General features: G+C 45.8%; 4 protein-coding genes and 3 long non-coding RNA genes across 26 annotated transcripts in view; 2 read left to right on the forward strand and 5 right to left on the reverse strand.

Annotated features, from left to right (window-relative positions):
- Nucleotides 1-17029: 17029 nt before the first annotated feature.
- TWIST2 (twist family bHLH transcription factor 2) lies at nt 17030-52745 on the reverse strand. Its single transcript, XM_061378979.1, has 2 exons — nt 51936-52745; nt 17030-17775 (listed from the first exon to the last, which is right to left on the reverse strand). Exon 1 carries the CDS (start codon nt 52453-52455, stop codon nt 51973-51975), a length of 483 nt encoding a protein of 160 aa, XP_061234963.1. The 5' UTR covers nt 52456-52745; the 3' UTR covers nt 17030-17775; nt 51936-51972.
- On the forward strand, nt 31936-85144 carry LOC133225977 (uncharacterized). The gene is made up of 3 exons (XR_009729338.1): nt 31936-32005; nt 83534-83721; nt 85009-85144. It is a non-coding gene; the product is annotated as an uncharacterized LOC133225977 (long non-coding RNA).
- LOC133225975 (helix-loop-helix protein 13-like) lies at nt 83718-85484 on the reverse strand. Its single transcript, XM_061378978.1, has 2 exons — nt 84995-85484; nt 83718-83804 (listed from the first exon to the last, which is right to left on the reverse strand). The coding sequence occupies exons 1-2, from the start codon at nt 85482-85484 to the stop codon at nt 83767-83769; spliced, it is 528 nt and encodes a 175-aa protein (XP_061234962.1). The 3' UTR covers nt 83718-83766.
- Nucleotides 85485-94968: 9484 nt separating this feature from the next.
- LOC133225978 (uncharacterized) lies at nt 94969-117438 on the forward strand. Its single transcript, XR_009729339.1, has 3 exons — nt 94969-95169; nt 95724-95801; nt 117311-117438. It is a non-coding gene; the product is annotated as an uncharacterized LOC133225978 (long non-coding RNA).
- A 66946-nt stretch (nt 117439-184384) lies between these two features.
- Nucleotides 184385-192987, reverse strand: ASB1 (ankyrin repeat and SOCS box containing 1). Its single transcript, XM_061378867.1, is given in 7 exon segments — nt 184385-184708; nt 184710-184822; nt 184825-184848; nt 185944-186329; nt 190241-190543; nt 192662-192808; nt 192913-192987. Coding segments are annotated over 7 exon segments (1155 nt in total). The 5' UTR covers nt 192966-192987; the 3' UTR covers nt 184385-184579.
- Nucleotides 192988-193891: 904 nt separating this feature from the next.
- Nucleotides 193892-208980, reverse strand: LOC133226066 (uncharacterized). 14 transcript variants are annotated; one of them, XR_009729380.1, is made up of 7 exons: nt 208388-208974; nt 205918-206315; nt 204188-205463; nt 198746-201225; nt 196809-197637; nt 196625-196702; nt 193892-194542 (listed from the first exon to the last, which is right to left on the reverse strand). It is a non-coding gene; the product is annotated as an uncharacterized LOC133226066 (long non-coding RNA). The 14 variants fall into 14 exon arrangements; XR_009729390.1 differs by lacking the exons at nt 196625-196702; nt 196809-197637 and having other exon boundaries at nt 208388-208529; nt 208891-208980; XR_009729391.1 differs by lacking the exons at nt 196625-196702; nt 196809-197637 and having other exon boundaries at nt 208388-208529; nt 208664-208974.
- Nucleotides 208981-211925: 2945 nt separating this feature from the next.
- Nucleotides 211926-287672, reverse strand: part of TRAF3IP1 (TRAF3 interacting protein 1) — a 76158-nt gene continuing 411 nt past the window's right edge. Inside the window, exons 2-34 of one of the 7 annotated variants that reach the window (XM_061379180.1) lie at nt 285020-285236; nt 284598-284665; nt 283327-283440; nt 281924-282088; nt 281360-281506; nt 278013-278156; nt 276957-277085; nt 275969-276070; nt 275520-275627; nt 274365-274686; nt 273719-273800; nt 272805-272976; nt 272244-272328; nt 271034-271104; nt 269126-269445; nt 268379-268505; nt 267067-267124; nt 266416-266469; nt 264747-264835; nt 264036-264122; nt 262880-262916; nt 261410-261474; nt 260797-260871; nt 259293-259419; nt 258124-258218; nt 256915-257033; nt 256336-256401; nt 255888-256098; nt 255659-255754; nt 254832-254926; nt 243089-243160; nt 236498-236573; nt 232782-232872 (exon numbers count right to left, since the gene is read on the reverse strand). In XM_061379180.1, the coding sequence (XP_061235164.1) occupies nt 232858-232872; nt 236498-236573; nt 243089-243160; nt 254832-254926; nt 255659-255754; nt 255888-256098; nt 256336-256401; nt 256915-257033; nt 258124-258218; nt 259293-259419; nt 260797-260871; nt 261410-261474; nt 262880-262916; nt 264036-264122; nt 264747-264835; nt 266416-266469; nt 267067-267124; nt 268379-268505; nt 269126-269445; nt 271034-271104; nt 272244-272328; nt 272805-272976; nt 273719-273800; nt 274365-274686; nt 275520-275627; nt 275969-276070; nt 276957-277085; nt 278013-278156; nt 281360-281506; nt 281924-282088; nt 283327-283440; nt 284598-284665; nt 285020-285218 (3792 nt within the window). In that variant the 5' untranslated portion in view covers nt 285219-285236 and the 3' untranslated portion in view covers nt 232782-232857. Of the gene's footprint in view, nt 212926-215910; nt 216135-227334; nt 227412-228234; nt 228272-228416; nt 228538-229241; nt 229326-230222; nt 230305-232779; nt 232873-236497; nt 236574-243088; nt 243161-244454; nt 244926-245073; nt 245215-246918; nt 247081-250026; nt 250096-250698; nt 250849-252670; nt 254105-254831; nt 254927-255658; nt 255755-255887; nt 256099-256335; nt 256402-256914; nt 257034-257987; nt 258029-258123; nt 258219-259292; nt 259420-260796; nt 260872-261409; nt 261475-262870; nt 262917-264035; nt 264123-264746; nt 264836-266415; nt 266470-267066; nt 267125-268378; nt 268506-269125; nt 269446-271033; nt 271105-272243; nt 272329-272804; nt 272977-273718; nt 273801-274364; nt 274687-275519; nt 275628-275968; nt 276071-276956; nt 277086-278012; nt 278157-281359; nt 281507-281923; nt 282089-283326; nt 283441-284597; nt 284666-285019; nt 285237-287672 lie in introns of those variants that run through there. The other 6 variants (XR_009729377.1, XM_061379177.1, XM_061379176.1 and 3 more) reach the window with 6 other exon arrangements.

The raw sequence follows: 287672 nt of genomic DNA on the forward strand, positions 1-287672 counted from the left end.
CCCCAGCATCTCGTGTGAGCAGTGAGGGATGGGCCCTTTCTCTAGAGGGGAGGAGGTAAAAGAAGCGCTTCCCCCAGGGCCCGCTGTGATTTCTTGTGAGTGTTTACAGGATTCATCCTGGCAGGAAGCAAACAGGCAGGGGCTGTGCCAAGGGATGATATCACTGGGTTGATGGACTCCAGAGCAGCTTGGACAGATCAGGGGGAGATAAAAGGGGGAAACTATCTGATTAGACCAGAGCCCAGGCCGGTCACCTTGAGAAGATATATGGAGTAATGGTTTTTTTTTAGGGGGGAGAGGGTAATAAATGCTGCAGTGTGGAAAGGCAGTGCTTTGAGCTACCATAGCCAAGCTGGACCTCTTCAGAGCCTGCCAAATTGCACTACAGGGCATATGTTTCAGTGACCCAAGGGGGGGGATGCACGCACATGAGCAAAAATATTGACCCCTTTGCTAGTGATGAAGCCAAGCATCCTGCTGCTCAGCTGCAGAGCTCCCTGCTTCCTGTTGGGCAAAGCTTTCTCCCATGGGGGGGGACTTGTCAAGGAGAGGAGCATAGCAGGGCTTGCGTGCAAAAGCCAAGCATGGAATCTTGCTTTCCTTGCAGCTGCCTTTCCCAGGGGGTTGCCACTGGTTCCTCAGATCCTGTGTTAGCAAATGGAGTGTGATGCAGGGGAGAGGAGCAGGAACAGGGATGTGCAAACACAGTGCTTTTTGGGGGGGAAATACACTGAAAAGTTGTTTCAGTGATTGCCCTTCCTCCAGCTTGCATGGCTTTGCTTCTGCTGTGCTCCTAAGGAGAAATACCATACTAACTGGATAGCTCTCCCTGCCCAACATGGCTCTGAGCTTGAACTATTAATCTTGTTTGATATCTCAATATCATAGAGCATTAATAATTGCTTCATTGTGGGCTGGGGACTTAAGTCAATAAAATGTAGCTTCCCAATAGCAAAACCAGAAATGTTTTTCATGTCACAGGCCTGGCACTCTATTTCCTGTATATAATGTACATCTCCACTCAATGGCTTGTGTGTTGTGCTCCAGGAGGAATGCCTGGTCTGGTTGCTAATAGGAAAAGGAGAAGCCCTAGTGCCCAAGATCGGTGAATATACAGGACAAGATCTCACTTGCCAAGTCCCACAATGAGGGGAGTACTTGGATGACCTCGTGGTGTTACCTCTGATGAGGGGCCACAGTGACCTAGAACCCTGGTGAAACCAAGGCTGTCTGCAGTGAACTAAGCAACATGTATGTTATAGCCCATGCCTCTGGCCAGGAAGTGTTTCAACCAACCACCCCTGATACACTTGCAGCACTGTTTTGGACCCCATACCATTGGAACAAGGTAAGTCCAGTCTGGGTTTCATCATAGAATCACAGACAGGCACCCTCATCACCTTCACAGTAAAGAACTTCCTTATATCTAACCTGAAATTCCCCTGTTTCAGGTTAAACCCATCATTCCTTGTCCTATCACCCAGCTTTGTTTACCACCATTCCCCAAATGCTGCTCCAGGACATTGCTGGTGGCCTATGAGGTGCAATAGCCTCTTAGTCTCTTACATGATGGGCTTTTGTGTTGGGTTTGGATTTATTTGCTGCCACAGAAGATTTCTCACACGAGCATCCCATCTGAGAGCACAGCAGAGAGTTTGTAACCTCTCTGGAAGGGGGCCGAAGGTGGGTGATCCCGTAGATCTTGAGTTAGGACACTGCCTTTAACTCCTCCTCACGCTGCCTGTGCTGCCCCATCTCTGCATTTCATACCTGTTTCTGCAGCTCTCCAGCTTGTGGTTTTGTTCATTTTCCCTTCTCCAAAGGGAGAACTCCAAAGGGCTTCATTCCACAACTGGCATCACAGCAACCCCACTCTGGAGAGCAAGTTTGACATCCCACGTGGTTCCTCCATTCAGAAGGTTGCTTCAGCAGCATGCTGGTGTTGTGGATGATGGGGAAAACCTTCTCATGTGGATGCTGTGAACTCAGAGTGTGGTGGACGTCCATATCCTACCCAGGACTGCAGAACTCCCCAATCCCCCTGATGTCTATGTTTCTCAGGAGGACACATTAGGAGGAAACCATCTTCTCCACTAGTTACCTTCCACCCCCCTCTAGTGGCTATGGAGCCAGCTGGGTCTGGGGTGGAGCCAGGGAGCACAGTGCTGCAGGCTTGTTAATGCCTCGTTTCCTCCTTAATGCCATCTGAAGGACGCAAGATGGGTTCCTGCTCAGATCTAGAATGATGCGCACCCATGCAACACACCCCTGTGGTCTAAGCCACGAACCAGGGTGATGGAGATGGTGGGGGTGTCACATCCTGCAGGTTCTTTTCTTGCTTTCCTTTAAATATATATACATAAATAATTATTGAAAGTAATCTTTTTTTCTTAAATAACTGAAACTATAATTGGATACAAGGCATTAAATCTGTCATCCCCACCTCCCGCCTCTGTCTCAAGCCTATAAGATTATAAGGGTTTCAGTTTTATTCATGGGCTGAACCAACTCAAACATGTGGCCAAAAGCCTGGAGAAGAAAGATGTCGTTAATCTGATGCTCTGGCTTCAGTTTCTGATGCTGTCAGCTTCTCAGTGAGTTAAAAATGAGTAGATGAGAATGGAGCTGAGGTGGGATAATAAATATCAGGCAAGGACCCCCCTTAGTTTCTCTGCTATCGCCCCCAGAGATGTTTCAGAGCTGGTGGTAATCACTGCTGAGCAAACATCTGTGTGTGTGCATCTCCTTCGTGCTAAATGCTGATATGAGGGAGCTCCTTCCCATGCAGGAGCAGAGTGGAACACCTGAGGCTTGGGGTCTGTGGTTTTCCCTCTGTGACCTGTCAGACCTTATCTTCATGCAATTTGGAGTTGGTGGGCTCCATCCATGTCTCTGCAAGTCCATGGCTCCAGTACTTCAGCTTTGCAAGGCTTGGTTGACAGGGTGGTGGTACATTGCTCCTGCCCTCTGTCACCACCTGGTTTTTGGATGCCATGGAGGAGAAATGCCCTACCTAGAGCAGACCTCAATGATGTTTTCCCAAGGGCTTCTCTGATGTGAGATGGCAACATCCCTGACTCCAACTGATGGGATTAGCACTGAGGGAAACAGCTGCCCTGCCTGAATAGATGGGGAGATGCTGAGGCAAACCCAGCACCAGGAAGGAACCCCACAGCCAGGTACCTCCACCTCTCCCCTTCGTCCCCATCCTCCTGGTGGCTTCCCTGCCAGCCTTCCTTGGGAACAGTCTTGACCTTTCTCCCAGCATGGGTCCAGGGACTGTCGTGGTTGCCTGAGCACTGAGATTCCTGGTTCCCCCCATCTTTTTGGAAGTTGGGAAGCTTCCAGCATGAGTCACTGTCCGCCTCTTCTCCATAATTAGCATGCTGGGAGTTGCAAGTATGGCTTTGGTGTAGTCTACTAGAATTAATCAAAGTATATCTTACACATTTAAATACAGTAAAACCATCATCCGGCCAAATCCCTCCTGACTGGCACAGCCTTAGCCCCAGTCCTCTCCCTCTGCTCTTTCCTCCTCTTTCTCTCTGGTCTCTTTTATCTTTCCCTTTCAGCACTGTTTCCCACCAATGCTCCTAACCTCTTTAACTTTGGCAGAGCCCTTCTCAAGGAGGTTTATTTTTAGCATGCAAGTCTTGCAGTCTTGTCTGCATGAATGTCCACGAGCCTTGTGTCTCATTGAGGTAGGTGTCGGGAAGTTTGTGCTTTGAGCTTGGTTTGTTTGCTTCACAGGCATTTGACATCTTAAAGGAGAGAACAACTTTACCATTTAACAATAGGAATGAAACCAAGTGACCTTCCTAACTGCTTCTTTCACCTCTCCATTTTAAAGCCTCTTCATTTTGCACTGATTTGGAAGTTCAGGTTGGATATAAGGAAGAAGTTCTTTACTGTGAGGGTGGTGAGGCACTGGAACAGGCTGCCCAAGCAAGTGGTGGCTGCTCCATCCCTGGCAGTGTTCAAAGCCAGGATTGATAGGCCTTGGGTGACGTGGTCTAGTGTGTGGTGTCCCTGTCTGTGAATGAGGGATGGAACCGGATGATCTTCAGGTCCTTTCAAACCCAAACCATTCTGTGATTCTCTGATTCCACGAGTGATCAAACTTTCTGAGGATCAAAAAATGTGATTTGGGCATTTTTCCCCTTTCTGTTTGCCATCGTATTCTATGGTAGCCCTAGGAGTGGAAGAGCTTTGGTTGCTTTGCTGATGTAAGCTGTGTGCATGGGGAAGACCATCTCCAAAGCACTGGCTGGGGATGCATATTGGTGAAGAAGCACCCTCTCCAGCCTGCTCAGGGTAGGTTTAGAGGTGGGATGCTCACTGAATGCAGTGTTGGTGTCTTTTAGATCAGTCTTGAGGCTCTGTGCTTGGACTGGTCTGGGCAGGAGAGGAGCCACCAGAAGCAGCTTCTCCTGAGTTGCCGTCATTGCTCTGCTCAGTGCACTGCACCATGCTTCCGCAACAGGGGACAGTGCTTCCAACTGCGTGTTCCTGCATCTTCCATCACAACAGCCTTTCCTAAGGTCTTTGTGGTGGGGCAAATCACACATTGTCATTAATCAAGACACTTCTCTGCCTGCTCTCTGCAGCTAGAAAGGACAAGCTAAGTTCTGCTAGGATTGTCCAAGGTCTTGAACTGAAGACCTCGCTTCCAAAAGGCAAGGACTGCTCACAAGAGGGAAGCTGCAGTCACCCATTCCCCATCTCAAACATCTCCTCTGATAACCGTGCTTTGCAGGTTAATGGCATTACTATGTTAGAAGTGTGTTGAAACAGAATATGAGCTCTCCTTCATGAGGAGAGTTGTGCTGCTGAGATAAAAGGCATGTTGCAGGAGTGGCTTGATTTGGGGGTTTAACAGTGCAGGTAGGAATGCTGAAGGGTTGAGGCAGTGGGGAGAGGCTGGTCTCCATCTGGTATTTTAACTTGTAATGGTGAAATGTTTCTTTCCTGAAATTAGGATACAGATTTCCTTGTCTTTCGATCCCCACAGTGTGGTAAGTTCTTAAAGACAAATTTTAACACTGGCCTTTTGCATTCCCTCTTCTTTTGCCCAGCTCTGTTTTCAGTCCTCAGGATATAAGCAGATTTCAAAAACTGGGGAAAAAACATCTCAGAAAGTTGGAATACTGATTTGGGACAAATGTAAAAATGAAACATTGGATATTTCAGGCAAAATACATAAAGAAACAAATAGAAAGAGATATTTGAGCCAGCCTGAAGTGAGATATTTTACTTGGATGCTGACTGCTTTATATTGTAAAACTTAGAAAGAAGAAGAGATTTCAAATCACGGTCTCTTTGGAATTTCCTTTAGGAACATCAGAAATATGCCTTCCGGAGAGTTTGCCAGATTTTGGTGTTAAAAGCAGAAACTCCCTGAAATTGCTGCAAATGGTTGTATGTTTAAAAAAAGAAAACAACATTGAAGAATATCACCCACCTCGACTTACTTTGGCTTTTTACGGCTTCTGTAAGCCCTGGTTAGCAATCCTCGCATGTTAACTGTGCTTTGTGTTGTAGGAGCTGCACATCTGCAACCAAATTTCACCTGGAGGTGACTGTCAGTAAACTGAGGACAGAATCTGAGAGTCTCTGAGTTAATGAAGAGGGAGATGGGTTTTTGCACCAATTTGCAAAGCCATCACAACAGCACAGGCCTGTAGCGTGTGCTTAGATGCAAGTGTGCGTTCAAGTCCTATTTGGCACGCGTTTGAAGTGTTTTCCTGAGTTAAGGCCTTCAGTCTCAACCTCCTAAAAAGTTCTGGCAAAGCATGAAATGTGCTTAAAGACGAGAAATGAAAACACGTCGTAGTTGGCAATAACCTTTCAGTTTTGGGAGATGTTCATTTTATAGGTCAAAGACATATGGGAAAGGACCGTGCATTTCCCAAACAACAATGCATAGTGTTGGGAACAATTTAATCTGAAACAGCAACATGGGGTTGGGTCATTAATGAATCTTGGATGCAGTCAGCCACATGCTGCAAAACCTGGCTGGAATGGGATGCCAGCCATCTAAGGATGGATGAGCCCTGATGGATTGCTGAATGAGACCCTCCTGCACCTACAGGCTGGTGGTCCAGCTGATGACAACCACTCAAGCATGGGGTGTCCAAGCCCATAGGGTTAGAATCATAGAATCATAGAATAGTTAGGGTTGGAAAGGACCTTAAGATCATCTAGTTCCAACCCCCCTGCTACAGGCAGGGACACCTCACACTAAACCATCTCACCCAAGGCTTCATCCAACCTGGCCTCAAACACTGCCAGAGATGGAGCATAGGGTTGAGCACTGGCCACCTGTATGCCCCTTACACCTCATCCAAAGAGGTCCTCAGTGGCAGATTGTTCCAGAGGTAAGATGCAGAGCTCCTCCAGAGCCATCCTGGCAGAGACAGTGCGCCTGTGAGTGGGAAGTCACTTGACTCCAATGCTACAAGCAGTTTGCAAAGACCTTGGCAGTGTGAACTCAGGGGGAGCCAAAAACATGACAAGGGTGGACAGGCATAGTGTATGTGTGTGGGGGACAGAGGTCAGTACAGAGACATAAGGCCTCATCCAAAGAGAGGGAGGCTCAGCAGTGCCTGCACAGCATCCTTCACAGACTTCCTCCCCTTGTGGGAACCAAGCTAGTCTCCCCTCCTCATCCCACGAGGAGTGAAGCATTGAGTTGAGGCAGGTTGCTCTCCATCCCAGAGGATGGGGGTTTGGAAGGAGCCCATGAGAGTTCAGCGCTCCACTCGGCAAGATAATGGGAACATCCCAGCCAGCAGGACTTGGCTTGGGATTTTGACTGTACAAAGGAAACCCCAGGCTCATGAGGGGATTCTGCTCGTCACTTGGCTTCGTTTCAGATCCAGCCTATAAAAGGCATTGGAAAAAATAGATGAAGGAGCTTGATTGCACGTCCACTGCATCAGTTGACCCCAGAGTGACAGGGCCCCATGGACCCTTTATTTTTATCCTGAGCTGGGATTGCTTTTCAGTTTTGCAAGAGAGTTGGAGGCTGGGGACTGTGTGACTTCCAGGACAGGATGCAAGTCCAGAGCAAAGAACCCACCCTCTGCCACTAGCCAAAATCCACAGCCTGATTTTCCTGCAGGTTCATGTTTGTGTTGGTAGACCAGACGGTCCTGGAGGGGACAATAGATGCATGAGTGTGTTCCAGCCTCATTTCCAAATGGGAAAGCTCAAGTAAGGTAGACAGAGTATCACTCACAGCTTCATTTCAACTTCTGAGACTTTCAAGCACTGCAGAGATCAATCTCTGCTGCTGCTGCTTTCATTAGGGCATCATCTGGGAGAACTCCCCCCTGAAGATCTGCTGTTGGTATCAGCAGTTGTCTTAGGGTAGATAAGATGCAAGTGGTGCATGCCTTTGCTGTTCTATTTACTTAACCTGCTGGAGGAAACATCGTGGTCCCACTGAAGACCACAAGGAGGGAACTCGGCTTAGACCCAGACTTGAACAACGCCAGATTTGTCCTTTTCCCAGCGTTCTTCCTCCCACCTTTCCTCCTCCTCCTCTTCATTGCAGCTATATCCACACGATGGCACCAACCCACAGGCACTGTCCTTTGAGCTGAGCTAGTGGGGAGGTGAGGATGACCTAAGCAGGGGAAATTGTCCTTAACAGCCTTCAGTGGGGTGGAAAAGCAGAGCTGTGTGGAAAATGCATACATTTACCCCTGGCTCAGGGGGATGTATAGGTACTGTTTGTAGCAAGTTCACTGTTGGTTGTGATGGGTTGTTTGTGTTATGTCTCACCAGGGTATAAATAACAACACTGGGCTATGTGGAGACTGCAGCAACTGCTGAGCATCACCCACAATAGTCTGGTCCTCTGAAATCACCCACTGGTTTTGAACTGTCCCTTTTCAGTGTGGTCGATGGGAGCTGAGACCCAGCTGCAATCATCAGTGTTTTTAACAGTGACTCTCATGTGGGATGTGAACCTGCAGCTCCAGGGCAGAAAGTGCATTCAGCTCCGGGAAGGTTCACGTTATCCCAGTGGGCTTTCCACATGCAGCTGTGAAAAGCAGCTCTTTGCTTCTCCTTGAGCACCTAAATCCTTTAACGTCCTTTGAAACTGGCTGTCTAAATCACTCCCTTCGGTTTGCTTTTTGGACACTGAGCTTTAGTTGGACTCTGGGAGTAAAAGCAGCAAACCTGAAAGCCAGATGCATTTTTTGTCCTTGTTTTCTCTTCCAAGTGAAGCGAGCACATGAATTCCTGACCGTAGGGTTTGGTTTTCCAGCCCCCCAGCACGTCAAATGGGTCACTGATGCTGTGGGAGCACGGGTGGCAGAACCATTAAAACCAGGCAGCTGGAGTGCCAATCTGGCGTTTCTGTCCCCTTTATCTTTCTAGTAGTCCTGACTACATCAATGGAAGCACAAGGCAGGATACCAGCCAAAGCTTGGGACACTGGGTAATAAGGAACTGCCCTCTGGTTTTGGGAAATGAAATATCCCTCCTACTAAAGAGAATGTGATGAGGGTAAAAGAGTCATCTTGGCGGTATTCAATGAAAATTTATGAGCCAAGCTCTTTGAGGAGGGAGGTAGGAGGCGATGGTTTAGTTTAGAAGTGAAATCGTCTGCTTCGAGGCTGACCTTTGCCTTCTCCTGACCCCAATACTAATGAAGGGGAAAGGGTCTGGTCATATAAACATGTCACAGCATGAGGTTCAGTTGATTAAGATCTGATTACAGCCCAGCAGAGCTGCACCAGAGGTAGCTACTCCCAGTCCACACTGTGCTGTGGTGCTGGGGATGGACTCCCCATATCCTGCCTCGAGCAGATGTGTGTGCTGCAGCCGCCTCTCGGAAAGCTTCTGCCTTCATGTGCAGTGCTCTTTCCCACTCTAATATCCTAATGCACTGTGGGGAGGGATTGGATGTAGACAGAGGAGACCCCGTGCACCACATGTCTCAGGATGGAAGCTGTTTCTTTAGCAGAAATACATTGCTCCTGCAGCATTTGCAACAAAACCACTGGCACTGTTGATTTAATTCTATTGTAATGCAGCATTAATGCATTTATCTCCAGAAGGGATAAATCTCGCCCCACCTCAGCCCACTGCCATAATATGAGAAGGTTGGGACTCAAGATTTGATGGATACTCACTCCTCTGCTGGCTTTTAGGTGGTGCAAGTTCCCTCAGTCACTCAGCTTGCCCTGGCACCCTGATGAGACAAGGATGCTCTGTGGTGGCAACCGGTGACTGCTGCACAAGCCTGAGCTGGCCACAGACAACACCCCCAGCTGTTTCAGTGTGCCAACGGTGATGGCACAAGGCATGATGCCTGGGTGTAGCTGATGGTGCTGATGTGAAGGTGTAGCTTTGTTGCTGTTGAGAGAGGGGTTAAAGGAAGACTGCATGGGGGAGAGCAAGCCAGGTGATAATAAATCATGTCAATATCTCTCCAGCCAAATCATGTATCCCAAGGAAAACAAAATAGGGGGAAAAAAAGGGAAATTGGCTTCCTTCTAGGCCAAGATGTTAAAAATTCAGTGCAGGCACAAGCACATCCACCTCTCCCTAATGTGGAGCTGCAAATGTCATTCCTGTGCTCACCTGTCCCCTATCCTGGGAGGAAGACCAGAACTCCACATCACCCCCACCAAATCACAAGGAGCTGTCTGAGGACAGATGTCCTCATGATCCCCAGGAGTATCAGTACCGACCAGGTAATACACTGTGGTGCCTTGTGTCTGCCAGAAGGAAGGTGGCATTGGTGGGGTAAGGTTGTGGCCATGGGGCTGAATAGACACTGGCTGTGATTGTCACTGTTGTGTAGAGGAAGCTCGGATGAAAGAGGCCAGTGGAGAGGGATGGAGGTGTCCAGGGGAAAGTGATGGAGAGAAAGGAGAGCAAATATAGAGGTCAGAGGCCTCATCTTGGATGGATGATGAAAGGTGGCCAAGTTTGGCCATGTGTAAGGCTCATGGCTGGTTCTGGCAGATGTGTGGCTGGCCCCATGGATGGCATGAGCCACACCAGTGTGATGCAAGGGGCTGTGCCCATGGATCTCCCTCCCCAGCGTTTTGGGTCCATCACCCTACTAGGGTTTGCCGTGACTGGATGGAAAGCCCGATGCAGCCTCCAGCTGAGCACCAAGAGGGGTGAGGAGGAAGAAGATGCTCAGCCAGCTCCTCTTGCTGTCCATAAGTAAGTGAAGGGCTTTTGGAAAGAGAGGGGTCAGGGTCAAAATCCATCAGTGTCAATGCCAGAGCTGAGCCTTGGATCCAGACCCAAGTGGGCCGGGGGATCATGGCACAATCCCCACCTCCCATGGTGCTCCCAAGCCGCTGTCTTGTGCATCACCAGGACCATTCCAACTGGTCCCTCGCCCAGCTCCTGCTGAGTTTCCACCAGATCACTAATTTGGGAAAGCAAGCTGCAGTCTGGCTTGTAAGAGGACTCTGAAATAGGGGATGTTAGGAAATTTCATCATGGATCCTGGTGCCATGTGCGAAGCAGAACTGTTTCTTTTCAAGTAAGTGAGCGGACAACTCAAAGACGCGATGAACTGCAAATGACCCGCAGAGCCCATTGTTTCCAGTAGCTGGTGAGAAAGCCACATTGACTGAGGCAGGCATGTCAGAGCCCAGCTGAAAACAATGCTGCTTGAAGTGGTGGCATGGAGCTGGGTGGGAGAGTCTCCTTCAGCCGCGTGACTTGGTGAGGCCTGGGGCACATAGAAGGAAAAACCCAGTGCAAGTCCCCCTGCTTCAAGCTACCTTTGCTGAGAGCAGCTTCGTGCTGCCGCATCGTGCTGTCGAGTGCAGCATGGCAAAGACTCAGCTGGAAGCACATGCTCTGGATGTGTTCATCATGCAGGCTGGATAAGGGAGCCTAACCCTTTTGTAAGCGTTGGTCAGAGGAAATATGATTTATCTGAAAGAAATGAATCATGTTTCAGCAAATGGGTCCTGCAGAAATATCTTTCTCACAGCCTTTGTTTCGGGTTTTGGCAGCTCTGGAGTTGCCAGCATTAGCAAAAGCTGTCGCTCCCGCCCACTGTTCTTGAATAGGAAGTAAGAAATAAAAGCAGAGGGGACGTGGAAGGCTAAATCCATCACCACTGCTGCTCTGTGCTGCACTGGATACGTAGCTTAAAGTCGAATAGCAAAGGGCATCCCTAGATGAAGGCAAGGGGAGCTGTGTGCTTGGCTGGTCTTCCAAGCATGCCTGTGCTGGGCAGGCGGCTTGGAAACCTGCCTTTAGTGTGGCCCTGTACAAATCCCAGTCAGGTGTTGAGGTTTGTTGGAAACCAGCCCTCAGTTCCTTCCTTCTTTCCTGGAAACTGGTATTTTGGGAAGGGGGGAAGGGGGATATCTCCTGTTGGCATTTCAGAAATGTGAGGTTAGAGGAAGGGGAAGGCAGGGGAAGGTAGGCAGGCAGGCAAGAAAGAAGGCAGGTAGGCAGGCAGGAAAGAAGGAAGGAAGGCAGGAAGGCAGGCAGGAGAGAAGGAAGAAAAAGGAAGGAAAAGGAAGCTACGTTTTGACTCGCAAATCAATCCTTAGCTCTTTGTTTCCTTCTGCAGAGGCTATCAATCCTTAGCTCTTTGTTTCCTTCTGCAGAGGCTCTAACAAAGTTTCTGCCTGCCTGCAGGGAGGCAGCACCATTTGCAAACACCATCCAGGGTCACAGCTCAGGAGGGGTGGGAGGAAAAAGTCCATCTTGATCCTGAAGAGCTTCAAATGTTATTCTTCCCAATGGTAGGGAATTTTTCATGGGAAGGCAGCTTCATTCCTCCGCCCGGTAGGCTCACTCATCGGTTTAAACTAGACCCCTGGGGGGAACATGGCCTTTAAAAGCTCCATTTGCTCCCAGTCATTTTATGCAGTAACCCAAGCTGAAGCCAAAGATCTTTATTTAAATATGAATTAAGCTCCAGCCTTACTCTTCCCTGTGTTATTTCCCTTTGAGGTTTACTTTGATATGATTTCAAAGTCTTGAAGCTAACAAAATGTTGGGAATATTTAAAGTGACAGGAGAGTTCTGGGGAAAGATTTAGGAGGCAACTAAAGTCTTTCAGTGCAGGGCTCTGAAACAAGGCAGGAAATCATAAAAGGGCTGAGTGCACTTTACCATGCTCAAACCAAATCCTGAGACTCCAAAGGCCATCAAAAGACATCAAAAAGACATCAAAAGCACAAAAAGCATCGCGATGCAGCTGAAACACATACATGCATTTGAGTTATCCCAGTAAAACATGCTTATTAGTGATGTTTGGGTGACCAGCTTATACCTACTGATTTAGTGCTAGAAGTAGGAAAAAGAGTTACAGATGAGACAAGAACTCATGGTTTCTCATGAGTAAATAACTCTCAATACTCATAAGGTATTGAAAAGGTGTGGAGATGTAGCACTTAAAAGCATGGGTTAGTGGTGAACACGGCAGTGCTGGGACTTAATGATCTTAAAGGTCTTTTCCAGCCTAAATGAATCTATGAATCTATGATTTCTGAATAATCCCATTAGATTATCCTATTAAATATGAATTTTTCCATTAAAACATGGGTGAAATGCTGGTAATGTATGGCATTTGCTTATTATTGAGGTTTGGTTGACCAGTTTATGGCTACTGATTTAGTGCTAGAAGTGGGAGAAAAGGTTAAAGATGAGACAGGAGCTCATGATTTTGAATGCATTATGAAGACAACATGTAAGTGATGAAGGGATGGGTTGTGAAAGGGGGTCTTCTGCTGGGCTTGACCTCTCCTTTTGTCCTTTGTGGCTGAAGCAGCACAGGAATAGGTTTTGTCTGCCTGAAGAAGATGAAGGAGGGCCCCAAAGGAAGGATCTTCTCCTCCCAAACCACTCTGCATGTCAGCCATACAAACGGCCCTCACCATGCTGTTCCAGGGCACCACTGATGAAGCTTTTTTGGGGTGGCAGGCATACCTTCTTGATATCTGTCATTGTAACCTCTCCTCTCGCTGAGTGCTTTGCAAGGGATCTCCAAAATCCAAGCATCCAGTAGTCGTCTATGGCTTTTGGGATCCATGTTTGGCTAAATCCAGCAATGAACAGAGCCCTCCTTCAAAATACCTCAGGGCATTTGTCACTCCCTAGTCGCTATCCCTAGAGCCTGGAGGTATTTAAAAGATGTGGAGATGTTGCACTTAAAAACACGGTTTAGTGGTGAACTTGGCAGTGCTGGGATAACAGTTGGACTCGATGATCTTAAAGGTCTTTTCCAACCTAAATGAATCTATGAATCCATGATTTCTGGCCAGTGCTGTGAGCAAAGCTGGGCAGAACAGATGGAGCCTACATCCATACTGGAACAAGTTGTGCCATATGGGGGACTACCATTTGCAATGCTTTGCTTCCTCAAGCCTGCCCAGATAATATACAATAATAGTTTGAGCAAAAGATCTCAGACAACAGCACTTTCACATCACTTGTGGTTTCTGGGGGCAATTTTTACATTTAACCCTGCTAAAGGCCACTTCGTCACTCTGCTTCATAACAGCAGTATATCATTGTCCTCATCATACAGCTGACTGCATCTGGGTGCCTCCAAAAGCTCATGGGCTCCCTCCTCTCCCAGGCTTGGGCAGGATGCAAGCTCCCATAGCTGAGATCTCAGTGCTGAGGTGATGCTAACCAACACAGACCTCTCTTTGCTGTCACCCTTCGGGGGGGGGGGGACTGAATTCAGCATCCCAGAAATGGTGCCTGGGTGGTCCCAGTTCACAAGCATCCCTGGGAAACATTGCCAGTGTTTCCCCTCCCTTCCCCAATCCCGCCTTGCTGTCAGCATTCCCTGCTTCCTTGAAAATGCGGTGGCCATGGAAAAAGCTAGGGAGAAAACAGTTCCCAAGGGATTCATTTGGTCCATATGTAGGACTCAATCCGAAAACATGAGTGGCAGCTGAAGGCTTTTTGCCCCCTTGTGAAAACAGGGTGGTTTGACGGTGCTAAATTGAGCTGGGATTGAGGAGAAGCATTTGAAAGACTATCAGTACACTTCACATCATCACCTCAGTGCTTGGCTTCATCCCAGTGACCATTTCACTTTGTTGTTTGCTGGATTACTGCACAAACCAGCATGTCCTGGGTGCTTTCTGTAGCCTCTTATGAACAGAGACCAGACAGTCCAGGACCAGTATTTAACCAGGCTCCACGTGTGCATGTGTGTTGCCATGGAGGAGCAACCTCATTGTCAGGAGCTGTATCAGGGGATTTTTTCGGTCTCATTCTGTTTTGCACAGGAGAGTCTGTCCCTGCTCTCTTCATCTCCTATGGGTTGTTGGACTTTCATGCAGGGGTGGGATTGGGAAAGGAAAACTCAGTCCCCTGAGGAATTAGGGTGAATGGTATGAGGAATACCACTGAAGAACCCCCTCCTACCATGTAAGAAAGAGAAGCAAATGTATCAGTGTTATGTCCTGCACATGACAACACAGCTGTGGATATAGGGTGTGAGTTTTACCTTTACTTCGGTTTCTTCTGAACTAACCCACACTGCTGGCTCATGCAAGAAGAACTCAGACAAGATGAAAAGTCTTTTCAGCAGCTGATTGAGATGCACGTCTCTCTCTTCATCAATCCCAATGTGTTTTCTGTTAGGAATCTGTTATCCGGACAGTTTACAGCTCTCAAATTGTCAGGACTTTGTGGAGCATTTGATAGGGTCAGTTCTCCCCCGGGGAACTGAAACCACTCACCCCAGTCCTATGGCATAGCTGTTTTCTGACTTGCTTCACCAGCTTATACAGTTACTGCTTTTTCTACCCCAAAACCCAAATCTTCAAGGCCAGGTTGGACACAAGGGCTTGGAGCAACCTGCTCTAGTGGAAGGTGTCCCTGCCTGTGGCAGGGGGTTGGAACTGGATGAGCTTTAAGGTCCCCTCTAATCCAAACCGTGCTATGATTCTACCCCTGGGCTCCAGATTTACCTCTCCAAGGCCATTCACCCAGAGGAGCCTTGGCTAACTCCCAAAACTGATGGAAGAGTTACCAATGTATGCTTGTGAGCATTAAGGAAGGCACATGGCAGCTATGGAGGCACTGCTGTGGCTGCACACATCCAGCTGTGCCTGGGGTAGGTCTGACCATCTCCTCCTGGTCCTGGTCATGTCCTGGGGGAGCAAAGCAGCGCAACAGGCTCTTCTGACAAGCCATTAATAAGGCTGAAGCTGGATTTGGGTTGAAAAAATGTCACTCCCTGTGGTGAAATCAGTTTGGTTAAAGAGGGGAAGTTCAGGTCCAACCCAAACCATTCTATATGTTTCTATGGTGCAAACTGGAGCACAATTAATGATTCACCAAGTGGCAGAAACCAAGACACAAACAAGCATCCCCTGGGGGACAAAAAGAAAAGAGGGAAAATTCTGTTTGCTGCGTTGCATGACATCTGTCAAACTCACCTTCTTAAATGGTATTTTTGGCTCTGCTGTTACCAAAAGCCCAGCCTGAGATGTCATTGACTTTTAAGCGAATAAGAGCTTCTAATGGATGTGATATATTTTACTCTATGCAACTGTGCTTGGTTTAAAATAAACATGTGACGTTCAAGCTCTGAAACCTATCAGGCAATTAATGCATCTGATACACACATGTATGTTCTTGATTTGGCATGTTAAAATGTTTTTCTCTGAAGCTGGTTTAGATGGAATGACATGATTTATTTTTGAATGGCTCTAGACACCACAGACTTGCCTTTTCCCCCCCCCCGGAGTCAATTATCCTTCACCATCTCTTCTTCCCCCCTCCCTCCCTGCTTCAAACATCACACCCTGCCAATTCCTGAGCAGATCTCTCTTACAAAGACCTGGTTTGCCTCTTGCTTTGCAAGAGTTGGGTTGATAATCCCAACAAGGAGCATGGCGGCTCCCAAGCTGCCTTTGCCAGGAACCTGCCCTTCCATAAATCTCGCTCCATCACCTCAGTGTCGCAGCCCAGATTCTAACCAGCACTGTTGTTAATCCATCAGGGAAAGGGTGTGAGAACAAAAGGTCTCTTGGATACTTCAGGCCCGTGCTTCCAGCTCCACCACAATTGTTCTTTAAAGGAATTTGTAATTTTATGGTTTGGTGTTGTTTTTTTTTTCCGGAATGATTTGTTTTCAAGCATGTTGTTTGTGACTTCGAAATGAAAACCCAGATTCAACATGTGTATGACCAAGGGTCTGATGGGGCTCTGCAAGGTGATGGAGGGTGGTTACTGAGCACTGGTAAAGTCCACCCCAGTGTTTGCTCACAGGGTGAGCAGAAGTAAGGTAAGTAGGAAGGAGGAACAGAACAGCATCTCTGGGTGACCGTTTCAATAGTGCAGCTGGCTTTTCATAGAATCAGAATGGTTTGTATTGGAAGGGACCTTAAAGCTCATCCAGCTCCAACCCCTACCACAGGCAGGGACACCTTCCACTAGAGCAGGTTGCTCCAAGCCCCTGTGTCCAACCTGGCCTTGAACACTGCCAGGGATGGGGCAGCCACAGCTTCTCTGGGCACCCTGTGCCAGCGCCTCAGCACCCTCACAGGGAAGAGCTTCTGCCTAAGAGCTCATCTCAGTCTCCCCTGTTCTGGCAGGTTAAAGCCATTCCCCTTGTCCAAAGCCCCTCTCCAGGTTTCCTGCAGCCCCTTTAGGCACTGGAGCTGCTCTGAGGTCTCCCCTTGGGGAGCCTTCTCTTCTCCAGGCTGAACCAGCCCAGCTCTCTCAGCCTGGCTCCAGAGCAGAGCTGCTCCAGCCCTGGCAGCATCTCCATAGCCTCCTATGGACTTGCTCCCACAGCTCCACGTCCCTTTAAGGGCAAAATCTCCTCTAAAAGTGACCCTCCTTATCCAGGGTGCAAGCAAACAACCAGCTACTCCTGGTACACACAGGCAGACATCAGCCTGGCCAAGTGACACTCACACCTTTTGCCCTCCATCACCTGAGAAGCAGCTTGTAGCCAAATCAGTGCAGGTCAGAACATGGTGAGGTGCAAGGAAGCAGTTCAGCTCCTGCTCAGAGTGGTGCAGTCAAGAATGTAAATCTCATACCCTCAGTAGCTGCATGACATCTTTATTTTTATTGGCAAGAGAAGCAGTATACACAGCAACATTGCAGTCTCTTAGCTCGTTAAAAATATCTCAATAAATAAAACAAATAAGCAACATATACACTGAAACGAAAAGGGGATGAGGGGGGTGAGCGGTAGCAAATCATGGAGCAATAAGGAAGAGGCAGTAGAGCTGGAGGGCAGTCTGTAATCCAGGCTGTACTTGAAACAAATCATGCAGGGAGCTGGGGACACAGTGGGGTTTCTTCTTCTCTTTTTCTTTTTTTGTTGTTTTTTTCTTACGAGAGCCTTGGTCCAGTTTTGCCATTAAGTACAAGAAATCAGGCATTGGATTTAAACAAACAGACAGCAAACAAACCCAGAAAAGAATGCAGGTCCAGGGGAGTAAAATCTGAACCCAACCATTTCTCATAAATGTATTCCTGAATTAAGGCTTTTCAGAAGAACAAAGAGCTAAAACCAAACACACAGACAGACAGACACAACGATGGACACCCAGGAATATCATTTCTCTTTTCTCTTTGGCCAGTCGCTTTAGGGAGAGATGTTGCAAAGTTTCAGACCATCAGCTTTGGTGCTGTTTTCTGCTCAGTCTAAGTGCTCCGCAAGAGTTCAGAGCGAGGGAGGTCAAGAGGGGTCTTTTGGACCAGTTTACTTGAGGTTGTTAAGGTTTCAGAAGCTACAAACTTGGATACATCCCAATTCCACTTCAGTCTGAGACATTGGACAGTCTGGAGAGAAGAGACAAAAAAAAGGAAGAAAACAGAAATAAATACACAGAATACAGGACATCTTTCCGAGGTATGTTGTCTGGTAAAGTTGTTTTCCCTACAGATTATGCCTGTGGCTCATGATCACCAGTAACCACGTGTTGAAACCTACCCCTGGTCCCAGCAGCATGGAAGCAAACAGCTAATCCAGCATCTGAGTGAGATCCAAGGCACCAGGAGCAGCCCCACACTGCCTTGAGCAAGGGAAGAGGGGAGATTGGATGCTTGGGTGTCTGAGCTGGGCGTTAGGAGCTCCACCTCCAGTGACTCCAGCCCAACATCAGGCAAGCTCTGTGGGAAACGAATCCGTTTTCTTTCCATCCCTGGGTAACACATTTATGCAATATCTAAGCACATCCAAACATCCAAACCCACCACTACCCACAGGAAAATCAACCTAAACTTTGCAGTTCATTTTGGCTTTTGGATGTACAACCTAAGTAAAGAGGTTGAAATGATAAATCCATAGGCAGGAGCAAAGCATTCATCATGGATGCCATCTGCTGCTAGCAGCATCTGGAACCCCAAGGAATGCTGTGCTAAACTCCAGTTCTCCGTGTGATTCCCAGTGACTCAACCATATCGTCTCTCTCCTCCCCCATGTATTGGGATGTGACAAGATGCAGCAGCATGTTGGCAGCCCTGCTACCTGCAGGGTTTGCTCTGCTCTGCAGCAACCTGCTGCTGCTCGGTTGTGGGCTGGTGGGACAAACTCTGTGACGCAGCAGTGCCCATGGGAGACCCCGTCTAACTTGGGGGAGGGATGGCTTTGAGGGCGAGATGCTGTTTCTGCCTTCAGAAAGCCACCTCAGCTCATATATCAAAAAGCAGATATAATTATTTCCTCCCACTAAGGAAAGCTCCCATTTAGCTTATTTCCTTTCCTTTCCTTCTCAAAGTTATTAATTATCTAATTACAACCACATTCTGCAGACGAGCTAAGGACTTGACAGGCTGCCCAGGACCACTTAGGAAAGCTTAACTACTTGGTGTGTGTGAGCAGCAGTGGTTTATGTATGTGTACATCTGACAGATGACAGGTTGGTCCTTTCCTAATGCTGGTGCTGGGGAGCGACTCAGGAAAGGAAAACAAAATACAGGGGGGAAGGAAGATACCATGGAGAGATTTTCTGATGGCCTTCTTTTAACATTGTTTTCTCCAGCAAGCAGAAGAAGGGATGGAGGATGCTTGCTGCCAGCCACACGAGGTATCACCATACCCTTGCTCTTCACTGAACCTGGCTGCCATGTAAAACAAGGTGAAAACAGGTAGGAGGCAATACTGAGCTGATCTGTTTGCACTGGTGTTTTAAATCCCACTCAGGACTGGAGAGGTCAGCACAAAGCCGCTCTTGGAGCAGAGCTGGTGATTTGCAAGCTGATGGGTTTAACCCCGGCTGAGACACCCTGCTCTGGCTTCTGCTGCAGTGCAGGATCCCGTTCCCACTGGTTCTTTCTGGTTTCCAACAGCTTTTTTGGCTCTGTCTGACTGGAAAAACCGGGAATTTCACAGCAGCTCAATGCTGATGTCTTCCCTGTTACTGCGAGGTGAGTCAGTCTAAGTCTACCCTGCGCACGGCACTGCGGCTGTGCCCCACAGCTCTTGTGTGGCTCTGCCAGGTCCCTTGCATGCTCCCAGGGCTTAACCCATCCTTTCTCATCCCACACAGGTCACCAGAATGAGGTGTTGTTGTGGATAGATGTGGCTGCTGCTCAGCCGCTGCTTGGCCAGTGCCTGGTTACCAGAGAATAGCTTGGGTTGGAAAGGACCTTCAAAAGTCATCTAGTCCTACACCCAGGTTATCAGCCTTGGCAGGATAATCTGGTAGGTTATTTCCACTGCACATTAAAGCAGCCTGTCTGAGCTGATTGAACCTTATTATGACCAGATACAGGGGTCACCAAAGGAAGCTGCTCTACCTGGCCATGAAGGGATTATTCTTCACATCTTGACATCAACTTGTGTTTCAGTTCATAGCCTGTAACATTTTGCTGGTTGTTCTTACCATGTATTCTGTATACAATCCACATCAAAGAGTAAAACCCACTCATTCACAAAACCAATCTATAAGCACAAGGAAAGCGCACGAGATGAGAACCCCTGCTGTGTGACCTGCTCCTTCCATTTCTTCTGTGGACTTTTGGGATGTTGGGTGCTGACTGCTTTTGAAAACCTGGCTCTAAGTACCAGTTTTGAAAACACGTAAACGGTAACAGAAGGACGGGGGTATCTGCTTGTGGCACCAAGGACACTTTGGTGGTGGGATGTGTGGCAACATGTCCACTGAAGGCAGAGAAATGATATGTGATGTCTGCTCCCAGCCTGTTCTTCTTCAGCTATCCCCTCCTTCCATGTCACTCAGCTAGAGGAGTACTGTGCTAAAAACCTGCTAGCATCCCACATGGAGCTTAGTAAGGTTGGGGGACTTCAGTGGCTTCTCAGTTTGCTTACGAGTGCTACGGGTATTGGAGAAATCATACTCTGAATCTGGCTTGTAATCCTCATGTCAGAAACCTGGTCCTTGCTTGTGGTGGTTTGAGTCTTGCAGGGGGAAGGAATATCAGCTCCTGGCTGAGAAAGAGGGATAATATCCCCCAAAACCTCCTCCCCTACCCAGTGCTGGCACACCACTGCAGCCAGACTGCCTCCTCCTGCCCCTTGTTTCTGGAGACCCCATCTTGAACTGCTCCAGTAAACCCAGTGCCTTGTGCCTGAGCGCCCAGAAGGGCTGGTTTCATCCCCCAGCTCATCACGCACCAAAAGGGGAAGCACAGCCCTGCTTTCCTTCAGGAGCTGTAAAATGAGGCAACAGGGCCCTTCAGGCTCCTTTCCCCCCTTAAATCATAGAGAGCTTTTCCATAATGATGTTGTGTCTTTAATGGACCCTCCCAAGATCGTGCTTTATGTTTATGATCCTTTAATCCCAGAGGGGCTCAGCAAGGAGCTCATCAAAGCCTGTCAAAGCACTCTGCTGGCAGCTGCTCCTGTGGAGCTTCTCTGCTCTGCTCCCATGACTGGGACCCATGGAAGCTTCCTAATGCGCTCCTGCAGGAATGGCTGCAGGTTTCCTATGGCAGCAGAATGATGAGATACAGACTTAAGGGAAGCAGGAAAGCACATAGCAGGCTTCACAGGGAATGCCTTCCTGGCACTAAGCAGCACAACACAGAGCTTAGTTTTAATCACGTACAGGCTTGCTGTGTAACTGTTCTCTTTGCATGTGCCTCAGTTTCCCTGATTGGGAAATGGCAGTACATCCCTTCCTCTCTTACAGTGCATGTAGGATTTAATCAGCTGGTGCCTATAAGGCACCTTGCGATTCCCCAAGTTATAGCTGAAAGGCATAACACTGCATTATAAGAAAACATGATTGTAGGATCGGGACTGGGAGCTGGTAGACAGTGAAACTCTCTGCTGAACACAGTTCTCAAGCATTCCTCTTACCCTGTAGCTTGGAACACAGAATGTAGTTCTTATGCATTACTTTAGTGCAGACCCAGTGCAGTTTCCTTTGCACAGTGAATTGAGGGCTTGCTGCTCTATTTTCTTTCTCTGCCTTTGGAGCATTCCCCAGCCCAAGAACACAGCATGGAAACCGTGAGAGCTGACAGCTGCTGGTTTGATGGAAGGTGCAGCAATAATACAGCTGGGGATTTTGGAACAGGACCCTGAGGCCTTTGCTCATATAGGACTAGGGTGGTTTTGGTTCCAAAGGGATTGAAATAACTTCCATAGCATAATTCAGAGTGCAAATGCAATAGGAAACGCAGTTGAACGGCTTGAGTTTGTTTGTTTGGTGGTGGTGTTCTGTTGTTTGTTTCTTTTAAAGAGTGCTTTTTCAACTTATTTTACTGCAAGAAAATGGTTCTTCCACCAGGTCCCAGCCTCTCTCTGCCCACATGGGTTCTGTCCATCCAAAATTCCTACCAGGAAAGTGCTGGCCCAACTTCTTGCCTTGTGTTTGGGGCTGCAAATGGGGTCAGGTAGCGAGTAGTCGACAAGAGGTGTGAGCAGTGCAACACACACCAGCTGCTCACCCTGCACCAGCTGGGACTGATTTCAGCAGTCACCGAGAAGTTTATAGACTGCTTCCTCCCCCCTTCAACCTGGGGAAGTAAAAACCAGCACAGGTCAAAGCCAAGACCCTGGCCTTGCTCGGTTGGGTCAGTGCAGGGCACGCTGCCTAAGGCTGATGCCGATGCTGATGCTGATGCTGATGCCTTCCAGCATCAGTGCAGTGAACGCAGTTTCTGACTGAGCTTCATTGCTGAAAGGAGTCTGAATTGGCACAAATCTGTTATAAGTGACACCAATGGGCATGTTCTTCACCCACCCCGTGTGTGGCTGCCTCGGTGGTCCCAGCCAGCTTCCCCTCCATCCTGTGTTGCACAGCTCTGCTGCCTTTGGCACCATCCCTGCCACAGTGTTTTGCCTGCTTTGAAGTCTCCCACCCCAGACTGTGCTTGTTTAAGGCATCCCCACAACATTCATTTTAATGGGATGTTAACTTGCAGGCTGTGGACGTTTGGACTGGGGAGCAGCACCTGCTGCAAGGCAGGCTGGTGTTAGGAGGCAGGATGGTAGCAGAGCAGGCAGCATTGATGGGCATGGGTGACAAGAAAGCTCTGGCATCTTCCTCCCTGGGAAACAAATATGCACTGAGGAAGCTAATGTTAAAGCAGCCCATGGAAAAGCACCGAGCAAACTCAGCTGGAGATCCCCATCACCACCATCCCAAAACTTGTCCTTTCCAAATGAGAATACCAAAAAGGATAAATATAGTGATACATACATCAAAAGCCTATTCAAGGTTATCATGGGTCCTTACCCATACTGGCTTTGTTGTGCTAGGTGCTGCACCATAAAGCTGGTTACAGGCATGTTACAGGGTGAATGGGGAAGGAGAAGCCCCCTGTTGAGCTGGATCTGATTGGAAGTAGGGTAGAGCAAATAACAGTCTACGGCCTCTCTGGTTGTTACCCAGGTGAGTACCTTCAGGGCTGGAGACCCTCCATGTAATCCTCAAGAGGAGGAAAACGTGATGTGGATGGGTTTTCCTGGACTAGTCCAAGCACCGGGTTCAAGCGACGCTGGGTTACAACACAAAATGGGACGCTCGTGCTTTAGAAAATCAATAAAATGCTTCAGTCGGCGCTAAGTAGCAGCTGCCCTTAATATTTTTCTTCAAAATAAATCAATATGCAGCTAGTTTGGTTATTGCATGATGTCATAGCCCCGGTACGCACGCCCGCCCGCCGCACCAGCGCCGCATGTGTCCTGCCCCGTGGGCACGGGGATGGAGAAAAACAACAGCAAACAATGCGAAACGTGACTCGGGGGCTCACGTGTTGGCCCCCGTGCCTTGGGAGAGAAAAGGTCAGCATGGGCTGGCGTGAAGTGCCAGCGAGGGAGTTTGTGAAATGCCGAAGCAAGTGGCTCCAGAAATGGGGTTGTTCCTTTTAAGATTAGGAAATGCCAAGTTGGAAGGGAGGACAAATCTCAGCATCTTGACTCTCATTCCAGGAAGTCTGAATCTGGATCACTTCTGGCCATGAGGGCTCTGTCTCGCCTATCCACTAGGACTCCTGGTGACCTGGACTCTTGCAAGCATCCTGTGCTCCTCTCTCCCTGCCACTGTGACACGACTCAATCCCAGATTTGCCAACAAGGGGACTGTCATCAAGACCTATGATGTGGCAGCTTGAAGTGCACATCTGAGATATGCTGGAGGAACTTGATGAGGACACAGAAATCCCCTAATATCATTGTCATCATAATGGGCAGGGTCCCTACATGAGGTGCTTACTGCCAAATGCCCCCAGTTCAGTCCTTAACCTTTCTCATTCCTGAGCCTGGTGAGCGAAGGACCATCGTTCCCAGCTGTCTTGGGAACAACAGCTTTAAGAAAGCATATGGCAAATATCAATGGTAATATCCACAGCCATGCCTGTGTGCTTTGCCCTCCAGCATCCCGTGGTTTTTTATCTGCTCAAAACCTCCTGAAACCAATGTTGTTTGGGCTGAAATTTTCCATGCCCAGCAGTGATTCCTCTTTCTTGCCATTGTTTTTGTTTTCTGGAGCCAGGGCAAAAATGGACCAGCTGTTCTGGAGCACAGGGAGAGCGGAAAACAGCAGCGCTCCAAAAATGCTGAAGGCTTCCCCTTGACTGTGTGTTGGAGGCTTGGACAGCAACGGGTGGAAAGCTGAAAGGCAGCATGCGTATCACCCGGCTTGTAAAGCAGCATCCCACCTGGGCCTGGAGGAAATTAAGTTTGTTTTGACCTAGTTCTGAGCCTCCCAAAATCGCCTTCCAACTATGCACGGGCTGAGTGTTTCTGTGAGCCATATGAAGCAGACCTAAGGCAGGAAGCATGGGTGAGTTATTTTGCCTTGGCTTTTATCACAGTGCCATTAAAAACATGAAGCCCCTGTGAAGCAGTAGAGATTCGCTAGGGTGGAGGCGAGATGGTGGGCTCATGACCATCAGGTTGGGACATGCACAGGCAAACCAGGTCTTTGCTACCTAGATTAGGTAGAGCAGAGTGTCTGGCCAAACTTTAGCAAACCCTGGGAGATGGGATGGGAGGTGGGATGCCTCTTACCTCCCTCCTAAGCTGAAGAAGTCCCTGGTGTCAAGCAGCAAGATGAAGTTCAGGTATATTCAAGCACAGGCTGTGCATGTCTGTTCTGTTTAAGGATGGGAAAACTCCATCTGCACACGTGTCCGTGTTTATGCACTGTTTAATATATGCTCAAATGTTTTTATGCAAAGTTGAAGGAAGAAGGGAGATGCTGCTCTGTGTATAGCTTACATAAAGCTACACTTGCTGCAGATGTTGGCTGGTTCTCTACCAAAGGGGTAATCCCAAATTGTCTTTGGGTGTTTTCTCCAGAGCCAAGATGGACAGTGGTATCTAGCTGAGATTAAAACATTTTTCTGATATGGATGGTGCAAAAATGCAACTTTCTAGGACCATTTTCTGAGCATGACAAGAGGCAAGCAGCAGAGGTAAGGGGAAACCGAGGCACGACGGAATAGCACCTTAAAATAGCAGAAATCCCTTGATTTTCAGGGCATTTCTCACCCAAAAAAAAAAAAAAAAAAAAGGCTAAAAAGATAGGGATGGGGAATAATTCCCCATCCTTGTGGTTGCTTTCTGCCCCAAGGGGAGTGCTGGTCCTTGTGGCTGTGGCACAGACCAGGAAAGGAGAGAGCCCGAATCTGCAGCCATCCCTCAAGCAACGGAAAAGGCAGGCAGGCCGGTCTGCGAGGCTTCAGAGGGGAGGAAACAGCGGAGAAAGGAATTCAGATAATTGTGTACATGCACTGGGGGGAGAGAAGGCCCAAATCAGATCTAATGCTGTGGGTACGGACAGACTGAAACCAGATACCCTGGCTTGTGTTTTTTCTGCCTTTGCTGGTATGAACCCTTATCGACCATCTGCTCTTGAAGTCTCCCAGATGAAGGAAAGCCACAATTATGTGCATCTTACAGCTGGGAAACCATTTAAAAACACATCCTTCCCAGTTGTTCATTCCTGAGCTGCACACACACACACCCCACTGGCTATCACCAAATGTACCCCTCGTCTAGAGGAAAGCCTCTAATCTAATTTACCGCAGGCTTTTCAGACCTCGGAGGATTTATCTGCCCATAGCTGGTTTGAGGGAAAACATCCTCCCTGTGTCCAGTGGACCCCTGGTTCATTATGGTGAGTGTAACTAGCTGTTTGATGGGGACGGGGCATAACAAAACAGAGATTTAAGCCTTTTCTTCTCCCTCCTTTCCAAGAAATGGCAATGGCTTAGTCACACCTCACTGTCCGGGAAGAGTCATCCTAAAGAGACAATGACAAAAGAAGAAACCAAGGGGACAGCCCTTGGTGTTTTCTTCGGTATTTTGGCATCTATCTTATTTCAACCCATTTGTTTTTAAAGGTGTGAAGTGAGCTTTCGCATTCTTCCAGCTCCAGGCGTGCCTCTGCAAGGCTAAACTCTCTGGAGTCAAAAAGGTGTCTCTGGCACGAGAAGAGGCTGAAACCCTCACAAACTGCTTGGACACTTCTGAGTGCTCTGATCTCAGTTTCTCCTTAGTTCCTCTTGACTGAGCTGTTGGGTTTTCCGTGGGGCTTCAGTTCCTTTCCACTTGGGGTGAAGAAAGAAGGAAGCTGATGGACTGATGCAGCCCCATCCTGGACCTGCAAGCTCAGAGCTCTGCTGGGCAATCAGCTCTGCTCAAAGCAAACCGGCATAGCTCACCCAAGAAAGCCAAGGTGGCCTCCATCACACTCAGAAACTTGCAGGCTCACCAACTTCCCATGGAAAAACTTGCCCTTTGGGGTCTTGAAACACACTCCTTTGGCATGATTTTGTCCTATGGCTGATCGCCCTAGCCCAGATAAAATCAGCCTCAGGGTAGGGAGTAGAAGCAAGAGCTCTGCAATCAAGTGGTTTGTTGCTGGGACACTCAGAGTTTCTGTGTTATGTCCTGCCTCTCGCAGCAATCTCAGGGCAGTTGTTAATAATATTAACTCCGAGGTGTCCCTCCCTCACCAGAAAATTAAGCCAACAAAACAAAGGCCTTAAAGAGAAAGGAGCCCCCTCAAAGAAACATTTCCCCCAGCCCTGCACTCCTCCACAGCCTGAGCATCAGCCTCTGCAGGGCAGTGGGGTTCATTGCAGTTGGAGGAGGAGGGAGGAGGAGGTAGGTTTGTGGGAGCCCCTTACAAAGTCTTGGCAGCACATCACTGGAAGCTCATTTAGAAGTTGCCGCAAGGCGGAAACTGCTAATGAGCGGTTGGAGCAGGAAAAAACAGGGTTGCTTCGGCATTTGAAAGGCCCATCTTAGCTCTGTCCTCAGCTCTGCCCAGCTGCCTGGTGGGTGGCACAGAGGGACAAGCGCCTGGGGACACCACCAGCATCTCCTGAGCATGAAAGCGAGGGCTGTGGGCAAAGAGGGACAGGAGGAGGTGGCTACCACCAGCCCTCCTACTAACAGAGCAGCAAAGAAAGCCCATCGCTGTTTCCTTGGGTTCAACTCCCCTCCCCAGAGGCACTCGCACACAAGCTTGGCTTTGCACAATGAGGTGCAGAAAAAAGGAGCAAGCAGAAGGAAAAAGGTAGGGAATGAGATATTCCTGTTGGAGAGCTCAAACGAAATATACGGGGTTGGGAAAAGTGGTTGCACAGATGCTGACGTGCATCTTAAAGAGTGGCTCTGAAGATGTTGAGGCTTACGCCAAAGAAGAGGACAGTTATTTCATATCTTCCTCTGTCTCATGAGCATCCCATCCTCTGGACTTCTCAAATCAACATGAATTCCAGGTGCCAGAACACAGGCAGCTTCAGGCAGGCACTTGGTTCTCCCTTCCTGAAATGCACACATCAAAGCAGTGCTAGAGATAGAAATATCATATGTAGACATCAGGTAAGGAGGGCAAAGTTCTTACGGATGTGCCATACACTTCTACTGAGATGCTCACACCAAAGACCATGTGCAAACCTTTGTCTGCACAATTACAGCTTGCAAGCTAAGGCTTAATGTATTTTAGGAGGCAGTTGCATGATGTGTTATAGCCCAATGACTTATGCCATTGGCTGGGCTACAATGGCTGACTGTGTACCTGTGCTAAGCAGTTTGGGAACTATAATGTATTTGTTTAAGGCAAACCTGTTCTTGTAGGCGGATTGAGACTATCTTGGAGGAAAATATCAGTAGGAACATGATTCTTCTTCCTCTTGGGAATATGTGAAGACAGTGCCTTAGGGCAGCTGGCACTATGCAGCTTGATGTGCGGCATGCTCTGATGATGCTGGCACTCAGTGTGAAATGTATCTCTGGTCCCTGTCTGTCTCTACAGGGATAAACACAACTGAGATATGAAATGGGCTGTAAAAATGCCCTTCTACCTCCTCCACCCCGTTTTAGAACAGCAGAGAGTATTGAACAGTCCTCCTCCTCTCTGCGTTCCTGCCCAAATTATACAAATCCTAGGAAAAATATCTTCACTAAATATAGATATATCTGCAGCTTTATTCTTTTTTTCCAAGGGAGTTCTTTTAGCCTGCCCTTCTCAGCCAGCAGCTTCCCTGTTCCCCTTATTTTTCCTGTGTGCAGCAAGTATGCAGCTGCAGTTTGCAAACCTCACGAGTGGCAGCATCAGTTTGGGAAGCAACGAGCATCGTTCTCTGGCTCTGAGAGTTGGCACTGCAGGTCCTACCCCATGGAAAAGACCTTTCCTACCCATTTCCCCACTTTACCTGCCCCTGCCCTGTTTAGATTAGATACTTTGAGAGCAAGAATTGCTGTATCTGTACGTAGCTGAGCACAAGGAGGAATAGCCTTAGCTTTTTTTTATCAGTGCAACACAAACACTGTAATAACACTGACTCCTAAATCAGTAAGGGGGCGATAGTTATGACTGACTCAATAGCATGGATTAATGCCAGTGGAATTAATAACAACAATAAACCCCCTGCTTCAAAAGCACCTATGGTTTAAACTTGTTACTTAAAAAAAAGTAGAATAAAACAAAATATGGAGCCACCCACTAAAAAGAGGAGGCAGTTTGCACAAAATCGATGGCGTTTCATGGGCTTCTGTTAGCAATCCACAGGACAGGGACGATTGCCTTATGAACTTGGGGTGCTTTTTAATGTTCAATACAGTCACTGACAAATAGCAGCTGAAACACCTGTAGGCCAGATGTGCACAGCTGTACGTGTGCTGCTGCTGATCAATCTTCAGATTACATCACGCTCCAGATGCCTGACTTCAGAAGCTCTTGGAAGGCAGAGCCGAAGCAAACGAACTGCAAGCTTAGGCATTGCTTTCTTCCCCACAGCAACACCATGCCCCTATGCATGCAATGACGAACCCTTCTTCTGTTGTCACCTTGAGTGCATAGTGCAGCCTCAAAGCAAACAGAGGGGAAACTCCACCCAGCCACCTGGGAAGAGACACTGGCATCCTATAGCCAGGAATGATGTCTCTGCATGATTAATGTGCTGGGGATGTGGGCTACGTACAGCCATAGAATTGTAGAAGCAGCCAGGTTGGAAAAGACCTGTAAGATCAAGTCCAACTGTTCCCCAACACTAACCAGTGTCACTGAGGGCCTTGTTTACACGCTGCATGAACACTTCCAGGGACGGTGAATACACCACCGCTCTGAGCAGCCTGTTCCAATGCCTGATCGAAGTATATCCCGGGACTTGTCCACTCTGTGTTTTTATCACTTTGAGACTCCAAAACCATCAGCATCTGCCTTTGAATTGGTTTATTTTGGTGTTTCTCCACACTGCAATGTACAGCACACCTTCATCATCTCTCCATGCCTGTGTGTGTGTATGAGTAAAGGGAAGTCAAGCGATTTTCATTTTCAATGGATTCATTACCTGCAAGAAGTATGGCCCTTGTGCCTGTAACACTGGGAAGCAAACCTTTGTCTGCCCTGAGAGAGAATGGGAGGTGACTGCTGAAAAAAGACCCTGGGTTATTTTTGCATCCGAAGTAGGGAAGAACGTTTTCCCTTTGGTTCAAGAGGCTGTGTTTGCTCTTTAAAACTGGCAAACAGATGCTGGGACAGATTCCCTGAAGCTCAGGAGATTAAATTCTTCCATTTTTACACTTATGGATCTTAAAAGAGCATCACAAAAAAAAAACCTGATGTGAAGAAGCAGGGTCCCCATCTACTTGCTCAATGTCACCATGCCCAGCTGTGGCAGAGCCGCATCTTGGGTGATGTTCCCAGATGTCTGCAGAGGAAAAGACCCTGATCTGAAACTTTCCCCCTCTCATGAGGCAGCATTTGAAGAATGTGCCCTCACTCACCACACCCTGATCCCTAAAAGCAGTGATTGCAATTGCTTGGCCCCAGCCTGGCAGCATTTCACACGCAGTAGGTACAGGGTCTTGATAACCACACAGGCTCTGAGTAACAGCCATGATTCAGCCTCTGTGTTACTGATATCCCAGGGCTTTTGGAGGGGATTGTACCAGGCCAAGTCTCCATCTGGGATTAACCAACATAGCTTCATTGAAGTCAAGGGGCCAAACTCTCACTTGGAATAAACTGGCGTAACTCCACTGCAGTCAATAAAGCTACTCTGATCTTTTATTTATGGCAAGAATGGTCCAACTATTTAAAATATGTGGGGCTGCCCTTACACAGAAGGTGTTACATTTCTATATGCCAAACAATCCCACCAGGGTAAGAAGTACTTGGCATCAAATAAGGCAATCTGGTGTGTGCCACTGACATTAACCATGCTTCAGAGAAGGCCACCGGCTGATGTGCAGGGCTGGGGTGAGCACAGCTCGGGACAGGAAACCCACTGCACAGCAGGTTGGCTGCATTTGCCTTTGGGCTTGGAGCAACCTGTTCTGGTGGAAGGTGTCCCTGCCCATGGCTGAGATTGGAACTGGATGAGCTTTAAGGTGCCTTCCAACCCAAATCAGGCTGGGATTCTATGACTGATTCTGGCAGCATGCCTCTGGGAATGACTAGAGTGACTTTGTCTAAGTGTGCTGATAGACCATGGCTTGCTTTGCATTAGTGATCCTCTAGTGCCTGGAGGCTCATTCTGTCTTCAATGGTCTGGCAGCTACATTAACACAGACACAGGCCTGGCAAGAGCCATCCTCAGTCCTGCACCATCCTCATCCTCTACTCTGCCCTGGTGAGACCTCATCCGGAATATTGTGTCCAGTTCTGGGCCCCTCAGTTTAAAAAGGACAGGGACCTGCTGGAGAGAGTCCAGCGCAGGGCAACTAAGATGATTAAGGGAGTGGAGCATCTCCCTTATGAGGAAAGACTGAGGGAGCTGGGTCTCTATAGTTTGGAGAAGAGGAGATTGAGGGGTGACCGTATTAGTGCATATAAATATATAAAGGGGGAGTGTTACGAGGATGGAGCCAGGCTCTTCTCAGTGGCAAACAATGATAGGACAGGGGGCAATGGGTACAAACTGGAACACAAGAGGTTCCACTTAAACTTGAGAAGAAACTTCTCAGTGAGGGTGACGGAACACTGGAACAGGCTGCCCAGGGAGGTTGTGGAATCTCCTTCTTGGAGACATTCAAGACCCGCCTGGACACGTTCCTGTGTAACCTTATCTAGGTGTTCCTGCTCCGGCAGGGGGATTGGACTAGATGATCTTTTGAGGTCCCTTCCAATCTCTAACCTACTGTGATACTGTGATACCTCTCCTGGACCATTTTTCCAGCCCTTACTACAAGTACTGCATTGTACAATACTTCTCACTAGCTTCACAGCTTTTGCCTTCCTTGCAGATGACATTGCCCACATCGCCCAGCCTCTAGATCCCAACCTGAATCCTTTCACCCAGCTGCTGCTCTTTAGGTTAATAAGTTCTTTCCTCTCCTGCCTTGGTGTTTATAAGGAGCTCTTCACTCTCCCAGGAGGGAAGGACTTTGGAGTGTTGGTTGGTGAGAAGCTGACTATGAGCTGGCTTTGGTGTGTGCTTGCAGCCCAGAAAGCCAACTGTATCCTGGGCTGCATCAAAAGGAGCATGACCAGCAGGTTGAAGGAGGTGATCCTGCCCCTCTAGTCTGCTCTTGTGAGACCTCACCTGGAGTATTGTGTGCAGTTCTGGTGTCCTCAACATAAAAAGGACATGGATCTGTTGGAACAAGTCCAGAGGAGGGCCATGAGGATGATCAGGGGACTGGAGCACCTCCCATATGAAGACAGGCTGAGAAAGTTGGGGCTGTTCAGCCTGGAGAAGAGAAGGCTGCGTGGAGATCTCATAGCAGCCTTCCAGTACCTGAAGGGGGCATATAGGGATGCTGGGGAGGGACTCTTCATTAAGGACTGTAGTGTTAGGACAAGGGGTAACAGGTTCAAACTTAAACAGGGGAAGTTTAGATTGGATATAAGGAAGGAGTTCTTTACTGTGAGGGTGGTGAGGCACTGGAATGGGTTACCCAGGGAAGCTGTGAATGCTCCATCCCTGGTGGTGGTGGTTGGATAGAGCCTTGGGTGGTATGGTTTAGTGTGAGGTGTCCCTGCCCATGGCAGGGCGGTTGAAACTAATCTTAAGGTCCTTTCCAGCCCTAACTATTCTATGATCTCCTTGTCAGCTACTTCCAAAGGTTGGCTTTGCTGTCTGAGGATGCCCAAACCAGCTTTGCATCAGTGGACCTTTGCAGGACAAGAAGTAGGAGGTAAGGTTACTTGTATTGCTAGAAAGGGTTTTGGAATATGCAGAGGTTTGGGGTTTTTGTTTGAATAAGCTATGCTTCAGCATGGTATTATTTACTTTTCTTCAAGCCTTTTAGCTGGCTGTGATTGAATAAATGCTTGAATGTCTGTGTTGCTTTTCAGCTCTGCTTGAGCACCTTGGGCTGTGGCAGCTACTGGAGGGACTCCTAGTTAAGATAATGATAAAGGGGAGCAGTAACCTAGTTAGTTTAGCAGTTTCTGATGTCGCCATCCTACCTCAGGAGTGTGACCTCTTGAGGAGATACATAGGCAGTAACCCCCTGGTCTGTGTCTGGGCTCTGAGCAGCCATGAATCACTCATTTTCCAAAACTCATAAGGCAGGTATCATCATTTGCAATTCAGCTTGAGGTTAGCTGGTTGCTTTACAGCCTTTCCTGAAACTGCTATGTGGGTGATGCCGGGCAAGCCAGTAATGGGAAGCAGGAGCAGGAACAATCTTAGTCACAACCTCTTTAGCAACATGCTTCCAGCCTGGATGGTGCTGTGAGCTGCCCAACCCACTGCTCTGCTCCAAGAGCCTGCACTCCCATAAACGAATATCCTGAGGGTTTTAATTTCCTCTGCAATGACTAACTAATAACTTCAAAACACGTTTTTTATAGGCATCAGCGGCCTCAGAGTGGACACATCAGTGTATTCGGCTTGCTGTCTGCTAAGCTTTCTACGTTGCTGCTTGGTTTCTTTCCTATAAATAAGCAATCCACTTCAGAGTTCTCGTGTCCATTTTTCATCACACGTCTGGAATTTATGGCTTCGCAAGAGGTAAACCAAAGTTGATTGCTCCCTCGCTGCTCTTTTTCAAAGGGGAACAAACAATCTCACTCCAGCAAGTTCAGACTTCTGGAGGAAGAAGCATGCAGAGATGAAATCTCTCTGCTAAAGGAGCAAAAAAGTCAGCGTGTCCTTAGCTTGTCCAGTTAGTGAACTACTTAATCACATGCCTGAATGTGTGCTGTTAGCCCTGCTGAGCTGACTTCAGTGCACATCCACTAAGGATGTACAGTCTGCTCTGCTGAATAGGAACAAATGACTCCCAAGAAGTTGATTTGTACGCAGCATGTACACAGAAGCTTGGAAAAAGCTCTGGAAAATTGGTTTATGTGGGTTTTCATTCTGCAAAAGGCAGATAGATGCTTTCTTGTCTGCAGTGTTCAGGGGTTTCTGGGTTTTGGTGATTGAATGGGTTAAGTCAACATTTTCAGCCTCGTTATTGTGGGTGACTCAGCTCAAGGCCAGCTGCCTGGTCTTGTTTAGGTTTGCCAGCTGCAAACTGGACTTGTTTGAACCTTTGAGCTTGAACTCTGCTAGGTTCCCACTGAGCAAATAACCTGTGTGGCTGTGGTACTGATGCAATCTTGTTTCGGGGAGGGGGGGAAGAAAAGCTCTCTGCATCTGTTCAAAACAAAGGCTCTGTGCTTTGACTTTGGCCCTGCTGCTCCTATCTGAATTTAACAAGCTGTCCTAGGCTGTGCAGACCTGAGCTAAGCTTGTGCTCCTGTGAATCAGGGTCTTGGCTCTGAGGTTGCTTCTCATCTGTCTGCTTGGGTTTGCAACTGATGCTGAACAGCTTTTATGCTCTGTTCAGCTGAGGTTTATATACATACACTGCTGCTGCCTGCGGTACAGCAAAATGTTTCCTCACGTTTCATATTCCCCGGGTTCAATCTGTGCCTGTGTGTTTGTGAAGCATGAGGGAGTCTGGATGTTACACTCACTGATTGAAATGGAAGATTTAAAGGCTCTTTAAGAAATCAAATTAAATGCAGGTAGGGTATAGGAAAGTACTGCTCTAACTGTCTAGAGAAGTGTATGCATGCTTCTATATGCAATACCCAGATCACCTCTGATACCATATTTAGGCTTTAAGTATACTGTAGGTGTGGAGGATGCCTGTAGGGACTTAAACTTTTCACTCCTCTGTGTTTTTTACGAGTTAAAGATGCTGTTTTGTCTTGCAACTTCTGGTAGCCATTCTTATTCAGGTGCAGATGTCTCATCTCTATATATATATGTACACTGCATAATTCCCCTACTCATGTGTGCACCTATAATACAGCGCTTGGCTGTGTCAGTAAATATTGTGGAGGGTGTACATACTTCCATCTAATACTTTAAAGTTGGTGTTCATCTATTAAGGAGCACGAGCACAAGCATAGGGATATCACTGACCACCAAAGGGATTCTGGTTTTAGGCACCACATCTTGTGGCGAGAGCTTCCTCTTCCATTTAATCCTTGGTTCCTAGCAAATGTGATTAGCTGTGTTTCTTACTACACCCTCACTTGAAAGGTAAAGAGGTTTCTAGGGATCAGCTGTTCCTTAGCAGCTTAAAGACTACATAAAACCAGCAATTATTTAATCAACATTCAAAATGAGTGGATGGGATGAAGCTTTAGGGCTCAGGGAGACTGGCTGGTTCTTGTGGCATGTGCTTTACCCTTGAAGGTGTCAGAAGAAATGCAAATGGAAAGGAACTCACGAGTTTCCCCTATCTAAGTGCTGCAGCTAAGGAAGGATAAGGCCCTTGCCCAGAGTAGTGTGCCTGGCTGGGACCTGGTCTTTGCAATGTGTCTGAAGCTGCAGCCCACTTGAACTGCAGCTGGAAACCTCACAGCAATGCAATGTGCTTGTGTCCCTGCGGGACTGGCAGGAAGTCTGGAAGTCAGGGCTCCCCATATGAAAGGAACACATTTGCTTGTGCCATGCCTGCCAGCTGGGGAGGTATCCTCAGGCTGGGGAGATACAACAGTGTGGTTGGGCCAGACTGATTTGCTGGAAGTTACATGGATGCACCCTACAAGAAACTTAACCTTACATCCCACAAACAAAGTGATCTCTGCCCTTTCCATACTTATTTATATTTAGTTGACTGCATAATCTGGCTCTCCAGAAAGTCCCTTCAGGAGGTCACGCAGCTGAAATAATAACTAATGAATTTCTTACAATGATTTGGGAGTTAGATACTTTCTTCTTCCCTCCCTTCAGTCCCTTTCTGGCAAACACTCCTGGGTTGTTCCATCGGAGAATGGAACAACCAGGGCAGAGCATGCTGCAAAAGCATCCTGATGTATATGAAGGAAGGACCTACACTCATCTCCAAGTGTTTGCATGCTGCCCCCAAGCTAATAGGGATGGGATAAGAAAGCTAGCTGATGTGTGGGGTATCATAGCAGCCCCAGAGACTAAGGAGAGCTGTTGGCATTGCTTTTCCTTCACCTCACTTGATTTCATCCCTGGCTGTGGCATCATCTCAAATCCAAGGGATGGGGCTCTTGGACTTCTCCAGTATTAAACCATCCAAACTGTTTCTGTCTATGTGCCATTAATGCTTACTCCTTTCAGTGGAGCTGTGCCTGGCTACACAAGCTAGGCTCTGACTGCATGAACTGATGGTTTGTATTTGTTCTGGGGGAATCTGCTCTTCTATTTCCTTGTCTACAAAGCTTCTCCCATGTACATGGGCTGTGGATATGATGCTTAGCTTTTGAGGACACATCGCTGTAGCAAGACATGTAAGAGCTGCACTGAAATAGCTTGTGTCTTCTGAAATTTCCACTGTATCTTCAAATGAATGAGAACATTGCTTTATCCCTTTTTACGTTAGTAATGTATGTTATGGATTTAAAAAGGGTATTGCTGGCTCCTGGGTGTCTTTCTGCCTCCTCCAGCCTGTCTCTTCTTGACCCTGCTGCCCATGGCAGGTCTGACTTCTCCCCTTCAAACTGGTCATCGTGCCCACGACATCCATGGGATGCAGTGCACTTTGCTGTGTAACCCACGAAGGAGATCCTGCTGTAAACAGGCTCCTTGCCTTAGCCTGGTCAGTCTCAGCCCCCCTTGGCGATAAACCCCAGCCTAAGCTGCTTGTTCTGCCTGTTGCTTCTTCCCCAGTCTCCAAGGCCCTTTGCTCCCTTTGTGCTTTGCTCTGTCACTTTCCTCCTCCCTGTCTGGCTGGCTCAACTCAATACCATCAAATGATAGGAAGCCCTGTGTGAGCACACATGCTCCTGGAAGCTCTCTAGGATATCACTGACCACACTTCTTAAGGCTCCTCCTCACAGAAGGCTTCAAAAGCAGCATGAAATTCTCCTCCCATGTAATCAATGTGGGTTTGTCCTGATTTGAAGGAAGCTGATGCTTTAATCTCCTCTACTTTCCTCCTACCACCAGGCATCATCTGTTATAGTTACACCGGGGAAAGGTGCAACTTTCTAGGGTCCTACCCCACTCCTCAGGAGGAGAATCCTGGGGTTTTCTGCTTGCCATCCTGCACCAGAAGCCTTTCTGGCTGTTGGGATATCAAGCTTTAGCCCTGCTTTATTGGTGTATTGTAGTAAGTCCCATGTAATATTATTAATCATGCTATTTAACAGAACATGTAATATTTAATCAGTTGATGTAGTATTTTTAATAGGGAAGGTTTTTGGTCTGTAGACTTTAGGTGGAAAAGCTTGAACACATGATCTTTGAAGAGTTCAAACCTAGGAAAAACAGCTTGAGGAATGGTTTCTGAAGCTTTATCTCCGTTCATGTCTGATGTGGGGGGGGCAGGCAACTGCTTTGGAATGGAGAGGAACCAGGGGCACAGGCTGTTCAAAGCTGCAGGAACACAGGAGGGCTTTAACAAGTCACAGCTACCTGTGACTTAAAGCAATTCAGGCTTGCATTCAACAGCTTTTATCACTGCTGTACAAATGGAAGGTTGCATCCCTGATCTAAGAAGTAAGGGGAGAAAATCAGCCCAAGAGATGTTTGGGACTGAATTATCCATCAGGACTATGCAGGCAGTTGTCTCTGACAACTGACTGTGTGCTGACCATAGTGGTGACTCTCTTTAATGCATCACCGTCTCCATAAAAACCTCTGGTGGTTTGTGAACCACAGCACTGCTGATTTAAAGCATGCCTGGATGTTTAAGGAAAGCCTGATTTATGCTGTAAATGTTTGCTCATCAGTTTCCCTTTTAATCACTGCAACTGTTGGGACTCTCAAACCCCCTTGGCTCCCCTGGTCACTTTGCATGGCTTTATAGCGGTTCTGCATTAACTGGAGACCATGGGATGGCTCTGGCCCAAGTGAACTCCTTGAGATCCTTGTGCAGTATTCTCCTGGTGGTACCCTGAGATCAGCAGATGCTGGCCTTTCTCTCAACTCCCACTCAGTGCCTCAAATCCCAGGAAAAGCTCTCCTTCCGCTGCTACACCATGCGCTTTGAAGGCAGAAAATGATTCTACAAGAGATCACTGGGGCTTTGTGTGCTTCAGCTGCCTTCAGATGTTCACAGGGATTTCCAAGGCTGAGATAAGGACACCTCCATGCGCAGCCTGCTCTGTGTCTTAAGTTGCCAGCCCTCTGCAGAGCTTCCTCAGCACTGATGCATTCATACTCTCCATAGTAAGACTGTGGTAAAGCTAATTCTCCCATGAAGGTCTACCTGCATGTGATGCCTGTTTGCAGTTATGCAGCTGAGATGTCCTTTGCCTTCAGCCTGGTGATTCTACTCCCCAACCCCACTCCAAAAAAAGCAGCAACCAACCCACCCATGGATAAATAATTTGGGATTATGATAGAAGTGTTCAGTCTGTGCAGCTCCCAAGGAACAGCTGGGTGCAAATCATTCTCCTGCATAAAGTGGGTGCATTTTGTGCCAGAGTCTTGCTATTGGCTTTAGCAACAACAGGGTTTGAGCTGTAATTTCTTTCTCCCTCTGCTTGTTGCTGCCTTATCTGCTTTGCTAATGCCTTTTCCTGCCTCTTTGCCTTTCATGTCTGCTGCCCTATTTTCCCTCATTATTTGTTTCCCCTCTTTAGGTCACTTGTTTTGAGTCACTCTTCTCTTCTACCACTTCCAATGCAGGGTTTTTCCAAATCCTCTGCTTTTCTGCTTCTGGGGGGATGTTTTGTTCTCATTGATTTCTTTTGCTGGCCAGAATACAAGAGGTTAAACAGTTTGGAGGGATTTATTCTGCATTTACTGCTGAGGTAGGTTTCTAAATCAACAGTAGGTCATGTATTGGAGTGACTCAGAGCTGCTTAACCTTTTTCCTTCCGTTCTTGTCTCTCTCCCGATCTGAAGTGCACATCTGCAATTTAGATTGCCGAAATGAGAAGCTGTGAAATGAATATAAATTGCTGTAGATGGGCTGCTCAGCCTGGCCTCAGTGCAGAGCCAGTTTCCATTTTGCAGGCCAGACGGAGAAAACTGCTTCCAAAAGCACCTAAAAATACAGGGTACAGAGAGGATGTTCTGTGCTGTGACAGCAGGGAAGAAAGGGTGGCTAGGCCAGGGAAAAAGCAGTCTGGTTGCATGTGGATCCCTTCTTTACATGCTCTGTTCTGTCTTGTGGAGAGGTTACAAGGCAGGCAGGCAACAGGCATTCAAAGGACAAGTACTCGTATTAACTCTTCATAGGGGAAACTGAGGCACTATCCATCAACCAAGATGGTATGGACAAGCTGAGTGTAATGCACAGTGGAGGTGAGTGTTCTTAGCGTGTGCTATGGATGCAAGCTGTGCCTGGCCCCCACCAAAAGCAGCAGTGCAAAATGGGCTGGAGATGAACAGAGCAGATGAGAGCAAGTGTGGGAGCTCCTTCATCAGCCATCATCTGTCTAGAGGCTCTCAATGTGTTGTCCTGCAAAACACCCTGTTTGCTAGCAGCCAAATGTGTGGTTACAGACCTCTTCTTTCTCTCCAGCAGCAAAGCTGGGGTGAAATCTCCACTCTCAAACTGCAATCAAAACCCCACATTGCTTCTACTAGAAATCATAGCATCCCATCCTGGTTTGGGTTGGAAAGGACCCTAAAGCTTATCCAGTTCCAGGCCTCTGCAATGGGCAGGGACACCTTCTGCTTTGCTGGGACATCTCATCTGGGTTTAGTCCTTTGCTGCAGTGCAAGACCTGTGGGCACAGCACCTCAGTTTGTTAGTGTGCACCTCAATCCTTCCATTTTAAAAGAGTTCAGTTCCTCAGTGAAGGGTCAATGCTTTCTGGCAGTACCAGCAGCTGGGGTGATGCTTATCGCATCCTGTGCCTGCTGCTAGGATTGGGCTGCATCTGGGCTGGGGTTTGATACACTGGTCCACCCTGATCTATTTAGTTGCTTTTGTATATTACAAGTTGTGATGTCAAAAAGCATGGCTTATTAAGGGTGCAACCTGCTGCTTCTGGCTGCCAGCCCGCAATGCTTTCTGCTGTGATGAGCACCATGCTGCAGGGTGGCATGCTCTGGTTGCAGGATTAGGGCCTCCCCACAGGGAGGTCTGGGAGGCTCGGGGGAAGTTCTTGTGTTTAGACTATGAATTACCTTGCTCTTGAAGCCTGCCAGTTCTATGTGGTTTTCACTAATGAAAGGATTGCACTGCATAATCTGCTTGGAGTACTCTTGTGCAATTTTGGTTGTCCTTCAAGTGGCTGTTGATAAAAGGAATGGAGAGAACCTGGGCTTGCTTTGATTGGAGCTAGTCTAAAATCTCCCATTAAGATGAGGACAGTACAGATTTCATCGTACACATAGGAAAACACACCAAAGTAATGAGACAAAGACAAAAAGTCTTTCTATATAGAAAGAGTATGTTGACAACTCCCTGAACATCAGCTGATTGTGTGTGGAAAAAGGTTGTTTCTATAAATCTGAGCAACAGCAGTTGCAGTGTAGCTTGTCTGTGCCTGCTGCGTGTATCTGCCAAATGGTTTTGATCAGAAATCAGTGCATAAAACCCCACTAAAAGGAAAGAGATCTTTGCAGGGTCATGCCTGAAGCATGGAGCTTGCAATGACGGACAGCTTCTGATCAGAAACTGCCAGTGAATACCGCTCAGAGCATCCCCCTTGCAACGCCAGACACTTCACCCTGAATCATGTGGCTGGTAAAGCAGCAGGCAGCTGTGACTACAAGGTGGTGGAAGTGCCTCTGATGCCATTTGGTATTCTGATCCTTATTTTGTGTGGAAGGCTCTTGCCCTGATAATCACTGCTGTGGGATGTGCTCAGTGCAAGGGTGGTCCTTGCTTTGTGCAGTGAGGCAGCTCCTGGCTACTCCTAGACAGGCTGCATGCTCCCTCTTAGACACATGTGCCCCTTCAGTGCAACCTCAAACACTCCTTACTCTCTAATAATGTGCATCCTACTCCCTAATAAAGTGTATCCTGCCCTCTAGTGCCAGCAGATGCTGAGTCAGCAAGAGCCCAGGAGCAAGCTGTGCTGTGTTCCTGTGACTTTCCACCTTTATCATCCAAGAGATCTCTTTGAGCTTCAGAAGCTGCTAATTATGGGGCTGGTAGAATAGGGAGAGCTCAGCATGGCTTTGGAGCAAGTACAGTTCCTTGGAAGACTCTTTTGGAGATGTTTCCAAGGAAAAACCATCCTTACGATGGTTTTTAACATGTTTGTAAGGAGCTTTATAGTGGAAACAGAGATACATGTGGCAGGCTTTGTGAAAGAAACCTTTTGGAGTTCAGAACGTTTGTTTCACTGAGTTTAACACAAACCTTGAAGCCTGGGGAGTGCTTGGCTGTTGTCTTAGAGCAGGGATAACACCTAGAAATGGGTCTCTTGCTTTTCTCCTAAAGAAAAGGAAGAGTAATTTCTGTTTAAAAAGAAGTCTAAGAGCTTTTCATTACCTTACCTGCTCTGCTGGGAGCAGAAGGGATGCTTCCCCCAGCTACTGATTACAGCAGTGCTCTTGGTATGCATCTGCTGTGAGCCAGGCATGGCCTATCAGTGCTCCTTAAAGCTTCTCTGCACATCACAACTCTCAACTTCCTCCTGATATAACCCTTCCCTTCTGTCTTAAGATCCCACCAGACAAAAAGCTTCTAGAGTGCAAGGACATGGGCTGGAGTGGGTTTTCCTGGCTGCAGAGCTCTGTGTGGATGGGACCCACCAGGGCTTTTGCATCATTTCCTGGGTTATTCCAAGCCGCTGGGAAGGTCCAGCCACAGGAGCACTGCTGGGAACATGAGGCTGCAGAAAATGAGAAAACATTTGTAGGAACTACTCTCCTTCTCCCCTGTTCCCTCAGCTTGGATCAGAAGATATGGAAAGGGGGGGTGGGGGGAACACAAACCCTGAGAGGTCACCCATAGTTTTCCTCTGATGCACAGTGGAGTGCGAGTGCTGGCGTAGCTGTTAGGGTGGGTTTGTTTCTTTAAGGTGTCTCCCAAAGGGAGGATCAGCCAAATGCAATGTGGCAGCTATGGTAACTCCTCTTGGCTTTCAGCACGGCCCTTGCTGATCACACAACTTGCTAGTGAAGAAGGTACAGCTGTCCAGGCCTTGGCAGTGATCCCCACCCTCTGTTTGCTGCCAAATGCTGGGGTTTTGTTGTTTCTTTTTCCTTTTCTTTCATAGTTTCCTAAGAAAATGAAAATGGGAGGAATAGCATCTGCCTCTCGGCCCCATCTGATTCCTCCTACTGGGTTAAAGCCTGATGGTGCTGCATCCCTGTGTGTTGCTGCGATGGTGGCAGGGAAGTGGAGAGCCCAGATCTGAGGGCTCCTGTCCTGCTGGAGTAGGGGTGGATGACCAGGGTTTTAATGGCTGGGGTCCCTGCAGTGTCTGCCAAAGGCAATGTTCAGGTCTGTTTTGACTTTCCTGGGGTGGGCAACCCCAGTCTATAGCCAACTCACGTCCATACCTGCAAGAAGGGAACCAGTTGGAATCAGTGATCTTGTCTGGGGACCAAAGATCCCCAGGGTGCACGTTGTACAACTGGGTCAACAAGTTTCCTGAGTCAGTTCCCTGACTGTTCCACAGCTGCCTCACCAGTTGTGGTTGCCATCTATAAAGCACAATGCAGCAACATCCATTTCCCCACATAATCCCAGTAACCAAATCCCCTGCAAAGCTTTAGGCGTTGAATCCCAACCTGAGCTTCCTGAAAGAGATCCTAGAAGTTTCCCTCTCCTCCTCTCTTGCTCTTTGCATCCACCATGGCAGTGTTGTCCCAGAGAGCATCTGGGCTATGCTGGCCTTGTCCCATTAGAAAGGACCATGCCTAGGTCCAGGATGTGACTGACACCACCACATCCCCAGAATGAATGACAGAACAGTTTTGGTTGGAAGGGACCTTAAAGATCATCTAGTTCCAATCTTGTGCCAGCACTGCACTGCTGTGTGCTCCCCATAGCTTGCCTTCACTAGGGGCTCCTGCCAGCCCCAAAGGGACAAATCAGTGATGCCAGCAGCACAGGCAAGCACCCTTTGCACAGGGAGACTGTGGTTTGGATGATCTCTTTAAAATGCAGTGTTAAGATGGGTTTGGATGATCTCTTTAAAATGCAGTGTTAAGATGGGTTTGTACTGGGGAGCCTGGCATAGAGTGCTGTAGCTTGCATTGAAGAACTGCGTATTTGTGTTATAATGGAGATATTCTCCCCTTGGGGTAGCCCAGATTTCTTTGTCAGGCAGGGTCTGCTGGTGTGACATGGCAGAAATGACCCAAAAGCCTCTTGTTTTGGAACATATTGGGCACATTTTAAGGATGTGCTTGAAATAGAGCTGAAAGGCAGCCTGAACAATGCAGTGAATGAGTAATTCAAGGTGGCAGCCTATGGAATTCCTATCTAGAAAGAGGCTTTGTGTTTTAAAATAGTGCAAAATGTTGCTAGAGCTGTGTAAGATGGATGTAGCTACATCTGTAGTAGCATTTAAATGGAAGATTAAGAAACAATAGCACTGGGGAACAAAGACATTGCAACTGATTTGCATGGCTGGTGGAATTATGGCTCTAGGAAATAGTGCTGAACATGCTCTAAACGGGAGGTTTATTTTCCATAGGAACAGGGATGAGTGGGCATTTCTAATAGATGTACTTGGGACTTGTACGTGTACCTCCTTAGGTGCTGTGGTGCACATGGAAACCTTTCTAACTGCAGCAAAAAATGAACCAGTAATGATAGGAGGTCAAGAAACCGGTATCAGAAAAGGGAAACGCATTTGAACCCTCTTGCTTTTAAAGCCTCTTATACTGACGTAATTCAGAACTAGGAAACAGCTACAACTTCCAAAGCCATGTCCATTTCCCTTAGGTTACTCAACCACTTTAAACCACCTTCTGCCACCCATTGAGAGGGGAAGTGTTGCCAGGTTTACAAAATAACAGTACTTATGAGTAAAATTCTCAGGTTAACTCAGTCCCATTGAAAATCAGTGCTCTGAACTGATTCACAGCTTGAAAATGCTACCCTGTATCCCCAGCACTCTGAGCACATCGCATTGGCCCTGGGGTACCAGTAGTTACTTTTCTGGGGGCAATGGAGTCTTTTTGTGTTCTCTCTACCACTAATTTCCCTTGCAAGAACCTATAAACTGGTGTTGAGTTACTTCTTTGCACGCACTGACAAGAAATACTGATTGTGGTTTCAAAGCTTCCAAGGGATCATTGGAAAGGGATGTTCTGATCCCCCTTGCTTTTTGAGACACAGATTGTGCCTTGAGCAGTTCAAAACTCCGTGCTCCAAACCACCTCCCTCCACCAAAACCTAAGTGCAAATTTACCACTTCTCCATGGGGAAGGTGGTGAGAAAGCTGAAGCTCAGCCATGCTCCAGCTCCCCTCCAACAACAAACGTGTCAGAGACCAAGTATAAGAGAGATTATTTAGTGCTGGTAACAACAGGAATCTATTCAACAGCTCTTCTCATGGCAAAGGACGAAAAATATCTTGCAAAATATCTCCTTGTCCAGCGCATAAAACTCCACTAAGTGGAAAGAGATCTTTGCAGGGTCATGCCTGAAGCATTGTGCTTGCAATTACAGGCAGCAAAAAGGACTCGGTGACACTGTAAGTTTCCTGAGCTCATCAGGCAATGTAATAAATGTCTTTTACAGATGCAGAATAATCATCTAATGTGTAAAAATACGCATTCATTTTGTGCACATAGTTTTATATTTTTAAGACGATATTATCCCATCTGGCCAGCTTTTATAGTGTAGTTTTATGCCCTGGTATTTCACTGGGAAATTTCCATGGTGGTGATTCCCTGGTACTCCTAGAGTCACTGCCATAACCAAAATCTCCATGTTTCCACATGGATGCTCTTGCATAGGCTCAATTCCTGCTACCAACCCCATGCCGTGGCATCCACTGATGTCTGGTGTGCCACAGCCTTGCGCATTTGGGGAAAGAAAGGCTTAAGCTCACAAGAATTGGATAAAGGTGCCTATGGGATGCCAGCTGGTGTGTGTAGCACGGAGGTGGTGCTGGGCACCCCAGTGCTCAGTTTTGAGATACCAAAGAGCCATTTTCCCCATCCTAACTCATTTGATTTAACCATTTGATGGTGACCCAGATGCGTTTTTCCTGGGGTGATGCTGCTATGAGGATGTATTGCTCACATCCACCAATACGGTCCTGGGGAGGGTGACACCTCACTCTGCCCCTGTGCTTGGGATGGGTGGCATTGCCAAGCACTCACAGATACTGGGGTTCCTCCTGGAGCTGTGCTGCGGGTGCAACTCAGCCTGCAGAGCGGCTTTCCCATGGAGTCTTTATTCTGAACAGCCAGGAAGGAGCTTATAGCTTTCTCTTCAATGGGCAGCATTATATATATAATATATATAGTGTCATATTATGTATGTATAGTTACATATAGTATATATAACACTATATATCACGTTGCCCTCAGCAGAGGCACACAGAAGCTGCAGTGGGATGGGGCTATTTGAATGGTGAAAGGAGAGCGGTGAAATGTACAGGACCAGAAAGGAACCAGTGTTTCCTTTCAACAATGAAATGCCATTTAATTGCTTCTCTGTCTTGAGCATATTCAGGTGGGTTTTTTGTGCTGCAGGGCGAGCATGCTCCTGACAGCATTTATGGGGTGATGGCATGGGGGGTATCAAGGTGCTGCAGTGCTCCCCAGTGAAGCTTTCTGCAGAGGGATTAATGTCCTTTTGTTTTAACAGGGTGGTTTATCTTTAGTTACCAGTGGCAAATTGTACACTGACAAGCATAGAACGAATTAGGCTGGAAAAGACCTTTAAGATCATCAAGCATATGTCCTTTTGCCTTACTTTTTGTTATATTTCTTTAACAACCCCATGATTTTCTGGGCTTCCTGGGGCCGGGAATTTCTCCTATCGAGCCATATTCCACAGTGAGATTTCATCATGGTGCGCATGAAATGTACCATAAGGGTCACTTCTTAAATGTATGTGTTTGTGGCTTGTGAGGTCCCTCTGGAAGATTAATTCTATTGAGGAGGTTGGTGTTAGGAAACCCAAGCACCCCAGCCATGCAAAATTCAGCTTTCTGCCCGAAAACCTCTTTCTTCCTGGCACCATCCCAACTCTGTCGAATATTCCAAGCTGGATCACCTGATTTCTTAGCAAAAGCCTCAGTACAGCCATAGTTCCCCCACATCTCTCTTAGCTGAGCAATTAGGTTTATTTACATTGAAGCACAAACATATGGTTTTTAAAGGAGGCCCGAGCAGTTTAAACTGAAGGTGTAATCAGATAAATCACAGCGTGAGGATTTTTGGTGGCTAAATTCAGCTGAAACCTAATTCATACATTTTAAAGCATACATTTGGCAGGTCTAAGGAAATGGTAAAGTTTTTTGGGGTGGCAGCGGTTGAGAAAGGCGAAACTGTCTTATTAGGAATTCAATTAAAGCTAGTACAGGCTTACTGGACCTCTTCCAGTAAATATATATCAAGCTGAACCAGTAGACATCTGTCTCTTCCTCCCAGCCCCCCTTTTTCTGTTTACCAAGCAAATGATGGGGAGAAGATGGGAGTAAGAGAGACTACAGCTCACTTCCAGCTTCACTGTACAGTGCAGGGCATGAGGGTTATTATCTTTTTGACTCCTGATTGCTTCTGCAAGTTGTGCGGACTGCATCTGCTGGGCTTCCATCCTTTACCACAATGTGGAAGCCAAAATAGGGTTGGGAATCATGTGAAAGCTCACAAACAAAGCCGCTGAGAGAGGTCTGGGGGTGCCTGGCTGTCCCCTTCCCAGGGAGACGCCATCCTAGGCTGACAAACACCCGCTGCTGGCTCTTTCCTGGGCTCAGTTCAGAGAATTAGATCAAAACGCCTCTTCCATCCAAAGGGCTCAGACCTCCGGGAGGACTGGCTGGAGAGATCAGGGGACTAATGGCATCTTTGAAACCCTCCGTTAGCGGTAGCATTTAATTGTTGCTTATCTAGCACTTCGAGAGTGGTACCAAAAGCCTCTGCTGTCCTGTTTGCACCTTTTCTCCAGCAAAGCCTTCCTGTCTCCGTGTTTCTGCAACGTGTCAGCTCATTTCCAGAGGAGATATGCTGATTCTTCCTCTTTTTGACCCTTCCCAAAGGAAAACCCCCCTTGCTGCTAAACACTGAAAGCCTTGCACTGTAATGATGAACAGTGGAAAACATTTAAAGGGAGATCCTCTCTTTTACCAGTCACACACGCACCCCTCCAAAGAAAGCCCTGCCTTAATACAGAAGTACATCCCAAAGAGTTACCCAGAGCCCAAATTCTCACCTTGCACAGCCATCCACATGCATGCAGAATTTGAACAGAGCCTAACAGAGGGGGTGCTTGCTGGAGAAGAGCCTCATGGCTGCTTAACTGGCTACCCTTCTTGGGAGAAGGACAATGGCATTGCTAAAACTAGCCCTGATGAGACAGTTGCTGTGCCCCAGAATAGGCTGCGTGGACCGGCCGCCTTCATCGAGGTCTGGTGTGGAAGCGGTTAAAGAGACGGGTATGAGGGAAAGGGGCTGCCTTACTTTGATTTATTGGCTGGCTGAGTTAATTTGTTGTTTGTGTATGATTAGTTGTTGTTGCTGAGTGGTCATCTACAGCTACAAATCTAATAAAGTGCTGGGGTGCCCAGAGTTTTGTTTTCATTTTTGCCTGGCAAATATTCCTACTGTTTTAATTCTTAATTATTAATTAGCACTAAATAATTAGAACTAATTGTTAATTAGCACGAGGCCGCTTGTATCCAGCTGGAGGGCTCCCTGGTTTTCCTTTCTTCCAAATTTGCCTTAGAAGCAAATCAGAAGCAATGGTGTGTAGCTCGCTTCAAGTCACTTATAACAAGCCACTGAGAGGTCTGAAGGGATCGTCAGCTAGCAAGGAGCAGCAAGATTCCTTAGGGCCAGCGGAGGATCTGGATCAGAAGGTGTTTCATGGCACGGCACTATATTTTTATCAGCTATTTTTTCCCCTTTCCTAATCTGTGAAGCCTGGGAAGGGGGGAGAAACTACCAAAAATCATGTGCTTTCCCCAACCATCACCTGTAATTCCATGTCAAGCTCGCTCTGCGCTCTGGGTTGTGGTGGCATTCCCTTACATGTTCGTGGCCTCATCAAACTGTTCCTATGGCTCTACAGTGAGACATAATTCAGGCTTGGAGGTTTCAAAGTCGTGTTGAACCACATGGAAATGATTCTCAGAGCTACAGCTATAAAAATAATTATATTGCTAGGGGGAAAGAGTGACAAGAAATGTCCCCAAAAGAGATTTCAGCAGTGGTTACAGGATCTGTCCCAGCTCTGTAAGAGGCTGCTGTGATCTCCAAGGCTCATTTATCACTGCTTAATAGAACTCCATGAAATATGTCTCAAAAAGCACCGAAGGAAGGAATGTGAAGGGAGGTTGTGAAGGAGAAGCACTGCAGTCTTCCCCTTTGTTTTTAGAGGATGCTTTGTGCGCTCTTAAAATTAGAGCTACTCTGCTCAGATGACTGGTGTGAGGATGACTAATTTGGAGACAAATTAGGTGTACTTAGCTGAAATGTATGCCCTGATTGTTCCCTTAATGACCCTTCAACGCACATCTCTCCCGATAGCGCTTTTACCGCAGTCCTGCCGCTGGCAGATTAAGTAGTAACATGCTTTTGCCTCTCTTCCAAGCGGTCCTTCGGTTTTGATCCTGCATTTTCTCTCCACCATGTGTATCTCTAACTCTATGATCGGTAATTAGTTTCTATGCATCTAACCCATGGCAGATTTGTCTTTTGCATGTCTCCTTCTCCGGCGCATTTTCCTTACACCCTCTCTTTCAAAGGTCCCTGAGCCCGAGTGTTTTCTGGCTGACTGCAATATATTTGGTGTCTGCTGTGGAACAGATTTATTCTTTCCCAAGAAAAGACACAAAAGTAAACAGAAGATCCAAAACCGCATTTTTTCCTGGGCTTTTAAATGCACTAAGATGAAACCCCCCCCTCTGCTACAAGCCTATTAATGTAAATACCAAACTTTACAATCCTTCCTGTCAAGGAAACATATTTACATTTTTCTAAGGATGCGTATGAAAAAAATAGGGCTTTGGGGACAAAAAGGGCTTAGTTCCAGTGTCATAGCACCCTCAGTTAACTGCACTGCTTTCATATACCGTAGAATTAGGTTGTTCCCAGGGCCAGCAAAGATAACGTCTGTTTGCTGCTTGAAGGACAAAGTGAAATAAGATGATAGCATTTTATACTGGAGACAGCCCTGGAAAAGCAATGGTAAAGGGCTGTGTATCAAATGTACACGTTGCAAGAGGCTTCCCCAGCACAAAAAAAAAAGATGGAAAAGGTGTTATTAGTGTCACTGCCAGCCCAAGGGAAGCAAAGAACTCATCCCAAGCTATATTGCAGAGAGTGGGAAGCGGGTTGCTGGCAGACTGGTTTTACTAGCACGGGGTTTAGGGCTGTATTGTCTTTTACACTTTGCTTTTGGCATCGCTGTTGGACAGGATTTTTTCTACTAAATAGAAAAACAGGCAATACTTTCTTTACTCTAGACTGTGAAATCCAAAAATCACTAATATCTTGAGTGTTTTGAAGAAAAAAGAGAAAGGTGGCTGCAAAGGGAAGGAGCACAGGTGCTGCTGACGGGGATGTGAAGATTTTTGGGAGGAAGGCTCAGCTTGTATCCAGCTGAAACACCCTATTGAACTCATTGAAGTACAAAGCTGTGCTTGTTTGTCTTGAAACTACTGGAGTAAGTTGTCTGTAATTACATGGACCAGAACAGGAAAACCTCTCATGGCCAGAGGAACAAGCAGCAGTGACCTGCTGGCATTTGGAGAAGCCAGGTGGCATTTCCCCAATTCCCAAGGCTCTGAATTTTAGTCCAAAAGTAGCTCTGATTTTGTTGCAGGTGAAGGGTTATGACTGTTCCTGCAAGGAGAAAAACTTCCCTGCTTTATCTCTCTCCAGAAAGGGAGGACGGCTGCGGCGATCCAGCCTGAACGGCGTTCACCTCTTTTTGCTCACCCAATATTTGCAGTGCTAGTTACTCCCTAGGAAAGGCAGGACCTGATCCCATATTCAAATGGCAATTTCTTAAGGGATTATATATATATTATATATATATATTTATCACCAAGACTATACAGGCAGCTCCCACTATGCATAAAAACTCATCTGGCTGGAACAGACCCATGTGTAAGTCCGTGTCGTGCCACGCAGCTAAATTTGCCCCTTTTTAAAGGGTTTCTTGAGGATCTGGATGTATCTTTAGTTTTTCTTTGCTGGCAGATGTAATTTTTGTTGCCATAAACGATAGAATTTGACACCGCACCACACCAGGCCGTTTGTCAACAGTGTTTTCAACAGTTCAACCGCACGCGTGTGCATGCACACACAGGCACAAGAAAGGAGAAGTGCAGGGGCTTGGGGAAAGGCGAGTTTCTTCTCTAAGGCACTCAAACACAAAGCAAAGAGCCACTTCTAGCCACAGGGCTCAAAGTCAGGTTATGGCAAGGAGGCTGAATACCAATTCACACTGAATTGGTGAAAAAGTGAAGTGAAAAATACGTCGGGATTTGACTCGACATCATTGTTTTTCATGCTGTCAAAATGTCGCTTGCAATTTGCTTTTGGATAGGGGCAACCTGAGCATCAACACCTAAAATCTGCCTCTTCAGAGTGGTGCTAATAAGTAATTCATCCATCAGTGATTTTTAAGTATGGTTTAAAAGAATAAAGCAGGTTTTGCTGCTATAAAGCACTGTGATAAAGAATGGTTGCAGATTTGAGAACAGTTTTAAAACTATCACTGGCTAATGGCAAGCACATCATTTGGGGAAACAACAGAATAAATGCTTTGTTCCACCCCAGCACTTTACTATTCAGCCAATCTAAACTGCTGAAGAAATATGTGTTTGGGACATTTTACATCTGTTTTTGACAAGAAGCCTGGGTTTTAGCCTGTGTGGCGGGGGCTTCTAATCTATTTGCTGCAGCTTTTTTAGCCAGATTAACATGGGAAAAGGCACCCTGTTTTATAAATGGAGGGATGATCCTTTGAAAGAGCAGCTCGACTTTGGATTTTTGTGGCTGAAATGAGGGCACAGCAGGCAAAAAGTAGTAGCATAACGTAATGTCCATAAAACACACACCAGCAGCATCACCTATTTAAACAAAGCTAAACAACAGGCAGCTTGCCGAACGGGCAGAGTAACTGATTTGTGAACAGCCTAACATTCGGGGTGTTACTTCTTCCATAGAGCAGGGTGCGAACACCTTAATTACAACACTGAAGTCCAAAGTGTTTAAGGATGCCAGTGAAACGTTCACTTGGAAGTGGTTTCTAATAGGATTTTAAGTCCCTGTGTTACACCATTAGTAAGTCCCAGTTGAAAACTCTCTGGCTATTTTCAAACAAGGTGCTGCAGTTGCCCCACGGTTGGGTTTTAACTTAAACGGGCCGTTTATTGCTGCTAAAACAAAGATGGATTTGCGCCTTTAAAAGAGCCTGGCCAATGGGCTGGGATAAACTCGATTTTCACCTTTAAGTAGCCGATTCTCTGCATGATGAAATTAATTCACTTTACATCATGCGTGGCGTGATGGGAGGGCTGCAAATTTCTCTCTTGGAGCTTAGTGATATGGGTTCATGGACTCTGCTTTATGTAGCAAGCCCCAGAGAGTGACCAGCGCATGCAAACTCCAGCTGACACAACGCAGAGCTGCTCAGCTTAATTGGCTTGAGATGAGGGTGTTATTAAAGGCCTTTTATTTGCCTTTCTTGCTGTTTATTCCTCCTTCCCCAAATATTACAAAGGCAACTTAAGAGGAAGTAGTTTTCTGCTAACGGAGAACTATGAGGAAGAGTTTAGTGTTAAAGAGTAAATAAGACACTACCTCCAACAACAGCCTTTGCTTTACCGGTACTTTGGGGAAGGGAAACTGAAGAAATAGGAAAATCTGGCTAAGTTTCTTCTATCTTTGTTTGCTTTTTACTGTGTGTGTAGGGGGGGGAAGGGGCACAGCCTGGGCTTGCAGCCGACATCTGCTGCCTATTTCTTTTAGAAGAAACAGAACCTGGGCTGAACATGCCACTGAACCCCACTTACATCCTGCAGACTCCCCAACAGGGAGAGGATGCGGCCGCCCCAGGACTGCTGCCTTGGCACTGGGGTTTTTGGGGCTGGGGTGGCAGCTGTTTCAGATCCCGCTGTCAGCCTGTTGTACTGATTGCCTTTTCCTCTCTTAAAACCTTTCCCCGAAGCAGCGCTTTCTGGCAAATCTCATGCCGCAGCACTTTCCCCCCCCCACACACACACCCTATTCCTCGTCAGCTAGCTCTCTCTCTGTTCCCCCATTCCTGCAGAATAGAATCATGCTGATTTCTATTCTTATTTCTTTTTTAAAATGGGATATATCTCATTTTTGCATGAATGGAAGTTCCTTTTAGTTTGAATTCTTCCAGGCACGGGGGAGCAGAAGGGAGCCAAGCACAACCTATCTCACCTCCAGGTCAGTGGCCCCCAACCCCTTGCCCAGCAGCATCCCAACTCCCTACCGAGTTGTGCCACTTCTTCCCAGGCAGGACCAATCCCTGCAGTAAAGCCGGGCTGCTCAGTGAGCCACGGGCAACCCCATCCCATGATGAACACAGAGCATCATTCAGGAGAAGAGAAATCAGTACCTACCCTTTCGGCAGCTGGACTTGCCTGACCCGGGCGGTGGCTAGTGGGAGGCCGACATGGACCACGCTCCTTCCATCCTCCATACGGAGAAGGCATAACTCAGCCTCTCGTGAGCCACGTAACTACAGCTCGTCATCTTACTGTCCATCTCGTCGCTCTGTAGCACCTGGTAGAGGAAGTCTATATACCGTGCTGCCAGCTTGAGGGTCTGGATTTTACTGAGTTTGTCAGAGGGCAAAGTGGGGATGATTTTCCTCAAGGCGGCAAAAGCTTCATTGAGCGACTGAGTCCTCTGCCTCTCTCTGACATTAGCCAGGATCCTCTGGCTCTGCAGTTCCTCATAAGACTGGGAGCTGGGGCTGGACTTTTTCCCCCTCTTCCCTGGGTTAGGGCTGCCATCTTCGCTGGACTTCTTACTGTATCTTCTCTTCCTGCCAAATCTCTTTGGCTGTCTTTCCAGCTCCTCTTCACTGGTCCCCAAGCTATCCACAGGGGAAACAGGAGAACTGGAGCTTTCTTCCATGCTTTCTGCAAGAAGGGGAGGGGAAGAGCTTTTCCCCCCCTCCTTTATGTTATGTGAGTGTGTGTGTGTGTGTCTTAAATGTGCTTTAAATTCCTGAGACAGATCCTTTGGAAAAACAGGAGGGCTTTTTTGGTTTTGCTTTTTTTTTTTTGTGCTGACCAAACGTTTTCCAGGTTGCTTGAAGGGTTCTTATTTCAAGGACCAGGGTTGTGCAAAAAAACTTGAGGTCTTGGAGAGAGAGGAAGTTATTCCAACTTTTTGGAAACTTTAGCTGAGCTCAGTTGCTAAATAGTTGTCAGAAGTGAGGGAGGTGCAGGGCTCCCTTCTGATTGGCCGGCCAGGTCAGTGGGAGGAAAGCTTTTTCCCCTGCTAAACTTTCACAGTTTTATGTTACACTTAAATCTTGGGACTGCACCTCGAATAAAAGATAACCAGAGACCACCCTCCCCCCTCCCCATAGGTGCTGGATTTGGGCACCCCTTTAGGGTAACGGCCCTGCCAGGGGCTCTTTTGGGGTGCTGAGCACTTACAGGCTCCGTCTCCACCCATGGGCTCCATCTCCGTAGCCAGGCTGCCCTGGTACCTTCCCCAGATCAGGGTGTGCAGGGCTTATGAAGCCCCATCATACCCTATATTTTGCACCCTTGGTGCTGGGGGGGTGTCTTGCACCCTGCTTCTCAACCGCCCTGCAGAGATGGGGACCCATGGGGTGACCTCAGGGTGGCAGAAGTCCCCTGGGGCACAAAGAGCTGCGGGAAGGGTGGAGTTTTGAGCTCCCTTACTTGTGGGGGAACACAGAAAGACCCTCCTGGACTAACACAAATACAGGTCATTGGGAAAGCAGCTAATAGTTGACAGTGAACCTGATGGAGAGTACACCATGGCTATACAGCCTATTTTTCTCCCTGCTTTTTTTCACCTCCTGTCAAACACTAGATAGTACATTTTGGGGAAGCAAGAGCAGAGGTAGGTAGGCAGGAGAATGTCCTTTCCTCCGGAATATCTTGCTGTTGAAATTGTGGTATCCCAGCACATAAAACTCATGGTAGCAGCTCCAGGATTTCTGATGCATCAAACAGAAGACAGCAGATCTCTTTTTCCTCTTCATCACACCAGGGGAAAACGCAGGGAAACTCTGCTTGCTTCCGTGGAGCTAAGGCAGTGCAAAATCGGTTTTGGACCTCTGATTTCAGTTAGAGCCGAAATTGCAGGAACAGATGCATTCCTGAGCGGCAAAGATCATGTTTTCAGTAGGGAGCAGGAAAATGAAATAAAACAATAATAATAAAAATAAGGCAAAAGCAAACTCGTAAAATGTAGATGTTGTATCCGAAGCATTCGTTTGGAGCGGATTTCTTTGCAAAGTTTTCCAGTAGGCATCAACACTCATTAATGGAAAAAATAATGTCTGGTTTGATTGGAAAGTGTTCCTTGGTAGGAGAAGGAATTCTTGGCTCGCCTGGGGCTGACTCCACTCCTGGTAGGTAATGTTTATAGTGGAAAGACTTCCCCAGGCAGCCCCTGGGGAGAGCCTGTGTTTGCTTTCAAAAGGAAAGGTTTTCAGGTGCAGCACAGAAGTCGGAAAGCGAGGCCGTTCTGCAAATAGACTTTTAATCCAATTTAAGACCCTGGCAACTCCAAACGGGTGCCTCTCCCACCCCAAAGCCCGGCTTCCAGAAGGGATTGGGCCTGGCAGCTGGAGCCAAGGGTTGGCGACTACTTTGCATCTGCAACCTGGAGGTCCATGAGTACAGGGGGCTGGGATGGCATCTACCAGCCCTATGGACCTGAAGCAGATGCCATCCTTGGCTGGGTTAGGGTGGTTTATACTGGAGAAACCTGAGTTTACCCTCACCTGTCCTCTAAGTGAAATAAACTGCTGTCCATCGTGGTGCTGATGTGGAGCTGTGCCTCAGAGAACTGAACAGCCCTCGTCAGGGGTATTTGATTTGTATTTGAGGTACTTGGAAGCCTCCTCTTAGTGCATGAGGTCATTTTCTAGTAGTAAAAGGAGCCATCACCAAAGACCAAAGGGGCATCTCTGTTTTCCTTCTGCAAAGAGTGTAGTTTCCCCAGCAGTTTCCTTCTGAATGGCACTGGCTTTTCCGTGTTTATGGGGGTAAGCTGATGTGGATTTGCAAGGGTGTGTGCAATAAGGGAAGGCAGCTGTGTCATGGGGATGAACACCAGGAATATGCTGCCAAAGTTGCTATCTGTGTCTGCAAAAAGCTGCTTGGGGGGGAGCAGGGCAGTGTTTCGGGCTGTTTGAGAGCACCAGGAGCAAGGGAGGAGACCTGAGCTTGCAAGAGAAGCAGAGCTGCTCATTGCTGCCTCGTCTCCCCCTGCCCTGCTGATATGCGTGCTAATAATGTTTATTATGCCTCTTCCTTTTGCCCTAACATGACCACTAAATGCAGGGCTTGATTTCCCAGGCAGTGAGGTGTTTCCATGGGGTGGGACTTAGCTCTTCCAGGGGTTGAGGACAGAGGGTTTTTGGGGGCGGAGTGTGTGGCTGTATCCCAAAACACCCAGTTCTCACCTGACATTGACATTTTACCTTTGTGATAACCACTGTGCCTATCCCATACAAGTGCAACCAGGGATGGGTGCAGCTTAGCGTCATGCTGGAGCCATGGAGGATGCAGTCACTTAGTGATGCACTTAGCTCTGGGTGCTTTTGGCCATGTCATTCTGGGGTGCACGGTGCAGAGCAGGAGCAGGCTTCCATGGCAGAGCAGCCCCCTCACTCTACACACCGTAGTGATATTAACTAAATGAACAACCCCAGCCCCCTGCCTGGCTTCTGTGAACGAGACTCAAGAGTGCACAAAAAAGCGAGGCAAGGTTTCTCCCTATGGGGACTGTTGCTGTGTGCAACCTCTAAATGTGCAAAGCTTTTCAGTATCAGACAGGCTTCACTGGGGGAATTTACGATGAAACTTGTCTGTGTCATAATTATGAAGTCTGTAAACCCAACTCTAACAAACACCAGGTCCAGAGCTGCTGTGTATGTGTGTATTCTTTACAGCCACCGAGTCCTTAGCAGTACCTAGTGCCAGAGCCGAGTACAGTGTTGACAATACTGCAAGTATCTTCCCTTGGAGCAGACCAAAGGCACGGTCTACATGTGTGCAGCCCCGGCTGAAATGTGATCTGGCTTTCCTGACGGAAAAGGGAGCTTTGAGAGGCTTGTGGGGGAGGCAGGCGGTATGAAGGTACCGCTGGCAAAGGATGGGGTGGGTGCATCCTTCCACAGCAGGGTGGGAAAGACGTCATGAAATCATAAACTGCAATAAGAAAAATCATTCTGGTGAAAGTCTTAATGCCCTGTTTAAATGTGACATCCACTGTGATGCTGCTGCTGATTTTCCACTGCCATTACCAGGCTGCTAAAATCCCTTGTTAGCAGGGAGCAATGAGCACAGACCTGGCTTTTGGGGGTAGTGATTATTGTCCGTAGGGAGCCTGTTGTCCAGTTGTCCCCTGGCACAGCTTGGGCAGAAAATCACCTTTCAGTCCCTCTGCACTGTGGAGGAGGATGTTTGGATTTCTGCCACTCCTTTCCTCTGCCCACAGTAGGAATTGGGGAAGGGTCGAGTGCCGTGTCAGTAAAGGTGATAGGATTTCAACATGCTCTGTCAAGGGGGGTTGTCAGGAGCACGCTGAAAGAAGAAAGATACTGTTGACCTTACTGCTTTCCTCCTCCTCCTCTCTACCTACTGCTATAGAGAAAAGCATCATTTGCTCTTTCATAAATGTCGCAAGCGCAAACAGCGCCCAGCAGTGAATAGCCTCTAGTATAGCCAGGTTTAATTAAGCCGATTATATCCTCCCTTCCTCCCTTGCGTTCAGTATGTTTAGGTGATAATTCTTCGGTGCTTTTGCAGCCACCACTGAATATCCACTTCCACATGCTGTCTTTGCAAAGGCAGTCACATTTTGCCTTGCAGTTCTGCTTTGTGGGCTTTGTTTCCTTATTCCTTGCATTGCGCTGCGGCAGCAGCCAGACACGGCAGGCGGATGTTCCCCAAAGCATTCACCCTGCAGTGACAAGTTTATAATCAAAAGCAAAGGAGCAGTGAGTGAGCAACGCAGATAAGAGGCAGGAGGTAAGGAGAGTGAGGCTTTAGGGATAAGACAGTTGGAGTGGAGCACGGTTTCAAAGTAATTGGATACGCTAACACTGGAGTTCTGTGCAGGAATGTACATCTGTTTCTGAACTGTTACCAGCTGATGTGCCCGCTCTTCCTTTATGCTTCCTCGGTTATAAACCCTCAGAGCAGCAGACATAAGCAAAGGAGAGGCTGACCCGGGGACAGCAAGTCCTATTGCTTGCTAATCCTACCAATAAATGCAGTCAAGGTCAAGGCGTGCTTTTGATTTGCAAAGGCATTGCTGGAGCAGCTGGGTGTGCTGATGCCTGCCCTGTGCAGAGCAAGGTGGCAGCTCTCTCCCTGGTTTGAGGGATCCATCTGGTTTCCTCAGCTTTGGGCTGGAGGTTGAAAACATGAACCTTTCTAGGAAAGACTTTGCAGGTGAATGACAACAAAGAGAAGGGAATAACCTGGAGATTTTTCCCTGCAGAAACCCCAGAGGCACTTTGTCCACCTTCTGTATGAATTGGGCAGTTCCACCCAAGATTTGACCAAGCAAGTTGTGAATTGCAAGGGCCGTTTTTCCAGAGCTTACCTTCTTTTCTGTGTAGAATGTCAGAACAAACCCTCTACAGTGCAATAATGATAAATGCAAACCATAACTTTCAAAAGCAATCCTATGGCAAGTCAGATGGTGAAGACACGCTATAATCCACAGCTTTTCCAGTTGAGGCTGGGATTCTGCACAGCACTGAAATGTACCTTGGAGAAGAGAGGTGCATCTGAGCCCTAATAACTTCTGTAGGACATAGGTGTTCAAAATCATGTATTTGCTAAATACACACCTGAATTTCCGATTTGAAACCCCTCTGAAATAAAAAGAGAGAACTTCAGTGGCTTCAATGGGTTTTGGATCAGGGTCTCAAGCACTAAGCAATCAGAGGACCAGTTCAAGTCTCCTGGTCATCCAAACTCCATTGTCAGTAGGACAGGGATAATTTAGACCAGGTACAGTTCTGCCTTGAATGCTGGGTGCAGTGTTTCAGGTCTGATTGCTGATTGCTGTCAAGATTAGAAATCTGTGTAATTTCTCATGTCAATAGCATTGGAAAGACAGTGTGTGTCCTGCTGTAGGAAGAAACCAAAAGGCAATGGCTTTGCAATTGTGGCTTCTATTTTTAATCACAGAGCAAAGCAAATAGAAGAACTGGCATGTGGGAGGAGTAAAAAGTAGTAGCTACCGTGATTCCAAAAACAACATTTCTATTTTAGATCATTTACTCAAGGCCACCACTAATTGCAGATCAGAGTGGAATATCTCTCTGGGAATCCACAGAGAAGAGAGATTTTTCTTCCCCCACTTCTTTTTGGAAGGTGAAATATTAATTGTGGCTGCAGCAGTAGTAACTGTAGCTTAAAACCTGGGCTAGGAAAACGAAAATATTGTTTCATGAACTAGAAAATCAAAGCATGTGAAATAATTTGTGCTCCTTGCCTTTTCCTCCCCTATTTCTAGCCTAGTTAAAAGGGGAAAGAAGGGTTTCCCATCAGTGTCAAGGAGTATCCAAAACCAGCCTGACTATTCCAACAGCATTCAGGCACTGTGGGGAAGGGTCAGACTTCTATTCAGCCTTTTGGACTGCAACACCCACTTCAAGGGAGATACATTCAAAACAACATCAAGTCTGGCTTCAGGTTTTGAGCACTGCTTTGACAGCTTCTCTATCTCCTGAAAATTAACTGCTTCCAATGAAGTGCCAGGGATTGTTTCTGGGATCCCACTGTGAAAAGTGCTCCTGTTGGGCACAGGAGTTCATTGCCCTGAACCTTTACTAAGTTTTAACTGTTGAGGGTACCTCTAGAATCTAACCACCATAACACCAATGGGCTGGCTGGCTGGGTTGCTGCTGAACAACAGGTCATGGTTGGTTCACGCATCATGGTTCCCAGTGAAAGGTCCTGCCTTTTGCATCTCTATGCTCCCTGTGGGACTTCAGGCATTACTGATGTTCCCACAGCAGTAAGACAAAATACAGCACCCTCGCACCCAGCCTGCATTGCTTTTCTGTTTGAAGAATACGGGACTAACCAGTAGCCCCAGGAGAGCTGTGGTTCATGCTGTTTGAAGCTTGATGGTGCTCTTTAATATCTTTGGTGGTTTAGTGTCTTAGTAGGAAGGTGGGACATGGTGAAGATCCCTTGGATTTCAACCGAGTAGTGAGTTGGTTTAGGTCCTTTGTGTCTTGCCTTTATGTCTTTCGGTGTCCTAGAAGAGGGAAGGAGTATCACCTTGGAGAGCCCCTGGGTGACTGGTAAACTTCTGGCCAGGGAGATGAAGAAAAACCTGACAGAATTCATTACTTAGGGAAAACTGTTTTGTGAAACAGACCATCATTCCTAGGAAAATACGATTTATTTTGGAAAACCAGGCACCCTCACTCTGACTCCTTACCTCTGCCCAGCTGCCTACTGACCTTGTTTCTTGCTTTGGACATCCCTGATAGACCATGGCTGCTGAGCAGGATAGGCCTTGCCACATCTTGGGTTGCCTGGCCACCAGTAAAGTGAACACACAAAGACAGTGCCTCCCTTTAAGTTCTGCTGCAACAATGGGCTAATACCCTCTGCCTAAATTACTTGGTTATCACCTGGTCTGGTTTCACTTTGGTCTTTAATTCAATGCTGGAAGATTTAAGTCCTTCCATTTAATAAATAAATGATCGCTGAATAGCTGAGAGGAAATGATTTTTCTTAGACTGAATAAATCTTTTTCTTTTCTCTTTGTCTTTACCAACACCTGTGTAACTCAGACACCTGAATAAAATCTGAGAAGAAAAGACAGCTTTGTTAAAGACTCAACTGGACCAAGTTCCACTCGTGGGACTCTCAGCAAATCCAGGGAAACCAGGTTTCTGACATTCCTAATGAGATCTGGTGAGAAAAAGCAGGAAAGCCTCGTTTCTTTCAAAATGATAAGGTAAAAAAGCCCCAAATACTCAGAATTTAAAATTGGTTGAATTTAAATGAAGCAATCATAAAAATTTGCAAATTGGTATCATTTGGTTTGGATTTTTATTCCAAAAGTAGTAAGTTAATTTGGCTCTTTTCTCAAGAGTAACAGCCTTTACCTATGTAGACCATATTGTCGTTCAGTGAACAATAGCACAAGTCTTCATGTAGACCTGGTTGTAAACAGAATACTGTACCGACACTAAAGCTGGCATAAAGCAACATGTGTGTAGTAGCTGAAGAACTGGAAATGAAGTTATCAGGAAAACAGCTGCACCCCTCAGAGGCACAGGAAGAGCATTCCAACAAAGCCTCTGTGGATTTGCATATGTAGTGTCAAGGAAGATGCATGTTTAGGTCAAGCAGCAGGTATTTTAACCTCCCAAGCCTGCTGTATCCAAGAGTCAGGGTATCCTTCCCTACGTCCACTGATGCTTTGCTGTATTGCATCCCTGGTGCTCTTCACAGGGCAAGGATATCTTACCCAATGTTGTCCTCAGCCTTGCTGTGTTGGGATTTGATGGTGGGAAGCAGTGCTCTGGCAGTACTGTTAGAAGCTGGGACCAAGTTTTCTGTCCCAGCTGCCCACATCCTCCATCCAGCACCACAGATGAGAAGTGGGCTTGAGAAATGTTCCTTCTGGTGAAGCTATAAAGCGCATTATGGGGATGGATGCATGTTATGTATGCCCCACCACTCTTCACACCGTGGCATGTTTTGGTCTCTGTGGGAATGACAAAGTTCAAGCGTAGAAGTCATTGCATTGAAATTAAGGGGTTGATGCATGTGCTCAAACCTTCAGGAGCACCCAGATTCAGGAGGTGACATGGGCAGCAGCTTCAGCCTGCTGAATACGGTCTAACTTCTATGTTACCTAATCCTAGAATTAGAACAATAACACTGCACAGTAACTCTTTTTGCCATGAAGATGAGCATCGCAACCTGTGATGGATTACAAAGTATTGCATTTTTGTGTGTTTTAGGTCAAGTTCTCTTTAAACTTGCATTTAATTGCTGGAGAAGAGCTATAAAGCGTACCTGTCCTCAGCCTGAGCCTTCCCCAGCTTTTTCATTATCAGTTCAGCTTTGAGATTTACTTTTTTTTCTGGCATCAATACTACTGTGATGTTTCATTTCCTTCTCTTTTGGGCTTTTGGCAAAGCTAAAGTTTACTGTCGGTTCCACTATATACTCAGTCAGGTGACTTGGAGTCTGATCCACAACTTGCAAAGTCAGCAGAAAACTTTATGTTGCTCTCAGCAGGCTTTGCAACGACCTTTAATAACTCTGCCCTCCCGAGGGGGCTGAAGTACAGATCCAGTAGGCATTTGTCGTGGCTCAGTCTCCTGAAGGGCCAATAATTTCTTGCAAGTTTTCTGTAGGCCTTTGATCCATCACTATTGCTTGATTGTGCTTTGAAGACTTAATAGCGCCCCATATCCCACACTTATTAAACTCAAATTCTCCAGTTGCTTTTCCCTGGAAGATACATAAAAATAACACATGGAGGAAATAGAGCTGGAAGATCCTTTTGTATAAGCTGGCTTACGTTTCGTATGTGGGGAAGACACTGAAACCATTGCTTTTGCAGTCGTGACTGAACCATCTGTTGGATTTTGCTCTAGTGAAGTATATCTGAAAAAGCAATAATAGGTTGGGGAGCTGTGTGCTGGCTTCAAAGGCTTAATTTTCAGTATGACACTAAGCAACCTTTCATTTAGAAAGAATTAACGTTGAAGGCACCTAGCTGTAGAAGTTGCCATGGGCTCTGACAATGGATGTGTCTGGTGGGATTTTATCACAGTTCCTCTGTAGTTTTACAGTCATTTGGACGTAGTTATTTTGGGATAGGGATAAGGAGGCCATTGAAGGCTCCCAGGATTGCTCAGCTGATGGAAAAGGAAGGGTCTGATAAATGGTTTTCTTCAGGATGGTAGAGAAGAGAGCGGGAGATGCAATCAATTTCAAAAGCAATCTCACATCCAGGAGGGAGGATAGATGATCCATTAACTGCTGAAAGGACTTGGGAGGGATTAAAAAGAATCCCCAACTCAAGATCTGGGATCCCCAGTTTAAGGTCCCTTTAGAATCCTGTTCATGTAAAATCACAGTGAAGTCCTGGGGACAGGTAAAATCCACAGTGAAACTGGGGGAATACTTCCAAGTATTCCCTAGTCACTGGGAAAAAGAGTCACTCTGCTTTCTGAGGCCTCGGCAGAAGGGACATTTCTGACAAATTCCAGTTAAGTGATCTAATTCCCACGTGAAGCCCCTTGCTAGCACCAAACTACTCGTGCACATTTACTCAGACCTCACCTCCATAAAACCATGTTCTCCACTGGAGAGCCCTTTTTTCTGCCTAATCAGAGGGAAAAACCTGAGCAGAACAGATAAGAGCTTTGTTACACTAAAAATGGGTGATGGAAACACTTCCATTGACTCTGATTTGCACTGGATCAGCCTCACCTTGGGAACTGGGGGGTTAGGGTGGTTAATAAAGAGCCATAAGCTTCCTAAACAGTACATAAGCACAGACAGCCCTTTCTGAACCTTTGGCGGGACTGGTGGGACACATACCTTCTAGCTTACGAGGCAAAGCCTAAATTAAAAGCTAGGAACGTCAGCGTCTCACGGCATGTTGTGCAACCAGGACTCAGTGATGTTTCGTAATTGGAGTTGCTCCCTGGTTGTGTTTGGTTTATTTTTCAGTGAGATCTAATTTTTTGATGGCAGCACGTACTGACAAACTGATTCAGAAAGCAAACGAAACAAAGGGATAGTTGGTTGAAAGCAAATGACTTGTTTTTAGGGAAGCTGAGGACTTCCCAAAGGAAGCTTTCACAAACATGAAGTTTTCTTTGGGGGGAAGCAGAAGGCTATGTGCAGCAGTGCTTACTGCAAGTATTACAAAAGATGAATCTTCAGTCTGACCTCTCTTATACAACAATTTTGAAAGCCCCAGAGTGTGACTGTTCTTTTAATACAGTCGTCTTTGCACAAAAATACTTCTGTGGACAAGGGTGGGAGTAGGTTTTAACCCAAAAGCTCTTCAAGATTGATGTTGCCCTGGCAAAGGTACATAGAAGCAATTGAAGAGATGCACGGGACCCTGAAGGAAATGACTTTTGTCTGCTGTCTTGTAGTGATTTGAGCCTGCTAACAGCAGAATAGGCATTTGCAGTGGCACTTTGGGGTCAATCAACAAGTCACATGTGCTCAGCCCATCGATGCTGAAGAGCCACTGTGCTCATTTCAGCTGGAATAGAGTTAAACTCTGATGTTTCCAGACTCTTCCTCTCTGCCCTAATCCCCAGATGTCAGCCTCATGCAGGAACTTTCCAGGTTGGGCACCTCTTGCGTTGGCATCTTCATTGTGCTGTGTGGCAGGAGACCATGAACATAAACGAATGAGATAGGATATCTGTTTTTTTCTCCCAACATTGTATCTCTGGCTGCTGTACACATTTAATGGGAAGGAGGCAGGAGTGGGCAGGCGGCATTGCTCCCCATATGCGATGGGGTGAATGCAGCAGAAGCAAAGCATGGCTGGTGCAAAGTGATTTAGAAATTTGCAAGCAAACATCTGTCAAGCACTCAGCATAGATGAATAGCAAAATCAGACTGGAGCAGACATATGATGAAATCCTTCCATGTGGAGGGAAGGGGGAGGGAGACAGCAATCCAACGTGTACTAATATTTTCATTATAATGCAAGGCGTATCAGTAACACGCACACGTGAAGCTGTGGAAATGCTGGGTACGTTGTCGTGCCATATGTTTTAAATATCATGGAGTAGGCCAGTTTTGCCGTATATTTGATATTCTGGCTCTTGTTGCTAGGACTGGACCAACCGGGTTCATATGGAATATGAATTGGCCTTGAACTCGGTCTAATCACTGACCCAAAGTGAGTTTTGCAAAATGCATTTCGAACTGGAGTAGCGATAGGCTAAATCTTGTGCCGTGGGAGGAGGGCGATTGGTCGTACACTTGACCTAGATACAAATCTCTGGGGTTAAGAATAAAGAGGCTGTTGGATAGCGGGGATCAAAACATGTCACTGATAAGATTTGTTTTCTTTAACTCATTTTTTGCTGGAAAACGCATCTCGGGCAAAAATAGGGATCACCTTTTTTAGAGGTTGCAAGGAGGAAGCAATGAAATGTCATTACATCTATGTTTTTAACTTGGAAATCAGCGTAAAACTTCCACTTTCTTTCCAATCCCCCACATTTTGGTCAGGGAACAAATAAATGGGGAAGGACATTTACTTCTTGGGTTTTTTTATTTCTTACCTCGTCAAAAGAAGGGAACCCCACCAAAGTCCTCATTTTGAAATACTCACATAAAACTTGCCTAAGTTTAGAAGGAAAACCAGAGAAATATTCCTGGGGATAAGTTCTTTCATTGCTTTACTTTGCTCCCTTTTGCTTTTCCTTTGGGAGGGTCTCCCTGCCAGCAGACAGGGGATAGAGAGAGCAGAGAAAATCAGGATGTGGAGAATATTTATGTATTTCTTTAGTTATACTATCAAACAATTCCTGATTCTTTTAATGCTTTTTTGGTTTTTTGGTTTTTGGTGTTGTTTTTTTTTTTTCCTTCAAGAAAAATAAAGAGGAAGGAAGCAGTGAGAAGAGTAGTGGGGAGCACCCGTGATGACAGATCCTCTCCCCTCTTACCCCCACATCTTGGCAAGGAAATTGAATTCATGGCAAGTTTCAAATGAAAGCACTGAGCTTGGGGTGGGAAAAGTCCGCTCCCTTGTCTGGGCAGCCTTGGTGTTTCTTTGCAAGACGTGGGCTGGGACCCGAACATCTCGCAGGGCTCCTTCCTGTTCCCACGTCCGTGCCAGGAATCAGGCTCCACGGGAGGATTTCGGATAACGTGTCCTGGGAAGACAGGAGCCAGAGGGGGATGGAGCTCCCCCTCCCAGAGCTGGCCAGAATCTGCAGCTCCAACACGCCCAAGAGCACGAAAGCTGGTTTTGTTGCTGGAGTTGGCAGATACGTGCACAAGGATCTCAGCTGATGACTCAGAAGGTGTTGTTTTTACAGACACTTTGCTTACAAAGTCGCTCTGACAGTTTGCTTTTACCTTGCAAAACCTGTATGTAAAATGCATTGTCTTTCCCCAAGAGAAATCTGTTGCTTTCAGATTTGCTTTTCTTTGGCACTATGGGTAAATGCAGACTTAGTTCATCATTGAAGTCTAACACTTTCAGAGAGATGAAGATTTGCTAGCTCCCTGCATCTTTCCTTTTCTCCTGCTCAGGGAATTAAGAGAGTGGATGCAGTGCATGGCAGTGCTTAGACTGTAACTCAGCCTGTAAAACCTGCCTTGACAGTGATGTAAAGACAGAGAAAAGCATCCATCACCCTGATTTTTAGGCTCTGGGTTGATCAGCTGGGCTGCTCAATAATTACATTTGGTGCTTGTCTTATTTGCTGTGACTACTTGCATTTCATCTCACAGGTTAGTTTTATGTGCAGAAAGTGCCGAGAGGCAGAATTTGTGGGCACTTCTTTGTATAAAGGCCTTCTCTTGAGCAAAACTGAGGAAATATGGGACAGGCTAAATCCCACTGATCCGGTGGAAAATCAGGCTCCCTCCTGGGAGCCATTAGTGCTCTTCACTGATTTAATCAAACATTCAGATGTTTAATTCCAAAAGGGACTGTCTGATTGCTTTGACCTCCTGTTCATGGCAGGCTGGAGTACTTTGGCCAGACACCTGTGTTGAGTTTGCCTGAAATTCGTCACTCCCTACCTCTTTCTTTTATCTTTTCAACTTTACCCATTTTTTCACTGTTCAGTCCTTTAAACAATGCCTCTCTGCAAGATCCCTAGCAAATGATGATAGCCCTGCCATGGTTCTTCCCAGCCCCATCTTCAGCTGCTGCAGAGTCTGCGACTGCATTTCAGTCCACTTACCAAATGTGACAAGAGCAATCCTGGCTCCTTCGCTGCAGTGACTCATAATGACAACTTATTAAGATATTAAGTCCCAGGACTGGAGCCAAGAGGGTTCAGACACTGCCTGCATCGCTGTGGCTGTCTCTGTCCTTCTCCATGGTGTGTTTATGTATCAGCTGGAAATTTCCTAAATAAGCTGATTCTAACCATCAACAAATACTGTTCAGATAATGCACTTTTCATGGTAGTTTCCAGTATTCTGCCTACAGGAGGATATAAAAACTTCTTTTGTTGTAATATAGCCTCCTTGGCAGCTTGTAACTCAGTGGGAAAGGCTCTGGATTCCTGGAGGAGCGCACTGTGTCAGCGATTTTGGGTATTTCAGGGAGTGTGAGGCCTCACTGGGGAAAAAAAAGGAAAGCCCGAAAAAAATCTCTGCTCTCCTTTTAAGATGAATCGGTAATCAAATTAGGTCTGAAATCAAATAGCGTGGGTAAGGGGTGTGAAAAGGCATTGTCTTTCTTGGCAAATCTGGTGGGTTTCTGTAGGAAGCAGTAGCACTGTTGGGCATCTACTGAGTGTGTGTTTATGTCCTATTTCATTTCTAAAAGGAAAATTCAAGGGAGCAAAGGCTTCCAGGCACACTTCTCCCAGGCCTTTTGTTAGCTTAGTAAGGTGTTGGCAGGGTGGCCTCCATCCCTGGGCAGGTGCACCCTGATAGGGGATGCCTGCTCGCATCCAGCACCCAGTGTATGACAAGTCTGGAGAGTTTTGAGGTCTACCTCCCCTCTGAGATAGGCAGAAAGGTTCCCAGCCACAATTCCTTCCATCCAGTATGTTTCCCATTATCCATTTTTCTGAGGAACCTTTGTATTTTCAGTGAAGAGTTGTGGGTTTTGGTAATTTTTTTCTGAATGCAGGTGATTCGACAAAATAAAAGGTCTGAATAGGTTAAAGCTTTCTAGTGAAATTAGTTCCCTTCCCCTAACTGACTTCTTTTCATTAGCAAAAATCTTGCTGAAAAGCGTCTGTTTTCATTCAAAATTTGAATTCATCTTTAAAAATTATCTCCAAGTGTGTGTGTGGGAGGAGGTAAAAATGTGTAAGATTTAAAACTGGTGCAGAATTATCATTTTCACTGAAAATTTAATCCTCAACAAATTCCGAATCTTGTAAACCACACAGAGCTTTCCTCTCTGCTTTATTTGCTCTGACCACCTCTGCAATTCATGTACCTCATCATGAAATGCATCACCTCTTTTGCTAATGATTTTTCGACAGAAATCTTAGTACCTCAATGAGAAACAATATAAAATACAATGGTGCAATGACCTCTTCATCTTCCTTCTTTTCCCCCTTCTGCACAGTAAAACTGTCTTTCCAGATGAAGGCCGGAGGGTGTTTAACAAGGTGTTGTGCATGTCCACCAAAGAAAATGTTGCTCAACTAGAAGGCCTTTCATACAAGCTGAAAATGGTAAGGGTTTTGTTAATGCCTCATGTGTTTTTAACTTGAACCTGTGGCGTGAAGCGCGGACACACCTTGGCCACTGTGCTTTTTTGCCCTCCAGATGCATAGCTCTTCCATGAGCTGCTTGTAAGTGGGAAGGAGGCAGGTGATCTCTGCTCTGAACAGCAAGTTGAAAAGGAGCTTGAAATGGCATTAAAAGGTGGAAGAAGAGCCTGGGAGATGAATTGAGGATGGAGCTCCCTTAAAGGGGCCTTCTGAGCCCCCTGCTCTGGGAAGCACTGCAAAAAGCTTAACTTCTTGGGAAAACACACTTACCAGTTGTTGTTGGTGGTGGTTTTTTTTAGATGCCACATGAAAAATGAAAGATCCTTCAAAATCTTTCTTTTCAATAAAGGGCCCTCTTTCAACAACAACAAAAAAAGACAATTCAAAGGAATATTTTGGGCAGCTGCTTTTCATTAACTCACGTGATCAGCTGGTGGAAGAATTAAATTAGAGTTGCTTGATTCTATTATGGGTCCATTTTATCTACAGACCAACAAAGGTAAGAGGCAAAGCCCTCCATAGAAGGGCCTGATCCAGAGCCCACTGGAGGCTTGGAAAATCTCCCTCTAACTCCCAGCATCTTTCATCTGGGTGCACTGGTAATCTGAAAGCTGCCTCTCCATCTATCAGCTCCATATCTTGAACAGAACATATTCTGCATGAATTGATATTTTCATCTTGTGCCGTAGTGCAATGGGCTGCTTGGCAAAGAGGCTTCATAGACCCAACGTGTGGCTTTTTGGGGGAAGATAATTACACAAGTTCAAAGTCTCGGCAGCCAATCGTATTTTGGTATTCATGCAAGCTGTTTCATAATGCCGTTTTGAACCCTGTTGGTGGCATAATTAAGATTTAATTAAATACAGGAATAGAAACATGTTGTTCATTTGACCATCTGTGAGTCAATGACTACAGTGGTTTTCTAAGTTTCTACTCTACATGCTGTTAGTGAGTGTTTCATATTATTTTCCATCTCCCCAACCATACTTGCACGTTTTCAGAGCCACCGAAGAGCCAAAGCAGATATTATGATCTTGTGTTGATGATCATCTCTTTCTGCTGTTCTTAGCTATTGATCGTATAGAGCAAAGTCAAACTTTTCAAGTGTAGCAAGAGCTGCTGAGATGGTGGGGAATGGGAATGCCAAATAAATGATAGCTTAATCCCAGGATATAAAGTCAAAAGGAGATGCTTTTTGTTCCCTGTGGTGTGGTTTGTTTTTTTGATACTTGAATGTCCAAACCAGCACCACCCAGGCAATAATAATAATAGCAACAACAACAGTAATAATAACAGTAATAATAATAATAGTAATGATAATAATTATAATCATCATAATGCAGATATCTTTTCCTCAGAGCCTTCCTACCGCACCTAGGATGAATCAGCCTTGTTCTCAGCTGCAGGACAGATATGAGATCAATGTTCAAACTGTGGCAATAGCCAACTACCCAAAGTGCACACACCAGGGCCCCAGAGTAGCAGCTTCAACACAAAACAGAGCTCAGAAGATGTTTAGCTGATGTGCCCCAAATACGCATTTTTCAGTTTGACAAAAACTGCTTGTGAGTTGGTGTTGAATATATGCTAGATTTAACTGAAAACTGTGGGTTTTTCCCTAATTTAAGCTGGGCATTTTCCTCAATTTTTAGAAGGGAAATATTTTTATTTCAACAAGATATTGTGAAACTAAATTTGGTTAAATGTTATGTTTTTAAATAGTGCAAAATTCACCCCAAGCCAAAGCTGAAACGTTTTGTTTCAGATACAATGAAATGTCATGTTTGATCGCAACATTTATTTCCCTACTGTTTTCTGGTTTAAGGAATGAAAGGAAAAAAAGATGTTTAAGTTAACTCAAACAATATTTATGTTTTCTTGGGTTTTTCTTTGGGAGGAAGAAAAAGGTGGGGTCAACCACCCACTCCCAAATAAGTGCTTTACAAAGCTTTCGTTTTAAGCATCTAGAAAAACATAGAAAAGGGATTTGCCTTGGCTCCTGTTGATTCCCTCTTTTACAGTCTACCAAAATACATATTTTACATTTCCTATACATTTTCTATATTTTCTTTTCTCACAATACAGCTTTTAAAATCAGGATTGTTAATACATTTAACTAATTCCTTTGTATATTTATGTGCTTTTTATTTCTTGTTTTCACTCTCCCTTTCTCTGCTTAGAGGCACAGATGAAGGTGGTGACTGATCAGGTTACCAAGAGCAGCAGAATACTTTCGAAAGCTCTAAAAAAGGAACATTTTCCTAGAAGGGTGTTGAGGAGAGGCAATAGGTGGCAAAAGACCTAGTGGGTTTATTTCAGTCTCAACAAGAATGCATCCATCTGCTTTCACTGTCATGGTCTTGAGGGACAAGTGAGCTTGTTTCAGTGTTTTATGCTCATGTTCTTGCTAACAATGTGCACATAAAGGGCATGACTATCCCCTCTCCTCTGACTCTTATTTTATCCCAGTTTCCACAAATTTCCAGAGCTCTAGAAATTACTATTAGTTGCTATATTCTTCCACCTGATTCTAGCTGCTTGTTAAACAAGATTGGAAGTGGGAAGCGACCCTGATGCTTCAAAACTTACCAATGGGTGTTTTGGTCCCCATCATCATCAAGTGGTGACAATCGCCCTGTGATTTCCCCATTTCCAAAGCAACCCTGTTCTTCCTGCAATAAGTTGCAACCAACTCTGGCTCTGCTGCTGTTCTTTGTACCTTTATCACCATACAGATCACATCATTCAGAGCTCATGGCTTGCAGTGAATCATTAGTTTTTAGCAGTGCATAATCCTCCAGGGAGCTGCAGGAATGGGTCTATTAACACTTCGCTCTTGAGACTGAAAGACATTGCTTAAAGAAGGATCGAATGTACCAAGGAGTTGCTTTCATTCCTATGCCTGTTCCCTGTTTGAAAGTCCCTTCTGGTTTTGGTCCCACTCTGTGGAAAGCCTTGGGATTATGCAGGTGTTAGGACAGCAGAAGCTTTGAAATGCTTGCACTCTGTCCCTGCTCCTGTTGAAATCACTGCTGCTAAACACCGCTGGGCTCAACAGCAAGTGCACTGCAAAAACCCCACCTGTATTTCAACAAATGCAGGTTGGGTTAAAATGAGCAGAAAAAGGTTCGTTTGGCAGCTGCCCCCCTGCTGAGCTCTTTCTGCATTCTCGTTTTGCAGCCGAGGAGGAGCGGACGGCATGCTGCTCGCCTCCAGCACTGATTCGCAGCAGACGGAGATCTGGCTCAGTGCGCGGTGCAGAACGGTGCCGCTGGCCCTGTGTTCAGATGTGCCGTAGGGATGGACATGAGTCAAGAAGCTTTGACCCTCCCAGCCCCACAGGTGATGCCTCCTCTCCAAAGTGCCCCAGGAATGAAGTTTCACCTCTGTGAGCTGCTAGAAGCAGCTCATAAACACCTGAAATCACTTTCAAAGAGCAGCCATAGAAAATGATGTATTCATATGTCACAGTGATAGCTGTAATTTATTTCAAGTGATCAGCCTATAATTTGAGTATTATTTGAATTTTTAATATATTTTCATTTCAGAAAGTTGCAGTGGGTGAATATTCCTTCTTCTCACCGTACTGATGTTTTGTTACTTGACGGGTCTAAGTTTTCCCTGGAAATATGCATTTACAGTACAAAATAGATGCAGCTTGTACGGCCGTGACTGTGAAACAGAATTTCCTCTGGTAGAATTTGTCTCTGGACAGATGTGTTTCAAGTCACCTCTCTGTCTGGGTTCCTATAGCCTCTGCCTTCCTTAGACAATGCGAGAAATGATAAGAGAGACAGAGCATAGACCTGAGTTTCTGCATTGCTCAGGTTTGTATCTCATCCCACTTGCTATTAGAAATGGTTGGTGAGTTTTAATTGTTTGTTTGTTTGTTTTTTTCAACAAAGCTATTTTTTTTCCTTGGGAAAAGGTGGAGATTTTTCCCTTTATTTTGGTTCCAAAATTAAGAACATAAAAATCAGAAAACGCCATTGGCCAGAAACAAAAGTAACTTCAGCTTTTATTGCACATTTTTAGTGTGCGGTAAAATCTGTGTTTGGCTTTTGGAAGTATAGGAGGAAAACATTGCATTTATTTTCAGCACAGGTACATTGAATTCGAGGTTTTTGGGAATTACCCGACACCAACAATGAAAATAGGAAAGAGGATTGACATTTCCTTTGCAAAAGCTGTGATTTTCAAGCCGCTCAGCACATTTTTGAAGTTGTTACTTCATCTTTGACCTAGTGGAGGGATACATTTAAGCCTGGCTTTATTTAGGGTCCCACTTAATCCCGTGCTGAACATGCAGGGTATTAAAACCCCTGTGAGCTGCCGTACCGGGGTGACAGGGATGTCGCTGAGCTTTTTCACTCTAACTACACACCCTTAGTAGCTCAGAGGAAAATAAACCAGAGCACAGCAAATAAATGGCTGCAGGACTGGGCTCACTGTCACAAACAGTAATGCTTTCCAGGCTCATGCCCTCAGCTAGCTGCAGCTATCTGCCGAGCATCTTTTTAACCTGTTTTGACTCCTGCAGCACTGTTTCTAACACGCAGTGTTTTGGGAGGAATATTTTCTTCTCATGTTTTACTTCTTGCAGTTTCTTAGTGGAAAGCACAGGCGTTTTATTTGCAAACTGGTGAAGAATACTGGGGTATGTTCCTGTTTTCCTTTTAACTCTACATGGGCTTCTTGGCACGGGTAGGAAGGAATTCATAACTAAAGAGAAATGATTGTAAATGCTTCAGATTCTGTTGGTGCTGTGGTTCTCAGAGGCACTTCTCCCAGTGGCAGCTCCCACTTGCTGTAACTGTGCCGATCTCCCGTTTTCTTCTAAACTTGGGCACGCCGCATTCCATGGAATTTGCACAAAATGTGTCTTTATTATAAGCAAAAGGCAGGTGGGCAGGTACTTAACATCCTGTATCAATAAACATGCTGGTAGAAATGACTTTCCCTTCTCAGGGGGAGCTGGAGGGGTTCTGTTAAATCCATCTACGGAAGATCCTGAGGGCTGGTTTACAATGGAGGTAGGAAAGGGGGGAGAGTGTATTGGCTATTTGTTGTCTCTGTAAGGAGATACTCAATACGTACATATCCAAACAGTCTTACATCCATGTGCCTGTATTTATCTGGGCTTCCCCTTGTGAACGTGAAACTTCAGGATCGCAGCAAGCCTTGCTTTAAAGCGTTGTGCCTCTATCTCCGCTGATAAGAGCGTTTCCTGTATTTAGGAGTGCTTTGAAAGGAGCTTTCCATGTGAAATAAATGGTTATTTCATAGGGAAATGGTTCCTATGTCATGATACAGGTTATTTGCAAAATACCCCGTGGCCAAACAGGCAAAACTCTGTTCCAGATTCAGGCGTTTTCTCGGCTGCCAAACAAGCAGTAATTGCAGCAATATACTGACCTGACCATTTGGGAATACCAGGTCTTGTTCCCGAAACCTGTATTTACATCCGATGTATCCTTTTGGGTGTACTATCAGAGCAGCAAGTGTGTTACTCAAATGTTATCTTTCACTTGACATGCCATTAAATATTGTTAAGTGCGAGAAGTCTTCTAGTGAAAGATGTCACAAAAGTACAAAGCGTTGGGGTTATGTCAAATGTGAAAGAAAAATAAAGGCTGTAGTATTTTTGCTTTTCATTATGGGAGGCAGAGAAAGGAGAGGTCTCCTCCAAGGCAAGTATTTTTATGCTCAGGATGACTTGTAACACAGAAATAAAAGGATGCTCTGTAGCAGAACACCAAAACAAAATTCCTTTGCAGGCTTTCCCCGTAGAATATATATTTTTTTAATTTAATGGAGTTAATCCTTGTTTGTTTGCCTTCTTGATTATATTAACCAGCAAGGTAGTGATTAAAGGCAGGAGTGTAGCTCATGCTAATTATATTTAAACCCCCTGAACCTGTTTCTTTTTAGTGAGAGATGATTACAATAAACACACCTGCACTATTTTACAAGCAGGCTTGGGCCTGGCTTGGGATACCACGCTGTTGGGAAAAGCCAGGATTTAACCCTGCTTGGGATGCCTCTGTACAATGCTGTCTTTCCTCAGCAATCCAGGAGCTGCTGCGTGGCAATGTGAAAGCAGCACCCTGCATCCATGAGGGTATCGATGGCAGAAGGACGGCCCTGGAGGGACCAGAGTAAATGGTTTGTTGGGTCTCGATTGAAAATTCAGCATTGATTAAATGCTGCAATTAAATTAGCTATATCCCTCTGTGTGTATAGCAAAAGCTAAGTGTGCTGCTATGTTTGCACCGGGGTCAGTGCTGAGCATGGCAGTCAACATCCACTGACTCTAAAAACCCATCCTGGTGTTAACCTAAGCCAGTACAAATCTCTGCCAGTTTATACCCACTCAGGGGCTGCTGCTTTGTTACTTTGGAGCATATAAATATTCTCATAGAAACTCAATTCTCTTTTTGTGTGCCGGCTTTAAATTGAGATGCAGCAGATTTAAAGAAAATAAAAGAAAGAAAGAAAGAAAACCAGCAAAAGTTAATTCACCACAGCGGAGTGGTTTGGGAAGATAACATCTTCTATTCCTGCTGTTTAATTAAAACCAGGTTTTTATTTGCTCTACCTTTTAATTAAAGAGGAACAAGAAATTTGCCCTTCTAAGGCATCTGGTTGATTTTATGAAATCTAAGGGGTGTTTTTCATTGTTGCTAGTTTTTAGTTTGAGATTCAAATACACCAAGCTGCTCCACCACTGTTTTTATCGAACGGATAGAACTCCTCAACTCCGGAGGCAGGGAGACAGCCACAGCCATGAAATTCCCCTCCGGATTCAAGCTGGTCTGCTCACAAAGCAGAAAACAACAACAACAAAAAGCCCTCTTTGCAGCTGTGGGCTTGAGCTAGCAATAAGTAGCAAGGTAACAGCAATTGCAAAGAAAAAGAAGGGGGGGGGGGGGGAATTTCAAGTAAGCCCCAAATCATTTCCATCGCTGTTTATCCAGGGTCTTAAATTCATTTGAAGCAGTAGGAAAGGGTATTTTTTAAAGTCCTTATTTTTTCATCCCTTTCAGCATGTGAAGGATTAAAACAAGTTTCCTGAATACATTTTCAATGCAGTTTTCAAACTGCCTTTTGTTGCTTTGGAAAGATCAGTACTTACGAATTTTGCCTCAGTCCTCACTATTCGTGATAAACACCTTCAGAAGAGAGGGTGCTCGGGTCTTCCTTAGATACTGTTTCATTTCACAAATTCTCTCAAAAGATAAGGGTAGCACATTTTAACACCAAAATAGCCAATAAGATCAGATTTAGCTTAAATATTCCAAGAGCAAGGGTGCAATTCTTCCTCCATGCTATTTAAGGTACCTTGAAAGCTGATAATTTCTAACCTACTTTTGTTTTGGCAACAAAACCTTACTTAAAGGGTTTGCCAGCTCCCTTCACTGAGCTAATTTCACACTTTTATAGGATTGTTAAGTTACTATTGATTTTTAACATTGTTAATTCAATTCACTAGGAAGGTACCAACTGTGTATTACTTTCATTTTGTGAAGCAGTTCAGTTTCGGCGCTGGCTCAGAGTCGCGTGTTCTGCTGATGTTTTACCCCATGGAGAATAAGCTTGGCTGTTGAAGAGCTGCGCTGGGATCAGTTCACAAAGATGTAAGAGTTGCTAGAAGAATATAACGTGGAAAAGGAAAATAAAGGTACTGAAAGAGGTTCTCTGGGTTTTGTTTGGCTGGAGGATTATTCACCCCCTGGAAGCAGATCCATCATTCTGCTGGGGTAGTGTAATGTTTCTAAGCCTGAAGTTTTTGTACTGTCACGACGCTGCAGAAATCCTAGCCTGCGGTATCAGCAGGAGAGTTGGATAATGTCTATTGGAAACTTACTGATAATATGGAATTACCTTCCCGGAAAAGGTTGATTTAAGAGTGCAGCACATATTTCAATAGCAGAAAGGAAAGCCGATAAGCTACTCAACGTAAAGTGTTGATCCATCAAAACACAACTGTCTATCCTTCATACTAATCGCACCCTCAGCCCCACTGCAGCCAGCTCAGCCTAAGCACACAGTTAGGTTTAAACACGTGTTTCGTTGCTTCCCTGGACTGCTGAAGTGGGATTAAATAGCATAAGTGCTGCAAACTAGGCTGTTATGTAGGCAAAAATCTGTGCAAAGGCTTCTGCTAGCTCTGAAAGTCTGTTTTGCTACTGCAGGCTTCCTATGGCAGGCTTGTCTTGCTGCATCACCGGAGACTCTTAAATACAATGGTGACTATGGGTGAGATGGTGTATACCTCCACAGAAGGAGGAAAATACAGGCTGGTGAAAAGAAGGATGGTGATAGAAGGATCCGATGTGCTTTAGACAGCATGAGGATGAGGTGCTTGTGACAGGAGTGATGCAATTCACAAACCTTGGGAATCACAGGGCTGAAATGCAGGTGTCTGAATAACAAGAGAATTTGATGTTTGTTGAAAGGCGAGGTCTCAGATTAGCTCACTGGGCTGGGTCTAGTGCTATAACATCCAATAATGGTTGCTACAGTTCATATAACTTTATTGTTCTCTGGAGAACTGTGTAAATGTTAGCTTGGGAAATCTCTCCTGTGTGCTCGGGGAGGATGTGTGTGTGCATGAACGCCTGAGTGTGGTTCAATGCTGTGGGTATTGAGATCAGGTTCCCTACTGAGGAGCTTTGTGGCTATTTAGCAAGATTCCCTCTCTGGGAATCCCAGCTCAGATCTCACTTTGTGACCTAGGGAAAGGGGTTTTTGATAAGCCTTAGCTGAGAGCGTGAATTGTCGCTGGAGGGGCAGGCTAAAGAGAAACCTGCTGGGCACTGAAACACTGAAAACACTTGCTCCAAGGAAAGGTCCATGAGGCTGGTGTCATTTCATGACTGATAATAATGGCTGATCTCTGTATGTAAAGTTTCATTGTTCCCTCTTCTCCTATCCCACATTTTCAGGAGGCAGGGACACATACACAAGCCCATGTGAGCACTCCAAATAGCTAAACCTGTGATTGCCCTTCCCGCTGCTTTGCTTCATTTTCATCCCTGTACAGCAGTGATTAACGGGAACTGCTTGGGCTAAAATTTTCCATGCTCCGTGTCTGCCTAAGCCGGAGTATTTTTGGAAAGTGCTTTTGGAGGAGATGGTTTAGCCATTCATGAGACTGTGATGAGAGAAAGAGGCGTCTCGCAGCAGCAAAGGAGCCTCAAGGAGGAGAGGAGGGTGCAGAGGGAATGGTGTGCTGCTTCCTGAGGACATTCACGATCAATGGAAGTTCTGCCTGTAGGCTTTGTGTGCCAGCTTTTGTTATCTTGCCTCCCCTGGGGGCTGTGGGAGTACTACACTGATATTTCTGAGCACTCAGATATTGAAGGTGGGAGCATTGTGAAGCTAAACAATACTTCAGGCTCTTCCTATGTGCAAGGTGTGCAAGCAAGAGGGCAGAAAGATGCATGAAAATGTCTTTAGAAAGATAAAACCTAATAGATTTTGCATGAAGAGGCATAAACCATAATCTAATTGCAGAGATGCAACTATGCATACTCTTTATCTGTAGTTCCTATTTAACGGCTACTTCTGCTCAGTGCTCCCCGAGGGGGCCCTCTTTGCTGGGGCTGGGCTGGAGCAGGGATGCTCGCAGCAGTCATCCTCTGCTTCTGGAAGAGCGAGATTTTAATCCCGTACCACGAGAGGGCAGTGCCTGCAGCTGGATTCCCCTCTGCTCCCGGTACACAGGCTTGGATTGTTAGTGCAAAGTATCTGATTTTATTCCCGCCCCCCTTTTCCGCTCTCCTGGCAAGAAATCACCTTTGAGATTGGAATCGCTTTGTCTCTGGTTCTTCTCTGGTCAATTGCACTCCGACTTAAGCAAACAGACTGGGTGGGAGTGGGAGTCATCTAAAATTAAACATAGTGATTGTAATTGCACTTTGTTCCCATGCAAGGAGCCAATCCAGCTTGTGAAGCTCTTCCCAAAGGTTGAGGCTTGCTGGTAGCCCCTGCAGCAATATCCCAGGTCCTCACACATGGATTTATCGAAGGTATCCAATTGTCAATGTGTTGGACTGTTGAAGGGGACTTCCATAAGGTGCTTAGGATACTGACCATATGTATTTAACTTTCTCTTGTAAGCCACTACAGACTGACTGTTTGACTGCTTTCCTGCTCGTGGAGAATGACTACTTTGCTACAAGGAGTGTCTGCAGGGAGCATCCAAGGTCTAGCTTTGACCAAAGAGTTGGCCCTGGCCAGACTGCTTATGGCCATGCAAAGGGAACAAGTTAATTTCCTTCCTCCAAAAGTCTGACCTAGGAACAAACATCTCTCCTATAGATCCCAAGGCCCCACAGGACAACAGTAGCTATAACCCTAATAGTAGGCCTGCTGCTGCTTCACCAGCTGGTCTACAATGGCCTGAGACCCATGTGCAAAGACCTGCAAAGCTTTGTGAGCACAGCTACTAGCACCTATAGGGCACCACCTCTGGCTGCCATCCCACTTGCAAATAAGTCCAGGGCAGACCTGGTGGTAGCACTCTCGAGGCCTTTCAGCTTGAAAGGTGCAGAGAAGCTTTATTCTTTCCTGCAACAAGAAGGCAACAAAGGATACATAACCTGGGAGCTCCTTTGTCAAATGTTCTGCTCCCAAGGTGCTAAATGTTCTCATTATTTGAGAAAAAGCATTGTTTCCTGACCAACAAATGCTCAGCATCTGAAAAAGGACTGGTGTGAAGATATGGTGCTTGGTGTTTGACGCAAGGAAGAATTTTAATACGTCTTTTCTCTAGTTCAGCCTTCTGCTGAAGGAGAAGGATGTGTATGGTTGTATCAACACAACTACACCCTAGGATAATCCATCATCATGACAACAGCTTTGGAACCATCAGAGATTGTGAAACCTGCAGAGATTGTTATGTGCTGAAACCAGCCACTCTGGCTGATCTTAAGTGAGATTTGGAAAGACAGCCATGAATTGTGCAGAGCTATGTACAAAGCCTGTGTAATGCCACCTTCTTTCATCCACCAGGAATGAGGCTATGATGGGTGCTGTGACCTTCAGACTGTTTTGCAGGATGCCACTAACACTGTGGAGTCTCTTCTGCATTGAATGGTGGCTGGCTACTGAATGAGGTAAAAGCCATCACTGTGCAGTTAAGCTGTTCCTTCATGTTGGGAGATTTCTACCTATTAGGACCATGTTTTTCTTCATAACAAAATGTTGTGGTGCTGCAAAACTGTGTTGTTGAGGTCTAAACTTTGTGTATTCCCCCTCCTGAAAACTTCAGTGCAGTCAACCAGAGACTGGAAGAGCACCTTGCAAAATGACCAACTTCTGTACAGGCAATATGAGAGTGACTCAAAGAGGATTTTCTTTATATCAAGGATTTGGGTTACTGGGAGGCAGGTCTGCCTCAATGATTTCGAGATCTTGAACCCCACAGCTCAAACAGCTTGTACATCACAGATTCTTCAGTGGAGGAGCTCTGGCAACACTTAAGAAACAATATAAATTTGGCCAATTACTTGTGTTTTCAGGTGAAATATGAAATTCCTTTTTCCATGCTGGAAAGTGAAGGTCTTGGAAATGAAGTTTGCTATTCTGGGTCTGTGGCAAGAAAAAAGGAAAAACAAATTGTCCCTTCACTCCCAGGTCTGTCCTTTAAAGAATCTGCCAATGCCTTGTCAGTAGAACAACTCATTTCTTCACAATGGGGATGTGATTCCTTTTGTCCAGAGTTTTGTTCCAGTTTCTTCTGTTCTCCTTCATCCATTCCAAGTGGATGAAGGAGAACCATGGTTTATTGTTTCAGAAAGGGTCAGTAGTTTAGTTCTGAAGGAAGGAAGGTGTAATAAATAACTCTCACTTTTCTTGGCAAGGACCCTGGTGAGCTGGAAACAGGGACCGTATTTCAAGTGAACAATTCTGCTGTTGATGGGCCCCTAAGCTGGTCCTTGGAGGTTGCTATATGAAGGTATCATTCTTCAGCACCTCCTAGCTTCCCTCCATAAGAGGTTTGGTTGTTGAATATCTGGTAAGAAGATCCCGCTGCTTTGTTAGGAGACAAGGGAAAAGCAAAGCTGATCTGTCCTGCATTGCAAATGGAGCAGAGCTGAAAAGACCGGGAAGTAGGAGCCTGATTCCCAAACCAGGGAAGTGGGCAAACTGCTGCCAAGTGTGACACAGGGAATGAGCCAGAACTGGCAGGAGAAAAGATGGGTGGACACAGAGCATGTCTACACACAGTAGCTGCTCTGGATTGATGTGGATGTAAATGTAGTGCACAGGAACCGTTGACTGCCTCAGTTTCTCTGCCTTTCAGCCTTACAGTCAGAAAAAGGCAGGCTTACTTAAGATCAAATATGCCCAGACCTGGAGCTATTCAGAAACATCTGCCTTGGAAAAAAACCCTCTCAAGAGCCAAATTGCCTTTGTGTTGTTCAGCAGGAAGAGAGCCATAGCACTGGCTTGACTTTCTTCAGACAGAGCGAGCTGATACCCTCTTTATCTGCTTTTATTCATCCCAGATGAATGGGATCATCAGAGGAGATGAAAGAGAGACTGATCTGATGGCATGATGTGTTCACCACTTTAGCAGCCTGTTGCACCCAAGTTATTTAACAAAACATCACTCAAGAAGCATCCTTTGGCTTAGCACTTTTGGCTGGTCCCTGGTCAGACTTCAGGTAGCTTGGAGAGGGCAGACTGAGATGGACTGTCTCCTCCAGCCGGTATATATCTAATGTGTCTCCAATGAAGCTGTCAGAACGATACCAATATCAAAGCATAGTGTGTGTAAGGAGAAAGAGCTTTTCATCAGTTTTAATGGTGGCAATAAATGTGTTGACTCTACTTACTGACTCGAGAGCCCAGGATTAGAGTTTTAACTCCCAAGAAGAACGATTTTCCTTCTGGTTTTGACTTCAACCCAAACCCCAGTCCTTACACATCCTGCTGCAGGATTTATTTGCTACAGTTTTTCCAAGTTTGGAGTCATCATCAAATTCCAGCAGCCTCTTCCTCAAAGTCATGCCTTGTGAAACGATTCTTTGACAGCAGCAATGATAGGTGGAGGTGCCTTTGCAGCAGGGCATTTTACAGAACTTCCCAGCCTGCAGACCACAGGCCAGCTGCACTTTACCAGCCAGCAATTCTCATAGGAACCCCATGGTGGTGGTGGTGGAGCTAGAGTACAGAAACCTCAGCAGATATTTCTGTCTTTCCTGTTACTGCTGTTTGACCATGGAGCATCAGTGGTAGGTGTCTGCATCTCAGAGGAGGACTTCAGCTTCAGCTTCCTTCCTTAGTTGGAGTCACCACAATGAGGAAAACCTCTTTGTTCCAGGACAATTCTTCCTGCTTTTGTCATTACGATGCTTTTGGTACTAATGCAATATCCAGATAAGTTGTCTGTCCACTGCAAGAACCTGAGATACTGCCCAACATTACCTTTATATGAGTGTGCTTTCCTGCTGCTACTGCATACACCCAGCCTGCTTCAAAAGCCATTATCCAGCTCTTTTAGGCTGGAGCAAAGGGCAAAAGAAGAACTTTCTGTTTGTAACCAGGTGCCATGCAGCAAATATTTGTTTCATAATGTGTCATTGTTGTCTTGAATCCAGCATAAGCCTCTGCTGCGGTGTAAAGAAAAGCAAGTCAGATAGTCATGTCTCTAATACCACTGAAACAGGGGATATCTGAAGCCAGGGATTTTGGACACCCAAAATTAATTTGGTGTGAAGGACCTTTTATAACAGACATGTTCCCATTTGGAAGCTATTCCACCACTAGCCATGACAACACTAGAGAGGTAGTTGTTGCTTCCCAAGGATTAAGGTGAGTGACCTCTAGGATCTGTCCAAAAGCATCTTAGAGGGGTGAGACACAGGTAAAGACTTTGGAGGAATATACATCCTAATGAAAGCTTGCAGAAAGTCCTGTTGGGTCTATCTGAACTCTTTCTAAATAGCTGGCTTTATTCAGCTCTCCCCTTTCCATGTTGACACAGACTGCCATTTTTGCAGACACAGGTTGGAAATGCTATCGTAGGAGTTGTGGACATGTAGATCTTTGCATTTTCCTTTGGCACAGAGCTGCAGGATGGAAATCAGCCTGTACAGATGGGTGACTTGGGCTTGTTGAAAAAGCTTCCTCTGGCCAAAGGTGCTGGGGGTTGTGGGATCTAGACAGCCTGACAGCTGTGGTCTGCTGTGGGAAGGCTTCTCTGGCTTTAGAGAAATGACATGTGGCTGCTGCATGCCTCATTGAGAACATGGGTCCTGTGTTACTGAGTGTGACCCTGAGATAAGTATGGAGGAGGTCTTCAGCCCTGGGAGGATGGCTTTGATCCCCCTGATGAGACTGATCCTTCAAGATCACCAGGAAGGTGGCAATGTGACCACTGCTCCCAGGTGTGCTGTAGAGCCTAGAGATGAAGGGCAGAATGCTTTCATTTCCTTCAGATCCCAGACAGGTACTTGGGCATTCTGTACCCAAGCACCAAATGATCCTGAGCATCCATCACTACTAACCTGTGATACTTGTGTCACCTTCAGTGGCACTGAGGATTGGCATTGCCAGGGCAGGAGCTAGATGGTCTTGAAGGTCCCTTCCAACCCAAACCATTCTATGATTCTATGATACTCAGTGGGTTATAAAGTGCTTCTCACCTTCTTCACCACTGTGCTCTGCTAAGCTCTACCTGTGAGGTGAACTGAAGAGGGTCATAACACAAACCTAGGTCTCTGAGGATACAAAAAGGTGGACTTGTATCCAAAAGATCAAGCAAAGCATCAGGATTGCTGCACTGATCCACTGTATTTGTTGTTTGGCCCCATCTGGAGTGCTGTACTGTTGCAGCGAAAACAGAGGTGAATTCAGTATAAGCTGCTTGAGGTTCCAGTTGGGTTCCTGTGTGCTAGAACACACACTGAAGCATTTGTGGACTTGAAGGGACTGTCAGGTAAAAAAAGAAGCAGCAAGAGGGGAATGTGCATTACTGACATGCCTCAAGTCATGCAGGTAAGACAGAAACAGGAACCTCAGCCACATGCCCTGGTTTTGCAGCCAGGCCTGTGTCTTGAGGACCTGTTGTGTTTCTAGTAAAGGAGAGGAATGGATTTGGAAGGACCAATTATTTCATATTTTAGGAATCGTAAAGATTTATGTTGTTATAAAAGTAAAATCTAATGGGTACTTTTGTAGTGGGTTTTTGGTTTGTGTTTGGGGGTGTGTTGTTTTGTCATTTTTAAGGCAAAATGAGTAGAGGTGTACATAAAAGTGGAAAACTGCATTTTCAGGTATTCTTGCTTAAGTTTTTCACCTTTTCAGCCACTGTAAATATTCATCCAGGTGTCTCAAGTGGGCGAAAAAGCAAAGAGAGTCAAAAGTTTGAGGTGAAATGGTTTATTCTGAATTGACTGAAATACATTGTGGCATCTGAGATGAAATCCTCCCTTTTGTTTTGACAGGAGAATTGTAAAGGTTAAAAGGCTCTTCTCAGTTTTCCCCTCACAAAGACCCCTCTTCATCTTCACTTCCCCTTAAAACCACCAAAGTTCAACCAGAGCAAAACCACAGTTCCTGATGTGGCCTTGTTCTGTAGGGATCAATGCTATGAGGAGAACTAATCAGTATGCTAAATACATTCTCTTTTATCTAGATCTAGCATTCTACCTGCCAAGAAATGTGATAAAGTACATCAAGGGTGAACGGTTTCACATCTCCAAGTACACTAGTAGGGTGTTAGCAGAGTGTGCAAGATGTGTGATGGATCTTCTTTACCAGCAAACTGATTCAGAGCCTTTACAGTGTAGAATTGACAAGGAAAGAAATGCATTCAACAGGCAATGTTAGCTTTAGGGTGCACTCAGGTAATATAGGAGAACTATGTCAGAGACATAATAGCTATAGGTTTTTCTTCACTGTTTTAGTTTTGTTAATATTATTACCGTGGGCTGCAGAATAGAAATGACTCTTTGGTAATCACTTGACAAGCATGAACGCATTGCTTGCCTATTTTGTTGTGGGGGGATGTGATATTTTATGTTGGAAGCATTTATGAGACCCTTCCTGATGGTCACTGGAGCAGCATCAGGTCATTGGCATTTGCTCCAAAAATCACAAATCAGATGAAAATGTCAAAATCCATCTGCTGTTTTTGCATGAGCATTCAAGCTGACAGGGGTGTAGAGGAGATGTTGCCCAAGTACTAGCAGTCATTGGTATCAAAAGACCATTGGCCTTAGAGTCAGACCTCCCAAATTTATCACACTGGGGAGTACGCATGAGAAATTCTGGAGACACATAGACAGAAAGAGCTGTCTCTCACCTCCTGAAAATAGGTCGCTGTCCTCTAAATCACTGGCAACTTTCACAGTTATGCCCTTGGACATCTTAAGCCAAGCAATAGGGTGCAACTGGTGGTGCTTGTTTTTTTCTTGTGATCACAGGCAGGTTTTCTCACGCACTGGAAATGTGTTTTGGACACAGTCCTCCTCCAGTGGAAGAGAAATGTTGTTGCTGGGATTGTAATGACACTGATTTTTAATCTCTCAGTGTATGAGGAACTAGAAGAAAGAGAAGCAGAAGGCCCTACACAGCAATGGATTAACACCAAAAGAGACTGGATGCTGGACATTAGGAAAGAAAGCGATCCATGACAATAAATGGAGTTGTAAGCGTTCCTCTCTTTTACTTGTAGTACTGAGAATTTGACAGCTGGTACCCAGCAGTCAGGCCAGCAGGTTTGGCAATATGCTGCCTTGAAAGATCTTTCTTTTTATTACTTCTTAATCCCATTTTACCCAGGACAGGCGGGCTGTCAGATCTGCAGAGAACAGAAGGGAGAAAGGAAAACAAAGTGAAGACATACCACATTCATTTAAAGCATTTAAATTACTGTTTAACAAGCCTCTAATTCTGCCTCTCCAGGAAAGCAGTCTCACTCATTTAGGTCTTTCCAAGTGGAGCTCTTCAGAAATATTAGTGAACTAGAAGCCTGACAAAAGAGGTGATCCCTATAAGAGATGGTTGTGTTGGTTTAAAACCTGTTTATCTGTTAAAGATGGGGGCAGCTGGAAAATAGAATCTGGATGCTCTCAGTAGTCAAGAGAGTTGTGATCAGCAGCATACCAGGAGTCATTTTCCCAGTCATGTAGCAAATGGAAATTAATAGGAAAGGAGAAAAGAATTAACTTTTCCTTTAAAGTAAACTGATAGCTTTTCCCCTGCAAGCTCTGTCCCTTTGACACTTCCCTGTGAAACGAAAGGGTTGCAATAGACTATTCTTGCAAAAAGACTTTTCTCTCCTTATGCTGCACTTTCTGAAGGCTGATATGCTTCAAGGCCCATTTCCATAAAGTGGCAAGATCCAAAGGAACACCTTCTCCAAACAGACAGAGTTAGAAAGGGGGTTAATTGCCTTATAATACAAAGTGCCAAGAACTACTGAAAATCCCCCTGTTCCTCCTTGTGCCACTAAGTAACACCAAAACTATTGCTTTCTATTTGAGACTTGAGGTGCCATGTTTGGCACTTGCACAATTTCCTATCTTCATCCTACAATGGAATGAGGAAATAACACATATCAGTTTAGGTATAAAGAAGGCCAGGTTGAACGGAGCCTTGGGTGACATATTTAGTGTGAAGTGTCCCTGCCCATGGCAGAGCGGTTGGAACTTGATGCTCTTAAGGTCCTTTCCAACCCTAACTATTCTATGATTCTATGATTAAGTTCTTTCCTGTGAGGGTGCTGAGGCGCTGGCACAGGGTGCCCAGAGAAGCTGTGGCTGCCCCATCCCTGGCAGTGTTCAAGGCCAGGTTGGACACAGGGGCTTGGAGCAACCTGCTCTAGTGGAAGGTGTCCCTGCTCATGGCAGGGGGTTGGAGCTGGGTGAACTTTAAGGTCCCTTCCAACCCAAACCATTCTATGAATGTGACAAGTGGATATCCAAAAGCAAGTTGACCAGTTCATTCCCACTGGCAACCCAAAACAAACACAACACTTCATTCACTCACCGCTTGTATTCCAGGTTGCCTGCTGTTGGCTTTGCAAACCATTCTTCAGGCACTGCTCCACATAGGATTTGGGATCGCATCCGGAGAGGAGGATCTCACCAAGGAGAGCGATGTAGGCAATGGCCAGACGCAGCGTGTCGATTTTGGAGAGGCGCTTCTCATACGGGAAGGTCGGTACGTGGCTCCTGAGCTGGTCGAAGGCCGAATTGATGTTGATCATCCTCTTCCTCTCGCGGACGTTGGCGGCGTGGCGCTGGCGGAGGTGGCCAGGGGGCCGCGGCGGTGCGGAGCTGTCCAATTCAGCACCCAGAGCCCGCCCCGCTGCACTGCCCGCCTCCTGCCCCTGGTCGAGCCAAGGGCTGAAGGGGTCTGTTAGGGAGGAGCAGTCAAGTAAGAGGTTGTCCAGCTGATCGCTGGCACCTGCCTCGCCCCAGAGGAGAAAGTCAGGAGCGGTGTCTTCCTCCTCGAAGCTGTAACAAACTTCCTCCATCTTCTGACCCGCAAGTCTGAAGCAGGCTAATGGAAATGTTTGCAACTTCAGGCCAAATTGACTATCGAGCAAACTGGATTCAAATTTCATTAATACCCCCCAAAAACTCAGGGGCAGGGAGTGCTTGCTTTGTCCTTGAGGAAGGCTATCGCAAAGGTTTCTCCGGTTGCATATCCAAGTGGGACTCATGATTTAAATACTTCATGGCTCCTCAGCAGGGGAATGATCCTATTCTTCCCCACTCAAAACTAATTAGCACACGTGTTTCTCCTTTTAGTAGCTGTTGACTACAAAACAATATGAATGAATGTAACAAGAGAGAAGGAGTTTTCTATTGACTTTCTCCTGGAAAATCCATTGAAGCAGTTATTGAGTTCTTCCACAAGTTCAGTGTCTCCACTTGCTATTTAGAGTAGGGTTCACACAGGGATTTTGTTGTTATTGTTGTTGGCTTTGGTTAGGAGTGGTTGAAGGAAAAAACAAAATACAGTCCTTTATCTTTTTGGTAAAGTGTTAATAGCCCCACATTCTTCTATGGCTGGACAAACAAAATGCTATTATAATGCTGTCAGAAGCACATGATTCTGCCCTCTCTAACAGCAGGGCCATCTCCTACACTCACAGAAAGAGAATGGTTGGGATAAAGATGTGGGATGCACTGCTGTGTTAAATTGCAAACACAGTGGTACCCCATATTAAGCAAGCAAACATCATTCTATTTGGTTATTGCATTTTCTGAATCACACTTGAATGATACATTTTGTGGAGAATATGGATATTCAGTGCCTTGTCTCAGACCATACTAAGCCCTGGAAAATAGCAGCAGCTACCATAATTGTAATATGTACTGTCCTGGAAGGGTGGACCAGGTCAGCCACGTCTTGAGAAGTGCTGGAAAATGGGAGAGTACTGGGTGTCCAGCATCTCCGTGATGCTGGACAAAGGGGGTAGAAGCTGTTAAGCACCACCAATACTTAAGCCAATGCTTAAGTTCACTCAGACGTTTAAGTCATATTTTAAGGACTTAAATGAATGGAATGGAAACATGTTTTAAGTTAAAGAAAGCCTAAATACTTTTCCTGAAGCATGCCATACAGGATTTTTATCAAGACAATCAAATGCTTGACTTCATGCACTCATGACTTGTGTCCTGCTGCTGTGAAAAGTTCCATGAGAATGTCTACTGTGAAGTTTATGAGCCACAGACAGCTCCTTGACAGGACAGCTGAAGGCAGAAATCTCAATAGCTTCAGATATAGGGCTGGAGAGCAGAAAATGACCTGCGTTTTCGATGAATCCAAAAGGATGATTGGGTCCTCCACCTGACAGTGACTTATGGAGTCCTGGTAAATTTGCCCTGTAAAAAGAGGGATTTATTTTAAGATAAGGCATAGGCTATCTTCCTAGGAACCTGGGATTTTTACTTGTGGCAATTCTTCCTGCTCCAGGAAGTTTAAGGTAGCAGAAAACAGGCTGCAGGAAACGTTTTTGCAAAGAGCAGATGTGAGGGCATTGCAGTATAAAACACCAGGACTATCTTTTTTCTTCTTGTTCTGTGAATTGAACATGAAATCTATTGTCTGTATATCTGCTTTACAAAAGAAATCAGCAGTCCCTTTTACACCCTTCTAAGCAGATTTGGGCTCAGCTATGCAGAAAGCAGGCAGCAGAAAAGCCTTCCTGCCTGAAGTCCCTCTCTCTGCATGCTGCACCATCATTACCCAAAACACGTCTGCAGCTGCATTTTTGGCCTCTTTGCAGTTCCCAGATTTCATATTCTCTTTTAGGTGCTCCTACAGCTCCTCAGTAACTGTTTAGCTGAACACGGGGTAGTGTTGAGTTGGCCACCTTAGGCACAAACCTTAGACACTTGAAAATACCAAAATCAGCAAGAGCACAGCAGGTCTTCTCCTCAATAAGGTTTTAGAGGAGACGCTTCTTGTTCACCAGGAGCTATGGGCAGAGACGAAGAGGTTCAGCAAGTAACATGGGTTTATAAACTGGGTTTCTCTCTCTCAGCAGATGCTTCTTCAGTGCTTAATGTTCTTTTCCATTTCCATCACTGCTAACAGTGCTGCCTGTGTTGCCTGGGGATATGTCTGGCCTCACAGATGGAGAACAGATGTTCCAGCAAGCCTACTTCTAGTGTGTTCAAGGGGAATTTGGCTCTCTTAGAGAGACTCTGAACAAAGAAGAAGAGGGGAGGATAAGAAAAGAAAGAGAGAAATGCAACAAATTATTTCCCCCTAGAAAGTCAGTTTTTATGAGAGGTCAGGTCTCAGAAGAGAAGCTGAGGTTCTCATCCCTCCTGTGAACAACCCTTACCACAACTTTAAACCTGCTGCACTCTGGTGTTTCTGCAACTCTATTCATCAGAGGGAGAAGGCATGTACAACCAACTGGGCTTATGTTACACTTGTTTGGAAGATGTGGGTGAAGGAGTCTCCAATAGGAAATGAGGTAGCATGGGTACCACACTGATTATGAAACGTGGCTTGAATTTTTCCCTAAAACCTCTTCAGACCCAGTGGGATGATCCATAAATAACATTTGGCTGCAGTCATTTTTAATTAATAGGGTCTAATGAAAGCAGACTCTTGAGTCAGCAACTTCATCCTGGGCTTGTATCTATGATAGGCAATGGAATTATGGCATATGGGTTTGAATTCTCCCAGTCCTAGATATCTATGGCTTCCACAGAGAGCATGTTTCTGTCATCTTTAATTGCTTAATGAAGGGGTTCAGTCCTTGGCCTGGACAAAGAACAGATGTAGAAAGGACCAGATGCTTCACTTTCAAATGAGATAACTCCAAAATACAAGTTCATCATGTCATTGCTGCTACTCCAACACTATGCTGGGCAGCTCATCATCGGATCTGGGAATGGGGTCCCAGATGAACAGAGAAGGGCAGATGAAAGATGCCAAAAATCTTGGGGAATGCAGTATCCAGGTGAATAATACTCAACATGTATTAGTAATGGCACTGCCAAACTGTAGATGAATATGTAGATGGATATATAGATGGATATCCAGGTTATGTAGATGCATATGTAGATAGATATCCAGGACCTGGGCTCACCCAGTTAGGAGGACCTGAGGCCTCACAATTGGCTGGTTGACCACCTCACAGTCATAGCTAAAGGGAGGACCCTAAAGGGTTGCTATCCCTTTTTTTGAGCCATATGCCATGCCTGGGATACCTGAATTACTGGGCTCATTATTTGTGAAATGCTGAGGGCAAGAAAAGTGCAAGTATTGTCATTTAAAAATGGAATGTGCTTCTTTTTAGCCTAAAACAATAGCAAATGTAATGAAGTAATGAAAAGCAGAACAAGGATTTCCAGGGCAAGAGAATTTCAAAGGGATGATGACTATTTCTGAGATGCTCAAGTAATTGTGAAATGAAACAATCCAGCATAGGCAGGATGTTGATTTTAAATGAAAAAGGTAACAGGACCTTTATTATTCACAGGGTAGAAACATCAGATGCCAAAGTTTGTGGAGGAAGGCACCAGTGAATAATTGTTAATATAACTTTGATTTATTTCATTATTAGCATAAGCCAGTCAAGACAGTCTTTGCTTTAAAGGTCTTTGGTGTTTAAGAGTGAACACAGACACTTGAACCTTTCTGCAGGGTGTTTGCAAAGTTACAGAAAATTAATCCCAGTCTCTAGGAGAAGGAAAGCATTTTCTCCAATAAAAATACTCACTTGTGGTTTCCCCCTTTCCACAGGGATTTTTATGAGTTGGGTGGCGACCTCTGGACTGTTGCTGCCAAATAGTTCCTCATCCAAGTCACTGCACTGGGGTTTGTGACTGCTTACTAGAGTGAATGGTCATCTCTGTGAGACAACATGCACATCAACCTGGTCTTAGCTGTACGGTTTTGATCTCAAGGGAAGGGAAGTGCTCATGGGAACTTCTGAAGGAAAGTTGTGTTGCTCATGCAACGACCTTACAAAGGCTGCTTGTCCTGAGTTTCTATGTCTTCATCTGAGCGGTGGACTTGGCAGTCCTGAGGTAAAGGTTGGACTTAATGATCTTAAAGATCTTTTCCAACTCAGCTGATTCTATGATCTGGAACATACCCTTAGCAAGGTTAACATAATGCTGCACCCAAGGATTGCAGATAGAGCCCATGAAAAACCCTGTCTCCATAACCAATGAGAAATAATTCTAGGGAGAGAAAAATCTGTCATTTATGTGACATCTAGTGCTCTTTTTAGTGCTTTTATCTGGATGTTTCAAAATGGTGTCTTTAACCTTGCTCCCATTCATGAGTGACTGAGCCATCAGGAACTAAAAATCATTCTACCCCTGACTTCTTGAGGAAAACAGATCTCAACGCCTTTGGAAAGCCACTGTACCAATTACGTCTTCTGCAAGGTGCGTGAACATCTTTCAAGAGTGGGTTATCCATTCCTGCAGCTGCAGGTGCCCTTTCTTCGGGTACAAGAAAATCTGAATTATCTGCATTATTTTTAGTCCCAATTTAATGAAAAATGATCCTTTTTTTTTAAAGAAAAAGATCAGCTTCTGCCTCCTGTACCTGTAATGAGGATAATATTTTCTTTAGCATTTCTGTTTCCCCTAAGGAGAGAGCTGATGAGGAGACACAGCACCAGGCCAGAGAGCAGATCCTGAAATCCAGGCTTGCACAGATGATAGCAGGGCTCTGGCTGTGCTGGAACCCAGTCCTTGGTCCCCAAAGCCCCACTCCCATCCTGCTGGCTGCACCTGCACAGTGGTCCATGGGACTTGTTACTCATGCAGGCATCACCTCGTAAACCTGCCCAGAGACCTCAGGTTTGAAAACAGTCGCCCAGGTAGATTTACAGCACGATGTCTGTTTGACTGACAACTGCTTCCATTTTATGGGAATCCAGCATGTCTGCATTATAAACCAGGAGCAATAGCTTGGGAAAACCTTTGCTTGTGCAGGATGCTTCAGCCCCACTCTCCATCTGGGAGGTAGTTCTTCCTGTCTGCTATCAACTACCTTAGATGTGCTTTGGATGCAATTTGGCTTCCCTTAGCATTGGTTGACTCAGTGGACACAGTGGCAGGACTGAGCATGCACAAAACCTGCCTCTAGTGGAGAGCATTGTTATCATGATGCTGCTCTGGGGGAGAGAAGAGTCTTCTGGTTTTGTTTTTGTTCCAAATGAGTTGTTCTGCATTTCAGAAACCTCCCTAGGAAGTCAGGAGAGAGCAAACAGAAATCTGGGAATGAGATCATTTGTCAGCCACAACAACAAACTGCTCTGGAAGAGAAAACTCTCTCCCAAACCTGTGTGAGGACAAAGACGGTAATAGGTGGAGACAACTGAAGGACTGTGGGGGACCCAACATACTCCATGGAAAATGCAAAGAATAAGTCTTAAGAAGCAATTCTGGAACCACCTGGATGGGTTGTTTACTAAGCATGGCAAGGACACAGCTATGTAGTTGAACCCCACAGCAGCGTGCCGTGCCTGGGAAGCTTGGGATGAATAGTATCATGGTTCTCCTCTAAGGATGCTCAGGTGATGATGATCTCACTCTAGTTTTCAATGTTTCCTCCTTTTTCATGCTGGCAGGTCATTGCTGGACCAAATGCAGGAGTCTATGTGAAAGGTGAGTGTCTCATGGCACTAAGGAGGGAGACAGAGTCTTGGGCAAGGTTAAAATCAGATAAATCATTCCAAGTAAAAAAACCCCACTTAATTCCACCATTTCCCATCCTTCCCTTCCCTCAGCTGAATCAGTGGTGGCACCATTTCTTGGGGAAGGTCTGCGGAAGAGCAAGGTCATGACTACTTGCCTGCATGAGAGAAAGAGGCAGTGGCAAACAAGCCAGCATCAGAGTGAAAAGCCAATTCTAGCAGTATGAATGGAGTCTCCCACCACAAAAAGCGAGTTGTTTAGATCCGCTGTGGTGGCTGCCAGTCATCTTGGGTAGGCTCCCAAGTGAATTCCTGCTCTATGAACTCAGCATCAACAAGAAGTGAGGTTCTGTAGGATTTAAAGCCAGAAGGGAATCATTAAGACCCTCTGGTCTGATCACTGCGATATAACACACATCTTTGGTTGTTACCCAGCCATTTTGGCCTGAAGCCCACTGGGCATGTTCTTGATGCAGCTGGGTATTTTTCAGAAGGATACATCCAATCTTGATTCAAAGTCTCTGAGTAATAGACCATCAAAGGATCTGCATGTGTTAATGAGCCATATTTGTCTTTGCTGAAGGTGTGCATCTGATTTCCTGGCTGAAGACTTTACCATGCCTGTATTGACTGCTGAGTGCCCTGGTTGGAAAGGTCAGACTTGAAGCATGGCTTAGCACTGGGGGACCAGCTAACAAAATCCCTGTAGGCAGAGGATACCTTCCCCAGAAGCAAAACCACTGGGAAGAGCCAGATCACGCACAGGACCTCTGACACTGGCACCTCTAGGGCTGCACAGCAGCAGCCATAGAAGTGAGCATGGAGATGGATCAGAGAAACACAGTCCAGTGCAGCTTCCCCAAGAAGGCACCTAATTCCTACTGCCTATATCTAGGGACCTGCGCAGGAAGCTGGATCACAAAGTTGTCTTGTAAAGGTAACCTTGGCTGCCTGGGAAGGAGATACTGGCACTTAAACTGGCTGAATGAGCTGTCTTTACTGATGCTGGCAGGAAATCAGAAGTGGGCAATGGGGTGGGATGAGTTGCCTATGAATGTGAGAAGGATGCCTCTACACCAGCTTCCAGGATATGAATGTCATTTACAGTGACCAGTCTCTCTAGCAGTCTCTTAGGGCCTACAGACTCTAAGCTGGCTCTGTTTCGTTACTTGAGTGCTTATTCAGCAAGTCCACAAGCAAGTGTATTTACTGAAGCATTGGGTGTGGGAATGCCTACGAGTGCATGATTCTTTCCACATACCTATGACTCTGTCCTTTGCTGCCAGGGTTATTGCCACCTGGTAATATTCAGGCTGCATCTTGAACCCATGAAAAAAGAAATCCTGACACTTCAAGTAGTCACAACCTCAGCATGAACCAGACACAGCTCTAGCAGTCGCTAAATTGCAGGTGGTTGGAAGCTGGAGGATGCCAGGGAAATTATTAACATGAGAAGATTCTTAGACTCTCTTCATGAGCATCCAATACTGGCTACACCAGAGCTGGGAGAGTGTGGATTCCTGGCCACGCTGCTCCTGGGAAACCCATAGACAAGTGTTTGTGTAGCAAAACTGGTCAATTAGGTTGATTAGCCTTCCTCTCTTTTCCATCTGAATGCATTGGTGGGAGGTAGGTTGTCTTTAGTCTCTAAGGGCTATGTATTCTGCTTTTCCCACACACACATGAAAGCAAAACAAAAGAAACCTGAGCTTTTCCATGAAATCTTATGTTTCCAAAACTTGGCACTCAGAGAAATTATCAAAAACTATTAGCCTTGCACTGAAATTTGAGCCAGGTTTCAAGGAATTTCTCTGAAATTCCTAGTGAGGAAGACTTAAATGGGAACTCTCTTGGGAAAGCTGCATGCTCTGGGGAGTTCAACTGCTTCATGGTTCTAGGCAGCCAGGGAATTGTGATGAGAGAAGCTTTTTTGCAGACTCTACCCCCGCTGTCAGCTGGAATTGTGAATTGCACAAGGCACTGATATGAGTAATAATGCATGGGAAGACATTGCACAACACTTTCAGACCTCAAAGGCTCTGCAGTTCATGCCATTCATGGGCAAAGGATGGGTCCATTCCTTATTTTAGCTGAAGAGCTGTATTTAACTGTGGCTACTGCATTGAAGGCAAAAGCATGTGGCTGGGATGTTTCTGAGAGGTAGGTCATTCCCTGGTGTGGCTGATGCACGGAGTGCTGCAGCTCCCAGGGGGCCAGCCGGCCGTGTGCAGTTCCCTCAGAGCTTTTCTCTATGTGCTGTGTTGGCCTTATAACATTCCGCTTTTATGGAGAACTTAGGAAAGGGAGAAGAGTATTTTAAAGGTGCTGCATGAAAATTTCATTTTCAGATGGAGAAACCAAGGCACACCATGGGTATCGGCTCAGGAGGACAGCAAGCCAGTCACATGGAGGAAGGATTAGATCTCGTCAGGCTTTGTATAGCAGGAAATATCATTGCCCCAGTTCCAATAGCTAAGCTCTTCGTGGATGCCCAGAAAGTACTGGTTGTTGTTGCACTGTCTGTGTAATATGTCTTTCCAGGAAAATGGCATTCGTTTATAATAGTGAGCCCCTTTTTAAACCATGGTTTGTGTTTTGAGAGCAGATCAAATAGCAGACATTTTGATTAATGCAGCATTGAGGTATTGCAACAACAACCAACAAAATCACATGCCTGTGATGGGATGGGAAAAGGTATAAAGGACAAACATTAAGGGCAGTTCAACTTTGTGGGGAGGTGGGGAAACAAGCAGGAAAGATCATACCTAAACTGAAAGCCAAAGCCAATGCTTGCAATTGCCAAGGCATCAGCCAAAAGGAAAAAACAACTCAGCTTGCAGTAAAATCATGTATGAGTCATGATGGGCCAAGAACAAGTTTGCTTTCTTTTCCCCCTCATTGAACAGATGATGATTAAAAGATAAATCATGCTTGGAGTCAAATCGAGTGATTGGATTAAAGTTTAGCAGAGTATTTAGAGACTGTTTGGGAAGCAATGGAAAGCTAATTGAAAACTTACAATTGTGAGACCCTTGAACTCTCCAGCTCTTAATAAAACACTACTGCAAAGTACACAAGTGTTCCCTGTGGGAGAGATTCCTCTCCACAAGTGCTTTTATTCTTCAGGTATGTGGAAAAATGGTATTCATTTTCTCTACAAGTTCACCAAAGGAAAGCATGTTCACGATCGTAACTCAACTATTGCTCATGATGCAGTAACTCAATCTATTCAGCTCACTGAAAATCAGTGAAGCAAGACAAAGGAAAGTCACTTCTTTAAAAAATGAAATTTTAAACACTTCATTCTTTTAACTAGTCTTTGCTTTTCTGAGCAGCTGGGATTCCAGAGTGCCTGCCTGCCTGCTTTGGGCTGAAGTGGCTCCAGAGCCTTGAGGACTATGTAAAAATTCCTTCTAGATGTGCTGGAGTAGGAAATGTCATGCTTTATTTGTCCTAATAATATAATTGCATTCTGGAATCACCCCCAGTTCTTAGGGAATGTACCCAGCCTCCAGCTTCAAAGTATTGTCCTTCTTGATGGAAATACCAGTGAAACCCACAAATAAAGAGAATAAACTTCCTTATGTCCACACACACATGCATGAGCACACAGAAATGAAAAGCCTGGTTCTTCATTTGGCCTCTGTAATGAAGAACAGGTTTTTATTGGTGAAGCTGCAGAAAGGTGGTAGTCAGGTCCATTTGCCCCCTTGCACTTACAGATTCTTTATCTGAATTTTTACTGCCCTGAAGGAGAAGAGATCTTAGGTGGCAACAGGGCATTTTTCAGCCAGAGCCTGTCTGTGTGATGGTCCCCATGTTCTGTCTTTCTCTCTGCCTTTTACTTAGTTGGTGGCCTTAACATGGCTCCTTTTAACTTTTCCACATCGTTCATGTGTCCTCAGCCTCCTGTCGTTCCCTTTCCAGGGCTATGTTTCAGATCACATCATGTAGTCACAGCAGAGGAAACTGGTACCAGCAAGAGTCTCACTCAAATGATTCCAACCTCTGCATGAACTACTTCACCTTTCCTGAGGTAAGCATGGGTATCCCCATAGTACATGGCTTTGTGCAGCTTGGCTGTATCTGCTGTTGACAGATGAAGACAAGGCATGTGGGGTTAATGTTTTGGATGAATTCAAGTTACCAACCCAGGTTAAAATCTGGTCTGTTGAAGAGTTCACCTTATTGCCTAACCACTGCCTCCCACCAACTTCAGTGAAGCTTTCACTGAGTACATTGTTCTTTAGCATCAGCATCTCATATGCAACAAGCAAAATGAACATATTAAAATAAACAAAAAGCAAACCTTCTATTTGTGCTAATTAATGTTAATTGCATACACCAATATGAGAAGCTCACTATAATAGTATTTCTATGTGACATGCCCACAAAAGCTAGCCTAGCGTTTGCTTTTTCTTAACAGCTGTAGTTTGTTCTTTATTAGAAAGCTTTATTATGTCTTAAAGTGATTAATGTGTTCTGGGAGGACTGGGTAATAAGTCAGCAGTCACAAACTATAGGATGCTCCTTGGTGGATTAAGGGAAGATGGATCAGGAAGATTAATATGTTTCTAGCCATTGCTGCAGATTCTGAGATGTTTTGTCTCAGAGCTCAAGAATGTGGGATGGATGCAGCACTGGAGGGGACACTAAGTCTTGCCCAAGGTCAGTTGCATGCCTGCGACTTCTCTGTGTGGAGCTGCAAAGAACATGGTAAAGTGATGAACACTTTAAAGTTGCTTTGGGGGTGATGGTTCTTGCAGGGCATTGGGAAGAAGTGGGAAGGCACATTTTGTGATTCTTGAGATGACAACCATGTGAATGAGCATCTTTCATTTGGGGAACCTGTAGTTTACAATGATTTTTAGTCTGAAGTATGATGGGAATGTGCAGTGCAAAGATATGTGATCATGTCCTCTTGAATGTGGCTATACTGGCAAATAGAAACACTTCATACCCATGTTGGCCGAGTGATGTGACAGGCTTAATTAGCACTCATTGGACTCAGTATGGTAGCAGTCTGAGAAGTGGTATGTGCTCCTTATAGAATGGTAGATTACGGGTTTGCTGTGCCTGCTTCAGCCATGAACAGATGTTCACTCTGACTGTTTTGTAGCAACGGGACAAGAGGTGATGGGTTTAAACTTAAACAGGGGAAGTTCAGGTTAGGTATAAGGGAGAAGCTCTTCCCTGTGAGGGTGCTGAGGTGCTGGCACAGGGTGCCCAGAGAAGCTGTGGCTGCCCCATCCCTGGCAGTGTTCAAGGCCAGGTTGGACACAGGGGCTTGGAGCAACCTGCTCTAGTGGAACGTGTGCCTGCCCGTGGCAGGGGGTAGAAATCAGATGGTCTTAAGGTCCTTTTCAATCCAAATCATTCTATGATTCTACTCTGACTTTTCTTGCTTCCAAAGATCGCCTGCCTTTGACTCTGCCCTGCAAAATCCAGCAGTAAGAGCAACCAGAGTGGGGTTTGGTGTGCATCCTCTAGCTTCATGCTTTCATTTCAGTAACCGTGGCATTTATTTAATGTTATCTATTGATTAGTGGTATCTATTGATACCACAGCTAAACAATTATTCAATCTCAGGGTGGAACATTTGAATTGACTGAGCTCGTAATGTCAAAGTGTTGCCTTGCATGGGAAAAATGTTCCTCCTTGCTGTGGGGAAATGAATGCCAGGGGGAGCTTGATCTGGTCTAGAACAAAAAGGAAACCTACCCACTTTCTTCAGAACCGGCAGCTTTTTCTGAGCTTGGAGAGTAGCTCTGGTGCTCTGAACTAGCTAGCTGAATATGGACTGAGATGCTGCAGCTCTGTGTAAGAGCTGTAGCTGGGAGTAGCTTTGAAGTCCCCTGTGTCTGAGGCCATGATACCTCATAATGTGGCATTTTATCAAATAACGTGCAGGTCTCTTTTCATTAGTACTGCTGGATTTGATGAGATAGGCTCTCTGGGTGCTTTGGCTCAGACCACAGTTTGTACTGGGCGTCATATAAAAGGTATGCATGATTTCAGTCTCTCCTCCCCTTATAGGGGTCTCTCAAGCCTCTGCTTTAATGAAAGCAATAGCAATTATACCAATAAGATGATATGCATTATCCTAAGGGTCTGTAATCTGAGTGGTAAGCCAGGAGCCTTTGTGTCCCCCTGAGAGCTCCTCTGTCAACTGCTCTTAATATTCCTGTGCTCTTTGCAACCATTATGGTTATCAAACCTCCATGAGGGGGAAACTCCTCCAGCTACATGCAGAAAATAAGACCAAGAAGCTGAACAAGACCACATTAGGTGGGACCCGGGGACACAGGGCCCTAGATGAATGCTAGGAGGACAGCACAAATGTCTTCCTCCTCTCCTTTGACAACTGTGCTTGATTATATATTGCGCAAACTTGTTCTAGTTTGGTTTTCCCCTTTAAAGGATAGAGCAGATGTCTTATGAGGCCACAGTGGGGTTCCAGCTAGTGTCCCTTGACTGTATTTGAGATCTAAATCTCACAATCAATAATACTTCTTTTGGAGGTAGCCAGGCACCTGGACAAAAGGGTGGATTTAGACTTTACTATGGGAGTGGTGGGACACTGGCACAGCTTGCCCAAGGAAGCTGTGGCTGCCCCATCCCTGGCAGTGTTCAAGGCCAGGTTGGACACAGTGGCTTGGAGCAACCTGCTCTAGTGGAAGGTGTCCTTGCCCATGGCAGGGGGTTGGGACTGGATGAGCTTTAAGGTCCCTTCCAACCCAAGCCGTTCTATGTTTCTGTGATTCTACGTATTAAAGCTGTTGGGCATCTCTGTGGAAAGTGTTGTCCCAACAAGTGGGACAAGAGTATTAGAGGGGGTAATATGTGTTTGCCTTTGGGAAAGAAAACATTCTCATAGCTGCAGGAGCATAGAGTTTGTGCTGTATTCATGTGAGCCCTTTGAGAAAGCAAAGCACGTGTGCTGGCCATTTCCTCAAAGAAAATATTCTCTGTGAAAGCTAATAATTTTAGCAGGGATTCCTTTCTTCCTCTTGAGGAGAGTTAAATGAAGTTATGGGTCAGAGAGAGAGCATCTGTGCAACACAGGAAGAATTTCCCATGCTTGAATGTAGTCCCTTCATTGGAGAAGACCTAGTCAAACTGGCAGTCCAAATGTTTTCTTTATTAAAGGTTTTATGGGTGCTTTACGCTAGTTTGCAGAACCTGGTAAGCCCCTCTGAATTGGTAGGACTCAATAGATGGAACTGATAGAAAGCTTACGATTTTCCTCCCACAAAACCAAACTTCCCAGTTTTTTCCTACATACTTGTCCAGGTTTCTTGATACAAATTCTGTGTAGTTTCCAGCTGTGAGTGGCATTTTCCTCCTTACAGATGATAAAAGGGCTTTGCCATCTAGGCCGATGAAATGCCAGGACAAGTCCTGTACGCTGCGGTCCTTCTTCATTTATATTCTCAAACCCACCCCAAATCCCTTTTCTTCTGAGACTGAGACTGAAAGCTCTCGGTACAGCTTGATAATGTTCAGACCTCCTCTGTGTAGGAAATGGGCAGCCAATAGCTCTCTTTTGGGCTGTAATTTCCTCACTCAGAAGTCACCTTAAATCAGAATCTAAACTCAATGAGGAGCATACATTTGCAAGTGAAATTAATAACTGGTTGTTGAGTTTGTAGTTCCCTTGAATGAGGGAGCCCTTAAAAAGGCACTGGGTAAAAAAAAGGACTTACAGTGGTACAGCAGGGGCCAGAAGCTGAAACTAATCTTAATGAAAAAGGATATTCAACGAGCGGCTGCAGGGCTGTAAAGTCTGCCTGCTCAGATCTCCACTGGACCATGCTGCTTTGCGTCCCCATTTTTGAAAGCCCTATTTCCTGAGAGATTGCATGATTATTATTTTTTAATCTAAAATGTATGGCTGAAAGAAAAAGCGTTAAAAAAAAAAAACAACCAAAACCCAACTGGCAATGCAAATGGGACCACTGAGCGGTCTCCTGGAAATGATGTACATTGTGTTGCCCAGAACTTGGCATTTATGGAAGTGACCAGCAGGGAAGAAACAGAATTGTTCTCATGGCCAGTGTCAACTTGGATCATCATAGCGACACCACAGATTTGGCATCTCTGATGGAAAAGAGAGGCTTTCCAGTCCAGTACAATCCCGCTTCACAGCGTCAGCCCTTGCGTAGGTTGGGTTTGGTGAGCATCAACAGCTGGGTGGGACAGCATTGTATAAGTCTGGCGCTTTCTTGTCTCAGATTAATGATCTTCAAATATGGTTTTCAAAAACACAGACTCACTCACACGTAAATAAAAAACAGAGGGAAGCTTTTAAAAGACTCAGATGCTTGGTATTCCAAGCAACATTAATGCAATGCCTTGCGAAGACATCCAATTGAGTGAAAACACAGTGGTCCTTCTGCACCTTACCTTTTCCCTAGCGTATCTCTCTGAAGGGATTCAAAGCTGCTTGTCACACTGAGCAATTGATCCTGGTTTCCTGGCTCTGACTAACTATTTAGCCTCCGTTTAGCAGCATCCTGCAAAAGACAGGTGCTTTTGGATAGTGTTACAACCTGCCCAAGGTCTGAATCAACCCCTGGAGTGGTTTTTCTTTCAACAGATGAAATCTAAGCCAGCTTCTTTGACTTAACTTAGCTGCTGTAGGGAAGCACCCATAGCTGGGAAGGATGGACCCAGGTCTGAGCAGCTGTGGTCCAGGAGAATGCACCCATGCAGAGGTGCAGCAGGCTGAATCTTGCGCAGCCAAGGTAAAGAAGATGAAGCTGTTGTCACATGGCCCCTCTTGCATTTGATAATTCATGAGCCTTTGCTGAAACAACCCCACCTGGTCTGGTCAGGCCGTGCCAGCACCACAGGCCAAGATTCAATGAAGTTGTTGTTTCCAATTAAAAGCAAGCATACTACAGCTATAGAAACTAAGAAGCCCATATCTTGGCAAAGGATGGGCTTGAACACCATTTCAATGCAGTAACAATGTTAAAGCTCCATCCTGTTCCCATTGAAGTTGGTGGCAAAGCTCCCATTGACCTCAGTGGGAGTAGGATCAGGCCCCCATATGTAAACATGGATGGGACGGATCTGCCAAGGTCTTACTCCTGGTCTGGGGTCTGTGGATGCCAGTGGTGCTTCCACTGAGGCAATGCTAGTGGAGCAGTGGCGTGGGTCAGGACTGGAATTGCGTCTAATCAGTGCCCTGTGGCTCTCCATGCATTTATCAAGTGGAATTTCAGGCTGAAAACAAAGGGATTGAAAGGCTGAAAAACAAGGCAGGAATGTGCACTTGGCAGCTCTGCTAGCCAGATGTTTGTTTCTTTTTCCTTACTCTTAACAATGACTAAAAAACTCGTGAACAGTCTCAAGCCCAGCGCAAGGTCAGCCTGAAACTAGGTAAGAGGTGTCGCAACAAGGCGGAACGAACATCTGGGAATGGAAAATGTTAATTTATACCAGGATCCAGTCCTGTGGCTCAGAAAACACGGGCGAACCTTCAGAAGGCTGGGTACATGCGTGCTTTCCCTTCCTACAGCAAGCCCCATCGGTCGTGCAAAGCTCGCATGGAAGTTCGCAATATTCCCTTTGTGCTGTTGTGTGAACTGCTTCCAAGAGCGGTTCAGCTGTTGTGCTCGAGTCAGAGCAGAAAGAAGCCAATATTAAAGCAAATATACACATCCATATAAATATATGCCCCCGTTTCCTCGGAAATACATCCCTAAATGATGGAGCAGCAAGTTGTACGTTGTAGTTCATGGATCTGTCAAGGGAGAGAATAGCCCTTATAGAGTTAGTCTTATTTCATTACATTGCAAAAGTTGCCTTTCTGAAGAATCCCTACTTGCTTTTGATAAAACCAATCCAAAAAACCAGGAAAATCACTGAGTGTGAAGCAGCGATACAATGCCTTGAGGCTGCAGAACAGTAAATTGAATCTCTGGCCTCTCTGCTGTGTCACCCCTGACAATATGAACTTCTTCTGCAGCATCTCCGAAAGACTGTTCCCAGGATCAGCATCCTTTCACAGAAGAGCACCTCATTAATCAGTCTGCAGAATATCACAGCAAAATAGATAAATTAAAAGAAAAAAAGAAAAAGGAAGAAAAAATAAAAGGTTATTAATTTTTATTAGTTGGGAAACTAAGCCAAAGAGGTAGAAGTGACTCATTCATGACTTATTCATTAATGATAGGATTAAGAGCTGAACTCTTGTTATCTGACCAACTGGCTTATTTTCAGATCACATCTGTCTAGTAGTGACTCCACAGCCAAGCAGAATGCTTGGCCAGGAGGCAGCATTTTACTAAACTGGTGTGTTTGAGATTGTGATTGCCTGACCTTGCTCTTACTTAAATCAATGTGGAAAACAAATCACCTCTTGACAGCGTACTATCAGGTACAACCATTTTCAGGTAGAAAAGAAATCAGATCTATTTAAGCTCAAGTTCTATAGAAGCACTTCCTTGGGCTGTGTGAGCAGTGTGTGACAGTGAATCAGTTTGGTTTAGGTTTGTAAGAAAATAGTACTATCAGCAGAGTTAGGATTAGTGTTAGGGCCAGCAGGTACGCATCAATGCAACTCATGAAAGCCATGCAGTTTAGTGTGTGTGAGCTTGGCTTTAGTTAATCTGTGAGTAAAACTGGACTGCCCTGCCTGAGGCTAACCCTGGACAAAATCAAGCTCTAGTCTCCCAGATGAGATGCTATGAGGGCAGTTTCAAAGCGGCAGGAGCCTGGAGTATGCTTTAATGACAGCAAAAAATCCCAGGAGCTCTTGGAAGGAGAGGAGGAAACTGTATTATGAAGTAATTTCTTCCTGAACATCTAGTAGCTTGCAGGTCTGCTTAGAGTGTAGACCTGGGAAAACCTGCCTCACCACAGGTACTGGAGCTCCCACAAAGAAAGGTTTCTTATCAGACCTCTCATGTGCTTTTCCAGTTCTGAGCTGATTCCTCTCTGTCCTCAGTGTAACAGGCACGTGTAATATCATGGACTCTCCTTATGCCACCTACTGGGCTCAGGGACGCAACTTAAAGCATTCAGTGAAGAGCAGCTGTTGTCTGGACCACTTCAATACACAGAAGGATAACAGAAAAAAGTCATTCTAGAAGAGTTCCTGTGCAAGAATTACTCCATTTTCATCCATGATCCAGCAGGATGTTGAATGTGCCTCCAACCTGGAAAAGTATTTGCCTTGTGATGTATCCAAGCCTGTCCATCTTTGTGGCTGAAGCAGCATGTTTCCTCAGCCTGTCAGCACTGACTAATGCCCTCAGCACTGTCTAGTGCCATCGAGCAAGCGCATTTAGTGCACTTTGAAAGGGATCCCTTTTTCTTGCAATTAGAGCACTTTGCAATCTAAGCTGGATGTCTCGATGGTGAAATGTGCAGGAGAGGTGCAGGCTGTTTTGTTCTGTGTTTGGGAGAAACACTCTCCAATGCTGAGGCTATAATCCTCCCTCCTTTTTCTGCTTGCCAGATCTCTGGCTCTCTTCAGAACCATATTGAAAAGAAATCTTTGTTTATGGAGTTTCTGAAAGCTTCAGGTTTGTTTTCCTCCCTCCTCCCTCCTGCCAACAGTGGAAGTGCCAAAACATTAAAAAAAAGAGGCATTTCTCTTGGAGCTGCTGGCCATGGCTGGAAGGAAGAGTGCAAGAAATATGAGGAGAAATCTGCTCCTGATCTTCCCAGCACAGCCTTGCAGAGTGGAGGGATGGGGAGAGTTTAGCAAAGCATCTGGGCTGCTGGATGCCAACGCAGCCTGTTTTCCAGCTGGGGATGGGTCATTACTCCTTTCGATAAGGACAGTGGCACGCAAAGGCGAAGCCAGAGGAAGGACTGCTGAATGCTCCAGAGGTGGTAGCCATCTGCTTGCAGATCTTCTGCATGTGGAAGCATTGGTTCAGTCTGTATTTAGCACAGATGTTAAAGCCAAAGCCTTCAGATCCATGTTACGGGTTGCTTCAGTGGCTCTGTGGGCTTCAGTGTTGGGCTGCCTTGTTGCTGCGGTGTGTGGTCTTTACCAAGCCCCCTTCTGCTACCTGATTAAAACGTTTCACCATACCCAAAATCTGCTTTGCACGCAAAGCTTCATTCCCCCTTTGAAGATCTGAGGAACGGGAGAGACCCAGAAAATGAGTTTGATTCTGCCTTAATGGGCTTCCAGGTGGAGTTAAGCCTCCTTGTTCCCAAAGAGACATTGGTGGGAGCCAGTGAGACATCCAAGGAAAAGTGTTGAGTCCTTCCAGGAGACTTAAGGACTTAAAAGGATCAAACAAGAGATGAGATTTTGTCAGTATGGTTTTTGTGTATCCAGGAAGACAATGGGGACACTGTAAGCTGATAGCAGCATGGTCTTCCTGTGTCTACCTGTTGCTGAGGGCAGCCAGAAGGTGAATGGTTTCTCTGTGTGAATCTTTACTTGATCTCACTCTATCTCCTATTGCTATTATCTCATTTTATGGCTTTCCTTGGCTGCAATCCCAACATGATTCTTTTGAAGAGATCTTTACGTAAACTGAGGCAGGGGCACCATCCTTAGAGGTGGATGTCTGGAGGGATTTGCTCTATGCTTTATTCCCTTGCAGTATTAAGAACTGTCAGGGTTGGGCTTCTGCCTTTCTTCCTTTGCCAGCCAACACTCCTGCTACCTGCCCCACTGGGGAAAGAGGTTGCTATCTTTAAGCCATCATTCAGAAGGCTCAGAAAATCATGGGTCAAGGCCTAGATCACCTTCTCTTCTTAACCCGTGCACAAGTAACTTCACTGAGCTGTCCCCCTGCAAGTTCCAAACAGCGTGGAAGAAGAAGGGTGAAAAGTTCAGCAAAACACAATCCATTTTACAGCAGACCTGCAAAGCAGAAATATTAATACCAATAAAAGAGGGAGGGGGTGATAGGGGACTTCAGTTGCCAGTGGCTGACACACCTTCAAATACTTAAACTGTGAGCAAGGCTTTTAATCCACATGCAATAAACCGCCCTACTTCCAGCATCAGAAGAAAAGTGCTTTTTTAAAGTTAGATTTTCACAAAAAAAAAATGCCAAAATGCAAAAGAAAATCAAAACCCCCCAAACCTGACATTGCTGAGCTTTCCTGTAAACAATCAGTCCGGATATATTTTATGATGTGATTTATAGAGAGTTTGTTTCTTAAGACTCAAAGCAACATTGCTATTAAAGTATAAAAGATGCGTGTTTTGGTGGTGGATGAATGCCATTGCCTTTTTTCCCTAGCAGGGAACCTGCTGAGTGGGTTTACGCCACTTGGAAAGATTAATTCTTCATGTGTGGGCATTCATTGGCAGCCTTAAAGCGGCACAGATTCCATTGCCATCATTCTTCTGGTCAAGGGTAACACCACAGCAGCTACTCAAGCTAAAAGATTAATTAATGAGTTGCAAGACAAGGGGAATGTGCTTCCTTGGAATTCCAGCACCAGTTTTACTGATTCTTTCTTCTGCAGACATTTTCACATCACTTTCGCAGCACAGATTTAGTGTTACTGTTCTCTGTTCAAGTCATGGAACAGATTAGATAATCCCTAGGCCTTTTCCACCTCTAACACTTGTGGTTCTGGTTAAATAGCTGTCAAGTTCTGAATTTAAAAGAGCAGAACAAGCCAAGGCTTTTGAGGTTCTGCTGGGAGGATTACAACTTGTAACACATTCCATATCCTTCCAAAAGTGCCTGCACTTCTGGTTTTCCGGACAAAAAGTGTTATTCAGCTTTCTGCAGAACTTCTTTGTAGTTCATCACACGATCCAACTTTTCTTTCTGCATGAAGATACTACTAGGCTGCTCTGGCTGGCTTCAGAGGAAATCTACCCTCCCTTTCATTGTTTCTGACTGAAGATGTTTGCCTGTTGCTGGAACAAAACAAATTTCCTTACACTAAAACATTGCATCTGCCAATTCATTTTTAAACGTGGCTCTTGGAATTTATAGAAGAGTAAAAGGTCCCAGGGAAGTGAATTGTTGTCTTGTAACCTTGCCAAGTATACATAAAAGAGCTGATAGGTCTTTGGCCTACTTGCTTTTATTGTGATCTATAGGCTGCACATAAATGTTGTCTCTCGGATGGTGCGGTTTAGGGCTGTGGAGTTTTCGAAGTAGGTTAAGGAGCTTTTCACCTCCAAATCATTTCTGTGAACTTGGCTGGCTGCTGCTTTTTGTAGTGAGTCATCACAGTGAAGAAGCAAGTGATTTGTGGTCTTAATGGAAATGCCAAGGAATCACCAGGGTATGAGATAAACATTGGCAAAATATCACTGAATACAACAGGGTTGCACCAACGTAGCTGGAGAACCTGGTCTCTCACCTGGACAGTCTCTCCGGGTGGAAATGATAGGGGGCTACAGGATGGACATGCTCTCTTCCCTTGGCTTCCAAAAGATGTCCTATTTTGACCTGCCTTCTGCTGGGGCCCAAGTAATAGCCAACAGAGCACTGCAATGAACCAAGAAGCCATGTCAGGTCCTTTCCAACTCTAACTGTTCTATGATTCTATGTCATGATGGTGCTGTTTGGTACTACAACACAAGTATGACTTCTCAGAGGTCTGATCAACAGACTTGCCATTGGCCAAGTGTTAAAGCTTTTATTATCTGGATCTTTCTTCCTTTCCTGGTGTTGTTTACAGCAAAGGAATTTCAGCCTAGTCCTTTTGAGAGCATTCTTCCTGTTATTAGTTCTTTGCACAGCTTTAATAGCACTGGTTGCTCCTCCTTATGTATGTCATCTCTGATGTTAGAGCCCACCTGCATTAGGTACACTATAAACACTCATTGGTGCAAAAGACGTGTCTTCATTCCTTGGGAAGGAGAATGTGACAGAAAATTCATACCTGGGAGAGAAGCAGCCGCTTTTTTGAAACAAGAAGCCTGGTATCTTTATAGGTTTGAGCTGGGACTCAACTCATCTTAGAGACTATGAGCTCAGTGGAAATAGGATGGGTTGCCCTATTGTAGGGAAGTGGCTTTAGAGAGCTCTTGTGGTCAGATCTTTCTCTTCTATAAGGAAAACCTTGAAGAATTTGCTGGTGAGCCTTGGTCTTTGAAATTGTGCATGTCTGGGGAAGGCTTATTAGCTTGGTATCTGGATTTGAGGTTGTTAATGCACCAGAGGCTGTAGCCAGGCAGAGAGTGTGGGTTTGGGGAAGGAGAGGTTGTTGGTTTTGTGTTAGCAATATGCCATATTAATCAACATGGAACATATTAACATTGATTATACTATTTGTATTATATTCTATTATCATTCTTCTTTAGCATTGTTGTGAGCAGTCTGTTTGCTTGCAGTATAACTAGATGCTGTTTGGTTCTGATGGGACTGTTTTCTAGTAAGTAGCCTGTGTCTATTGTGAAAATGGGGCTCTACATGGTGATCAGGGTGCAGGAGTCAGGAATGTCTGGGGACAATGTGGGAAAAAGGCTTGCATACATGACAGCGTAATCCATATGCTTGCTTTAGTTTCTAGATCACCTAAACTTGCAAGAAGCATGTTCTTTGTGACCCTTGGACAATCTGGACCGTATTTCTATGCACTCATAAATGTCCACTTAGCTTTGGCTGCAACAGGAAACAGATCTGGGAGACACCAGTTCACAGACCTTAATGTTGGACCTACGAGATATTCACAGCACTTCTCCCTCCCATCTGCATCACAACAATTACAATTCTGATTCTTCTCCTAGACCAGACCTGGGCTCTCGCTCAGAATAAGGAGTTGGCTTCTCAGTTTTGTGCAAAAGCCCAGGATTGACTTTCTCAAAATGAAAGCTTTGAAATGGAGTGGATATCCTGGCTAATTCTCTAAGTATACCTGTGTTCTATGGATCAGATCTTCCCTGAAGCTGAGACCCTCTTCTGTGTCTCAAAGGATCCTAAAATGGGAAAACATAGACTTTCCAGACTTCTGATGTGAGCGAAATTGTATTCTTGTTACTCAGAAGGAATGTATTGCAGAAACTGAAAGTTAAATTATAAGGATATTAACATTTTGGGATTATAAACACAGCAGATGTTTCTCTTACAGCCAGTTTGCATGCAACTGCTCTGTAATTTTAATAACAGAGAGAATGCATATGTAGCTTAGCTGCAAAGCTGCCTCATGCTCCCTCATCTCCAGAGGTGTTTGGCATCAGTTTAACTCTTTTCCTGCTGAAAGCAATGGCAGCACAAAAGTGCTTCTATCCTGCATTTCCTTGATTATATTTTGATAAAGGTGGTTTTTTTCATTGACTTCAAGGAATGATACTGATTTGTTGCTTGGTCAGAAAGAATTAACTTCTTCCTTCGTGCTTTTTTCAGCAATCCACATGCATCACAGGGGTGGAGGAAAAATAATTGGCCTATAACTTTGCACAGCTCAGGAAAAACATACAATTAGCATTGCTGCAAATTGCTCCTGGCTGAAACTGGGGAGCTGACAAGTAGAAAAGCCAAAGAACCTTTAAAGTAGGAACATTTCCCCGTTTGCCTGGAGGATGTTTATGATCTTAAGCCATCAGCTGTATCTGTGTGTCTTGTTTTCATAATGGAGCATCTCTTGAGATTTCTTCCATTGGCGTTGTCAGCGTTAGCATGGGAAACATCAAAGCAAAGCGAGATAACTGGCAAATGGCATGGCAGCACGGGGTAAAAGGTGAACACTCAGTGAAATGGGGCCTGCAGGCTGTATGTTCCACATCAAATGCAAGCTCTCCTGAGCTTTAAAACCAGAGCACCATAAAACTCTAGGTGACTCCCTTAATGGGTTTAAAAATCATTCTCCCAGGCTTGCTCCCCGTTGTTCAGGCAGCCTCTCACCTGCGATGGAGAGAAGCAGCAGGCTGCAAGAAAGGGGTGAGAGGGGAGAGCAGACACAGAACAGGAAGGAGACAGAGGCAGCTGGCAGTCCCACAGGATAACGTAATTGCTCCGGGGCCAAGGGCCAGGTGCAATGTTCAAAGGAGGCTGAGGAGGGAGGTGCCCAAATCTCATGTAAAATCATTGCAAAATGGGCAATTATTTGCTTTAGGCTTCCATGCTTTGCAGTAATCACTGTATGGGAGAGAAAAGGAGTGTAGCTATCTTGGGCACTAAAGGGGGAGATGGTATTTCAACCTTCTCTCTCTTGAGCAGTTTGGTGAGCCCAGCTCTTTCCTTTCCAAGCCTGGTTTTGTTCCATGTGTAAAGTCCAAAGCAGTTCGATCGGCAGGGATCACGCACAAAAGGAGCAGTTCATTTGAGACGCAGAGCCAGCTTGAACAGACGCTTGTATGGGCTTCTTGAGGTCAAGGGGCTAGGAAAAATAAGTCCCAAGGGGTCCAAATTGTGTATTCACTCAGCTCTCCATTTGTACCCCGATGTGGTGGGAAGTGTCCAATCCTGATTCACCCCATGGCAGGGAATAAACCATACCCTAACCTTGACCTGTTCCCTTGTGCCGCTATAATACCCCCTAGAACAGTTGTAATGTCCCTTGTTCTCAATGAATGCTCCCAAAGGTCTCCCAAGAACAATAACCATGGGGAGCAAAGATGTATTTCTAATAGAAACAGACAACTGAGGGCCTGCTTACAGCTGGAGTGGGCTGCCAGGCCAGATGTACCTGAATGCTTTTATACTAGTGAAAAGCATCACAAAGTATAACCATTTTCCCCTTCTTTTAGTTTGTTTTCTCTCCTCTGCTTAGGAGCACTTTGCAGGCAAAAGATTATGTGTCTCTGGGGAATGAGGTAGAAGAGCTAGCAAGGTCTGAAGTGGTATGCTAAGTGTTGGGAGGATGGGAATAGTTGTGGCACTCTTTATTACACTGCCTCAGTAAATGCTAGTTGTGAGGAAGAGTGTTTATGATCAGGTTAGTTTAGGAGTGCGAGCAACCAAACACCGAGTGCAGCAGTTCCTGGACATTCAGTGAGTTGGAGGTGATGCCAATGACAGGTACACATAGTTCTGCATAAAGAATGAGTGGTGCAATTGGCATAAAGGAACAAGTGTTAAAATCCCAAAGGCATGATCCTAAAACAGCCATGGCCACTTAAAAATCAAATCCCAACCACCCTCAGAAGCATTTCTCCCCTTGCAGCTCTGCTCAGGGCTTCCCTGGACAAGAGCAGCCCTGCATTGTCTCCTTTCATGGATACCTAATTGGGACTTTTCAGAGCAGCCAGACCATGACAGAGCAATTTACTGCTGACTTTGCCTAGGAAATGAGAACCATGCCCTTGTGAGATGTGTCTGGTCTGCTCCTGCTGCACCTCTGGGGACACGGGCAGACGAGGAAGGAGCTCCTGCAAAGCACATAAAAACAGGGGTTGGAACTGGATGATCTTAAGGTCCTTTCCAACCCAAACCATTCTATGATTCCATCATTCTATGATGTGTGCAAGACGTATGGCATTGCCTTGAAGCAGGCAGGAGGTACTTAAAAGGTCATTATAGGGAGCAATAGCTCCCCGCATAAGGGAAGGAATATGGCCTTAAAGAGAGGGCTGTCCACTGGCAGCATTACTTGTAATGTAATGGCAATGACCAGGGCAGCTTTTTCAGATATGACTGCCTTGTGCTGCAATGTGAGTCCTTTGGGGGACTATGTCTGCAAATGGATGCAAGTGGAGGACCACAGTCTCCACAGAAGGAAGGCAGGCAGATGGAGCTGTCTGATAGTTGTAGAGACATCTTCCTGTGTGATCTCCTTATGTGTCGGATCTATGTAGCAGAGGTTGAGAGGCTGCTCATATCAGAAAGCAGGTAGATGTGGATAAAGCTGGGGCATCAGCTGGAGTCAGAGCATCTCACAGCGTGCCTCATTTCATACTTGTATATGAAGATTAGGCACATTAGAGCACTTAATTCCATATTTTTAATTGGGGTAGGATTCCCATCAAGACTTTCTTTTTTTCCACCTGCCTTTTATTTCATTTCTGGCTCTTTATGGCCTCTCTTTCCAGCTGCTTACTATTATCACCTACAATTCTAATCCCTCCTTAACTGCTCACATAATCACCCCTTTATTTGGCAACCTGGATTCATACCCTTTGATCCACAGGTTATCCTTGTACTTCCTGATTTTAGTTCATTCCAGGGCACCCAGTGGTTTCCAAAATCCTGGGATCCTTGCTTACTTTATCCTATCATTCTTTGCCACAGCATGGGAACAAAGTACATGTAATAGACCTTTGCCTCTTTGCCAAGAGATGGGCTGCAGTTTTCATGACCAAAGGGTCGTTTGAATTTGGTGAATCCCCTCTCATAGGTTATGAACAGGCTGCAGTGACAGTTCTGATTTAGTTGCTGGTTTTCTTCCCACTTCAGTTGTGCAAATACATGGAGTGCTCTGAAACTCACTCCAAAGTAACTTGGTGAACATAGGCCACATTCCCATAAAGGCAGAAGGAAAGCTAGGATCAACTACCTGCCACCTAGGATCTGGGCAAGTGGGGCTGAGGTTTGGAGGATTTTGTGATTTACACAGCAGAGCTCCTACCCCTTGTTGCCAGTGAAAACCTCTTGGTTTTTACAACTTCTTCACTTGTCTCTTTCCCTGCATGGCTTCTACTGGGGAAGTTAACAAACCAACACACTGGATCTTTTACTTGCTATCTACCCTCTCACATGAGAGGATGGTGAGTTGCTTGTTCACATTTTCCTGGTCATATCTTCCCTTGCTTTTTCTAGCCAGTGGCTACTTGCCAAAAGCACCTTTTTAATAGCTAAATAATGGAACTGTTGCAGTTGGAGCTGCCTCAAAATCTCAGTGACTTTTAAAGGGGGAATAGTAAGATATCATTTGAGGCCAGAGGAAAATCTGTGAAATCATGAAGCTATTTGTCCTTCTCCACCCTGCAACCAATTCCTAAAATGGTCTGTCTTAAACTAAACTGAACCCCCATGTTTGTAGCCAACCTTCTTGACACTGTGAATGCCCATGAAATGGTGTAGCAAACCTCATGTTTATGGCTGGAAAGAGATTAATGTAAATGGTGGGAGAGAGTTTGGAATTGGAGAGACAGCATCACACTGATCAGGTCTTTTACTAGAAGCCTGGAGGGCTGGGGAGGAGCAGGCAGGTTGGCTCATTTCTTTTATGTGAACAAGGGAACATGAGCTCCAAGTAGGGGAGATGGTCAAGTGATGCTGGTTTGGGATTTGGGAGATCCCAGGTCACACTGTAGCTCTTCTAGAGACTTACTAGTGTGAATTTAGGCTAGTATCCAAGATACGGCAATTAAAGATACTATTCATGTGAGTAACTTGCACCCAGTGGAGCAGGGTCACCCACCACTCACGAGAGAGCCTGTTCTGAGTTCCTTCAGCTTCATTTAAAAGAAAAGGAAGAAAAGAGAAATATAAATGCAGCAGGGACACTGAATTCCCAGGCTTCCAGTCTCTTGTGGCTTTTAAATGGTTCTTACTGCTTTGCCTCCTCTTCAAATGCTTCAGGCAGCCTCAGAAAGTGGTGGCTGAAAGGGTCCAGCCACAGAGGCTGGCAGTGATTCACTGTGTGCACTTTTCCAGTTTGGATGTAAAAAAGGTGTTTGACTTTTTAACAGGGCATGTCTGCCTATGGCCAGCTCCCTGCAGGAAGGCAGGACCAGGTGTCCAAGCCCTTGCACCATAACTAATGTGGATTCAACTAACCGTTATTTGCTGTCAGTTGCATCTGTCCAGCTGTTATGCTGGAATCAGTGCTTTTTCTCTTGTTGTAAGTTTAGGTTAACACTGAAGTCCAGCATATTTGACTTGTACCAGCTGATGTGTGGGCATGTTTCGGACATCCTTCCACTGGTTATATCAATGAGTAGTTGTCTTCTGTACCTATGTGGGGATTTGTTAACTTAGTCCTAAATGTGGGGTTTGCTTTTGCTACACAGTGGAGCTAAACCGAAGGCAGCAGAGAGCAGGAGGGAGGTAATGCTCTTTTGGTTTTATGTGAGCTTTATGTCAGGTCTGTATAAAGTAGGGCTTGATTTACCACTCATTAATATCCATGCTAGTATATGCTTTGGGCATAACTTGCACCCACCAGGTCTGGCTTTCCTCAGTGATGGATACACTGGCTGCAGTGATGCACCATGCTGCCTTGCAGCATCTGCAGCTTTTGAGGTTTTGTAAGCAAAATAAGGAAAGAAAACTTTACAACCACTTGCCCTGTGCTGCAAAAGGAGGTTTCCTTGCTTTCTTGCAGTTCTTCACTCTGTTCAGTGACTACAATGCAAGCATTCACTTGACAGTCTCATCAGAGTGAACAGTGATCTTGTGCAAAGGGAAGGAAAATTATGCTGGAAAGGTGATTTGGAGCACATCAGGACTGTGAGAAATGAAGGCAGGGGCTAAGGGTCACTCTTGAATAGCCATGAAACTTACCCCCTGTTTTTCTCATGCTTCATCCATATGGTTCCAGTTTGATTCCTTTGCAATTCTCACCTTGAAGCCCCAGCTCTGCCAGTCCCTTCCAATGGCAACAGCAACTGTCAGCATACACTCAGGCATGTTAAAGTGAATTAAACCAGGTACATCCTCCTCTGTTTTTGGCAGTTGAAAGGAGGACTGTGTGGGGAAGGCACTTATTACAGGCTCTGTGAGAGCCTGGGAACAGGCAGCTTCATGTTTGTGGCACATGCCGAAGCTGTTTTCCCCTAGCAATGGGGTAGATAGCACCTGATGGACTGATGCGTGCTCTCTCGGTTTAGGTTTATACCCATTCTTTAACATCCCGGTGGCTGACAGTGCATGTGTGAGCACTCGGGTAGGACACCTGGCTCCTCCACTGGGGAACTTGGATACAAACAGCTGGAGAAGCTGTCAGAGGGAGTCTTCCTCCAGGGATGAAATCTGACTGTGGCTGAGATGCACAGATCAAATGGCATTTAGGCATCTGCTGGCCCAATTGCTTCACTTCCTTGCCTCCCCTCCACATCCCCCCAACCTGCAGTGCGTCTGGGTGACATCTGAAGCATATTGCTGTGAGGTTTGAAAACCCTTCGCACTGAGGGAAGTGCTGGGTGGAAGATAAAGCCAGAGGTACCTTTTCTTGTGGTGTGAGCCAAAGCCTATTGCAGGTTTGGGGTTCTTGGGCAAGGGTTTTGCAAGAGAGTATGTTTTGCAACTTTGGTTTTAATTGTTTCCCCTGTAGACAAACATGCTTAGCTGGCTCATTACAGCATGTACCAAGAATTTGTTCTAGGACAGGATTAATTAATTACACTGTCAACATGCTGGTTTTCCACCACAGTTCTGCTTCGTGGTCTCCCTTGGGAAAAAGGCATCTGCCCAGGGGAAAATGTTTATGGTAACGGGCAGGCTAGTCTCCTTTTCCTCAGAAGCTACAATTATTTGAGGGAAGAAAAGATGTTTTCAATGCATTCACGAAGGTTTTGACTTTATGGAAGTGGTCACACTTTGGGACACTTGTGTATGCCAGCAGCAAAAATGGTTTTGGTCACCTTTTGCTCTGACTTGAGACAGGACCCAGGGATATGACTGGAGAAAGTACTTGAAAGAAAACAGTAGAGGATGTTCAGCTTTGCTCATCCTTTCAAGTGACGTGGCTGAGAATAAACCAAGGCACAGGAAAAAGCAGCAGTCAGCGTCTGGGAGACTGAAAAGCGTTGGGTCAGCAGGCAAGACCTGGAGGGGATTGGCCAAGGAGTCATGAGAAGGACAGCATTTCTCCTTTTTCGGGTCAGACACAAAGCCAAAAGCAGGACAGAGGAACTCTCAGTTTGCCTTGAGGCTTCTTCACCTCTGATAAGAGAAACTGGTTAGAGCAGTGGCAAGAGAACAGGAGCTGCAGTTCTCAGAAGGGAGGGATGGGCAAGAACAGAGGTGGGGGACCACTAGCTGTGCCTGGAGGACAAGCATACTGCTCAGGATAGTGTCAGGGCAGGGTGTTCATGCTACAGTCATTCCTATCTTTCCTAAGCTGAAGCCCATAAGGGCTCCTGCTCAAAACGTTCTCCAGCAGCTTGTGTCTTGACCTAAAGCTTTCCAACGTACCAAAGGGAGAGCCATGGGTCTCATCCCTGCTTGACTCTGCGAGGAACCAAGTGGGCTTCTCAGGAGAATGACACTTCACAGTCAAAGTGGTATGAAGAGGAAAGCAAGTCTCTGCTTTGCTCCCGCCTTCTTGTGTGAGTGCAGGCAAGTCAGAGAGGGATTTTCCAAACCACTCTTCACGTGCCTGCTTTCGCTCCCTATGGAAAAATTGGAATACTTATCTTAAGCTGAAGCTCTTTCCCTCTTCACAGTACTCTTGCTCCATGTCTGGACAGCTCCCAGGAACATGGATCCCCATTGGAGCTGGGGCTTCCCTGTGGTTTTTCTCACTATCATGTGCAGCCAGGAGTGTCCTGGTTTTCTTCAGCTGTGCTGAGGAGGACAGGGTGCAGTTCAGGGTGCTTGTAACTCGGGGTCCTGCTTGTATTTGGATCTGATACCGTGGGTAAGTGGGTCTTTGGGGATACTACCTGTATTAGACCATTGTGCTAGAGTGCCCTAGATGTACAGGTGTTGCATGCAAGTCTGCCTATGTTGTTGAGCCTGACAGATACCTGCCCTTACGATGGCAAGAGTAAAGGCTTCAAAATCTGGAATGAAAGGCTGAAAGTCACTAATTCTATCCAGTCTAAACTTTGCAGAGGGCAAAGAGGACATCTCAGAATCTTCTTGCAGCAGTGGGTAGCTGTGCAGTGATTCAGCTTGCTGGACTTCTTCAGATTCTCTTCTGAAAATAGGTCCTTGGCACAATAAGTGCAAACTAAGTGCAATTAACAACTGCTGCTCATAACTGGGTTTGTTACCTGTTGGGTTTTGATGGTCATTGTTATCTCCTTACCACCCTTCCCCCTCCATGTCTTGGACTATGACTGCCCTGGGACTGGAACCAGTTGATGTGTTTGTACACCTTCTGCCACCTTGACTGAAGCTTCAAGGTATCACCAACCACAGGTGGCATATAATGGTTTTCTGTTGACCAGAAGGGAGGTGCAAGGGGCACATTGAAAGTTTATTGTTCTGTTGAGTTCCTCTTCCATATCCTAGAAGCTGTGGGGCAGCTATTAGAACAGCTTTATTTAATCTATAGATCATCCAGTCCCAGTCTTCACCCAAGTTTCCCACTTCTTTTTCACTGCACATGCTCTTTAATTCAGCTCTTCTGAAGTCTACTCTCTTGTCACATATGATTTGCATTAGCTCTAATGAGAGCTATCCATGCAAATCTCCCACTCAGCTAACAGTGATGGTTCCTGGTTGACAAGCTAATTTTGTCCATGTGGAGAGCTTTGCAATTAGATGGCTTTACAGCTCAGTAAAATTAAAACTTACAAAAAGAAGTTTAAAACCTTATTTGTGGACAACAGGCCTAGCACTTGCAAATGCTAACTGCTGCGCAGTGATTGATGGCCCAGGAGAGACCTGTCAGTAGAGACAGGTAGAGTAGTTAAGGGAGGAAGATCCTAAAGATAGCATTCAGAAATGCACAGCATTATTCCTGCCTTTTTTAGGATCAGAAAAGGTCCAAGTATCTGTATATGGCAAATATCTTCCTTTATGGGTATGTTTGCAGGACTTGTTGCGCCTTCTACTACATCTCGTGTCATAACGATCAGGCATTGTCCTTAGGGATCACAGAATCATAGAACCCCAGTTGGAAGGGACGTCAAGGATCATCTCATCCAATCATTCATGGCAAAGTATGACCTAGAGTAGATGCCCAACACCCTATGCAGCCAAATAACAATGTAAAGATCTACTTCCCCCAACTTGCTGAGAGATACCTCTCCATCTGGGCATGCAGTTGGACTTAGCCAGGCCGTGTTCTCCAGCCATGCCCAGCAGACATGCCCAGAGCGTAGCCAAGGACAAGAATCCCCATTCAGTGGTAGTGTGTGAGATGCCAAACTGCTAGCAGGTTGGGAATGAGAAAATGCAGCAGGAAATCAGCCCAACTCTTACCACAAGCCCCCTATCACATTACTGTTGAGCCTGTGTATTGCCATTACAGTGGCTGGCCCACCGAGTGTGTCTGAAAAGCCTGCTTGGTCCCTGACAAAGGAATGTTCCCAGACATGCTGCAGAGATTTTGCCCATTGCGTGATGTGGGCAGCATTTAGTTCCCTTTGTTCCAGAGAGGAGTGTTTCGCCCACGATTACTTGGACACATCGCAAAAATAGAAAGCATTGCATTATGAAAGTCACTCATTTAGGAAAATCATGCAAAAAGTCATGTAAAAATGTGAAATAAATACAAAAGAAACGCTGTATGAGAGCCAGCTGCATGAAAATCCCCATAAATTGAGCAGATTTCAGCACTGAGATGAAGTCATGCAATCAGGAAGGTTGCGGTGCCTTGAGGAATGACACAGCTCAACGTGCAGCCCACACGTAGCTTGCTTGCCTTCTGCCACTGCAACAGGCAAAGTGAAATCTTGCAACCAGCAGATTCTCCCAGCCTGAGCCCCTCACCTCTCATCTTGGCTGTCTATAGCATGCGGGGCTGGGGATAAAACTGGCCTTGTGGCAGGAGACCCTACATTCTTTGCACCCCCATCCTCTTTCCAGCAGAAGTATCCTTTCCTAGGTACCAAGAAGGGACTTTGCTGGTCTCCTGGCATCTCTGGGAATCCCTCTGTGCCCACACAGCACAAGGACTTACTGCAAGACCTATATTGTCTATCTTGTCTATACTGATCTATATTGTATCAAAATCAGTAAGGGATCAGCTTTGCATTCACCTGCATTGGCATCCCTGACGATTCTGCATGATGTTTCTATGTGTTTCCTCTTCAGGGAGGACTGAAGCACATGTTTAAAAGTGTGAAGTGAACCCTTTTCAGATATAAGATGCAACCAAGGCAATATGAAATCTATTTCATTCATCAGGGCTAGGTGAGGGCCAGGATAATTGGGGTGCTGAACAGATTCCATCTCAGAGTGAAGCTGATAGTGCTGTTGTGGCAATGGTCTTCCTGAATGCATCTGTATTTTCAACAGTACAGCTGGTCCCAGGCCTTTTTTCACTGCTGCTTTAGCCACAGGGCTGTAGACATTGCTACTGGTATTGCTCTTGAAATGCTATGACTGTCCTCACTCAGCCCTCATGTGTTGAATCACTGTTGCTTTGGGGGGGGAAGAGGAAGTTGCTTTCCATCCCCTGGATGCTATTAAGAACTGTCTGATTATTATTTCTCTGTTTCTTTTCAGACCTAAAATGCTGGGAGTAATGAATGTGCTAAACCTCACACCCCCAGCAACCCAAGGAGACAGAACATCTATTTATACAAATACAAATTGTCCCCAGCATTCATGCAGTACTAGAAAGCTAACCCACAGCCCCAGAAATCAGCCACTTCAGTCTGAACTTCCCTATGCTTGCAGCATAGGGAAGGGGATGTACTGACACAAAGCCACTGTATAAGGAGGTGCATGAAGGAACAGCCAAGACACTGCTGGACCTCTGCAGCCTGGAAAGCCAGGAAGTGAATCAGTCTCATGGAGAGCTTGAAGGTAATTAAGTAAAAGGGGTGATGGGTTTAAACTTAAACAGGGGAAGTTCAGGTTAGGTATAAGGGAGAAGCTCTTCCCTGTGAGGGTGCTGAGGCACTGGCACAGGGTGCCCAGAGAAGCTGTGGCTGCCCCATCTCTGGCAGTGTTCAAGGCCAGGTTGGACACAGGGGCTTGGAGCAACCTGGTCTAGTGGAAGGTGTCCCTGCCTGTGGCAGGGGGTTGGAACTGGATGAGCTTTAAGGTCCCTTCCAAGCCAAACCAGGCTGGGACTGTGTGATTCTATGAAAATCTCCCCAAAATTTCCCATTTTTTGTCACTGATGCTTGCACTGATTATTGAGGGAAAAAGGAAGGAGGATGGTGAATGAAGGGCAAGCTTCAGCCCGTAAGCACCTTCCTGGGCAGCTGATGCCGGATGCCACCTTGGGCCAGCAGCAGCCTGTTTCCAGGGCTGATGGGAGCTCACTCTGCTCTGCTTCCCAGCACTCCTCCTTTACACCTTGGTTGAGCAGCCCCTTGTTGAGTTTAAATGACACAAAAAGGAGGATGCTGCTTGCATGTGCTCTGGGCTGCCACTTGCTTTGCTCCCCTGAAATCAGCTTGTGCTCAAGCACAAGCAGAAGAGTTTCATCTGGCTACAATTCTGAAACTTGATTGAAAGCAGTTAAGCTTTTAAGAATACAGCCCTTATGGCCACTTCTGTTCATTAGTGATGGAAGATAATATATGGTAATAAGGGAATGAATATAGCTTAAGCAAATGTCCCTTTTCTTGTGCCTAATGAAGCTTTTTGATGTCTTTTCAAAAGGATCTGCTACAAAAGGAAGATAAACACCTGCTGAACATGGCAGCAAGACAAAAGGGGTGGCAGGAGAAGTAAAACAAGACCTCATAAGGCTGTATCTGGTTCAGAAAGCTTCAGCCACAGCCCCCTGCAGCACTGTCGGCTCAGTCTCAGGAGCCTCAGCCCTTGAAGAGGGGCTGTAAAGCTGTCAGGTGCAGTAGGATCACAGCAGCTTCTACTTTCCAGTTTATATATAAAGATGAAAGGAAAAAATAGACAAACACACATGCATATCAAAAGAGCAGATGATTGCATCCAATGGCCAGCACAGGCTGCTGCTTTCTTTGCTTTGCAAAGCAAGCCAAGATGCAATTAAGGTCTGATGACAATTAGAACCCTCAGAGTAATAAAATAAATAGGACTTATTCTCTGTCAGAAACAACAGCTAAAACGGTATTAGACCTTCCCTGGGAAACAATCCCTTCTTTTCTTCCACTCTCCTCATTTTGATTCTTGTTTCACCAGGCTTAGTGGGGTTCTGCTATTTTATTGGTGAAATGATGGAGTTTTCTGCTCTCCAGTAAACCCAAACAAAGGAAACTGAAAAGTGACAGCTCTGTGAACACTGTCTCAGGGGCAGGGTGGGAGGGCAAAAGAAGATGGTTTTCATTACATGTTGTGAATGAGCATTTTTTTACCCTCTGCGTTCAAACATAGACCCTGTGGTCTCCCTCCTGATAGGCAACAGTGTAAATAAAGCCTTTTCCTTTTCCCAGCTTGATCCTCTTGTTGCTCCAGCAAATATCCAAGATGAGAGATCCAGATTGCTTGTTCTGAAAAGGTTCTTGAGCCAGTCTGTCAACATGGTCTGTTGATGGAACCTCTAACTGCATCTTTTAAGGTCTAGATAATCTTTTAAATTATGTATGCTAATGTGTTTGCAAAGGAAAAGGACAAAGGTATTCCTGAGCATGCTTCTTCACATGGTGACCAGTGGCACCAGTGATGCTCTGTCCCAACCAAGTGAGTGCGGTCCTGTGATTTATGGTCCTAAACATGCCCGGTGCGGGGAGAGCAATGCCAGCAGCTAGCTTACCATGGGATAACCACACAGGAAGGGCCAAAGTGATGAGTTTGTGTCCTGCAAATTTACAGTGTGGTTGTTTTCCAGATGTTTGCTAAGTGCCTGGTACCACCCCCAGTGCTCCAATGTGAGGTTAAAAGGCAGATGCAGTGATGAGCTGCCAGGGGCAGATAGGCATATCCTGCCGCTTGCAGGCCAGCACCACAGATGACATTGGTGCTTCATTCTTCCCCCTTCTGTTTCTCACAGCCCAGGGTCCTGCTGGGACAAGCAGGAGGGTGGAAAAAAAAGTCCCATTAAATTCATACTGCTGCAAAGCTCCTGATTTCAAAACAAGCAGATGAAAGCACAGCCAAGCTGCATGAACAGCAAATTGCTCTGTGCCTTGTGCACACCCAGGAACATTAAAATTCCTGGGTGCTGTGAGAGAGATGCTCTGGATTTCTTCAGTAGCCCGACGACAACTTTCTTGATCCCCATTAACCCAGCTTTTATACTCTGAAATGCTTTTGTCCAGCCCTTCTTCAGCACTGGTCAAGAAGAGGTTTGGTCTTAACTTGATGATTTGGGTGACTGCGAGCAGTTCCAGCTATCTCTCAGCGCTGGTGAGGCTGCACCTCAAATCCTGTGTTCAGCTCTGGGACCCTCACTACAAGAGAGGCATTGAGGTGCTGGAGCGGGTCCAGAGAAGGGCAATGGAGCTGGTGCAGGGCCTGGAGCACAAGTGTGATGGGGAACGGCTGAGGGACCTGAGGGGTTCAGTCTGGAGAAGAGAAGGCTCAGGGGGGACCTGATTGCTCCCTAGAACTGCCTGACAGGAGGATGGAGCCAGGAGGGGCTGGGCTCTGCTCCCAAGGAACAAGGGATGGGACAAGAGGAAACGGCCCCAAGCTGCACCAGGGCAGGTTTAGATGGAGCTGAGGAACAATTCCTTCCCCAGAGGGTGCTCAGGCATTGGAACAGGCTGCCCAGGGCAGGGCTGGAGTCACCGTTCCTTCACATACCATGTAGACGAGGCCTCAGTGCCATGGGTCAGTGGTGGCCTTGGCAGTGCTGGGGAGTGGTTGGACTGGATGAGCTTAAAGGGCTTTTCCAGCCTGGTTGATTCTGTGATCTCTGCATCTCTGCATGTGGCTGCATAGAGGGTAGGGAAACCCTCGCCCCCCGATGGAGATGAAGGCTGGCTGCTTGCAAAGCCCATTGCTCACAGTTGAGAGGTGATGGCAAGCTGGAGAGTGCCATTGTTTGCTCCCTATCTCTTCCTTTCAGCCTGTTTAGGGTAGACCTAATCCATGCTCCCAAAGCAAAGGCAGGACGCTCAGGTCTGTCAGCACACACAGTTCCCAAACCCATGAATCAATCGTCACAAGTCCCAGATACAAGCGTCAAATATCTCAGACAAACTCAGTTTTCCAGTTTTGAAGCAAGGACCTTTCTTATTTTCTTTCTTTTTTTTTTTTCCCCTTATTTTACCATTTTAAGTCTAAGATTTAGTGCTAAACTGACAGGCTTAACTTGTAAAGTAACTGGCAAACCTTGAAAGAATTGTGGTTTTCTCCTTCCCAAAGGACATTGCGAGTGACATGGTTTTTCGCTTTAGTGATAGATGGTACTTGCAGGCAAGTATTTAGATATCTAAGTACTAAAGCAGCCACAGGTCTGGTTCCTATCAATAATACATTTTGTCACGCAGAAATTGAAACAGCATGGATACCACACATAGAAATGGAAGGGGGAATTATCCATACAATTAATTTTCCCCATAAAGGCATGCAGCTTAAGCGCTCTCAGTTCACAGCAAAGCCAGTGCATGTTCATTTTCCCGGGGATTGCCCACCTCTAAGATTTACCTTTGATTTAGGGTACCAGTGATCAGCATCTGTCCAAGCAGCACATGGGAGGAGCCATATGATTCTAATGAAATTAGGGATAAAAGGGAAAAATCCCAAACCAAAATACCACCACCCTTCCTATCCCCCCCCCCCCCCCCCACCAAGCTAAACTAATGGAGTTGATTTGATTGAAGTGTGTTCAAATCAAAGCCTGGGATCAAGATGAGCAATGAGATATGATGAGGTCTTGGTCCCTGAGCCTTCAGGGCAGAAACAGGAGCTAATGGCCCCCTGGCTATGCTTTGGGCAGTGGAGAAGCAGTAACTGCTCCTCACCACAGAGGGGATAATCAGGTTCCAGGACTCAGCTCCCTCCCTTTTCAAGTCTTTCTGGAGTTCATGAATTAAAGGTAAATTAATTAATTTGTCAATGAACAACAAATCTCTTGCACCAAGAAGTATCACTGGGCTTAAGAGTGTTAACTGGTGCTACTAATGCCATGTGTGGCCAGTATTCGCTTACCTTCTCTCTTCATTAACAAGGAATGGTGTTGCCTTTCCTAACTCTTTGGATGTCTTTCTTCTTCCTTTGTGCCATATTAAAAGGCTTCCTAAATGCTTTTGTGTTCTATACATTTCATTTCCTGGTGCAGTCATCTCGTGGCTGCTCTGGGTCTGAGGCTTTTCTGCCCTTAGTTTGGAGTCAACTATTTCTAAGGAACACTTATAAAGCCAATGAGATGGTTTCCCTTCAGACAAAGGTATTACAGGGGTACCAGAGCCAGGCAGAGTCGCCCTGTGCTATGCTTATGATGGGGAAAAAAAACCATATCAGGAAGGCAGCAGCTGCAGTCCTGATTTGGGGAATTTAAGTCATTTTCCCTGCTATGCACTTTCTAGACAACCTTGGGCCTATTTATTGCCATCTGCCATTGCTTCCCCACCTTGGAGTAGTGCTTGGAGGGCAAAGAAGGCTCATGAGGCTGAAAAGAGAAGTCCCATATAGTGCTTTTGCAACCCCAATAGCCCACTCTCACCGGAACATGAACATCAAAACCTGGTTCCAGCCTTGTCCTTTTTACTACACATTGATTTCTGTCTGCAAAGACATCAGTCTGTGCTTAGGACTAGATAATACCAGGCATTTTCTTGGCCTTACAGGACCACAGCTCACCTGTGAATGCTGGCCAAGTGAAAATAGCCAAGAATATCTTTTTGGAGTGGCTTAAATCATCATTTTTAACATTTCTATTTAAATGAAAGCTCAAAAAAAAAAATAATCAGAGCAGGTAATTGCAAATTTCAGCATGAAGTAGAGGATTAGAACCACGCTATAAACCCGTAGGGATCTGGGAACAAAGCTATAGTGAATTCACTGCCAGAGCCAGAACAAGGAGCCCTGGGTTGCCTTTAGGAAAGAGTAAGCTGGGCACTGCTTTAAAAACCAGCAACCAGTATGGAACGAATTAAAAAGGGAAGCAGCAAACTCCTCTGGGATTGCATAATAGTTTAAGCATTCCTCTGGGACATCTGAAGTTTGGAGGAAAGGGGAAGGGGGGGGGGGTAAAGAAATGTTTCTAACTTATAAGGAATGTTTGCAATAAAAAGGCACCCATATGGGTGTGCCATAGGATTAGTCAGAAAGCAGATGTGTGCATCTGCAGTCTCCACTTCTTCCCCTTGTTTTCTCCTCTGTTTCCTTCCTCCCTCTCCCTCTTCTCCCTCACTTTTACAGCGGTTACACCTGCACGATGGAAGGAGCAGGGAGGAAGCAAAGCTTAAAGCATTTGGTGCGTTAGGTCACAGTACAGAACAATAGCACCATAAATCAATTTGGAAGGGGAACAGAGCTTGGGGGGGGGGGGGGGTAATCCAAAAATAAACCATGTGTGAGTTTTATTTAGTCCTGTTATTGCTAAAGGGAGTTAACAACAGGGCAGAAATAACACAGTCTGGGGGGGGGGTTGCCTCTTTCTCCAGCAGCATAAGCTGTGGGTCATACCCATATGGTGCACAGCGTCCTCACTTGGTGTTGTCCCTTCCTTCTCTGTGTTGCTTGAACCCTTCTGAGGAGTCATGGGGGATGTCAAGGGATCTTGGTGTCAACAGCAATTTTGTTTAGATGACCATAACAGTGGGAGCCAGGAGCCCAAAGCCTTCTCCCCTATGACCTTACAGCTTGGGCAGGAGGCAGTGGGCATCCATTTCACACGAGCATATGTGTACATGAGCAATGAGTATGCGTTTGGTTGAAGAAGCTGAGGTGTCTTCTCAGCCTTTAGCACCAAAGCGCAGAATGTTTGGGTTTGGCTTGTTAAAGGAAGAAAAAGGCAAAGAACTAAAAAACCCCCACTGTCTAAAGCCCAAGTGTGACATAAGGAGCCTTGAGGCAACTTTCATCATGTTTTTAATGTGGTTTCCTTCATTTCCCTGGGCTCGCCTGTTTGCTGGAGCAGATTGTATTTAGATGATGTATTTACCAGATCAACAGGATGATGCTCCCCCCCTTCAGATGCCCTACCCTGTAACTGTAGCTAACAACAACCATAACAGAAAAGTCCGATTTGTGCTTTATATACACAGCTCTGCAGCACGGTGTCATTTTGTCCTCATACTAATTCCTGCGGCCCGTGTGTGCAGCAGGCATTCCGGCTCTCAGCAGTCACTATTAAGCTCTCCCTGCAGGGACTGGCTGTGGATGTGCTTACAGATCCATTCTCCTTTCTCCTCATTAAGAAACAATGATTCATTTGCAAACTGATCCCATTGAAATCGAGCTTTTTATGTTGTATACCACAAGAGAGAGGAAAACCAGGAGCTGTTAACCTTGCAGATAGACTATTCTTCACACTTTGCTAGCTGAAATCTCCTGTGATGTTTATAAAGCTATGGACCAACAGCTTTTGAGCCATTCCTATGCAATAACAACACTTCTCTTTCAGAAAGCTCTGTCAATTGCAAAGGGCTTTTGAAGCATTACTTCCATTTTGCTGGTGGGAAAAAGAGTTACAGAGATGAAGAGTGGACAGTGCAAAGAACAACAGTCTGAAACCTGAACCGAGCACTGATGCTGGGAAGCATTGTGAAGCAAATCACATCTCAAAGGAGTTAAATGAGGCTCCCAATGGCCCAAGATGAGATCCTTTGACATTAAATCTCAGCAGGGATTGTATAGGTAGCAGCAGTGCTCTTCCCCCATCACAAGATGTCAGACGAAAGGGAGCTGAGCAGGGGGTGCAGCAGAGCTTGCCTCTGTCTGTGGTCCAAGTGGTTCATTCTTAGCTCATACTGGTAAGGGATCTTAAACTGGGATAGGTCATCTCCAGATGCTGATGGATTTCATTTCCAGCGGTGTGATGTGATGGAGCTGTGGTGAAGAGAGGAGCTTTGTTTCTTTAAAAGGTAAAGGGAGACCTCTTTCCATGATGATTTCTTTTTCAGGCTACAGAGTGCAGAAACGGGTTGATCTGGCCAGACTGCAGGACATGGGATTTGGCCAGACTTTCAAAGGTGTGGGTCTACTCAGCTTGGCAGATAAAGCTTCAGAGGAGATGAGGGAAGGGGCACATTCAAAAGGCCAGACAAGGCAGCATAAAAGCAACCTTCCTCATTTGGATTTGGATCCAGATGTGTACTTCCCTGTGTTTTTTAACAGAGAGACTATTATTCAGATATGAGTAGGAAGAGGAGGATGGTTAGGTCGAATTTGGACAGTTGCACTCAGTATTGAACAGTTCTGGCTTTGAAAGACCTTCAGAGCAGGTGCTTGTCCTGCTTTGAGCCCAGATGGGCCTTGCAAAGTTGGTGGCTTGGCTGAAGCTCACGAACGAATGACTTCACCGAAGCTAATGTTCCATCCAAGGTCTGTTCACCACAGCTTGCTTACTCCTTAGCCTCCCAGCTAGAAAGCTTTGCCTTCCCTTTTTAAAGTGAGGAGCACCAGGTAAGTCAGTGGGCAGAGGTATTTTCATTGCCTGTAGGTTTGATATCACCCACTTCTCTTTGTCCCAAGGATGCTTGAGCAAGGAGCTGACCATAAGCCCATCTACCTCACCTCCCACCTCATAAACCACTGTGCACCTTCTGCTCCACCACATTCCTCATTCACCCTGCCTTTGCTAAAGAGGTCTTTTCCTTCCAGCCATCACCTTGGCTTACCCCAGCTGGCACCCCAGCCCCACTCCATGCTGTCTTCTCACCCCTGTTAAGCACAAGCTAGTGACTACTCTAGTTCCTTTGTGCTCAATGCACAAGCAAATGATGAAAAATCACAGACAAGCACAGGATGCCCCAGAAACCAGCTTTAATGAGATTTTTGAAAGTGAAATAAAGGGAATATCCAGAGAAGGAAAAACAGATGTCCATCTGCACAAGCAGTCACCGACTCGGGTGAGCATGCCACCAGCTTGTAGTACAACCAAAGGTCTCTTGGTTAGGAACAAAGCTTTGCTCTTTAACCCCCCAAAAAGACACACCGTAAGCCATAAGGCAAGCCCTGAAGCTCCTGCAATCATGCCAGTTGTGGACATGTAGCACTGGAGGGCAATGCATTGACCAGCACAATGAAGGGAGCGCAGCCCAGGTGATGAGTGCAATGATGAACACAGTGTCAGACAGTACAAGCCCACCCGCTGCTGAGACCAAAGTGTTGGAATTTCCAGGCATATTTGTCCCATGCCAAGGTAATTGCCTGCAATAAATAAACCAGCATCATTGGTTTTGAAATAGAAAGGAGATTATGACATATGAGGCGTCAACTGTCACTGCAGTCATGGCCCAAGTGTTGGAAATCACATTATGGAAGTGCTCTCAAAAGTTTGGTGCAAAACGTGCCTGTTGTTGCTATCTACCTTCAAAGCCCCCTCATTTTGAACACTGGACTTGTTCTGCTATAAAATACAGCAAGAAACACCTTAGTGACTGAATAGGAAAGCACGCTGTTAGTAAACACAGGGATCTGGAATACAGCAGGTAGATAGATGCACAGAGTCCCTGCCTGCTGCAGTCGTTCACAGGAGCTGAACCAGCAGCTTCTGAAGGTGAATTAACTGTAGACTGCAGAGCTGAGAGAGAAACGGCACTGCAAATGGGAAGCAGAGAAAGCAGTGGGGCAAATCCTTGTGTTCTGGTCCCTGGGAAAGCTTCAGCAGCTCAGCTCCACTCTGCTCTCCCACCCCAGCCATCAGAGTGCTGTCCCTGCATCTCCTCCTCCAGAGTGGTCATGGGGCTATGTTTGCACCATGCAGTTGTCTGGGACCATCACAGGGCTGTACAGAGCTAGTCTGAGCTCTCTTGTCTGACTGAGCAAGCAGGGAGTCATTGCCCACTCCTTACCTTGCACATCTCTGCATACCGTCGAAGAAAAGCCTACTTCTGCAAGCAGAGACCAGACAGCTCTTTTGTACATGTCAGCACACTTTGGTCTGTATGTCCTTTAGCAGCTTCTGTTCTGAGTTTTGGAGGACCTGAGTTCTGCCAGCAATGACAGTCACTGTCACATTAACAGGCACAGTTTTACGGGTCCATTGATGGGGAAAAATACAGTAAGCAGCGTGGCCCTGTGTGTTTCTCAGCCTGCTTTAAATCATGCTTCTGGAGCCAAATGGTGCCTGAAATTGCATATTGTAAGCCCAGCTTTCAGAGGTTTTTGTTCTCTTTCTCTCTAAGTGCAGGACTAGTATCTTGACTTTCAAACTGGCTATTGCCCATAAGCAAGTGCCTTTTCTACTTCACTGGCCAATGTGAGCCTTCAAATCGTGTAATTCAAATGTCTGATTAAGGCCGTTGTGACTGGATTCTGGGCTCCCAGTTCAAATGTGGATTACTGTCTATAAAACTTTTTATATCATCTACAGTTATATTAGAATCATATTCCCTTGACCATCCTTAGAAAAACAGTTCTTGACTGGGCTAAAAGAAGGGGAACACATGGTATCAGTAAAAGCTAAGTTAACATACCATTCCAGGCAATAACATTACACTATATAGTGTAGCAACAAGCCAAGAAGTAATAATTATTGGGAATAAGTGGAATCAAAAATTGCCCCCAGTGTTGCATTATGCTCCTTTCAGTGGAAGAACCTCAGGCACACAGTATATAATAACCAGTCCCATTGTCAATATAAAAAGGTTGATAGAACTTTATTTAAAATCTCTCTTTTTCCCTGTTAAACAGAGCAGCAGTCGTTTGTGCCAGGACTGCTGAGTGGTTCAGAATGTGTCCATGAGGTCAAGACTAACGGTTTTGTTGCAGTTTGCATGGTGGTTTCTTGTGATGGCAGTCCTTTCTGGCTGGCTGAGATTTTGGGCTCTGTTGCATCTTCCCTGTGCATTTGTCCTCCTCCTGTGCTAGCTTCCTTCATCAGGACCAGCCCATGGAGCAGGAGATCAGTATCACCATGCCCTTCAAGAAAGAATGCTGCTCTTCACTGAAGCTCAGGGTGGTTGAAGCCAGCAGAGAGGATATGCCCTGAAAACATTGCCTAGGACTTGAAATGGGAACCAGGAATGCTTGACCTCCTCTCGTGGCATTCAGCAGTGAGCAGGAGTGTTGCTCCTCTCCTGTTACCATCTGCCCAGTTCCTTCCCCACATTCAGCCCCACCAGGAAGCCCCATCCTTAACTGGCTGCCCTGCAGACCTCTTCCTATCTTCATGAGGAATAACCAAGAAGCCCCCCTCTGAGCCCCTAGGGATAGAGCTCCCTGCCCCGCCACATCAGGTTGATTCAGTCAGCTCCCTTCTTTCCCGTCCCGTCCCGTCCCCCCCCTTTCCATGAGTCATGATTTCCCCATAGCCTCTGAGTTGTGAAAGGGGATGCTCTCACTGTGCTGTCCCATTCCCCAACACAGCCTCCCTCCAGGAGATGAAATGGGGGACTTGTGCCTCATCCTTGCGCTCCAGAGCCAGATACCCCAAAACCATCCTCTTCTTCCATAGACATGATGGATAACAGAGTTTTCTGCTCCCGTCCCACCTGCCCACATGCATCCTTGCTCTAATTCACCCTTTTTTAAGCTCTGATGATGTTTTTGTCCCCCTTGAAGAATGGAGTTGGGTGGCGGGTGGCTGGAGAGAAGCAGACACACGCACCAAGAATGCAAGGTTGGGTTTTGCAGGGTACAGCTTCAAGTGCCTGGCAACAACCCTCCTCCATCATCCCCCTCCTGATTTGAGCCATGAAAAACAACTTCCTGTCAATAAACATGAACAAAAGCTTGGAAGCATCTTCAAAGTGATGAGTTATGTTGAAAATATGTTTCAGAGCACTTTGAATGTTCCTGTAAACTGAAGGGAAATGATTGTTCATGGCGCTTTGGCATTCAGGAGGGTTTATAAATAACCACCGCAGGTCTGCAGAAGTTAGTTTTGCCATGAGAAAAAATGCAATGGAGCAAGGAGGGAGAGAAAGAACAGAGGAGAAAAGCCTAAGAGGGGAAATGAGTGAAAATCAGGTCCAAACCCTGGAGAATGGCATGAACTGTAAAAGCTAAAACATGATTGGTGAACTGGCATCACCCAGTGTGAACTGCATCTGCCTTTGGGAGAGCGTCTTCTCTCTGTCCTGGCTACGGGGCTGGTGGAGCAGGGCATGGATGCTTCTTCCTGCCTCTGCACTGTTATTGCTGCATGGGACATGGAAGAGGGAAGCAAACATACGGTTCCCATTGGTTTCCAAAAGTGAAACCATGTGCTGGAATCCCAGCCAGACGTGCTTCTTGTTATTTTAATGAGAAATTCCATAATTAGTGGCAAAAAATAAAAAGAAGCTACTCTGCAAGTGAAAGAAAACCCCTCTCTCTCCTCTCCAGCGCATGACAGACGCATCAAAGAAATGTGGTGTTTTTACAAACATACATTACTTGACAGGCTATGATGTTCCTTAATCTGTTTGCTTGGGGGAATTAAAAAGAAACAGGGAAAAAAAGCAACCAAATAAAACTGACAGGTTTTTTTACTTAAACAGTCCTTGTCTTAAAGGGGCAATGCGCTCCCCACCTGTAATTCATTTGTCAGCAGTTAAACATCATTACAACATTAACAGCCAATCTGAATGCAGAAGACCTGGGCTTTGTACAGCTATAAACTACAGGACATCAAACTGTACTTTATGGAGTAGGGGCAAGTCAGAAGTGACCCCATCTAAACTTTTACAATTCTCTGCATTCTTCTGATTATAGTAAAGATTTATTTGCACTTTGATATATATATGTATATAAAAAAGAGCATTTTATTAAAAACACTGCATCCCAGTCCTTTAAGTGAAGGAGGAGAGAAAAGAAATAATGGCAAGACGTCTTAAGCTGGTAGGTTTTATTCATCTTGCAAAGTGGCCATAGATGGATTTGCTTGGATTCAGGTTCAGAAATAAACACACAGTATTGCATTACATCCCGTTTACACACTTTGCTCTCCAAATGTGTTTGACATCTCATTGCACAACTCCTTGGCTAGCTGGTATAATGTGGGAAGTCCTTGCAAGCGGCTTGCTGAAAGCCGGGTTTTTGGAGGAGCAAAGGTGCTTTGGTGGCTGAGTGCTGACGGATGCCCTCTCTCACTGTGGTGTTTCCCTAGAGCATCCTTTGGCGCCGTTGGGGAAAGCATTTAGCAATTCACATTGCAAAAATCCTCTGAAATTCTAATTCATCATTCCTCAATGTTTCAGCTTGCTGCAAAAAACATGGAGCTAATAACTATGAACAGGTATGGGAAAGATATTAAGGTGGTGCTGCAAGCAGAGCTGTGCAATCAGGAAAGAAGAAAGCACCTTGGGTTTCCCTCCTACCTTTTGCAGGACCCTCATGTGTTGCTGTCATACCCAGCTCAGTGCAGGTGGCTGCTTTTCAGCACTCAGATATGGACCCATGTAGCAGAGGAAATGCCTTGATGCTGTGCAAGTTCTGCTTCACCTGCTAGGCAGCAGCACTCCCCCAAAATGATTTTACATGCTCACGTACACCCCTGTATGTATACATGTACAGAAATAAAATACAAGAGATGGGATGGGGGTCAGTGTTTAGTGGAATCCTGTTTTAGGTATGGCATGGTCTCAGGTTCATGATGTCTGAAGATGGACATTACATTGTTGTCTGCAGTGCATCTCAGGAAACATCCTCTGAGCAGGAAGGTTGAGTTAGGGACAGATGCAAGAGGCACCTAAGCCATCATTCCCTAATTCTCAGATCAGAGCAATGGGCTTTTCAGAGGCTGTGCATAGTGAAGTGCTGATAAGAAAGATTGTTCCAAGGAAACTTGCCACTTCCACAGATTTGCCGTTTCCCGTGGGGAAGAAATGTGATTGTGCTGAAAACCTGCAGGGTTGTTCTTTTTTATTATCATTATTGGGTTATTTTCTATGTTGAAGGGTGGGGGGAGACAAATCTGAAATGAAACACTTCATTTTGGTCAGTTTGACCTGATTGGGGAATATTTCATTCTTTTGATTGGATTGGTTTCAAATCAATTCCGAATACGCTTCAGCTTCCCTCAGGGAAAGTGCAGCTCTATTTATTATGGCTGTGCTTTTAGGAGGACCTTGAAGCCCAGAAGGCAAAGAGCATCTTTTGTGCTGGCTGAGTCCATGGGAATAGTGTAAACCTAGGGGCCTATTGCATGGTCCAAAGAAGAGCATCCAGCAACTGTATGATATAAAATGGCCAGCTAGCCCCATACTCTCAAGTTAGTTATGGGGCTTTGTGAAGGAGTATAATAAAGAGAGAAACTATATTGACATACTTCTCTTGTGCCTCTCTCTGCTGCCAGCCACCAGCAAGGTAGAGGTCTTGTGCTCTCTTCATAAGACAAAGCATGCAGGGGGGTTGGAACTGGGTGATCTTAACATTCTTTCCAAGCCTGACTATTCTATGATTCTAAATCCAGTTTAATAATGTAATGGCTTGAAAGTCAGCATTTTGCAGTCATTTCAGCTCCGTTCTGATCTTTAGCATTTGAATCTACCTACACATCACTCCAGTGCTGACATTTCTATATAATATTATATATATTATATGCTATCATATATTATTTTATATAATATTATATAGTATAGTAAATAGTATTATTTATATTACATTATATAACATTATATATTATTTAGATAACATAATAATGTATAATGTTATTTATATTATAATATTATATTACATTGTTATATAATTTGTTTTCCTGGACAATATTCCCAGAGCATTATTTGCAATTCCAACTTTTTGCTTTGTTTCAAAGCATGGAGCAAACTCTGAAACATCAAACAGGACCTCAGAGTCCTCTTTCTCTCCAGTTAATGCCTGGGCATGACAACGCGGCTGAGATAGGGAAGACAAAGAAAATCTGAAATGAGCCCATAGCTGCTGATGTTTCAGTGCCGAAGAGCTCAGTGATCACTGCTTGGAACAGCTCAGTCTTGCTGCTTGTTGGCCAGCTCCCTCTAAATTTCTTTAGTTGCTTTCTTTAAAATGGGTCTGGTTTCCTCCATAGAATTTAAAGCAAGCACAGATCAACTTGACCAGGTTGACTTCCTTCTGTTCACATCTCTTCCAAAAGAACTGGTGTATTTTGAAAGGGAAATGTCCTAAAAATGCTGAAACCCAGCCTATTGTCAAAAGCGATTCTCTCCTTGGGTTCTGCAGCCCAGCTACAAGTGGTGTTTGCTAAAGCAAAATATGCTATGTTCTAACAAAAAAAAATAACAGAAGAGGGAATCATGAAGCTTTATTGACAGTTAACAGGGCACATTGGGGAATGTCACCCTGTCTTGTCCAGGATCCCTGATCACTTATGCATCTTCTGCAAGGTGCGATACAATTACACATTGGAAAGCAGGGTTTCTCTACCCAAGGATCTATGACATGCTTTTGGTGTGTGTTTTACAAAGCTTTTGTATTGCCAGCATGTGTCAAAGAGGTTAGTTACCTTCCTAGACAGGAAGCTCCCCTGAATCATAGAATCATAGAGTCCCAGACTGGTTTGGGTTGGAAGGAACCTTAAAGCTCATCCAGCTCCAACCCCTGCCATGGGCAGGGACACCTTCCACTAGAGCAGGGTGCTCCAAGCCCCTGTGTCCAACCTGGCCTTGAACACTGCCAGGGATGGGGCAGCCACAGCTTCTCTGGGCACCCTGTGCCAGTGCCTCAATGAATTTGCTGAATGCTCCAGGTCTGCCTGATGCCCCATCTCAGAGCAGGAACCCACAGCAGGTAACGTGTCCTGTAGATATACATGGACTTGGCAATAAACCCTCCAAAAGGCACAGCACACCTGGTTTCAGCATTTGCTCTGAACCTCACTGCTGAACCTTGGCAGATCCTTCTGTAAACCTCGTCCAAGCGCAGAGTAACCTCTGTGAGGAAAGATTTACTGCTTTGGACTGAAACCAGGCAGCATTTCATCATTTTGGAGCCCCCCATCTGCCCGCACCCTGGGCTGGGTTTGCTATGGGGTTTTGGTGGTGTAAACCCACAAGACTGTGCAGGCTGGAAGGGATCTCGAGATGGCATCTGCTGCAGCTTCCCCGTCCCAAAGTCTCAGGTACCATTTCTCTAGAGGCACAAGGTTTCTCCCCAGGTTAGAGTCTCCCTCCTTGCTCTGCGACTCTGTGACAGGCTTCCTTTCCTCCCTTTTCTAATGTTCTTACCAGTCACACAACAAGTAAAGTCTGAAATGCTGAGGGTTTTGACTGTTTACTGTGAGCTGGATTGAAGCCTCGATGACTGCAACGCGTAAAAAAGACCAGAGGAAATAAGGAATAACAAGTTTCGTTGCCATAACAAAGGGTGATCCAATATAGATTCTAAATCTAAAAATAGATTCTCCCTATTAACCTCTCCATGATGTCTGCTCAAGGATTGCTGCTTTTATGATTTTGAGCATCAAGAGAAAGGAAGAAAGAAGTAATTCATGCTACAGAAAGGAGAGTTTTGGCCCAAATGCAGTGACCACACTTGGCAGGTCGAGAAGCTGGGCTGAGGAGTGGAAGGATGGGTTTACAGTTAAATATCTGGGCCAAGATCCCGAAAGCCTCAGCTTTGTCTTTGGTTTTGCCCCATGCTCCTCTCATGGCATTGGACTGACCCTTTCTGCTTCTGATTCCTTCTGGGCTCTTTCTCCCCATAATGTCTAGCAGAAGGCTGAGGGCAGATGCTCCATCCCTGGCAGTGTTCAAGGACAGGTTGGATGGGGCTTGGAGCACCCTTGTCTAGTGGAAGGAGTCCTGGCTTGGAGCTGAATGAGCTTTAAGGTCCCTTCCAACACAAACCAGTATGGGATTCTATGACTATTCCCAAAATGCAGTCGGATTCCGGCCTTACTTGCCTCAGAAACAGAAATCCAAGGAAAACCTTTTTAAGACCTTGAGCCCCACAGCCTGTCTCATCTCATGCTCTCCACTCCCCAGCCCTTGTCAGTAGCTGGGAAATCGTGGGAATTTTCCTCCTTTCCTGAAATTTTCCAGTGAAACCAAGGGCAGATCCCAAGCTGCCATGCTGTGTCCATGCTCCACAGCTGGAACTGGGTTGGCTTCCTTCTTTCCCTCTAAAACCACACAAAGCTGGGAAGGAAGGGGAGACCTGGATGGATGGAAAAGAGCTGCCTATGTCTGAACCTATCTCATAAGTGTGACTGAGAGTTTGCTGTACAGAGCCCCCATGAGGAATAGCATGAGGTGGCTGCAAGGCATGGACAGCTTCAGCTCCTTCCCTGAGCAGAAATAGTGATTATTGTCTTCTCCTAATGATGTCTACAGGCTACAGAGCTCTTGAGAAGCTGCTTTGGAAGCAGCCACAGCTCTGTCCCACTGCTTAAACACATGCAGGATAATTGTGTGTATTAAAGAACAAGCCTCCCTTTTTCCCTCTCTTACAAAGAAATCAATTAGGTAACTTTGTGCTTCATTTTCTCCCAACTTACGGATCTCTGTTACTTTCTTCTTGTCACTGTAAACAGGCAGAGCAATTGACAGAAATGCTACTGGTGTAATGTGATCACTGCCAACTGCAGTGTGCTCTTAAAACCCCATCCCAGCTTGCAAAGCTGCCCAGATAAACCTAAGGGCTCAATACAGGCACATTAAATGCACACAGAGCTAGCAAAGAGGTGGGCTGCTTGGTCCTCAGGAGGTGACTGGAGAGCCCTGTTCCATACCAGAGCACGCAGAGCAGGGCTGGGATCTTTGCCCACTTCTTTTGGGATAGATTGGATATAAGGCAGAAGTTCTTTCCTGTTAGGGCAGTGAGGCACTGGAATGGGTTGCACAGGGAGGTTGTGAATGCTCCATCCCTGGCACTGTTCAAGGCCAGGTTGGACAAGGCCTTGGGTGACATGGTTTAGTGTGAGGTGTCCCTGCCCATGGCAGGGGGGTTGGAACTTGATGATCTTAAGGTCCTTTCCAGCCTTAACTATTCTATGATTCTGTGATTCCATATCTGCAAAAGACCTCATCAGTTCCTATTTCTGAAGTTCACACCATAGCAGAGCCAATGCCAAGCCTCCATAAAGCACAGTTTATTTGGAGAGCAGAAGGACTTTTGGATCTGCAACTGCTACAGACTCACAGGAGATTATGCTTTATATTCTTTAGCAAGAAGTGAGAAAGCCTCATTCATTTTGCCTGCCAGTTTCTGAGCTTTTGGGGTATTCCAGCATCTGCCTCGGAGAAGACTGGAAACCCTTTTTCTGTGAAGACTGGGATTCTTTCCCAGCAATAAAAGACAGGGGTTATTTTTAGTGGAGCGCTGAACTCACCAGGGTCACGAGAAAATGGGGATAGAAGGGAAATACTGGTTATAGAGTTGTTACAGGAAACCACGTGAAGATGAGCCCTTCCTGCTCTTAGGTCTGCATATTTCTGGTCTCCTTGGCTTTAAGTGCTCTGGATCTAGTGCCTAGTGTGGAGCTGGTGCTCCATACCCATCCCTTCCCTAGGAAGAACTCCCAGACCTCTCCAATCTGCTTCCAAGAGACACTGTGCTCAGCTGATGGATGCCGAACAGATTTATGGAAGAGAAGAACATTCCAAATACTCTATGTTATTGCTGTTTCTGCTCATCCATCATGTTTTGTACAGCATTTAAAACAGAAATAGTCTTTATTACAGCTGAAATTTCTGCTTTTTCCTGAAAATGAAAGCTCTGATTTCACTGTTTTACATTAAACTGCACACTGATGTCTTGTTCTGTTGTGGAAATGGGCAATGATAGATTTCAAATGGCAGAGTACAGGTTAGAGATCAAAAAGAGAAACTCCTCATTCCATTCAGTAAGGCAGGACCTTGAAAGCTGTTCCTGGAATGCTCTGCAGCTCTGTTGGCTCCCAACAGCAGATACTTGGGCATGTGCAAGCAATCATTGTTATACCATAAAAAGCCAGGAGGTCACCTGAGAGGTGCAAGAAGGCTGTAATCTGGTCACAATTGCTGACATTGGGAATTCCACGTCCCCTCTTCCATAGGCACGAGGCTGGCAGGAGACTCATTTCTGCTCCAGCAGGTAGGACTGCAGTCAGTTGATGTATATTAGAGGCATGTCTGTGACATCCCAGTCATTGGCTCCAAGGTAAGAACAGCTCCAAGGTAAGAACTGCAAGGTTTGCCAGAAAATAGCTGCCTTCATCCTTTCTGTTTATTAAGTTCCTATCCTAGGCATCTCCTCTTGACAGCTTTAATGATGGGAGTCTGCCTTTGGACTACTGTTATGAATTTCTTCTGCACTGCATTTCTATCTCAGCATAGATGGGAACTGAGCTACTTCAAGCTTTCTTCAGTGAAAATGAAGCAGATGTCATAGGGCAACACTGACCTGTTGATCAGGCTGAATTTCCCAGCTTGGAGGCAACAGGGCACACCTAAACTGAGTAATGAAGCATGGTTTGCATGCCCATGAGCTGGGCAGTCCAAGCTGGAATGTAACCTAGGAAATCAGAGGCTTGCCTGGTTTGAGTGTTCAAAACCTACATCACTTCCCCAGTGGTTTGACTGTGTTGGCTGTGGCTTTTCTTGTTGAAGAGTTATATGGTGTGGAACCACCTCCACATCCCTCAAGCAATGATGCTGGCATGTCTTGAAGACAATTTGGCTGACATGTCTGCCCTCCCCCTTGCTGGGAACCCCACAGCTCTGTTGTAAGTTGGTCAACAGAAGTTCTCTACCACCACAACAACCCATGTCTATGTCTATCCACAGCAACTGGATTCCACTTAAAGACCAGTTTGGGGTTTTTAGTGACACCAGAAAACCCTCAACGTGCCAGCAAGTGGAAGTGAGCCCTCCAGGACCAGTGTGGTCCCTGGATTCCCTTCTCTACCCAAACATCATCTGGTCCATGGACATGAAAGATGTAGAAGTGATGACTACATTGCAACAGGCTTCTCCCGCTTATCTTCAAAGCCAACTTTTGCCATGGCATGGAATAATGTCTGCTTGGGAAAACCGGGCAACTGTTGGCTGAAGAAAAGTGTCTTACAGATATTTTATAAGCCATAAAACATGGTTCTCAAATGAGCTTTTTCCAAGCACGTTACTGCTACAGCCATTAATAATCACAGGGCTCCAAATGAACAAAAACAATCAGCTGGGAAAGAGTTGAAAGGGAGCCCTATTAAAGCAAAAAAAGCCATTTCCAAAAAATATGCACAGTTTCATTTCCAATTTTTGCTTGCTTTTTTGAGTTATTTTCTGCTGTAACTAAAACTTTCAGTGACCTAAGAGTTCTTTTAAAAGACAGCTGCACGGAATAAAAATGGGCCGTTTTGTTCCTCCTGCATTGTTCCTAACAGCAGGACCCATTTTCCCTTCTCCTGATTGAATGCTTCCCAAATTGTCTAGACATGTCACCATCAGCACTGAGGAGCTGGGAGATACCAGGGTCATCCAAGGAGGTGTAAATGCCAGTTATGCGTCCTCCTCCTCCTCCAGATTTGGGTGAAAATCTGGCTTAAGAGCAATGAGATTCCTAAAAGTAAGTTTCTGTGTTGTTAGTTTTTAGGTTGTGCTGGGGTCATATTTTCCACCCCCTCTTTTTCAGCAGTGGGAAGCTGAGATTTTGGCAGAACAGGGCTTTCTGAGCAGGGCTTTAGATGGCAGCACCAGATTTTCCACGCTTGGAGACACACAGCAGAAGTTGGCAGGGCAAACTGGCTCCTACCTCCCCAGCTACTCACCTCCTCTCCAGCTTGGAGCTGATGCCAAGCCTGTGATAGCTTTGCCTGGGATAACTTTGCCTGCTTTTCAGGGAGGTTCCAGATGCAGGCACCTGGACCAACGCTCCAGATGTTTCCAGTGTTTATCATGTGTGAGATGTTTCACTCCACCATTTTCAGACTGGTTTGGGTTGGAAAGGACCTTAAAGCTCATCCAGTTCCAAACCCCTGCCATGAGCAGGGACACCTTCCACTAGAGCAGGGTGCTCCAAGCCCCTGTGTCCAACCTGGCCTTGAACACTGCCAGGGATGGGGCAGCCACAGCTTCTCTGGGCACCCTGTGCCAGCACCTCAGCACCCTCACAGGGAAGAGCTTCTGCCTTATCCCCATCCTGAGCTTCCCCTTTTTCAGTTTGAGCCCATCACCCCTTGTCCTATCTCTGCAGTCCCTGATGAAGAGTCCCTCTCCAGCATCCTTGTAGCCCCCTTCAGACACTGGAAGCTGCTCTGAGGTCTCCACGCAGCTTCTCTTCTCCAGGCTGAACAGCCCCAGTGTTCTCAGCCTGTCTCCATACGGGAGGTGCTCCAGCCCCTGAGCATCCTCATGGCCCTTACTCTCACTCCCACTTCACAGCACTCAGTAGCAGCTGCTCCTTGGTGAGAGATGTGGCATGGCAATTCCTGGCCTTGGGTTGCCTCCAGTCAGAATGAACGGATGGTCCAGTTCCCCCCTTCATGCCAAATGAGTGTTAGCGCATCCATCCCACAGCTCATAGCTCATCTCCAGTCACACCCTTGGATCCCAATGATCCTGTGTGCTAAGGGCAGGAACCGTCTTGCTGACAGTTCAGAGAGCACTTGAGACAATAGGAGTGCTACCAAATAATAGAGAGCAGCGCTAATAATAGCCCCTATCCTTGCATCCCCCTGCAAGTCACACTAATTCACTAGGCCTTGGCCAGAGCCTGTAATCTGTCAGTTACAAACTATTTAAGTCCTGTGCAGAGGGATCTGGCTGTGTTTCCTGAGTCTGGGCTGCTAACATGACTCATTCCCAGCTGATCCTTTTGTGGCTTCATCCAGGTGCTTCTGGGACTTGGTGTCCTCAGCCCTGCTGCTCTCAGTAATGAATTGATGCTTCAGGGCCAGGAGGCAGAAAGGAAAGGGTGGTGAGGAGCACACACAGCAGGGCTCCCCTCTGCCAAGAAATAAGCCTCATGAGGGCCTAAGAGAGTATTTTGGAGGTAAGGACAGGAATGAGGTGGCGTGAGAGTCTCCAAGCTGGATTTCCGTGGGGATGAGGATGAGGGAAAGGTGGAGTCACAGACACCTTAGGGAGATTTCCTGTGGACCCACTGCTGCAAAAGCCAGAGGAAGGATGAGATGGAGGAATAACATCCACGGCAGAGTCTAGATGATGAGGTTGGCTGTAGCTGAGTTGCAGGGTGCAGAATAGGAAGGCATGGCCAGGTCTCAAGACCTGCTCTCTTCCCCAGGCAGCATGGGACTATAATGCAGCAATGCACAGCTGGGTACAAATAGCAGTGCCTTTGCTTGTGGGAAGGGGAACAGCATGCAGAGATTGAGTAACCTGCTTTCTTGGTGAAAACTAGAGCTAGAACATGGCCAAACCCTTGGAGGGATGCAGCTGGAAGGGATCTTCCTGAGCCCTGGCAGCATGGACCATTCAGCATTGTGCCCTGTGCAAACTTATGGTGGGGAGAGAGTGGCCAAAGCCCTAGGAATGAGCCCTGGCAATGTAAGGACCTGCAACAACGTCTATGAGGCCACTGCACATACATGGTTCTCCAGCCAGAGAGAGTATTGGCATCCATGGGCTTGTGTCCAGCACAGAGATGCTGCAAGTGCTGGTTCCTGCTGAGCTGGGGTCATCTGTGCTTAGAAGAGCAGCTCTGTGAGCAGAAAGAGGAGGAAAACCAGGGGAGAGATCATGTGTGATGGGTGCAGGTGGCTCCAGCCCAGGACCCTTCATCCTGAGGGAACATGGGGGGTATTCTCCTTCCCATCCAAGCCTTCTGTGCACTGCAATGGGATCTCAGCCCTACCATTGTCCAAGCAAGCTGTGCTTTCCAAAGCAGCCTGAAGCAGAGGAGCTGAGGGCTTTGAAATGAGGTCCAGCACGGACTCCAGGCCCACATTGGGCTCCAGCAGTATCATCAAGCCAATTACTCAGCCACGTTTCCCAAGCCCTGTGATAATTCTCACCTCATATGGCCATATGGCTCTTTATACATCAGCAGATCTTTCCAAGAGCTTCGCTCTTGGCCACGGGAGATGAGTCCTGGACAGTCCTTTCAACCACAGCTATCTCCTTGGGGAAGAAGGGATGGCAGAGAGCTACCATTGCACAGAGGATGGGAAATGGGGAAGCCTTCCCTGGCACCTCTCCAATCTCAGCTTGCCTCATGTTTTGCACACAGAATAAATGCTCCAATAAATGCCAGCTGAGAAAGAAGGAGAGGGGGATGGAGAGCAAGCACCATCAGAAACACTGGTACTCGTGTCGGTCTGGAGGTGAAGCAAAGCTGAAGGTGAACTGAGATCACAGTGCAGAGCTCCAGGCTGGGAGAGAAATGAAATGTGGTCCTAATTACTTGATAACTATCCCACATTTCACAAGTCATTTTAATGGCCCAAATGGATTGCTTTCAAGCTCAGAGTTAATGATGGAATGATAGGGATAGAGCTCTCTTGCAGTGAGACATATGGTGCCAGAAAGCCTGCTCTGAGGAGAATATTATTATCTAAAATGACATTAATACATCCTGTTATTCCCTCACGCCATATCATGTGCAGGGAAGGGACTGTGTTGTTAAAATGTCAGCATTCAGGCAGCGTCTCGGCACAGTAGCTGATGCTGAGCACTCAGTCTGGCAGCCCTGGAAGCAATTCCCATTGCCCTGGGCAAACCCTGGCCCTTCACAGGAGATGGATGCTCCAGAAGTGGGCATAATCTGGAGCTACCCCAGCTGCACTGTGCTTCCAGGTGAACTGGGAAGGGATGGATGTTGGTTAGCCACCAGCAAGTGCTGTTTTCCAGGGTTTCTTTCCTCCACTGTAATGTCTTTTTACCCAGCACTATGCTGCTGTGTAGGTGATGGCATCTTTCTTAGGCACTGGAAGATTATTACCACATTGCTTCTGGACACCTTAGACTAATTGGAGGTAAGGACAGGAATGAGTCAGTAAACGGTGGCTGCTGAAGCTTGTTTAAAAATAAGCCTTCAATTGCTAATAAATATTATTAATAATTCATAAAGTTTATAATTAACAATGTATTTTACCTTCTCCTTTCCCTTAAGTTTTATTGGATTTTAAGTGGAGAGGTGAGAAGCCAGGTAGATGTTCTCTCAGCTTTGCCTGCCTAATGACTGGTCTTGTGGCTTAGCTGCTAAGGAGACACATCAGAAAAGGGAAAGGAAGCACCAGCCTTGGGTTTTCCTCTGCTAATTATGGAAAGAATCAAAAGAAAAGATCCTCCTTGTTTCCTATGCACAGTATGGGAAAGCAATTAAAGGTGTGACAGTCTTTATTGCTCAGATACCTGCCCTGCTCTGCAGAGAAACAGGGGTTTATTCAAGCAGGACCCCAGACTGTTTGCCCCTCGCCTTACCTTAGTTTCTCACAAGCAAATCCATCCCTGGTGTGATTCTGCTGACAGCAGCAGGGTTGAAGCAGAGACGAATTTGGCCCCTGGATGGCTCCCGGCCAGATGTTGCTTTTTCAATGCTATAATGGGAAGAACAAGCCTTGTTTCCAGTTAGAAGCATGTTCAATAAAGTTGATGGCTCTGTTCTGTGCTCTAATGTGAGTACCCAACATACAGTGAGTGCACATGACCTCATATCCCCCTCCCCACTCCCCCCTTCTGCTTTTCTAATATAGCTCCTCAGCCTGTCTTGGCTTCCATCTCCTGGTGTAGTCTGTACTGAAGTCAAGCAGCAGGATGAAGATGGATGACCTCATGGATGTCAGGAGTGGGCTTTGCTAACACACTCGCCTTGGTAGCACAAACCAGCATGTGCTGAATCCATTTCCTTTTCCAAGCTTCCACACATCAGTTCTAAAGGTCTGTGCTTTGTTTTCAAGCCTAAAGGCTGACGTGGAAGGAGATGCACCCATACATTTTCTTTGCTTCATTTTTCTTGCTTCTAATGGGAGCTGTTATCTTCAGTCCCAACCTGCCTGAACACATTGGATCTTATATCGGTGCTGCTATGAACACACAGCATCAGTGCTCCATGCTGTGCCTTGGCTGTGTTTGTTTCCAGCTGCTGCTCACTGAAGCCATTATCAGCAATATGTTTTAAACATGATGGGATGCAGTTAACAGGGAGCTTGCCTGGGCCCTGCTGAGGGAGTTTGTTGTTTCAGTTGGGTCTCCTCATTGTGGCCTGAGATCTGATGGCTGACACCCAGCAGTAGAAGGATGGAGGTAGCTCTTGGCTAGCAAATAAATGTCTTCATTTGGGAGTGGAAACTGCTGCTCACAGCATTAACATGGGATTTACAATGTTCTCAGGGACATGGGTTATGCAGTTTACATTAAATGACAGTCCATCCTCCACTGAACCATCTCAATCCCTACATCTCTGCCCAAGTGGTAGCCCCATTCCCAAACCCCACCATAACAGCCTTTCCATCCAGAAATGCTTATTGCAGCTAATGAGAGAGAGAAACCCCATGTTATCTAACATCTTGGTTCAGCCTTCCCACGCTTCCCAGGGAGCCCCTGTCCCATGGTGGCGATGAGATGTATCTCCCACGGTCCAATTGGCCTTCCAGAGCTTCAAGCCAAGTCTAACTCTCTTGCTCATGTGCTTCATCAAGGAGTCATCGGGATGAAATCAAAAGCTCAGAAAGCTCTCCTGGTGGCCAAATATAGACTCCCAAGTTGAGGGCTATAAAACTGTGTGTTACTTGCCAGATGTACTAACAAAATGCATGATCATATTGATTCAAACTTCCTTCTGCACTCTGTGTAGGAGAGGGATCGCTTCTGGGGAGAAATATTAGTTCAAGGACATCCAGATGAAACAGAAGAGGTTCTTCACCAGTTTGGAGCCAAAGTCCCATGGACAAGTTTGAATCAGACTCCTCTGTGTGAGATTCAGTTCAATTTTGATAATCTACTCCCCGGTTCCAGACTAAGAGAAGCAAAGCTCTGGGATTCATTTGCCATAGATTTCTATGAACTACTGAGCAACTTGAGATGCAGCAAACCAGATGTCCCCTGCAGAACTCATGTGCAGAGTATGCAAGCCAAATAGACTTGAGATGTGCTCCGAACATCCAACCATGATGGAAAAGGTACCACAAGATGCAACTCAACAGGGTGTTCAACTCACAGGTTGAGAAAGGCAAACAGCGTGTACAGCTACGTGCTTTGTTCCTCACCAACCAGTGTGGTTCGTTGTGATTCATACATGCTCATATGTGAGAAAGCTTAAAGATTAACTTCAGGTTCATGGATTTATGGGAGGCAGTGCTAGAAATGATTACTGGCTCTTAGGAAAACCAGTTGACAACAAGCAAACAGAACTTATTGGAGGAAAAACCCCACTATTCCTTCATTGCTCAATACACGACCTGTTTTCCTACTGACCTGGTGTGAAACCCCTGCTCTATCAGCTGCTTGTCAGCCTCCAATGAGCAGTGATCCTGTAGGTGTTTGAGTGCATGTCCTGCCTTGCAGTGCTCAGATCCATTCCCACAGATCATAGAATCACAGAACCAGTCAGGTTGGAAAATACCTTTAACATCATCGAGACCAACCATTACCCCAGGACTGCCAAAACCACCACTAAACCATGGCATTAAAGGCCTCACCTACACCTTTGAAATGACTTGCATTACTAGATGCCTAATTCATATATTTCCAGGAATTTTGGCACCTGGTTCTAAATCTAATTTTAAAGTCTTGGTGTCCCCGTCTATGGCAGGGGGCTGGAAACAGATTACTTTTAATGTCCCTTCCAACCCAAACCATTCTACGTTTCTATCATTACCAAATACAGCCTTGATGTCTCTGCCACCTCCCTGGTTGGCCACCAGTGTTTGTTTCTGGTAGCAGCTCACACAGAAGGCTGACAGTGGCTACAACACAACCAGATGCTCAAAGCTTGGTGGTTTCAATTCTTCATAGCAATCTCTCTGTCTCAATCTCAATCTCTATCTTTTCACCCCCCAAAACCCCCAGATTGTTCTGGAAACATGAATCAATTATTCCCAGATTCCAATTCTTGTGCAGCAGCGAGCAGAGCACTGAGCAGTTAGGGAATGCATGGGGTTTGTGTTTCAGCTGCATGCCCACCCTCATGCTCAGGATGTGCCATGCTGTCATCTCCAAAAGCATCCCGCTCTGAGCCTCTGCTTGCCTCATCTCTCTGCAATGGCCTGAACCAAAGCTGCAAGGCACAAAAAGACTTCACAAAAACCCATCACTTGTAACCAAACTCTTCACCCTCTGCATATGATTCATTATAACTCTTATTCCAAACCAGTGGATCTGAGGGGGCTTGTAGCCCCTCCGAGTGAAAACTGTTTCCTTAGAGTGCAAAAACATGATTGCTCCACTGAAGGATCAATGGTTCACATTTTCATGATGGCTGCAAAGAAAAATGGTCAGTCCAAAAAGCTGAGCTGTCAGGGCACCCACAGGGGACCTTAGACCTCAACTTCTGCCACTGTCCAGACAGGGATCTCAGCCAGGATTCACCTCATCTTGGTGAAGGCACCTTTGCTGCTGGCTTATATATGTGTGATTGGTACTAAAGGGAGGTGCTGGGGAGGTTGTAGTGTTGGCTTATGGGGGAGATGTCCCATATACCCCTTCCCCAATCCAGTGCAGTACCACTGGGAAACCATGGGGTGTGGGTTTCTTTCTGGCTCATAAACAATCCATCATCCAAACCTCCAACTTGGGAGGCAAAGGCACGAACGAGATCTTTTTGGCAGGAGGTGGAAATCAGCAGAGCACTACCTGAAAATAAAGTGCTGATGTTTTGGGGAGAGCAGTTCTTCACCAGGGATGGGTTATGGGAGGAGCTGGTCAAGACCTTGGTTTTTGGAGCTCCCTTGCTGCTTCAGGCAAGCCAAGAGAATTAGCTGAAAAGGCTGGTGGAGAGAAGAGAGCATACCCTAGAGGCAGCATGGCTCCGGTACAGGTGAACAGTGTGGGATTTTGGCTAAACTGCTCCTGATTCTGATTGGAGAAGCTGCGCCATATGCCTGGGGTCTTGTCAAGCCCATTAGGAGCATCCTGCTCCAGCTGATGCAGAGCCAGAGGGTGGATAGTCTTCTCTTGTAGACTTGTCAACCAGCCCCTTCTGGCTCTGAAACCTACAGTTTGGGAAAGAGAGGCTCATTCTCTCACCCATCATTTTCCTGGTTGCCTCCAATAAACTGGATTGAGTGTGGACAGAGTTTTCCATCAATGAGTAGTACAGTGAATCAGGGCAGAGCTGCAGAGGCTCTAAGTCCATCTGTAAGTCGTGGAGGAAGATGGCTCAGAGGCAGGGAAATGAGGTTGACCAAGAAGATGAATGTAGGCAGGTTTGGGATGATTGTATTCTATGCCTCATGGCTTTGCAAATGGCCTGGTTTAATACCTGGCAGAAGCAGGGAGTGTGAAGCAGGGCTTAGCTGTGTAGATGCAGTGGCTATGTCCCACTTTTTGCCAGGCTTGGGAGCTTCCAGCTGTGAGATGGCAATCACATACCCATGGGCATACAGCATGCACTTCATACCCTGCACACCCCTTGGCATCTGCTCATCCCCCATACAGCAAGCTGTACACAAGGCTGCACTACAACCCCCAGTAGCCTGCACAGGGTTGTGGTGTCAGAATAAACAGCACTCACCTAAATATATGAAGTGCTAATGACCCTCGTTGGCTTCACTTGAGGGAACAATGTTGCCTCAGCAGTAAATCGGCTTCCTCTTCATTAAAGGCACCACCTTGGGAAGGCCAGCTTTGAAACTCATGCCTCACCTCCTCAAGCTACTTGCCAGGCTCTGAAAACCAGAGGACTTTGTATGAAGGCATTAAAGAAAGTATGTCCCAGAGAGCTTTTGGAGAGGTCTGAGTACCAAAATAGGAGCAAGAGAGCTACAGCAAATTCCCCCTTCAGCCACTCATTTTTCTTTGTAATTGTTACGTTTGGAATTCTGGGAATCAGAAAAGGCAACAAATAGGAAACTGTGATTGACATCTTGGAAAGGATCACGGGAGCTCACAGGTTGCTGTAGAAAGAGAAAGGTCAGCAGGTAGCAGTGGATATTATGGATTAGTATACATACATGTGCCCTCAGTGTGGTTGGGAAGCAGTTCTTAGGAGAAAGACCACCAAGGATCCTTCCCCTAGGTCATGGCACATGTTTAATCCCAAAGTCTGCAGCCAAAGTCTACAAAGCTCCTTAAGACCAATGTGAAAATGAAGCTGAAGTGACCAAATTTTCCATTAGCTTTTCCCTCCCTTTCCTGACCTTTACCAAAGAAATTTCTATGCTAAATTGGTCTTTCCTAGAAATAACTTCTCCAGATGGAGGTGGAGATGCTGTGCACTGATGGTTGGCTGACCTGGTGACAAAAAGAGAGTCAATCCAAAGGATGGAGCTGGATGAAAGGGAGGTTTGCCTCCCCAGTGCTCAGCTCGAAGGGATCAATTGATGCTGCCGTTGCCAGGGGTTTGGAGAAGATGTTTTTTATGGCTAACCCTTGATCCAAAGGGGTGTCTGGGCCCACGGGGACAGGGTCAATGCCTCACTATTGTGCCAGTCCAACAGCAGAGGACGGGAAAGGATTGGCCTTCCAGACAGAAGATGGCCCTGTGTTCAGAGGAGCAACGTGTCAGTGGTACCTTTGATGCACAATCTGTTAGAACACTTGCTTGGGGTGCCCGAAGGAAATAAGTCAACACTTGAGCAGGTTGGTATGTCCAGAGCCTTATTTCAGCATCATGAAGAGGGCCGGACTCATTCAGGCTCCCCTGAAGTTCACTCCAGAGTGGGCACCCTTCAGACAAGGGGTTCCTGAAGCAAATGACCCTGTATTTTAGTGCTTGCACAAATGAATGTGCTGTGAATGCCTTGTGTGAATCCTCATAAAAGGCACAGAATGTCTTAAAACCCGAGTCAACAAACACACACACACAAGTCTTGATGCAAATGCATCCCGGTCAGACAGGTCTGGATCCCATAACTACAAAGGTGTTTTATTTCCTGGAATTCTGACATCAAAGGGTGGATTTTCAAGACAAATAGCTGCTATTTTCATTTCTCTGGAGAAATCATATGATGTGATTGACAATTAAGATCAGAAAAAGGTTTGATGGGCAAAAGATCAGGAAATAAATCTCCCGACACCACCAAATCCTGGGTTGTTATCAAAAGCTATTCATCCCCGCTCAGCACTATGAGGATCACAGGAATTTGGGACCTAATTTAGGGATATTTTTTTTAGCAACACTAACAGAGGATTGAGGAAATTTGGCTTAGTTTTACCTGCTACAACGCTCGGTAAGAGCTAGAGTGAAGGAACAGATATTGAGCTGGATTCCCTGAAGATGGTACAATGGAAACATGGGCTTGCAGCATCCCCCCCTGGACATTTTAACCCGTTGAGGCCAAGAGCCTTTCCCACACAGTGAGCTAACATCATCACCTTCCTCCATCCACATGGAAACGTTACAGTAAAGGGTAAAAACAGCTACCATTTAAGATGCATCGATAAGTGACGTGACAAATGTGTTATACCATGTGGTTGCTAGCTGTGATTGTAGGGAGGGAGAAGGGGAGACACTAGACACAGCCACCCCTAAAAATCAGGAGGGTCAGCTGAGCCTTGTTTCCACCCATCTCTGACCATTGGGGTGTCTGGGCTGGATATGACATTGATTGACCATTTTATTCCAAAGAAAGAACATTTTATTTCCTGAGTCCATTATATTTGCGTGTCACAACCGCAAGGTCCAGCCTCCTCCGGTAACAGGCAAAGGCATATGGTTTTATTTCTCTAGTAAGCCTAATAGTGTGCAAGAAGCAAGGTTCTGATGCTGTGTTGGTTTTCCCCCAAGGGAGCTCACAGATGGCCCTGGCTCCTGAGGTGTGGTGCAAACTCAACCCAAAGCTGGGTTTGGGTCTTCTGTCCTACTTCAGTCCTAGTTTGAAGGGTCTTTGAGAAACAACTTCAAAACATGGACTGAGGGTTAGGAGATCAGGACAGTACTGGAGGAAGTGTGATTGACGCTGATGGTCCTGCTGGCTGCTATTAACGCATTTAATAGGGAACTAATAGGGAAGGAAAAGTGATCTCAGTGCCAGGACCAGAAGTAGCTGGGGCCATGTTGAAATCTAACCAAGGGGTCAGATACAATGATTGGGTAGGGGCTGAGAAGTCCTTCCTCCCTCCTACATTATCCCTCCCTCCAGATCAAGCTGCTGTGCTGATGTGCTCTGCCAAGCAAAGGGTGCTCTCCCAATGTACCATCACCTACTCCATTACTCAGAGCTCTTCTGTGGCCCTTTGAGGAGTCCAGATCCTATAGTGCCACGGAGATGCTAACATTGCTCTGCAGCCCAGAGATGCTGTCAGTTACATGCTACAGTAACATGAGTTATCAAAGTACAAGAGAAACTTGGCATCCCTCTGTATTTACTGTTCATGGTCTGGACAGAGTTAGATAAAACTGCTTTCAGGTGGAAGCCTCTGCCACCGGCTGCACAAGCACGTGGCTTTCTTTTCTCCTTTAACTCCCCCAAAACCTGCCCAAAGGCAGCATCATTAGTTCCCAATTGTTTCACCCTCAACCCAGGAAAGCATCTTAAGCACACGCTTAACTTTTGGTATGTGAATAATCCCGCTCCTCTTTGGCAAAGTACTTAAGCACATGCTTAATTTTGAGGTTGTTCTTGAGCGCAGTGAAATGTAAGCTGGTGTTTGAGTGCTCTGCTGGAGAGGAGCCAGGGTGCTCAGCACCTCAGTGGCTTCAGCTCCTCAAAGAAAGCTTCAAGCAAGCTGTTAACTTTAAGTACTTGCTTAAGTTTCAGGTGTAATGTGGTATAAAGTCTTAACCTGTGAAGCCTAAGTGAATAATGTGGACAAATGCCAGCCAGAGCTGGTAAAAGAATGAAGAAAAAGTCCCCCATTGTTCTTCATCTTTCTCTCTTTTCACTGGTGTTTCGCTGGTTTGGAAACATTGGCACCTCTCTGTATGACTTTAGAGTAGCCAAAATTGATTCCAAAAGCCCAAAGTCGGTCAAGATCTTGAAAGCGCCCATTTTCCTATGACTCGATGGACAATGGCCTTTCTTACGACTTTGTTATGAAGTCAACATGTAGATATGTTGTAGAAAATGGGTTGTAAATGTTTTTAAGGAAGACATGAATGTGTATGTGCATATATATGCACACACACACGTATATGCACTATATATACAGATATATTTATCTTTTCATAAATCTGAGACACTTGCTTAATAAGGGCTGCAGCTTTGCAATGGAATGAAAGGCAAAAGCCAGCTGCAGAGAGCATTTCAAACAATACCTGTGCTCTTAAGGCTTCTTGCGCATCCCTGCATAAGGGCATGCACTAAACATACCCCAGTATGAAAGCTTGTCTTCTTGGTGGTTTTCAAGCTCTGGTGGTTTGTGAATCATCAAACAGCATCTCTGGCTAAGATCTGAACATTGCCTGTGCGAGCACACATGTCAGTAACATTTTGGGGGGGGGGGGGGGATTCCAAGTTTTAAGGGGAAAAAAAGAAAGGAGCAGAGGTTTAGGTCTGGTTCTCTTTAAAATATGGCAGCTGTTTGAAAGCTGCCTACAAGTTCAAAATGTTAGAAGCTGGTATTAGGAGCTCAAACCTGGTGTTAACAGAAATGAAGGGATGGATAGCACGACCACATATGTGATACTGATGCAAGAGCCAATGGGAAGTCAAAGAGAGTGCTCTTGTAACATACTTGTAAATGATATTTAAGGTCCTCTTCAGTCTTTCGTCCATAGAGGATAACTGCCTGCCATTCCCAGTGCATGATAAAAGGCTTTCTCCAGCTCAAGCTGAGCTGGAGATGCTGGTGAAGACATTGATGAGGGAACAGGGTCGATTTCTCTTGCGTGATGGCCACACAGACATGGAAGAGAGCTTGTTCTGACCTTTCAACAGAAATGGGAATATTCTATTTTCTACAAAAGCAAGCAAACACAGTGAATGAAGGTGAAACAAAACTTCTGTTTTAATGAATTCTGGTCGATTTTGGATACTTTTCCAAGCCAGGCCACTTTTAACAAGAAAAATAATACTGATGGATGAATGGATATTAACAATGAAATAAAACGTTTGACAACTGTCCAAGTAAAACCTTTTCATTTTTACTATGTCAAAGCGCAGCATTTTGACACCTAAGCAAACTTAAACATATATTTTTCTCCTTAAACCCCACTGCCTTGCCAAGCCTTAATTCAGCACATGATTCTGCCCTACCCAAAAGCCATTTTTTGGTGGTTGTAACTGTTCTGGCAATTCTGCTCCTCCAGCAGTGGGAGAGTAGAGCAATGTAATGTAAAATAAGAGTAATGTAAAAGAGGAGAGTAAGTAAAGTAATGCTACCTCTTGTAGCATTTGTTTCCCCAGAGATGTGACCTATGATAGGATGTGGCTGCCCTAAAGGCATCTCCTGTGAAGATTCATCTACTGTCCTTGTAGATGCGTGAAGTTGGCCCATAGCACCAGCAAACAGTGCCAACTTATTCATTCAAGTCTCCATCTCCCATGAGTTTCCTGAATATCCAGTCTCCCAGGGAAGAAGGAGCATTTTGTACATATGTTTGCTCTTAACCCCTCTTTTGGTAGGAACCTGTCAGAGGAAAGGGTTAATACGCCTGCAAAAGAGCCAAGAGAAACAGGAGAGCCAGGAAGCCCAGGTCTTCGCTGGTGTCTGTCATTGCAGGGTCTGTCTTTCAAAGCCTATATAAATAAACTCCCTAGTAAACTCAGCAGTTTTGTCATCATAAAGGCTGGCAGCCTTTCCTGGCAATAAAATAAACCCTAATCATGCCTTCAAATAAAACACAAATAGCAGCAATGCCTTCACAGGAGGCTCTGCCTGCATTGGTTTCTCCCCCCCCCTCCCCAGCTCCTCCAGCCACCCCACCATGTGCGTGCCATGCCAGCCCATGATGGATGGAGGAATGCAGGGGCACAGTGCTGCTAAATGCCTAAAAGGAAACAGACCCTAGGTCTGCAACGTAAATCAGGAAAGGGCAAGGAGCTCAAACGAAATAAGAAACCACTCTGATCCTCCTGCTGCACAGCTCAACCAGAGCAGAAATACTCCTGTTCCCTCCACGAATCCCAAGGATGCAGCTTTCCTTCCCTTCCTCATGCACACCTATTGCCTTTCCAACTCTCTTCTCCTATGAAACAGAAAAGATCTGATTCTCTATCTCAGGAGAAGCCTGCTCTTGCCATTTTCCCTCTGTGGTGTGGTTGATTGAAACCTGTGCTTCACAAAGAAGCATGTTCAATGGACAACCAGCAAAAGGGAAAACATCGAGCCAAAAATCTATGCCTAGAGGAGATGGGATGTCTCATCCCTTTTCCTATAGGAAATCAACCAGAAAGCAAGGAAATGTGAGCAGAAAGGATTGCAAAAGTGTAAAAGAAAGAAAGAAAAGTGAGGTGAAACTTTTTGTGTGTTAGTTCATAGCCATTGCTCCTTGTCCTGTTGCTGGGCACTACTGAAAAAAGCCTGGCACCATCCTCCTGGCACCCAGGTTTGAGCTATTTATATGCATGGATTTAAATGCCCTTCCTGTTTGAGCCTTGTTCTGCAAGATGCATCGGAGAACAAAAAAGGATGATGGAAGTGGCAAAAGAAGCTGAAACTACCAGTTTTTAACAGCTTTTTATCTGGCATGTTGTTTGCTTGATTAGGAAATAGATGATGGGGTTTATAGGGACACAGACTGGAGGACATCAGATCGTATCCTGCTCCCGCACAGATTCACTTGCTCCCCAGGGATGTGCCTTGATCCCCTTTCAATCCTAACCCTTCCTTCTGTGTGTAGACCGCTTAGCTGACTAGCAGCTCACAGCACACACTTGTGCATTATCTCCCTGGTCTCCCAGCTCAACTGCATCTCCACTGCAGCATACATGGCAGCTACAACCGCTATTAAACAGCACCGACTCGAACACACTTGATAGGCATCGCAGCAGGGGGTGCTCAGTGACGCCAAAGAGCACTGTTTGGTTGTGCATCCATTTCAAAAACAAGCACAATATGGTCCAGTTTTAGCCATCTGTAAAATAGAGCTGCTGGCTCCTGTCCTAGCGCGGCGTCAGCCTCTCCAGATGATGAAAGAATGTCACTTGGGCCGGGTCTTTGGCACAGTCCATCTCCCTCTGCATTAGATCTAGGCAACAGAAGTTTTGCCAAGTGGTTTGTGTTTGGTTGGGGGGGGGGGGTGTTTTTTGTAATGAAAATACCCAGTTCTGGAAACTTCAGCACGTTTTGCACAAGTTGTGCAGGAGTTTCACTGAGCAGCTCAGTAACATTGAGAAATGTTGCCCAAAGCTCTGAGGAATGGGTTTCTTCTGACATACAGTCACAAAGAAGACATCAGAGCAGCTTCCAGTGCCTAAAGGGGCTACAAGAGAGGGGCTTGGAGCAACCTGCTCTAGTGGAAGGTGTCCCTGCCCTGGAACTGGATGAGCTCTAAGGCCCCTTCCAACCCAAACCAGTCTGGGATTCTGTGCTTCTATGATTCTAAGACACTTGCCTTCAAAGTAGCCACTGACTCGCTGTCTACTGCCTCAGCCCAACACAGTTCTCCCAGTTCAACAAACTCATCCCACTGTGGAAACCACACAAAACAGCAAGGCCATGGTTGTGTTTCCTGCGGGAGCATTATCCCACTAGAATAACATCCGCAAAGAACAAAGGCTGAAAGCCTGGGCAAAGCTTAACGCTGGAAAAAAAGGAGTCTAAAAAGCGAAGGGAAAATGCCTTCAAAAATCCTGTGGCATTGCTAATGAAAAATAAACATCCATTTTGCATCTGCAGGGAAAGGGAAAGAAAACGAAGTCAAAGCGCAAGGTTCTTCTATTCTAGGAATTCTCTCCATTGAAGACTGTCAAATACTGCCTGCCAACACTTGGGAGAATGACAACAGCGTCTTTAAGTGCAATGAATCAAAGCCCCAGAGTCAAGTTTTATGGAACCCTAACTGCTATTCTTAGAAATCATCCCAAATCAAATAATAAACAAGTCATCGGGGAAAGAACCCTTCAAACTCGCAGGGGAGATCAACCCTCATCTGACTGGAAACAAAACCTCAAATGAGCCACATCGTCATTCCCACCCTTCCCTAATTGCAGTCTTGTTCAAGGGCAGGACCAGGCGGTTGGAAGGCTGCAGAGACAAGTGTAAGAGATGGCATTTTAAGAAGATAAAAAGGTATAAAATAATACCTTTTCCCTTGTGACAGGCTCCAGAGATGATGCCTTGCTTTTGCAAGGTCTAGGAGAGCAATAGAATGGATGGGCAGGATCATCAAACAGGACACCAAAGAAAGATGTTAAAACTGCAATACAGAGATAGGGACAGGCTGGAATAAGGAACCAAACTGTTTGGAAGTGATTAAGGGAGTGCTTTGCAATGACTTAGGTCAGGAGCAAAAACCTCTCTGATTGAGCAGGCAGAGGCATAAAGAGATGTAGCTCTTGATGCAGGTGAGATAGCTGAAAACAGGGAAGATCTTAGCCAGGTTTGGTGGGTTCTTCAACACAGGACATCTAAGATTTGACATTTTATCCCCTGAAATGAGTAAATCATGAGATAAGATTTTAATGCCAGATCTACCGAGTGAAAACATACTACCTGTACCTAGCCAAAATAGATGCTTTTAATGAACAGCAGATGGCCACGCACTTCCACCACGTGAGAAAACACAAAGCAGATTGCCCTCAGCCTTGGAGGATTCCAGTTCTCCGTTTCCAGCCCTGGTGCTGATGCATGTGGGGTAAGCATGTCAGCGAGGGGCAGCGCACTGTCTTAGCTATGGTGGGATTCATGCTGCACATAGACTTGCCTTGACTTGCTCTTTTCTATGGGAACGAAAGCACCTTGGGATAGTCCCACCACCAAAGTGGGGGGGACTGTGCTGATGAGAGGCCTTGGAATGATCTCTGCCACATATGCGTTGGTGGGTGAAAAAGGGATATTCATAGGCTGAAAGGTGAAGATGCTCTTTAGGAAGTATCACCAGGCGTTTACCTCTCTGGAGCTGCTTCAAATGTGAACGTTTGTGGAATAGGGTTTTCTCCAGTGAAAACTTTAATTTCACACAAAATATTCCCAGAGAAAAAGGCAAAAAATCAAACAAATTTATATTCTTTATAAGTAAAACCGAATCACGCTGTTTGGATAAATCCCTAAAAATTCCCACCGCAGCAGCATTGGGAAAACCAAAAAAAGCCTGGAAAACCAATTCACCCCAAACGGGGAACTAAGAAGCCTCTGTTACTTGCAGGTATATTCCGAGGGATTTCTTTTTTGGATCACACAAACACCAACAAAGTCATTAAAAGTCAGTTCTTTGCTTTTATTAGCAATAGCCAGGGCTGGATGATTCAAACCACATTCACTTTGCAGAAGGGAGGTTTTGATCAAAGCGTTTCTCAAATCAGATGAAAGACCATTATAAAATATGTTCATGCAATATGAGCCAGGAAGTGGGAATGGTTGCCCAGGAGAAGAGTTGGGAATAGTGCAAGATAAAACCCACCCAAACCCCCAGCAAAACCCCAGCTGATACTACAGATAAGCACCTAAACAGTAAAGAAACCTTTATAGGGGCTGTGTTTCTTTATCTGTAGCATAAAGAATGTAATTACCACTTTAAAATAGGACTGACTCAGTTGAGTTGTGTGATCCTTTGGTGGGATAGAACTAGGATTGCTTTGAATCTCTTCAGGCAGGTGACAGCATAGAATCATACAATAGGGCTGGAAAGGACCTTAAGATCATCTAGTTCCAGCATCCCATATATGACAAGAATGGCCAAGCATGACACAACCAGGTTCTTCAGGATGGGAACTTCCCTTCTCAGGTGTCCTGTATCCACTCTTCTAACATGGGTGGCCATTTGTTGGGGAAGCCTTTTTGACTGGAGTTGCTGGTAAAGGTGAGATAATGGTCAGGGTGTGCAAAGCTGGAGAAGGGCATGGCAGGGGAGTGGAACTGGATGATCTTAAGGTCCTTTCCAACCCTGACTATTCTACGATTCTGTGATGGGTGATCAAAACAGAGAGATGCAGAAATAACCCTAAGGAGGTGGATGTTTTCTTGGTAAGAAATCCTGGTGGGAAGCTCAGCATTGCTAGCACAGGGCTGTGCTCAGCCTTGTGTGGTGCATGAAGAGTGCTTCCCTTCAGCATCTGAGGGAATTAAACACAGAAACCTTCACCCTTGTTTATTCTAATAGCCTTTCACCCTTGTTTTGGCAGTGGGGAAGATGCTGAGTGTATCATATATATCCCAGCTCCATATGGGTCTCAAGTTCTTTCTATCGAAAGGCACTGACAGGTTTCTGTGTGTGGACATATCTGATCTAGCTTGAAATGCCCTCAAGTCTGGCCATGGAGCTTAACACTGCCTAATTCACTCTGTCAAGACAACCAGAGACTGACAAGAACTTGAGGAAATGAGGCTGCTTTGTCTGGGGAGACCTTGGGTATCCCTGCATTTGGGTGCTACCATCTGTTACATCAGCATTTTAGGGGGTGGTGAAACCACAGTGTATTTCCACTGGGACACTGGTGTGGGTATCCTTGGTACCAGTCCCCTCCACCTCCTGCCTTTAGGGTGGTTTGGGATTGCTCCTGCTGGTGGAACAGCATCATCCAGGAGAGCATTGCAAAGGCAGGAAGAGAAGTGTGATCTTTTGTTCACAAATATCTTGTGTTGTCCCACTGAGAGCTGCTGCAGCTCTGGTGTTCAAATGGCTACGCTGGGGCATAGCAAAGTGTTCACCAAAGCTGTGATTTGCAGCACCATATCCATGTATTAAAGCTCATCTGTCAAGAAGAAAAGGCTCGTATAAATGATGATCTATAAATAGATCATATAAAGGCTAATATAAATGATGATCAGCTATTCCCTGGGACAGCAGTTTCCCACTCTAAAAGTAGGACATTTCCCAGCACAACCCCCATGGTTGTCCTGTTGATCCTGTGTCCAAGGTCAGCTTCTGCACATATTTCTGTGGCTCCCATCCTGAAGAACCCGATTCCTAAAGAAGTGTCATTTCAGATCAAATGGGTTTATGTCTGTGCCTCTGGTTTGGTTTTGGTTTGAACCTAATTCTTCGTTTCAGATGAATCAGTGATACAATAATGCTCAAAAGAGAACTCCAATCTGAGCAGCTACAACCAGGCTTAAAGCTGAAAACCAACCTGAAAAGAGTCAGTTTTCTTCAGTGACATGAAGGAAGTGTGATATTTCATTATTTGTTAGGAATGCAGATGAAAATCCCAGGGGTTGTGTATGTGCTACAAGAGTATTTCTAGTTCATGGAAGCTTCATGGCCCTCAAAACACTGTTTTAGATCACTTCCAAAGAAAAACTGTTTTCCAGCGAGGTGCACATTTCAGTCAGTTTCAGACAATTCACCTCCTCTCAAGACTTTAAATCCAGAAACTCTTCCAGGGAAGTTGTTCCCTTTCTTTTTGAAGCAATCAAAGTAGTGAGATGTTCTCATCTACCCTTCCATGGCCCCTGCACTGCAAGCTGCTAAGAGTGTATAGGCAGAAGCCAGCTGCCCAAATTAATGGTTTCTGGTTCATTAGCAACCATAAATCATCAAACCAACCCAAAATAACAGCAATTCTAGGCAAAGTGAGCCATTTGGATACAACTTAAGAGAGAAACATGGCCTTGTATTAGCTCTTTGCCTGCCCCTTGCTGGCAGAACCTACCTGTGGGAATCCTCAGCACAGCCTGCACACAGACAGTGATATTTACTGCAGCAGAGGTTCCTAACCTGAAACCTGCAGGTTTTCTCCTATCTGATTCAGCTTCTCTTCCAGCACCACAGACACCTTTACCATGACACTTACATTCATAGCATCCCAGACTGGTTTGGGTGGAAGGGACCTTAAAGCTCATCTAGTTCTAACCCCTGCCACTGTGTCCAACCTGGCCTTGAACACTGCGAGAGATGGGCAGCCACAGCTTCTCTGGGCACCCTGTGCCAGCACCTCAGCACCCTCACAGGGAAGAGCTTCTGCCTTATCTCCAACCTGAACTTCCCCTGTTTCAGTTTGAACCCATCACCCCTTGTCCTATCTCTGCAGTCCCTGATGAAGAGTCCCTCTCTGCATCCTTGTAGCCCCCTTCAGACACTGGAAGCTGCCCTGAGGTCTCCACGCAGCTTCTCTTCTCCAGGCTGAACAGCCCCAGCATTAGTTCTGCTCACTCAGTTCTTTTAATGCCTTTTGACCTGGGGACCTCCATAAGAATCCGCACTCAGCCAAACCCTTTCACCCTAGCTCCCATGGGCTGCCTGTTAAAGACAGGCTTCCCTCATCTTTAACCTCACCAGGAAGCACTCAGGCTCTGAGGTAACTTCAGGTTCCTGCGAGTGCTCGAGAGCTTCCTGGTGGCCTGGAGCTTCAAGCCAGCACCCACCCACATTTGTGGTGCCTTTGAACTGCTTATAAATAGATCGCGCTCATGCGGCTGTTTCATGTGCAACCATGGGAGCGAGGGGAAGCGGCTCAGATCTCAGGCACAGTGTACAGGCTCTGGTGTCATCCCGGCCATCCATCACTGCCGAACGCATTATGAAATCCAGAAGAGATTCTGACATGCGATTTGCTCACTCCATCCATGGGGTTGGGGGGGAAGAGGGCTGGGGAGAAAATCAGAGTGGGTGTTTTTAGGGAAGCGAGCAAGCGAACTGGCAGAATTCCTGCCACAAGGAATGAATTTGCACACACACTTTGATCCCTTTATGATTTTTTTATTTGTGTTAGCCACATCCTCTTCGCTGCACCACTCAGCAAAAGATGCTTTAAATTAGATGAGGCTTGGAAAACACTCTCTGTGGCTCCCTCCCCGCTCCATCCCCAGCCTTGCCTGCCCCCAAGGCTTAGCATTGGTCTGGTAGCCAGAGCTTTGCCTAACATGAAACTGGCACAAATGAAAAGGCGGATAAATAAACGTCCAGGAATCTTGTTTGTCAGATTTAATCCATCACGTTTCCCAAGCAGCCTGGTCAGAAACTTCTGCAGCAGTGTTTACATCATCCTGATTGAAAGCTACATCCGTGCATATAAATACCATTCCTGGATGGAGCTCCAGTTTCACATGAAGGCGGTTATCGTCCCATCTGCCCTCAAACACTGACAAAAGGAAGCAACCTGTCCTCATCCTGCCCAATCCAGCCTCCAGCACTTGTCCACTCTTTATTTCCCTTCCTTTTCTGGTGAATGTTGTCCGGTTCTGGGATTTCTTGCTACCCACAATGGGTGACAAGCAACTGCAATTCGTGAGAGCACAAGGAGATGGTTAATCACTGTGCTAATGAAAGTGACACAGTGCATGCACTTAGACGTGCAACCTGGTTGGGTTTTGCATCACCAGGAGCCATGTGTCTCATACTGTGCACTGGGGATGGGAGCAGCAACCCTGCTTTGAGGTGGGTAAAACCACCAGCAAAACATGTCAAAGCCAGTGCAAATGAGAGATGTTTTCCATTTTAGTGACTGGAGAAGGAAAATAACTCTTTCAGCATGAGATCAAGGAGGAGGAGATGGTCACTGGCCCTACATACAAGCAATCAAGGGCAGGTGATCATGCCTGATAATGCATTGATGAGGGTGGTGAGGCTCGGAGCAATCTGCTTCAGTGGAAGGTGTCCCTGCCTGGGGCAGGGGTTTGGAGCTGGATGAGCTTTAGGGTCCTTTCCAACCCAAACCAGTCTGGGATTCTGTGACAGTGAAGTTTAGGAAGGACCATAGAGAGTCTGACACCTCCACATACCATGGGCCACCAAACACGTACCTTCAACTGATTAAGTCTAAGAGTTAACAGAAGGGACTAAATAAAACAAAAGGCAAAGGAAACTCTACCCTGGTACATTTTGTCTCGTCAAAAATGATGTTTTCTGTTTATTTCATGGGCTCCTCCTGTTAAAGGAAAACCAAACCAAACTGTACTTTTCCATTCTCACCTTCCCCATTCCCCAACGTTTTTCCATGGCAAAAATTATTCATCACACAGATGCAAATTATCCCTGTAAACTACATTGTTTGTGGTAAATGGTTTCATCACACAATGTCATGCTATGTTGCCTCATCCCACTCTGCTACATCTATTGCTATAACTTACACGTACTTTGCCCACTCAACTCCCCTTACAGAGTGAAGGGGATATTACAATGCACTTGGGCACTACCACACAGTTCAATCACTTCATTTTGTAAGCCTCATCCTGCTTTGGTGCCAGGATGTTTAATCACACGGATTGCCAGTATTCTCCAGAGGTTGGATTTTGCAAATGGATTGGAGACAGACATCTCAGCATTGAAAGGCTTTGAAAGAAACACGCTCTGACTTGGGCATTCCCTTGGGTTTGGGGTGGTTTCTGAGCCCTTAGCATGGAAAACCTCCAGCCCAAAAAGGAACAGCACCTGTTTTATCCAGCACAGACATTACCCAGGTGCCTCTGAACGCGCCTTGGAATGAAATGAAGGCTGTCAGATGATGCAGCACAGATAAGTCAGTGTTTTACCTAGCAGAAAACACCCACCTCCTTCTTTATAAGTGCTGTTAGCATCCCTGCTTCTGAAGTGAGGAGCTTGCAGAGGACTAAGGCAGCGCTATCTCAGGTAACAGCAAACCCTATAACCTTTTATCCTATGTTTTTAATCCCATTAAAGAGAAAACAAGCGGCTGTAAACCTACTTTTCCCCTTCCTCCTTCACCTCTTGCCTTACTCCAAAGCAGGAGCTGCTTCTGGCCTCCAGATGTCAAAGCCACAAGCTCTTCCCTTTCTGCTATTTTTGCTGCACACTTTGATCTCTTGTAACGGCTGCTTAGGGAAGCAGGGGGAGGCACACGGGGCTGTGGATGCCCCCTCCAAGCCCTCGGGGCTTTGCCCCTTGCTTCTCTTTGTCCTTCCTATGGATGGGAGGGAAATGCACCCAAAAGGTGGGGTGCAAAACAGAGAGTGAGGTGGGGAAATGGCAGTGGGAAGGGGTAGGCAGCAAGGCTGGAAGAAGGCAAAGAGGGGAGGGAGATGGGAAGGAAGGGTGGACAGGGCAGAGCAGAAGGGCTGGAGGGCATCTGCCTGTGGACTCTGAGTTGGAATGGGTCTTGTGTGGGGTGGGAAGGAGTTTTTCCCTTATGGCACATAGCTTTGAGATAAAGTGGGATGCAGGACCTGAGAGCAAGACCATCTCGAGCCATGGGGGCAGTGCAGAAGACAGCAGTCAATAGCCATCGCCTGCCTTCCCTCCACCCTAAAGAAACCTCGCCTGCTTCAGGGACATCTGATCGCCCTGGGCTTTCCTTTTCACTGTGCTGAGGGTTGAACACTAGCATTAAAGGCAGTGGAATGTGCTATATATAGCAGTGCAAGCACGGTGACACATGAATCACTTGCTACCAGAGGGGTGCCTGACCTCCAGGCATCCCCAAAAGAGATGGGATTCCCTTTCAAAGGCAGCTGAGTCATGCCCAGAGCAGTGTCTCTGTTATAATTCACTGCATGATCAATGGGCTGCATCGCCCCATAGTGTCTTAGATCGACTAACACCTTGAAACCCACCTCTCTCCACTAAAGACATAAAAAATACATCTTTTTCATGCAAAACCATACAAGGAAAATGAAATTACACTATCAGTGGGACTCATTCCTGGAGCAAAGGAATATTACAGCTACAGAGTCAATGTCCAGTTCAAGAGTCATGAATATCTTCTTTCTCCTTCCCTGCCAATGTTTTATTGCTGTGGTGGGTGACATAAGAAAGCTTTCACAGCACAGCTTAGCTTGCCTTGAGAGACTCACTCAACAACTCCAGGCTGGTAACAGTGCTGAGAGGTCTTGATGCTTTTACTGCCGAAGAAGAAGACAATGATAAAAAATTGGTGGTTTTAAAACCTTATGGGGATAGGGTAGGGGGGAATAGAAAATGATGTTTGTGACCAAAGCAAATTGTATCAGGTATTTGCCCAGTCTCTGCATCCTGCTCAGAGCTTGAGGTGAAGAAACATTCAGGGCATATTGCATGGACAGAGGTGGACAGTGAGAGTGTACCCACAAAGACAAACTTCCAAGACATGGGCAAAGTGCTGGTGAGTGCAACTCCTGGTGCTTTAGTTGTTCTGGTTTTCCAATGGGAATAACAATAGAGGCTTCATTTGGTATGGGTGTGCAAAGATGGCTGGAAAGCACACCTTTCATAGGGCCACCTTTGCTCCTTTACCTTCCAAATAGATCACTGCATTTTAACAGCAAATATCCCCATTAAGGGTGCTCCAGGACAAACTTCCTTACTGTGGACTTCTCACTTTTGGGGCCAGTGAATAAAACTGCAAGTTCACCTAAGGAGCAGCAAACTTAAGGCCTCCTGTGTCACCCTTACATTGTCCAGGGCACCTGAGACTGAAGAAGTGACTTCAGAGCTTTAAGTTAACAGGAATGAATATAAAACCTCAGGTGGGCTCTCTGCTTCATGCAGACCTTATTGAAAGCTTCATTTCTTGCCTAAAGAAGGGCAGCACCCTGGGATAACACTGCTTCTTTGCCAGGTGATGGATATTACACTGTGATGCCCCTTGGCTGCAAAGGGGCTCTCAGCAGCAGCAGCTCACCAAGCACTTCCCCAAAACCTAGCTCCATCAGCTCTGTCTGAGCTCTTAATCCAATCCAGATGTGCCAGCAGGGATCCTGGGACAGGCCAGCTGCCATTCCCCTCTCATAGCCAGCCACACCACTTCCAGGCACTGGGAATGCCTCATGCCTGCACATCTGGGCATCCTTGTTGGGCTCAGGTACTCCAGGCAGGATGCACATCAGTGTGGCAGAGGGTTGTTGAGGTGTCCTGAAGCCAGGTTATAACCATTTTGCAGGTGGCAAAGGCAAACAGCAAGCTTGGGAGTTATGCTGGATGAGCTTTAAGGTCCCTTCCAACCCTATGGTTCTGTGAAACCCAAGCCAGAGCAGATTTTGGCTGCAGAGCACTAAGGTGATTTAGAAGGTAAAACACTTGAGTTTGTGTTGAATTCCCCTTTCCTCTGCTCCCCAGCACCCACCCAGCTGCCTGTTACCCTCCAGCCCTCCCTTGCTCCCAGCCACCATCACCTCATTGCTCATTGTGGCACCGCTCAGGGTGACGACAGGAACCCTTCACACGTGCTGAGGGGCTGCACATCAGAGCCCTCCTTGGCCACCTCCACATCCCTGCAGGAAATCCCCTTCGCTTGGAGGGCAAGGGACTGGACATGGGGATGCTCCATTCTCAAAGGCATCCACCACCTACCTTCCCCTGGGCATTTTGGGGTCGCCACAGTGGTGTAAAGAGACTAAACCCAGTGTCAACAACGTGCAAGCAGGTGTTTCCTATCCACACATACGCACACGTACACATATACGTATAGCCCTGATGTGGCACTGCAACGCCTCGCTGTTTTCTGTTGAAAAGCTTCAGGTTTGCCCCCAGGGCACTTGGGAAAACAAGGCCGTGATACACATTACAGATACCACAACAGAAATCTCCTCTCCTGCAAATACACTGACTCTTTCCCTTGTAAACATATCAAGTTGAGATCAAAATTCCCTGCCTCCAAATGAATTCCTGCATCTCCGCTAGCTGCATATTTGTGGCTGTTTAGTATTCCCAATTTAGGCATTGGCAGAAACAAAGAAGAAGTGAGAAATGCAGTGCTGAAGGGTATCCCACCCTTCATTTAAATAGTAGAACTAAAATATCTCATGTGTGTGTGTGTGTGTGTGTACACATATGCACATATGTCACGGCACTTAAGCAAACACTAGATCCGCAGACCACTGAGCATTTGCTTCTCCTATGATCACATTTGGAAAAGTGCTAATGCCTTATGGGAAATGTGGAATCAAATGTAAATATTTTGTTCCAAAGCAACATAGCTTTACCACTGTGCTTCCCTGCCTCTGTCCTCCCTCGCAGCAAACAGCAAGCAATCATGCACCCAAGGCTTCTGCTTTCTCCATGTAGAAATTACTCCTTTGTCCCTTTGAAACAGCTGAATTGGGAGCAGCTTTTTCCCAGATATGTTTTTAATGCTTTACAAATCATCAGTTCCTATTGCCTGCCTGCTGGGGAAAACAAGCCAATCTATCCAAGACAATTGCCAGGGAAACCTTATAACCTTCTAACAGTCTTCCTATTGGAAGGACTGTAGCTAAAGTGGCTACAGGAAACCTGGAGAGGGGCTTTGGACAAGGACCTGCAGGGACAGGCCAAGGGGAATGGCTTTAACCTGCCAGAACAGGGGAGACTGAGATGAGCTCTTAGGCAGAAGCTCTTCCCTGTGAGGGTGCTGAGGCGCTGGCACAGGGTGCCCAGAGAAGCTGTGGCTGCCCCATCCCTGGCAGTGTTCAAGGCCAGGTTGGACACAGGGGCTTGCAGCAACCTGCTCTAGTGGAAAGTGGTCCTGGATGAGCCTTACTACCAGTATATGGCATAGCACTCTCCAGTGGGACGGGTTTGATGACCACAGCCATGCAGCACAAAGGCTCCTTACTAGCTGCCTCAGCTCAGTGGGCTTAGCTTAAGCAAGGTGCTTGCACAGGAGCACACTAGATGCCAGACAGATGACCAAATCAAAGACGACTCAGCGTATACATCTACCTCAGACTCACTTTTTGCCAGTGATTCCTGTTCTCTTTAGGTGGAGGCAACACCATGTGGTTGCTTGCCACAGCCTTCAGAGTCAGCACTGATGGGCAGGGTGGCTTTTCCTGGACAGCCAGCAATCTCTCAGGATGAGGGAACTCCCAGGCCATAGGGGGTTAAAAGGCATGGGGGGAATATGTGCTCTGAGGATGAATTTATGAACCTTAATAAAGCTGCTGGGGGAGGAAAGATAATCAGGGCAAACCGAAAACTGCTTCACCATTTGCATTCCTCCACCTTCTGTCCTAGAGGCAGGCAGACATTCCCCTCCTGTCCTGCCAAGAAAAGGAATGGCTGTAAAACTGCTGATATCATTTTCAGTTCCTCCCCCCACTACGAACCTGCAAACCTCATCCCTGCTTCCCTCTCCAAGAGCAGGGAATGGTTCGGGTTAAATGAGCATGGAAGTTGGAAAGCCTGGAATTGGAATCATTTCCCTGCTGGCCTTTCAGGGCTCTGACAAAGGGGAAAAGCCCCCAGGCACAACCGGAGAACAAAATCTCCTGCCAGAGCTTCTTCCACTTACACCTCCCGGTGCTTCACCTCATGGGGTCTGCTTTAGCACTTAGGTGGTGGGGCAGAGCCAGGGAGAACATTGGTTTTCTCTCCTTCAGCTTTTGTAGATGGAAGATGGTGGCACTTTTTGAGCACAACCCTTATGTTTGCACCTTTCAGGCTTGAATATGCTTTAAGATAGGACTGGAACTAAGTACAGTTGTGCTTCAAAAGGCAGATGAAGGTTTCCAAGAAGCAAGTGTGAGGAGGAAGGGATGACATGAGGAAGGGGATGCACAGGGGGATACAAGGCATCCACAGAAATCCTTGAAGGAAGCTTGGTCTATGTTATCTTTGCAAGGTCTGTTCCTCTGAGCTGATTCAAAGGGCAGTGCAGCTACAGAGATCACAGACTGGCTTGGAAAGGACCTTAAGATCTGAAGATAGCCCTTTCCCCTGTCTTGGCAGGGCTATATGGTCTCCTTGCAGTGACACAAGGAGCCTGCAGCAGAGGTGTGTGTAGGACCCAGGCTTCATAAGCACAACTCTGCCTGTTAAGCACCAAACCAGCCTTCTCTCCAGATGAATAGGAGGCAACTCCAGCACTCTGGCAAAACTACTTGGAGAGAGGCAACAGAGCCCGAAGGCTACCCCTAAATCTGTCACATAACACGTCCTCCTTCCCTTAGCACTCACATATTGATATTGTTGGGGGAAAGAAACCAAAAGCAGCCCTGGCTGTCCCTGTAGGTCCCAGAGGAAATGGTTTTATAGGACTCTGGTGGATGCAGAAAATAACTTCCACTTAACAGCAGGCGCTGGCTCAGCATTTGCTGGCCCGAGACAGATCAAACACTTCAGTGCAATTCCCAAGTTATTGGTCCTCCAGCTCAGAGGTTCCCAGCCAAATCTTTATCCTCTGCCTCCAAAACCTGGTTCTACTTTATACTCAGGAATAATATCCCTAAAACCACGTACTTATGACTGAGCAATACTTTCCTCACCTCTGCAAAAGCCCAGCACCCGGCTGGAGGCCAGGACACAGCAGCATCTCTTGCAAAGGTGCAGAGCATTTGTGTCCAGACCCCACAAGCACTTTGGGGTGCTTGAAATTGAAATGAACATTGCATTTCTGAATGCACACTGCAGAGCTTTAGAAACAGCACCCAAGATGAGAAGAGCACATTAACCTTGGTGGTGAAAACCTTCACACTGCGGGAAAGGCCACGTGCAGCCCAGAAGGAGGAAAATGGCATGAGGAAATGGGAAACTCACCCAGAGGGAGCTATGCTACCAGCACCAGCTGGCTCTGCTCATCCTTTGATAAAGTCCCATTTTCTCTCCAAAAGAGAAACTTCACTAAGGGATTTCTTTTTTACTTTCCCCCACCCTTTCTATGCCCTTTCCTTCTGTCATAGTTCTGTCATGGTGTAAAGGGGAACAGATGCAGCAGACATAAATGATGGATGAAAGAAGAGAGAAACAGAGGAGGGTAAGAAACCACTCAGCTTCACCAGTGCATCAACCCCTGATTGTATCCTCATGCTAAGCTGTCCTCTCCTCCTTCCATCCCCATCCAGTGCACATACCTCACAGCGTTAAGGGGAGCAAAGCACACGCAAAACCTGTGCCGAAGGGTGAAGGGTTCCCATTATTGGTCTTGGTTGTCCCAAGGAACATAATCAGCCTCCCAGACAGACATGGCCATTTCTCAAACCCAAGGGAGGGAGTTCAGGAATACATCAGTTTTATGCTGATTGCCTGTAGGAGAAAAGAAACAAATGATGTCAATGTCTTCCAATGTGAGGTTTGAAAAAGTCTGATTTTCTGTTGTCAAAAATCACATTAAAGCCATCCACATCAGAATTAAGCCACATTTAATCATCTGTTAAAGCACCTCCTGCCTACCACCAGCCTGTTGGCAAGCTGCAAGAAGGGGTCTGCCCCATGCAGGGGGATGAGCCGGGAACCAAGGGGGTACCTGGTGCAGGTGTGTCCCACAGTAGCAGCATGTGGTGCAGAGCAGGGTCCATCAGCAGCCCCAGACAAGGCAAAGGGATGGCCCACACCAGAACTCAGTCAGGGGTCCAGCCTGGTCTCTGTCTGAGCACATCTATGGTGCAAATCTGGGTGACAGGCACCTTGTGTTCAGCTCCTCCACCACTCTGGTACATGCAAGGGCATGAGACAGGCTTTCTCTGCACTGAGTCTCATTACCTTGCTCATAGATGAAAGCTTTTGGAAGTCCACTTCCTGCATCCAGCTGCCATCTATCTGCATCCCTCCCACAGAGCCAGCGGAGTTTATTGTTTTTAACCTACTGCTGGATAATAAGACAGATGTCCACACTGGGTCTTATTTTGAATAGAATTAAACTAGAAACAAATGTATAAGACAGGATGAATGGATGTGGAGCGTGAATGTTCCAGCATGTCTGACTGAAGCAAGGAAGAGCTGCTAGCTCCCATTTTATCTTTTTGAGGGAGATGCTTTTTAGCTGGGAAATGGAATTACACCAGCAAAGGAGGGGGTCCTTGAAGTAAGACACGATTCCTGTAGCGAAGAGTGAGAAAACATAGCTGAAAGCATACAGAACACAGAATAGAGGTGTTTGCCTATTGCCTCTCTCTCCTAGCGTGGTCCCCTGGGGTGGGCTCAAGCATTCAGATGGGGAACAGGAGAACAGGAGAACAGGACAACCCTGTGATTTAATTCTGAAGGAAGGACATGCTTCTGGATGCCTTTGAAATGCCAAAGGAGTATTCCTGAGGTGGTGCTTGATCAGAGCCCAGAACCACCTAGGGAAAGAAGAGGAAGAAAACAAACCAGGGGGGTGAAGCGTAGCAGCAGAGGAAGGTAGGGCGAAGATGAAAGGAGAAGGGCAGGTTCAGAGAGCCACTGAGCTGCCTCTGGAGCCAAGGAATGATGCTGTTGGGTTCTACTGGGTCTCCCTCCACCATCCCCGCACATGTGTGCATGTTTGCACAGCTGACTGTCACTGACCCCGGCTGCTCAGAGCCGTTGGTGGGCTCAAGCGATGCTGGTTCCTCACTGCCTTGGGATGCTCCTGGGGCATCACCAGGGCAGCCCCAAGCCTGTGTGTGGTCAGGGCACTGCCTTCCCTCCTAGAGCAAAATATTATAGAGAGCACAGCTGAGGAACAAGAAATGCACCAGAAGGAAGCAAACCGGGAAGCAGGGAATGCAGCACTGCATGCAGCTGGCTGGGGCACCAGCGCTAATCAATACAGTCTATTTTACTTCTGTAAAGCAGACATCAGTGATGCAGCTGTATTTAATGCCTGTCCCAGCAGTCTATGCTTTCTGCAGCCGAAGAAGGCAACCAGATCACCCCAGCCTACCCCAGGCTAGCAAAAGCAGGACAGAGGCAAGTCATCATGCCACACAAATGAAGGGTTTGTCACCCCATCCATCACCTCTTCATCAGGGACTGTAGCGATAAGACAAGAGTGATGGGTTTAAACTGAAACAGGGGAAGTTCAGGTTGGAGATAAGGAAGAAGTGAGTGGAAGGAGGCAGCAGGTTGGAACTGGATGAGCTTTAAGGTCCTTTCTAACCCAAATCATTCTATGATTCTATGATCTCTTGCATACAGGACTGGGGACTGCCATTGCAGGAGAAACATCTGAAACTGGCACGTCCCCGTCTCTTCCCAGCTCTCCTCCTAGCTTCTGATAGCCTGGGTTTTTTGATTAGGAGGTGTTGCTAGTATTTAGCCACGGTTCAGAGAAGAGCAGTGTCCAGGCATCACCTTTTTACCAGCTACTGTGAAAATCACCATCTCAGTCTCCACTCTGGAGCTGATGGGTCCAAATCTCTGCTGCATTCATTCACTGTTGCTTATTTTATTGACAGGAAAGGATGCAGCAAAGCATGACGTGCTGGAGGACTCCAAACATCATTATATACCCCTGCAGACCAGTGTTACCTTCTGAGTTCAGAAAAGAGCCAAACTCAGGAGGTCACAGTGTCAACCACAGTGAGGTCCTGTCTGAAACTCCTCTTGCTGTTTGAATTTCCCTTAGCATATTACCCTTCCCTGACAGCTTTACTTCACTTGTCAGGTTTAGCATCTTTTGTGCACTATTTTAGTGCACTATTCTAGAATATGTTTCTGATTTTGGCCATCTTCATCATCATCTTCTAATTATTCATATGTTCCTTCCAGTCACTGGACTCATTCCCATGCTGGCTGCAAGGCTTCAACACCAATCGCCATTTAATTCAATCTTCCTCTTTTTCAGGAGCACCTTCTTGTAACACTGCCCTAGTACTGCTCTAAATCCATGGAAAATACAAACTTGGAGAAGCAGGAGTTTTGACTTATGGGAAGCACCTTGAAATACATCCCTGTGTATGTTTTATACCATAAATGCTTTCTCTTCCTCTTCCATGAAACAGAAGGTCCCCCATAACATGCCCCTGATAGGACACATGGTGATCCCCAGAAACTCAGAAGGCTAAAAACACAGTTCATCTCCCTGGAAAGCTGGAATCTGTCAGCCTGCTGCAGTGGGATAGAGCAGAAGGGATCTCCTGATCTGAACAAGTCTCCCCTCCATTTTGGACCAGCCAAGGATTTACCTTTGTGGCCCCAGGAACCAAGAGAAGTCTGGAGGGCCCAGCAAGGAAAGAGCAAGAAGGGACATGCCTACCAGAACAAGAGAAGATAATAAAAGGCTGGAAGAAGAAATAGGTTTTCCTGAGCTGGACAAATATTCCACATTCCTTCCTTTTCTCTTTGGGATTGAACTCAACATGACCCAGAGAATGCGCCATATCAAAATCCACTGTCTTCTACTGTTAGCAAAGAAATAACACCTAGGAAACAGCAGGCTTAGATGAAATGAAGGATGCCTGATTTGTTCTCCCTGTGCCTTACAATGTGATGATGAGGTTCCTCATACCCTCAGGCCCTTGATGTACTTTGGATGGTGCTCAGGCTCCATTCAAACCTCAGGAGGCTCCCTCAGGACAATGACACTTCACTGCATGAGGAACGTTTGCATGTATGTCTGCATTCACCATGACTTCAGTACCATATCACTTGGGTCAGGAGCATGGAGCAGGGGGGACATCGCTGCTGGGCCTTGTATGGACAAAACAGAGCGCAGCAGAGAGACAGAAAGGGAAGTTCTAAGTCCCACCTCAGTAAACCTTAGGATGCAACTGGCTAGAAACCCCGCTCTAAGAGAGAAAGGACCCACATGAAGGAAGAAGGGGGGGGAAGAGATTTCTGCAAGCAAATGCAATACTCATTTCAAGTCAACTACAGCCAAATTCCTCCACGTACTCTATCAAGCAATGGGAAAATCCACAGCTGGGCAGCCAAGCAAGTAGAAATAAACCTCAGTATAAACATAACAGTCTCCCACACCACCTCTACACTTCAATCAGTCAACTCATGGAGTGGTTAGGACTGGAAAGGACCTTAAGAGCATCTAGTTCAAAACTAGATAATCTGCACTAGTTCCTAAATAACCTTATTTAGGACATAAATAAACCTTTCTTCTTGTAAGATGGCATTACTGTGTCTCTTCCCCTTCAGCCTCAAGGAGACAGCTCTCATGGCGGCTGCGCAACACTCCCAATGTACATCCCTCTCACCAACACCAGAACTCACCATCTTCCCTTCTAAACCTTGAGCCACTTTTCTGAATGGAATAAGGCACTTACCAGTGAAAAAGTACCAAAGGAGCAAAGTGACGTGTTATTCCCAACAGGAGAGTACTTCAGAGCAGGGGGAAACAAGGGATGCTATTAGAGAAGGTAGCTGATGGGGACCCAGACAAAAGCTTCCCAAAGGATCTGCATTAGTGGCTTTTCCCACAGGATTACACAACTCAGCACAATAAACCCAAGGAAATATCACAGCTTGCCTTCAGGCACCCCCCTCCCTGATGATATGTTAAGGCATCACTGAGTTTTTCAATAGTAAAGCAAGGGAAAACCTTCATTTGGACACCTGGGGTCCAACACAAGGCGTGTTGAAAGCAAAAGGAAAGGTCTTGCATCTGGGCAGCCTGTTCCAGTAACAATAACAGAATAACCAAGGCTCCAGGCACGTTGCCTCAAGAAATGCCAGTGGATAGGACATACTTGGTGTTGACCACTAGAAGCTCTGGTACCCATGTAGCAGCAAAGAACAAATGGAGGGAATTTATAGTGTCATATGCTGAACTTAGAACTGAGCTTCAACATGGTTTCAACCGCATGCAATTAGCTCAATTAAAGGATTTTTTTGCCTTTTCAGGGCCTGGTTAAGTCTTGCTTGCATTTTAATGGGGAGAATAAAGTTGTGTTGCCAGCAGATGTTGCCACTCGTGCAGCAGGGTGTAGTTTGGGGCCACGTATGCTTGGAGAAGTTGCGTGCTCAGGCTATTAGCACAGGCAGGGAAAAGGTCCGCTCTAAAGATGAAACGCATTAAAGAAGCTCACATGCTTTCTGCTCATGCTGTGCCAGGCAGCAGTAAATGTGACCAGCTGAAACTGCATCCAAGAAAGAAAAGCAGGGATTTGGGGAAGGGGGACACACACACAGATCCAGGATTCTTTAAAGAGAAAACCAAACCTGGAAACATTTGCCCAGCGAAACCAGACTTTGGTGATTAGTTTGCAATTAGGCATGGTTGAAGGGACAGAAAAGCTCCACTATTTAAATGTGCTTACTCAGTTGTTTGTTGCTAATGGTGATGCTTAACGGGAAAGAAAAGGAAGCAATGTGTAGAACTGACATTCAGTGCTTACCCTCTGCATTAGTCTTATCACTATGGGCCTTGTGTGGAGCTGGAGGATTATGAAACACATTGCCCTGTAAGCCTCCATCCCTGTTGCTGGCATGGAGAGCAAAGAAAAAAGCACATTTCTTTCTCATTTTCTTTAATACCTACACATAAGAATGATTCTGGGGTGCTCTGAAATGGCTCCCTACAGCTTTGAAGTTCTGCCTTCAATCTGAAAGAGACTCAGGAAGCCCAAGTATGTTTGTAAGCAACAGAACTTGTGCCTTGACAAGTCCAAAGCAGGATGCAAGGACTCAAGCTTCCCTTAATGCTACCCCCTGGCAGCCTTGTCTGTGAATATCCAAAGCAAACTATTCTGCAGACTCCCCAGCTGGGAAAAGGTGTCACACTGCTCTGCACATCTCCTCTGGTCATCAAGAACAATTGCATGGATAAAAACGTTGTGAGCTTTTCCTTATTGGCAAGGATAAAATCAACACTTCCTATTGGTAAGCATTCTGTACTCAAGCAGCAAAGACAAGCCAACAGCACTCCCCACATCAGACATCTGCAACCACCAAATGTACCAGCATAGACAATAGTCGTGTTGGTTTAGGAGGTGTCCCTTGATTTAGGGACATACACTCCCCTGACACCTAAGACACTGAAGTACTGAAGCCACCCAAGCTGTGAACAAATACCATGGGTGGGCACTGAAAAAGCCAAGGCAATGAGACCTTTTGAGTTACTTCCTAAACACAGGAGCATCACGCATAGAGCTCCTTTGTATTACCCAGGACAGCAGCACTGGCAGATGTGACAGAGGTCACATCTGGAGCAGCAGTGCGAGACTTAGAAGCCTAACTCATGACAGGTTTGGGGTTCCCTGGAGAAAATGGATGTTGGGAGAAATGCTGCAGGAGCCCTTCAAGACTTACTGGGACAGCAGCTGCTGACTGCAGGAGCAACAGTGGCTTCATTTGTCCTTACACATGGGACAGGGTTTCCTGCTGGGGTGGCTGTTGCACCAGGGATGCTCCATCTTTCTGAAGGGTTCCAGACCCATCCTAGCTGGCCAGAAAGATCCCATTCAGGGTATAACTGCCAAAGGGGCATTCTGACAGCATTGGCATTAGCTGGATTTATAGTGCAGCTTTATCTGTTGCCTGCAATTCTAATTTGTGCTTCATAGGCCATAAAACTCTCAAGTTTTCCAGGCAGGGGGAAAAAAAAGAAGTGACGATTGACTGTTACTGCTGCTTCATTTTTTTCCACTAGAGCTGTTCCTTATGCAGTTGTAACCAAACAGTAACCAAACACACTGTCTAATGGCCAGTGCTGTTTATTCCAAACCAGCATGGATTTCCCATTTGTAATTCAAAAACCATAGGGTGCAACTCTCCTCATTTGGCATGTAGTGTGGTCCAGCTTCTAGGACACAGAGGCGGCCCTGAGGAAAACTGTTCCTGCCTGAAGAAGGATCCATGAGAAGTAAACTGGTGAATGATGGTTTTTAAAGGCACGTCCAGCCTAAGCTGCAAACCAGCCATTTGTTTCCCAAACCGAGTACTTATTAGACTCTGTGCAGTTAAATCCTTTTTACTCCCACTTAAAAGTCCATTTTCTTACCCCCATGCAGTTATGGGCTTCCATTTAGACTTGAATTTGGGTTTTGAAACAAGCTTCATCGCTACCAAACCCAAAGGAAATCACAGAATTACAGAGAACTGTTAGCCTGGCTCGTTTCATGTGAGACATAGAATAAAATCAGAACAAACTCACTACCAATCACACTGAAATCTGGCTGCCAACACTGAGCACTGCTTCTGCTTTCCTCTACAGGAGTATTATCAGACCACTCAACCCGCCACATGCCAAGGATGCTGAGTTTCACTTCCTGAAATGCTGCAGTTTGGGGGTGAGGAACAAAGTCCCTCTCCCTTCTTATGGAGGAGATGCAAGCATCTTAAAGCATCTTAAAGTAGTTGCACAGGTTCAGGAACCAAAAGGAAAGGAGAAGTGGGGGGAGTTCTTCCATATTCCTCTGATTTCTGAAAGCCTTGAAAACGCTGCCATGCTTACCTTGCAGAGTAATGTCATTGTGGGAGACAGCATCCAGGCTGTGGAGTATTACTTAGTGCAGGTAAGATCTGGGGTTTGCATTTCAAGAGAGGTGTGAAACACTGCAAAGGTGCAAACCAAGGCTCAGGAGAAGTCACTGTCTCACAGAGTGGTACCTGCAATACAGCTATGGGAAGGATCCTGTGGAAAGAGCGAGCTCAGTAGGTGTAAGATGATGTAAGGGATTTAGGGAAGCTTTCTCCAAGAATTGGAATAAAAGGCGTGAGAAGAGGGTGGGTTTACTGGGGAGGAGGTTCAGCATACATCCCTGGGAATAGGTTAGATGAGGAATGCAGCAAGTGCGCAGGCTAGGGAGGGACGGACTGGGCAGAAGCACAAGCTCCAGCCCAGGCATGGCTCAGGGGAGCACAAAGCATTTTGGCAAGGGGCCCCTCCCCGGGAGCCAAAGGGCAGAGCAGGAAAGCTTCCTTGCAGTCCAATTACCTCGGCAGCAATCTAAGAGATATTCCCATTGCCTGCGAAGCCGTGTGCCAAGTCTGGTATTTGTTTGTGTCTGTGTTTATTTCTCAGAGAGTTTCTTTCTCTGCACCCCAGGGAACTGGTTGGATGCAAGCTCTGGCCTTCTCATGGAATAAGAATTAACTCCTGGATCTTGGCAGCACCAGGAGGAGAGCAGCTCCTGCTGAATCGCAGTCCGGCAAAAGTCCCACAAGCCACAAGATAACCAAAAAACAAATGCTGCGTGCTTCCTCTCTGTCAGGAGACCCAAATTCCCCCAGACTGACAGGTCTCTGTCCCATGGCATTGTGTTGCAGAGGGGGGCTTGCTGTGCTCCCACTACAGACAGCATCATCCAGGCCACTGTGAACTTGAAGGGCCCATGATTCCCACCCCCTTATCAAATCTGAAGTTGAATAGGGGAGCAAGAAACAAGAGTTAAAGGTGCAGTGCTGGCTCAGACACTCAAATGAAATGATTTACCCAAGCCCAGTTTTCCACTGGGCTTTTAAATTCCTGAAGTAATTAAGATCTTCTGGTACAAATTGGTTTTGCTTCTCCCCTGCACCATGCCAACGTGCACGAAGGGAGGCTCTGACCCATCCTTACAGGGGATACTTCTGTCTGAAGACAGGGTGAAGATGGCTGAAACACATCGGGACTTCAACGTTTTGGGGTAGTTGGATAAAAAAGAAGTTCTTTCTCCCTTCCCCCAGTGGGGACGAACCAACGTCAGTGCTTCGGGAAATGAATCGCTGCTCGTGGACTTCCTGCGTGCCTGGATCACACATTCCTGCCAGTGGTGAATCACACACAGCAGACATGGCACTTGCCCACAGCCATCCATCCAGCTTGGACCTGGGGAAGTCTGGGCAGAGACGGGGTCGGGGAGGGAAACTGACGTGAAGGGAAAAACCTGAGTCACTGAGAAAACAGGTCTGGAGGCTCCCAGGCTCATGGGACCGAAGCGCTGCACATGCCTGAGCCACGTTAAGCCAGAGAGCTTGCTGCTCTGTCCACTTTCTTGTTGCTGGCTACAGAGAAGGAAAATAGGCAGCTTTAGACACTTCAGAGACAAAATTCCAATGCACTGATGCACCTTATCATGGCCCTTCAATACCTTAAAGGGGCCTACAAGAAATATGGGGAGAGGCTTTGAACAAGGGCCTGTAGGGACAGGCCAAGGGGAATGGCTTTAACCTGCCAGAACAGGGGAGACTGAGATGAGCTCTTAGGCAGAAGCTCTTCCCTGTGAGGGTGCTGAGGCGCTGGCACAGGGTGCCCAGAGAAGCTGTGGCTGCCCCATCCCTGGCAGTGTTCAAGGCCAGGTTGGACACAGGGGCTTGGAGCAACCTGCTCTAGTGGAAGGTGTCCCTGCCCGTGGCAGGGGTTGGAACTGGAGGAACTTTAAGATCTCTTCCAAGCCAAACCAGTCTGCTCCTAAGGAACATCAGGGTTATCTTCTTGCAAGCAGCAGATGCTACAGGGAGGAGTGGGGCTGTAGACTTGAAATGCCAACTGCCCAGAGGCCAAACGGGCACTTGAGCAGCCAGGGCTGTTTAGCCAGCTCCCTCTAGTAGCCTAAACCTCATTTTAAAGAGAGGTGGTCTCTGGAAGAACACAAGATCCATCTGATACGTAATGTAATCTTCTAATAACATTCATGGCATATAAACTGTTTTCCATGGAAACCTATCTGCAGGATGATATGCATGCCAGATGCCTTGACTTAATTAGCCCATATAATAGCCTTAGTTATGTTTAAACATCTGACCGACGCTTAACAAGACCGGGTACTTCAAAGCTGAGTGAATCATTTTTCATACTAGAGAAAAGGAACATCAGCAGAGCCGAATTTACAGCGGACATCCATTGATGTCCTGTCTGCCTGCACAGTTACCAGCTTCACTCACCTTGGCAATGAATGTACCACCAACTACGTCCTTTCTTTCAAACAGCAGAGTGGTGGTGTCCAAATTCCTACTGGATCCTTAAGAGGATCCATGTGAAAGTACATCCAGACAAGGCTGCCCAGCCAATCCGTGCAGCATTTTAAATGCTCTCTGCTAGGAAGCAAACACAAACCTGCAGCAATTCACACCAGCACAGAGCTCCTTGCAGTGCTGTGGAAGTCTAAATGCACAAATAACTTTTAACTGTCCTACTTTTTGTCTTTTGATAGCATAGCATTATGAGATTCATACTTACCTGCACCTCATTCCCTTTGGCCTCTCTTGAAGTGCAGACACACAGAGAGAGTGAAGAGGAATAAAGTTCATGCACCAGCAATGGGAACAGTAAAACTTCCTAGCATTGTTTGCATTGGCACAATGGGCTTTGCTGACATTTTGGAACCACTTATAATCTACAATGCATTAAATATGTAGGGTTATCACTACACTGAAAGCTTATGGACTTGTCCCAAAGTTCACTGAACACCCAGCAAGAACAACTCCCAGCAAGAGGGACCAGACACTGTCTCAGGCTACTGAGTTAAAACTGATTCTCAACTTCAAGATTTCACAGCTGGCCTTTAGGTTACAGCTCTGAATAATGAATGATTTGGACAGGACACTATCGTATTGTGTCATGAAGGCCATAAATCTAACACCGTCAAGCCCATCAAGTCCCAAGGTGCCACCTCCAGGCTGGTGGCAGCCACCAACTAAGGCAAAGAAGAACTTCTGCTTTGATGCTTTGGCTTTAAGAAAGTTTGTGCTACTGGAGGCTGGTAATTATAGCACTGATCTTAGTAGTGGAGCTAGGGTAATTGGAAACTCCTGCTTTCCTAAGTAGTATTTATAGGAGGCTTTATGGGTTGCTTTGAGGAAGGTAAGGACTTGAACACCTTTAAACAACAATAAAATCTTATAATACGGAAGCAAAATTCCTTTCCAGCTCAACAAGATGTATCTGGAGGTGCACATCCAAGCGCTACTGTTGAGATGTGAGAAAAATCGCTGTTAGACAGCCACAAAGGTTTAAACACTGCAGCATCTGGAGACTGAGCTGGGCTTTCCATGCCCCACAAGCTTTGGCCTACTCAGCAATAAAATGCTGCTTAGAGATGCCACCAGCACATCATCAAGGCTTCATTAATCATCTGTGCAAGATGGCACCAAGTAACATGCCCTGGACTGCTCTTCAGAGCATCCACCTGTGAGTCTTGGTGGTGTCCAAGAAAGCTCTGAAAACATGCTTGGGATCTACTACAGCACCCACCCTCTAAGGCCATTCTAAGATGAAGGGGAAGCAAAGCAAAAGAGCTCTCATTTGAAAGAAAATAATGATTTAAACATGATTGTGATGTAGGTTCCATTTGAGACCAAGCTGCAGCTACCATTAGTCATTTGAAGACATAAATCAAAAAATCAAATCAAATACTGCATCTACTGCATATAATGTCATAGAATAATGTTGATATGAATAAATGTAAGAGAAAACTTCCAGAAGGTGCTTACATACTGATACGAAATGCCCAAACTCCTGAAGTTTTCCCAAATTAAGACTTGCTGGTAAAAACTGTGTTTTGTGGGAAATGAAGTAAGGGATGACTCTATCATGACATTCCAACTGCAAACAAAAGCAGGCTCAGAAAGGCCAGAAATACCCACACAAAACCAGCAACAGCCATAAAAGCCACCAGCCCACTCCCTGTCCCTCCTGAATCTTCTGTGCCTCCAACCAGCACCACAGCTCATGATGCTGTAAGAGACACCACGCCATGGAGCTAACGGCCTTCAGTGCTTTTAAAGCAATTCCTTCATTTAACTTCCAATTTATGAAGGCATTTTCCCATCCTTCAACTCCCATTTGCTCTGAGGAAAGGCAGACCCTGCTTTGCAAAATGTTAAATAAATGGATGTCACCAAATTATTAGAATTAAAGGCAAGTGCAGAGTTGGCCAAGAGAATCATGGCTGGGAACCAGCTCCCAGAATTCCCTGAGCAGCTTTCAGATGGTTGTGGCAAGATGCCATGAGAGAAACTCACCTCACCCTGGTATGTTTGGAAAAGTTAGAGAAAGCCTGTGCCATGGGGAAGGGACTGTGTACAAATCATACATCATCCTGCTACCTTCTAGGGAATGGCTGAAGACATGAATCAACCACCACGGCTGTCCTGCTGCACCTAACCCATCTTGGCTTTATTTTCCTCTCTGTTTTCCTAATGACAAAAGCATCCTATGGAAGTATTTGGGGATGCTTGTTGCTGGGGCCCACAGGTATGCACTACCACCACTGTTCTCTTCTCATATGAAGCTTTTAGACCAATTTTACTTGTGGTACCTCACAGCCTTCACTAAACATACATTTGATGGAAAATGTGAACTTCCAGTATTTTTCCTGTAGATTTTGCCCAGAGAAGCTGTGGCTGCCCCATCCCTGGCAGTGTTCAAGGCCAGGTTGGACACAGGGGCTTGGAGCAACCTGCTCTAGTGGAAGGTGTCCCTGCCCCTGGCACAGGGCTGGAACTGGATGAGCTTCAACCTCCCTTCCAACCCAAACCATGCACTGATTCTATGATGTTCACCACTGTGCTGGCACTTTCATGGTACCTATCTTGGGACTTTTTAGTACCTTTGAAGGAGAAAGGTCATGGCCCACGTGAGCTCTTGGTCAGGCACACTCTAGCTGGCCCATTTTCTGTTGGAAGGACTCATCGTGCATTTTACAAACACCAGATGCTCAATGCTGGGAAAATAAAGCATACTTTCCAGTAAACAAAAGCAGATTTCATTTGTCTCTGAAGCATAAACAACACAAAAAAAGAAGAAGAGTGAAAAAAGTGCAAAGCAGAACAGTACTAATCAGGTTTGGAGGGGTTGGATATGCTGAAAGCAGCAGGAAATGCATGTACCTGGAGCTGGCTTAGTGAGCTCTGCAGTGCAACTGTGCTCTGGAGGGCTGCAGCCTCCTTTGCCCTGTGAAGGGCTGGTGTGGGACCCTGTGTGTACTGCCCTGTCTCAGGCGCAACACATGGACCTCTTCCTCCCAGGTTGCAGGGGAGAGAGAGCTCATCTGGGAGGGAAGAGGGAAGAGAAGCCTGAAGGAGCTGACAGAGAACCAAAATGAAGTTAAACAAGCAGGGGCTTCCTCAGCAGTGGCTGGGGGAGTGGAAGCAAAGCATGCAAGAGGAAATGCTTTGAGACTGCCTGAGATTTACTGCAGCCTTGGTAGGTTCTCATAGCCCAGGGCACATAGTTGAGCATCAGACAGTGCAAGCCAAAGCCTCTCCTCTTCCTTACTGCTGCAGGGAAGGGAACTCCACATTAGATGTTAAGATAAGATTAATGAGTGTGAGTAAGAAGGAAAACGTTGCAATGCCTTATGTAAACAGCGGGCAGACTCACCTATGAGCTCTTCCCCCCCCTCCCCAGCCATACATGAAGCTCAGTGAGAAGTGACCAGAAACCCCAGGCTTTCTACTCCAAGAGAAATAAGCAAGAAGAAAAGCTAACAGCATGCAAAATCATGGCTGGAGTCTAGCAGCCCTTTAAACAACTCCCTGTTTACCTTCCTGAGGCCTGCAGCTCAGACACACGGATCTCTCCCAACTGACAGTCAATCAATCCCCTTGCTCTTTCTAAGCTGCGGCACAGAGATGCTATTGCTGACCCACTACCCAGCAAGGTACCAACTTGGTGTGGCTACTGCACAAGCCTGAGGGGAGATGGAGGCAGGAGGGAGATGCTTCCAAGCTCAAGGAATATCAAGGCTGGAGATGCTTTGCTTGTTTTGCTTTGTTTGTAATCACCATAATTTCAACCCATTTGATGGTTTTCTTCCAGCTTAGGAGAAGCTCCCTTTTTGCCTTTACAGGAAATGCTGGCACCAACTCGGACAAACATTTCCCAAGTGAAAAGAGCAGGAAGCCTAAAAATAGCAGGAATCCATGGACTGGAAACAGCTACAGGGACTTCATCCTCAGGTACCTGCAATGCTCTACCACCTGGGCTTAAGAACACAAATTGGGTGCTGCAGATGGAGCCTGCACATCTGCTGACCCATAGGGAAGAGCAGCCATCAGAAATGCTTGAGCTTAGAGAGGGTTTTTCAATGACAACGCCAGGGGAAAAACAAAGCTGTTATAAGAATCCTGCTGAAAACCGCCCAAGGGCGGCAAGGCAGGAGTTAGCAATGGTGCAGCAACCCACTGCCCAGTCCCTGCCTGCCCTGCCTGATGCAGGCAGCACGGTTCTCCGGCCCCCTCCAGTGGTGACAGGACATGCAGAGGAGCAGTGAGAGTCTCCACTGCAGGATTCAGGGTTTGCTGCGTAGAGCTGTACTCCTCCCCCGCAAGGCAAAGAGCCACACTCCTGCATTGGTACATCTTTATCCAGCTACCCATGGATCCAGGCCCATTATAGATACCACCTACCTACTTTCAGATGTGACCTTGCTGCTCTGCAGAGTCATTTTTCCCTGGGCAAAACCAGAGCATTGATTAGCACTTCTTGAAGTGGGACCCTGTCACCTCTGTTCTGTCCTGGGCTGCTTTCCTCAGTGGGACAGGTAGGGCCAAAAAGGAGCTGTACCTCAAAGGCCAGTTTGGGTGTCGAAACTGCCTTACTTGACCCTCTGTGAGGATGCTGAAACGCTGGCACAGGGTGCCCAGGAAAGCTGTGGCTGTCCCATCCCTGGCAGTGTTCAAGGCCAGGTTGGACAGGGCTTGGGACAGCAACATATCTGGGTATCAGTTACCAGCATCTCATGCTCTGAAAATCCCCCATAGCAACAAAGACAAGCGGAAAGCCTCCATACAAAAAGACTGCTTTGGATCTGCTTTGCTCAGTCCAGATCTGGTTTGGTTTTATAAGCATTTGCCAAATCTTGTCATTCCCATCCCACCCAAGCTTACACACAATGCCTTGTATCTTACACACAAACATAGCAGGCATTCGTCAGTATAGGTGATGTACACAAAATTAAACAGTTTAATTTCCCACCCATAGCTTCAGGATACTCATTTGTTACTCATGTGACAACATGGAAAAGAACACCTTTACAAAAGAGAACACTTTGCTGCATAGGAGGAAACAGTGAAGTCCAAGTTAAGGCAAAAATAAATGCTGTTTATATAGTACAAAGACATACAGTATGCACATGTAACTCAGATTTCATACTGGAAGACTTGTTTCTTCAGTTTAAAAGTACAGGGACAGCCGAAGCATGTAGGTTTTGGCCCTACAGGACAGGACACGTAGGTCTATGAATAGCATGGATCTATTTTGAGATTCAGTATTATCTCCCTACAATGAAAATTCCAGATCTAAGTCTGTGCATTAAAGCACTTCACTCAGGCAAAGCTGGGTTATGTAACTTCAGCAAAAAGCATCCACAGGGACTCACTCTAACAGTTGTCTTTGTACTTATGGCTTAATTGTATGAGTTGTCCCCTTGAGCTGGACTCCCTTCAGGTCCTCAAGACTGAAAGACCATCCAAGTTTAACACAGAGACCTATGCAGGAAGCACAGTCCCTCTAGGTGGATGGGCCCAGGCAAAATGCCTCCTGCCCTTCAAAGCTTTGACTCTGCAAATGTCCAAGGGATTGATGAACTTCAAGCTTGTCTGCTAGTGGGTTGGGAGAACCATCTTTTGACCTGTGGATCAGAGATATCCATGCTCAGGGGAAGCCTTTGGACTCCACATCAGATGGACTTGAAAATCCATGTAGTCCTTTCAAGCTTGAGGTCAAAAGAACTACCCAGAGGCCAAAGTCTTCTCCCCCCATCATGGCTTGACTTCACCAGTAGGACCTACAGAGGAATCCTGGCAGTACCAAGCACTGACTCTGTGCATGGGGAGAGGGTGCTCTTCACAGTTTCACTTACATAGTGTTCTGGAAGGGATCACTGTTGCTAAACTGGTCAGGGTGCAATGGCAGGCTATTCATAAGCACACTGCAGGACAGCATCAGGCAAGGGCACAAGAGTCAGCAAACCAAATGCTGAAGCATCTAGAATTAAAACTGTAACAGCTCATCTGCAGAGCCTTGGCTTTAAGCTACATCAGGCACTGAGCTAACTAAATTCTCTCAGTTTCCCTGGACCACCTTCTATCATTCAGAGTGTATCTCACTCTGGGTGGAGCCAGCTCTCCCCATCCTGCCACCTTCACCCAAAAGGCACTAACGGGTACAAAACTAAGTAAAAAATCAAGGGGGAAAAAGGATCAACCCAAAGCAGCAGTTCAATGGCACTTTCTCAAGACAACCTACCTCCATTTCTGCCTCTAATACACTGGAGCTGGAAAGTATGGTCAGCCCGTGCTCCTGCAAAACATTATGGTTCTTCGAGCAAGGTGACAAGAGGCTTTACAACCTGTTTGCATCTCTCAGGCATGTTAACACTACTATAAAGCAAGCGCACAACTCTCCCAGGCAACATGCTCATGGGCTGCCCTGGCCTCCAGCATGGTGAAAACCTAAACCATCTGCAAGCCTGAAAAGGAAACAGTGCAAAACTGCTGCCTTCTCACCTTGAGAGCATGCCTACAGCTACACAGCCCTGCCATTAGATCTCACCTGAGGAGGAATGTAAAAGTACCATTTGCTTTAGCATCTAAGCACTGAATGTAACCATCACACTTCAGCCTGTTCCCAGAAGTGCAGATTTTGCCACCTCACCCCAAAATCAGGGAGTCAAGCAATTTAAGAATCTTCCAGGCCTGGCCATGGAATTGGAGTAACAGGAAACAAGCAGGAGCTTGCCCTTCCTCCTCCTCTGACAGCAGATTCAAAAGGCACGTGTTCTTCAGCAGATAATAAAACATACCCGCAAGTCCATCACTGCTTATTAAACTCTACCCTTAACGCACCCCATAGTGGGAGGACAGGAAACTGAACTGAGTTTGCATTCATTTATACCTCTGGAAAAGAAAAAGCACATTTTCTAACTAGTATCAAGATCAATGGGGCAAGTCTTGAGGATCTGCTCCTCTAGTGTCAGCCAACAGCATTTGAAATCAAAATGCAAGGTTGCTTCAACAACCCCATTTCCCTCTTACTGTAGCAGGTCAAGGAGAAAAGTGATCAGACCAAATTCCATTCCCAATGGGACTGTCTTACTGTCCCTACCATCCCATGCTTAACAGCCCTCAACAACAGGCCCCTATGCACTAATACCATACATGAAATAAATCCCCATCATCTTTAAGATCACTTCTGGAAAAACATATGGCAAAGAAAGTATTACCCCCAAAATAAACTAGGAAGCACTTGAATCAGTAAAATAAAAGCAAACACCAATTATCACCTGAGCTTTTACCCCAGATCCTGAGGGACCATCACCTCTGTCCTTCTAAAGTTGCTATTTTGACAATGTCTCCTATACAAGGAACTGGATGACCCTGAGATCCCTACGAAAGGCTATCAAATCACTGCAGGGTGAGCCTACCCTGTGAACTTGTGACATGAAGGCAAACAGCAATGGAAATCAAAGGAGCCCAGGCTGCTGGGTGCAAGGCTGCATTTAGAGGCACATAAACTCCTAACTCTTCAAGGAAAGACAAAAAGTCTTTTCTGTTTTCCATAATGCTGGTAGGAGCAGTAGCAAACAGAAAAAAACTGCGAAATGGATCTAGGAAGGTTTTCTCTAGTCCTGCTGACATGATGGGATACAGAGTAAGAGGTAAGTAGGCTCTTCTATTTCTATGTGCCGTGCATTATCAGCTACTTTACTGGGCCTTCAGTAACACCAACACGGCAGTATTGCAAGCAGGCAGTCTAGTGATCATTTTGGTGTCTTTTTCTTCCTAATTACACAGATACATTCTCAGGTATTGCATCAACTACCATCCAGAACAGCAATAGAACCATTTAATTCAGCACCTCCTCCCTCCACTGCTGCTCTTGGTCACTCTCAAATATTCAAACCCATTTTACAGGGAGTAGAAGATGAGTTTAGGCATTGCTTTTCAAAAAAGCAGTCTAGCAGTCTCCCAGGTTCACGTGCTTTCATAGTCCTTGCCCCACCATCACTGCAGTAGGAATCACATCCCCACATCAGGCTGTGGAGCTACGAGTTCCCAAAGGTGAAACTACCTTTTCCTCTTCACGTCTGCTCATTCATGCTATGGCAGCAGTCACAAGACTTGACCCAGTCCCAGGCTGAGACCAGCCAGCCCCTGCCTTGTCTATTACAGTGCTGGAGGAAGAGTCAAGCTGCCACAGCAGCTCTGGTGCTCTGTAGACGTGACTCAGACAGGATAGCATTACATATTCTGCTACTCTCCCATCTATGTGATGAAACCTCTACACAAAGAGAGCCACTTTGCAACACGCGGATACAATTTTCCAAGTAACACCCGGCACTGGACAGGAAACGATGGGTTTCACACCATGAATACAGAAGAAAATACACCAAGTTTTACAGCAGCAACCACAAACTTCATACAGAAGGTCAGGTACTGATGGCAGAAAGAGAACAGTGCTCTTGTAAAACCTTCACCAGAGTGAGGAGAAACTCCCCTGTACGCTATAGGAAGAGGAAAGACACTTCCCCATGCTGAGACACAAGGTGTAACAGAGATCAAGAACAGAGGTAGATTCATAACAAACAGACATATGCTAACAGCTATAGGATGTATTGTATTTACTCATGTAACAGCCACAGATGCTTACCGGCCTCAGCGCCCAACCAGTTGCAAACAAGAAATCACCAGTGAGATAATCAGTAGCTTAAGAATAGACACACAAAATCACTGCACCCTAAATGTGGAGGGGAAAATCACAGGGGCAGGGAATTATGTGCACTCCATGAGCAGCACGGTGTTTCACTGTGATGGAAGGGTTAGGGTTGGCATCTGGCTTTATCAGTGCACTCATTTACTTAATCAAACTGTCCCAGAAAGCAGCCAGTTGCCCTTTAACTGCGTTCATGAAGTAGAAATTGTTTAATGGGGTCTGGGACTGGAAGGCTATGGAGCAGATCCAGCCGGGATTTGCCAAGTATTCTTCGTACAGCTATGCGGCAGAGAGACAAGAGGCTCCGGGTGCGGCCTGCAAGGAAGAAAGAGAACAACTATTGAGGCTCAGAGAGAGGGCTAACAGTGTGTAAACTGTGCTGAGCTCTGGCTGACAGCTGAGGAGTCATTTACTCCTTCCATCCTACACAGCAACATGAAGGCAAGTGCTGTGAGCAGAGCATGCACAGATCCCCCCATGAGGAGGCCAAAGCCATGGCGCAATGAGCCACCACACACGCAGTGTGGAAGGGCATGCTGAAGGCTGCATGGGATTGTGACCATGAAGCCAGTCCCTGCATGAGAGGGTTCAAGAGATCACTGCCAAATCCACACCAGGGGAGGCTGTGGGAGGCTTTATGCTATTCAGATTGTTTTAAGATGACATGGACTTTATTTCTGCTCTAAATCACCCCCTTGGGAAACAACAGCATTGATGGCCAGCTGAGGCCTTCCACCAACATTCTTTTGATGGCTTCTTTTCAGTTCACGGAGAGCTCTTCCAGCACAGAGACATCCACATTGGTGGTGTCCATGTTGATTCGGGACCTCCAAGGCACCACTCCATTATCCTGCATGCTCTACCTGAGGAGTCCCATTTGCCTCCTAAACTTAGGCTTAATGGAAACCATGTGCCTCTTCCCAGCAAAAGTCCAAGCAATCTGAAAAACCAGGCACGTGCAAAGCTGAATAACTTGGAGCTGGGGGTTGCATCCCACAGCCTGAATCTCTTGGAAATTCCTGTGGAGTTCAGGAGGGAAACTCCACTTTGGAGCTGGTGCCTGGCCTTCACTAGCTGAGCCTGGTGGTTTTATGAGGTGCTGCCCTTGCTGGAACAAGGACGCACACTGTACTGGTGTTATTTTTGTCATAAAAAGAAAGAAACAGCAGGTAAAGTTAGGCATGATCAGGTCTGAAACTCTGGTTGACTTCTTTTGTAACCCATTTGCTTTCCAGAGGATGTGAAATTCCAAACCCCAGCTTTTTCCCACCTTTCTCCACCACCATCCTGCCACTTGCTACCACCATTTGTGGCTTCACTGCCCAAGCAGCCTGTCCAGATACACCTCTTGGGTCCCTCCCCATGCAGAGCACAGGTTTACCCAAGAACAGTGAGGGTCCACCTGCATGGCTTTGGAGAACTGGATCTTGTTGGATATGCCATAACCTGCCTGTGGTCTACATATCCAAAGCCCAGCTCTGACAGGCCCATGCTGCCTAAACCTTGCTGAGGACATGGTTAGGCAACGGAAAAAGGAGCTGGAAGAAAGATAAAGTTACAAACTGCTGCAAGAGGCACCGTTGGTAGTTGAAGAACTCAAGAGGGAGGAAACCACCACATGAATGTACCAAACGCAACAGGAGAAAACCAGCTGGCTGGAGGCTCATGGGGAAGCCACTGGGTTGAGTCATCAATGCTGGCAGAGCATCAGCTCAGCAACACCAAGGATCTGTGCCAGGGAGCCACAGAGGCCAGCCCCATAGTCCTGTCCTGCTTGATGCCTGCCTGGCCAGCAACAGCTCTAGGGGAGCTGTATCAGGGGTGGTGAAGCCATTCACACTTTGCTTAACAGCTTGTTAAAGTCCAGTTATCTTTTAAGTTAGGTATAATCTGTTTACACCACCTTTTTGCTGAACAGACCCAAAAGAGGACGCTACCATCTGAACAGCTCCTAACTCCCAAATAAACTCTCCAAAGAACTCTCCTGAATCCAGAGTGAGACAGAACCAGACTTCAGTAAATCAAAGCTACTTACCCCTTGCTTCTTTGAACACCTGCAGAGCCTCAGGGTTGACTTTCACCCTTCCTGTGGATTCGACTCCCAAGGCCTCCACTTTCACCAGGTTCAGATTGGCTCCAAAGTCAATCAAAAGGTGGACGAATGCTGCTTCACAGCCATGCCGCAGGACAGCGTCCATCACACACACTGGGGAGCCCCGGGAGCAGCCTTGGATGTTGATAGGCCCACAGCAGTTAAAATCCGGGTTGGCTCCAGCCTGGAGCAGCAGCCGGAAGCACTGGAGGTTGTGATAGGCAGCACTGATGTAGAGTGGGCAGACCACCAGCGTGGTGAGGGGCCGCAGGGAAGGGCTGGGACCGTGGGAAGGGAGGTGGTGATTCACATCCACATCTGCACCATACCTGGTTGGGAAAGAAGAGGAGAGCAGAGGTTTGGAAACAAGGCCAACATCACCACAACCGAAGCCCAAAATGGCAAGAGGTGAGGCCAAAGAGTGAGCACCCTGCCTGTCTTTGGTACCTCTGGGGCCTACCACCCAAGTATCATCCATACCTACACTCAGATGGGCCTGCTGGGGCTTCTGAGAGGGGATGCTGTATCCTGCATGGTCTGATCGTCAAGAAGCAAAGCTGTATCTCTGCCCACAACAACCCAGGCTTCAGAGGGAGGAGGAGCAGCTGCAAACATCTTTCCCTGCCCTCCTGAAGGGCTGGCCAAACACGGCCTTGGCACAAGGGATGGCTCAGCCCTGAGCCAGCACCACGTAATGCTGGATGCTAGTGAGCTGGCTGGGGAGCAGGGATGCTTCCAAATTACTCAGTTGAAGAGATGCAGTGAAATGATTTCCCCACCAGGCTAAAACAGGCCAAAAAGCAATACAGACAATCGATCTGACTGTCACAGATAGCACGGAAATGGAAACAGAAATCTGTGCTCAGCAGCAACACATGTCAAAATCCTGCTCCCAAAGGAACTAGGGCACTTGGAATACCATCAGAAATCCCTTCAGGGAGTCAAAAAGAGGCCTTTTCCCTAGTATTCAACTCAGAAAACTGGAAGGACATAAAATAATGGCATCAGGCCCTCCCCTGTCTGCATCCATCCTGCACAGCTCCATTCACAGGCTATACATTCTACTGGATACCACACAAGAGATTACAGCTCACTCCAGGAGCTGCCGGGGGGACCCCCAGGAGCTGCAGCACCAAACCTCCCAAGCTTTTTGCCTTGCCCTACCCCACAGAGAAACCCACATCCTGTATCTCTGCCATGGGCTTGGCTTGCAAGATGCCATGCAAGCAGGCTGAAGCCCCGCTCAAGGGCCACGAATATCATCACGAAACAGAAGCAGTGCCCGTAGCATACTTCTTTTCAGTAAGTACAGATGGCACTAAGTTGTGATGAAGCAGAAAAGAGGGCTTATTGCCTTTGGTTCTTTTCATTTTTATTTTTTTTTTTTTGTAGGAAGTGAAGAATGCGGCCAAATAAATGGGAGCAAAAAAGGCCAAGTGCTGCTCTCTGGCAGAGCAATTTGGAAAATGGCAATGCTGCAGAAAGAAGAGACAGCAGAAATAAGCATTTCTTTTCCCCAGGCTGGGTAACACCCAAGCAATGGGGACACTGTGTCCATCTACTTCACATGCAGCTTGGATGGGAAGGAAGTGGAAGACACACAATCCCCTCAGGAGTAGCTGGTTTTAATTGCAGCACCAAGATCAGGCAAAGCCCTGTCCCTTCTCGCCACAGAGGGATAAAAACCTCCTTCACTCACCAGTCCCCCCCACAAAACTAGACTTTTCTGTCTTCCTAGGTAGCATTATAGTCCTTTCTGCAGTTAATAAAGCAAATAAGGAAACCACCTGGGGACAAATCCTGCCTCAAGGCAAGCACAGCCCAAGGAGGGGGCTGGTCACCATCCAGCAAACACTTAACCAGAGGATGGGAACATTTAAATGAAGCACACTCAGAACAAGGCCCAGGGAAACTTATCTAAGAGCTGCAAAGGGCATGCAGTGCATTTTCACCCCAACAAGCAAGATCATCCAAGCATGAACACCTTGGCTGAGATCTCAGGAGACTGGTAGGGCCACTGCCTCCTATGGCCATGATCCTGACCAGACAGCAGATATCCCTTTATTTGAGTTCTCTTTTTCCCACTATTGTCATCAAAATCCCCAGTGGAAACCCTCAATCCAAAGCAAAATACAAAGCTCAGCATGCACCTGAGGCAGCAGGGCCATTTGTCAGGTCTCTTTTTCACTGTTTTAGTGTGGCAAAAGGATCCTCTCACCCTTAATCCTTCATAATGAGGTCAGCTCTCAGTCGTACTGCAAGTACAGTGCAACAGTCCAACCTCACGGCATGATCACATCACAAGCTGTTAAGAAAGTAATCTCTATACCTTGGCAATCTAACCATAAATACTTCTACCAGCCATGTTAAAAAGCAGATCACCATCCCATAGCTATGTGTGTATTTACTGTTCACGGATACAGTTTCACCTCTTGCTTGGGTAGCTGGTTCAGCAATTATAGGAGTATCCAGGAATCCTGATTGTGCTACCATATGATTAACAAAGAGATGAACTAGGTGATGTTTAGACACTTGCAGCAAGCCTGGCTGGGTTGGGCTTTCTCTTTAGAACTTAGGAGGGTTTCTGGAGTTGAATATGCTGAAGTATTTCCTTCTATCCCAGTAAAAGTGTCTTCCTCATTGCATTCCCCCTGCCAAAGCCTTTGAGAGCAACATCTTACAACTCTCCAAGTGAGCTCTGCAACAACAGACTGCATTTGAAAGCAAGCAAATCTGAAGAGATCTGTGAAATCCATCCTCCAAGATATTTGAAATTGTGGGCAATCTGACAATATGGTATTAGCTTAGCAGCTTTGGGAGAGACATTGTCTAATAAAAACACATTGGACAAACTCCAGTTCATTTTTAAGCCTGAAAGTGTTCCAAACTCTTGCTTTTAATATTGCTGGCAAGGTATCCCTAGGAGTAGACACATAAATCAATGCATCAGCTCTCCCTTGTGCTGCTGAAACACCATTTGCTACATTTCATTCTGCCTTAGCAGATATCTCAGGGCAGATTCTTGGGAATGCAGCATGGGAGCTGAAGCCTGTACTGACAAGCACATGGCTATGGGGACATCCTTCTCTCAGCTTGAGAAAGGAAAGCGGAGGGGGGACCATCTCCCCTTCTTTCTACCTGCCAGCTTCCTTAAAGCTGCCCTTGTAGGAAAATTAACTTCCCCACAAGCAAAAAGGAGAGGAGAAAATCCCCAAGTACTTTGAAATGTTGCTACTCAAACCCTTTTGGTTGCTATTTTCTAGCATCTGTGGTCACTGAATGGGTTTCTTGGACAGCATTTCTGTGGGAATCCAAACACACTTTCTTCTCTTTTATTATTTCTTTCTACAACCTGTATTTTCCCCTGATGCTCCCTTAGTATTTGGTGTCAACAGCCCATTTAGTCCCTTATACAAAAAGCTTCCAATTTAGAAGAAAGGAAGTATCACAGCACACCACAGAGGAAGGAAAGTCAAGTTCACACAGCCTGCTGCTACATCTTGAGCACTGCTGGTGCTGCAGAGACAGTTTCCTGAGGGACGGATGGTCACCAATCACTCACCACCCAAATCTAAGGTTACTGTTCATCACCTTATAGTGATGGCCATCACTCTCTGCCTCAGAGATGCCACTCCGTCAGTGGAGCTGTGCATCAGATCTCTAGCAAGGGGAGACTGAACCAGATGCCACAGAGGGCATCATAATGATGGGCAAACACCAGGCAGGCAGGAACAGCCAGTGCCAGTGACAAACATCTCTCCTCCTAAGGGCAGAAAATGGTCAGAGCAGCAGAGCTAAGCAAAGGAGAAATGAGTTTCCAAACACTTTTTGTTCACTGGGAGATCCACGTCACTCATAAATTCAGACAGGCCATGGAGCTGGCAGTCAAGGTAAGAGTTTGGGAGGAAGATACTTTGAACAATTTGGATCTGGCTGAATAGTGGATGGTGGGCTCAGAAACAGAAATTCCTCTCTTGGGCTTCATCCTAGGAAAACAGACATGGGATCCACAGAGCAGGGCACAGACCTGTTGCCAGGGCCAATCAATGGGGAATACAAGGATGTCCCTTTGGCTACCTCTCCATCCTCTCACCCTGTCCATCACTTAGTGAGCTTCACTAGGCCTGCGGAGACACTGGGCATGCAACGAGGGAATGGATGAGCCCCATGGGGGAAAAGTGCCCAAGGGAAGAGGAGGGAGGTAGAGTCACCCATCTCTAGCATGTACCTGAGCTCTCACCTGATCAGCTCCTGAAGGATGTCTGCCCGGCCCACACGTGCCGCATGGTAGACAGGAGTGCTGCGGTGGTGTCTGCTGCCGTTGGGGTCAGCCCCAGCTTCCAGGAGGATCTTAGCACACTCGAGGTGCCCATTGACCACAGCTACGTAGAGGGCTGTCTGCCCCTTCACATCCACCAGGTCGATCTCAGCCCCTTTGCGGAGGAGGAAGTCCACACAGGGCCCATGGCCGGCAGTGGCAGCGATGCGCAGTGGCGTGCAGGGCAGCCAGCCACAGCACCACACCGACTTCTCGTTGATCCGTCTGCATTGGAAGGGGAAAGCATTCCATCAGAGGAGCCCTCCTGCTGCCTTCCACCACCCCACCTCCTCCAGCCCCCAAGGAGGATCTGGGAGAAACCAAAATGCTCCCATGAAGCTTTTCCTGCCCATTTGGGGCACTTTAGAGCAGCCCTGAAAAGCTCCTGCTGATAATAGGAGGCTACGCCACAGTGCCTGGGAGACGGGCTTTATGGCAGCTCAGCTGCACATATACACAGTGAGGGCAAACCCTGCATCAAAACACAATCAAAATTACCAATAAACAAGTAAGATAGTCCCTTTTTACAGGGCAATGTCCCAGATCAGCAGCAACCAAGCTGGGGATCACAACCATTTAATTCAAGCTGCTCCAAAGGGGACACAAAGTCATTAAAGCAGCAAGGAAACAGCAAGAGGACATAGGAAGGAAAGAAACAGCACATGGAAATGCAGGCATACATACATGTCACACTGCCAGCAACATCCACACGCAGCCAGGCACCACGGCATGACAAACACAAATCCAGGGAAACCTAGCCCTGCCAGCAAGCAGCAAAGTGGAGAGGTGCAGCGATCCCCATCTGAACAGGAGGCCATTAGCATCCCCTCTGGGCGGGTGTATTGGCATAAGAGCCTTTTCCAGGTTATTGGAAGAGATGGATCTGGCTGGCAGCTGCTTAGATCCCTCTGAAATAACCTGCATTAGCCTTTATGATCACGCAGATCTCAGGTTAGCCCTAGAAGTCTCATAAGCATCCAGCCCTCGCTCCCAAATTCTCTGCAAATCACTGCCAGTACACTTTGAACAGAAAGGAAGAGATTTCTTTAAGGCCAACATAGGCTGGTGAAAATGCTCTTTAGCCAGCACAGCAGTGGATGTGCTCTTCTGGCTCACTCCATGAGCCCACGTAACTGGTACAGGACAAAGCAGTTTCTATACAGTGTGCTTACAGAGTTTGCCAGGAGAGCAATCCCACAGCTGGGGCTTTTTTAACCATGTTAAGCCCTCATCTTTCAAGTCTTATGATAAAAGTGCTCCCCTTTAACCTTGGAGGTCTGCGGATGCCCACCCCACACATACCCTGAAAGAAGCCAGTTCTCCTCTCACTCCATCAGCTGTGTGATGGTGCTGCAGCCTCCAGCCCTCCTCCTCCCACCCAATATTGCTTTTCCTGCAAGGAAGGTCAACCTGGCCCTGCTGCCACAGGGTTTTTATGTGATATGGGACAAAATAAGGCAAAAAACTCAAATCAGGCGTGCACAGGAAATCTGGGCCGGCAAGAAACCTGGAGAGAGGCTTTGGACAAGGGCCTGTAGGGACAGGACAATGGGAATGGCTTTAACCTGCCAGAACAGGGGAGACTGAGATGAGCTCTTAGGCAGAAGCTCTTCCCTGTGAGGGTGCTGAGGCGCTGGCACAGGGTGCCCAGAGAAGCTGTGGCTGCCCCATCCCTGGCAGTGTTCAAGGCCAGGTTGGACACAGGGGCTTGGAGCAACCTGCTCTAGCGGAAGGTGTCCCTGCCCATGGCAGGGGGCTGGATGAGCTTTAAGCTCTCCCCCCCACCCAACCCAGTCTCTGGTTCTGAACACCCCCATCTGCCCAGAAGCAGAAAGAGCGGCTGCCTCATTCTCACTTCTGCTGAAAGGATGCTTTTTTGAGGCTGGGAGACATTTTGCACTCAAACCAGCCGTTTCTCTGTGGTGCGGAAAAATTCATTAACTATCCCCATGCTTCCAGACTTTGCACTGGGCAGATTTTATAACATTGGGTGTTTCAGGTTTATAGTCGATTTTAATCCTTGTTTGCATGTTTCTTCCATCATACACAAGCCCCCATTTCTCATGGTATGACATTCCTCTGATCTGAAAGGAATCAGAGGACACGCACACTCACAAAGCAGCTCAGGATTTACCCCCTTGGAGACCACAGAGGGATGGTTGTGGGGGGCAAGCAAAGTACACTCCCATCTAACACCCATCCCTGGCAGTGTTCAAATCCAGGTTGGAGCAACCTGCTCTAGTGGAAGGTGTCCCTGCCCGTGGCAGGGGTTGGAGCTGGATGAGCTTTAAGGTCCCTTCCAGCCCAGCCCCTGTGTTTCTATGTGCAGGACGCCTCCCTCACCTTTGGAAGCTCTCCTCCTGCAGCAAGCTCTTGAGGGTGGGCAGGTCCCCCACGTAGGCCGCGTCGTGCAGCCGCGTGTCCTCGCAGTGCTCGATGGGGTGGTCGCAGAACTGCTCCCGCAGCCACTCCTTCAGGTTACGACCTGCGCTGGAGAGAGACCGGGGCGGGAGGGGAAGCCAGGCTGAGCCCTACCCCGAGGCGAGGAGCGGGGGCTCCCGTCCCCCGGGAGGAGCCCCTATCCCCCACGTTACCTGCCTGAGGCAGCGGGCGGGTCCCCGCCGCCGGGGAGGCCGCCCTCCGCCATCTGCCCCCAGCGCCGCCGGCTCAGCTGGGCCCGCCCCGCCCTCACTACGGTCCCCAACGGCCACCACTCGCCCGCCCTCCCCGGGCCGGCCTGATTGGTGCCTGCCGGCCCCGCGGCTTCCTGCCTCCGCGTTAAGGTGGTTTTCCGCGGCTGCAGCGAGCACCGCAGGAGCCATTCCTCCTTCAGAGCAGCCCCGCCGCCGTACCTCAGCGGCAGGGAGGCGGCGCGGCGCGGCCCGGCTCTCCCGGCGGCTCCCAGAAACGGGAGTGTGGCGGAGCTTGGCCGCTGTTGGAGGGGCTGCTGCTTCTTCCAGCCATGGGTAAAATGGGGCTGACAACACACAGTGCTTGTGCACGCAGCGTGGGGGAGCCCGCAGCAGCTGCAGGAGGGATACAGCAAGTGTTTGGAAGCAGATCCATAAGGCTTGCCACAACTAAGAGCTGCAACGGCGGGGTTATGTCATGGTCTGGGTTGGAAGGGACTTTAAAGCTCATCCAGTTCCACCCCCTGTCACAGGCAGGGACACCTTCCACTAGAGCAGGTTGCTCCAAACCCCTGTGTCCAACCTGGCCTTGAACACTGCCAGGGATGGGGCAGCCACAGCTTCTCTGGGCACCCTGTGCCTTTGGCTTTGCTTGAGTCAAAGGGACCAGATCTCGGAACTAGACAGTGGGGACAGGTGGAACTCCAGCCCTGAGCTTGGCTCCCCTGTGTTTATGAAAGGCTTTCTAGGATTGGTATGGGCTCAGGACTGGCCACTCTTTGGGAGATGCCTTTGCTGGGTTTGCAGGCATCCCGGCAGAGGAGACCTACTACATTGTGCTCCTCTGTGTTCACTTCTTGGTTTCCAGTGTACAACTGCATCTAGCTACAGACCCTCTGTGTCTGCTCATGAGCAGGGGAGCAGCCACATCTCAGTTCCTGTTGCTGTGCCTGAATATAGCACAAGGCAGACCAGAGCAGCTTTCTTAGCCGTTGCATTGTCCGCAGCCCTCACAGACTTAATGGGACTAGATTTAATAAGCTCTTCCAGCTGCAAAGGGTGGTGTTGGATTGCTGGTCTCATCCAGAGGAAAAAGGCATGTTAGTCCATGGGCTTTCATACACATGGCCCTGGACCAAAAGCCATTAATGCCTGTGTGCACAAGGGGACGGTTAGTGCAAGGGACAGAAACCTTTGTACTTTAGTGCTTTCCCAGCAGAAATGCAATGCCAGTTTTCAAAGCTCTTAGGGAAAGGCCACTCCTACTCAGCACAATCAGTCTTTAAAATAGACTTGTTTACTCACTGTGTCATGCAGAGCTGGCTCTTCTCTCTTCTCCCGTGGGGAAAGTGCAGACAGGCAAGGAAGGGCAGCAGAGGATGTAGCAGTGTTTACTTGTAATATGGGATTTGTCCCCATGGTCAAAGCAGAGAGGAACAAAGTGAGGGTAAACAGGCCAGATGAAGCTGGAACACCAGTGTCTGGATCACTCACGATTTGAGGTTCATTCAGTTCTTGCAGCAAATGCCTCCATTTAACCACAGTGTTCTCTCTCCTCCACCAATTGTTATGTATTTCTGTACTTACAGACATGCTGCAATGAAAGGCGGAAGGTTTTTACATACCATATCCCATTATCCTTCCTAGCAGAAGTTTATCCCCTTTTTTTGTGTGCATGTTTGTTTTCCTTAAATACATATGAAAACCAACCCATCCTAAATTGACCTAATGAGTTCTTATACAGGGATGGTAGCAAGGGAGTGACTCTCTCAGCCTTGGAGATGGCCAGCACTGGAAATCCATAGATGTTTAAGAGAAATCCCATGGAGAAAGAGACTGTGATGGAAATCTGTATCACTCTGAGTGTAATTTGCAAACAGGTTAACATTCAGCCAAGATCTAGGAAATACATGCCCAGCATACCTGACTGCTCCTACCAGACATCTCTCTTACCAGCTGAGGACATAGGCTGTGGGCAGCCCTGGCTGCTGTTCCTTGCCCCATCAGGACACTGGACGAGATGGCCTCCTGAGTCTGAATTCCTTTCAGTCTGAATTATCCAATAATCCTGGTAATAGTCAGCCAATGCTTCCTGTACCTGGAACAGTGCTCAACTCCAGGGACTACTTCAAAAGACTGCAAAAAAAGCAGTTGGTTGGTTGAGGTACATGAGGTACATCCTCCTCTTGCACAAGACAGCAGAACTCCAGAGGAATCAGGATCTGCTGGCTCTTGGAGCACATTACTTCTAGTAACCTGCCCTGGCCATGCCCACCACCAGGAAGGAGAAGTAGCCAGGCAGGTGACCAAGCTTGGCCCCTCTTCCCTCCATGATTCATAATCTGTGGGTGGCCTTTTGGCTTGCTGCAGTGATTCCAGCCCGTTGGAAAACCAGTCCACCCAGCAACTGAGGCCTGTGACTCTCTTAAGGAGAAGCTTCCAGTATCTAAATATAGCCAGTAATCCAACACAGCCAACATACACTGACTCACTCATTAGGCCAGGCCATTTCTGCAGCTCCTAATGCTGAAGCAATGAAACAAATAAAAGAAGTAAATAAAAGCAAAAATCTCCTTCTGAGCCCTCAGTCATGAGCAGCTCCCTCAAACACCATCCACATTCACAAACGTTTCCCACTGCCTCTTGAGCATGCACATCGTAGAATCAAAGAATGGTTTGGGTCGAAAGGGACCTTAAAGCTCATCCAGTTCCAACCCCTGCCACAGGCAGGGACACCTTCCACTAGAGCAGGGTGCTCCAAACCCCTGTGTCCAACCTGGCCTTGAACACTGCCAGGGATGGGGCAGCCACAGCTTCTCTGGGCACCCTGTGCCAGCGCCTCAGCACCCTCACAGGGAAGAGCTTCTGCCTTATCCCCAACCTGAACTTCCCTGTTTCAGTTTGAACCCATCACCCCTTGTCCTATCACTGCAGTCCCTGATGAAGAGTCCCTCTCCAGCATCCTTGTACCCCCCTTCAGACACTGGAAGCTGCTCTGAGGTCTCCATGCAGCTTCTCTTCTCCAGGCTGAACAGCCCCAATGTTCTCAGCCTGGCTCCATACAGGAGGTGCTCCAGCCCCTGCTCATTCTCATGGCCTCCTCTGGACTTGCTCCAGAAGAAGGAAAGAAGAAAAGAAAGAAAGAAAGCAGGTATAAAAGAAGGAATGCTGTAACCAGAACTGTAATTCACGCTTAGCTCAGTCTATAAAACTTCTCCCTTCTGGAACTAAGCCAACAGCTTGAATTTTTAGTGAACTCTGAAGCTGAGTTGCCCTGGTGATAAATGCATCTGTGGGGTAAGGAGAGAGGGGGCGGAATTCCTGTCCTCCCATTTTTAGCACAGCTCAACATTTTTCTCTGGAATTTGTATAGTTTCTAACGTGGACATGAAGATGTACTTCAACAGGGGGATGGGAGGAGAACTTAATTCCAGCATCCGGGACTGTCATTAGGACTGGGGCTGTAATCACAAAGATGATGAAAGATAGGTTGCTTGGAGTCCAGTAAGTTAATTATGCTGCAAGAGGCAGGACTGATGCATCAGCTGTATTTTGACCTTCCATCCGCTATCCAGGACTTTGCTTCGTCAATCCCGACCATGAGAAAGTGGAGGACACAGAGTGGAGGTTATAATGTAAAGCCGTAGAAAGGCAGAGACTAGAAAATCCCACCCACCTCTCATCTTCATCATGGCACAAAATGAGACAGATGACCAGTACCCCTGCTGCTCCCAGCTGAGCAGCACAGTCAGTCCTGCCAGTGAGGAGAGAGGGTTAAACTGGAGTAAAGAGCCACCACAATAAACACAGATAAATTCAGTAGCCTGGATGTGGGTGATAGCAGGTCAGGAACATCTCACCTGCATGGAGCATGCCAGCCCCAAGGTGGTCGCAGAGGAAAGATTACACTGGCTTCACCATGCAATGACACCCTTAAGGAAAACTGGCTCCATAGCAGGTTGCATTTCATCCTGGTTGTACTCAGAGAGGTGTGGGTTAGGTTGAAAGAGGGTGGCAGCACATACCTTGGCCACAGGCCCCCAGCTCATGGAGCAAACATGCTTACAAGTATTTGGATGCCCCGTCCCTGGCAGTGTTCAAGGCCAGGTTGGACAGGGCTTGGAGCAACCTGCTCTAGTGGAAGGTGTCCCTGTCCGTAGCAGGGGGTTGGAACTGGATGAGCTTTAAGGGCCTTTCCAACCCAAACTATCCTGTGATTCTATGATCTATGAAATGAACTCTTCTCCTCCCAAGCTGTTACAGCTCTTCTCTTTTTTCCCGCACTTGCTTTTCCTCAAGGTATTTCTCAGAATTCCACACAAGTGGTGAAAGAAGTTGTTCAAAAGGCAAAAACAAAGGGGAAAAAAAACTTCCCCGTTGTATTTTTCCATCAAAATCTGAGTATTTTCTGAAAAGAAAAAATAGCAAAAAAACCCCATAAATAAATAAATCCCTTTTGTCTGCAAATCCCCTGGTGAGAGTGGGGGAGGTCTGAACCATTCCTGCGTGACTCATTTCTGGGCAGCTCTTTGCTGTCAATGGAAACTTGTCTTCAGCAGATTTTATGTTGTTTTCTAACCTGCCTGCAAGGAGGTGTTCTGTTTGGTGACTGAGCTGAAGGAGGTGCCTGCTTCTCCTTTGATGTTCCCACATCTGCCACCAGAGGAAGGCTCCAGATGGCCATTTCTCCTGAAAAAGAGCGATAAAGTCTCCATTGGAGTTTTCCTCCCTTTCCTTGTGCTCGGAATGTCTCTACTGCTGCAGAGACAGAGGCAGCCAGGGTCCACCAAGCAATGGGATGGGGCAGGTTTCACCCTCAGGTATGTAGCCTCTCTTTGCATTTAGTCTCAGTGATGAAAAATGCCAAAGACACTTTGCTGGAGAGCAAAGCAAATAGCTAAAGCAGCCCTTTTGAGCGTTAGGCAAGCAAAGAGAATATTAGAAGCAGCATCGGCTGTTAAATATTCCAAGGAAAATCAGTTATGGAAAGTATATCCACATGGAAATGGGCAGGGGGATTGCTATCAGCAGTTAGAAGCATGGATTAGTGTTTAAAGTAATAAGCAGAGCTGATGTGGGATGGAAAACCCAGCTCCATCCAGTGCCTGATGCTCAGCCTCTGGTGGTTTTGCCCTCGCCTTTCGTACCTACAGTTCTGATTCCTTTTGCCAAGCAGATGCATCCCTGTGCTAACCTGACAATGGAGATCCTTCCGTGTTTAGAAGCATAGAAACAACTGGATTGGAAAAGGCCTTTAAGGTCATCAAGTCCAACCAAGTTTCATACGTTTCCTTCAATAAACCGAACCAACTACTTGTACTGTTTGTGTAATAGGTATTTCAGTTAGGCTTGGAGAAGATGCTAGCTCTGGCAGGACTGAGATTAATCTCCAGTTAGAGGGAAAGAAAGACCATAACACAAATTGATGGAAAATACAGGAATGTTTGTCCTTTACTTTCCTAGCACCATTGCTGACAACACTGGAATGTAAGCTCCTAGGCAAAGATGTCAAATACAAGGTCACTCCAATGCTTTCTTATAAACTACAGCAAGGCTGTAGACTCTGTGTCTAGCAAAGGAGAGGTCCAGTACAGCCCTACGACTGATCCTTAATGCAGAGGAGACAAGTATCATCTGTAACCCTTTCCTGTTCTCAAACTCTTGACCAACAACAGACAGGATCAGGATCTTTGTTTAAAGTTATAGTTACTCAATGAATTGTTTCATCCTCTCTCTTTCTAGACCAGAATCTCCAGTACATGGACGTGTACCCACCAGAGAACTAACACCAGCTTACCCAAGAGCTGACAGCAACCTGTAGATGAATGGACACCCTTTCCAGCCTGCAGCACACTGCCTCTGTCCTCAGCTGAAGGGAGAAGCAGCTGTAGTAATGGAAACACTTGGTTGGGTTTTGCAGATCAACCTAATTTGAAAGGAATGCCTTCTGGTTTATTAAAACCATTAAACATTGTCGTAAGTAGCAAACTAGGAAGCAAATCTAACTCAAAGCAACAAGATCGGCTCGTCCCAAAGCAGCTGAGGGCAAGACAAGTAGGAAGGTAGCAGATTACCACTCATAGGAACTGGGTTCCCACCCCTGCCCCTCACTTTGTGATTTTTGGCAGGTCTCTGATGCTCCCTGAGCCATCGCCCTCCCTCCTTTCAGTGGGAAGATGGAGATTTCCTAATCCCATGTCATGGGAAGCAGAGCCAAAGATGCTGTGAAAGGCACTCAGCTTTCATTCAGAAATACACTGTGGGCTTCCTCACTGGGTAGGAAACTGAGATTGTGAATGGGAAGGCAAAAACAAAAGAACTAAATCCATGGGTTGTTTTGAATCTGGTGCTTTGCAAAATCAATTGCACATCAGGAACTAAGGATCAGGAGGGACCTGACTCCTGATTTCCCACTGCTTATTGCTGACAATGCTGGCGTTGTCAGAGGGACACTTACTCTGCCTTGTGGCTTTGGCTGAATGTCCCTCAGGCAAAGAACATGGTTTATTCTGTGAACATTCAATGCCAGGCCCAAAGAGGACAGCAATCACCCTGAACTACTGGCATCTGAATGCATCTGGCTTTTCTGCATGTGTCCATCCCCACTGCTGCTGCCAGGTTTTCATACTTTATTGCAAAGAGGCAGAATGTCCCAGAGCAGTGATTGCCTCCTGACACATAGAGAAGTTAAATGGTTTGGGTTGGATGGACCTTTGAAATTCATGTAGTCCGACCCATCAAGGCATTTGAGGCAGGCCTAAGGGACTCCCAGTGTCTTGCAGTAGGGCTGCTGCCATCAAACTTGGTCTCACCAGCACTGACCAAGCAGCTCATAAGCCTGCATTAGTGATAAAAGGCTCACCAAGTCCACCACAGCAGTATCTACATCTCCACCTTCCTTTTGGAGCCGCTTGACTTCACTGCTGCTTCCAGCTAGGAACAGGCATTGGGATCTTTGTGGTGTTGGATTATCTGTGGAGAAAGTACACTGTGAAGGTGGCAAGTTCTGGCAAAAGCTAGAAAATGCTATTACCTAAGAAACAAGCACAGGACTATGCAAAAATGGGAGCGTGTTTCATAATGTGCTCCCATAAACAGATGAATTAAGCCTGCTCTCCAGACAGCTCTAGCTCTATCTGCCTTGCAAGTGCTTGACTTTCCCACCTTAACACTGTGCTCTTAGCAGGCTTTTTTATCCCCGTGCATTGTATATAGCAAATCCAGCCATCTGCCTGCACCCCTTTCCCTGCAGTAAGAGAATCCCAGTGTTGAGTGAGTGCAGGCACTTACCGCCTGACACAGCATCCCCACTGCAATCATAAGGGTCTCTTTATAGAGCAGCTCTCTGGGCACACAAGAGCTGGACCAGTCTAACCGAATCAGCAGAGAAAAATAAACATCCTTCTCTTGGAAGTGCCTTGCACAGTTTCATTAAGCCAGCCTAGGACTGCGAAGGAGCCGGATGTATATTTATTGAATTGAGCCCTAAGAGAATAAAAGGGGAAAAGAAGCCCCCTGGCTGTTCTGGTGAGGGGGGATTTAAGGAAACTAAGCAAAACAAGCACTAACCCCCCCCCCTTACTCCAAACTCAGCATTAAAAAGAGAGAAACTACAAAGCATTATCAGGAGGGGAATGGGAACATGTTGTGGTTTGAGAACAGTTACATGAGGAAAGGTGTCTCTTGGAAAGAGTGGCACAAAAATTACGAGCATGTTTCCAGGCAGCGGCATTCCTGCCTGGTTTACGGCATGCTCTGGATGCCGGCCTACCTCCGAGGTGGGGTGTGAACATAAAACATGTCTCCGGTTGTTGTCCCCACTCCGCTGCAGCACAGGGCAGCGCTCCCCGCCTGCCTTCCCCTCGCTGGGGCAGGGCACAAGGGTTAGAGCTAATTAAGGAATGAAAATGAACTCTTGACACGTTTAACCACCTCCCCTCACTCCCAGCCAAGGGGCTTCTGTTTCCTTCATGGTATTTCAAACCAACCCCTGCCCATTTTTGCTCTGCTTGCTTTCATGTAGGTTGGAAGTGGCTCCAGAGAGGCCCTCTAAAACATCTTGGTTACCAAAAGTCAGCTTCCATTAAAGAAATAACATGGACTGTTCTGATAATACCTCTTAAAGAATCTTTCTCCTATCAGTGATGCAACGTTTCTGTTAACAAATGAGCCTGACTTTGTACCTCTCGGCTCAATAAAGAAGTCCCAGGCTGGAGATGCATTAGAACCATCACCTTGTGTGCTGCAGAGAGAGACACAAAACCTGGCCAGTTGTGCCTAGAGGGCATGAAAATCACAGAATAGAATACATATATTCATAGGACATAGAATCACAGAATCCCAGACTGGGTTGTGTTAAAGGGACCTTAAAGCTCATCCAGTTCCAACCCCTGCCATGGGCAGGGACACCTTCCACTAAAGCAGGTTGCTCCAAGCCCCTGTGTCCAAACTGACCTTGAACACTGCCAGGGATGGGGCAGCCACAGCTTCTCTGGGCACCCTGTGCCAGTGCCTCAGCACCCTCACAGGGAAGAGCTTCTGCCTTATCTCCAACCTGAACTTCCCTGTTTCAGTCTGAACCCATCACCCCTTGTCCTATCACTACAGTCCCTGATGAAGAGTCCCTCTCTTCATCCTTGTAGGTCCCTTCAGATATTGGAAGCTGCTCAGAGACGAGGACAGCAATATAGCAATCAAACCCATTCTATAGCTATGTTAATGCTGGTATAAAGGTGTATTTTTTGCCTTTGGTTTCTGAGAAAGAATAAAAGGTGACATGAACTAACCAAACTAAACCCCAAAGGTACACAACTGGGTATAATGAATTCCAGTGTGAGAGATGGCCTGTGTAGAAAGGACACCGGGAAAATGGGCAGGCAAGGATGTTCCGCCACTACAGCCCAGCAAACACTTCCTTGGATCTTCCAGATCACTCCCTGAAATGGCAGAGCCATGTCCCTCTGCACTGAATCTGCTTGGGGCTGACAGGCAGCATCACAAGATGCCACCACAGGAGAAGCATCTCTAGGGCATCAGGCTACCTCAGCCCATGTTTAGTAACACCAGCATCCCTTCCTCAGGTGAGGAGCATCCCATTACACAGTCCTGGTGTGACAAGTGGAAAGGAAAAACACAATAGCCTCTCAAGAGTATTTTAGCTGGGCTATAAAGAGAATCATAGAATCAACCAGGTTGGGAAAGACCTTTAAGCTCATCCAGTCCAACCATTCCCCAGCACTGCCAAGGCCACCACTAACCCGTGGCACTGAGGGCCTCCTGAACCGACTGTCTTCCTTTCCCACATGTGGCTGGACTGGGCCATGCAGGTACAGAGGGAATCATTATCCCTAGTTAATCCGAGCAGATTTGGGAGCACTTAATGCAGTGATGGATCAATACAAATCTCTTCAGGCTTTGTTCCCCAAAGCATGGAATTTGAACTAATACAATGCAGTTGCCCCTTTTTGTTTAACCAAAGCTAAACGGCAAGAAAAGCAGAAAAGATTACAGTCATCAGCACCTGGTTATTGCCAGAATCCATGGGGTGTGGAATCTGATCCCCATTGCCTTTGTCAAGCCAGGATTTGACAAGTAAAAGAAGTAGATTAGGGGAGATTTTGAAAGCCCTTTTAACAGTGCAGACAACTGCAAGGCTGCGCACTTCAGTCTCAGCCTTATTAAAGGCTATTTTCATAACCATAAACCAGGCAGGACAATGTCTCATTTTATAATTAATACATATTGTTATTAATAGAGTTAAACAAAGCTGGCTTTCATTCCTTTATTTAGTGGTGCATTTGGTGAAGCACTTAAAGGGGGCCAGTCCAGTGTACACATAGAACTGTTTTAATTACATCCTGTGAATTTATTTTTCCAGGGAGAAATATTTCTCAGGGAAAATGTCTATAAAAGTAACTTTAGAAGCAATGTAATTTTGTGTGTGTTTCCTATAGGAAATCTGTTTAGTTTAAGTCCCAGGTTCTAACACTCTCTTTTATGCAGCAGTGTGACCTGAAGAATGCTGCTGACAGCCCTGTTAAAACCTTGTATCTCTTCTGAAGTGAAGCTGCTGATGGATTTGTGAGGCCTATCTTGATGGGACCTTACCTCCTCCCTCTCGGTTGGATTTCACTTGCAGGATGGCAGTTCCACAGACAACTCCTGCAGAAGGAGACACTTTACCTTAATGGGCACGCCAGGCTTTGATTTACATGCCCATGTTGGTGTTGCATTTGGGAGTTATTTTTACTGTCATTTATTTAAGCAAGGACCAGCCCCACAGGAGCTCAGCTGCAGTTTCCCAGATACAAGAAGAAAAACGTTATGGATTTCACAGCCATCAAAGTGAAAGTTCCCAGGAAATGGATCCTCCAGGAGGAGCTTTGGTCAAGCTTGAGCGTATACTTCTTTCCCCTTGGAATCAACAAAGACAGCTGGAAACTCCAGCCTATGGCCACTTTGTCACCCTTTCTAACCCAAGGTGATGGAAAAGCTGTTGGCTCCCAAATTCTGGAACCTGAAAACCAGCTTTTTCTTCCCTATTAACTTCTCAGTAGCACTCTGCTCATCCTGCTCAGATTTTGCCTTATGCCTCCTCATCCTGGGAGAGCAGACATACCCCAGCACCCTGGTGAAACAATTCTGTGATGCACCAGCACTATGATGTGGCAATGGAAAGCCTTTCTCTGCCCTACATCCACTGGGTGCTAGTGTGAGAATTTGCACCATGTTACCTTGCCCAGCTTCTAAGAAAGCCAAAGGAAGGCAAAAGCAGCTTTTCTCTAGGTAATGACAAGGAATTGGATACTCCAGAGTGGCCCCTTGCCACTGAGAGGTTTCTAGCACAGAACAAGCATGACCCTCTCCAGCCTTCACATACAAGTTTTCTTCTAGGAGGCTTAAAACAAGGGCTGTAGTGGGCACCCACATCCCAGTGCTGCAGCAAAGGAGATGCATTAGGATGTGGGACAGGAGCAGGCATCATACAGATATGTTCAGGTAAAACAAGGGAAGAGCTGCTTGTCCTTTCCAGAATCTCAGCTCCAGAAGAGTGCACCCAGCTGGAAAGAATCTGGATTTGTGCATAGTTTTGGAAGGAAAGCCCACATAGCTGGAAGTTTCTGATCCTAATAAAGGATAGTCCTTCAGCTACCTAAGAGAAGACAGTATCTTCAATATGCTGCATCTTTCATCCCAATTGCCTTGGGCTAATTGGGCACTGCTTTCAGATCAGCCTCACCTTCCATGCTGTGCTGCCAGGTCCTTTGCTAAAATGTCCTCTTCCTTCCTTTTCCTCTCCACTGTTGAACCAGAAGCAAATGTAGCACTGGTTCTTGCAAGTAGGTGAGATCAGTTCTCTGTGGACTTACTCAGCTGTGGATTTGCTGCTGTGTGGTTTCACCATGTTGAAAAGCCTTCCAGAACACAGAGGAAAGGGGTTGAGTCATTTTAAACATAGGGAAAAAAGAAAATCGAATGCAGAGAACTTGGCTTTCCCATGAGGAAAGGAGGGTGGATCAGCTTTGCCAGCTACTTTGCCATCCTACTTAGGTACTTATTGTAATGACAGAGTATTTTCCTTGCTCACCAAGACAGTGCATTAGCACTACCACAACTGAGTTTGTAAGGTCCACTCTTTACCTCTGGGAAGTGAGTCTTTTGATGCCACAAAACATGCTGTGGCATTTCACACTGCCAAAAACACTTAGGAAACAGCAAAGTGCTGGAGGCCAATAACATAGAGAAAGACCTGACCCTGTAAGAAACCTTGTCTCCAGTAGATCCCTGTAGAGCAGGGAAGGAGAGACAGCTGGAGATAACCTGCTCTAGTGGAAGGTGTCCCTGCCTGTGGCAGAGGATTGGAACTGGATGAGCTTTAAGGTGCCTTCCAACACAAACCAGGCTGGGATTCTACTAAATTCTCCATGGCATGTATGCCCCTCCTGGCCCTCCTGACAAAGCAAGGACACTCACCTGCTCTGAGGTAGGGGAGAAAGGAGATGTTAAGGCTTTATCTCCCATCACCCAAGGGAGCCTCTCCAGCCTCTGGCTTGCCTCTCCCTTGACAGCACTGGGAGTTAGGTCATTTCCTTCCCCCTTCTCTCCAAGGGATTGGAATTAGCATTGCCATTGTACTCCTAACTTGACTGTGCTCCTGGCTTCCAGTTTAAGCCCCACCCCCCCCTCCTTTCTGTTCTTGTTATGAGCCCTTTAAGACCCAGCTGTAAAACCCTGCAGCCCGTATATCCTAACACTTCATAATCACACCTTGTAGTAACTCGACAGAAATCAGCTCATTCCTAGTGACCCGCAGAGCCTAAATGCTCACCAGTGCCCATTAAGAATGAAGCTGGGAAGGAGGCATCAAGCTGAAGCACCACTGCCCCCCACTGCTGTCCTCAGGGGTCCTCTGGGAGGACCTCAGTGGGATGGGGCTGAACATAAGGCATCTCCTTAAAGCATCCCATAAGGCAGCCCCTTTTGAACTCCTGAGTGCACAGGAAAGCAGTATTAACCTCTAAAGAAAATAGCCTACCTATAGTATAGGCAGGCTATATTCTATATATAGTATAGCAAATGGAGTCAAGCATCCTTTAGAGCATAGACACGTGTAGGTACGTTCATCCACTAAAAATGGACAGATCATAGATCATTGAGCAAGAAAATCTAATTTCTTCCTGATTTTAACTTAATCCACATACAAGACGTGGTTTTGAGGCCTTGGGCTCTGGCAGAGCACAGTCCATCACAAAGAGGACAATGACAACCACACACTGTGCTTACTGGAAGCCATCCAGGCAGCTCAAGAGCACTGCTCCCCCTTTTCTGTGCTGCCCACAATGAGATCAATGCAGCACCTTGTGCATCAAAGCCTTGCTGTAATTAGCCCCCATTCAGCTGTAATGATACCAATAGTGGCTATAAAGCCTCCCAGCTGCAGATTCCTTCTCCCCAGGACCCCATTCCCACCTTCAGCAGCGTGTCCACTGGTTTTCATGGAGCAGGGCAGTGTAGTTTTGGCTCTCACCTCACACCAGCCCTTCCTCCACTGCACAACGTGCTGCAGTAGTCCTTACATGGTCCAAAAGCCTCTTCTCATTTGACTTGGCTTCTCTCTGGGTCCTGCAGCCACCTGTGGCTTTGGGAGTGGTTCAGGTGAGTTGCTGATGGCCTCTTCTACCTCTGCCTTTCAAGAAGAGTTCACTCCAGGTTTTAGACAGGCTTGGGGGAGTTTCTGTACTTCAATCTATGAAATGATTTCAGTTTAAGCAGCTGTTTTCACATGCTCCCTACTCCACAATGCATCCACCTTTTGGGATCAGATTTTCCAGGCTCCGGCTCTTGCCCAAGGCTCTATTTTTATTTTTCTTTAAATAAAATTCCAAAAGGAAAAATAAAAGTTGGTCCAAATCCATCCCACATTCCTGGGTTTGGCCTGAGGTGAGAAATTTCCCATGTTCACAATAATCCCTCACCACGCTTCTTGTCATGGAGCTCAAAGGATGCACAGGAGCTGCCACAAACACTCCAGGAAGACAACTGGAGCCCATCTATGGGCTGAAACCCCTGGTCCACCCCAAAGACTTGCAAGTGAGGTGCCTCTCCTCCCCTTGCTGTCAGGCAGCAGGTGGTACATCGCTGATGCAGCTCCATTCCCTTGCAGTGCAATGGTGGTATGAAGGTGGGTTCTCCATCACAAAAGCCCATTGTCAAGCTGTGACTCAGCCTCTGCTGGAGCCAGTGGAAGCTTTTCTACCAAAATGGAGTTTCAGTCAAGCTTGCAGGTGCATCAGAGAGTCCAGACTGGTTTGGGTTAAAGGGATCTTAAAGCTCATCCAGTTCCAACCCCCTGCCACAGGCAGGGACACCTCACACTAGGCTATGTCACCCAAAGCACTAGAAGCATCTGGATGGATACCTTCGGGAGGTCCTGTGCTCCAGCTGCTTTCTGTGGTTGCACACTGAGAGCCCACAAGACCCATGCAAATACAGCACATGATACTTGAGAAAGTGACATTTGAATGCAGAAACACGTTTAACACCCATTCACACATAGCTTCTGGTCACTCCCACCACCAGATCTAAACCACAGCACAATAGAACAGTATGTAGCTGTGAGACACCCTGGTCTCTCACCCTCCACTTTGGCTGCAAAAGGATACTGTTAACGTGGGCCCTGAGGTTACAGCCCCCTAATGCAGTTAAACATCAAAACAGCTCTTTCTTGACGCTTGTGTGGCCAGGAATGAAAAGCTGAGAGTCAGAGAACATTAAAACTGGAGAACGCCTTTCCTTCCTCCCAGGCTACCCAGTGGGCACAGGGCTACCTACCAACAGCATGCATTCCTCCTGGCTCCAAAGCTCAAGGTGCTCCTCAGGTGAATAAATAAACCTACCTGCTACATCAAGCTACACAGCCCAGGAAGTTCTAAGCATCTTTGTCCAACCTAAACAATCCTATCTGGCCTTGCAGTACTCTTCTCCTTCCCCACTCCAAGTGTAACTCTCAGTGAGAAGAATGGCCTGCAAGAGATGAGCACAACAGGGTGAGATCTGGAAAGGATGCTCAACAGAGGGCAGGGAGAAAAATCCCTCCTCCAAGAGCTGCAGAGGGAAATTGAAGCACAGTTGGGTTTTACAGCTAAATATAATACAGCAAGAGTCATGTTGAGAGACACATGAGCTGCACGTTAGCTGCAAAGGAATTCCAGATCTTAACTGGGTAAAAGGGAGACATTTTTTCCTCTCCTGGCCCATCCTTCTCCCAAACCTCTGCAGAGACAATGCACAATCCCCCTGCAGCCCATTATATTTTCCCCTGCAGGGAGCAGATACCCCCCTGCAGCCCATTATATTCTCTCCCCTCTCTGGCTGAGGGGAGTGGTGGAGTGGTTTTGGTGGGCAGCTGGCCAGGGTCAACCCACCACAGATGATCAATGGAGTAACTTGGGAACTGTGGAGAGAAGCATCTTGGACTCTTTCTCTTCCCATTGCCACCTCTCCAGTGAGCAAAAGCAATGTGCAGTGGTTGTGATGAGACAGAGCCCAGCATCTCTGTGCTCTGGTTGCTCATTCACAATCAGTGTCTTTCTGGTTCTTACCCACCTTTCCCTATGCTCCACGCAGTGATGCTGATCAAGGACCTGCCTTGGGTTGACTCCAGTTTCCAGCTGTGGAACGTGCACTGGAAGTACCACCAGGATTATTTGAATTGGCCACAAAAACTTCCTTTCTTTTTCTGGAGGTTAAAGCCAGAGCAGGTTGGAACCTCCTGCTTGGAGCAACCACTCCTTATCCACACAGCTTCTCCTTCCCAGGCAGGTCTGCAATACACTGAGTATCCCTGGCCAACACTTGGTCTCCAGCATCAGTAGATGCTGTTCCAAAAAGCAGCGAAACCTGAAAGCAGAGAAGAAACTAAGCACCACTTGCCACCAACCTCATTCCATGGAAAGCTGTGAGACAGAAAACAGGCCCCATGGCTAGGCTGCTGCCCAGGAATGGTGAGATGCTGTGCAGCTCATCCACGCCTCTTGCCTGTACTACTTCCCATCCATTTCCTTGTAGGCCAAGTCAGTCTTCTGGAACAAAAAGAACTCTGTTAAAATATGCCTTTCCCATTAAATCCATAGAAGCCCTTTCAGTTTGTATCCCTGTCACCTGGAACAGGCTCATCTGGCCTTTTCAGAAGGGAGGAATTCACATCCATACTTACCTGTCCAAACAAAAGCAGTTGGAATGGAAAGCAAGGGCTGTTCCTTTCCACAGCATTGCAGCACAAGACCTCCCTAAATGTGGTTTGGCAGGAGAGAGAGAGAAGACAGGTCCTGGTATACCATGGCCATGCAGACTATCTGATGTTCTTCACAGCAACAGGAAATTCCTTCTCTTTGCTTCAGGTTTTGGGCTGTATTATAATACAGAGATGAATATGCTACTAACCTTTAACAGACCTTGCAGGAAAGGCACATGGGTCCCCAGGTTAGACTTGTTGGTCTTTGCCTCTCCAGCATCCTTCTGGGAGGAAGGGGGTAATCATGTAATCAACTGTGTTGGAAAACACCTTTAAGATCATAAAGTCCAACCATTACCCCCAGGCCACCACTAAACCATGACACCAATATTATAATGGCCAAGTCATATCACCAGTTAATTCCTTCTATTTGAACCATAATCTGAGCATTTTCATTAACTTCTTTGAACTTTGGGATATGAAGTACACAGAAATAGAAATCTATTCCCAATAGTATTAGTTAATAAATAACTCTGCTTTCCAAACTTGTTCTCACCCACATTCTATTAAGGAAGTTAAAAGAATTCAATGCCTACTGTCTTCGATGCCAGTGTCCCCGGGGCCAGACCCCTCTCATTCCTTTCATCTTGATGATCCCAATCCCTATCAGTAGCCAAAAAGATGCCTGGAAAGGCCCACTTCACTGGGACAAGCACAAGGTCTGAACACACACTTCACCACATCCATATAACCAAGAGCCTCCATGGCCCAAAATGGCACCTGAACACACAAGTGACCTGCAAAAGCAGCCAAAACCATCAGTTTTCAGCCCATTCCTGGGCACACAACAAAGTCAAGTCTGTGGGACCCAGGCTAAACCCAGGCAACCTCTGCTTCACAAGTCATAAATCTGGAATGGAATTTCTCTCCCTTTTCTTCTTGGTAAGCATTTCCCTTCCCGTGGCTGTCAGCTGCAATTGGAGGCCATCATCTCAGGTTGGGATTTGGGCAGGAGGGGGAGGGAGCTGAGCCTTGTTTCATCACATTAAATTAAACTATAAACTACACCTTTTAATTCCTCCTAATTAAATTCCACCCTGGAAAACAGAAATGTTCTTTCTTAGTACTTTTTCACACCAAACATGGCAGGAAGCATTTTGGAAGAGGCCTTGGTACTGCAGGCAGCTACCAGGGCACTGCAGGACATGCCTGGGGTGTGATCTCCACCTGAAGATCACTATAGTTGGCAGCTCCTGAGTCCATCACAGGTACTAGACTGAGTCACATCAACGTGTGCATTCATTCAGACTCCGGGGAGAGGGAAAGATTGCACATTCAGGCACGTCGTGAAATCCAAGTCCTGCTTCCCAGACCTGTCAGGCCCCATTAGCACCAGGAGGCCTGACAATGTAAGGGTTCTAAACCCCAAACCACCACACCAGCAACGTTCCCCTTGCTGATGAACCACCCACAAGCTGAAACGCAAGCCCAAGGCATGAACAAAGCATTGTGTGCGAGACTCAGTGCCTGCAGATATTCTTCTCTACCCATTTTCTTTCCCCCTTCAGGAACCACTGTTGGTTATTTGGCATTCTTGTGGTGCTGCATCCTCAACTTTTAAAATGAAAGCAAGCCTAAGCTCCAAGGCATTACCTTTGTTCCACCACACTGGAAACCAAAGCAATCCTGGATAGAGCACCAGCTATGACTGTAGATGTCAGATGTCTTGTTAAACCCTGACACTAACTGTTTTTTTGTTTAAAGTGATATTAGATGCAGAAAGCATAAGAAATGGGGTGCATAGAGATGGAAGTCATCCCTAAGGTCTCCCAGGAAGCAAATGAGTGCCTCCAAGCTGCAGCTTGATATGAGCCCTACACTTTCCAACCCAACTCAGGGCATGCTCACTTCTAACGCAAGGACAGGTGAATACATGGGCCATATCGCTACGCAGCACCCATCAGCAATGAGAAGATGACGAGAGGAGGGTCTGGTGAAAGGAACTTCATGAAATGGAGTAACTGAGGGAAAGGAGAAGTCATCATTTAAATCCTGCTTAACCGAAGGCAGAGCTGAAGTCACTTAACATCCCTGAAACTGGTCCCTCTGACTGCCTTCCTGCCAGCCCTGTGCTCCAGCAGCACCATGCTGGTCCTGGCTGTGGATGCAGAAGGGACATGGGATGGGTGACAAAGGCTGGGGGACTGGTAACAAATCTCTCTGTCCTTTTAAAGGGTGGCTTCTAGCACTGAGGGACCAGGGGCTCTTGAGTTCTAACACCCCGTAAGCAGGGGCTGAGCAATCCCATCAAACCCCATATCGTTTGATGAAAGTACAAGGCAAAGGAAGAGAGCGTTCAGACTGCTCTGAAGTTACATATTGACCACACAGGCTTTCACCATCAGTCCTGGGCTTGGGGATTCTGGTGGACATCCTGAACCCCATTTTCTTCATGATGGAGTGGACAGGCTCCAACCTGGGGCGCAAAGCAATGCATGGTAGGAGAGGGTGACAACTCAGGGCTGGCTCACAGGAGAAGCCCTGCCTCTCTGGAGCCTACCCACAATATTGCTTCACTATTTAAGTTCAGACAGTGAAATAATACAATTCAAGTGACAATAAAAGTGCAACGAGCATCCTGTCATGTTGGTTGGATGGGTTTGGAGCAACCTTCCCTAGTGGAAGGTGTCCCTGCCTGTGGCAGAGGGCTGGAACTGGTTGAGCTTTAAGGTCCCTTCCAACCCAAACCAATCTGGGATTCTGTGATTCTATGAACTGTCAAGAATATATCAGAAAATTTCTCCTATTCCTTCATAAACCCCCTACTTCATTTCCAATCCCACCCCAAAACCCCATGCAGCAAAGCATCCTGTCCTTTAAAATGCCTGTATTTAACATAGCAAATACTCACCCTCTTTGGTGATGGTCTGTTTGGTTGGTTGATCATAGGTCCAGATCCCAGAAAAAGCAATGAAGAAAGTAAAAGAAAACCCCACAGATATGCCAATCAAAGAAGAAAAACTGAAAAAGGCCAATAGCACTTCATACACAATCCAAACAACAGGGAAGGAGGAGATGTGCTCATACATTAAACACCTTGAGAAGAGCCTTGAATTGGACTAAAGCCTTCTGCGCTCAGCACAGCACCATATAGTTGTTTTTACACTAATATGCTTTAGGAGTAAAGCTGGACTCTAACATGCACTGCACTCCAAAGGTCATTAGGAAAACAGCAGACACCTGCAGTTAAATAAATCAGTGGAATTATTCACATACAAAAGGTTACAGAAACGTGCATTTGGGAGGAAAGAGGCACTTAAATTAATCCTTTCCAAATGAACAGATGCAATAAAAATGGAATTAACACCTGTGCAGATAAAATACTTCTGCTCCCTTACACAGTGATGCATGGATTGCATTTTCAGTTGTTCCCAGTAAGACTCCCAATGGCTCTAAATACATGACACCATCTCTGTAATGATGCAAAGAAGTGCAAGTTACACAAGGCTTTACTTCTTGATCTTTGGTTTGTAGACAATCTTCCCTCTTAATAACAAACAGGATTCAGGAACCTTCTGACCTGCAGGAGATTGGTTGCTTCCAACTTCTGATCAAATATATACATTCAAACTATAAAGAGAAGGTTGGACCAGATGATCCTTGAGGTCACTTCCAACCTGGTATTCTATGAGGTTACGATTTCATGACTTTAAGGGGCAAAAGTAGTATCATGACAGCGTGTTCAACAGGAACTCAGTGGCAATGAAAAGGAGATGGAAAGAGAAGTGGCTCAGAAACTGTGCTCAACAGTCCAGGGAGGGGAAAAAGGGCTGTGAGGACCTGGTGAGTAACAGCAGTTCACATTTAAACAAGTTATTTTAATAGCTCTACAACTTGAGCATTCAAACGAATATCATTCTAACCCAAGTAATATCAACTTCTAAAGATCAATGAAATAATGGGCTTTTATATAAATTTTAGGCTTTGGGTCCCTAAACATTTTATATGTCAACAACAGATATCTTCCTTTTTTCTATTTGGTTTTTATTTGGTAGCAATGTCAGTCAGTTCCAGTTCTTCACCTTTTGGAAGACAGGTTTATGTTAAGAACCATCCTCCGGATTTTCTCTTCATTCTTTATAATATTAGCTTTTACAGCACAGATCTTGTCTTGCTGGTGTTTAATCAACTGGTCCAGTTCAGCCAGATCAGCTTTTAATGGTTCAACAGCACTGTCTGTGATGCTGAAAGAGACACAAAGAGCATAATGTGAGTGAAAATGTGTTAACTCTAGTTACTTAAGCTTCCAAGAAAGCACATACAGTACCTGAAAGCCTGCAAAGGATTTAAGTTGTGCCCACACCTTCTGAAATAACTTTTAGAGTAAGAAGCACAAAGGCAAAGCTAACAACCCAGAGAAGATTGTTCAACAGAGATCACCTGCAACTGAACACTAAACAGCCATTTCTTGGCTAATCCAGCTCTTCTGCTAAGGCTCTTTGCCATTATTTCATCCCACTCTAGGCAGAGAAGCTGTGGCTGCCCCATCCCTGGCAGAGTTCAAGGCCAGGTTGGACAGGGCTTGGAGCAACCTGCTCTAGTGGAAGGTGTCCCTCCCCGGGGCAGATGTTGGAACTGGACAAGCTTTAAGGTCCCTTCCAACCCAAATCACTCTGTGATTACAGTATCACAGTATCACAGTATGTTAGAGATTGGAAGGGACCTCAAAAGATCATCTAGTCCAATCCCCCTGCCGGAGCAGGAACACCTAGATAAGGTTACACAGGAACGTGTCCAGGCGGGTTTTGAATGTCTCCAAAGAAGGAGATTCCACAACCTCCCTGGGCAGCCTGTTCCAGTGTTCCGTCACCCTCACTGAGAAGAAGTTTCTTCTCAAGTTTAAGTGGAACCTCTTGTGTCCAATTTGTACCCATTACCCCTTGTCCTTTCATTGTTTGCCACTGAGAAGAGCCTGGCTCCATCCTCGTGACACTCCCCCTTTATATATTTATATACACTAATAAGGTCACCCCTCAATCTCCTCTTCTCCAAACTATAGAGACCCAGCTCCCTCAGTCTTTCCTCAAAGGGAGATGCTCCACTCCCTTAATCATCTTAGTTGCCCTGCACTGGACTCTCTCCAGCAGGTCCCTGTCCTTTTTAAACTGAGGGGCCCAGAACTGGACACAATATTCCAGATGAGGTCTCACCAGGGCTGAGTAGAGGGGAAGGAGGACCTCTCTCGACCTACTAACCACCCCCCTTCTAATACACCCAGGATGCCATTGGCCTTCTTGGCCACAAGGGCACAGTGTCGGCTCATGGTCACCCTGTCGTCCACCAGGACCCCCACGTCCCTCTCCCCTACACTGCTCTCTAACAGGTCGTTCCCCACCTATACTGGAACCTGGGGTTGTTCCTGCCCAGATGCAGGACTCTACACTTTCCCTTGTTATATTTCATCAAGTTACCCCGCCCAGCTCTCCAGCCTGTCCAGGTCTCGCTGAATGGCAGCACAGCCTTCTGGCGTGTCGGCCACCCCTCCCAGCTTAGTGTCATCAGCAAACCTGCTGATAGTGCACTCAATTCCCTCATCTAAATCATTGATGAATATATTAAATAATACTGGTCCCAGTACCGACCCTTGAGGCACTCCACTAGATACAGGCCTCCAACTAGACTCCGCCCCATAGACTACAACTCTCTGGCTTCTCTCCTTCAGCCAGTTCACAGTCCACCTCACTACCCGATCATCCAGACCACACTTCCTCAATTTAGCTGCAAGGATGATTCTATATGAAAACTAACCCATCACTAGCTGCTGACAAGGGCAGGTAATTCCACACTAACAGGAAATGTAATAAATTCTACACTAATAAACAAGGACACTGATACATCTTAAGTGAATGGGGCTGTTTGGCTTTACAACCAATGTGCCCACTTCCATAATGCTTTGCTCACCTTCCAAGAATGCTGAACAGGCAGAAAAATGACAGACCAAACTGGTCTGCTCTCATTCTGAACTACCCAGTCACTTTGAGCCCTAGATAAAGTCCACATCCCAAAATCATTTAGCTTTCCCCTTTTTTCCACCACATTAGCATAAATCACAAAAAGCACTGCTAGAAATTGCACTATTCTCCAATGGGATTTGTCAATTGTCTTTCACAGGAACAATGAAAAAGACAAGCATCCAAATTGCAGTATACATGGAAAGCATTGTCTTCTTCACGTCTGATGCTCATTCTTTCCTGAAGGAGTGGACATGCCTTAGCACTCCACTGGTCTGATGAGGATCCATAGGACACATCACTAGGTGCGGTGCAAAGGTGAGTCAATGCCTCAGTTTCTCCAGCTATAAAATAAAGCCAAACACTGTTCCCTTCCTCTTTGCAGCAGTGCTGAATTCAGAGGCCAACCAGGGTTTTAAAGCCTGTCAAAGGTCTGGAATAGAAGGTGCTATGGAAGTGCAAGGAATTAACATCATTACACTTTATATGTGAAGGAAAGCCTTAGTTCCCACCCCAGTGGACTAAGCCAGCTGCTGCAAATTGCAACATTTAACACATTGCTACCTACCAAGATAGGACTTAGCTAAGAATGCCACCCATTCATGCATGAGTGAAGTACACTGATTCAGGGAACACCAAATCTAGGCTGCTTGTGAATCCAAGATCATCACTACCTAGTTCATGTTCAAGATCAGAGGACACACAGCTGGAGAGAACATTCTGGTTTCAAGGATCGTAAAGACACATTGGTGAGACAAAGTAAGGCCAAAGAAACTGGCTTGAGGCTTGGCCTCCTCGTTTCTATCATGCACATCCCCTTCACTCTCCTGGCTTTCCAGTGCTGTCCTTTCAACCTCGCACAGATGACAACTGTTATTAACACCACTGCAGAACACCCTGAATTCAATGGCACAGAGACGGCAGGTTGTGATTTAGGAATCCACTCTTAGTCCCATTCCAAATCTACTTTGCTCTTCCCTCACTGCTCCTTTATTTGTGAGAAGGAGCAAACGAATCAAGCCCTCTCCTATCACACACACATTTGCATCTCTGCTGCCATGTCCATCATGATAAATTGAGCTGAAAAGACTTGAACGCTTCAAGCCCAATCCACAGAAATGACTGATGACAAATCTGCTTTGAAAAATGAATTAAACCCTTCCCAACCCCAGAAATCTGTCTCAAGAGATAAATGAACCTTTCCCTGCCCACACTCACCTCTGCTCCTTCTGTAGAGTTTCTGCATGCTGCCTGTTCTCCTGCCGCCACATCTGCAACTCGTTCTTCATGGCATCCATATCTTCTTGGATGTAATCCATGATCCTGCCAAGCGTCAGAGCACTCCTGCACAGAGTCTGAATAGAGACCTGAAACTTCTCAATTTCTTTGGCTACCAAATCTCTCTCTCTTTTCCTGGCTGCTTCTGACACAAAGGGTTTCTCCTAAAAGAAAGGATGAAGAAGGAGGAAAGCATCAAAACTAAAGAAAACTAAGTAGAAACAAAGTAAAAGAGAGGAGCAGAAAGTATGAAAAATCCAAGTCACCACTGCAGAGCACTGCTACAGAAGTGTGCAAGAGCATCAGCAATAGGAAAACTGCTTTTCAGATCACAAGTGCACAGAAATAAAATTAGTATTTGATCCTATTCAATGATCTCATTGACGTTCTCATTCTCAACATGATCTTTCCCAAGGCAGTGGGTGGAGGAGGGGAAACCTTCTTTGCATTCATCCATAGTTTATCATACAACCCCAGACTGGTTTGGGTTGGAAAGGACCTTAAGATCATATAGTTCCAACTCTCTGCCGTGGGCAGGGACTCCTCACACACCACATGTCACCCAAGGCTCTGTCCGACTTGTTACCACTTCACTCCAGATCATGTTTTAGGCTACTGCACCATCAGTGTTCACTGGACCTGGTTGCCACAGTGTTTTGCTGCTCCTTGGGAGCTACAGCTGATGCTGAAGGGCACAACCTCCTTCTAGTTCTCCAAGTCAGTCCCTTCAAGACACTTCTCTCCCTCAACTTCTGTATCTGGATTTCCAGCTCCTAATGCTGGTCCTAAGAATAGCGCTTTGTGTTGCACAGCTAAAATAGATGGTGGTTATTCCATGCCTTTTGCTTCTGCTAAGAGTGGTTGTAAAATCACTCAGGTTGCAGATGTGGCCTCACCAAACTCCACTACTCAGAAATAATCTGGTCTTGCGCACGCTTTCCTCATGTGCAGCCAGCAGAGTCTCTGTGGTCAATCTCCTGAACCTTCCAGCTTACTACACATTAAATACAGAGAAAGAGTCTCTTAAAGTGGCAAAGTCACGAAGAGCAAAAGGATGCCATAAAAAGAGCAAAGTGATGCCACATTACTAACACGCTGTAATAATCTGATTCCAGGAAAGCCCTCCCTGAAAGCAACTAATGCCTTTAAAGAACAGACTGCTGGGTTTTTTCTCCCCCATCAAGAAAAAACAACCTAATTTTTCTTTCTTTCCAAGAACCCTACGGGTCAAATTCCCATACTGAGGGGGTTTTTAAGAAACACAAAGCTTTAAGTTTATTTAAAATCATTTTAGTCATTTAATATATGCTGGAAAACTAGAGAGTTCTTTCTCTACCACCCCACCCACAGGACCAACTGGTTCCTGAGCCCAATTCCTAGTGGCTATATCAACACAGAGGTGGCAATGTGCTTCTCCTCGTGCTGGGACACCAAATGCACCACGCTGTCCCCTCCTGCCCTCCTACCCAACTGGCCTGTCTCCCTGTGTGAGCTGTGGGCTGTTTGTTCAGCTGTGTTTGGAGGCAACAGGGACTACTGCCAAACATATTTCAGCAGCCCTTGGCTCACTGATGAACTCATATATATTTTTTTTTCTTTATATAAATATATATATATATATATATAAAGAAAAATACTTCTAAAGATTGGAAGGCTGAGATTTACTCCCGTCTGCTGCCTGTGTTTTGCCACACACACAGTGCATGAAGACTGTGGCACTTATGAGTATACTGCAACTTTATAATGTTAAAAGCTGTTTAATTAGGAACCAGGCTGAAGTGACAAATGCTGCTGAACTTGTGACCTTCACTTCCTAAGTCAATTCCTGAGTGCTGGCTAAACTGTTAAAAATAACACTCCTCTTAATTCCTTCTCACTCGGCCCATACCTCTGTCACAGAAGCAGGTGTTTCATTATACTCCATGACATAAAACATGGTATCCAGATACTTTCTGGAGTCATCCATGTGTTTACCATCCCTTACAAGGCAAAGATGAAAGTGCTTTTTCAGGACCCATTTCATCCCTCGAGAATGGAGAAGCAGCCTTGTTCTGAGCACAGATACATAGGGTTGAGAGGATCTTCTCCCCAGGTCTCCTCTCTTGGCCAGTGGTGTTCACATCAGCACTGTCCAGCTTTCCTCCCCGTTGATCTTGCAGAGAAGAGGGGGTTTGCCCAGGTGCCCTTGAAGGCACAGATCACAGGGTCCTGCACACCAGCCATTTACCAGGTCTCAGCACACACTTCAGGTGGATGACTTTGTCTCTGGAAATATTCTTTTGTCCCCCGCCTTGCTGCAGCTTGTGAAGATGTATGAACAGATCCATACAATCCCAGACTGGTTTGTATTGGAAGGGACCTCAAAGCTCACCCAGCTCCAACCCTCTGCCACAGGCAGGGACACCTTCCACTAGAGCAGGTTGCTCCAAGCCCCTGTGTCCAACCTGGCCTTGAACACTGCCAGGGATGGGGCAGGCACAGCTTTTCTGGGCACCCTGTGCCAGCACCTCAGCACCCTCACAGGGAAGAGCTTCTGCCTTATCTCCAACCTGAACTCACCCTGTCTCAGTTTAAACCCATCACCCCTTGTAATAAGGGTAATAATAAACCACCATGAAATATTTGCTATGAATAAGGAGGATGCCCTTGAAACATATTAGTAAATATTAAAAAAAATCATTTTTGTCCCTTTGTGCAGTTCAATTCTTCAAACTTGACATAAACAGGACAAAATATTATCCCATCCAAAGTCATTTTGAGTACTGAAACACTACCACTACAAATCCATTAAATACTATTCAGACTTATACTTCAGGTATATCATCAGCATCAGAGAATCATCAGCATAACATGGTTTGGGTTGGAAAGGACATTAAGATCACCCAGTTCCAATCCCCTGCCATGGGCAGGGACACCTCACACTAGACCATGTCACCCAAGGAAGCACAGCCTTGTTAAAAACCCTTTTGAACACATACTATATGATAGCAAAGTAAGAACATGCAAGAGGTTTTTAGTGTATCTCTATCTTTCTAAACAGGAAGTACTTAAATGTCGAGCTCCCATGAGAAATTGCCTTGTACCTGGAGGGTACAGTAACTCAACTGGCATGTTGCTGTCCCTCGCCATCAATTCACTAACACTTGCACTCCCAAGATGCCAAGATCCTGAACTCAGGAGAAAGAATTACCCCAGTGAAGCATTCAAGCACTGCCAGCTATTGATGGTTACAAGTACCTAACAGAGGAGGCGGGGGGCATACCGTGTGCTTTCAGTTTCACACTTCCAGTGATGGGTTAACATCTACGTGGGACACTCTTGCAAATCATTAAGACTTAATGGCAGATGGTTTATTACAACAGGCAATGTGGGTGGTAAGAGTCCTGAATGCCACCTTTGCTCTTTTGCACAAACATGTAACAGGATATATTCAGTCTTAAGGAAAAAAAAAAAAAAGCCAGAATCAGAATTGTTCCAGCCTATTTAATGAGGCCATACACCTCACTGAACCCTCCTTTCACAAAAGCCCAAGAATCAATAAATTATCCCTATATAAAAGACTCCATCACTTCTGTAGGCCCAACATGCTTCCTTTCCTCCGTGTTTTTCATAAGGCACCAAGATAAATGTTTATTTTGGATTCCTGGGAAAAAGTCTGCCTTTCCCATTACCTCAATGTGAACAGAACACAACGTGGACTCGGAGGCAGGGACCTAAGCAAGGAAAAAGCAGGAATTTTCTTCTTCATCACTAAAGGGGAAATTATCAACAGGGCTCCAGAAACCACCAGCATTTACTTGGGTTTAATTTACCCTGCCTAAAGCAATTGGTGTAACTACTGCAGTGTGCACAGCTCCTAAACATGGATCATTCAGAAGACAGACATCATAGAAACATCATGTATGATAGCATATAAGTATCATGTCTGATAGCTGGGCTTTTGAGGGCATCTGAAATGCCTGCCATCTACTAAGCTAAAGGAGTCATGACTTTTAATCTCCACTGTTTGAAAACTATCTATGTTTGAAGCAGTATTTACTTACTTTGACAGAGCTCCTCCTTTGCTTCCATTTTGTAATTAACAGCTTTTCTATATGAATCACATTAGAACAATGATCCATGAAGCACTTGCGAGTTCCTACAGCCCCTTTTAAGTATTCTGTTATATCCCACTATGAAAACAGACCCAAGTAATCACAGTTTTATGGAGCTGTACCATTTCCCCCCTGCCTCCTTCTACAGGACAGCACAGAAACTTTATTTTGGACAAGTCATTTTGATTCGTTCAATGTAAAACCAACAAGGTGGGGTGGTTTTTATTGTACAAACTATTTTTTGATCATAAAGGGTGTTTTCTTTGCCTGGTTTTTACAGAGTCTGCATTTTAAGCAGATTGTAACTATCCACCAGGGATCACCATAAGAAACTCTTTCACAGAAACACAGGGAAACGAGTAAATGTTAAATCATTTCAAATGAACAGGATGCTTTTCTGCTTATGCCAGGTACCGAATTCAGTAACAGGCCAAGGAACTGGAGACACAATGTTCTTTACCATTACATTTACCAGAGTTCATCTGACCTGCTGCTGAGTTCGAAGGCACCAAAAGCAAATAAAAGGAGAGCTCCTTAAAGAGGGCTTGTTTTTCTTGGGTTTTTAGGGACAACGTTCCCCCCAGTTCACATCTGATACCTCCAAAAAGAGCTGGGCTTTTCACACGGACATAAACACCCCACCTCAGCCCCCAGAGCGAGTCTGCTTTACTTCACATGCAGTGCTGGGGAGAAGTCAGTTCATAAAACCTCATGTATTTGGTGGGGTTTTCAGCACACTAAGCACAATCCTACTGGTCTGACCACACACATGCCAAGAGACGACAATAGTAGATAGCATTAATTCGGTACCAATAGCTGCCAGACCTACCTGGCTTTCTGCTCACATTGCTTCTACTTCCACAACCTCCTTTCTCTTGAAAAAGCAACCTCTTTCCTCTTCAGAAAGCAACAGATCTGTTCCTTGTGTTAAACAACAGCTTTCACACGAGTCACAATCACTGCTAAGCTGCTTGAAATATATGAAAGTCACCTGTAATGTATCCTACACCACACTGCTGCTGCATCCTCTCCAAGGGATGGAAATCACTGTCTGACTGCAGTTTATAGAACCTTTCAGTTTAACACACTCATCTGCTGTCTCATGGTGTATTTATACTGTACTCACAGGACAGAACCTTTTGGGTGCAAAGGCCACAGCAAAGGAGCCACGACACCAGGAATATCCCAAGAGTGACAAAAATCCCATTCCTGTGTTCACAGCTTCCTTCCGGATCACAGGGGTTTAATGGGAGTTGCTGGACATTTAAGTATTAAGAAATAATGCCCCATCCCTGGCAGTGTTCAAGGCCAGGTTGGACACAGGGGCTTGGAGCAACCTGCTCTTAGTGGAAGGTGTCCTTGCCCATGGCAGGGAGTTGGAACTGGATGAACTTTAAAGTTCCTTCCAACCCAAACCAGGCTGGGATACCATGGCACAGGAATACATCTGGTTAATATGACACGTTACTAACTGCATTGACTGGAGAGGACAAAGTCATGCAGCTGATGGATTCATGTAAAAATCAATGACCTGAAGAACTTTAAACAAACAGAATCAGCCGTGATTGTATTTGTTCTAAGCTTAGAAGTACATACCTAATTTATCATATTTGTAATTAAAGTTAATATTATCCAGGTGCTAAGCTATTTAATATCACTTGTTCCTCACAGAAACCTCAAAGCTGCTGCTTTGCTGAAGCCCGTGAACTGTATTTGGGAGTGCAAAGATGGGAATTCTGTGATCCCGCTCACTTCAACTATTTAATAACCTGCCTACATTTTCCACACATGAAATAAATGAAGTGGAATACAAAATGTAACATCTGTTTCATTCTCTGTTTAACATTAGAGGGCTAGATTCTAAACAAATACATTTAGGAAGTCTTTTTAGGAATTTGTGAGGCTCAACACAGCTAATCAAGGCACCAGAATCTTGTGTATTTCCAGAATGACCCCTTTGTTTGACCTGAAAATTGTGTATATTATTTTAAGTTCCTGCACATGCAAAACCTGGATGATGAAAGTCTCAGGCTTCTTGCCTTTGCTCTTCCTTTTGCTTTATTAAACCTTCTTAAAAAGCAAACGCATGCTGGGGAAATGCAGCCCATAAAAAGGCTGCAGAGGAATGCTTTTAACACAAAGAAATGCTCCTCAGCCATCAGCAGTTCAATGTGTGAAACAGCCCCCAGAATCCACTGGTGTCCTATGTGGATTAAGGATTAATTCACCAATGTCACTTAATTCCTAGTTGATTAATAAGATGCCAGGTTAAATTGTTATTAGTTTAGTTATAGTTATTAATCTACTTCATAGAGTCATATGCTCAGGGAATGGTCAGGGTTGGAAAGGACCTTAAGATCATCTACCTCAGATTAAGCTACCTGATTAATAATAATAGTAGATCCATTGATCACAGGTTTTGCTGAATACTGCACTTAAGAAAGTATTAGCTGGCAATTCCAGGATATCTTTTTTCTCCCTTCATTTTCCCAACTGGCAGAAGAATGAGGCTTTGAAGCCTAATGAATGTAACTAGGAAAAGATGTCATTATTTTGTAGTTATTTAACAGTTGAACCAAATGAGGGAGGATGAACATTCTTCCTAACAGACACGAAGATCACCCATCATTTCATCAGACCTCATTTCCCAAAGCAAGCAGTTCTTTCAGCTTTACACTGGATTCCTGGTTACCTTACTCCAGACTACAGAAGTACACTCCTAGTTCCCTCTCCAGTGCATACAACGTGTTGGAATTCAGTTGCATACTGATGGCGAAGATATTTCTTCTGGAGAGTTTGATGGAAAACAACTTAAGTAGCAGAGCTGACAGGCTGGGGAGAAACGGTCAAATCCCAGACTGATTCTGCTTCCCAGCAGACTACAAAGCGAGACCTGGCACAAACCCTATGGCTGTTTGAACACATCACACTGCACAGAGTTTATGGACCCATCCTTGCAGTCCCATCGCCATAACAGGACGTGGTTCCACTTGCCTGCATAGACCACTTGGCAGGAACAAATCACTTGAAACTCTTCCTTCTTTTTAATTACTTCTGCTGCCTTTATCCAGAGATTCCAGAGAACAATTCCTCCCAAAACTGCTGCTCTGTAGTATTGCAACAACAAAAAAAAAAAGCAACCTTGTCACTGCCTTCCTTGTGATGTTAGGAATATCCCTCAAAGATGAGACATGCTCAAGGTGCTAGGATAACACGAGCATGCCAGACCCCTGCCTGCTACCCTCTGCATATCTGCTCTGTGAAACATTCCCAGAGGCAATGCCATGTTGGAAATACAAAGCAGCCCTGAGGCGAAGGACTTGGGGGAGTTGGGTGAGGAGGAGATACCCATGACCTGGCTTCAGTGTGCGCTTGAGCCCAGAACCCCCCTGTGTGCTGTGCTGCACCCCCAGAGCATGAGCAGCAGCTCAGGGAGGGGATTATCCTCTCTCTGCTGTGCTCTGGGGAGACCCTCCCCTCCTGCAGTCCTGATCCAGCTCTGGGGCAACAGCACAAGAGGGATGTGGAGCTGCTGGAGTGAGTCCAGAGGAGGCTATGGGGATGCTGTGAGGGCTGGAGCAGCTCTGCTCTGGAGCCAGGCTGAGAGAGCTGGGCTGGTTCAGCCTGGAGAAGAGAAGGCTCCTTAAGGGGAGACCTCAGAGCAGCTCCAGTGCCTAAAGGGGCTGCAGGAAACCTGGAGAGGGGCTTTGGACAAGGGCCTGTAGGGACAGGACAAGGGGAATGGCTTTAACCTGCCAGAACAGGGGAGACTGAGATGAGCTCTTAGGCAGAAGCTCTTCCCTGTGAGGGTGCTGAGGCGCTGGCACAGGGTGCCCAGAGAAGCTGTGGCTGCCCCATCCCTGGCAGTGTTCAAGGCCAGGTTGGACACAGGGGCTTGGAACAACCTGCTGTAGTGGAAGGTGTCCCTGCCTGTGGCAGGGGCTTGGAACTGGAGGAGCTTTAAGGTCCCTTCCAACACAAACCAGGCTGTGATTCTACAATTTTACTTTTACTGTCTCTCACATCACAGTGTTTGTCCTCTAAAATAAACTCCCAGGATTCAGTAAAGTCTCCAGCTCATCTTTCCTTGAACTACATCTGCCCTGTCCCAGTCACCAACCCTGTGCACTTTTAATCATTTTTTCCTTTGATTTTTCACTCTGTTTTGAGGAAAACTACACTTCTCTCTTGATCTCAACAACTTCAACAACATCATTTGAAAGCAGTAGCAGCAAAGAAACCTCCTGCAGTAGCAGCCAGCTGCTTGGATGTGAGATCAGATGATATTCCAGGAGCTCAGCATTGCACGTCCTCATGTGATGGACTAGGAAGTCAGCACATTTGTTTTCCACCATTAAGCTCAGCTAACACAGACCAGGGCTTCAAAAGATGCAACAAAAGACAAACAAGGACTGAATGAATGCTTTACAGACTGAACACAGGCAATGGGCCTGAATGGTTATTGTAGGAGGCCACAATTGTCCACATGCATTTAAAACCAGACAATCTAAGGAGTTAAAAGGGAATTGTTTGAGTTATTCAGAATATAACCCAGAAAATGCAACACAAACAACACAGGAAGCTTCCTGAGGATGAAATCCATGTGATTTTGTAACCCTCTCCTGTTCTCCCTTTTCATGTCCAGCTGACAGGCCACAACAGCAAACGGCACATCCTACAGCACGATTATGCACTGGCAGAAGACATTAGTAGATCAACTCCTACCGCTGCCCGCAAACTTAGCCTGGGGACTGATGATTCAACAGCACCACCTAGTGATAAAAGCAGGAACAACTTGTTCTTGCGTGAGCCAGCTCAACAGCATGAACTTCAGAGCTACTGCACAAACAGCCGTTATCAACTTTAAGCCCTTCCCTTCTTCAACCAGTTATAGAAAGAACTTGTTCAGGTAGGCAAAGTGCCACATTAGACATACTCATTAGAAATAGGCAATGAGTGTTTCATGATCAGTACAAAGATGCTACAAGCTGCACATCTGCAATAAATGGATTGAGAGTCACAAAGTTGGATAAAGCCGTAACTAGCCCTAATGGATTGATTATAAGCAGGAAATTAAAGGTATTTTCCTATTTTAAGGAGGATCGATTTTCTTCATCAACCTCAGCCCCTGCAATACATGAAAGGAACTGTCTTCCAGACAAGCAGGCTTGGATCTCAGACAGTCACAAACTTTAGAGAGGAAGATAACCCACCAAGAGAGACTGATCTGCCATCCCAACTTAGAATCACAGAATCAATCAGATTGGAAAAGACCTTTAAGCTCATCCAGTCCAACCGTTCCCAGCACTGCCAAGGCCACCACTAACCCATGGCACTGAGGGCCTCATCTACATGGTGTGTGAACACTTGCAGGGACAGTGACTGTTCAGCCTGTTCCAATGCCTGAGCAACCTCTGGGGAAGGAATTGTTCCTCAGCTCCATCTAAACCTCCCCTGGTGCAGCTTGAGGCCGTTTCCTCTTGTCCCATCCCTTGTTCCTTGAGAGCAGAGCCCAGCCCCTCCTGGCTCCATCCTCCTGTCAGGCAGTTGTAGGGAGTGATCAGGTCTCCCCTGAGCCTTCTCTTCTCCAGACTGACCCCCCCAGGTCCCTCAGTCGCTCCCCATCACACTTGTGCTCCAGGCCCTGCACCATCTCCATTGCCCTTCTCTGGCCCTGCTCCAGCACCTCAATGTCCCTCTTGTAGTGAGGGGCCCAGAGCTGAACACAGGATTCGAGGTGCGGCCTCACCAGTGCCCAGCGCAGGGCAACAATCACTGCCCTGGTCCTGCTGCCACACTGGTGCTGACACAGATTCTTCAACTTGGTGGGGAAGAAATGGCTGGTCTGTACGGAAGCATAACCCATTACCGCTGGCCAGGAAAACAAACAGGAGTATCCCCATTGCAGAGAATTGTTGATTTTACCCTCCCAAAATTCCAATCCTAAAAGTTAACACTTGTCACGTTTGCTGCAGACTGAAGAGGTGATCAGAAAGTCATGGAAGTACTATGTAAGACCAGGTTTTCAACACAGTCTGCTGTCTACCATGGTTTTAGTCCTCAGGGACAGTTTCTTACTGCTCTACGCTTTCCTCATCACCTATTAGAATACCATTACTCACTGCCAAATCACTACAGTTCAGAAAGCCAGAAGAGGCAGTCAAGTGGTCATGACTATTTGAAAGGGCTTGATGCTCTGTGAAAAGCTGGTGTCTTGAGGTCTGAGCCTCCAAAACCATCATGCCAAAAACTATAGATACTTCCTGAAACAAACACAGGTAGGAAAAAATCTACAATACTGAATTAACAAAATGAGCTGATGTGATTGGAATTGAACATTTAAGAGTTCATGAAAAGCACTCACCTTTCCAACACATTATGTACCTGTCTCATTTTAGAGAACTCTGAAGTGCATTCTTCAGTGCCTCCTCACTAGCACATCAAACTAGTTTAGTGATAGAGCAACTTTTCAAAGGGCCAATGGATCAGAGAAGTCCATCTCAATGCTTGGCCTTCAGCTTCTTCTTGTAACGTGAGTTTTACAGGGTTGAAAAAACAAGAGCTCTCCACTTGGAACAGGAAGACATTTAAATCAGGGGGCTCAGTCTTTTGCTTTTGGTTTGTGATCACTGCTAGACCCTTTCTAAGTGATCAAAGCAAGAAGAATAACCAATAAAACCATAAACTCCCTTCCCTTTTCCAGCTACTGACTGTGGAACAACTCACATCAAATCACTTCATATTGTAATCTATCATAAGATTATCATATCACTATCATAATCAAACCACATTCATAGACCTGAATGCTGGGGTATAGTAGGGCAACATTTGGTGAAATAGTATTACTTTATATGGTTAATTGCACCAGAGATGCCTTTTATTATTGCTGGGCTATAGGATACTGCCTAGAGGACAAGCAAGATTGAAACGGTAATATTACAGCTGCACAAATGCACAGTGTGCCCTACTCTATCTAGGCTGAAATGAGCACATTTTGTTGTAGGAAACAAAGAATAAGCTCAATTCCCCCCCCTGGAAACTGTCCTGAGATCCTGGAATAAAAAACAAACCTCCAACCAACAGAAATTAAAGAGAAAGAGAGAGCACTCCATAGAGGAAGTGACATCTGACAGACTGATGGAGAACTAAAATCATCAAGGAGGAAAGCTTGATCATAAATTGGAAAAAAAAAAAACACATCTGAGACAGAAAAAGGTCACAATCACAGTATTTAATATTGACAATTCCATAAAGGCCATTACCATCTTACCCTCTCTGTCGTCTTTGAGGATATCTGTGATGCTTCATAATCCTTCTTTGTTTCCAGGAGTCTTTTTACAAGCCCACCTGTGGAAAAAAACAGTACATTTCTTAGCACCGGTTGGCACTACAGTGTTGTTTGAAACATTCAGACAATCAAATAGAACCCAACTGCTTAACTCTTTTTGTTAATGTTAATTTCCAGCAACATGAACAGCATTCCAGGACGTATTTTAATTCCTGAGCTCCAAGGTACTTCTCCATTGGTCTACTTTCTCCAGTGTCCTCTAAATTGAACTGTATCATCAGTATCATTTACTGAATAACTCTTGGTCCAGAACCAACTCCTTGAGCTGTATGAACACCAAGGCTTTTCCTCTGCACCCCCCTTTTGGAAGAATTCAAGAACCGCACAATAAAAGTTTATAGCTATTCCTTTGCGAGGAGATTTTGGATGCAAATAAGTCTATTTCCCTCAATCACATCCAGTGTAACCATAATAGAAGCCCCTGAATCAGAGATCTAAAGTCCCAAGTAAGCATAAATGTTAAGAAGTCTCCTAAAAGCTTTTCTATAGCTTGCCTTGAGCAGCCAATGCCATCTCCTTACAGCTGACAAGCTGTACCTGACACTGTAAGAAACATTCATTTCTGAGTTTGATGCAGAATGTTTAATCCTGCTGACATTAGAGCTGTATAGAAATTCTGTGCTGAACATCACTTGTAAATCCAGCTGCAGAAGGAAACAAGACTGGGTTTAATTTGACTGAATTTCTGGGTTTTTTCTTGCAAGCTCCTACCCTCAGGAGGTATTTTGCTGCTTTATTCAGCATTTTAAGTGTTCAGCATTTGTTTGAAACTCATGAGTTTATTACACATATCTATATATAAATATGTAAAAGCAAACATACCATGCTTTTGATCCTCAACCAGCTCCGCTTCTGGGTCCTACACATGCAGAAGACAGCTTTAGTTGGACAAAGCTGGCATTGCTCTAATACACAACTCTACCAGAATATTCAGCTAGAAGCTACTTAAACAAGTAAGTTACAAAGGATGGAAAAAGGTTCTATAACGTGTAACATGAACAGACCATTTCCACATGTGGCACTTCGGGCAGTGGCAGTGCTGTCTCCACCACAAACTGGTCATCATCATCACCAGAAATCTGATGGTCTGTGATCACGTTTGAGACTGTTTTACCACTACCACTCCTGTAGGAGACACAATGAAAATGAAAACCTATTAAAATCTGCCCCAAAAGCCTATTGATCTACCCAGAATAAAAGAAACAGCAGTACCCTCCTTTCTTCCCATAAAATAAAGCAGCAGCAATTAAAAACACAGCAGATTCTGTCATTTCCATTCACTGCCAAAGGTAGCCATCCTCCACTCACGGAAGGACATACATTTTCCTTCTAAACACTACTTCAGTGACTTATCAGAGATCAAGTAAGCCATTTTGACCACAGTTTCAAGTGGCAGTTTCAGCCTTTTTTGAAGATAAATACTCACTGCATGTTTTACAGATCTCCTTCAGCACCAGAGTACATGAACATTCTAAGGTTGTCTGAGTTTCCAAAGGCAAAACAGTTATGGTTTTGAACTTCCAGATGTGACAAATAACATTAATTTGTAGATAATACATTGGATTTGCAGAAAAATTGAACAAATAAAGTGGACTTGAATTTTCCACTCTGAAACAATGAGCAGAGATGATCTTCATCTAGTGGAAGGTGTCCCTGCCCACAGCAGGGGCTTGGAACTCAATGTGCTTTAAGGTTCCTTCCACCCCAAACCGCTCTAGGATTCTATGATCCATCCTAAAGCTGTTCATCAGCAGGTGAGACACAGAACATCTGAGAAAAGTGTGGCACAAGAGCTAGAAACATCTGTACCCACATTCCCTATTCCTTACCTTTCTGGAGGTAAGAGCTCAGCGCTTTCTGGACGTTTCACTCTGGGTGGTGCTGGTCTTGCACTGCCAGGACGGGGAATTCGCCTGCAATAGCAAAGAGGCTGTTTCATTTATAGTATAAAAGGAAGCCTGGCATGTCCATCCAAAGAAACAGACACATAAGAGCTGAGTAAACTACCCAATTCATAAACCCACTGAAAACATCTCTAATATACAACCCAATAGCACAACATTTGCTACCCTAGTAGGAGTCTAGGAAAATCTAGAAAAGGTGTCTAAAACAAAACCCCCTACAATCTGTGTAAGACCAAGGCTCAGAAAGGACCTTAAAGCTCATCCAGTTCCAATCCCTGCCACGGGCAGGGACACCTTCCACTAGAGCAGGTTGCTCCAAGCCCCTGTGTCCAACCTGGCCTCCAACACTGCCAGGGATGGGGCAGCCACAGCTTCTCTGGGCACCCTCACAGGGAAGAGCTTCTGCCTAAGAGCTCATCTCAGTCTCCCCTGTTCTGGCAGGTTAAAGCCATTCCCCTTGTCCTGTCCCTACAGGCCTTTGTCCAAAGCCCCTCTCCAGGTTTCTTGAAGACCCCAGTATAATTACAAAAGCCTTTGCTGAGGAAAGGAAAAGTAAATTAGGATTTAAAAGGTAAGTTCACTTTATCCATAACACTGTACTTATGAAACACAGGTATATAATACCATATTCTTCTCAGTAGACTTTCCACACATCTTTCATATTTTAATAAGCACACCGAGGCACTTCGTGAAGTGTTTCAGATTTATTTTCTAAATCCATAATGTTAAAGTTTTCCTTATAGAAGGAAATGAAAGTGAATAAAGGGAAACCATACATGGGATAACACTTATTATTTGGTACCACTCGTAGAAACATCCTCCTCCAAGTTTCCTTGCTGCTTCCAACTGGACTGACTGACTGTGACTGCAGGCACATCAGACTTTGATTCAAGGATAGAAACATACCTTTGGCTGGGCTGAGGTGGAAGGTCAAGAGGTACTTCACCATTTTCTGCAGGCTTCTCAGGAGCCACATCCTCCACTTCTTCTATTAAACACAACAAACATAAAACATTGGCTTAGGCAAATCTAACTTGTCTCATGACAGCATTTTGAATCCTATCAGCACTACACTTGACCATGTGTTCATGAAATCCATCACAGAAAATGCCTCTAAGCTTATATACAGTTCTGTATCTTGTGACCTTCCAGGTTTTCCACATCTTGGAGTGCTCACAATTCAAAAGGGACACTGAAAAAGAACTCCATTTTAAAATGCCTTGATTCTTTATTTCTTTCTTAATACTGTGAAATTCTCTCATCTGTGGAAGTGGCATCATCTCAATTCTTCCATAGTTTCATGGTAACACTGACCCAGATTTGAGCAGGGGGTTGGACTGGCTGACATCCATCTGTCCATCCCATTCAACACCAAGGGTTCTATGCTGATTCTCTTGGTCAAATTAATTTATATTGTTTTCAAAGAAACACAAGGATGATCAGGGGCTGGAGAAGCTCCTGTATGGAGACAGGCTGAGAACATTGGGGCTGCTCAGCCTGAAGAAGAGAAGCTGCATGGAGACCTCAGAGCAGCTTCCAGTGTCTGAAGGGGGCTACAAGGATGCTGGAGAGGTACTCTTCATCAGGGACTGCAGTGATAGGACAAGGGGTGATGGGATCAAACTGAAACAGGGGAAGTTCAGGTTAGATCTAAGGCAGAAGCTCTTCCTTGTGAGGGTGCTGAGGCGCTGGCACAGGGTGCCCAGAGAAGCTGTGGCTGCCCCATCCCTGGCAGTGTTCAAGGCCAGGTTAGACCCAGGGGCTTGGAGCAACCTGCTCTAGTGGATGGTGTCCCTGCCCATGGCAGGGGCTTGGAGCTGGATGAGCTTTAAGGTCCCTTCAACCCAAACCAGTCTGGGAGTCTGATTCTATAGTCAGCTGATTACTTGCTCTCACAACATCCCAACATGCATCACACTAACATAACAGCTACTCAGGCGACAGAAGATCAACAGCTGCAAGAAGTCCTGCAAGCCTCATGCAGGTATCCACTTTCATAGTGACCTGAAATCCAACTGTTCCTCCCTTCTTGCTATACTGAGTGTATCTATGTCTAAAGAAAGTGGAACATAAATAACTTATGAGCAAAGAGCTGAGGCAGGCCAAAGCACTCTTCTGCCAGAAAGCTTTAAAGATTCACTTCTTATTTAAGAGGCTGCCATGAATCCAGTGAGGATTCCTAATGGAGGATACCAAGGGAGAATAACTGATGTGCTGACACATCCTCATTTGTCAGGAGAAAAACAGCCCCAACGAAACAAAAAAACATCATGGAAAGGTTCAGAGCCTCAATGCTCAAAATTATCATTTAAGATCATCAGGTCCATTAAGGGGCAGTTCATCACTGTCTTCTGATTACTCCACTGTCTTCTGATTACTTCACTGTCTTCTGATTACTCCAAATAGCACCCAACTTTTACCTATCTGCAATGACTGTCAGACTTTATTTCCCGTTCCAACTTGTGAAAGGTATGAAATGTGTGAGTGACATTTTCACCTCTAGAAGAACATACAGGAAATAAAGGTTCATCAATGCACTACTGTGTTACACTGTCTGATTGAATAAAGCTTAAAACAAAGACCAGTCAATACTTGGTTCTTATGCCACCTGAGAAGCCAGTCCAAATCAATACTGAACCTGGGGATATTCCTCATTCAAATTATAAAGAGAGGAATATAAAGTTATATCCCATAACAGATACATTCCATTAGACAAGACAGGTCCAAAGGATTAAAAGGAAGAATGGAAGTTCTCCCACTTGTGCAAGGTCACACAAATGTCTTGGCCAAGCTCTGACACAGCTCTGAGGCTCTGAAAGCCACAGCCGGGCTGGGAAACAGCCTCTGACCTTCCACATCCATGGCATCAACTCCCCCAGTGAAGTCAAGCATCTGGACCTGAAGTACACAAGAATGCAGCTTTTTTGCTTAAATCTCAGCTCTTCCTCCTACATTTTGCTTCTGTGGCTCCATGTACTCTGCAGCTAGATACAAATACCTCATTAGCAATGTATGCCTTGGGAGCTATATAGAACTTGGGAAAAAAATTGAGAAATAAGAATGCAGAGACAGAATTTTCCTCTAAAATCCTGTCAAATGCAAACACTAAATGCAGCTCCCAAATACCTGTACGAAAGGCAACATGCAGTGAGTCACTTCTTACACAGAACAAATCACCAAGGGCTTCAGATGCAGCAGCCATGCACTGCCCTTGGCATACTGTAAGCACTGAGCTCTGAAAAGGTGCAGAAGAGTAAGGGAAGATAAACTAAAAGTAACTGTTTTATCAGGGAAAGTACAATTTTCAAGGAGGACATTCATCACAAGACGTGATTAAAACACAAGGGAGCAGTTGAATTAAGCATAAATCACTCTCCTTAACTCATTTAGCTGCATGGATTCAAGTTCAATCCCACGCACTCCAGTTAGACTGTCCAAGGCAGTAAAGTTTTTAGTCTCCTACCTTTCTCTTCAAGTCCTGGTTCAGCTTTCTCTTGCAGTTTAGCAACACTGTCCTCTGAAATCCTATCTGCCATGCTCTTCATTTCCACAGCTTCTGGAACAAAACAGTTTTATAGCCAAATGAAACCAAAGATACAATTAAAAGGTGAAAAGAGAAAGCCATGCTAAATTCCCGGTGCTATTTCTTTAAGGGCTATCCTGCTTTAATAAACCATCTTGAGTGTAATAAATAATGTACCAAGTTCACAAAGCCTTTTTACATGACTGCCGGTTGAACTCCTCATGCTCCTGCAAACTAATGGCAACTTCTTCACTTCAGAAACTGTTCACAGATACTATTCATTAGCCTGAGAGCTGGTGAAAGAATACAATATTTACCTAATAAACTAATGACTAATTAACTAATTGCTAAAACACACCCTATTGTTCGTATACTGTTTGGAATGCACAGTGCACTTGGGTTTATTTCAAAGGCTTTAAACACTTCTCAGACTAAAGCCATTAAGAATCTTCAAGCAAGAAAAGCTGATTTCTCGTAGCTGAACTCCACACCTCTCTGGCAATGCCATAGAAGAGCCTTGCCCACAAACACAGTCCTCTTCTCTTGCTACCTAAAAGTGGTTTATTCTTGCAAAAAGACATAAGATCATTTAATCTACCAATGATCTTCAGTTCATTCCCCCAGTTACATTTGTACATCATTCCTGAAAACACACCTGTGCATTGATTACACATGGGCAAGTTAAACTACTCATACAGTTTGCAAGGTCTGCATAGCATGGGCAGAGTATTTAGCTTTAGGCTTATCATTAACAATACACACACACATACACACAAACCCCCCTTCACTTGGAGTAATACATTCAGTGCCTAATGCTCAGTGGAAACATCCCACACTAGCAAAACCAGCCACGAAATTACTGCATGCAGCACAAAGTTGAATCTTTCAGGGCATACAGCTGAACAGCAGAGGATCTGCTCCTCCACCCATGCCATGGGAAATAGCCACAAAGATACACAGTCCATTGCAGCAAAAATGCTGAGTTCTACTGCAGGAGATGAGCACACAGCAGAGAGAGAACAACCAGCACTTTCATTTACCTGTGCAGACTAAGGCCAGGAGAAGTTGCCATTTAATCAAACTGAAACTAGCATTTAAACATTCAGCCCTATCCTGCACAGGTTACCCAGGAGAGCTTAGCAGAAAACTCAAGGAGAAGCTCTGCCCAGGGAAGCTGTGGCTGCCCCATCCCTGGCAGTGTTCAAGGCCAGGTTGGACACAGTTGGAACAGGATCAGCTTTAAGGTCCCTCCCAACCCAAACCACGCTGGGATTCTGTGATTTCCATTGAGAAAGTAATTCAGAGTCTTAAAGGAAACCTGATCAGATCTCGGTTAAGAGCACAAGTTTTGCTCCAAGGCACATCACAACTATAAAAAGCAGCCACTGGCTGAGTAGTAATAAATGTAATATTAACTATAAACCAAACCAACACACATTTGCTCCAATAGCATCAGGAATTTATTCATAATAGAGGTGAGCAAATGCTGGTGTGACTTAGTTTAGTTACCAGGATAGCAAATATACCTGCTTTTGCTTAATTAATCCTCCATTCACCATTTCGGTTTGGTTTATTACAATTGTTATTTAGTGATGACACTAAACCTTTGGCTTCTCCTGCTGTGCATTTATTTATCCCTGTTAATAGTGGACAACACAGAAAGCACTGATCATCACCACTAACTACAGAGACCAGTGGGCAACAGGTATCAGCACAGCTCCAGGTTTTTACTCCCCTCTGGATTACTTATTATGTAAGTAAGTAATGTAAGAAAGCATCTATGAGCACTACTCACCTACTGCAGCTATGTTGCATTAGAGCAAAACAACTGATGCCCCAAAGTATTCATCACTTCAATAAAGTGAAATTTGAGTGCACTGACTTGCTGTTTCATCAAAAAGTAATGCTTTTATAACATTTACCTTAAAGCCAAAACACAGCATTAGTCATTGACCATATTACATTGATCCCAAAAGCTGGATCCTGATTTGAAAGAAAGGACAAGCCCATACAGGCACATCTAGTTCAGGCTATCAAAAAAATATTCAAACCCTGGGAAATAAGACAAGTTATAGGATCAGCAAGGATCACTAAGCAGTAAAATCAGACTATATTTAATAGAATCCAGATGGAATTTTTCAGCTGGAAAATTATTAAAACCTCACAGCACACAAGTACATGAGATGCAACGTAAAATCTTCTATGTTCAGGCACCAACTTGAATTAAGCTCCTATGCCAACAGCCATCCATATCCAAAATGCCAGCCCTTTGCCAAGGTATTTTAGGTGCCTAAGCGTCTATTCCATTTCCCACCTCTTTTAGTATTTTGTCTCAGACACATGGAAATCTGCTAAAACAGAAACCCAAAGAAAATGTGGGTGCTTGGTAAGAAACATGGCAACACACGATCTCTATACATACTAATTTATAGAGATATATATATAATATATACTGTATGTATAGAGATGTATGTATATTAATGTAACAGTGACATTGCCAGATTTAAGTGTATGAAGATCTTCACACTTCATTAGTCTAAACAGTACCAGGCTTTAGACAGACTGAGACATCAATTCACAGGTGTTATTGTATCTTCTGAACAGCGATGTTAAACTCATATATAGAATCATAGGACCTCAGCCTGGTTTATGCTGGAAGGAACCTTAAAGCCTCAGTGAGCCGGGACACCTTCCACTAGAGCAGGTTGCTCCAAGCCCCTGTGTCCAACCTGCCCCCAGTGATGGGGCAGCCACAGCTTCTCTGGGCACCCTGTGCCAGCGCCTCAGCACCCTCACAGGGAAGAGCTTCTGCCTAAGAGCTCATCTCAGTCTCCCCTGTTCTGGCAGGTTAAAGCCATTCCCCTTGTCCTGTCCCTACGGGCCCTTGTCCAAAGCCCCTCTCCAGGTTTCCTGCAGCCCCTTTAGGTACTGGAGCTGCTCTAAGGTCTCCCCTTAAGGAGCCTTCTCTTCTCCAGGCTGAACCAGCCCAGCTCTCTCAGCCTGGCTCCAGAGCAGAGCTGCTCCAGCCCTTGTAAGCGATAAAGTTACAAATTCAGGGTTCATGGCTGTATGATTCATCCCTATAGAAAAGCATATTTTGCCTCACAAACCTCTTTCACCTTACTAAAATACCTTAAAACATACCTTAAGTCTTACTGAAACAAAAATACTGTGCTGAACATTGCTCTGCTCTACACATTGAACAAACCTTTCCACATGACTTTATGTAAAGGTAGCATACAATAATTGTATTAACTTGGGACATACTGTCCACTAATCCCCAGTGACAGGAAAACCAAAACAAGCCCAAATTTTGCAAGGCATATTTGTCTAAATCTGCTAGATTCTTAAGCAAAGAAAGAGTTCTTGTGAAACTAAAAGACCAACTGAAAAAGGGCGCTCTGAGTCAACACAAAGAATATCAAGAGCAGGCTGAATTTATATCTGCAATCGTGCATGAGGAATGCTAGCAAAGGGAGCCCAGCACCACTCTCTATCAAACCCATGCAGAAAAGTTGCCTGTTGGCTTCATAAATGCAGAGTGGGAGTATAAAACAAGCACTGAAAGTAATAAACATGGATAGTTGAATATTTCTGCTATTCCTATTCAATAAGCCTCCAGCATATTTAACAGAGATAATATCTTCCCTCTAGTTACCTTCTCCTCTGGGTCTGGCGTGTTGCCTTGCTCCTTTTGTTGAAGGCTGCCTTGAGATTCCTGAAGAACTTTCATTCTTTAAAAAAATAGAAGCCCACAAATTTATATAATTATCCATAAAGAGATTTTTTTAATATAAATTCACTTACATGTGTTGTATTTTTATGTATCATACTTAGAAACTATTCACGCAACTGACCCATCTAAGATTACTTCCAGTCTATTTTCCTCAGTCTGCAGGTGTTTTCCTGGATACATGTTATTTCCTTTTACATAAACCAATATGATTAGATTTCATAATTGTAAAGACAACTCCCAAATGTAATACTAAGAGTGTCTGAGGCAGAGCAATCTTGTGAAACCTGTAGAGCATCTGTGACACCACTGCTTGCCTTGGGGTAGAATGCTTAGCTACCAGTGAGCTAAAAAACGAGTAAGATGCTTACAATCACCTGCATGTTTCAGCTACATCAGATACACGGCTCCTCTTTGAGAAATTCCATTTCAGAATAGAAGAAAAGACTAAAAACCTGTGCCATGAGACCTGTATAGTCCTCTACTCAAGTGGTAACTTCCCTCGACAAGAGAAGAAATGGGGCTTGCAGGAAAGCCCAGCAGACAAGCAGTAGATGATTTGAAAGTGCAACCAGTGCAGCAAGAAGAAGAAGAGTTCCAAAGTGGAAAATATCAAACTGGATCAACATTCAGGCCACTTCTGAGGCCTCTGACCTTAATCCAAAATGATTCAGAGGCCAGGAAATGAAAGCAAGCAAGCACACGAAAGGATTATTCTGTTTTCTTTGCATAGCAGGAAGGTTGAACCAGATGGATCTTTAAGGTCCATTCCAACCCAAACCATTCTATGATTTCTATGCCTGAAATGAAGAACATTTGACTGACAATACTTTCTGCATGTTACACGTGTTAATGGTCAGGCAGCCATGGAAAGGAGCAAGTTGAATCAGAAAGTCCACTTGGCTGAAGGGTGGAAAAAAAGATGTGCATAAATCACTGAGTCTTGTGAGACGAGATCAAAACCAGTTCCAAGAGACAAGGCCACCTGGACTGCAATGTCCTTTGTGTGCAAAGGAAGAACTGAGCCCATGCACAGGTAGCACCAGAGGCTAAAGGCAGCTACAGCGTTTGCCCTACAGAAAGGCTCAAAACACCATCATGGCAAGTGCAGGCAGAGGGGCAGGTCCATTACATCTGCAATGACTACAGGTAGGCTGTGGTACAGATTTACTACTCACCCTACCTGAAACACAGCTGGGGACCAAATGCCTGCAAGGAAGGTGTAAGGTGTAAAGGAGGACTTCTGCCAGCCCAACAAAAGTCCTGGATACGAGATCAGACTAGGAAGGAGTCCATCTCCTTACACCAATCCTGGCTAGCAGAAGGAACAGACTTCTGCTTATGTGTACTGCATATACTAACAAACCAGTAGCTTCCAGCAAGCCACTCATGCTTCTAATAACTTCTATAGGATCCCAGACTGGTTTGTGTTGGAAGGGACCTTAAAGCTCATCCAGCTCCAACCCTGCCACGGGCAGGGACACCTTCCACTAGAGCAGGTTGCTCCAAGCCCCCGTGTCCAACCTGGCCTTGAACACTGCCAGGGATGGGGCAGCCACAGCTTCTCTGGGCACCCTGTGCCAGCGCCTCAGCACCCTCACAGGGAAGAGCTTCTGCCTAAGAGCTCATCTCAGTCTCCCCTGTTCTGGCAGGTTAAAGCCTTTCCCCTTGTCCTGTCCCTACAGGTCCTTGTCCAAAGCCCTTCTCCAGGTTTCTTGTAGCCCCTTTAGGCACTGGAGCTGCTCTAAGGTCCCCCCTTAAGGAGCCTTCTCTTCTCCAGGCTCAACCAGCCTTTCCTGTCCTTTTGCCTAACTCCCTGATTTCATTAGCAACATTCATTGCTACCTAGGAAGCAAACACCTCTGTACACAAGAAAGTACAAGTGATTTATAAAATGCCATCATTCTGTTTCTGCATTTTCTATCCCCAGAATGTATGTCTGCACCCTATTCAAAATCTTGTGAGAATTAGCACCTCATGGGATTTCCTCCGTATCTGCTTTTTTGTAGTTTGTGTGAATTGATAGTCCAAGCAGTTTGCATCCAGGATTTATTTCCAGCGCTGCTGATAATGTCCATAACAGAAATGAGAGCAAATTCTTCCATTTTTATGCAAATAGTAAAGGCCAGGCTGGACGGGGCTTGGAGCAACCTGCTCTAGTGGAAGGTGCCCCTGCCCATGTCAGGGGGCTGGAGCTGGATGAGCTTTAAGGTCCTTTCCAACCAAAGCCATTCTATGGCTCTATGTTCCACTAATCTGTAAAAGAGAAATTATAAATTACATTTGTCTTCCATAGTATCTTGCACACAGGATAATGGGAACCGTGGAGAAGGTGAACTCTTTGGAGGGGCTTTATAGACAAGTGAGCAGCCTATGCAAGAGTCAGCTTCAACAGTTACTTTAGGTCCTTTAGAGACTACATCTCCTTTATCTCCACGCTCAAAATTCCAGGCATTCAATCAGGCAAAAGCAAGCCCTACATCCCACACTTCAGCAAGATCTAGCTGCATGGCCATGGTCCTGCTTTGACAGAAACTAGTTTTCACTTACACTGTCTTAACTGGCTTTGAAAATCATTACTTAACCCACACCAGAGCTACCACTATTTTTGTTTCACTCATGAGGAACTACTGGTACATTGCAAAGCAAAACAGAAGTCCAAAACATTAAGCTAATATTGAAGTGGTTAATCTTAATCTTACTTCATCTTAATTACTACCAGCTTTCCCAATCACAACACTACTCAGGTAGAAGTAAAGCCTACATCCCAGCAGCGTGCAGCTCTATGGGCCCGCAGGCCACATCTGGCACATTCAAGCTTCAGCAGCTCTTTGGGTGATGTAATTATTAGCACAGGTGGGGAAGGAGTTGAGAATAGGTGATGAGGCTTCTGCAGGAGTGCATTTAGTCATTTATTTATGTCAGGTAGTGACTACAAACAGTGCTGAACATTAATGTAGAGCCACATGTGCACACTGGCAACAGCGGCAAAGTACAAGCTAAAACTTGATCACTATGGTAGCACACAGAAACATAAATCCTGCCATATTTAAGGGTTGAGTCTTTCCAAAGGAAGATAAAAGAGGTCATTCTTTTTTCTTACAAATTCATAGGCTCCAAGACTTTGAAAAGCAGTCACTGGAGAGTAAGAAATCTTACACTTCATCTCACACCATCTTGGGAATCATATACTGGAGTGGAATCCTAGGTGGATGTATGCACACATCCCTGATCAAGTAATTACACTCCTATTTGGAGAGGATACAGGAGCCTGCTGTAAAGCATCCAATCTGCTGTTTTTCCCTCATTCTTAACCTCTAAAAAGGTTGACTTTCATTTTGAGACATGAGGAAACCATGATTTCTAATGTTGCAGCAAGTCAAGAAGAGCAGTATGATTTGAAAAGTCATTAATTCTTCCTCCTTTCCATGCAACAACCAACCTCTGCATCCATGAAAAGATGCAATGAACAGTTTCTATCAGTGATTTTATATTGCTCTCACAAACAATTCTGTACATGCCTGTTACACCTCCTCCAGCCGCACGCACTCCATGTACAAAGGCAGAAAATATGCTCCCCACTCAAGAAAGGAAGGGGGACAACTCAGTACTGCTCACTCTCAGTATTGAGAACAGCCCTGAGGACATGGACTTGGGGGTGCTGGGTGAGGAGAAGCTCCCCATGACCCAGCTTCAGTGTGTGCTGGGCTGCACCCCCAGCGTGTGAGCAGCAGCTCAGGGACAGGACCTGGGGAGACTTTTTACTCTCTGCTTTTACTATCAGTTTTGTATCCCTCAAGGACCTCTTTGCTCCTTCCTTCAAACTCTCTGTATTTCCAGTATTTACTCCTAAACTGGCCATCATGCTGAACAGGCAGAATTTATTCATGTGCAACAGCAACAGGGAAAGAGCTCTACTTGCTCAGGTCAACCTAACTGCTGTGGTGATAAAAGTGATTGGAAAAGTAGCCATCAATTGTCTCTTCCTCACAAGATGGGTGTTTTCTTGGTGGCAGCTGCTGCTAATTCAAATCTTTCTAACCCCAAAAGCACTATTGGAAAAATCCTGTTTTTTAAACTCTTGAGTTTGAAGGATGGATTTCTACAGTAGAGGCCAGCTAGAAACAACTGACACCAAAAAGAGAGGGTCATTCACAGCACTAGAACAAAACTGAGTCATGGCCAGCAGATTTCCATGCAATGGCTCTCTCTGTTGCTTCTGTCTGGTTTTCACTCAGTACTTGTTTCATTATCCGGTCGAGTTCCAACAGAAACAGAAGTTCATTAGATATGACTTAGAGGCTGATTCAAATGACCATTTCCAGAGCAATAGTTTGTAGGGCAAAAATAAAGTCATTCTGGAAGTGGCCAAAAGTGACAGGATATTACAAAAGGCTTTAGCCAAGAGGTTCGGCTGCCATCTGTAAAATGGAAGAGACCTTTCCAACGTGTTTGGCCTTAGGGGTAAATGACGTACCTGTTCTGCAGCCACTTTCAACTAAACAGCCCAGAAACTCTATGACCCCTGTCACCTTTTGTCAAAAGCCAAAGTTCTCTTTATTATTGAGAAAGTTAATAAGCCATGCTATGAAGTGTTTGTTTTAAACATGACTTTCACCTGAGGTGGACTGAGAGCTAACAGAACACAACTCACGCTGACCACAGTGTAGCAGACAACAGCTAGCCTGGAAGCTGCAAATAGTCTTCTGATTGCCACATGGCAACCAAATGTCTCAATTCAGACTTCGACTTGCTTGCTTTTACTTCCAGATAATTATGTGAGACTATGACATGATGGGTAACATACACAGTTTCTGCAGTACCAGAAAAATACATTGAGATCAATCTGTCAATATTTGAGTACGGTTTTAAAGCTGGCTTCTGATTATCAGCAGTAAGAAAATGTAAGACTTGCATGAATAGAGATAGAAACTTATTAAGACTCCTAATACAGAATCACAGAATGATTTAGGTTGGAAGGGACCTTAAAGCTCATCCACTTCCAATCCCCTGCCACAGGCATGGACACCTTCCATTAGAGCAGGTTGCTCCAAGCCCCTGTGTCCAACCTGGCCTTGAACACTGCCAGCGATGGGGCAGCCACAGCTCCTCTGGGTACCCTGTGCCAGCACCTCAGCACCCTCAAATGGTTTCACTTGTATTCTACTTACAAAAAGCTAAAGACAGATGTTGAAGTGTAATTAATTATGCAGCAGAGGCTGCAAAACACAACTCAATACTTTTCATGTACATAAAGACATAAAATGCTTCACTTTTTAATACATTTGGTTCACTGCCGTGTTTCTTAAATGGAGTTCCAGTAGTTTAAACCAGGGTAAATCCCTGGAAATAAAGGCATTACCCCACTGTGAAACTACTGTAAGGACAGGAAGATCAACTCCAGTCCATTAGATGCACTTTCCACTTATTTCATGCTGGAATTGCCTCTAAATCACTTGGTGCAGCTATTTTAGATCTCCAGCTCTAAAAATTCATTGGGGCATTTTCATTTCACTTCTCTCTTCCACAGTCTTCAGATGATGACCATTTGTCACCCACTGGTCTAAAGTGTGTGTTTTCATCACCTAAAAACTAAGCAGCATTTACTGTTACGCAAGCAAGTAGAGGAGAGCAGGTCATCTAGATCTAAGGTAATAAACCCACATGCCTTGGAATCACTCCCAAAAGCACTTAAGAGGGGAAATGAAACTTTACTGCCCCAGTGTATTATTGTGGTGCCCAAGAGCACGACAAGCGTTTGGGATGAGGCTCAGTATTTCCATTACAGACCCAGTTTGCAGGAAGTTGAACTTGGCCAGGAACATTTGCTTCAGGCTAAAAAGTATTTTATAAGCTCTCCCTCCAAGTGCCAAGAATTTCAAAAGTTGCCTTGGATTTCAGTCAAATAATAGCAATAAATTTGTCATCTCATGCAAAAGACACAATGATGTCAGTGGCCCATAGACTCTCAATAGAGACTCCTGCTAAACTTGGGATCCTGCCTGTTTTAGCCTAGCCTGAGCTGCTTCAAGTTAATTTACTGGAGTCTCACTCTTTAAACATTCAGCCATATGGTTCTATAACTCATCAAAGTGCCTCAGGTCAGGAAGAAGCGGCAGATGCAGACACAATGGTATCACAAGCAACAGCTACTGTTCAGAGGTAATCACTGAGTTGCTCTTCTGTCCTACCATCATCCAGATGCAAAACACACACTCAGATGCAATACTGGACTCATTTGCTTTCCAAAAGAGTAATTTCTATTAAAGTTCAAAAAACCTCCCAAATAATGTGACAGCTTTCCAAGGAAGATTCAGTGGAATAAACAGAAAGCTTTGAATGAACAAAGAAAGCATAAAACCCCACCCAAATAAACAGACAAGCATCTATTTTACAGCCCTAAAAGTTCCCATGTACCTACCTTTCAACCCTACTTTCCTTTGAAGCAGAGTCCCGAACCATACTAAAATGTAACACTTCTAATATTCACCTTCCCAGATGTTGCCCACTACTAACCTCAAGCTGGCACTTGCTGTCTTCAGTTGGCTTCCGTGGTTTTCTATGTGTGGATTCCTCAGCATCTGCAGACTGAAAAGAAAGCAACTGGTTTAGATCCAGCCTGCTGAGGAGTGAGCTGCTTACCTGGATAAAGTGAAAAGGGAAATGAGCACAGAGTAGAACTGAGCACATTACAATGTGCATCGAGGTATCTTATCCATCTACCTGCCCTCTTTACCTTGCTTCCCTGCACAGGAGACTGAGCAAAATCACAGAATTCCAGACTGGTTTGAGTTGGAAGGGACCTTAAAGCTCGTCCAGCTCCAAGTCCCTGCCATGGGCAGGGACACCTTCCACTAGAGCAGGTTGCTCCAAGCCCCTGTGTCCAGCCTAGCCTTGAACACTGCCAGGGATGGGGCAGCCACAGCTTCTCTGGGCACTCTGTGCCAGCTCTTCTCAATCTCCCCTGTTCCGGCAGGTTAAAGCCATTCCCCTTGTCCTGCCCTACAGGCCCCCTCCAGGTTTCTTGTAGCCCCTTTAGGCACTGGGAGCTCTACACTCTCCCTGAAGCCTTCTCTCCTCCAGGCTGAAAAAGCCCAGCTCTCTCAGACAACATTGTTCTCTCTGAGTAATACCAGGAATGAACCAGCATGTAACACACCAGAAAAGGAGAATCAAGAGTATTTAGAGGAGAAAGACAGAAGAAAAGCAACAAAACAAAAGGCAATGAAGAGATGGCTCCAGGCCCTCTAGGACTTTACACTGAGAAGGCCTGAAGTATGGGGAAGCGGTGGATGTGCTCCTTTTCAGGGATGTAGCAGAGTCCAGTGATATGCAAGATATGATGATAAGCAGAGTCCAGTGCAAACAGAAAACCCTTGCAAGAATTTAGATTGCTGGAAGCCAGCAGCTTAATTTAGAAAGCCAGAAATGTAATACAGATATGCAACTCCATCCTGTCCTGCCCAAAGGAACTCTCTTCAGCCTCACCTTCCCTAAAAGCTGCAAGAGCAATATGCATTGAAGGGAAAACACGTGAGGATATAAGTACATAGCAATAGTTTCTACCACCACTCTCTGCCAAACATAACCTAATGTGATCAGAAGAATTCAGACACGCAGAGTTCATAACAGAAACTGCTTCTCAGAGGTTCAAGAAGCAGAGTCAGATGAGGCTGATGGCTCGAGGCAAGACCTATCAGGAGAGATACATGAAGTTACACGTGACCTCAGTCACACTCTGACCAGATCAAATCCACACTGAAACTTTCATCTCATGACAATAATTTACATTCAATAAAGTACATGCCAGGTCAGCAGAACAAACATTCAGCCTCTAGCACAGCCTGCAAAAAGTTCCTCACTGAAATCAGATTTCAGTTACCTTTTTCTGTGCTTTATCATTTCCATGTTCTCTTAAGTGCTCCCCATCTTTTTCTCTGTCCCTTTTTCTATCCCTTTCCCGATCCTTCCCTCTCTCCCTGTCTTTTTCCCGTTCTCTGTCCCTAGCCTTATCTTTGTCTCTTCCTTTCGGTGTGTCCTTCTCTCTTGCTCCTTCATATTTTTTCTCTCTTTCCTGTCCTTTATCATGTTTGAGTTCATCTTCTTGTTCTATGTCTCCTCTGCTCCTGTGTTTTTCTGTTTCTCTTCCTTGCTTGGTTGTTCTGCTTCTGCTTCTTTCCCTTTCTTGTTTTTCTCCTTCCTTAAACACGTCTCTTTCATGGTCTTTGTGTCTGTCTTCATTATCCTTACGCTTATTGCTTTCCTTTTCCCTTCCTTCACTCTCTTTCAAGTCTCCTTTGGCTCTTCTGCCTCCACTTGAGCTTCTGTCTTTAATTTCAGCACCTCCTCCACTCTAAAAAGAAAGGAAAACTACACATTAATTCATACATATGGCAACTCTATCACACAGTTACTTTACACAGACAAAACCACAAGCTAAAAACCCAACAAGCCACAAACAGTGGCAGCCACTGTCCCCCACAACACTTGCCAAATCCTACCTCTTTATCTCTATGGCTCTTTCGCACCTCTGATTTGGAGTCTCTGCTTTCTTTCTCTCGAGACTTAGAGGTGGGAGGTTTCTCTTTAGCATCAGCTTTTTCTCCAGCTAAGATTCTTTTAACAGCAGCATCACTGGACAGCTGCAAGGAATAAAAAAGCATCATTCAAATCACAGAATTCCAGACTGATCTGGGTTGGGAAGGACCTTCAGATCACCTAAGGTCATAGGCAGGGATGCCTCACACAAAACCATGTCACCCAAGGCTCTGTCCAGCTTGGCCCTGAACACTGCCAGGGATGGAGTATATATGAGTAAATGATCTCATTAAATATCTCCTTTCTTCCTAACTCTGTAACCAATATGACTTGGTAGCGCTTTGGGGTGATTTCTCCTTTGCTTTTGTGTTGTTTTTTATAAAGAAAGCTCATCTTAGACCTGTGACAGATTGTTTCCAAAAGAGCAGAAATAATGCTCTTATGTCAAACACCTCTTTGTAAGCCTTGTAATAATTTTATTGTATAAATCAGAGCTACCTAAATACATTGTGATTTTTAGGCATTTTAACACAATAGCCATTCTCATTGCAAGAACTGAAGTAGTTTTCATAACAGGAAAGTAAATAACTGTCAAATCCTTAAACCATGATTGCTGCATTGCTTAACCATTCTTAAAACCACACTATGTTGTATCTACATCCACTCTTGGGTCACTCCGCTTTCACGTCATGCTTGTTCAAGCAGCAACAGTCACTAAAGGAAACAAAGCTACATTAAGAGTCACTTTTCAATAAGCTGCAGTTACAGTGGTTAAAAAGCATCTAGATCATTTATTAAGAAGACAAGCTACTATTAATCACATCATTCAGACAGAAAGACAAGGTTTCGTGCCCAAGTGGCAAAGACTTTGACTGCATTAACCAAAAAAGAGGGAAAAAATCATCATCCCACTGCCTCGGAATTCTCCTTCCTGAAGAAAACTAAACCTGATCTTACCCTGGGGGTCAGCTCCCGATTCTCTCCTGGTTTGTAAATGCAAACCTCTTAATTTCGGTGGGTTTCACATTTGGACACTCAGCTCTGCACCTGAACTAACTCCCAGCTCAGCACTAAGAGCCTTAAGCTAAAGACTTGAAGGAAGTCTTTGCCACAATGCCCATGGAGCTTAGGTTTCATCCTCTGGATATTGATTCTTATCACAACAATCTACAAAACCGTTCCATCAAAGACATTTTCAAACTCATCCAGTCTCTCTGCATATGTTAATGAATTTCAGCCTTACACATTTCAAGCAATTCTCCTTTGCTGCATTCCCATCTTCAAACCAACCCAACCGACCAACCAAAAAGACACAGGACACGGAAAACCACTTTCATTATAGAATCAAAGATTTGACTGCAATTTTAAAGAAGCTAAAATCAAAGGTGGCAGCATCTGGTCATAGAATTAATGTGTCTGACTCTTTGTATCATTCTTCAAAGCTAATAAATGTTATTAAATGATCAAGGAATCAATTGAAAAATAGAAAAATGTACACTACATTAAAAGCACTACAACATCCAAACTGTGTTTGTGTGGGATCTGCTAAGATCACATCCTACCAATCTGTTGTTATAAGTATTAACCCACCATTTATCTTGTGTAATGGTATCATCGAATTATGGAATGGTTTGGGTTGGAAGCGACCTTCAAGCTCATCTGGTTCCAAACCCCTGCCACGGGCAGGGACACCTTCCACTAGAGCAGGTTGTCCACTAGCAGATAAATGTCAATTAAGTTTGTTAAAAATAACCTCTGAGAAGATAACACTACACTACATGTATAACATAAACCCAGTGAGATTATACCTTATTTAAGCAACACTTCCCAATTGCCTGAAGAAACTCATTGGTTTTCTCAGGTTCATGCCCAGCCACAACACGCGCTGGTTTCACTGACAGTGGCTCTCCTGTAACCATCACAACAGCATCAATTGCCTTCTGAAGGAAGCTGATTTTGGCATCTTTATCCTGGTAAGGGAGAAATTCAGAAAGAATATTGAGACTCCAAAATATTTCTATGCACCACCTAAAGATTAAAAAATCTCAGGTGGGAGGAAGAGTTCATAGAATCATAGAATCACTGCCTGATTTGGGTTGGAAGGGACCTTAAAGCTCATCCAGTTCCAACCCCCTGCCATGGGCAGGGACACCTTCCACCAGAGCAGGTTGCTCCAAGCTCCTGTGTCCAACCTGGCCTTGAACACTGACAGGGATGGGGCAGCAACAGCTTCTCTGGGCACCCTGTGCCAGCACCTCAGCACCCTCACAGGGAAGAGCTTCTTCCTTAGATCTAACCTGAACTTCCCCTGTTTGAGTTTAAACCCATACAACAGGAGCACTACTTGGTTTGCAAGGTCAGGAAAGAGGCTCGCCCTTGATTTATAGTTAGTTATTTCTGATTAAGAGATAACAGCATTGATAATGGATGAACATTGAATTGGAATATCCAAAGTGGAAGTACAACCTTCTCTTCCTGATGCGTTCATCATTCAGCTCCAGTGCATTTGAAGACTGCTCTAAGACCGTTGGCAACCTAGTTTCAAGCACTACATGTTAAAGAAGATACAGATTAAGAAATGGTTGTAAAAGAATCACTGAAGAGTTTTAACAGGGCTGTTACAGCCCATATTGCTAAGAAAGTCAGCTCTTGCCCTGAGCATTTTTCCCTACAGAAAGCCCAAAGTTACAGGACTTGTAAGAGTCTAAACTGAGGGACTCAGATGCTTGTACTGATGTAAGAGACTACAAGAGCAAGCCTGATATCCAACCTTATTGTTCAAGACAACAAGAGAACAAGAACGTAACAAGATGAACCTTTCTGATAAACACAGACAGCAATATCATCCAATTATAGCTGGTAGAAGAGGTGTATTTGTTTCAATAATTAAGGAATCTTCATGCTTTAAATTCTCTTTACATCTCTCTCCAATGAACTGTCATGACTATACATCCCTAAAGCAAACTAGAACTCACTGAAGTATATGTGCATGCTCTCCAGCCTATATTTGGTTCATGGGATGCTGCCAGCCTGCCTCCTGCATGTTTCTATGCAGGAGGAGGAGACCAGCAATCCAAGGAGAACATGTTATCCCCAACAGTGGAGACAATAAAGGTAGCACAGAAGAAGCAGAGGGTACTTCAGGACCCCACTGCTATGGCCAGGTGAAAGAGGGAGTTGAAACTAGAAACAAAGATGGTTGCTGCATGCATGTGTACATGTTGCTGTGTAGCACATAATGGGACGTTGAGAGCATGAGCCAGCCCCAGCAGCCACAGAGGCTGAACCATGTGCTTTAGTTTTTCCTAAATTCCTTCTCCATACCCTGTGATCTGCGACAGCACAGCCAGCTTACAAAGAGGACCTGCCAGTTATTCCCAGCCCACAAGAAACTGTGTGTAGGCTACAGCACTTGGGAGTATGTCACAGTGGGTACAAGCCTGCCCTTGCTTTCTGAAAGCATCCTGCCCATTCCAAATCTGTGCATCTTCTGCCAGATGTTCATACCCCATGAGCATCGTTCCCTGGTGTTACACAAAGTAGCTCAACCTCACATAAAAATACATATGGCTACTAAAATCATGGACTTTGGCTGCTGCTTTCAGGCTCTGGCTCTCTGTGGGTAGTTTCGGTCTCTAACTGATGCAAGGAAGCAGCCTATAGGAGCAAAGTCTTTCTCCTGACCAGTGTTTTAAGAGAGGAACACAACCTAGAGGTGTTCTTCCCCACACTACAGCAGTTTGTTCTCCTCTGCTCTTTAAAAAGCATCATTTCATGGACTGTGTAAGAAAATCTCAGATAGATACTCAAGATCGGTGCAACATCACAGTTATCATGGGATGTAAATACAAGTAAAGACCTACTCAGCAACTGCTAAGAAATTTGCTTTCTCCATCCACGAAGTGCTGAGCTGCTCTTCATCATAAAACTCACTGACAAGCTTCAACAGGGACAATACCAACAAAACAACAATCTGCTAAGTACCAACAATAAGAACAGTCTCAGAAATAAACACACGTCTCAGACTGACAATTAGCTCTAAGAAGTACATAAACCATCCCTGTAATTAGCTGCATGGATGACAAGCCAGGCCCACAGACCTCATACTTTGAGTTGCTATGTTAAACAATCACTAAGGGATGCAGCTACCTAGTTAGCAACATACAAACACTGTGATATGTGCCATGAGTAAGTGAACAAAGGTTCGAAGCAAGTCAGTAGTTGGAAAACTCAGCATCAACTCAACAAAGAGGCAGACAGTAGAAGAGCAGCAGAGACTAAATTCACCCTTGTGCTTAAAAAAAGAGCGGTTTTCAGGAATAACATTAACATCCTCTTTCAGGAATTAGCCATTTATATATCGTAACAAACTTATTGTGGAATACATACACCAGACGAATGCCTTGGCAAGTAGTAAGAGGTTAAGCAAGAATATTTACTGCCTATATGTATACACCATATATCTAGCTGTATGTGTATATACAGACACATAGAACAATAAATATAAAGCCATATATTCCATTGAGAGACCACAAGACTCTAAAAAGGGTTTGATGGATTTCTAGTCCTTGGGACTTCCCATCAACACCTCACTACTTCAAGGCAATCTTGCTATATAATGATTCTTTTCATCTGTAGCATTTGAAAAACCTAGATCTGGTCCTAGATTAAAGCTCCCTGCTTTGAAACTGTCCAGAAAGAGTTCTTTACACACAACAGCTTGCCTGTGTCACATCCATCTCTAGGTGCCCATCCCACGCACTGCATAATATAATCAACAGGCAAGAACACCTTCTCCAGTGTCTTCACAAAACTACAGACAAGCCCTTGATGCTGAAGGCAGGAAAGCCCAAAAGTGGCAAGTTTCAAAGGATACCAACATTAAAGCTAAATAAATGAGGCAGTTTCGTACCCACCTTAACATTGTCCGATTTCAACTCAAAATCTGTGTAAAGTCCTTTCATAAAGCCTGTTACTCTAATTACCTTCAAAACAGAAAAGAGTCAATTAAGAATACTCATTCAGCAAAGCTTGTGTGGCAATAGGAAATACGTTGGCTTTACTTGCTTTCAGAGACAGAACTAGAGCAGGTTCAGGGCTCTGCTGTGCTTCTGCAACAAGATTTAATCCTTGCTTATGGCTCAGGCCTCCCTTCCCACTTAAGTCCATCTTTAACCTTGGTACTTGGTGAATCCAAGAGGCTCACAACACAAACATCAGCACATGCATTTGAAACGCAACTCTGCATTATTCCCTTGCTGACTTCACATCCACTGTGTAACATACACTCACTAGCCTAAATCCCCCGACACTTACTTACTCCATACTCCACGCACAGCCCCACACAGGCCCCAGAGCACCGGGGAAGTGCCGAGTCCACCTCGCAGGCACTGGAGCGTCCATGGCCTACGGGGCTCCCCCCTAAAGCGCCCATGGCCCCCGAGGGTCCCCCTACAGCCCCGCACTCCTGTGGGACACCTCTCGCTCCCGTGTGTCCCCCCCGCCCGCCAGGGGGCGGCCGCCTTGCAGGCAGGCCCGGTGTTGCCTAGCAACCGCGCGGCGGGCCCTCAGGCCGGTGCGCGGCCCACCTCGGTGATCACGTCGTGCAGGTAGCGGAAGGGCGGCTTACTGAGCAGCCGGTCGGTGAGCGGCGGCTTGCGGATCACCCGGCCCAAGGACTCCTGCGTACGCTGCACCACCGCCTCGTTCATAGCGGCGGCGGGACGGCGCCGCCACCGCCGCGGCCGGCCCCGAGCATTCCCGGCCACCCCCGCGGCGCGGGGCGCCTTTCTGCGCAAGCGCAGAGCACCGGCAGGCGTTGCTAGGCACAGAGCGGCCCTAGCAACAGGAGTGAGGCCTTCGCCTCCACCCTGCTGCAGCCCTCAGCCGCATGGCGGCTCTGCTGCCCCACAGCCCCTCACTGCCATGGGAGATGCCCCTCTCCATGCCCTAGGGGCTCACACAGCACTTGCCAACAGGAGCCCTGACACTTCAGGCACAGCTCCCCTGCTCTCCCCTCCAGGGACCCCCAGGCATGGCCTGAGGAGCCCAGGGCACACCAGGGCAGGGACAAACAGTGTCTGTGCCCAAGGGGTGGCAGAATGGCACTGGGGAGCGATCCCCAGGTGATGAGAAAATGGGAATGGCTTTCACCTGCCAGAACAGGGGAGACTGAGATGAGCTCTTAGGCAGAAGCTCTTCCCTGTGAGGGTGCTGAGGTGCTGGTACAGGGTGCCCAGAGAAGCTGTGGCTGCCCCATCCCTGGCAGTGTTCAAGGCCAGGTTGGACACAGGGGCTTGGAGCAACCTGCTCCAGTGGAAGGTGTCCCTGGCCATGGCAGGGGTTGGAACTGGATGAGGTTTAAGGTCCTTTGCAACCCAACTCTAATCTGTGTCTCTTATGATTCAGGAATGACAAGGGCTGAGTATTTACTCCTTAATTACAAGGCAAGATCAGCACAAATTCCCAAAGCAGAGCCCCTGGCTCTTTCCTTCCCAGTTTATTCCATCCCTACATGCCTCTTTCCTCAATGTTTGTACACCCAGCACCCTTCAGAACACATCAGCTCTGCTCAGTGGCCACAGAGGGAGGACTGAAGTAAGCAGTGGATGCTTTGTCACATCCCGCTCTCCTCCTGCAAACTGGGATGAGTTACGAGGAAAACAGAACATAGAATCCTCCCATAGTAGGATTCCCAGAGTGGAACACTCACCCTTTTACAAGTGCTGTACCAGGAACACATACTACAGACAACCACTCTTTTAACAACCCGTGCTTCTCACTCTGTGCCGAGCCATGCTCCACCGGTTGATTTGGGGCAGTTCCTTTGAAAAACAGACCAGATTCAATGTCATGTGCACAAACGAGGAGTTGAAATCATGGTAAGTACATGCTAAAGCACTTTCTGAAACTAAAACCTAGAAGTCCGTTTCATCTGCACCAAAATCCCAATTCTCCAGCTGAACCCGGGTCTTGGCACAGAGCAACTCCCATCTACTTGGGGAAACTTCTTGCACGGAGATCAGACGATGTCTTGGGAATAGATTTAAACATTAAAGCTCAGTGAAGGTTGTGCCCCATCCTAGGTTAGAAATCAATTCACCCCATCCCCAAGCCGTGTGTCACTGAGACGTACAGAGACAAACCCAATAGACATATAGAAATGGCTTTTTATTTTGTGCAGAACACTTGAAAAATAGAGATGAAAGCTTTTCCAGGCTTTGGAATATAACCATCATCAACCGTGGAATCACAACGACTCCGTTTTACAAAGGTGTTCCCTCTCCCCACCCCCATTTTTAAGGAACTTTCTCTTTGTGGAACATCCCACAATTGTTTTAAGGAAAGAAAAAGAAAAGACAATGCATTTTGAGCCAACATTAGAAATAACCCAAGACTGGTTCAGTGCAGGAGCTGCTACATTACACTTGAACAAAGGCACATACTAAAATCTCAACCTCAGCACTTGTAATCCCGATTTAAACCGCTCCAGAGGTTGTGCTTCCAAGAGACTGGAGTTACTCAAAAGTAGTGGGGAAAGTTGAGCTCAGCACAGCAGTCCAGCAAGTGCAATGCAATGGGACAACCTGCAAACACAAACCTTTTTCGCTTACCTTTCTGTAAAGCCTGGCTCAAGAGCACTTGGTGAGAGGGAAGGTGATGCACAGTAATATGGAGAAAGCAACTGCTATCCTCACCTCAGTCAGGAAATCCACCCAGAGAACTAGGATTGCAGAGTCAAGTAGAGATAATGTACAACTGAAGCAGTGGGGAAACTAAACTGTCTCCTTCTCCCACTGCACAAGTGTTGTAAGCACTAGAAAAGTGTTGACAGTGTTACTGAAACATCAGCTTCTACTAAACCCTGAATCCCAGCCTCAAGCACAAGAAACATAGGGTCTTTCATAAGGTAATTACAGGCATCCCAAGCTTGACATCCAATCTCACAAGCATTCCATAACCATTTTACTTGATGCTTAAGAAACTTTGATCCTGCATTCAGCAGGTGATCAGCCACATACATTCCCTGTTACAGAGGCTGTCAGTCAGCTTTGTGACCCCAACAGTAACATTTCCATTTCCTCACATGCACCATATGAACAAATCAGAGCTATTGGAAATAGAAGAAATGAGGGAAAGTCCTCTCAAGAAGACTGAAACTAAACTAAGCCTTTGTCCAGAGTACAAAAAAAACAACATAAAACCAAACATCAGATCCACCATTTTTTCCCATACTTTGTTAATGAAGCTTATGGACAACAAAAAAGCCCTGCAACTTTAAAATGCAGTCTCAGCACACTGCTGTTCCATACAACAAAGAAACTCCATGGCTTACAGCTTGCAGATTCTGAACTCGCTCTTCTTTGAGCCAATTTTGTACCCTTTGCCCAGAGATTCCCGTATTTCCTTCATTCCTGACTCAGCAACTACAGGCTCAGGTTAAGAGATAAAAGCAAATCCTGGTATCATCAGTAACTTCAGCGAACAGAGATGGAAAAAACCAAAGGAAAACTGTAAAAGGAGATGATTCTGACTCCATTAAGAACCTCAGAAAACTCAGCAGTGATGGTACAAGACATCAGCATCTGACCAGAAAAATGGTGATTACAAAAGAGTCACCAAAAGGTTCTATATTATATTAACCCATTTTCTCATGGATAAAGTGCATTTAACTAGCCTGAGAATAAGTACCACATCAATAAAGGGATGCTAAAGAACTTCCCCAGGAGAGATTAGAAGACAATCAGTGTTATCCTGAATCCACTTTGTCTCCATGATCCTTCAAGAGGCTTCAGGGCACAGCCTCTTGCTGCTCCTGGCGAGGTTACTCCATTCCAATCAAGTACATGGGTACTACGGTCTGGTGAGCAAATCACCTCCTGCTGCTATCTGAAAACACCCACATTTATAGAAAGAGCCACTTCTGGTTTACGGTGCTTCATGTTGAGCTTCTCCTCAGAGAAGGCCGGGTGCTGTAAGCGCTCAGCTTGCCGGCTAGTGAAAAGAGAGATAAAACAAGATACCCATTATTGATAAAGTATTATTTCACTCTTCAACAGGGATTGTAGGGAAAGGACAAGGGGAATGGCTTTAACCTGCCAGAACAGGGGAGACTGAGATGAGCTCTTAGGCAGAAGCTCTTCCCTGTGAGGGTTCTGAGGGGCTGGCACAGGGTGCCCAGAGAATCTGTGGCTGCCCCATCCCTGGCAGTGTTCAAGGCCAGGTTGGACACAGGGGCTTGGAGCAACCTGCTCTAGTGGAAGGTGTCCCTGCCCGTGGCAGGGGCTGGGACTGGATGAGCTTTAAGGTCCTTTGCAACCCAAGCCAGTCTGGGATTCTATCAGTGTGAAGACTTAGCAACAACAGCAGCATGAGCCTGGACCAGAATATGATTTCCACAGAGTTGTAAGAATGCCATTTCAAGCTCACCCTTGCAGGGCCAGGGCAGCCAAGGACTTCACATTTCATGTCCAAGGGCAGGATCAAACATTGCAGTGTGTTGCAAGAGAACAAACTAAGGCTAGGGGTAGGACCACAGCACTCAAAGCCAGGTGTTTCAGTTACCTGAACACCACTTCCTTGAGGAATAGTGGAATTGCATGCTCTAAGAGCACCCAGCTAACACTGTCCTAAAAATTTATGGAAGTATGAAGCTAGACTGAAAAGCAGCAAAGAACAGTATTGATGTTTCTAATGAAGAAGAAATGTCAGCACTCAATACCTTTTCTTCTTTTCTAATGTAAGCTGCCTTTGTTTCTCTTTCCCAATGTCATCTCTCAGTGTGCTGAAGTCCTTTGTGTCATCAAGGAGAAGGTTCTGGTGTGGAAAAAGATTTGGTAGATGAAAAGTTTGAAGCTTAAAACTATCTCCCACCTGTTGCTCAGTTATACAGGGAGCACTCAGAGCATTTCTCCTAACTACTGTGACAACCATTCACTTCCAAGTTAACTAAGTGGGAAAACACAACAAGCCGAAACAGTTTGTTGACTCCCCTATGTGGTTTTTGCATTTAACAGTGAATTTGTCTTATTCAGAGACTATATCCCACTGAATAGTTCTTTTGGACAGAATTAAGTAGATCTGTAAAAATTCTTTGGGTAAGGTAATGGGTTACAATTTACAAGATGAATTTTAAAGGGTTCTTGGGTTTTACTCAGAGCTGACAAAAAACCCACCAGTGAATAAAATTAGGGCAAAAAGAAAGATCCAGTTTCTTTTGGACAGAGAGTAGAGTAGATTAGAAAGTGAATGCCTGCACTGAGAGCTGCACCAGAGCCTCTAGAGTACTGCCTTCTAGTGCCAGTACCCTGATCTAAGAGGGAAACGCATGAAACTTTCATCAGGTTGCTAAAGAGCAGGAGAAAAAGACAAAAAAGCAGCAGTAGCAACAGTTTTCCTACCCACACAGCGTATTGTCCATATCCACATCCCAGTACTTCCATGGACATGTAGCAGGATGCATGAAACTTAGGAAGAGGTTAAGATACAACAAAGGTGGCAGTACTTGAACCTAATCCTTGTGCAACAATGAAAGCCAAGTTCATTTACCTTCACTCCAATGATATCTCCATCCTTCAGGTGGTATGGTGCTGCCTGTAAACTCTCCAGCTTTTTCTTCCTTTTCCTCTTGGAGATTTTCTGTGTCTGAAGAAAATCAAAGCAGAAGATTCCTACATCAGAAATCTGCTTTAACACGTTAGCTCAAGAACAGCAGCACAAGTCAATACATACTTCTCCCACCCATACCACTGCTGGATTCTGCCATTCCAGGTCTTACCCAGCTGGATATTGGCAGCCACTCAAATCTTTCAGGGAAGTACTTGGCTATTTCAATTTTCTCTACAGGGAGACAATAGTGAGCAGCCACTCTCTGCCTCAGTGCCCTGGCTGTGCATTCCTTGGAGATATCCCACACCATATCTGTGGAGTCATAGTAGTCCCTCTCTCCTGGTACTCCCATCTGGACTCGAAGCAGCAGTTCATGTGGGCTGTCATCAGAAAGGGGAAACAGATCATTCCAGTAAGTCATGCCTTCAGAAACCAGAATTCCCAGTTTTCACTTCCTTCTGCCTTCCTTTTCTCTTTATGGAAAGCAGAAAAGAAGTTCCAAAGTCTTCTCCCAGCCTCAGAGCTGCAATGCTGACAGAGCATTTAAGAGCAAAGCTGCTCAGTTAAATCTCATCTCAAATGCAGTGCTGTAAGAAAGAAGTATCTGAAGATCTTACCCCAAATTCTCTTCTTTTTGCAAAGGTTCTATGCAGATTTCCACACTGGCACCCAGCCTATAGTCACTGAAAGCAAAACAAAGATTATATAAATCACTGGTTTAGCCAAGTAGATCTGTACTTATCTGGAAACCCAAAGCAAGAGGTGATCAGAACAAAACTGAAAACCCCAGAAAAGGACAAAAGTGGCATTTAAAAATCACCTAAAATCAAGCTCAGCAGAATAAGAACTGCTGAATGCTCCATCCCTGGTACTGTTCAAGGCCAGGATGTATGGGGCTTGGAGCAACCTGGTCCAGTGAAAGGCATCCCTGCCCATGGCAGGGATTGGAACTGGATGACCTTAAGGTCCTTCCTAACCCAAACCAGTCTGGGATTCTATGATCACATACTCACACCACCCCCTTCCACAGCTCTTGAGTTAAATAATGTGCTTGGCACAATACAGAATTAACCAGAAATGAGTCTTCTGCTTCTGTCTGACTGAGCGCATTTCTTTCTCCACCAGTCCACCACCCCACAACCCAGCCAACAGCCAGTCTGTCCCACTGCTGCTTGTGCCTTCAGCACGAAACCTACTTGAGTTGCTGCTTGTTGCTTCGTAAAAGCTTGCCTGGGCGCTTACTGTCCACTGTCCATGCTCTGAGGAATGAGGGCAGGGGGACAACCTGCTCCTGGCAGCACGGTAAGGTCAGAGCCTGAAAAAGAAACACATCCATAGTTTCTCAACTCAATACTTAAGCTACCAGGATCAAAGTATTCATATTTATTCTACCCCAGCTACTGTTTGTGGCTACAGGTAGTGGCTACAATTGACATATTGGCTTTTCAATCTCAAAGCAAGTTGGACTTCACTCCCTCCCAACACTTCCCAATTGAACTTACACTTCAAAAATGGATCGCATTCCTTTTTTGAACCCAAATGTGCACAATGAGGAAATGAGGCTGATGGAATCATTGCCCCAATCTCCAGCCAAGCACTGGACAAGCTCCTCAAGCCCCTATCAAGGACACAATGCTCGTTTCATGCCAAGACAATCCTCCTTGTTCACAAGATGCAAGTAAATGGTCAGTTCTTCATAGCTGTAGTTTGGCAGAGACTGAAACCCAAGTTGAGCGAGTGTTGCTATGGACCAGAATCAGGTGAGATATCCTTCCCCATGTAGTTTAAATAGAACAACCAACTGGCTAGACAATAAAGAGCTTTATGGTAAGATTGGTTTATGTCTTCCATGGGTTTGGGATTGGGTTTTCTGGTTGAGGTATTAAAATTATACTTTTATGGTTAAAAAAAAGGCATAAAAAGGCACCTTAGTTTCTGGCCTTCCTGAATGACAAACACAACCTTTTGTGCATCTAAAGCAATTCTTTCTTCATTAGATCCAATATACAAACCACAAAAACAAAGGTGCAACAAACTACTAACAGGAACAACATGGAATGAAAAGTGGCTTTTTAGGAAGTGCTTGTATGTATGTGCTTCTCCCGAGGGATTTTTACACTGTGAAATAAAGGTAGGGCTCAAGCCAAGTTCCAGATGAAGTGCAACAAGGCTTCTGAGGTCAGGACACATGAGAGGTAGAATGGCAATTGCAGGGGATGCACTAAGGAAGTGTCTGAGCTACATGCTCCAATTGCCTCTTGGTACTTACCACTGAACATGGCATATAAGCAAATGCCATATCAGAACATACTGGAGACAAAGGAAAAGGAAATAGAAATAGGTATTAATAGAGCTCAATTAATCCTGGTGTTGCTGGAAGTTTCCAAGACAGGAGAACATCTAACCTGCATCTTCAGATCTTCCAAAGAATCTTCTCCAGCTATTTCTATACTGCCAGCATAGCAAAGGTCCATGCCTGTGTAGATGTGTCCTGGTGAATCTTTAGATGGGAAAGAGAGGAAAAAATAAACAACAGAAGAATCAACATGACTTTGTTTAGCATCCTACGAAATGAGTCACTTTGAAATGAGATTTCATTTAGAAAAGGGACCTGACCTCATTTGGTTTTCGACATCAGTTAGAAAAACCTAATACACAGTTGATAAATACACAGTTTTTAGTTGCCAGACAGGAAGAGTTTCAACTGATCCTATAGTTCAAATCTGAAACCCAGGGCCAATTCCATTTGTAAATAGCATCTATTAATTGGTTATGACTCTGAATTGTAGAGCATGGTGCAAGGAAAGTTCCAGCTGCTCTTACTTGTGCTACTGAAATCATTAGGGGTAAAATCAAACCGAGAAAGACAGACAGGAAAGGAGACAAATGCAAAGAGACCTTCTCAAAGGAGCAGGGTCCTGCTCTGCAGTACAATTCACCAGCAAAGCAAGGGTATTATTTTTAGTAGAAAACTGGTTTCCCATTTTTCAATGTTGTCCTCAATCACATTTCTTCTTTCCCAACCCTCCCTCAATATTCCTGCCCTGGCTGCTTTTTGGTTTGGATTTCAAAAGAAGGGGAGATGTAAATTAGACATTAGGACAGGGCTTGAAGCAACCTGCTCTAGTGAAAGGTGTCCCTGCTCATGGCAAGGGGTTGGAACTGGATGAGTTTTAAGGTCCCTTCAACTCAAACCAGTTAATGGGATTCTATGAAAAGTGGGTTCAAATACCCTATGTAAGATCTTTAATGCTGTGTAAAATGTACTCATCACTCCTTCTGCAGCTTCTCAAAAGCAACACAGCCTGAAATGCATTAATTATGATAACAGGAGTCTGGCATTTAAAGCAAATTACCTCTGTGCTCATGGAGTAGATGCTTTACACTACTGCCAATGCCTTCAGGTGTGGAAAAGCCATTTTATTTGTGACAAGATCCCCTGCTTCAAAATTACCCTTGACTTAGTGCAGCTGAGGAACATCAGAACCCCACCATCCAGCATTGGTGGGCTTGTGAAAACTGCATCTGCCTCCTAAGTAGCTCCTCTCACCATAAACTTGCTGATTAAGCTCACCTCCTGCAGGAGACACCTGCAAAGCATCCATCTGGCAAGTCAGCCCATTCACTTGGTCTGGTGCACGCTCTCTGTGTTTCTTAGGACTTGAAGACTTGAACCACCAGATGGGTATCTTCAGGAAGCCCTGGAAAGTGAACAGAAAGTACCATCAGGGAGCTCACGTGCAGACAAAGAAAAGTTCCACCTCCATCTCAGGAAGAACAAGAAGACTTGTTCACATCTGAGCTTTTGTAACCAACTCTCACTTCCTCCTTGTAGAAGGACAAGAGTGCAAACACTCTGCAGCCCCACAGTCCCATCATGGCTCTGTTGTCACATTACAGATCCAACTGAGTGATACTTTTGTCTGGAGCTTTGGACACAGATATGACCTTACCAGAGGAAGCTGGATTCATCTAAACCCTCTTCTGAGGTGGAGAAATGAGAGATGGCTGCAGGAAGTACCCACAAAAAAGAAGAGGTATCAGATGTGAGACAACACTGGTTGTGTGGCTTATGGTATGGAGCCCATGGAGATGGATACACCCAATGACCAAGAAGAATGTAGTAGTGGATCCAGCCAAACACTAAAAAGAGCCCATAGAGGTGGACACCAATTCTCATGCAGCTGATGCTGGGGAGCATGTGCATGTGGATCCCCCAAGACCAAGAAGAACTCATGGAAGTGGATCAATCTAACTACCAAGAAGAGCCCATGCAGGTGGACACCAGTGGCTGATAGTTGGGAGCACATGGAGGAGGACACCACTGGTCTTGTGGCTGATGGCAGAGAGCCCCTGGAGGTGGATCCACCTCCAGCATGGCTCCCCTGGAATGTCTACACCATGCCAGAGCAACCCTACTAGCTCAACTAGCCCAACCTGATTTTGAAAACTTCCAGCAATGGGGAATCCATGACTTCTCTGGGCAGCCTGTTCCTGTGTCTCACCACAGACTATCCTGATATTGCTTTAAGTTTGTTAGCAAAGAATCCTTTCACTTGTGTAATTATCACTGAGTCTCCCAGCAGGGCCCTGTGGTTTCAAACAGCATCCTCAGGCCAAATCTGAAGGCAAACACTTAAGGTTTGTCATTCTGGGAGGACGCAGCAGTCTAAAACTTGTGCTTCATAAGAACTGGGCATGCCAGAAAGCACAGAATCAACTTGGTTGGAAAAGACCTTTAAGATCAAGTCCAACCATTACCCCAGGACTGCCAAATCACCACTAAACCATGACACTAAGATTTGTCAACCTTAACAGATCTTCTAGGCAAAGCTGCTGCAATGGGCAAGGCTTTTACTACAGCAACTGAAAGAAGAATAAATAGAGACTCAGAATCTTGTAGAAATTGATATAGAACAGGAGAGATTTAAAACTACAATCATTCTTCATGATTGCCAACCAAATTCTTCAACTGAAATATTTTAAAGACATGCAAGAGGACAAAAGAGAAGTAGCTGTCATATTCCAGTCTCCAACCACTGCCAACTGCCTAAAGAACACAATCTCTCTGGTTTTACCTTTGGTGGAAGCTTTCCTTCAGTTATAACCAAAGTGTCTCCTCTGCAAACATTCAGTTCCTTCAGCGTAGCATTCTGTAGGAAGAGAAAGCACAACAGAGCTGTAAGTCTCCATGTTCTTAAAGCAGATGTTGGTGGGTTTTTAAGCCATGCATGCCAAAGGTCCACCAAAGAGCGTGAATACTGATTTAACATCCATCACTCAGAGGCAGCTTTGCAACAGCACAGAACGCTGCACCTATAGGAGTCTGCTCTGCAGGAGCCCCTCCACAGCATCCTGCCGAGCTGTGTGTTTCCTTTGCACCTCCACATCTCACCAGCTGACACCTCATGCTTCTTAGCACACAACCCTTTAATACACAGTAAGCCTTTAGGAAAAGCTCTCTGCATACGACTTAATCATAAGGGGCAGGTGCCTAAGGTTTCCATTTGCACCATAGGTATCCTAACAGTGTCTTCACAAGGGCTGTGAGAATCCAACAGTGTGTGTGCTGCTGTAGCACACAAAGACCCGCCATGGGTTTGTGGTGCTGCAGCTCTCTTTGGGGAAGTCTCTAAAGTGGGAGCAAACCAACCACAGCATGATTCAAGTCAAAAAAGAAGATGCTCTTACCTCCTGACTCAATGCTTCCCCTGCTTCATAGCACCAGTCAATCCTCCTTAAGTGCCAGTTGTCACCTACCAAAACCATACAGATGGGAAACTCATTAGCCAAGAATAGGGGCTCAAGATAAACCATTACAGACCTCTTTTAGTGGTAAAAGGCTCTTGTGATCCTTTGTATTTCAACCACAACTAACAAACTGACAGAAGTACTCCTTCACGTCCTTCCCCAGGCTCTAGAAACATTTTGCTCTTTGGAAATGGTCTTCTCTTACTTGCAGTAATGTCTCTTCCTCACCTACTCAATAGCTTCCCCCTCTCTGATTTTCTACCAGGAGAAATAGAGATGGTGCAGTCCAGAAACTACAATACTTCACATTTAGCATCTATATGTAAAGCGCACCAGAGACAGAAAGAACAAATAAACTGCTCAAAACTAGTCACAGAAAATAAAGCACTAAACCCAGAGGCACTGTTCCTTAGCAGGAACCCTCCACTGTAGGCAATGAAAAAGGTAAAGTTTATTTCAAGGCCTCTTTAACTTTTTCAACTCATATGTACATATACACAAGAGCACAGTGTTTCATTATCAGTTAGGCTACTCAATGTGTATTTTAACTGTAATGTCTTTCAGGTGAACTCTGATGGCTTTTGGAGCCATCAATCCACTGTAACACATACTCATTATTCAGTGAGTGTTCAGCAGGGAAGCTGGAATGCAATGCCACTTTAAGTCTCTTCTCTCCTTCCTCCCTCTCAACATGAATGGAAAGAGATGTTCAGCCAGAAAATTCAGATGTCATTTTTGTGCTCTACCTCCTCCATAATCCTCATATAAAAGCTTTGTAACAGAGACTGGTTTGGGTTGGGAAGGACCTTAAGATCATCCAGTTCCAGTCCCTGCCACAGGCAGGGACACCTTCCACTAGAGCAGGTTGCTCCAAGCCCCTGTGTCCAACCTGGCCTTGAACACTGCCAGGGATGGGGCAGCCACAGCTTCCCTGGGCACCCTGTGCCAGCGCCTCAGCACCCTCACAGGGAAGAGCTCATCTCAATCTTCCCACAAGTGACTGCCACCACTCAGATTCCCAAATAGCCCAACTGATCTCACTTTGAGTAACCTGGGTTTGCAAAGCAACTAAAAGTTGCTTTTTTACAGTTAATCTCACGCAGTGGTTCCCACTACAGAAGAGAACTTGTCAAAGCAGCCAAACACCTCCAGCTCTCCCAAGCCAATAGTCTTGGAACTATGGATTTTGCCATATTGTGATTAAATAGAGAGCTTGGAACTGCTTTTCAAGAGCAACTGCACAGCTTTTATCAGAGCAAGACAGAGTGAAAATTCTCTCCCCTCCTCACATTACAATGACACGTCCAAGTTGTATGTTTGTTTGAATGATCCAAGTTTCAGGATAGCAAAGGCTGTCTTACAAATCTGGGAACTCCTTTTAAAAAATCATTAAACAGTAACACAACTGACCTGATAATCCAGACTTTTCCAGCATTAAATTTAGACACTGAAAAAAGAAATATATGGTGAGACTTGGCTTAATTCATAGATTGGGAAATACAGTTCTCAGCAAATCTATACTGGAATGTTTTAACAAAGACTGAGCAACTGATTCTTGGTCCAGTCCTAAAACCTATGCAATTACACATGCTGTACTTGAGCTACACATGAAACCTTGCAAGGATTGGATTCAGGCAAGAAATTACTATCACACAATCACAGAATCCCTGATTTTTGTTGAAGGGAGCTTAAAGCTCGTCCAGTTCCAACCCCCTGCCATGGGCAGGGACACCTTCCGCTAGAGCAGGTTGCTCCAAGCCCCTGTGTCCAACCTGGCCTTGAACACTGCCAGGGATGGGGCAGCCACAGCTTCTCTGGGCACCCTGTGCCAGTGCCTCAGCACCCTCACAGGGATGAGCTTCTGCCTAAGAGCTCATCTCAGACTCCCCTCTTCTGGCAGGTTAAAGCCATTCCCCTTGTCCTGTCCCTACAGGCCCTTGTCCAAAGCCCCTCTCCAGGTTTCCTGCAGGCCCTTCAGGCACTGGAATGCTGGGTAGGTGAGTCAGCTGTTACAAGCTTTTTTAAAGGAAAACATCCCAAATCTGTGCTGCCTTTTTGTGGCTTTACTTGAAAAACCTGTGTCCCAGAATTTGAAGATTCACCTTTTCAAAAGCAATTGTGCAAGCTCAACACTTCCCAGCTGCTACTCAGCGACATTAGGTCTCTGTGCCAGAACCCTGCATTAGCAGCACTGAGAACTGCTTCCTTCACCATGTGCACAGCTCCTCCTGACTCCTTTTACCCCAGTTCTGTGCACTCAGAGTTTGATAAGTTACAGGAGAACTGTGTCAGGCTGTGCCACATGTGTGTTATCATTCTGAGGACTGCTGTGTGTAACAGGAGTGGCTGTCATGCACGGAGCAGCTAGGCTGAGTTCATGCTTGGGAAAAGCAAAGATGTCTCTTTACTACTTGGAGAAAGATCAAGGCCTTTTGGTATTGAAACACTTCCTTTGCCTTAGTGTCTCTTGGTGACCTGAAGTGATGCAGAAGATGAAGCAAAGCTCTCCAGGAGAAGCAGACGTGGGCCATGCATGAGAAAAGCTTTTCAAAGCAGCAAGACCTACCTCTTTGACAGAAGTAGTCTCTTCCACAACTATTTCCATCTCAGGGGTTGCAGTGTGGTCACTTCCGATAATGAAGTACAAGAAGAGCTGAAAAGGCAAGTATAAGCTATTAGAATACATACTGAAGTATGGAAATACTGTGAAGTAACACTCCCTACTGCACACATAGACCAGTTATTGCAATCCTGCCATCAGTCAAACAGCACTGGAACTCCCTTGGGCTAAAGCAAACAACGTAAGCAGTACAAACAGAGAAGCACACGCAACCGAGTTATGGCCACCCTTAGATCTTCATTAACCATCTGCATGCCTGCTGAAAATGCACTCTGATCTTTAGAAATATACATACACTTTTTCTCCTCCATACTTACAACTTGTAGATATCAAGAGCAATACCCCCCTTTTATTCCTTTATGCTCTTTACATGCACAGCAGAGCACAGGAGCTGGACAACCATGAAGAGATGAATGACAAGTGATTTACCATTACCCACATGTGCTATAAACTGGTCACATATATGCTCTTGGCCTTCTGCAACTAAGTGGTGAGAGTCTTCATGCTGAAATGTGTAATTCTTAGTGCCACTGAGCATTTACTTCCATGCCATTTTCAACCATCAGGAGAATAAAAAGAGGAGTACAAGACACATTGGGAACTCTAAGCAAACATAAAACCAGCATAAAACTCTTTTCAGTCACACCACTACCATACCTGAGTGGAAGTTGGAGCTTTCCCATGACACAGCCCAAGCAAGCTTCCCATTTTCAGTTCTGCTTCTTTGACAGTATAATCCTCAGGCACTTCAAGAAGGACGAAAACACACAGAACATCATCATTATCATCTGCTGCTTCCTGAAAATACCTGTTCTATCATGCTGCTCTTTAAGATAAAAACATTCACTGTCATTTAGAGAGCTTCACTTGCACAGCGTTGACATCACATCTGTAAGCCTCCACTGATGAGATCAAAGCAACATCCGTGTAAAGGTTCCTCCCCACCACTCCTTGCATATGGACTGACAGAATCTTTGCAGGTTGTGTCATCCAAACCCCTGCTCTGAAATCACAGCAGTTGACTCTGGGCTTTCCCTGAACAGCTCCAGGGATGCATAGCTACCAGCCTCTCTGGGCTCCCTATCTACTGTTTGACGCCTCTCACTGTGAATTCCCTTCTCCCCTCCCTCCATACGAGCTGGAATTTCCCCTCACTGAAACTTGTGTCTGCTGCCTTTCATCTTTTTCATGTGCTCCTCTGAGATGAATATGGCTCTGCCTTCCCTCTATGCCCATGTTAAGGAGTTAAAGACAACAATTTTACTTGCTTCACCCAAGTCTCTTCCTCTTTAGCTGGAAGAACCCAGATTTCCTCCTCTTTCATATGCTCCAGCTACCCAAACCATACTGGGTGCTGTGCTCTAGATGGGCTCTAATGTGTAAGAGCTTCTTTCTCATGCTGAGGAGCCCTTAAAAGGGACACAATTCTCCAGGTGCTGGCTGACAAGCACTGAGGGGGGGGAATTAAACTCTCTTTGGCTTCCTGGCCATGTTTTACTAATGCAAAATAGCAAAGACATGGCAAATATTTCCCAGCAAGCACAAAGCTGATCCATTGTGTTTCTCACCACTGCCCCTGGAACATCTAGGAAGTTGCTATGTAAATGTATTAAGTATGATTTAAAACAGATCATTTAGAGACTCCAGTTTAAGCTACGGAACATGGGACTTAATGTTAATTCCCACAGCCTTGAAGCATATGGCCAGCGGTCAATGAACAAAAGCAGGAATGCCTATCAGTTTTACTCGTTACGGATGCCTGAAAAAGAAGAGAAGGCTCCAGGAGACTTTAGAACAGCTCCCAGTGCTAAAGAGGCTACAAGAGACCTGGTGAGGGACTTTGGACAAGGGCCTGTAGGAACAGGACAAGGGGAATGGCTTTAACCTGCCAGAACAGGGGAGACTGAGATGAGCTCTTAGGCAGAAGCTCTTCCCTGTGAGGGTGCTGAGGCACTGGCACAGGGTGCCCAGAGAAGCTGGGCCAAGGCCAGGTTGGACACAGGGGCTTGGAGCAACCTGCTCTAGTGGAAGGTGTCCCTGCCTTGGAATTGGATGAGCTTTAAGGTCTCTTCCAACCCACACCAGTCTGGGATTCTATGATCCTATTTAAGTTTCACCTCTAGTACTGTACTGGTACTGTTAATGAACAGTAACACTGGGGAAAAAAAACCCAACCACCAAACAAACCCACAAACCCAAACACAGTCACTTCAGTTAAGCCTGGATCTCAGTGGAGTTCTGTGTGTGTGTGCTTCTCCCAGGAAAGGACAAAGAGAAGCTTTAAGTTTCGCAACTGAACTTTTTACAGAACCATGATTAAATTTACCTGGAGACAGGAGTTTCCCATTTCCACTGACAGGCCTCAGACAGCTGGCATTTGCTGGAACAAAAAAGGGCAGGAAAGAGATAGATCTAGTAAGTAACTCAATAAGGATGAAACATGGCTTAGAACTTTAGACAGACAACATATTAGGATTAAGAGGGTTATGTTTGAGGTCTCCCTCTTGAGGGATGACATCAAAAGTCCAATTGGAGAGAGATTCCTAAAGACTTCTTGAACACTCTTAGTTGGGATGCTTTCAGTGAAGGTTTCTTTCTCTGTCAGCCACAAGCAGTTCAATACAAACTGACCCAGTGCTCTCAAAGGTAAAGGCATCAAAACCAACCTTCAAGAAAGAAAACTGGATTGTCTTAAAGAAAGGGATAAGGTTAAAAAGAATCATCAATACTCAGTGCAATACTGTAGTAAGTAAGATACACGATTATTCCTACTCTAACAGCTTCTGAAAAACAAGAGCTTCATAAAATGTATTTAATCAAGTCTGGCACCCACTGATTTTTTCTAAGCTAAGAAAAATAAGAATTTGCTTCAGAATTAGATGAATTAAGACCTTTACACCCCCTTTTATGAAAACCAAACCCAAAACCTCTTCACAGCAGTGGATTTTCTAACATTATCACATGTAAAAGCACTTACCCAGCTCCTCCTCAAGCTGAAGCTCCCTTATAGCTTTCATTTTTATATCTGCCATCACCTAAAAGAAAGCAGCATTAGCACCCCTAATGCACAATGCCAGTAACATACCCGCTGTTCACATGTCTGCCTACAAAATGCAGCCTTCAAATGAAATTAGCCCTGGATATATTCTTATTCCTAGCATTATACACACGCTCTCCAGCTTAAAGCCATTCCCCTTGTCCTGTCCCTACAGCCCCTTGTCCAAAGCCCCTCTCCAGCTTTCTTGTAGTCCCTTGAGGCATTGGAGCTGCTCTAAGGTCTCCCCAGAGCACAGCAAGGGGGCAGAACCCCCCCTGAGCTGCTGCTCATGCTCTGGAAGTGCAGCCCAGCACACTGTGGGATTCTCGGCTCAAGTGCACACTGATGCTGGGTCATGGGGAGCTTCTCCTCACCCAACACTCCCAAGTCCTTTCCCTCAGGGCTGCTCTCAATCCCTATCTTCCTCCTCTAGTATCTTTTTTTGCTTTACTGACATAGCCTCACCAAACATACACTAATGGGATAGACTAAAAAGAATGTTGTTTCTCACTAAAGCCCAGTGATGTAGCTGCACTGGTTTCAGTTACCTGCATTACAGTCCCATTATACAGCATGCAAAGTATCCCAGTAACTGTAAATCTGAGTTGCACAGTATTGCACCTCAAATCCTGTGCTCAGTTCTGGGCTACAAGAGAGACACTGAGGTGCTGGAGTGGGGCCAGAGAAGGGCAATGGAGCTGGTGCAGAGCCTGGAGCACAAGTGTGATGGGGAACGGCTTAGGGATCTGAGGGGTTCAGTCTGGAGAAGAGAAGGCTCATGGGGGACCTGATCGCTCCCTACAACTGCCTGACAGGAGGATGGAGCCAGGAGGGGCTGGGCTCTGCTCCCAAGGAACAAGGGATGGGACAAGAGGAAACGGCCTCAAGCTGCACCAGGGCAGGTTTAGATGGAGCTGAGGAACAATTCCTTCCCCAGAGGGTGCTCAGGCATTGGAACAGGCTGAACAGGGCAGGGCTGGAGTCACCGTCCCTGAAAGTGTTCACACACCGTGGAGACTGGAGACGAGGCCTCAGTGCCATGGGTTTTTGGTGGCCTTGGCAGTGCTAGGGAACGGTTGGACTGGATGAGCTTAAAGGTCTTTTCCAACCTGGTTGATTTTATGATTTTCATGACAGAAACATTTCAGCCCTGAGGTTAAATCCACTCCTCCTCAACTGGCCCACATGCACTGGCCAAGTTTTCCTGGGAACCAGGCCTGTGTTACAACCATGACCAAATGTGCCTCCTTACTGTTTCTATAGTGGCAGTAATTTTAACATGTTTCTCTTCATCTCCTGTTCTGCAGAAGTTTTTCACTTGGAGCCAGCTGATGTCGTACGTAAAAGCTGTCAAATTGCCACTTGACACATTCACGAAGCTGTAAGAAATGAGTAGGACAAAGATGGTGAAAGACAGTTGTAGAGCTGGCCTTGGATCCTCTGTATCCCAAGTCCACAAGCTGAGGGGTCGATCTCTCACTGCTTGATCTAATCCCCATTTTTCAGCACTGTTCCAACTACAAGGTCAGAATTTATGTAGCAAGCACATACACATCTCTGAAAATGGGAATTAACCTAAGGATTATACACTGGGAATTGAAATGAGACCAGAAATCTGCCCGAGCATCTTTAGATTCAACTCAAGAGATTCAGCAAAGACGCTTCTGATATTGCTCTGTTCTCTCATCTCACTGAGTCCCTTGGAGAACCACCCCACTCAAATCTCAGGAATTCAGGTTATGCCAAGATGTGCCAACACACAGGTTGTTCTCACCAAGTTTTCCCCTTTAAAAGTGTAAAGGATATGACTGAATCTGCACTTCCAGAGCAAAGAAAGTTAAAAGTTGGTAAGTACCTGATCTCCAAAACTTAAGATTACATTATCTTGAACTAGAAAGCTCAAAGTAAAAGACTACATACATGGCTGTCATAATTTGAGCTGAACAGATTTTGCCAGAATTGCGTTTTCTTTAATTATACTTGTAATTCAAATGGTTACCTCTGATCATGGCTGTCTAAGATGAGTACTGAGCACCCATCTGTGAGACCAACACTTCTGACTGTTTTGTTCATATCTTCTTCCAGAAGAACTTCCCAGTTCTTAGCTTCTTTCTCTGGTCCCGAGAGGTTCTTTAGAATGATTCCTCCAGCTGGTGCTAAGGCTTTGTGCAGCTCACCCAGTTCTGTGCTGCAGGAAAAGACGTGCTGTGACTCTGTGAAGTGCTGACCCTTCCCTCCCTCGTTGTACTCCGCTAAACGAAGAATGTTTAGGACCATGGGTTCATGATCAGGGCCTGTCATCACCTTTGTGCCACCAACCTGAAGAAAGGAAAGCAAGATTCATGCTGTGGGGATCAATACAATACAGAAAAGACTGGACAGCAATAAGTAACTACTATTGAGAGGAAAAGATGGATCTTCTCTCCTCATTAGAAACAAACCACCTTTGATCAAATGCCTACTGAACAAACAACTGGAGTAACTCAAGAGTTATTGGGAAGAGAAAGCATAATGCTAAGGTCTGTTCCTTAGCTGTTCCAAGTCTGCACATAAAAATACTTGGTCTCCATCAGATTAAAAAGAGAGGAATTCAGCCCTTCAGGTTATTAAAGAACTACCCAAAACTGTGACTGAGGCAGATCAAGAGAGTTAGACTTCAAAATCTGGCCTTTCTGATACTCAACCTAGGCAAAGAATATAGTTCCTTGCTGAAGACAATTGAATCATGCAGGAAGCTGGAGTAGCGAAGAGCATACCATTAAGTACAACCAGGACAAGAATGGCTCTTACTAGATTGTGGAGACAGTGTTCTCATGGGAGAATAGATAATTTGTACATGAACTCTGAATAATCCCAAAAGACACAGCAAGGCCATGAGAAGCCCGAGGAAGCTTAAGCAAGCAAGGTAAGAAGAAGCTGGAATTCACCGAGTTAATGAGAACTGTGGACTGTTGGCAAGCTTTCGAGGTCAAGTTCTCACACCTGTGCTTAACCAATTATATGTTAGTCACTGGGGGTCTTCAAGACATGTACCCAATCATAATATGCCAAATCACTGTAAGTGCATGTAAGAAATAGTATATAAGGAGTTAAGGCTTTGCAATAAATGGCTTTTGTGTGATCATATTGATCTCTGACTGGGTCCATATATTCTGCAGCACTAAATGTTTTCTTTTGGTTTGGGATTGGTTTGTGTTAGGATTTTTTGATAGATCAGAAAGAAAACGCATACTTCTACAACGGAAGCCCTTCAAAAAGTATCACAGAACTTTAGAAACATAGAATACCAGGCTGGAAGGGACCTCAAGAATCATCTGGTCCAACCTTTCTTAGCAAAGCATTATCTAGATCTAATATCTAGTATTTTATTAGATCTAACATTTGCTTCCATTACAGAGATAGGATAAAAATGCTGTATTACAAGCATTCGAAAGTCAAGCGGAAGTCTTATTATTAAAAGGAATTTGTAACACTAAAGAAGTAGTGCAGCATTTCAGGGAGATCATACATAGAAATAATCACTGACAGGTCTCATATGTCAAAAATCATACAATCCCAGCCTGGTTTGGGTTGGAAGGGACCTTAAAGCTCCTCCAGTTCCAACCCCTACCATGGGCAGGGACACCTTCTACTAGAGCAGGTAGCTCCAAGCCCCTGTGTCCAACCTGGCCTTGAACACTGCCAGGGATGGGGAAGCCACAGCTTCTCTGGTCAACCTGGGCCTTACCACCTCCATAGTAAAGAATTCACTACAGGGCATAAGTTTTTGTTATTACATTACTATCAACCCATCTCCATCCAAGAGGCACCAGATGTTTCCAGAACATCCTCTGATGTAACTGGCAGTGGGTATCTACATCTTATCTCTTCAGACCAGACAAGCAGAGAAGATATTTGGCTCTTTTACCTCTTTCCCATTCCACACAAAGACATCTGCTCCATCAGCCAGCCCAATGCCATCCAGTGTCAGCTCATCTCCTAAAAACGAGGAAATCATCAGGTTCTTGCCCCCCACAAAACAGACAAACAGGGTGAGCTGGTGGACTCAAATATACTGGCACATTCTACTCTGGCTCAAGTGTATCAGTACAAAAGCTTGTGTGGTCAGAATTTAGGGTGGGTAAGTTAGGGTTCACCCATGTAGCAAGGGCCCCACAAGCAGGTGCACACCCCTACAGCACTCTCACCAAGTAAACAGGGCCACAGCACAAAGGTTTGAATTCCATTTCCTTTGCAAAGTGAGGCCCAAGCGAGCACTTGGCAAAGCAGCTTGGTCAGAATTATCTACATAAGACTGAACAGTGAATCAATGGACCTAAAATGAAAAGGTTGGATTTAATATGGATTTGCACACTGTACATTCCAAGCCCACTCTCTGAAATACTAATGCCCCTGCTGCAGTTTCCTCTACCTTCCTACAGTAAGTCAGATTCAGGTTGTCATTTAAAGAACCATACTAGCACGTGGAAAAATACTGACAGCAGCTATGAGTGCCTCTGTATGTTGAAGTCACTATCACGGGAAGTTGGTTATGTGCTGGTAGGACCCTCATTCTCTGAAACAGACCACAAAGACTATAAAAATCTTAAAATGGCTTTTGAAGAGAAACCTTTGGAATTGCACAACAGTGTAAAACCAGAGACAGAACTCAAGCTTTTTAAAAGCCTAATTACGCAATAATGTACTCTTTATGTAAGCCTCTTCCTTTACAGAATTCCAACTTCTGCTTAAGTCTAACCTATGCTTTTCTTTCGTGTCACCCTGGCTCCTCTCTTTTATGTTCTCTACCTACTAGGCAAATAGTATGAAAGCAAACATTCATAAGTAAATCAAGATCAAAACACGTAACTGCTATTTTTGCCAGCAAGTATGTTTAACTTGGATAAGATCTGCAGTCTCATTGTATTTCACAACCAAGATTACATACAACCAAGTCTCAAGTCCCTTCATTTCACTAACAAGAGTGTCCTAAATAACTTACCTGCAGTGGATTTGCACCTAAGTTTGAGTTTGAAGACTCGATGTCCAGTAATACACATGTCCAAGCTGGTTTACATGTGAAATGCTCAATGTCTGCAGAAATACAGCATGTAAATAACATGGGAGCCTTGTCTTACCATCAAGCGTCTGGTAAAGATGTAGTCCTGCTGGTAAAGGCTTGGCAATACTGAGGATCATGTCTCCTTCCCAAGATTCCAACATCTAATTAGGAAGAATAAAAAGAGTCCAAGAAACAAACTGCCAGCAAGCAATAACTCACAGCACTCAGCATTACAACTCCACTGAGCACTGCTGCAGCCTGGCTACCAAACTCACTGGGTGATAAGTAACAAGTTACAGAGATTTATCTCAACCAGGCCAGGAATGCAGGAAACACTCAAGCATTTAGGACTTGGCCTTTCAGGCCTGTCACCAAAGAGACAAAAGTAGATTCAAGTGGACACTAGCCAGAATGGGAGATACAAGGAAAGCAAACAGTGCTTCCTGACACTGAGTTAGCTTTGATGTAAATCTCTCTAAAAAAGCATGTTATAAATTGGGCTTTTAGTCCCCCTCTAACTATCTTTACTGTTGAAAACTTCTCAATGAGATAAAAATTGCAGCACAAATACCTCTGGAAATCTCCTTGTGGCCCAAGTGAAAACTAAGGATCCAAGTTCATTTAATACAGCAAATACCTGGAATATTGATTGCCGAAGGTCTCCTAGTGTTTTCCTTCTATCAATAGTCAAATCCACAACACTCTCTTTCCAAGTAAGCGCAGGGTGCAAAGCCCCATTGTGAAACGTATAACATGAGCTCAAGTGGAGATGTACATCAATGCCGTTGTTGGCTGAATCACATTCCGCTCTTGGGAAGAAGAACACAGGAGTAAGGCAGGGAATTTAACCCCAATGAATGGCTGTCTTATCTCAGAGATGCTTCTGTGGCCTGAACTGTTACCCTCATGGCTAAATTGACTGCCACATTCTGTGCTTCTTCAAGAAGTATGCAAAGAGGTGTTCAAAGATGACGTGTAATACAGAGACATCCTCCACATAAGCACTCTTAACAGTATGCTCTGGGTAGTTCTACAACTTAGTCAACATTTCTAAACACTATGACAAACTTGATCTTTAGGGATATGGAGGTTAATAGGGGTTTTCAGACTGTGTTGCTGATCAGTACTCTGTTGAAAGGCAGAGAAAGAACAAGTGCAGTGACACTGATTCAGCACAGGCACAACCATGTCTTCCTCTTTATACCTATACCCTTACAGAATCCCAGCCTGGTTTGTGTTTGAAGGTACCTTAAATCTCATCTGGTTCCAACCCCCTGCCACAGGCAGGGACACCTTCCACTAGAGCAGGTTGCTCCAAGCCCCTGTGTCCAACCTGGCCTTGAGCACTGCCAGGGATGGGGCAGCCACAGCTTCTCTGGGCACCCTGTGCCAGCGCCTCAGCACCCTCACAGGGAAGAACTTCTGCCTAAGAGCTCATCTCAAACTCTCTTGAATCTGGCTCTATTTTGAGTTTCATTCAATTTAAGTCCCTTTGGAGATCTGCAGATTAAGAAAGCTGTTCAAGAGATTGGTACAGCTACATAAATATACCTCTTTTTTTGCAGCTCAGTATTAGCAGCATTCATTTCATTCAGAAGGTGTGTGGGTATTTTGTACCTTGGATTTCCTCGTGCTGCAAAAAATACCATAGGTTAGTTTTACTGAAGCTGCTCAACATGTGTTTGGGCAAACAAGTGATCAAGATGAGATATTACAGTACAGTAACCATTGAAAATTCAGAGCCATAATGTTGTATCCTTTCCTAACAGAGAAAATTAAACTGCAAGATGATTTAACTTCATCCCAGCATTTTTTCCCAAGGGAAACAAATATATCAACACTGTTAGCAACATCTTATATTTCTTCTAGAAGATGTTAGAATCCCAGCCTGGTTTGGGTTGGAAGGGACCTTAGGGCTCCTCCAGTTCCAACCCCTGCCACGCACAGGGACATCTTCCACTAGAGCAGGTTGCTCCAAGCCCCGTCCAACCTGGCCTAAAGTCAGCTACAGCCAACTAATTGGCCACCACCTCCTTGGAGGTAACCTTGTATTCTTCAGTTAACCCTTTCTTCAAATGATCACCAGAAGGAAATCTGTATCTTCAGTTCTTGCAACTATGCCCAACAGCCTTTACCCTCCCGAAAACAAAGTGCCAATGAAGCTGGCCCCCAGAACATAAAGATGAGCTTTGTGTACCTTCAGGTGGCCTTTTTAACTGAGATTTGCGATAGAACAGCATGTAGGCACTCTCTTTCCCCTCAAATTGTTTCTCAATATCCTTTTCCTTGATGGGCTGAACTTTGGAATCATTCAGATCAAACCAATGACAACCAGCAGAACTGTCCTTTAGCCTTGGAGGGATTTTCTCTGAGTCCCACTGGACATCATTCTTCTGAGGAGGGCTTTGGAGATCCTTGCCTTGAAAATCTGACTTAACAGTGAGCTTGTGTTTTTCCTTCAGACCAACCTTGTTTTCATCAGGGCTGAACTCAAAAATCTGAGGATGATTCTGCAGATACTAAAACAAAAGCAAAGGCAAGATGAAAAAGAAACCCAGTTTTCAATATAAGCAACCTGAATTGCCTACTTCACATGCTCATCCTCAAATTGACACACAAACCCCATCATTTCAAACTTGGGTTTATGACGCTTCCACATGTATTTCATAGAATCCCAGACTGGTTTGGGTTGAAGAGACCTTAAAGCTCATCCAGTTCCAACCCCCTGCCATGGGCAGGGACACCTTCCACTAGAGCAGGTTGCTCCAAGCCCCTGTGTCCAACCTGGCCTTGAACACTGCCAGGGATGGGGCAGCCACAGCTTCTCTGGGCACCCTGTGCCAGTGCCTCAGCACCCTCACAAGGACGAGCTTCTGCTTTATCTCCAACCTGAACTTCCCCTCTTTCAGTTTGAACCCATCACCCCTTGTCCTATCACTCCAGTCCCTGATGAAGATTCCCTCTCCAGCATCCTTGTATCCCCCTTCAGACACTGGAAGCTGCTCTGAGGTCTCCACACAGCTTCTTTTCCCCAGACTGAACAGCCCCAGTGTTCTCAGCCTGGCTCCATACAGGAGCCACTCCAACCTCTACTTATCCTCATGGCCCTCCCTTGGACTTGCTCCAACAGCTCTATGTCCTTCTTATGCCGAGGACACCAAAAGAGGACACCAGAACTGCACACAGTGCTCCAAGTGGGGTCTCACAAGAGCAGAGTGACCTCTTTTACACGTTCTACCTTGCTAGTCCAAGGACCAGCACTTGCAATTATCATCCTACTACTATTCAAATAGGAATAGAAATGGAAAGTGATCTTAAGAGTACAAAAGAAACTCACATACATGCACATTACCTTTCGTAATGGTCCATACTGCTTTCGGTACTTCTTATTCCAGGACACCCCTTTCTTCTCTGATAATTTCTGCCCCAATTGATCCACAGGTATTTGTTTAGCTTCTTCCTACAAAAAACAAAATTGAAAATGAGGATAACGAAGGTTACAAAAGCCAAGGGACACACACACAGGTATCTAGTTCTGAAGTGCTTCCTGTTTGTTAACAAGCCAATGTCACACCACCTCTTGCAACAGCTTCAGTAAGCACTTAAATACTCAGAAAGGGCCCTTAGTGAATGAAGGACCTCTTACTAGCATTAAAGCAGGTTAAGTTACAAGTTTTATATGCTTCACAATGCTCTGAAGAGTTCTGTACACATAAACCTGCCCACTTGTGCAAAAACTACCACCACCTCCTAGGGTTCCCACTATCAAAATCAAAGGAATAAACTCTTTACATACCATACCTCTGACAAAATCCCTTTTAAGACTGCCAATGGGTCTTCTATTTCTTTGGCATATTCGGTATCTGTTAAAGCCTTATCTTCAATCAACTTATCCTCTTCTTCCTGTAAAGGAAAAAGACGACTCACAAATAGTGTTGTTTCACATGCAGGACTGGGAGTTCATTATAGTCTGTTAAAGTTAGCAGGCATAATTTCAGAGTAGGAAGCAGTTGTGATAAGCCGACTCTGCCACCTGCTATTTACTGAATTGTGGCATTCAGAATCTATTTTCGTTCTCTTAAACAAAAAAAGATCATTTGTGATATTTACGAACAGGCATCTGGAGTCATCCACTACAATAACTGTGCTGGTCTTGAGTAAAGATAGGATTCATGCAGGAAGGAAAAACTGAGCCTGAGACCCCTGCCTTGCAGCACTGTGTGCAATTCTGGTGTCCTTAGTGTCTGCAGGCTACAAAGATGCTGAAGAGGGACTCTTCATCAGGGACTGTAGCGACAGGACCAAGGAGGGATGGGATCAAACTGAAACTGGGGGAGTTCAGGTTGGAGATAAGGCAGAAGCTCTTCCCTGTGAGGGTGCTGAGGCGCTGGCACAGGGTGCCCAGAGAAGCTGTGGCTGCCCCATCCCTGGCAGTGTTCAAGGCCAGGTTGGACACAGGGGCTTGGAGCAACCTGCTCTAGTGAAAGGTGTCCCTGCCCATGGCAGGGGGTTGGAGCTGGATGATCTTAAGCTCCTTTCCAACCCAAATCACTTTGTGATTCCATGATTTCTATGTGAGACAGTTCAGCAAATCAGAAAGCTACAGTCTGCAACAAAATCTTGACAGACATTGCATACTGTGCAAAACGAGCCTTCTCCATGAGGGAAGAGACCAAATGCCTCACTCAAATACTAATTATTTGGATGTACACTTCATCCATTACCTCTTAATGCTTTTCTGAAAAATGAGACCTATCAAGCAAGGTAAAAAAAAGCCTTTATGACTTACTTGTAACTGCCAGTTTCCTAGGTCATCCACATCTCTGACATAAACATGATAGTGTCCTCCATAGCAGCCACCTTTGTGTATAATAACAGAGAAGAGCTCATACATGTACTCTGAATCATCCATTTCAGTCTTTAAAAAGAAAAACAATAATAGTAACAATAACACATCAGTAAGTCTTTCACACAAGGCCTCTTTTACACCATCAGCATCACTTCAGGTACTTCTGAAGGTGCATTTGCATGTGCAGACTGAAATGGCTTTTCAGCACTGAGGAACACAAGTATGGACTGACACAAACCACGGACCAAGATAAAGGCTCCTTAAGCAACCTTCTAAGCATGATTCTGAACAACATTGGAAATTCAAGGTTTAAAACAATGACATATTGCTGTAATAAGGGAATACCTCAACCTGTTTGTTCTAAACCAGGCTTATTTTGCAGCAAAGACTAGAGAAAAACAAGCAACACATTTATATGCACAAAGCACATAGAGGGGAAAGACCTTCCTCAAATGCAAACACAGAAGTTTGCAAGCTTGTACTGCAACATCTCAGTAAGAAAATGTCTTTTTCAATACTAGTGCCTTCATGAAGTATATACTTTATATATTTTCAAGCTCTATTTATAATCAAAATACAGAGGTATGATGCAAAGACAGATCCTTCAGAAAAATCAGGTAACTCCAAGCACATAAACCGTATTAAAACATAGCTGAATTTCTCCACAATGTTATCAGGCAATACCAATACAAAAACCAGTTGGATTTCATTTCGAGGTGATAAACTTCCTTTCAAGGGAATGTCAGGTTAAGCTCTAAATAATGATTACACCCTTTCCCTTCACATAACTACAAGGTACTTCCCACTCAGTCAGAAAACGGCCTTTTGAAAACAAACTGGAATTCCAAAGATTTAGAATAAAGGACAGAGGAGAAACCCACAAAGCTTCTCAAATACCCTTTCCCTGACAAAATGCCAATTAAAACAGAACTTGACCTTGAGATATTAGTTCCCAGCTGAATACATAGAAACTCCAACATGTTTAACAGTACAAACCTGCTCACAGAAAGGCCTCAGGTTTATCTGGCTGGGGAACGTGTAGCAGCTCGTCTCCTTGTATCGCTCACACTTCTCAAAGTCAAAGTTAAATCTCAGGAGGGAGATGGTGAGGAAGGGTGGCAGCTTGCGCAGTTTAGCAGACTGGAAAGCAATTTAAACACACTGTCAGCAGTTAGAACAAAAGAGGGTTTCCCCCTTGCTGTGCCCAGCTATTCTTTAACAAAGCTTCATTACAAGAAGTCAGTGTATTCAGTTTTAAAACGTCTTCTCAATTCCCTATTCCAATTTCCCTCCCAACTACATATCCTAAAAGCAATGCACATCTTTCCCCTCTGTTAAGCCTTACAACTTCCTCAGTCATCACCACTCCTATCCTTTATCCTGCTACAGAAAATAAAGGAGGATGTTGCTGAAATTCTATTCAATAACTCCATTTCCATAACCTACAGGTTTCTGGTGTGAGGATTTTCTTGGATCTTCCCTAAGAATCAACTGCCCCAAACACCTGAGTTTGTGAAGTTGGAGTAAATAGCATCTTCCCAGCCCCTGCCACCAACTGGCAGGAGGTTTACATTAGATCTTAGAAATAAGTTCTTCCCTGTGAAGGGCTTTTGACAAGGGCCTGTAGGAACAGGACAAGGAGAATGGTTTTAACCTGCCAGAGGGAAGACTCAAATGAGCTCTTAGGCAGAAGCTCTTCCCTGTGAGGGTGCTGAGGCGCTGGCACAGGATGCCCAGAGAAGCTGTGGCTGACCCATCCCTGGCAGTGCTCAGGGCCAAGCTGGACCCACAACATCCCTACAGTCAGACACAGAGCAACCAAGCAAGAGTTAAGAGTTCATTTATACAGAAGAGTACCTTCAAGGCAGGAAAGCCAACATAATCCCTTTTAATATGGAAAAACATCAACCAAGATCAAATAACTTCAGGCATGAGCACATAAGGAACCCTGGTGTGAAATGAAACCAACCATCTTGTATCACCTCTGAATGCAAGTGTGGATTCAGTGAACACACTTCTGAGCCCTTCCAATGTCTCCAACCAACTCTTCATTTGCAGAGACATAACAGCCTCCCAGGAATACACATATGTATTAGAAAACCCTTGAATTAGGTATTCCATTTGCATCACTTGTGAAGACTATATTGCAGAGCTTACTGGCAACAAAGGATTTTGCAAGTTCTCCCCAAGTTAGGTTGAAAAATCAGACTGTACCATGGATATTTGATCAATTCTGGAACATGAGATTCTTAAACTCATCTCTAGAGGCCAAGACAAAAAAAGGGGGAAGAATACATCCAAAGACCCACAGAGTACTGCAGGGAGGGATGAATGGAGTGGATTGGTATTGGCCATCTTGCCTTTGAAACCGGCTAGCTGTGGGCAGGTGGGCACACTGCTGGGCTTCCTAATGCTGCCAACGAGTCTGGAATGACCCAGTTGGCACCTCACCTGCTGCCAGAGCACTCTCTTAGCACTAGAGCCTGCGATGATCACACACACTGCACCAGCAGAGCCACAGGCACCACTCATGCTGACACAACATCCCTCCTCCTTGATCCAGCCTTTCAGCACAGCTCCTCTCCATTGACCTTGTCCATCCACACCTCAGCATCCCCCAGCTATGTGGCTTCCTACCCGAGTTCGGAGTTCCCACTGCATGAGCACATGTAAGAGGTAAGCAACTACCCTGCGCTCCCTTGAACCCAGCAAAGTTTAATGCAACCAAGCCCTTGCAACCAAGCCATGAGTCACTGATTAACTTGCCTGGCCTTGGCTTGCCTTTGCACCCACTCCTGCATCCAGAGGGCTGCAAGGTTTGGATGGCACTCATCCTGCTGCAGAAGAATCCCAGCAGTAGGGCAAAGAGCTTTCTTGTTGTGAAGAGGGCAAAGTATATCAAAGGCAGAGTGCACTAACAGCCTATGCTTGCTTTCCCTTCACAAAAAATAGTGGGATTAATAGGAAAAAAAGACATGACATGAAAAACTAACACAGAAGAAAAGCAAATACCACTTTTTTCTGGGTAAATGCAATTCAAGGACCTACAAGTCCCATAAAGCTTTCACTAGGCTGCCCTTCCCTGGCCCTGGCTAAGGGGACAGACAACAAGTCACATAAGAGGTCTTTAATTTAATGACGCTGTTGCAGAAACCAGTCCAAACTGTTGTAAAGCAACAAAGAGGCCAAGCTGTCAGCACGAGGATGCTGCAGGCTGCACTGGCATACAGACAGTTACCAGTGTTAGCAGCCAGGCTACCACTTCACAAAGCACGAAGTGTCACAAATACAACTCTTCTGGAGAATACCGATGTCAGCAAGTGTCAAGCATCTGAAGCTTTCCCAGGGTTCCCAAGGGTGAAGGCAGGGAATTCGGCAGAGACAAGTATTCCAGCGTGGATGCCCCTGAGCTCCTGGGGACCCCTCTCAGTGAACATCACAGACTTAAGGTCAACAGTTCTCCATTGAGCACAAAACTTTGATAATTCAGCACAGGAAAGGGTGGTCACTGTATTTGGCTTTACAAGTAATGAGGAAAACACAACCGAAAACCAACAGATCTCACCCACAGCTGAGGACAGATGAAAGCAGTAAATCATTCACTAGAACAGAAAGACAGTGAATTACAAAGCAGACCACTCAGCATATAAGCCCATCAGCTTCCTTCAAGCTACATCCTGAAGAAAAAGACTTTCCCAGTCCTTATTCTGACCACAGGAACATGACTTTGAGGCTTTGCTCTGCCTGGATTTTCATTCTCATCCTTCCTGGCCTCTCAGATGGAGGGAAACTCCTGGTATTGCCTATGGATAGAAGTCACTGGCTTAGCATGCAGCCACTGGTTGAAAAGCTCAGCGAGAGAGGACATGAAGTGGTGGTGCTTATACCAGAAGTAAGCTGGCAGATGAGAGAGGCACAGGCTTACATGGTGAAAACATACACAGCGTCCTACACATTAGAAGAGCCGAAAGGTTCCTTGCATGAAGACATTCTTATCCACATGAAGGCTATAGCACTACAGAAGATACTGAAAATACCTACTAAAGTGTTACTTTATCAGTGGAAGAACTTGTTCAGTGTCAGGGGAACATGGCAATAGATGGATCAACAGATCCCATTTCTCTGTGCACAGCAACAGTTGTTGATTATTTTCCTCTCTCATGAAGAACCCAAATGGGAGAATTTCCCTGGTTTTCATTATATGGATCTGTTTTAAGCTTTTCTTTATGCTCTAGTGGATCTTTTAGCTCTGAAATGATCAAAGCAATGCCCAAAGCCAGACACAGCAATGGAAACAGAGTTCCTGTTAGCAAACTGAACATTGAGAATCACCCGTGCATTACCTTGGAAGCTTCAACAAGTTTATCACAGGCTCCACAACGATACAAGTTCTCATTCTCAAAGTGCTCTTCTTCCACATATGCATTCCACAGGGCCTCTTCCAAGCCAGCAACGCCTTTTACTGCCACAGTTAGGTCTAAGAAATCTTCCTATGCAGAAGTACAAGAGAAAAAGAAGGTAAAACACACCTTTTTTAAATTACAGGAAGCACAAAAGACTCTAAAGAAATGTTACTGTTGTTACCTCACTGTTCAGCTCTCTGCTAACTACATCGACTAAAGGCAATCCTTGCAAACTCAGAAGATGCAATACCACTTGTTTTGTCACCTCTAAGTCACACATTTAGGTGGTTTAGAAAGTGCCAGCCAAGACTTAAAGTCATGCATAATAGTCTTGTGTTCAAGTGTGCAGTGCCCTAACCAACACACAGTACCCAGGTTCAACATGACCACCAGTGACACTCAAGAAAGATGTCCTGATTTTTGGAGTTTAAAACCCCAAGAACTTTTGACAGGATCTTCAAGCGACTGAACACAAACCTCTCCTGGAGCACTGTGTGGCTTTACCTGTCTCTCACTGATGTTCTTGCATTCTTTACACACAATCTGGTTGACAACAATCCCATGGTACAGTCGGTTAATAAGGTCATGACCTGAAGTCCCCACAAGGGATGTTTCCAAAGCACTGAAGAGGATCCGATTCAATTCCTGCACATCATGCTGCCTCATCTCCTGCAGGATGAAACCAGAACAACTTCAACAGTGTCATCTGCTTTCCTTATTGCTTAAGTATGTTAAGCGTGACAAAGACAGCTGCGACAATGACTACCAATGCATTTACTTCCTTGAGTAGTAAATTGCTACCTTTATTATTGTTATTCTTAATTTAGATATGCTCGAGTTACTACAAGAACATAAACTATAACCCACATAGGACACTTTCACTTGAATGGACTGAGACTAAACCCTAAGATGAGTTACAAAGTTCAATTCAGGTAAGAATATCAAGTATTTGAGGACTAGGCCCCTAATTATTGTTGAATAATAACCTGTAAAAACACAAAGGAAAAGCTACTGAAATCGTACCTAACACCAAATTTCTTCTGTTGCTTGCTGTAAACTGGTATGTACTTCATAGAATGGTTTGTGTCAGAAGGGACCTTAAAGCTCATTCAGTTCCAACCCCCTGCCACAGGCAAGGACATCTTCCACTACAGCAGATTGCTCCAAGCCCCTGTGTCCAACCTGGCCTTGAACACTGCCAGGGATGGGGCAGCCACAGCTTCTCTGGGAACCCTGTGCCAGCGCCTCAGCACCCTCACAGGGAAGAGCTTCTGCCTAAGAGCTCATCTCAATCTCCCCTGTTCTGGCAGGTTAAACCCATTCCCCTTGTCCTGTCCCTACAGGCCCTTCCCAAACCCTTCTCCAGGTTTCCTGCAGCCCCTTTATGCACTGGAGCTGCTCTAAGGTCTCCCCTTCAGGAGCCTTCTCTTCTCCAGGCTCCAGAGCAGAGCTGCTCCAGCCTTCGCAGCATCTCTGTGGCCACCCTTGGACTCGCTCCAGCAGCTCCACATCCTTCTTGTGCCGTTGCCCCAGAGCTGGATCAGGACTGCGGGGGGGGTCTCCCCAGAGCACAGCAGAGGGGCAGGATCCCCTTCCTGAGCTGCTGCTCACACTCTGGGGGTGCAGCCCAGCACACGGGGGAGTTCTGGGCTCAAGCGCACATTGAAGCCGGGTCACGGGGAGCTTCTCCTCACCCAACACCCCCAAGTCCTTCTCTTCAGGGCTGCTCTCAATCCAGTTCCCACCCATGTGTAAACAACAGTATACAATACTGTTCATACATATACAATTCAATGCTATCTCCACAACCTGAAGTATTTTAAGATATTTCTTAAATATTAGACTTAGAAAATAAATCTTCATTCAGGAGAAGTTCTCAGTGCTGGTGTCACTGACGGTAACTGTACCTCATGACTGCTCCAGCCAAAGCTCTCTGTAAGGTCTGTTGTAGATGCGGCCTGCTGGTCCAAGAGCAAAAGCTGAGCAAATAACCGCTGAAGTTGTAATGGAATTATTCGAACCTAGAAACAAAACCCAAAATATAGCCAAGAGATGAGAAAGGGTCCTCAAACCCTTTATTTCAATAAAGAGAAAAATCATTTCATACAAAGCATGTAATAAACCATCACTGTCTATTGCTTTTAGAACACAGGTTACTCAATTCAGAACAAAACATCAGAGCTTGCTCCCAAAAATCTAGTGTTTCATCACACTCATCCAAATACAGCCATGGAAGATGGGTTTTGCAGATCTGCAAAGATTAATTCACTATAGAAAAAAAAAAAAGGACAACTTTCTCTGCTATTTGCCATAATAGCAAACCCCAACAACAGAGCTGCAACAACATCATGACGTACAGATTTAATATATGCTACTCCTTGGTCAGTAACGGATTTGGTGGGACACATACAACATATGAGATGGGAAGGAGAACAGTTCACGTCACAAGCTAATGTCACATTGATCAGCTCCCTATAGTTATCTTGGATTTGCAAAGAAATACATTTTCCGAGCAACCAGTTGCATCACTTTAACCTGAGAATTAAGGAATGAAATTTTGTAATCAGCTTTAGGAAGCACTTTTGAAACAGCGATTAAATTCCAGTCCTGTTCCACCTTGCGCATAGGTGAGCTGTTAAACCTTCAGAGAGGCTGAGTGCAGGCATCTGGGCTGCACATATTATTTAGTTAGATTTTTATTTAAACTGGTGACAAGTATTTCCTACGGAGCCAGGCTGAGAGGGCTGGGCTGGGTCAGTCTGGAGAAGAGAAGGCTCCTGAAGGGGAGACCTTAGAGCAGCTCCAGTGCCTAAAGGGGCTACAGGAAACCTGGAGAGGGGCTTTGGACAAGAGCCTGTAGGGACAGGACAAGGGGAATGGCTTTAACCTGTCAGAACAGGGGAGACTGAGATGAGCTCTTAGGCAGAAGCTCTTCCCTGTGAGGGTGCTGAGGCGCTGGCACAGGGTGCCCAGAGAAGCTGTGGCTGCCCCATCCCTGGCAGTGTTCAAGGCCAGGTTGGACACAGGGGCTTGGAGCAACCTGCTCTAGTGGAAGGTGTCCCTGCCTGCGGCAGGGGGCTGGAATTGGGCCATCTTTAAGTTCCCTTCAACCCAAACCACTCAGCGATTCTATGAATTAACATTCAGCTGTGGCTAATGAGAATAAAAAGTTAAATACCTTTGCATCTGGCTTACTGCTATCATCCAGAGTCCCAAGTTCTTCAGGTCCTAGAGAGAAGAGCGCTTCTGCAATTGAAAAGAAAAATGCCTATTTAAAAAGAAGACAATATCCCCTCTTTAGAGATTTATTGTGTTTTAAATGCCAGGCATTTTTGGCAACTGAAACATTTAACAACATTTCTGGACATCATTCAACTTTGCAACTGGTTAAAGCTACAACAATCAAGCAGAATTAAGCATGAAGTTGTTCAATGGCAAAGTATCTTCTCATGAATCAGGGGCTGCATTAAGAAAAGGAACACCACTTTACAGACAGCAATAACCTTTCTGTGTTTGCAGTGTTTCTTTACCATTAACAAATGCAAGCCACTGTAAAATATCAATTCCAACCTTATTTTAAGACCAGTTTGGACACATTACCTCGAAATTCAGGTGTGAAAAGCAGGGTCTGCAGAAGGGAATTGAGGTAGCAGGTCCCACCCTGGTTTTTGATACCACTTAGGTTGGTGAAATCCCTGGGAGCTGGAGGCTCAGAATCTCTGGGCTTTGATTTCTTCCCTTTCCCACAATGATTGTTGGAAATAAACGAAAAATCCTCTTCAAATAAATCCCCAAACATTGTGAAGGTAAAAGAGTCCTTTAAAAATATGAAACAATGTGTTTACTATTAAAAAAAGGCAATTGAATGCATCCATCTCTAATCCTCCAAGATGAACCTCTCAGCCCTGACTGAAGAATTTGTTTCATCTCATTCTAGTCATTCTAAAAATTAATGTCAGATCCATACAAAAGCATGCACTAATTTAACAAAAAAGGAGTGAATTCAAAGCATTTATTTGGTGAGGCACTGGAATAGGTTGCCCAAGGAGGCTGTGAATGCTCCATCCCTGGAAGTGTTCAAGGCCAGGTTAGATGAGGCCTTGGGTAATATGGTTTAGAGCGAGGTGTTCCTGCCCATGGCAGGGGGGTTGGAACTTGATGATCTTAAGGTCCTTTCCAACCCTAACTATTCTATGGTAGCACAGGCCTGAACAGCCTTTTAACCAGAAGCAAATAGATCACATTTCAATCTGGATCAGTAAAATCACAGACAGCAAAACAAACAGGTCCTTCTAAACAATCCAGCATTAACTAGTGTTCAAGTTGCCCTGTTCCCTGTGGGAAAGGTGCGTAAAGCCTCTCAAATTGTTCACACTCAACCACTCTCTCAACAAATCTATGCACAGAAGTAATTTGTCCCTACTATTGGCCATAAGGTAAGTGTAAAAACAGCACTGTATTTTTTATAATTTCTATGAAAACATTATCTTTGCTTTCAGATGGTTGAGCCAGAAATTCAATGCCACTAATTATTATGGAAGTTTTTCCAGTCACTTCTGGAAGTTTTGAAAACTCTTAACACATACCAGGACTCCCAAAGCCGGTTCCATTTGGTTTGTACTTCAGCCCCCCATAACTTTATGTGATTGTAGCTCTTGCATTAGCAGTGTGTAACCAGTGAGTTATCTTGAAGCAGTGAATAGTCATTCCCCTGTTAACCCTCACTCTGTGGGCAATTTTACAGACCTTTATCATATTCCACTCAGACATTTCTTCCCAAGACATTTTCATTCCTACAACTGAACTTGCCCCTATCTTCCATTATCCTTATCTACCTCCTCTGACCCGAGCAGCGATCCAGCCCTTCCCAGTAACTGCCCCCAGTTTCTATCTTGGCCATGATGTGCTGTGGTATGGAACACCCCTTTGGCTAGTTTGGGTCAGGTGTCCTGGCTCTGCTTCCTCCTGGCTTCCCCTGCCCCTCCTCACTGCATGAGACTGAAAAGTCCTTGATCAGAGTAAGCAAAACTTAGCAACAACTAAAAACATTGGTGTGCTATCAGCGTTGTTCTCAGGATGAAGCTAAAAACACAGCATTGCACCAGCTACTAAGAAGGAGGAGGACGACTGTTACACATGAATACAGGACACCCTAAAACTCTTTGTATAAGATAGCATTACATTAAGCACATTCAGTCCTTCCCAAGTAGAAGTTTTTAGGCAAAAGGGTATGCTCAAGAGCAGCTGACTATGAAGAAGCATGGCAGGATTCACTCAGCTTGTTCTAGAACACTTCTTCAGTACTTCCTACAGTAGATGTCCTCTTATAAGCCCCACAAAACATAACAACACAGCTGGAGCCACTTCTTAATGAACATTAAGAAGTTCCTTAACTTCCAGGATGAGACTTGGAGTAACCTGGTCTAGTGGAAGTTGTCATTTAAGCAAAGATTATAACCCTTCCCATTTTTCCCCACTGGAATGCACAACAGCTTCTTCCCAATAGGCTTGTTCACTATAAAGAGGCATGTATCTAGGAGACAGCAATGAACTGACAGTCTACTGTACCCACCTACCCACCCACCGCTCCAGAGAAGGACTTCAGCAGGACAGTGCCAAATCCTCCCTCACTCTTTATTCCTGGATCTTCAAAGCATTGCCAACAGCTTCCTTCCCTTAAAAATAATACACAAATTAGAACCAAACTCTGGATGATGTCTCTAGCTCAACATGCCCACAAAGCTAGGATAACTTACACCACATTGTTTAATAGGGCCTTGCCCTTCCCAAAGTTAGGATAACTCAATGTAAGGAGATCCCTAAGTCCCTGCTTTACATTCATTACGTCTGATGGGAAACTTCTGTGTTGCAACTTGGGTCTGGCACCTCTCATCTTACCCCAGTGCATGCCCTACCAGAATCAGGCTGCACCTATGCTCTCCTCACAGCAGTAAATCATAGACTCAACCAGGTTGGAAAAGACCTTTAAGCTCATCCAGTCCAACCATTCCCCAGCACTGCCAAGGCCACCAAAAACCCATGGCACTGAGGGCCTCATTACACAGTCTGTGAGCACTTGCTGGGGCGGTGACTCCAGCCCTGCCCTGTTCAGCCTGTTCCAATGCCTGAGCACCCTCTGGGGAAGGAATTGCTCCTCATCTCCACTAAACCTCCCCTGGTGCAGCTTGAGCCCATTTCCTCTTGTCCTATTCCTTGTTCTCTGGGAGAAGATCCAGACCCACCTTACCACATC

Source organism: Neopsephotus bourkii, unplaced genomic scaffold (assembly GCF_033783945.1).
Source record: "Neopsephotus bourkii isolate Nb327-2 ecotype Australia unplaced genomic scaffold, CSIRO-AGI_Nbou_v1 NB_1768, whole genome shotgun sequence".
NCBI lineage: Eukaryota > Metazoa > Chordata > Aves > Psittaciformes > Psittacidae > Neopsephotus > Neopsephotus bourkii.

What these genes read in the sequence shown, in the direction of transcription:
- TWIST2 (XM_061378979.1), bottom strand. Translation starts at nt 52,455, where the DNA reads ATGGAAGAAAGCTCCAGTTCTCCTGTTTCCCCTGTGGATAGCTTGGGG.
- LOC133225975 (XM_061378978.1), bottom strand. Translation starts at nt 85,484, where the DNA reads ATGGAGGAAGTTTGTTACAGCTTCGAGGAGGAAGACACCGCTCCTGAC. An exon ending in GGCAACCTGGAATACAAGCG is followed by an intron (nt 83,805 to 84,994) that starts GTGAGTGAATGA and finishes TGTTCTCTGCAG; the next exon opens with ATCTGACAGCCCGCCTGTCC.